The 243,793-nt window shown below is 40.3% G+C and overlaps 2 protein-coding genes and 1 pseudogene across 4 annotated transcripts; 1 reads left to right on the forward strand and 2 right to left on the reverse strand.

The window, feature by feature from the left end:
* Positions 1 to 10,973: 10,973 nt before the first annotated feature.
* LOC132414387 (large ribosomal subunit protein eL31-like) lies at positions 10,974 to 11,487 on the reverse strand (annotated as a pseudogene).
* An 11,215-nt stretch (positions 11,488 to 22,702) lies between these two features.
* On the forward strand, positions 22,703 to 31,536 carry CA4 (carbonic anhydrase 4). Of its 2 annotated transcripts, none has more exons than XM_059998360.1 (8): positions 22,703 to 22,832; positions 27,406 to 27,459; positions 28,429 to 28,584; positions 29,295 to 29,440; positions 29,560 to 29,658; positions 29,926 to 29,989; positions 30,102 to 30,268; positions 30,662 to 31,536. In XM_059998360.1, exons 1-8 carry the CDS (start codon positions 22,742 to 22,744, stop codon positions 30,854 to 30,856), a joined length of 972 nt encoding a protein of 323 aa, XP_059854343.1. In that variant the 5' UTR covers positions 22,703 to 22,741; the 3' UTR covers positions 30,857 to 31,536. The 2 variants fall into 2 exon arrangements, with proteins under 2 accessions (XP_059854343.1, XP_059854344.1); XM_059998361.1 differs by lacking the exon at positions 22,703 to 22,832 and adding an exon at positions 22,940 to 23,157.
* Positions 31,537 to 46,330: 14,794 nt separating this feature from the next.
* On the reverse strand, positions 46,331 to 243,430 carry USP32 (ubiquitin specific peptidase 32). 2 transcript variants are annotated; one of them, XM_059997619.1, is made up of 34 exons: positions 243,329 to 243,430; positions 181,091 to 181,218; positions 143,529 to 143,634; positions 139,233 to 139,351; positions 132,937 to 133,096; positions 120,348 to 120,479; positions 118,602 to 118,709; positions 116,648 to 116,763; positions 115,991 to 116,053; positions 114,704 to 114,787; positions 109,079 to 109,140; positions 93,900 to 94,002; positions 90,001 to 90,196; positions 88,298 to 88,473; positions 87,519 to 87,659; positions 82,458 to 82,575; positions 79,137 to 79,291; positions 77,865 to 77,946; positions 76,768 to 76,842; positions 76,155 to 76,293; positions 75,786 to 75,891; positions 74,541 to 74,714; positions 73,570 to 73,744; positions 72,882 to 73,033; positions 71,490 to 71,601; positions 70,010 to 70,221; positions 64,593 to 64,777; positions 60,487 to 60,573; positions 58,917 to 59,037; positions 54,107 to 54,298; positions 52,163 to 52,451; positions 49,818 to 50,242; positions 49,268 to 49,360; positions 46,331 to 48,653 (listed from the first exon to the last, which is right to left on the reverse strand). In XM_059997619.1, exons 1-34 carry the CDS (start codon positions 243,384 to 243,386, stop codon positions 48,480 to 48,482), a joined length of 4,818 nt encoding a protein of 1,605 aa, XP_059853602.1. In that variant the 5' UTR covers positions 243,387 to 243,430; the 3' UTR covers positions 46,331 to 48,479. The 2 variants fall into 2 exon arrangements, with proteins under 2 accessions (XP_059853602.1, XP_059853601.1); XM_059997618.1 differs by having other exon boundaries at positions 82,416 to 82,575.
* Between the last annotated feature and the right edge of the window lie 363 nt (positions 243,431 to 243,793).

A 243,793-nucleotide genomic window follows, 5' to 3' on the forward strand; every position in this document is an offset into this window, starting at 1 on the left:
CCTCAACTTCCGTGGATGTTCACAACCCTTCCCCCCAACCCAACGTCCAGGCAGGCAGGGGAGATCAGGTGTCCCCATGAAGGGCTCTGCAACTTGGAGTCTAGAATCTTGCCCTCGAAGGAGTAAATGACACGGTTGCCCAGTGACTTGAGCATAATTGTGATGGCAGTGATACTGGGCAGCATGAAGAAGCTGGGTACAGGGCAGAAATCAGACCAGAAAAGAGGGCTGGTAAGATGCCAGAAGGAGTAGCCACTGGTGTCCAGGACCAAACCCACACTGGAGCCCACAGAGCTATCGTGGCAGCCCAGGACCCGGTCATACCTCCTTAGCATCAGCCGAGCCTCCGTTCAGGCCTGGAGAGAGAAGTACGAGTCTAGGCAAGAGAGTTTTAAGAGGGTGCTCCCGAGGAGCGGACTCTGTGGCCAGCACGCATTTGGCAAAAGTAAATGTCATGGCCTGGTCTCCTCAGATGCGTGAAAGTACCCAAGTTCAGTGCCCGTGACCGCCAGGCAACTCCAGTTTAAGGTTCTCCGGGGTATATAGTGCATTCTGGCTGGATGTGGCTCGAAGAGCCCCAGGGGACAATGCACGGTGGCAGGGTTGAGTTCACACCATGAGGAAGAGCAGGCGGCAGCCTCAGGATTGTTGAATCATCCCAGAATGAGGATTCTTAAAATTGTGCTGCATGGTGAATCAAGTTGCTTGACCCCTCTCCTTATTCAGGGTGCCTGCTGGTGCACCCTGGATGAGTGCCTGAAGATGGCCAGTGCCACTTAGCTCCTTGAAGGGACATACCTGTGTGGGACAGCAGTGGACAGTCAACCACAGAATAAGAAGGTCTAACCCCATCCCCCAACACATGGGCCCCATGGCAATGGATTAATAACTAACATTGCCCTGGGCATCACAGTGACCCCAGGAGAGCAAAGTGGATATTAGCAAACCCATTAGGCAGATGGGAAAACAGGGGCAGAGAAGGCATGGGACAGTCACCAAAGCCCCAGAGAAAGTCCAACTTTTTTTTTTTTTTTTTTTGGATCTAGCTCTCAGATCAGGGATTGAACCTGAAGCCATAGCAGTGTAAGCTCCGAGTCCTAACCCTGGTCTCCTAGGTAATTCCCCCAACTATCCGATGTTCAGCTTATTGCAACACCCTCCTTCCTGTCACGTGCTCTCCACTTCATCCGTCAAGGAGCCGATGCTAATGGCGGTCCCCTCCTTCAAAGCCAAACAGCCCTGGTTACCACGGTAAGTAACAAACAACCACTCCAGACTCTCAACAACAGAATCCTAGGAGGACGTGAGGAGGGCTCCTGTGGCCTGAGGGTCAACATGCCTGACCTTGGCTGGCCCCACAGCCATGGCAAGGGCATGGACAGCATCCAAAGAAGGAAGGGGGCTGCTGGGCAAACTCTGGGAGAAGCGTAGGGGGCCTGGTGCAAGTGCTGACACCTTCCGCACGTGCTGGGCCCTCAGGTGGTGAGCCAGAGTGCTGCCTAAGCTTCTTATTGCAGTAGGAGAGCCACAGCTGGGCCAGGCTCTTGTTGGGGAAGAATGTGAGTCCAAACACATCCAGCAAGCCTGGCAGAGTGAGGACAGCAGAGGGGCCACTGCAGGGGACCACCAAGAAAGTTTCTCTAAAGGCCAGTGTGGCAGGGATCCTGCCAAATTGAATGACTGGGCATCCATGTGAACTAGAATTCCACAGCCTGGATTACCGGGGGCGAGGTTGGGAACATCACACTGGGCAGTGTACAGAGCAGTAACAACGCCCCATACACATCTCCAGGGTGGTCCCCATCCCCTCTTCTGCCCCCATCCCCAATTCTGTATACTCTCATCCCCTCAAAACAGGCAGAATCGGAGGCTAAGGTTAAGAAAAATTTCCCAGAGAGTTACAGAATGGATTTTTTAAAAACAGATAAGAAACTATGATTAAACTTCATACTAGTAGGAGTTCTAGAAAGAGAAAATGGTAGGGAGGAAATTTTTAGAACTATTTTTTTAATCCCCATAATGGAAGAGCATGAGTTGACAGGCTGAAGGGACTCATACCACATACCCACACAGTGGATGAGAAATATCCAACAAGGCACAGCGCTGACAGTTTTAACAGTACTTATAGATAAAGAGATCCTAAAACTTTCTGCAAAACAAGTAGCCACACGCTAGGGACTATGACTTGTTACAGCACACTAGAAGAATACAGAAGAAAACTTCCAACTTTGGAGGGAAAATTATCTCCAACATAGAATTATCTATCCATTCAAATACCAACCAAACGTGAAGGTAGAAAGAAAGTATCATTAGATGTTCAAGGTCTCAAAAATTTACCTTCCGTGTGCCTCTACCAGGAAACTGCCAGAGAATATGCTCCACAACAAGCAGAAAGAAGTGAACTAACAATGAGGAAGCCGGGACTTCCCTGGTGGTCCAGTGGTTAAGACTCCGCGGTTCCAATGCAGGAGGCACGGGTTCGATCCCTGGTCGGGAAATAACCGTGTCCGGCCAAAAGATCTAAAAAAAAAAAGAATGAGGAGAGGAAGCCATGGGATCCAGATCCAGAAAAAGAGGACCTGTTATAGGAGAGGGGCCTGGGGATCCCCAGATGAAAGCGTAGAGATGCTCTTGGGGGACAGTTACACGGCAGCAGCACTAGGCAGCTCCCAGTCCAAACAGCAGCATGAGGTCTGAGAGTCTCCAGGGTGCCTGTAGGGGAAAGGGAGCTGGAGCGACCTGCCGCGATTGCCAGCATGATCAGTGGATGTTTGCTGGCTCCTGTGGTCAGGTCGGGAATGAATTAACGATAGGTGTATAGAAACAGGATAGAGAATCCAGAAATAGGCCTATACCATGTGGTCAACGGAGTTTTTTTCTTTTTTTTTTTCTTTTTTTTTGGCCACACCGTGCGGCTTGCAGATCTTTGTTCCTCGACCAGGGATCAAACCCATGCCCCCTGCAGTGCAAGCATGGAGTCCGAACCACTGGACCACCAGAGAATTCCCAGTCAACTGATTTTTGACAAATGTGCCAAAGCAATTCAATAGGGGGGAAGAACAAGCTTTTCAACAACTTGCCATATGCACTACAAAAAAAAAAAATTAAACTACAATCTTATGCTACATAGAAAAATTAACTCAAAATGGATCATGGACCTAAATGTAAGGAGGGGGACTTCCCTGCTGGTCCAGTGGGTAAGACTGCACTCCCAATGCAGGGGTCCCGGCTTCGATCCCTGGTTGGGAAACTAGATCCCCCATGCATCCCGCAACTAAGAGTCTGCATGCCGCAACTCAGAGTCCACATGCCGCAACTAAGAAGTCCACATGCCGTAAATAAGAAGGCTGCATGCCACAACTATGAGCTCACATGCCGCAACTAAAAGATCCTGCACGTCGCAACAAAGATCCGGTGTGACGCAACTAAGACCCAGCGCAGCCAAAAATAAATAAATAAATATTAAAAAATAAATAAATAAAAATAAACGCAAGAAGGTAAACTATAAAATTCTAGAAGAAAACAAAGGAGTGATAAAGCGTTTGGGAAAGAGTTCTTAAATATGACATGAGCTATAAAAGAAACTAAGCAAGTGAAAAATAAGTTAACTATTAACTACAGGAAAAAACAAAACATTTTACAACATAGGAAATTCAGTTCTATTGCATTATGAGGCTCTGCTGTGAACAACATTTACATGATCATAACAATGAAGGGAATTCCCTGGTGGTCCAGTGGTTAGGACTTGGCACTCTCACTGCTGGGACCCAGGTTTGATCCCTGGTCAGAGAACTAAGATCCTGCAAGCTGCACGGCACAGCCAAAATAATAATAATAATAAAGACATTGCAAATTAACTTAATCAGAAATTGTGATACAATAATATCAAGACTGTAGGAGGCTAAATCCTCATCAAAGTAGGAAGTGAACAGATATCTAAAATTTTAAACTCGGTGAGTAACAACAGAAGCATATGATTTAAAGATATGGACATACATACTCCAAAAACCACAGAACAATCTGAAAGCAGCTGCCTGTCAAAGTAGGGAGCTGCTCTGGAACATGTGGGAGGAGGACGCTGTTATAAGCCTCACAGTACTCTTTTTCTTTTCAATCACCTGGCTGTATTACTTAGACACAAACAAAGTTGTTGGTTTTTTTTGGCTGTGCCAGGCGGGGCTTGTGGGATCTTAGTTCCCTGACTAAGGATTGAACCCGTGCCCTTGGCAATGAAAGGGCAGAGTCCTAACCACTGGACTGTCAGGGAATTCCTCAAATAAATTAAATTTAAAGCCACCAGAGAGCCACTGAAACTAGCTGTGTGGGCCTCAGGCCAAGTCCAGCCCTGGTCTGGTGAGCAGATCGTGGGAGGTGATCACAGTCGGCACAGCCCATGTGCTCTGCATTCTGGGGAAGTTCAGGTTTTGTCCAGGAGCGGAGGCCTGGGCCACTCCACTGCTTGACACAGATCTCAAGAGATGCACTCTCCTGTTTCCCATGCTTGGCACCCCCCTCTGTCCCCACCACCCCCAGCACTGCACTTCTCACGCTCCTGTCCCCATCTGTCTCTTTGACTGTCTCTTCCAGGGGACTGAGAGCTCCCAGAAAGCGTGAAAGATGCACTGTTCATCGCTCTCTCCCACCCTCCCACCTCCAGTGCCTGGCCCAGGGCTGGCACACTACAAAAGCTCAACGCTGTTAGGCATGGATGTTGGCAGCCCAGGTTCATGGACAAAGAAGGTCTTATGAAAGTAAACGTGCTAAGTCATGAGTGGCCCCAGCAGGTGGTTCCCTTTGACCAGTTTGCCACTCTTCATCAGGATCTACAATATGTTCTTGTACCAACTGTGGTGCTGCCACTCAGTGGCCCTGTGGTCACCCCAGGAGCCTCTGTCCTCCCCCTGCCGGTCTTCAACACTGCACCTGCCCCTGTGGGAACAGATGCCAGTGATGCCAGTGAGGGGCACGCAGGCTACCCCAGTAAACCCCTTCCCACAAGTAATCCAGTTAACTTCTGGGGTAACCCTGAGCCCGTGTCAGGCATGGTACCAAGTGCTTTATATGCACTGGCTTTTTAACCTGCTCAGAGGCCATTTTACAGAGAGGTCACTGAAGGCTTGGGCCTCAGCGTAGGTGTGCCAGGCTCTGTCTCCTGCACTATGCCTTGGGCCAAACCCAGGTGTTAACTCACAACCTCAAGTCAGAAACCTGTCCCTCATGGGCAGGGACCCAGCATTTCTAGAAAAAGAGCCCTTGGGTCGAGTCAGTAGGGGATAGTCGATCTGTGTGGTCCCCAATACAAGAGCTCAATCACCCTGTTGTCCCTGGGGCCCCAGGTACAGGGCAGGGTATTCCTGGACCACCAAGACCCAGTAATGGGAATGGGAAGCAGTGAGAGGAAGGTTACAATGGGGAGGATATATACAGACCAAATAATGTAAGATTTTTTAAAATTGAAGTATGGTTGATTTATAGTGTTTCAGGTGTATAGCAAAGTGATTCAGTTATATATATAATATATATATATTCTTTTTCAGATTCTTTTCCATTATGGGTTATACAAGATCTTGAGGGAATTCCTGGTAGTCCACTGGTTAGGACTCGGCACATTCACTGCCAGGGCCTGGGTTCAATCCCTGGTTAGGGAACTAAGATCCCGCAAGCCACGCAGCTTGGCCAAAAAAAAAAAAAGATATTGAATATATTTCCCTGTGCTATATAGTAGGACCTTGTTTATCTGTTTTACATATAATAGCATGTATATGTTAACCCCAAGTTCCTAATTTATCCCTCCCCCTTCCCAGATAATGTAAGATTTAAATTCATTTCTGCCTGGACCCATACTGGACATGGGGTAGAAACACAGGGGAATGAGGCCCTGTATTCCTGGTCCTGACAGCTCAGGGAAAGGCCAACAACACACACTCCAAAGCAGAACCTTAGGCCCAGAGGTATTGAGCAGAAGAGTATCAATCAGGCTTCTAACCCAGCCAGTAGGCAGGAGATTGGGGAAGCCTTCCTGGAGGAGGTGACGACTGACCTCAGTCTTTCGAAATGAGCAGACCTTAACCAAAGGAGGAAAGAAGGGCAATCCAAGCACAGGGACCAGAATGAGAGAAGGCACAGAGGTAGGGTGTACAGAGCATGTGGTGAGAGGCTGGAACATTGAGAGGTGAGACTGGAGGGGAGGCCCGCGGAGCCAGAGGGGTGAGCTTATCTGTTGGGATCACTGATTTTATAGGGGAGGAAACAGGTTAGGGGTCACTGGACCCTAAACGATGGAGCTCAACCACCTCTTTGAGTTAATAGGAGAGAAAGCCCAGACAAGAGTGGCTCTCCTTAGGAATAAGCCCTTCCGTCTCCTGCAGGAAGGGAGCAGGGCTGGAATTCAAACCCTAGGCTTCTGCCCCCAGCTAGTGCTCCTTCCATGCCATTCCGCTGCCTTCTTCTCACTGGGAACCCAGCCCCTACTGGATCCTGTCCTCTGCAACCTCTGATGGGCAGCTGATACCAGCAAGGGTCTGCAGGGACTCTGGATACCCCTTGGTGTCTTTTGAGATAAACCCAACACAAATAAAGTTTAGTCAATAGCCTGAACTCTCAGTCTGGATCTCTGCAACGGAGAGCAGGCAGAGACAGGAAAAGTCCCCTTCTTGCCGAGCCTGGAAAAGCTGCAGCCCCTCTCCCATCCCCTTCACTCTGACCCTACAAGTCCTCCCTGAGCTACTGAGGGAGTCCTGGGGGAGGAAACAGAGCAGGGATGGAGCTGGAGTATGTTGGGGGACCTCCTCGGCAAAGCCAGTGGGGGAAACTTCTGCCTTTAAATATTTTGAAATAGCAACAAACATAACAAGCACAAAAAATCAGGTGGCACATGTTCTCTTCAGGCCTGGTGTCCCCACCTCCCAGATCCCAGGCACGGGAGCCCAGGCTCACACCAGCAGGAGGCTGGGACCAGAGCTTCTGTGGACCTTCCAAGTATGTTTATTCACATTCCTGTGGGCCCCTGGGGGACCAGCTGAGGTTCCCAGTGTCTGCCGAGGAAAAGAAAAAGCAGCCCCTGACATCCAGAACTGATCGGACGTTCACAGTTAGACCTCAGACACTCAGAGCCAGGTCATTTCCTCTTTCTGTCAGACATAAACAATCACAGAATACCAACCTCAGTCAAGGCTATTCTGAGACCATGATAAAATGAGACAAAATAAGGCTCCTTCATAATTTTGTCTAAGCACGGACAAAAATAAGGTCACTGTGCTGCCACCCATAAAATATCAAAATACCCCTCTTTTGGCTAAAATGAATGACTGCTATATTTTTAGCAGCTTTATGGAGATATAATTCACATAACATACAATTCATCCATTTAAAGTGTACTATTCAATGCCTTTAATTATACTCACAGAGCTGTGCAACCGCCACCATGGTAAATTTAGAACATTCCCATTGCCCAGAAAGAAACCCTACACCCCTCAGTCCTCACCTCCAAATCCATCCATCCTCCTTGCCCTAGGCAGCCACTACAGAGACTTTCTATCTATACAGATTTGCCTATTCTGGACATTTCATATAAATGGAAACATACAATATGTGGTCCTTTGTGACTGTCTTCTTTCAATTAGCATAATGTTTTCAAGTTTCATACATGTTGTAGCATGTATCAGTTATTCACCCCTGCAATGCCTAATTTTATATGTCAACTTGACTGGGGTGTGTATATATATTGGGCATAATCTCTCCTATTACTTCTGTGGCAGTATGCACCAAGAAGCTTAATCTTCATAACTTGGACCCCAGTAATTCTACTTCTAAGAATGAACTAATTCCGGACTTCCCTGGTGGCGCAGTGGTTAAGAATCTGCCTGCCAATGCAGGGGACACAGGTTCGATCCCTGGTCCGGGAAGATCCCACACACACTGTGGAGCAACCAAGCCTGTGCGCCAACTACTGAGCCTGCGCTCTAGAGCCCGCGAGCCACAACTACTGAGCCTGTGTGCTGCAACTACTGAAGCCCGCGCACCTAGAGTCCGTGCTGCACAACAAGAGAAGCCACTGCAATGAGAAGCCCGCGCACCACAACGAAGAGTAGCCCCCGCTCGCCGCAACTAGAGAAAGCCTGCGTGCAGCAACAAAGACCAAAGCAGCCACAAATAAATAAATTTTTTAAAAATAAAATAAACGAGGAAGAAAGCATTTCAAAAGGTGCAGGTAGTTCACTCCTTTCCTCTCCAGGACTGAGCCTGAGGCGGGAGGCATGATTCTGCTGGGCCCTCAGCCCTTCAGCAAGTCTCAGCTCCCATCTGCCTCTTCAAAGTGTAGGTATTTCTCCAAGCTTGAGGGCAGTTTGAGGGATTTTTTTAAATAACTTTTTTATTTGTGCTGAGCGTAGAACTTAACCTTTATGAAGAAGCATGATACAGCTCTCATAAAAAAGTAAAATACATTTCAAACTTTCACCGTGCCACATGGCTTGTGGGATCTTAGTTCCCCGACCAGGGATTGAACCCATACCCTTGGCAATGAGAGCGCCGAGTCCTAACCACTGGACTGCCAGGGAACTCCCACATTTCAAACTTTTAAGCAAAGCTGCAGCATCAATGCAGCAACAGTGATTGCTCTAATGATACTTTCATTATTCCACCTTTTCAGTTTCAGGAGGAAATTATTAGCCACTGGTTCCTGGTTAACTTGAAAACACACCAGAGGCTGGACGCGGAAAGTGAGCATCTAACTGTCTGGCCTGGGAAGGGATGGGGGGCAACAGAGAGACTTTGACATCAGACAGACCTGAGTCAGAATACTGGCTCTGCCACTGCTAGCTGAGTGGCTTCTCAGCTGAACCTCTCTGAGCCTTGCATTCCTCATGTATAAAATGGGGTGATTCCACCCACACTGCAAGGTTGTAAGAGTGAAAAAGTGACACTGGTAGTATAAGGCCAGTGCAGTCACACTGAGTCAGTCCAGTTAAAGGACTCCAGCTGTTTGCAGTCAGGTGCTGGAAAATGTTAAAACAGAGTTTTGCTTCCAAGTTTCTATTTAGAGGGCTGGAAAATCTAAAGTTATAGAGAATTTTTTAAAATTTTTATTGGAGGGCTTCCCTGGTGGCGCAGTGGTTGAGAGTCCGCCTGCCGATGCAGGGGACACGGGTTCGTGCCCCGGTCCGGGAGGATCCCACATGCCGCGGAGCGGCTGGGCCCGTGAGCCATGGCCGCTGAGCCTGCGCGTCCGGAGCCTGTGCTCCGCAACGGGAGAGGCCACAACAGTGAGAGGCCCGCGTACCGCAAAACAAAAACAAAAATTATTGGAGTATAGAGAATTTTTTTAAGGTCAAAGGACTGAAGGAGTGAAGGAGAATCCCTTCTTCCAGGACCTCTGTTCCGTGAGGTCCTTGCCACTGCCCCCAGTGCAGACCAGGCTCCTGGGGGCAATAACCTGCCTCTGGCCTCTGGGGCTGGCCCTGGACCACACCTCCATGAATATGAGGGGCCTTCAGAGGAACCTGATGCTTCTGGCCTGCTTCCAGCTTCCCTGGGGCAGCCTCAGTGATTACACTATCCATATGGTAGGACACAGCTGGGCTGGGGTCACATCCATCAGAGCACTGCCTCAGGCAGCTTGTGTGTGATTGTGACTCCACTGTAAAGGGCAGGCAGCAAAGCCCAGGAATCCCCAGGGGAAGCTGGGAAAACGGCTGTCCCTAAACCGGCTGGGCCTGCACTTCTTGGATCTAGGTTTGGATTATTTGTATCAGTACAGCTAGGAATTTTCCAGAGTCACCTTCCTTCCCCCTCCCCGCCCCCCACCCCTTCCAGAGAATTGAGTGTATTTTGTTGACAGCTTGTTCTCTCAAATGGCATTGCATTTAGTAACACTTTTGGCTGTTGTGATTTTTGTTGTCGCTGTTATTCCAAATCTTATTACTCTAACTTGTCTCCCTTCCCAGCTGAGGAAATGGTGACCAGGTGAGTAAATGTTCCAAGACCACTGTTTTGTGTATTACGGGCAACCAAGAAAGAACGGGAATGTGCTTGAAGGCAGAACCCCAGAGGCCAGGGGGGTAGAGAGGGGTTCGCGAACTTAGATCCCCAGCCCTGCTTTCAGCACGGGAGGGCCGCTTGCAAATAACTTCTTTCGAAAACAACTACTTTAAAATCGAGCCTGAAGGATTCGTTATAAGACGGGTGAGTTTTAACGAAGGAGCCAATAGAGTCCGCGAGCCTCGGAAGGGCCTCTGAGCGCGGCAAGGAGGCGCCAGATTGAGGGCGATTTAAAAGGACTAAATGGGACTTAGACCCCATGGCGGTGAGGAGGAATGGGACCCCCGGCCCCTGCCCGGCCTCCTGCACTCACTGAGCACCTGGCGACGGGACAGCGCTTTTGGGATCCGAGTACCTGTTGCACAGGACTGCTCTCCTACTGCTCCAGAAGCTTCAGGCTCGGCGTCAAGCCCCTCCCACCCCTCCGCCCCCGCCTTGCTCCCAGTTCCAAACCGGAGCCAATCAGTGCTCGGCGACGCCGGGCAGGGAAACCAATCGATTACTCCTGCTTTTTACTAGAAGTAGAGCGTCGTGCACTCGATCGGTGGCAGGTCCCTGGCCCGAGGCAGAGACCTTGCTAAGTTGGAGGACCTTGCTAGGTGGTTGCCTCATGCGTGTCTGGGAGGTCGAGGTTCCTTCGCGTGGAAGGAAATTGTCCATGAACAGTTCAGATCCGAGAAGAACACTATCCCAGGCCCTCTCCCTACCTCGCGGTGTGGCTTGGGGCCGCTGATCTGTTCTCTCTGGGTCTTATAAAATGTATGAGTGGGACAAAAACGGTCTCTACAGTCCCTCGTTTATCCTGGCCCAGCAAACCCGGGATCAGCGCCTGTGTGTTTCTGGATGATGTCAGTGGTCTCACCCTGGCCAGGGACATCTGAAGCTTTTTTTTGGGTGGGGGGGCGGGTGTCTATAACTTTATTGAACAAGCACAGTTAGTTCTCATCCACATTAACTGTCTGTAGATTTTCGAACGTGGGAACAGGTACATAGGTAACCAATGTATAGAGCTTGTTTGGTGAATCTTCATCTTCATTATGTTTTCTGGACAACCACACACGGGTACGGTATGGGGCCTTCCTTATTCCTTGGGCGCAGACAGCTTTGTTGAGCCTAGTGTCAGTGCGTACATCTGGAGCCCCCATCTCCTTCATGGCAAATGTCCGGATTTCTTTGAGTGCCTGAGGGGCACACTTCCTGAAACCCGCTCCATGGATGTGCTTGTGAATGTTGATAGTGTATTCTCTGGCCACCACCTAGTTGATGGAGGACCAGCCCTTCTTCTCCCCACCCTTCTTTGCAGGAGCCATCCTGCCAGGCCAGGGTTGGAAAGCTGAAGCTTTTTGAGCAGTAACACACACTGCAGCCAGGTTTTCCCCAGTTCAGTTTTCTGGGGCTGGAAATTGCTTTTCCCCATCTGTTCATCTTTAAAAAACCTCTGACATTGGCCCTCCCTTACCTTGCTATGTGACCTGGGACAAATTACAGCCCCGTCTCTGGGCCTGTAGCCCTATCTGTAAAATAAATTCAGAACGCCCGAGACCCTAAGGTTCTCCCCCATCATGTCATTTTCATAACACTGCCAATACATCCTACAACTGGATAAACCGAGATTGGGACCAGTGGCTGGATCAGGGGGGCAGTCATTTCACCGAGACTCTCCCCGGGGCGATCCTGAGCCACTGGCCCTCAGGAACCCGCCTTTCCTCAGTCCATGCTACCCACGCTGAGTAAAGCAAGACAAGCCTCCTTCACTGACAAATATTTGTGGAGCTCCTACTGTGTAGTACTACTGTAGGAGAAGCCAAGCCGGTTCCTGACCTGAGAAAACTCAGGGCCTTGGGGTTGAGAGAGACAGACCAAGGTAGAGAGGAGAGACCCGCAGAGTGACATCTGCCACAAGACCAGGGAGCCTGGGCAGAGGAGAGGACCCGGCACATGCTGCCCGGCTGGAGACATTTCAGGAGAAAGGGGATCTTCAAGCCTGACTAGGAAGGGGTGTTCCAGGTGGGTGGAATCAGAAATTCGAGGAGGCCAAAACAGCGAGGAGGTGGAACCCTGGGACTGCCTGCGGAGTGGATGTGGCCAGAGATGAATTAGTGGGGTGTGACAGGTGCCTTAAATGCAAGTTCAGGGGATGGGGCCTTGTGTCTAGATGGAGTCATGTTTAGTGGGATCCCTGGGTTTCATCCTGGCCCTGGGATGGGGAGGGGGGCACCTGTCAGGGTTCCCGCACCACCTGCACGCTAGCCCTCCCAGAGCCACAAGTTGCCGCCCATCCCAAGCGCCTCCCCTCCGCCTTTGTCCGCTCAGTCCGGGGGCTGCAGTCCGACAGGCACGCCCTACGACCGGCCCCCGGAGGCGCTGGGGACGGTTCGGCTTCAGGGAGGCGGCTCTGCTCCCGTGAGGTGTGTAATCTGAACCCTATGAAGGGTCATTTATACGGTTCCTCGAAGTCTGTAACTTTCCTCGCGGTCACCAGGTCAGCTCTGCCGAGTGCCTTGCCTCCCTCCCCTGGAACAGCCCTTCCACATCTCCATTTCCCTTCAAGAGATGCCCTTATCTTTCTTTCTAATCGGGGGCGGGTAGTGGAGGCTGCATACCTGAGCCTGCGAATGCCAGACATCTGTCGCAGAGAACACCGGAGTCAGCGTCTACACTGGAATTCCAAGCGAACCGGATGGAGGCTCAAGGAGGGTTGACCAGGACTCGCCTTCAGCCGTCGGCTCCGCGGTTCTGGAACACCAGCTTTCCCAGGCTAGCTCGGCTCTGGCTCCCTCCCCGTCTCCTTCCCCCTCAGCAGGGAACTCAAACTCGGGCCCTATCCTCTGAGCACTGGCCCCAAGCCCCACACAGCCTCTGGGGCTTGAGGCCCGGGTCCAGGAGCTCGGCTCCGTCCGGATCGTCCCTCCGCCTGGCTTCCCACCCTAAAGCTCGCGATGGGGGAGTTGGGCGCTCACAGCCCCTACTGGGCTTAGGCCTGCACCTCCAGGGTGCTGTCCACCCCATGGTGCTGAAGTTCCCCAAGGCCTCCGCCCCCTAGGAGAAGACGTGTCCCCTGTTCAGGATCCGACCCGAACTCCAGGGCATGTTCACACTGGTCCAATAACCCGCATGGGTCATCGTCTGCCTCAACAATTCAGACCATCACCGGTTTGAACTGGAGGCACGCAGGAGCTCCGAGCTTGCCTGAGAGAATGTCCATGACCTGACCAGACCCAGGGACCGCGGGAGAGGTGGGAAAAACTCGAATCTCATACTCCGTCCTGGGGCTGGTAGGAACTCACACATTATGGACATAGTCCCTGCCCATTCCAAACCTGTCTTGTGAATTGTTTGGTGAGACTGGGAAGGCTCCCTCAGTTTTCACGGACTCAGCCCCCTTACAAGCATCCAAGCTGTGCAGACTCTGCTACCTGCAAGGCAGGAGAGAAAAATCCCTAGAATTCCTCGCATGTACCTTTCACACAGTGAATATGCCCTCCTTCGACTCTGGGTGACCCCCAGCTCGTGTGGGCGTCCCCATTCCGTGCCTCCCAAAGACTGGGCAAGGAGGAAGGTGCCAGCTGTTCCCAATGTAGAGTACCGTATCTCCCGGTCCAGACTTTTTGCCCTTGAGGGTGTAGGTCGCAATGGTGGTAATTCTGGGAAGCCCAAAGAAGCTGGGGCTAGTTCAGAAATGAGGGCTCAGACGGTTCAATGAAGAGCCAGCACGCCGGGCTCGTGCACTCCAGCGAGCCCTGGGAGGGCCCTGCCGCACCTGCGTTTCCGCTGTGCCCCTGCACGGTCTTCCAGGACCGCACGCAGCTCGGGGCCTTCTTACACCTTCTGATCTTCAGCCCAGGGCACGGTGTGAAACCAGATAGTGGAGGCAGAAGTCTGCAGCGCAGGGCCTGCGGGTGCTGTCCAGCACGTTCCAGGGGAGCCGAGCCTGCGGAAAGCGCCCGGCACTACCTCCCAGCGGAGGCTGACCCGGGTTGCCGGCGCTCGGGCTGGGAGTGGCGCGCGCCCCAGAGTCACGCAGCTCTGCACGGAGCCGGCAGCGCTCCGGAGGCCTAGGCGGGAACCGGCACGTAGAACCGCCGGCTTCGAGGGCAGGGGCGGCAGCAGCGCGGCGCCGTGGGTTTCCGGCAAGCGAGTGTGGAACGTTTCCTGCGAGAAAGCAGAACCGAAGCCAGCCGAGGACTCCACAAGCGGCCGCTGGTCCACAGGTTCTCCGAGGCGCCATTGCGCAGCTGCTTCCCGGACAGCTCTGGGAGTGTCGAAATCCGGTGAGAAGACTTGCACGTCACCGCCCCAACTCTGATCTGCTACAAAATGAAAATGCAGAGCCTCTTGTTGAAAAATTAAGAATTTCAAGACGGCGACAGCAGAACATTAAACCAAGTGCTGCCCCTGTGCAACTATACAAGTCCCATGCCCTTGAAGGCGGCCCTGCCCCTACCCATCCCACATGGGATTCATTAAATAAACTTTACCCTTCAAGGTTAACTTTGGGGTTACTTACTACAGCAGAACCACGGCCACCCCCGTCCTCTGTTGCCACAATAAGAGAAGAGTCAGGGCAGATTGATCTACCCATCCCACAGGCATCCATGGGGAGCTGTTATCAGAGGTGGGGAGGTGAGCTATCTATGCAGCTTTGCTCAATCTCAGCTTCTATCTGTAGCTCTGACACCCTCATCTGTTCCCAGGGCATGGGTGAGCCAGGGCCAGGGAGTCACTTCCTGAAGGAAGTGGTTAGGATGGGGTCTTTAGGGGACTTGCTGACACATTCTCAATTTCTTGTCTCAGTTTCCCTATGACACCTAAGAGTAGTTCAGATTAAATGAGGTTGCACATGACAGTAGTGTCCTGGAAGTCTCCTGAAGGGGACTGTTAAAAACAAGACAAATGGAGTCACTTATGCTTAACCCCACATCGCCCAACTGAGACTTAACTTAGATTCATCTCTCCCAAAAACGGAATCTTAAAGTCAGTCAGGAATTGCCTAACCAGCACTAGTTAAGTAATCTGCCTCATTCTGAACGACCCCTACCGTTCTCTAAAGGAAAGTGCCCTTGCCACAGCCAATCTGCTTTTCTGTCTAGTGTAACTTCCTTGTTCCCACTCCCTCTGCCTATACAAGTCTTTCATTTTGTACAGCTCCTCGGAGCTCCTTTCCATCTGCTAGGTTGGATGCTGCCCAATTCATGAATCATTGAATAAAGCCAATAAGATCTTTAAAATTTACTCAGGTGAATTTGTTTTTTTTTATCAGAGCTAAAGGTCTGGGCAATGGGTATAGGGTGGACCTAAAGAATTGTTTTTCAACTCTTTGAATGCGATTTTATTGTGCTCCGCACAACTGAAAAGAAATATGGGGAAAGACAGACTAAAGTTAGGGGGAAGGACTTTCAAACTGTAAACGGTACAGGACTGTTGGGGGAGCAGGGACAGCAGAGGGCGCTGCTGTGCAAACACACCCGTAAGAGGAGGCGCCCGCAGGCACACACTTTTTCTCACACCGTCTCTACCCCGCAAATCTACACAGAAACACACTCCTTACCCCCTGAACCGTGCCTCCCCCCATATTCCCTATCTTACAGGTACTTCAGAGATCAAAGAGTTAGAACTCCTGACTCAGATTCTTTTTTTTTTTTAAATATATTTATTTTGGGCTGCGCTGGGTCTTCATTGCTGCGCGCGGGTTTTCTCTAGTTGCAGAGAGCGGGGGCTACTCTTCGTTGAGGTGTGTAGGCAGTGGCTTCTCTTATTGCAGAGCACGGGCTCTAGGCGCGCGGGCTTCCGTAGTTGTGGCACGCGGGTTCAGTAGTTATGGCTCGTGGGCTCTAGAGCGTGGGCTCTAGAACACAGGCTCTGTACTTGTGGCACCCGGGCTTAGTTGCTCCGCGGCATGTGGGATCTTCCCGGACCAGGGCTCGAGCCCGTGTCCCCTGCATTGGCAGGCGGATTCTTAACCACTGCGCCACAGGGAAGCCCTGACTCAGATTCTTTAACTGGCCTCTGGGGGTCCCTTGGACCCTCACCCCACCTCCAAACTATTTTCATAAACTGAAGGTAGTTTTTCTCAATGAGGAGCTGGGGAAAGGATCTGGGACCCCTGGTTTCCTTCCCCAGTCTGTGGTCCTGCCTCTCCAGCGGGGAGATATTCTCTTCAGTGTTATTTACAATGGGAAGTAAGCTGATGGCACGAGCCGTGTACATTGTGGAACCACAAAATGACAGTTGCAGAGGCTGTGAGGTAACATGGACTCATGTTCACACTGGAAGGTGAAGGTTAAAAAGCAGGACTATGTCAATAGTGTTTTGCATATAGATTAAGTTTGAAAGAGAAGTTGGAAAAATGAAACAGATGGATTAAGGTGGGGGTGATTGACTATTTTCTTTAAAATACTTTTTCTTAAAAATACATTAAAATGGGCTTCCCTGGTGGCGCAGTGGTTAAGAATCCGCCTGCCAATGTAGGGGACACAGGTTCGAGCCCTGGTCGGGGAAGATCCCACATGCCGCAGAGCAACTAAGCCCGTGCACCACAACTATTGAGCCTGCGCTCTAGAGCCTGGGAGCCACAACTACTGAGCCCTTGTGCCACAACTACTGAAGCCCGTGTGCCTAGCGCCTGTGCTCCTCAACAAGAGAAGCCTCCACAGTGAGAAGCCTGTGCACCGCAATGAAGAGTAGCTCCTGCTCGTCGAAACTAGAGAAAGCCCGTGCACAGCAACGGAGACCCAATGCAGCCAAAAATAAATAAACAAAATAAATAAATTTTTAAAAAAATATGTCAAACTGTAAAATGGTTACCTCTGGGAGATAAGGTTATCTGCAATTTTTCCCCCTGCTTCTTTCCAAATATTCTACAATGAATAGGTATTATCTGGATAACCAGAGAAAAAGAAGTTAACAGACACACAAACCCTTAAAAGAGCCTGTTCTCTCCGTGTTCCCATACCATTTAACTGAGGAGGGAATTTTCGCTTCCCCCCCCCCCCGCCCCCCAAGGCAGCCTATGTGGCTCTTACCTTTTCTCCCCACCTGGTTCCACCCTCATCACCCTCTTTAGAGCTCCTTCCACCACAAACCAGAATATATATAAATACTACATTGGAAAACCCAAAGCAGCTCTGACCCCGGCCTCCTGCTGGTGTGATCTGGCTCCTGTGGCTGAGAGGGGAGGGACAGCCGTGGGGGAGTTTTCCTGAACTCTCTAAGGGGCGGGAACAGACATATGGCATCTCCATTGCTGGATTATTCCATGCTTCTTGCTGCTACTATTATTTCAAAATTTTCAGGGGTAGAAGTTTCCACAAACCTCTCTACTAAGGAGGCTCCAATCCTGCCCCCACGATAGCTCCTCTCTGTTCCCCCCTTCCTGCTCCCCCGGGGTTTTCTCTACAGGCCAGAGAAATAGGGTGGGTGTGACGACCGGGGAAGAGGGACTGCAGCTTCCACAGATGCTGGCTGCAGAGGTGCTTTCTTGTCTCTGCTAGATTATGGCAGAGATCCAGGTTCCGGAATGGTAGAGCCCACTTTGCACGTGCTCCCCCCGTTTTTTTTAAAAATTTATTTATTTTATTTATTTATTTTTGGCTGCGTTGGGTCTTCGTTGCTGTGCACTGCCTTTCTCTAGTTGCGGCGAGCAGGGGCTACTCTACATTGCGGTGCACAGGCTTCTCATTGCGGTGGCTACTCTTGCTGCAGAGCACGGGCTCTAGAGCGCAGGCTCAGTAGTTGTGGCGCACGGGCTTAGCTGCTCCGCAGCATATAGGATATTCCAGGACCAGGGATCGAACCCGTGTCCCCTGCATTGGCAGGTGGATTCCTAACCACTGTGCCACCAGGGAAGCCCCTGCATGTGTTCCCTTTGCATGTAGGTTTAATCTCAATATGCAGGGACACGAAAGCTGGAGTCTCTGCAAACGTTTCCCTGTTAATTGAAGGGGACTCTGCAGGTGCAGAAAGCAAGGGGAGATGGAGGCTGGGGGCTCCAATGGGAGGAAGGTGTGTGTGGTGGGGGGATGAGATGGCATGGAAAGAGAATGGGGGCGGGGCAGGAGACTAGGGTTCCAATCCCAGCTCTGCTCTTTCCTTGCTGGGTAACATGGATGAGTCACTACACTCTCTGAGCCTCAGCTCCCTCTTCCATAACTCAAGGTAGCTGAGGATCCCTGTCTCTTTCTATGGCCGAGTTACTCTGAGAATATTTCCTGGCCTATAAAATCAGGATCTTGGGCTTCCCTGGTGGCGCAGTGGTTGAGAGTCCGCCTGCCGATGCAGGCGACACGGGTTCGTGCCCCGGTCCGGGAAGATCCCACATGCTGCAGAGCGGCTGGGCCCGTGAGCCATGGCCGCTGAGCCTGCGCGTCCGGAGCCTGTGCTCCACAATGGGAGAGGCCACAACAGTGAGAGGCCCGCGTATCACCAAAAAAAAAAAAAAAAAAAAAAAATCAGGATCTTGATATCTACCCCTTATCAAAGGAAAGATCAGGGGACTTCCCTGGTGGCACAGTGGTTAAGAATCCACCTGCCAATGCAGGGGACACGTTCGAGCCCTGGTCCGGGAAGATCCCACATGCTGCAGAGCAACTAAGCCCGTGCGCCACAACTACTAAGCCTGCACTCTTAGCCCGTGAGCCACAACTAGTAAGCCTGTGCACCACAACTACTGAAGCCCGTGTGCCTAGAAGCCCATGCTCTGCAACAAGAGAAGCCTCAAGAGAAGCCTGAAATAATAAGCCTGTGCACCGCAACGAAGAGTAGCCTCCACTCACCACAACTAGAGAAAGCCCGCGCGCAGCAACGAAGACCCAATGCAGCGAAAAATAAATAAATTTGTTAAAAAAAAAAAAGGAAAGGTCAGTCCAACTTTCTAATCCCAACATACCAGTCTGCTCTCTCTGGGGCCAAGTACCTCTCCAAGTACCTCATCCCTGAGCACTCTCCCTCTCACCCCACCTCTATGCCTTCTCTCAGTCTGTTTCCTTTGCCTGGATTTCCCTTCCCTTTTCATGTTAACATCTGTGTGTCTTCCAATACTCAGCTTGAGACTCATTTTCTCCAGGAAGCCTCCCCCTCCCCCCGCCCTCAGCTCCCCACCCACTGGCTGGGCCAGGTGCCAGTCCTCTGGGCTCCTGTAACATCATGGGCATCTGCTATTCCTACCCGTAACAGTTATACTTAACAGCTGAGGTTTATTGAGCACTTGCTAAGTGCCTGGACCTCCTTTTACCAGGCCCTTTACCAGGGCCTTTACCAGGCCCTTTACCAGGCCCTTTACCCAGCATTATCTAGCTGAATCCTAACCATACATGTGAGGGAGGCGCTGTCTTCATCCCCATTTTCCTGATCAGGACACTGAGCTTGAAGGAGGGAAGGGTGAGTGTGAGATGGGGATGTGAATCCAGGGCAGTGTTGCTCCAAAACCTATTCTAAGCTTCTGCCTTCTCTCCATCTGCCCACCTCACCCCCTGATCACAGACCTGGTAGTCTCCTGTTAAGGGATATGTCCTAGGCCTTCCTCTGACCTATGAACACCAGGAATGCAGCGTCTTGCTCCCCTGTGTCTCCACCCCAAGCCCATCAGAGTCCCAGGAGAGGCTGAATCCGAATCTCAGCTTTTTGGGTCCCTGCAGTTGGGGTTTCCCTCCTTGTCCCTCAGCCTTCCTCACCCCTCCCTAGGTCTTGGGAGACCAAGAGGAGCCTGGATGTGCCAGGGCCCCTCCCTGGGCCTAGCTCAGTGACCGCTTCCACTCAGTGTCACATCCATGCCTGCCTAGGGTCATGTTCAATCAGGTGAAAGGACGTCTACTTAGATAGAGGTCATGATGAAGTGTGCTCATGTGCCCAGGCCCCTGGTCAGCCCTCCTCAGGCTTTAGTCACTTGAGTTCTCACAATGAATCATGAGAATCAGAAACCTATAAGGGGGACTTCCCTGGTGGTCCAGTGGTTAAGACTTCGCCTTCCAATGCAGGGGGTGCGGGTTCGATCCCTGGTTGGGGAACTAAGATCCCATGTGCCTCACAGCCAAAAAAACAAAATATAAAACAGAAGCAATATTGTAATAAATTCAATGAAGACTTTAAAAATGGTCCACGTCAAAAAGAAAAGAAAAGAATAGAAAGAAACATATGAGGAAGACAGGGGTATGATTTTTATTTCGCAGATGAAGAAAACCAAGGTCTGGCTGATGTCACAAAGCAAGTGGGCAGAGCCACAAGTGATCCAGGGTTGTCTGAGCTCAAAGCCCTGTCGCTCCCCGAGCGCCTCCCTCCTGTTCCGGACAGGGCCATGGCGTGAAAAGCCTCAGAGGAGGAGAACTGTGATTCATTTCTGCCTCCACAATGGCCCAGTGGCTACACCCAAGGCACCAGGAGGCTGGTTGTGAAAGTCTGGGCTGGGCAGCCTCTGGCCCAATAACTGTTTATTGGCAGAGGTCAGCAGGGCAGGGTTATCATCACCACTTTATAGATGGGGAAGTTGCCATCAGAGAGGAGTAAGAAAGTTGCCCTAGGTCATCCCTGAGTCAAAGGAAGAGCAGGGACTTGAACACAGGAAGCTCAGGGACCCTGTGTGGAGTAAGAGGGAGGAGGCTGTAGCAGGGCTGGGACAGCTGGGCCTGGGCTGGCAGCTTTATGGGCCCCATTGAGACATAGCAGGGCCCATCCCTGATCTAATGATCCCTGCTGTAATGAGGGGTCATGTCCCCTCCAGGGAAACTAGGCCCAGGGTGACTAGATAGTGACAGGCGACAAGTTTACGGCAGGCAGGACAGGGGTCCAGGCTGGGGGATAAGGCTGGGTGACCTTGGTAACACAAAGTAACCTGCCTTGTGTAACCTTGGAATCAGAGAGGATGGATAGAGCAGGAGCCACCCCCCTTGACTTCCCGCGTCGCAAATGTGCGGTCTGGGTGGTGCCCGTGATTAAGACGCGTCCTTGAGGAAGCGCCCGTTCTTAACCTCCTCCCCCTCCCCATGCCTCAGAAGGAACACCACACAGGGGCCTGGTTCTCCTCCCCCAGCTCATTGGCCCAAAACATAGTAGGGGCTGCGCTGATGGGAAGGGAGAGGATTACTTAGAAACCAGCTTCCTCTTCCTCTTCCCAAAGGGACTTTGAAGTGACTCTAAGGTCACCAGTCAATAGCCCCTTAGCCCCACCAAAGGTTTCTAAGTCTCTCTCCTGCCTGTAAGGGGGGCTGGCTTGGGGTTACAGGGACCCCTGAAGTAGACTTCATTCCCAGGAACGGGCTTCCTCCCCACTCAATTCCCCAGTCCTAAAAGATATATTTTTACAGCCTTGTGAACACAAATCGACTCCACCAGAAAAGATCCCGGGGTGTGGAATCCCTCCCCTGACTGTCCAAGTCCCAGGCTGTTGATGCAATTCTAACGCAGCACAGACAATAGGACCCTAAGCCTGATGTGGCTTCCCCCGCTCTCCTCTCTGGAGGATCAAAGCTGCTCCTTGAGGCTGTGTGATCCTGGGCCAGAAGGTGGGGGGCAGTCAGCCAGGACTCTAAGCAGGGAGGAAGCCCCTTTGCCCAGATAGTTCTGGAGGAGGCAATCCCTCCTCGGAGGTCTCTTGCCTAAGTTCAGAGGCCCGTGGGTGCTGAGAGGTTGGCAGAGGATGGGGAAGTGACTAGACCAGAAAACTGGGGCTTCCTGTTGAAGGAGGGGACCCAGGCCCACCCAAGTCCATATTCCCCACTCAAGTCTGAGTGAACTTCTCAAACTGCCACGGAAGTCCCCACCCCATGTGGGACACACAGTACCTAGAGCCATGAAGGGGTCTATAGAGGCATTGTAGCAGGCGAGCCAAGTCCAGGAGAGGGAGCATCCTTCCTGAGACAAGAGGCAGCTTCCTCTCATGGAGGCCCCCAGCCCCATTTCCCTAAATGCTAGGGCCTCCTCCAAGGCAAGTTTTCTTTCCCTGAACTCCTCTGAAGATTCTGGCAGATGAGAAAAGGAGAGATCCATTCAGACCCCAGTCTCTTCTCTTCCCATCTTATCTCTGCAGTCGGGGGGCGGGGGTTGCGCTCAGCAGGACCAGCCCCTCTCCTCTGACCCCATTAGTTCCTCTCTCACTGAGCCTCTTTGCAATCCATTACTCAGTTCCGCCCCCTCAGCATCCCCAGCGCTGGCCATCACATACACACTTGCACAGAAATTCATAAGTGTCCTCACTCTGGGTTAGAAGAACAGTCTTTGGGTTTTTTTTTTTTAAATATAATTCAAATATTTATTTGACTGTGCCGCGTCTTAGTTGCGGCATGTGGGATCTTTAGTTACGGCATGTGAGATCTAGTTCCCTGACTAGGGCTCGAACCCCAGCCCCCTGCATTGGGAGCACAGAATCTTAGCCATTGGACCACGGGGCAGTACCTGGGTTGCTTAGAAATTAAGTTTGGAGCAGCCTAGGAGGGAACAGAAAAAGAGATAAGACCCAGAGAATCAGCCGTCACTGCCTGAGACAGAAAAGCAAGCCCTCTTTCTGGGGACACCGGATTCAAGAAACACCATCGCACATCCCTCAACTCCGTCATCCCTCCGACGCTATCTCCATTCCCCGAACCTCCAGCCCCAGCCCATTCCAAGGCCCCCGCGGGCTGCTTCGGAGGCGAGAGGGCTGCGCAGCGGTCCACGCCAAAACGAACCAAGGCAGGAATTCGGGGTCCCCACCCTTGTGTGGATCGAGTATGTTGCAATGTCGCTACCCTGGTCCCAAACCAGAGACCAGGTGTGGGACAGGGGAGGAGCGAGGCAGGAGGGCGCCGCCTCTGCGCTGAAGGACGCGGGTGGGTGAGGGGCCCTCGCGCACCGGTCGGAAGGTGACCAGGCGGTGGGGGTGGGTACGGAGCGCAAGTGGGGGCGTGGAGGCTCTTAGATCAGGGACAGGTGAGGGGAGGACCCGCCAGGGGGAGGAGCCGCTACCCGCGTCCTGCTGTCGGGGCTCCCTCCCGTCGCGGCTCCGCTATAAAACCTGGGTCGGCAGGACCGCGGACCCCCGGCGGCCTCTTCAGCGCGCGGTCCCCGGCTCGGCGGCGTCGCCACTCCTGCGCAGGATGCGGCTGCTGCCGGCGCTCCTGGTCCTCGCCGCCGCCCGGCCCTGGGCCCGCGCAGGTGAACGAGGGCTTCGGCCCCGGGACCCCTCGGTGGCCCTTCCGTGGCCCCTCGGTGCTGGGGCCCCGCGCCCCCCGCCAAGGCTGCGCCCGCGGGCGATGGGGCGGCGCGGGCGGCGGGAGCGGAGAGGCGCGGGCGGCCGGGCGCGGCGGGCGCGGGGCAGCGGGTGCAAAGCGTGTGCGCGACTGCGGTGTGCGGGGCCCGGGGCCCTTCGCTGGGCGCCGTGCGGGTCCGGGGCAAGGATGCGTCTCTGAGCCGCCGCGGCGCGCGCCTCCGTTTCTTACCCTTTCTGGTGTTCCTCCGTCTGTCGTGGGTCGCTGTCCGTCCGGCGGGGGCTCAGTGCTTGGTGGCTGCCCCCGGCCCGGGGCAAGGACAACAAACTGGGTGCAGTGGGGCCCGCTCATCCCCGCTTCCCACCCTGGGTGCCTTGTCCCCGGACGCTGCCAGCACCCTTCACCTCCAGAACTGTGTAGGGAGCCTGGAGGGGGACATCCGGAGACCCGAGCCAAGCCGGTCTTTCCGGCCAGGGTGATTTTCGTTTAAAGATTAATGGTGAGGCCGAGCTCTTAATTATTCGCCTATGTGGAACGTGGCAGGAGAGGGGTGTTAATATTTGATAAGGAGCTGAAGGCGCCTCCAGCGTCCGGGCACAGGGATCCAATCTGGCACCTTTTCTACGACCCCACGGGGGTCCCCATCTCCTTGGAAGGAGGCCCCCATCTGCCAGTCCCCATCTCAGCTACCCCTCGGATGGTCCTTGGGGTCCACCTGGCCGAATCTCCTCTCTAAAGCTAGATGCTCCTCTCTTGGAGTCATGGGTGAGGGCTGAGGGTGCCCTCAGCAGCAGAGAAGGAGACCCTCAGCTGGCCCATGGTGGGGTATGAGGGGCATCCTGCAGCAACTCCCGGCCTCTTCCTAGGAGAGGAGGAAACAGAAAAGGCGGGATGTGAACATTTTAACATGTAGGGTTGGAGGTTTGAAACCTACTTAAGCTGCTGGGCTTGTAGAAAGAGAAATGCTTTGCAATTAATGAGGCTGCTTTGTAGCTGTGTGGCTTTGGGTCACTTCCCTCCTGGGTAAGTCAGTTTCCTCCTTGGGTAAGTCAGTTTCCTCGCTTACAAAACAGAGAGTAATCTGACTCAGGTATTGTTCTGAGGATTCAAATAAGACGGTGGGAGTAGGTGCTTAGTGCCATGCCTGTGTGGCACATAGCAGGCACTCCGTAGCCACATGGCCTGGACTCCGCCAGCCAGGGCTCTCTCTCAGCCGCCCCCTCTCACAAGCTGTGCTCCCCTTAAGCGCAGGGGCTTTCTGACTGGGAGCTGCCGAGGGTCCTGCCTTCCCCCCCCACCCCGCCCCATTTCATCTCCTAGGGGACCTGAGGCTGGAGAGTGACCAGGCTGTACATCGACGTCCTCAGACCATCTTCTGCCAGGGAGAGAGGAGGGGAGAGGGTCATAGGCCCCTTCAGAGTCCCAGACCTAGCCAGGAGCTGCTGAGACTTTGCCCAGGGCATCTTCGGGTTTCGCTGAGCTGGTTTTCAGGATTCCTCCCTCCCCCTGGAGTGGGAGGGTGCGGTGAGCAAGGTCCACCCGAGAGAACTTCTTCAATCAGCTCTAAAGCAGGGGGCTGGGGTGGTGGGTACGTCAAGGGTGGGGGACAGTGACTGGGTGACTGGCGATGGTCGTTAGTTCTCTCACTCCATCTCTGGTCAGGGCAGATGGACTAGGCAGCATCTGAGCTTGGAGCCAAGACCTGTGGGTAGCTCCTCTCCTTCCCAGGTCCTCTAGGAAGTGGCCTGAGAGAACTGGCTGGTAATTATCTGTAAGGGCTGCTCCCTCATGAACCAGTACAGGAGTCTGAGCTGCTCCGTGACCCTGCCACCACTTGCCTAAAAACCAGCCCCTACCTTCAGCCTTTAGATACAGACCTGACCCCCAGCCTTGGCCTCATCAACATCCCATTTTCCTGGCTTCTGCTTCCTAAAGAGGGTAGTTTCAAGAGCATTCAACCAAGTGGGTCAAAAGTCTCTGTGATTAAGACAGTGGATCAGAGGTCACCATGACAACCCTAGGAGCTGTAGCCAGAAGCAGGGAGGAGCAAATTCCTCAGAAAAGCTCAGCCTGGACCAGCTGGGCTCCAGGGAGGCTGACAGGGGTTCCACCCATCAGAGCTGGCTCCTGAGGGTTCCGGCTCAAGCCAGGCTTCCCCTGAAAACAGCTTCCCCCTGGGTATCAGTCACCAGGAGGGGCCAGCTCTACCTCAGATGCGCCTTCTGCCTTTCAGGACCTCTGAGACCCAGGAGAATCATAACAGGAAGCCTTTCACGGATGCAAATGACCTCCCATCCAGTGTGTCCTTAGACACTGCCTCTGGGAGATCAGTGGCAGCTCCTTCTGCCTGAGGAAGGAAGGAAGAAAGTGGGCTCAGAAAAGTTAATGAACTCTCTTGCAGAGAATAAGCAAGAGTCAGAGCCAGGACTGGAGGCCGGGTGGTGGGCTCCGGCATCAGAGTCTGCCAACACGCTGAGACGGGCCTGGATGGGAAGTGGCCACTGCCCTTTGCAGAGCTGACCCTCGTCAGGCTTGCCCAGATGCAGCAAGTCCCAGGGTCAGCAGAACCCTGTCCCGGGCAGGGGGTGGACTGGCCAGGGGAAGACACTGCAGGCATTGTTCATCTCTGAAAGAGGCTGTGTCAGCAAAGTAGGCACAGCATTTGATCCAGACCTGGGAGACTGGGAAACCCCAGGTGGCTCTGAAGGGCCCAGAGTGCGGGGTGGCCAATTTCCTATAGGTGCTCAGTCTCCTGGCCTTCCTCCCAGCCCCTGCCGAGAACCTGCCCCCTCTCCACCCCATGCCCATTGCAGGGACCCCAGAGGAGGTGGGCTTGGGTGGGGATGGATGTGCTCAGAGGCCTTAGCTCAGGCTGAGCAGGAAGCTCTGCTTTTCTTAGGAATTTCCTCATCCCTGAGTTCTTTCCAGATCACTTCATTTCTCTCCTTGACTTTGGCCATCTGTGCCCTGACAGGAGGTTGAGGAGGGGAGGGAGGGAGGAAGCCAAGGAGAAGGGAAGGACTCGTCAGGGACTTGACTAAATTCCAACTGCCTGGAGCACTCTCTACCGTCTCTCATTTAATCCTCCCCACAGTCCTATGAGGTGGATGGTATTAGTTCCATTTTATAGACAGCAAAACTAAGGCTCAGAGAGATTAAGTGACTTGTCCCCAAACCCACAGCTCCTAAGTGGCCCAGCTAGAATTCCAGCTCTGATCAAATGCTTTGTCCACCCTGCTGACACAGACTTTCTTTTAAAAATCAATAGAGTAATTTTAGAGGCGTTTCAGGTTTACGGAAACATCAAGCAGAGAGCACAGAGGAGAGGGTTCCCATGTGCACGGTTTGCCCTGTTGTCAACATCTTGCATTAGTGAGCTACATCCATGATGCAGCCTTTTTTCAGAGATGCTGGTTCTCCTGTCCAGAGGCAAGTGGGGGATTGGAAGGCAAGTCTGTCTGGTCCCAAACACCAGGACTGCAGGTTGGAGGGACAGGGGAAAAGACCTAGCCGCCTTCCTCCCTGCAGGACTGTGAGAGTTTAGACAAGAATGGGTCTTAATAGCACAAGAGGGTGTGTTCCAGGGAGGGACTAGCCTAATCTCCCTCATCATCCCATCAACTCTGGGAAAGCAGCCAGGCTGAACTTGGCTGTATTGTCCTGGGGGGCCTCCTCTTCCCCTCTCACCAGCCTCCCTTCCAGGTTTGAGGGAGGGGATGCAAGGAGGGAGGGGGAGGCTGAGGAGCAACAGGTAGAGAGTGTCCAGGCTAGCCCCTGGGGAAAGCTGACCCGCCTTGGAGGGCCCCTCAAGGGCTGCTGGCTGTCTGGTCTGCCTTCTCTGAGGACAGTGCCCTGGGCAAGGGGACCAGTGGATTGGCTGTGGGTCAGGGACGCCTGGAGCCTGGCTGTTTCGACTGCCTCCTTCTCCATCCCTACAGTTTCTTCTTAAGACTCCTTCCCCTGGGCCCTCTGTCCCCCAGGATGCCACCCCAGGAATGCTCTATCCCATCTCAGGCCAGGTTCTGACTCCAGGGATATTCCCAGCCTCTGGCCCACTGTGTACACACACACACACACACACACAGTTGCTTGTGTGCACACAGTTCACTGGCACTCATAGGGACAGATGTGTGTGTACACAGATACACTGACATGCTTCTGCACAGGCCTCACATCCTTCCTCTCTCTGTTCCAGGGTCACACTGGTGCTACCAGAATCAAGTCAAACCCTCCAACTACACCTGCTTGGGTAAGTGCAGCGAGTCTCCAGGTTGAAATGGAGACCCAGGGAAGGTGGGAAGGATGAGGTGATGGTGGCCCCAGTCAGATATCAGCTCCTAACACACACACACACACGCGCACACACACACACACACACACACACTCTCTCTCTCTCTCTCTCCCTCTCTCTCTCTCCTGGTGCTCAGGGCACAGGGAACATAGAGTGACCTGAGTTTTTACTGGGACCTCCTGTCATCGTCTCTGACACCAAGAGAGTCAGCCCTCTGGTCCTCTGAAATAAATCAGGAGCAGCATCAAAGCGAGAAATTCATTTTGCTCCTCTCATAACAAAATGGAGAGTTGATTCTGTTCCAGTGACACCCCTGCGTGTGGGCCTGCGTGGCGGTTCTTTGTACTTTTTCAAGCGCTGCCCAGTTTCCTGCAATCTGCTTTCCTCCCACCGTTGCTGTTTTGGTGACTGGACAGTGCTCCCCAACCCCCCGGCCCCGCTCACTGGTGTGGGAGGTCCTGGGTGCAGGGGGCTGGGCTCCCCTGGGGCTCCTTCCCTGCCTCCCAGGGCTCAGATAAAGCTTAGTGTCAAGTCACGGGGTCCTTTCACAAGCGGCCCTTCCAGGGGACTCCACTGCTTCCACGCACTCTCCCATCAACCTCCTTTGAACTTCGGAACCCCTAGGAAGCAGGTTATCACGGAGCTTTCCTTTCACAGCCCAGCATCTGAGGTGGTCCCCTACCCCAGAGCTCACACCCTAGTCCTACCCTGTCCACACCACGCCTTGCTGGTTTTGTGTGAGTGTGAGTGTCTGAGGAGGGAGAGGGGTGAGGGTGGAGTTCTGTGCTGGGCATCCCCCCAGCACAGCCTGCCAGCCATCCAAAGACCTTGCTGCCTTGAGCTGGGCCTGACCTGAGTGGGGTGGAGGATGCCACACCTCGGTGCCAGGCGCCCCTGACTCCCAGCCCACCCTCCCTCCCTGCTCAGGGCCGGACCAGTGGGGCGATAGCTGCCAGAATGACCGCCAGTCCCCCATCAACATCGCCACTGCCAAGACACTGCTGGACCCAAACCTGGGACCCTTCTCCTTCTCCGGCTATGACAAGAAGCAAAAGTGGGCCGTGCAAAACAATGGCCACTCAGGTAGGTCTCAGATGGGCTGGATGCAGGCCCCGGACCGCAGGGGCACGGGATCCTGGGACCCAAGTTCCCCAGGGACTGGAGGGTTGGGCTCCTCCTGGCAGGGCACACCAGGTTGTCCACTTTTGCTGAGGAGAGGCTGAAAATCCCTGGGAGGGTGGGGTGGGGAAAGCAGGGTGGACTTTGGAAAGGAGGGAACATTCTATCAGTATTTTCAATCCTGTATCAGAGCAATCTGTAGTGGGGGAGGGGACAGGTTCTAGGAAGAAGGGACAGCATGGCACAGAGGCATGAAACAGCTTGGGGTGTTCAAAGGGCTGCATGTGGCCCCACGTGCATGGAGGACAGAGCCAGCCCAGGGTCAGTCCAGCTGGGCCTGGGGCAGGTTGCCCAGGGCTGAGGAGTTTGGATGTGGCCCTGGGAACACTGGGGCACCACGCGTGGAGGGGGTTGAAGCACGGGCAGGACCGGGCTGAGTTGCATGTTTGGGCAGTGAGGGGTGTACAGAGGGAGAGGCAGACAGGGAGGCCGAGGAGGGGGCCAGGGGAAGGTCCAGGCTGTACCACTGTTCCTGTCCCTTCAGGCCCGGGACCGTAGCCCATGAAGGGTGCGAGGTAGGAGAGAAGGTCCTGCTTGGCTGGAGCTGGGATGAGGGGCTGGGAGAGGCTGGGGGAGGTGGGTGCGAAGACTCTGCCCCCTCCTGTGCCCTCCAGTGATGGTGTTGCTGGGGGCCGAGGCCTCGATTGCTGGAGGAGGACTGGCTGCCCGGTACCGGGCCAAGCAGCTGCACCTGCACTGGTCCAAGGTGCTGGACTGGGGCTCGGAGCACAGCTTCGACGGGGATCGCTTTGCCATGGAGGTGAGGGACCTCTTCCCAGGTGGATGCCTTGGCTGGGCTCTGGGTATACTTGCCTTGGGCAAGAAGGAGGGTCCAGCACCCTGACGGGTTCTCTCTCCATCCCTCTCACCCCTTACCAGATGCACGTGGTACATGAGAAAGAAAAGGGGACATCAAGGAACACGAACCAGAACCAGGACCCCAAAGATGAGATCGCGGTGCTGGCCTTCATGGTGGAGGTGGGGCTGCCGTCCCTCAGGGCTCGAGGCGCTGCTTCTTAGGATCCAGAGACCTGGGATCCCAGCAAGGCGGGAGGGGCTGGAGAAGCTCCGACTTCCCCTCTGTTTCTCAGTGACTTGTACCTCCCCATGTGGGGAGCCCAGGGCCTTTGAGGGCCTCAGTCCCAGAAGCTGCGTGCCCGCCCCACCCCAGACTGGGAGAGTGAACTGGTGGTCTCCACCGGCTCCCCACAAGCCTCTCTCAAGCCCCTTTCCCTCCTGTTCCAGGCCGGATCCGAGAATGTTAACTTCCAGCCCCTGGTGCAGGCGCTGTCTGACATCCCCAATCCCAGTGAGTCAGGAGGCGGGGGGCTGGGGGAGGGGAGAAGACTTCTTCCTACAGAATGAGGTCTGGATGGTGGAGGAGCCTGTACTCTCAGAGTGAGGTGTGTGAGTCTCCCCAGATATGAACACCATGCTGAAAGACAACATCAGCCTCTTCGACCTGCTCCCCAAGAAGGAGAAACTGAGGCACTACTTCCGCTACCTGGGCTCGCTCACCACACCAGGCTGCGATGAGAAGGTGGTCTGGACCGTGTTCCAGGAGCCCATTCAGCTCCACAAGGACCAGGTACACGGGGCCCGGCTGAGGGTGCAGCCTCCCCTGCGTCAGCTCCTGGAAACTGTCCCTTTGCGGGGGGCCCCAGGCAGTCTGGGGCTCAACAAGCCCCCAGGCGAGGCTAATGCAAGCTCAAGCTTGAGAACCACTGTTCTCTGGTAACAGTGATGATAGTGATAGTAATCACAGGCCCTCAAAGCCCAGAGCTGCGAGTCCCCTCTGCTTAGGACACGCATGGGAGCTGAGCCCCCATGGATGCAAAGCACTTTACATCCCTGATTCTTTTCCTCTGCACAAGAACCTGAGGGGGCTCAGAGAGGCCAGGCGACTGGCCTGAGGTCACACAGTGAGGAGTGTAGCTCCGCCAGCTTCATCCCTCCCTGCTGAGCCCTGTGCCTTCCACAGATCCTGGCATTCTCTCAGAAGCTGTATTATGACAACGAGAAGAAACTGAAAATGACAGACAATGTCAGGCCCCTGCAGCCCCGGGGGCAGCGCCAGGTTCTCAGGTCCCAGGCCCCGGGACGGCTGCTGCCCTTGCCGCTGCCCGCCCTGCTGGCCCCCGTGCTCACCTGCCTGATAGCAGGCTTCCTCCGATGACGACTCATGTTTGGACACCTGACCTCTGGTCTCAGCCCTTAAGAGGGCTTGAGCCTCTGTTCCTCAGGCTTCCCGGGTTGGACTTTGGTGATGATTAAAACAGGGACATGTTTTTTGGGAAACCTCTCTTACGTCTGTTTTTAGTTCCCACAACTACTGCTGCCCTGCTCCCCTCAACCCACCCCAGCATGCCAGGGTGGGGCCTTAGGGCCTGGAGATTTCTTCTGAGCCGGCACCCCTCCCACCTTTGTGAATTCCCCGTTGACACCCCAATTGGAGAGATGCCGAAGGGACCTCAGAGCTCCAACACAGCCACAGCTGGAGAAGTTCCAATCCAGCCTTTCATTATATAATGGGGGAAGCTGAGGCCCAGAAAGGAAAGGAGGCTGGGTGGAGGCCACAGAGTGAGGCCACGGCAGAGCCAGCTGAGAGCCGGCCAGCACCTTCCGCCCTGTACTAGTGGTGGAGAGTGTGGGTCCTGTGTGGGTACAGCCTAGGTGGGGTGGGTAGTGGGGTTCATTTATTTGCCCCAGTGTTTCTTGAGCATCTATGTTCTAGGCACTGGGGCTGTGGCGGGGAATGAGACAGACAAAATGCCTGTCCTCCTGGAGTTCACAGTCTAGCAGGAGACACTATAAATAAAGAGACACATTGTATACCGTATCAGATGGCTGTGGTCAATCAGTGGGAAGGGGCATCCATCAGAAGACTTGCAGGAGCCAATGGGGGGAGGCCACCTGGAGGCCAGCAAGTGTTCATGCATGGAGGGAGGGAGGGAGGGAGGGACGGAGGGAGGGGGAGAGAGACAGTGGGCAAGTGAGGAGGGTGGGGAGGAGGAAGGGGGAGAGGGGAGCGGGGGCCGTGGTGCAGGGGCTGCAGGGGTGAGGCGTACGGGGAGCAGTTAGGACTGATGCCTCATCCAGGAGCTACTGGGTCACAGGTGAATCCAAGGGTCTTTGGCCCTTGAACTTAGGAGCTTTCAATGAAGGCATACCTCCCCCACCCCAAGATCCTGTCTCTAATGGCTTTTTCCTTTCTGGGGCCCAAGAAGGGAGTGAGACTAGGAGGCAGCAGGTGCAGAGAGGAGGGTCCAGAAAACAGGGAGAAAGAAATAAGGGCCCCACAGGTAGGTCCCAGGCCAGGCTGGGCCCAGGGGGCCAGGGGTTGAGGGGCCTCAGGCTCCGGGACCTCATCATCTAGGGCAGGGCTGGAGTTTTGGAGGACCGTGAGATGGATTTTAAGAATGGATTTTGGGGGCTTCCCTGGTGCCACAGTGGTTAAGAATCTGCATGCTGATGCAGGGGACATGGGTTCGAGCCCTGGTCCGGGAAGATCCCACATGCCGCAGAGCAACTAGGCCCGTGCGCCACAACTACCGAGCCTGAGCTCTAGAGCCCATGTGCCACAACTACTGAGCCCACGTGCTGCAACTACTGAAGTCTGCGCGCCTAGAGCCCGTGCTCCGCAACAAGAGAAGCCACAGCAATGAGAAGCCCGCTTACCGCAACCAAGAGTAGCCGCAACTAGAGGAAGCCGGTGCACAGCAAGGACCCAACGCAGCCAAAAATAAATAAATAAAATAAATAAACTTAAAAAAAAAAAGAAGAATGGATTTTGGAGGAGCATGAGAAGAGGGGAAGAGGCCAAGAATGGGCCTTGCTGGGTGGCGAGGGGCCCTGGGGCCGGGGCCAGGTCAGCTGGTGCAGGGACAACCTCTCTGTAACAGGCTTCCCGTCTGGAGGTGATGAGATAGATTCCCACAGGAAGACACAGAGCTAGGTCAGCACACATGGGATTCCACTACCGATGCTGGAAGCCCTGGCTTGCCGTTGGTCTCTGGAGGGGGGCTGGTTGGAGGAGGTGACCTCTAAGCTTTCTCCCACTCAGATACCCTCAGAGTCCCTGACCACCCGCAGCTAGGCTGAGGGACAAGGGCTGCTCCCCTCCATAGCAGCCTCCCTCTCCCTTTCCTCCTTCATGACCAAGAATAAGCACCCCTCCCTTCACTGCTGACCACACAGCCAGCCTTGGTGGGGGTGTTGGTATTACTGTCACTATGGCAACAGCAGGCAGCTTGTGTCAGCAGGGGGTGTGTGGACACGAACCTGTTCTCTTTGGTTCCCACGCAGGCAGGCTGGGGGGTCTAAGCTCCAAGCTGCACCCTCCTCCTCCCCTCCCCCTTTCAGGCTCAGGGCTCTCAGAAGTCTGAACTGCCCCTCCCCCCCAACTACACCCTCAAGGCAACGTTCAGTGAATAATGTGGCAGCAGAACCAGGAAGTCCCAGCTCTTTTCTAGCGAGTAGGGGACCCTGGGCCTCTCCAACCCCCGACTGCAGGCACACGACCCTCCCCCCGGCCCCCCGCCGCCGTCCCTCTGACCCCGCTGTAATAAACCTGGCCAGTGGGGGCCACAACGGGCACAGCTTGTCCCCTGCAACTGGAGGCCAGAGCAGGTGCTGTCAGCGCTCGACTTACAGCAAGGTCACTGCTGGCCAGTCACCCCGGGAGTGGGCAGCCCCTCCCCTGGAATTGGCCCCTGCGCCCTGGAGGCTGAGGCCAGTGAGCTGTGTGTGTGCCCCTGAGAGCCTCCTCTTCTGAGCGGTTTCACTCCCCTGCCCCCGCCAGCCCCCGCCCCCCACCCTCTGCAGACCCCTTCTCTGGAGAAGGTGCTCTAAGCTCCCTGTGCCCAGCCAGCCTGGCTCCTGACACAGCTCCCCCAGAGACGATGGGGGCTACCAGCAGCCCCCAGCCCTACTTTCATTCACTCCTGAGTCCCTGCATTGGGTACAACAACGTACACACACACACACACACACACACACACACACACACACACACACACGAGCACACACACTTCACTGCTGCCGACCAGGGCTGGGGAAGGCTCCATGGCTGAAGGTTTGGGTCACCATCTGACTTCTAGGTCCCTTAGCACAGACCATATGCGCGTTCACTGAATGCCTGCAGGAGCCGCCGTGGGCCACACGACAATCCTATAAGGGGGTATTTCTCCCGTTGCTCGGATGAGGTTGCTGAGGCACAGAGAGGGGTTAGGGGACCTGTCAGAACCCGGGGTCACCTCTCTGCCTCTTGGGCTCCACGGCCAGCTTTCTCTCTGACAGTCATCCAACCTCTGGAACAGGGGCAGGGTGGGGTCTGCAGCGCGCTGTCCCACCCTGTCTCCACATGCTGCTCTGTATCCCTGATGGGCTGTCTCTCTGGCCCCCTGTTTAGATTTGGCACCTGGGAGGGAGCCAGGGGCTAAAAATACTCCCCATGTGTTTAGATGATTCTTAGAAAATAAACTTCCCCATCTTGGCTCTCAGCGTGCACACTTGCTGGCCCCGGTTCCTGTGGCTCTGATCTGCCAGTGTTGGGAGGGGGATAAGGGAAGCAGGGGGTGGGGGGAGTACTAGGGTCTGTAGGGGCCCAGAGTCAAGGGTGGTGGTGGTGGACGTGCCCAGGCGCACACGTAAGTGGAAAGGCTGCTGTGTCACAAAACTCCAGGGGCTGCCTGTGCCGAGACTGCATTGTGAGCGCTGCCCCGGTGTCATGGGCCCTGAGGCTCCGTGCTTCTGAGTGGGTTAGGGGTGGAAAGAGGCAGGGAAGCTGGTAACCTTGCAGGGATGGAAACGTGGCTTCCCTGCTACGGGCCTCTTTATCCCCCTGCAAAATGGGCTAAGGTTGGCCCTTCTGTCTAATGGGGACTAGCTGTCCTCAGGCTCCTGCTGGTGACCTTGGGAGGAAGTCCAGGCCCGTGTCTGTGGGTGGGACTCTGCTCCTGCACCTTGCATTACACGAGTTCTAGCGGCTTTGCTTGTTTATCTGAATAGGGACAAAGGCATTATCTCCTCTAGGGACCAAGGACATGTTCCTGGACCCCTGCGCCCAGGGAGGGGCTTCCTTTGGAGGGAGTGACAGGACAGACAAGTCACAAGCCAGTTCCTTCCTCAGAGCCCTCGTCTCAGATGAGACTGGACTCATATTCCAAGTGCTGGCTGCTGAAAAGCCTGGGAGGGTGGGGATAGGCACAGGGGCAGGGAAGGGACGTGGGTACACGGAACAAGATTTTTCTTTCAACAACATTGAGTCTTTCAACAAACACTATTATTTCCTCTGTGCCAGAGACTGATGATTCAGGGAGAGAAAGGCCCATCTGTGCCTTTCTTTCCCCCAGGACTCCCAACCGGAGGGCCTACAAAACATAGGCCGTGAGGGGGGCGCAGGGGCCCCAGACCTGGGGTTTGAGTCCCTTTCCCCTGCTGCCTAGCTCGGTGAGGTGACTTTGGTAATTTAATTCACCATTCTGAGCCTGTTTCCTCATCTGTAAAATGGGGACGGGGACGGTATTTACCTCATAGGGTTGCTGTAAAGATGAAACAAGATGCCTGGCCAGGAGGATGTATTCAATAATTTGTAGTTACTATTACGGTTCTTCTTATTAGAGAGAGAGCACTGAAGGATGGGTAAGGCCTACAGATGGGGAAACACTGGCTGCTTCCAGGGATGGAGCTAGGGAAGGGTGGGCAGAGGGGCGATGCATTGGTTCGCCGCTGGGGTCAGTAGCTGATGTCTGGTGGGGTAGCAGTGCTGCTCCTACCCAAGGGGGGACCCTCCCATCCCCAGCACACTCACGGGGACTGCTGCTCTGCTCAGACATGCAGGGACGTCCCCCCAGCCCTCCAGCCCACCCACGCACAAAGCAGCCCATGAGCCAGACCTCCCAGCCCAACCCTGGCCCAGCGTTGCCTAGGGTCACTCAGGACATCACCAGGAGGAGCCAAGGGGGCCAGTGGAGGCCCAGGCTGCCTGCAGCTCTCCTGTCCCTGCTTTGTTAGGTGGGGTCAGGGTGGGAGCCTGCTCTGCTGCTGCGGGATTGACTGCGCTGGGGACTGGGCTCCTATTTCACCTTCCTCCAGCCCTTCCCCTCCCTCTTCCCAAGGAGCCGCGAACTCACGCACGCATGCGCCCTCTGATCCGTCCTTGTCTCCAGCATGGGCTCTGTCCCTGCTGTCTGCCAGCGGGCCTCTCCTATTCGCATTGGCTGCAGGCTTCCCCCAGCACATGGTCTGGGTGGCCGGACAGTATAAACAACAAATAAACAGATAAACAAGGACATTTTAGTATAAATATATCCCTCCCAAGTAGCATGGGGCACACTTACACTAAAACATTACCTGCTGGTTATCTGAGATTTACATTGCACCGAGTGTCCTGTATTTGGATTTACTGAATCTGATGGCCCTACCCTCATCCCACCTACGCCATGGAAACTGAGGCCAAGAGAGAAGGGTGGGCAAAAGAAGGGACAAGAGGCTGAGACCACCGCCCCTGCCTCCTCCTGGCCCTTCTCCTTCTCCCTCCGGCTGGCCACACCTCCCAGGAACTGCTAGCAGACTGGTTTTCTCTCTGGTGTTTTGGGCTCCCTGTGGGGAGGGCAGCTGGGCCCACCTCAGAAGGGAGCTGGAGCAGGCCCTTCTGCCAGTGGATTTCCTCCCCACTGTTTTCCAAAGAAATGGGAGAGGCCGGTGCCAAGGAAATCTCTTTATCTCCCTTTCCTGGTCTCTGCCCGAGCCGCCCTCGCTGAGCTGGATGTGCCGGGGCTCCCTTCCTGCAGTCGGGCTCCCGCCCATCATGCCAGCCACCTCTCGCGGAAGGAAGCCCTCAGGGAGAGCCTGGCTGCTGTCCCAGGAGGGGTCTGAAGGGGCCTGATGCCAGGATTTTATTTATAAACTGAGTCTCAAGAGGTGCAGGACCCCGACGGGGTTGAAAAGCCCGTCCACGTGACAGCCTGGGGTGCAGGCAGAGAAGGATGGAGACACCTGCAGATAACTGAGTCCGGTCTGTTCAAATCAGATGCTCTTCCTCTAACTCCTATCACTTTGTAATCTCCCCATCTGTTTAACGACCTTTAGCTCTCACTCTTTGCACTCCTGCACTGTTATGAAAGGCCCTTTGTAAGGTAATTTACACCTACTATCTCATCTCATCGTGACAGCAACCTTTAGAAGGTAAACTCCCACTGGAACAGCTGCTTCAGGACAGTGGGGATGTTCACCTGTTTTGTTTCCTGCTCGAGGTGGGCACTGTGATGCATGGCTCAGAGCCCCCTTCAAGGAATGGTGCGTCCCAGCTCTGGGTGCTGTGGCGTGTGGACCTCTTCATCTGTTGGCCTCTCCAGGAAGGGGAGGCTTCCTTGCTCAAGGCCACACTCCTCTCTGCAGACCCCCAGCCATTGACTGACCAACAGGGGAAAAAGTGGGTTAAAGGGCTGGCCCCATTTAGGGTGACCCCAAAGGGCCATTCCAGCATCAGAGCTCTCGGTGGGGCCAGTTGAGGTTAGCACTGGGCCCTCGTGGGTGCTCCATTTCTCTCTCTTCCCTCCCACAGGTGTTGATCCTCGAGGTACTCCTTAATAAACATCCTGCACACGCAACGCCATCGGCTTCCCAGGAAGCCAGCCCCAAGGACATCAAGTGCCCAAACAGTACAGAGCACACGGTGAGCTCTCAATCAATACTTACTTGGAAGAACCCTGGGGCAGGCATTGCTGCTCCTGACTCTACACAAATAACAGTATAATCAGAGCAGCTAACGTTTACTCAGGTGAAACTATTTGACATGCTCTCTATCTCAGTCCTTAGAAAGAGCTTCTGAGATGGGCATGTTCTCCACTTTCAGATGAAGAGATGAGACACGGGACCCAGAGCTGACAAGTAGGAGAGCAGTAGTAGGATTTGGACCCAGACCATCTGATACTCAAGCCTACCCTCTTACCATCCCTTTTTGGAAGGAAACCAAGGCTTAGCAAGGTAAAGGATCTCGCCCCTTGCCAGCCCATGAGTGGCCACGCGATCTACAAGCCCCACAGTCCCTGCTTGAACTGAGTGCTGCTGGCCTGAAAGTGCTTCTAAGGAGTCCTCAGAGGGAAGCTTGGATTTAGAAACCACCGGTCTGGCCAGAGATGCTGGGGACACATGCTGTTCCCTAGATCTTCAATGCTCTCCCTGCCCTTCCCTGCTTGTGGCTTGTCTCATGAGGTCCACACAGCAGCCAAAACCTGGCTTGAAAGTTAACTCCTTTGTGAAGCCTTCCCCGATCCCTGCTCCCCTCCTTCTCCACCAAGATCCCCTAAGGGAAGACTGGAGGATACCCTCTGAGCCATCGGAGGACGGAAGTGTCAGGCCAGGGTTGGTCACGCGGAGGCGGTGGGGGGGGGGGCGGCGGGAGGGAGGCAGGCAACAAATGTTGTCAGCGTGAGTGAATAAAGGGAAAGATGATAGTAAAGCAGAGAATTAGCAGGCACCATTCCAGCGCTGGGATTAAATATTTACCTTGCCCATTGGGCAATCCTGAGAGATAATCCTGGTTTTCTGAGCTCTATCTATGCAGACTTTCCTTCAGTAACTGACACAATCAACCTGGTTTTGTTATAGTTTGAACAGCTGTTTCCACATGTGGGGCTAGGGCATACGAGGGGCTTTATTTATTTTATTCATTTATTTTTGGCTGCGTTGGGTCTTCGTTGCTGTGTGTGGGTTTTCTCTAGTTGCGGCGAGTGGGGGCTACTCTTTGTTGGGGCGCATGGGCTTCTCATTGAGGTGGCTTCTCTTGTTACGGAGCACGGCCTCTAGGCATGCAGGCTTCAGTAGTTGTGGCGCATGGGCTTAGCTGCTCCACGGCATGTGGGATCTTCCCGGACCAGGCCTCGAACCCGTGTCCACTGCGCCACCAGGGAAGCCCTGTACGAGGTGCTTGATCCTCGGCTTCTGCTGTTCCCCAGCATCACGTGTTCTCCCCAGTGAATCCGCTTCCCCATCCTTGGGCCCTAAGTCCCTTTGCCCCTCCATCCTGCAGGCCTGGCCAGGCTCCACAAGGCTGCAGGTCAAATTGGGGTTTCACTCTAGTTTCAGCTGTGGCTTCACGTGCAGTCAAGGGTTGAGTCACACTGGAGCTGCTTGGAGGGTCATAGGACCCTCCACGGGTGCTGGGTCTATTGCCTGAGTGGCCTCCTGGGAGGCACCTCTCCTAAGGGAGAGGCATTGGGTGTGACATGCTGGGTCCACGTGAAGCCTCAGAGTTGTAGGGGGGAAGGGATGTGGAGTTTGTTGTGGCCTGTCAGTCAGCCTCTGGGATTCACCGGGGTCGTAAGGGGAATGGAAGTGGCTTATAAAAACCGGAAGAGCAATTTTACCCAAATACTAAGGTAGGGGATGGCAGCTCTGCTGTGGGAACACTCTAGCAGAGTAGAAGGGCCCAGTGGGGGACTCCGATCCTGGTGCCCAGTCTGTGAGGGGAAGCAGTGGTGGTGCTGGATTAGGGGCGCCTAAAAGATCAGGAGGTCCCACCCAGCAGACACCACATGACAGCTGAAAGGACTGGTTCAAGACACATTTAGATACCCTCCAGAGGCTGCATCACTGTGTAGACGGAGAGTGGGATTTTTTTTTTTTTTTTTTCCCGGTACGCGGGCCTCTCACTGTGGTGGCTTCTCCCGCTGCGGAGCACAGGCTCCGGACGCGCAGGCTCAGCGGCCATGGCTCACGGGCCCAGGCGCTCTGCGGCATGTGGGATCCTCCCGAACTGGGGCACGAACCCGCGTCCCCTGCATCGGCAGGCAGACTCCCAACCACTGCGCCACCAGGGAAGCCCTGAGAGTGGGATTTCTGCAGGAATAATAGTGAGATCCATTGAAACCTGCGTATTCAGAGAGTGACCTTCACTTGAGCCCAAGGTTGCTTTGGCCAGGCCAGCACAGTCGGCACAGAAGCTGGTTCACAGACGCTGTCGCGTGGAATTTGGTGACAGTTCAAGTTCAGGGAGCAGGATATGGCTGGTCTGTGCTCTAGATGAGGAAACGGCTGACTCAACAAATACCCATGCAAACGGGATTAGATGAAACGTTTCGTCCAAGCCTTTGCCGGGCGCTGTGGCCATGCTGCCACTTCCAGGACGTTCCCTTTCTTTTCTAATCAGTCAGGGAGTTTAGATTTCCCTCTACATTTATACTGCTTATGTTCCCAGAGTCCAGATTAGGCATACTTTCTCTCTCCTGACGTATATGAGTTTTGGATTGAGGCTTGACATTTCATTATCATCAAAGGGGAGAGATGAGAAAACCAAAGCTGGGCTCATAAACCCTGGGGAAAAAGACAACAGGCTGCCTCTTTGGGGCTCAGCACAGTCAGAATTGAATGGAAGGCCGCTGAGGAGTCAGCCTGCTGCGTGATTGGCCCACTATGCGGGCTGGATGGACATGTGGTATCTAGTTTAGAAGCCCAGGCTTATGGGCGCAAACACCTAGTTATAAATGGTCAGGCTCGATTGTTCTCCCTCCCTTCCCAGGAAAGGCCAGGAAGGAAAAGGCCTCAGCTGAAGGGGGGAGGCATTGTACTTGGTAGGTCAGGCATCTCAGGTAGCCCGCCTGGCAGGGGGCCCGTGGGGAACATGGGATTCTCACGGCTTCCGTGGCTGGTGGCTGCCTTCCCAAAACCAGTTCATTCAATCCTGGTCTTTCCCATCCTGCCTCTGGCACAATCACCTCCCTGCTAAATCCCTGATACTACCAGGCACTCCAAAGTCCAGTTTGGAGCTAGTGGCCTTGACCTGCCCCAGTCCCAGAGTCCTTTCTTTCTCCCTCCCTGCTCCCACTTTCCCTTCAACACCCCTCCTCCCTCCGTCTGGCTCCTAAAGTCCCTGGGCCTCCAGAGGTGAAGAGAACAAACCTACGAAGTGGGTCTCCCTCAAGAGTCACTGAATGGCTATTTGCTCCCAAGAGTTTTTCATCTTCCAGGAAGAGGGAGAGGAGGCTGCTTTCAGGACACCTACTTCCTCTCCTTACATAACAATAATACTTTGCATTTGCATAAGCGTTATTGGTTGTAAAAGGGGTTCACGTTCACTTTCTCATTCAGTGATTATCACAATACGATAACCTCACTGATTCTGTTTCCTCGTTTATAAAAAGAGATGATAATGCATCCCTCACAGAGCTGTGGTGAGCATTAAAGAATGAATGAAACATGCATAGCTTGGGGTCTGGCAAACAGTAAATGTCCATTTAATGGTCAAGTGCCCTCTTCAACTTTTCTCCCGATTCCAAGGGCAAAACTATCCTTTATGCCACATAGTAAGTGCTCAATAAACATTTGATGTATGAGTGATAAACTCTGCCCTCTCCTTTTCCCATATCTCCCAAAGTGAGAGGATGTTTATTTGCAAATCCAAGCCGCAGGGAGTTCTGCAAACAAGGAGTGGCAGCAGTGACTTTCTCCAGCCAACAAGGTGAAAGGCCACAGGCCCTGGGGCTGGGTCCCTACAGTTGCCCTGCCACAGGCTGCTCCAGTAGTCTCTGCAGCGGGGGAGGGAAGTTGACTGGCCTTCACTCTAGTTGGCTGGCTTTTCCTCCCTGCCCAGCCAGATGTACTGAGAGTAGCAAAATGGCTTTGGAAAGGCCCACCCTGCTGGCACGGCGATTTCCAGCAGAAAATGATAATGCTCTCCTGTTGAAATCGAGCAAGACCCCATGGGCCCTCCTGGGTACAAAAGCCCCTCCATGCCCACCGTTTCTTTTTCTTTCTTTTTTTGGCTGTGCCACGCGGCTTGTGGAACCTCAGTTCCCCCACTGGGGATTGAACCTGGGCCCTCAGCAGTGAAGGTGCCAAGTCCTAACCACTGGACCGCCAGGGAATTCCCTGTGCCCCCTGTTTCTTGTTTGTAGAAGCAAGCTGTGGTCTCCTAGGCCTTCCCTGAGTTCCAAAGAGCAGATTCAAGCAATGACCAATTAAGGAAGAGAGGGAATACAGAAACAAAGGAAAGGCAGTCAAGAAACAATAGTTCAGCTATGAAACAGTCCTAATTCCTCCTGAAGGGATATACATAAAAATCTGACACATACCTTTGAATTGTTCTGCAGAAACTAAGACCCACATGTGGTGGAGGAAGGCGACTGCATGCTGACCACAAGCATGTAGACCCCAGGGGGTTGACGTTGTCACGAAAAGCTTCACCCTGTTACCACGCACCGGAGGACTGAGCGTCAGCTGATCACGCACCCCAAGACCCCGCCCCTTTATCCCGAAAAACCTTGCGCCCAGGCCAGCCGGTAAAGCGGATTTGAGACAAACTTACGTCTCCATCTTCTCGGTTGCCACCCTCTCTATCAATAAACCTTCCTCTGCACCAAACTCCGGTATTTCGGTTTGTTTGGCCTCAGCACCGGGTACTTGAACTTGGGTTCGACAGCACTGTTGCTGGGGACCATTCTCCGGGAGCTCTTCAGGGATCAGCACTGCATCATGATCGACTTTTTTTTTTTTTTTTTTTGGCCGCACAGCGAGTCTTGCACAGTTCCCCAACCAGGGATCGAATCCGGGGCCACAGCAGTGAAAGCCCCAAGTCCTAACCACTGGACTGCCAGGGAATTCCCCATGATCGACTTTCTGAATGCTTTAGTGTCCAAGGTGCTTAATTTTTATAAACAAATTTTTAAAAAATTTATTCATTTATCTATATTTGGCTGCGTTGGGTCTTCATTGTTGCGCGTGGGCTTTCTCTAGTTGCAGCGAGCGGGGGCTACTGTTCGTTAGACTGCGTGGGCTTCTCATTGCGGTGGCTTCTCTTGCTGTGGAAAATGGGTTCTGGGCGCGCGGGTCTTCAGTAGTTGTGGCTCGCGGGCTCTAGAGCGCAGGCCCAGTAGTTGTGCGCATGGGCTTAGTTGCTCCATGTCATGTGGGATCTTCCTGGACCAGGGCTCAAACCCGTGTCCCGGGCATTGGCAGGTGGATTCTTAACCACTGCACCACCAGGGAAGCCCCCAGGTGCTTTACTGAACATCTGATCCAGAGTTCCCAGAGGCTGCTCAAGCAGCACCCCATCCCCCACCCTCACTTCAGCCTGAGCAACTCCAACCTCACCTGCTTCAGCTATAGGTCCTTCAGATAAAATACAGTTGGAGGGAGCTTCGCTGGTGGCGCAGGCCTCCAAGGATCTTGCACACGGCCACCAGCCCACTCTCCCTCCTGGCCCTCCTCTCCTCCGTTCTCGGGGCCACACTAGGCGGGCTCCTTTCTCTGGCTTGCCTTCCTTCTCTTTTTTCCACAGCCCTTCTAGTTTTCCTCCCATTTCCTGCCTGTTTCCTTCTTTCTTTTTCCTCTACTTCCTTTGATCTTCTTGGAGCACTTGAAGCCTAGTTTCCACCTGCATTCCTCTTGGGCTTGTGGTAAAGTCCAAAGTTCATTATCAAGAGAAATTTCAGAAGTGGATTGTGTATTTGAAAAAGAGAAAGTTAAGTTACAGAAAGCACAAATTTGTTTATAACTAAGTGGTCTCAGATTAGTGTGTACTTAATGAAAACCATGGGAAAATGTTTTGCAACCATACCAAAATACTTGGCAATGTGAAACACTTTTATGAGAGCAGGTCTGACCTTCTCAGGCCTTCCCAACATGCTTCTCCTGCTTGTTATCTTCTACTATATGCCCCTCGTGCACCTTCAGCTCACCTCAAACGGCCTCCACAGCCTCTGGAACGCACCACCTCGGCTCCTTTTGCTGTTCAGACCACTGCACTGCTCTGCACACTTCTGACAAGAAAATCCTGGTCTTGCTTCATGGCGCTGCTCACTTCCCTTTCCCGTATGGTTTTCCCTAAGTACTCTGCCAACAGCTACTGTCTAACGTCCTCAGTCAGCACGTCATCAGAGACAATTATACCTACCAATCCTCCTTAGGTGTATGCATATGCATATCATCTTTCCCTAATTAGACCGGAAGTAATGATTCATTCCCTGGAGCAGTGGTTTCCATAAATGACCAATCTGCAGGACAGTGCCAACTGGCTACAAAAGAATCTCCCCTGAGGAACTTAGCAAAATGCAGATTCTGGGGCTTCCCTGGTGGCGCAGTGGTTAAGAATCCACCTGCCAATGCAGGGGACACAGGTTCGAGCCCTGGTCCAGGAAGATCCCACATGCCGCGGAGCAACTAAACCCATGCGCCACAACTACTGAGCCTGTGCTCTAGAGCCCACAAGCCACAACTACTGAGCCTGCGAGCCACAACTACTGAAGCCCATGCGCCTAGAGCCTGCGCTCTGCAACAAGAGAAGCCACCACAATGAGAAGCCTGCACACTGCAACCAAGAGTAGCCCCTGCTCGCCCCAACTAGAGATAGCCCGCGCACAGCAAAGAGGACCCAACACAGCCAAAAATAAATAAATTTATATTAAAAAACGCAGATTCTTGGACTGCTTGGGAGAAGATGATCTCATAAATCCGGGTGTCAATAGGCACAGAGCACAGATGTAATATGACAATGTGGGTGGGACTCTGGAATCAGCACATTTAACAAGCTCCTAGTTGATTTTGATGGTGCTCATGAATTGCCAGGTTGGGAACAGCTGCCCCCAGAGAATCTAGCACAGAGCTCTGTACCTAGAATGTGCTCATATGTCATTAGCTGTATGCTTCTTGACTGGTAATGAACTTGAACATAACATTATTGTTATGTTATACCTGTGTTCTGCTTCTCTAAGTGGGGAAAGAATACTATTATTTGAGTACCCAATAGGTGTCAGGGCCTGTGCCTATTTACATTCATTTATCTATTCCTTATAATAATCCTTTGAAGTAAAGTGATATTCTCATTGGGCATGAGAAATCTGAGGGTCTAAAGAACTTGTTTTAGTGCACGGTTGCTGTAATATAGCAAGACCTAGAATCTCTCCAAATCCATGACCTTTCTACTTACCAGAGGGCATAAAAGTGGTGGCTAGTATCTGGCTTGCAAATATGTTTTACTTGGACAGTACAATGTTTAAAAATGAAAAAACAAACCTGCCAACATGTCTAAATTGGATATTTTGTATATCTGGATTTCTGCTTCTCCTTAGGGGGAAAAAAAAGGTTTGGTCTAACACTGGGGCCCGCATTCCTGCATGGCAACAAATGGAGCCTTTAGAAGGATGTGTGCCCTACAACTCACCACTATTCCCCATTCTCATCCACAGCTGGACCAGCTTCTCTTACACTCTGTTCCCAACCTGGTCCCTATAGGTCTCTTGAGTTTGCAACTCCTGCACTCTTATTTACTACCTTGCTTTCCACTGGTAGGAAGTTTGGCAAACCTGAAGTTAGCCTCTTTTTATTGCTCTATCACGTATGGGTCTCTGATCACAGACGTAGGCATGTTTCTGACCTTCTGATTTCAATACTAAGAAACCTGGTGGTACATCATCAAGGAAAGCTGGGATCTCTGTTCCCTAAGCTGCACATTCTGGCTCTAGCCTAGTAAAATTCTATAGTCAACCTTTAAAATAGTTGGAGAAAATGTGGCAATTCATCTACTTGCTCCAATTCAATGGTATCTACAACTAAGAAAAGAACCCATAAGTGAGCAATGCCACCAAGTGGAAGGGAGATTCCATGTTGAACTGCCTTAGCCAGAGAGGCTGATGACCACTCTCAATTTACAGGGCCATTCAGGAACCAGAAATAAAATGCCTGCCCATCTCTATATGTTGTTTCTTTTCAAGATTGTCTTTTTTTTTCATTAAAATATTATTTATTTTATATATTATTTACCTTCCATGTGCCAGGAACAATGTCTGAGATACAAAGATGAAGATATTCAAGGCTGTCTTTTAAAAAGCCAGAGACACAGACTGCACTTTGGAAGCCGTGCTTCATTTCTGATGACTTTTCTGATCCTTTTTCTGTTTGTTCGTTTCCTTAAACAAGCTACTATTGCTGCTGATTCAACATGTTTCATTCTATACATTTTTAATGTGTATTCCTGTTTTTTGGAGAATGTAAGCAGTGAGCTATCAAATTCTTTTAGTGTCAGTATGGCAAGGAAATACAAAAACCTCCTTGTACAGGACTGATCTCATGGGGGTAGGATTTCACATTCATTGAGCACTTCCCAAGAAACTGTGTCAGGCATTTATATACTTCATTTACTTAATATAAGCCCCAGAGGTAGGTATTCTGATTTTAAAGGTAAATAGATAGGATTGAATGTGAAGGACCCACAACTCTAAATCTTCGACTCTTCTCAACACTGTCAACTGCCTCCCTGGAGATCTCCCAGAACGACAACCAGGGATATCCCTGGTTTCTCAGAGCCCCCTAGAAATCCAGGATCATCTCAAGGCATTATACAAATAAGAAGTTGGCCTCTTCTTCACCTTATCTCTTAATCTGCAGGGAAACTATTGAGAAACCTCCTTCATCAATTCTCAGTTCCAAACCAGCAAGCCACCCTTCTCCCCAACCCCTTCAACGCCTTCGAAGCAATTTCCTAACAGGGATGTGGGCCAAATTTAATTCAATTTATCCGGTCACTGCAGGTATCTTGTTCTACCTTCAACACAGCTTGCATTCCCTCAGAGACAGAACCTCCAACTCTGTAAATCAGGTAGGTATTATTCAAGTTAGGAGAATTAAAACAGGGTCACAGAGAGGAAGGCTAAAGAATTTGACTTTTTTGTGTTTACTTGTATGGAGGAAAAACAGCACATAGATGCATCCACAGTATTTAATTTGTTTGGATAATAGTTACAGATAAACAGTTACACTCCATATACAATTACCAATACTTTTTTATACAGTTCATATTTCAGTACATCAACACTATTTTATTTACACTCTATTTATGTACATTAACATCTTTCTAAAGTCAGTGCATTGTCAACAAGTTTTATACAGTAATTTACAAAGTGAATGTAGTTAGTTAATTTAATAAATTTTCTGCTAATCATGAATTAAAAAAATTAATTACAACCAATATAACCAACACAGATCAAACAACATTAGTAGATTGTGCTACCTGCTTAAATAAAACATCTGTAAGGAAATTCTTTAAAATCTTCCACTTTTTCGTGGGACTTGTCCAGTTAGGAATGGACAGATTTCATACACTGAAAATCATGAAACTATAAAGTCTGTATTTTGTTTGACTTTATCACATTATACCATTTAGGCCACTCCTTCCTACCTGCAATTATAGGCTTCTTCTGAATAGGGTTTCAACTTAGATAGCCATTTATGACAACTTTTCCAAATGCTCTGAGGAGAACTGGATAGCAACCGACCTCAGATATCAGAACACAAATGCTTAATTACATTGGTACCTACTATCTATGAGGAAGGAAGGATAATGGAATCTGACAATTAATGAGAATCAGCTTCCAAGGTCCAGATGAATAAAAAAAGACTGAAAAAAAAGTGAAATATTTACTTCGAATACATATTTAAAAACAACACAGGAAAAAAATGTTGCCTGAAATAAATAACATTTATATACTTTTGTTCCAGTCTTGAATTATTGAAGGAAAAAATGAAGTGAGCAAAGAAACATAACTTTTGATGACCACTACTGTGAAATGTAAAAAAAAATAAAATAAAAAGGACAAACACCAAAATAAAAAAAGTATATGGACATGCAAACAAAAGTTTACTTCCTAAAACCACCAATTTCATTAAAAATACTTATACACTATCAATGTTTGGGATGTGTTTTGTTGTTAAATTTAATATGATGAGGGAAAATACCCCAATTACGTTAACTTATAGCCCTTATAGCCATCAAATATGAACAAGTTCTGAAAAGTTCATTTGCACGTATTCTTTCTTTAAAGTGCAAAACAAAGAAACGAACAAACAACCACTAATTGTAAAATACCATCTAGCTTTGTTGCCACTTTCCCTCTCAGAAGCTCTCTGTGCAACAGTGCATGTAAAGATGGTGCAAATTTTGGCAACTCCCCTCCCACACTCAGCAGTGGTGGTAAACATTTTTGAGGGCTCTTGAAGTATCCTCAAAGTAGGCCGTCTCTATCTGGAGGGTTATTTTATTTTAGCTGGATCTCCCAGGACGCTTTTTTTTTTTTTTCCTGCAGGGTCTCCCAACCAAGGCCCTGGGTGGAAGGCACACAACTCTTAAGAGAGTCTCCCTTTCAGACTTACCACTTATATATGCCTCTGCTACCACCAGTGATTGGTTGTGTCTCAAACACAAACACAACAACAAAAACAAAAAGCAATAAAGACATAGAAAGAGTGGGAAAATGGTTTAAAAAGTAAATCGAAAAATCTGTGTCCATGCTGTAAGAATCCTTCGCACGCCTTTGTGATCTTGCTTTCTCCATTGTGTCAGTCACTACAGTGGAATAAAACTTCAGGAAAAAGGAGGTAGCATGTCATGTCGTCCCCAGACAACACTACAATTTTTTGTTTTACTTTGACTCCAAGGAAATTCTTAGTATTTTGTTATGATTATTGGTAAACTATACTTGCTACATGTTTGTTCATATCTGGACAAGCACAACTTAGTTCTTATTTGGTCCCAGGTGGCTGGTGCCAAACCCTTTTGTTTACAGGCTAATGGTGGGCTCTGCCTGAAAGTTCTCTACCAGGGAGCTCGAGTGAGACACTTCCAAACAAAATTATTACTACTGTTATGTTAACTGCTATTTTAATTAGGATTTTTATTTTGTGCTTCAGGGTCACAGGATAAAATAACTACACATTTAGCTTGCCTTTCAGTGGCGCTTTTGCCCTATGTCAGCTACAGGGAGTCCTCTCCCTCATCACTAGCCTGTCTAGCAGCCAGAGTGGTAGCTTTACTGTAACACACAGTACTTTTTGTAATCAGACTCAAAGTCTTCGTCCATGCTGCTTGTGTCTGCCATCTTTTTGCCGTCAATCTTTGGCAGAAATTGTGCATAGTCTATCCCCTGCTGCTCATAGAAAAGAATGTAGGCAGAGTCGGTGTCAATTTCATCAGGGTGAAGTTCCTGAAGGAGCAAGAAAGGCTTTAACTAAAAAGCCATCACTATGCTGGCTCTTAATCCTCACCAGGGAAGGGAGGACCAACCCTCTTTAATTACTAAACCTGATTGCTTCCAATCAGCTTAATATTTTGGCTGTCTCATACCTGCCCCTAAAAAATAAGGCCCATTATTTTCAATGTTTGATTTTTTGGGGAAAATATTCATACCATAGACAAGTCAAAAGAATGACAAAAATGAAACAAAACAACCCATCAAATTCTACTAGCTCAAAAGATAAGAAATTTTTCTTATAACCAATACCTTCTTCCTCTTCATTGTTTTCATTCTCTGCTCTGCATAACCCCCCACCCCAACCAGGGATCAAACCCGGGGCCTCGCAGTGAAGGCGTCGAGTCCCAACCACTGGAGTGCCAGGGAATTCCCTGCATATCACTTTTATTCCTTTATACTGAAGGCATCTATATACTGATTCCCCCTTAGAGGAATTTTTTTTTTCTTTTTTCCTGATTCTAATAGCAATAACTATTTTCTATTCAGGAGAAAGTTCATTATTTCAACAAATGTCCTCCAGTTCTGTTGACATTTGTTTCTTTTATTCAAAGATTGGGGATATTTACCTTACAGCTGCTGTCATTGTAACAGTACCATCTGCTGTTTGGGTTTTTGGCATAAGTGACGTAATGACCCCCGCCTAGAATTCCTGAATGGCACTATAAGAGAGAAGAAAGTGGAGGTATATTAGTAGTTGACAGGGCACAGTACTAGGATCCAATCAGGAAAACACTTTTGGGAAAAAAAAGTGTTTTCCTTCTTCCAAAAACAAATCAAAGAGGAAAACTGAAAATTTTAAAACTCTGAATCTTACCATTTTATTGTTGTAATTATTTTTGGAAAGCAAAAATTCCTTAGAAACACACAATTGTGAATGACTTGAACCTGTGATTCCGGTTATAATGATTACACGACTGTTCCCTTTATTACACTGCGAGCATCTTGGATTCTACCCAAAAGGCCAAGATATCTACTGCTAACTTTGTCTATCACCAAGCTCAATGACCAGCAAATAAGCAGGCCCTGAAAAAATGATGAATGAATGAATGAATGAAGATGAGCAAACAAACTCCTGAAAGTGCAGATCATTCTGAATACATACAACAAACCACTTACCGAAATTGCATATAGATTATAAATAGGCTTAACATGAATATCTTCTCTTTGGTCATCGGTGCTGTCTTCTTCACTGTGGTTTTCAAACTGACCATTGCTGTAGCCATTGCCACATGCCTCATGCTCATAAAGGAAGCCATTGGCCAAAGCTACTTCATGGTCCTGTGGGGTGACCAGCTCAGGCTGGCTGCCCCCCAGCATGTGCCCTCGGCTCAAGGCATCAGCCAGCTCACAAACTTGCCCAGCCCCGTTCTCTTTGCTGGCATCCAAGTTCTCCTTGCTACTTGACAGTTTATTTTTGCTGCCGATCTGGGGTAGCCGGAGCCTCCCTTTGCTCCTCCCTATAGTCCGAGGGCTGCTGTTAGGGCTGCTGTTTTTGCTGGAGGGACAGCTGGTTCCACTTTTTCTTGATAAAGAAGGTGAACCTGTGAACGGGAAGAAAAGATAAATCCAAATGCCACAAGTTAAACCAGCCACCAAATGCTAACTATGAAGTCAACTTCACAAGCGTACACATAAAGGGAAAGACAGGGGCGTCCTGACTGGCTACTCTTTATTCCTATTATGTGGACAGTAAGTTACATTCTTGTCTTCCTCAACACCAAACCCCTCAAGGCAGCAATGTCCTGAAACTGTGAAGTACAACTAAGTACAGACTTAGCAAATAGCAGAAAGATGATTTAGGACAGATTCAGTTCAAAACAATATTAGACTAAGAAGTCTTACAAATACATATTCTTCTTCTTTGTAAAATTAGATTAAAAAATACGATCACCAATTATTAAGCACTTACTATTGCTAGGCATGATATTGGGAACTCTATTATCTCTACCTCTCACAACAATCCTGTAAAGTAGTGGGCCATAAATAGCTCCCCACCCCCTTATATACCCTTAAAAATTGTTGAGGACCTCTAGAACTTTTGTTCATGTAAGTTCTATCTATCAATATTTACCATACTAGAAATTAAAACTGAGGAATTTGAAAAACACAATATACAAGCATATATTTTTCTTTCTTTTTTAAATTAATTAATTAATTTTTGGTTGCATTGGGTCTTTGTTGCTGCACGCAGGCTTTCTCTAGTTGCGGTAAGCGGGAGCTACTCTTCTTTGCAGTGTGCTGGCATCTTATTGCGGTGGCTTCTCTTGTTGCGGAGCACAGGCTCTAGGCATGCGGGCTTCAGTAGTTGTGGCATGCGGGCTCAGTAATTGTGGCTCTCGGGCTCTAGATTGCAGGTTCAGTAGTTGTGGTGCACGGGCTTAGTTGCTCCTTGGCATGTGGGATCTTCCCGGACCAGGGCTCAAACCCGTGTCCCCTGCACCACCAGGGAAGCCCCACACAAGCATATATTTCACTGACAATATCACACGTATTGTTGGCTCTGACTCCGCTTATGAGAGAATGAGAGTGGAAAGGCAAATACTTAGTATTTTTTCCTTTTTCTTTTTTTTTTTTGTGATATGCGGGCCTCTCACCGTTGTGGCCTCTCCCGCTGCGGAGCAGAGGCTGCGGACGTGCAGGCTCAGCGGCCATGGCTCACGGGCCCAGCCGCTCCGCGGCATGTAGGCTCCTCCTGGACCAGGGCATGAACCCGTGTCCCCTGCATCGGCAGGCGGACTCTCAACCACTGCGCCACCAGGAAAGCCCCTTCCTTTTTCTTTTTTTGTTGCCTTGCTGCGTGGCTTGTGGAATCTTAGTTTCCTGACCAGGGATTGAAACTTGGGCCACAGCAGAGAAAGCGCTGAGTCCTAACAACTGGATCACAAGGGAACCCCCAAATACTTAGTATTTTTATGAAAACAGTTCTGATCCTCCAGAAGGGGTCTCAGGGACTCTCTAGGGGTTCTCAGACTATATATTGAGAACCCCTGCTGTAAGGGAACAAGGATGACAACTATCATTTGTGATCACCAAATGTCAGGCTCTATGTAAAGTTCTTTACTCTTTTTCTTTTTTTAAATGTTTTGTTTGTTTTTTGGGGTTTTTTTGGCTACGCAGTACGGCATGTGGGATCTTAGTTCCCTGACCAGGGACTGAACCCGTGCCCGCTGCACTGGAAGCGCTAAGTCTTAACAACTGGACCCAGGGAAGTCCTAAAGTGCATTACTCTTGATGTATCAATTTCTCACTCTGTGAACTTAGTATTATCTTCATTATATGAATGAGAAAATAGATTTAACGAGGCTGTACTTCTTGCTAAAAGTCACATTTCAGACAGGTTCCTGTACAACCAAGCTGTTGCTCCAGAGTGGAAAACAGGGAAACACGCAGCCTAGAGGGATCCCTGGAGAGCCCTTGCAGAGTGATGTCTGGGCTCTGTGAAGTCCCCCAGGCCTCCTCACCTTTAGGGCTACAGATGACGTTCGCGCTGAGTGAGGATGGGCTCTTGCTCAGGAGCATGTTGGCTTCCCCAGCTGAGTTCTGAGCATCCATTTTCTTCACCTCTCCTGCCAGAACCCTGGGCTCAGAGAGGTCGTCCCCCTGGGGTGTGAGTGGTTTACGCTGACAGAGAGCTGGGTCTCTCGGCACCAAAAAAGCACTAGGGTCAAAACTCTCACGAGGAAATTTAACAATTTTCTGTGATTTTATCCATCGCCCATTTACAAATTGAAATCGTTTAAGATGAATAATCTGGAGAAGAATAGAAAACACTTGCATTAAAGAGTTCTGAAGATACAAAATACACATTAAAAATCCCCAAGTCTAATACACGTAAATGTTCCAAAAATATAACATAACTTTTTTTCCCCCAGAAGAATATATTTTATTATGTAACATAGTTAACGGTCAGGCCGCTGCCCTTTAGCTATATGACTAACATGGTAATCCTCCTAATTTCCTTCAATATCCTAGGAGCCTATACTTGCATGTTCTCTGGGCTTGTGACACATGCTGACCTTTACTTCTCTCCAATATCACAGAAGATCCATTCATAAACACACTCATGAGGATAGAATACTATATACTGAATGTTTTGAAGAAAAATGGAGGCGTTTTTTACAGATGAAACTTACCGAGTCTCCAATAGGAGGCCTCTTCCTTCTTACCACATCCTTTGGTTGCTACCACGGAGTTTCACTGTCCTGAAGAGCATAAGAATCTCCCTTCTCTTTTTCTTTTCAAGAGCAATGAATTCCTCTAGCCTTACGCAGTATTATGCTCTCTACTGTGGGCACAGATATTTGGGTGGCTCCCTCTACCCTAAATGCTTAATAATTTACTGTTTATATAAAGAGAACCCCTTTCTAAGGGGGATGCTGGTGTGTGGATTTAACAGAAGCCCACCAAGCTCTCAATATAACATCTATTCCTCATTATTCTTTAAAGACCTCAAAAACATAGTTTTACAAATGCCAATACTTCATGATATGTTTTATGTGATGGTTACATGAGTATATATAACTGTCAAACTCATCAAACTAGACATTTAAAATCTATGAATTTAATTCCATGTTAACTATACCTCAATTAAAAAAAAAAAAACTTCCCCCTTCCCACCTACCTGTTCCCAAGCCTGTCCCTGTGCTCTGCTTCCCATCCCTCGAGCTAGCTAATCAGCATTAGTAATTTCTTGTGCACCCTTCCCTGGAAAGTTGTTCTGGTCTACATTCACAGTCTCACAGAGTAGTAGGAAGAAGATATGAATAAAAAAATACACACAAGGTCTGGTTAAAATACACCAGTGCCTCACATTTGATATGATTTCCTCCCTTAAGGAAAAAACTTTCTTAAATGAATAGGAAGAACTGACACCTCAAACTTTCTTGACAAGCAACAGGTGAGTCTCCTAATCCATGAATGGAGAAGGCAGAAGTACATCAAATCAGAAAGAATATGTAAGCCCCAGTGCACTTGTGCCTTCACATTTAATTCAGCAGCGTGTTGTGGCCATGTGATGAAGCACAGCAGGATTGGAGGTTCAGCCTCTGTTCTCTTCTGTAGTCCATAAAGCACAAGCCTAAAGCTTCCTCTCTCCCTAGAGCCAGGAGTGCTTTCACCTTTTCCTGAAGTTCAAATTCACCAGGTTGTACCACTCGTGGCACTTCTCATATATTGCACTTAATGCAGTTACTGGTCTATATGACTTCTCTCCCCTTCTAGGCTGTATGCTCTTTAGGATACAAAACTAGCAAATATCTGTAGTACAATTCATCTCTGTGTGCAACAGCAAATGTGTTTTAAACACTGCTGCAGGAAGGGTCTTATTCTCAAAAACTCTTATTTGTTCCCCACTTCTTTCCTTCAAGCTAGACTCTTGCTCTCTCAGAGGTGGGACTGTAACATACCAGAATGGGGGGGAGCCTCCAGAGATCTAGTTTCTTGGTTGCCAAGCAGTGGGTCTTACACTTGGAGCAGTAGTACATCTCATTTTCCCCCAGCTCCTCCTCACTGGTGAAAGCACGCAGGCAGCTGTCCAGGTTGATGGGCTCAGCTTGTGCTCGCCGACTCTGCTCCACACTCTCGTGCTCATCTACAACCTGCAGGTGGAGGGGACAGGAGGAACGGGAGAAGGGGTGGGTGGGAGGGAGGGGGTTTAAAATGGTCACCTGCTATGCATCATCCTCATTTACTTTACATGAGGAAAAAAATACAACCCAAACTAGAGTCTGAGCAAATAGGGCATTTGTACATTTATTCACAAATATAACATCAATAACATCCTTGATCAAATTTCTATTTACATGACCACAGCTTTTTGGGGAAAAATTTCTGCATGCTTCCAAATGACAAAAACAAACAAGGAATTGCCTGTTTATTTTACAATTTGAAATCCTAAAACAGCTTACATGTGGACTGGCTCTCAAGGCAGGGTGTTGAGATTAGGCCATTTATTTATTTATGTATTTGCGGTACGCGGGGCTCTCACTGCTGTGGCCTCTCCCGTTGCGGAGCACATGCTCCGGACGCGCAGGCCCAGCGGCCATGGCCCACGGGCCAGCCGCTCCACAGCATGTGGGATCCTCCCGGACCGGGGCACGAACCCGTGTCCCCTGCATCGGCAGGCGGACTCTCAACCACTGCAACACCAGGGAAGCCCAGGCCATTTATTTTCTAACAGGGACACAGAACATTATTAGTATGCTGCAGGCTTTACAGAGGCTAGGAGAAATAATATCACTGAAACACAGATGCCAGATCTGGATTAAATAAGAAAGGATACAGAAAAGCTCACCTTAAGAGGACAACCCCCAGGGCATTAAAACTCACAGGCTCATTTGCATATTGGTGCCACGTAACACAGAGTTATCAAAATACCATGTGTATTGTTATCTGTCTCCTGCCTCTTGGCGCCTTTCTATCTGAGATGGCAATAAAAGGAACAGCAAGCTCAAAAAAGCCTGATTTTGCTGAGAAGACCCCTAATACCTGCCCAAACCTCTGTGGTTCCTGTTAACCAGCATGCTAGGCTTTGAAGCAAGGAGGAGGTAAATATGAGGAAGGAGAGAGCAAAGGGGGGTAGATGTGCAAGGATGTATGTTGGAAGTGGCGTGGGAATCAGGAGGAAGGAGACAAGGAGGGGCCTAGAATGCAACAGAAAGGAAGGATTTTTCCCTCTCCAATTCTTGGCTGCCACTTACTAAGCAATCAAGAACCACGGCAGGTGAGGCATACATAGCATGACTACGAATGACCGTGAGAGACTCCACAGGGATCAAATCGCAGGGTGGGGCCAGGAGGACATGGACGACAATGAATGCCTCTCTTTTTGACAAAGGTCACATACAGGTCCCTCACTCCACTTATTACTCCTTCCTTCCGGAGGTGAATTGGTTCTCTCTGCCTGAGGCAATTTCCCTCAAGTTTTCCTTCCTGAGCTCACAGTTTAGAACAGATTTTCAGGTGTGACTTTTTCCCTACGTGAGAAGATGGCTGAGTCACAGGCTGTCAAATGTTTTTATAAACTATCAAGGTTGGGGTTGATTATGCAATGAAGAGTTTTAGCATTGCGTCACCATCCATTTCTAAGGAGCTTATTTAAAAAGGGGAACTTAGAGGAAATCTCTTTTTTTTCGGAAGGAAAATCTGGCTTGACCTTGACTTCTTTTCTGATATTAACTCTCATCATTTTTAGGGCTGGTCATCCAAGGGAAAAACTGACATGCTTCAAAAGGAAACATGCTGTATCATGGTGGTTAGAATCAGAGTAGAAAAAGAGGTGTATTAAATATAGTACTGTCTCTTTTCTCACAGCCAGTTAAACATTATCTGTATTATTACCTCTACCAGGGATGCCTTATGGCCAACCACAAATTATAGTAACTAAGTAAAGAATGTTGATTTTTATTGACTATATTTTCTATAGAACACACAGGCTATAGAGCTGGATGGAGACAGGGAGGAAGGAGATGGATGAAAAACATATCTGTGGACAAAAATAATTTTTATTTATTAATAAAATTTCCCTAAATGACAAAGATTCCCTTTACCTCTTGGGATCCATTCCCAGATCCTCTACAATTATTCAAATAGTCTAAATTATTATTGGCACCCTCTTCCTTTTTTTTTTTAAATCTAAGTTGCTTGAAAGCTCATCCTTAGCCCAAAACATAAAGGAATGAAATAATAAGCTTTCATACATTATAAGACTATTAGAAAAAGAGGGAGATCTGAGAAGTTATCTAGTTTAATTTTTTACTAAGGAATATGAGGTCCAAACGGGAAAAGTAAAAAGAATAAGCACAATTGCCTATATTTTTCCCTCCTTACCAAATAAAACATTCATGTAGAAATTCTGGAAAGCAGTGAAAAATGTAAAAAGGCAGGAAACCTTTTATACTCTTAATATAAAGGCAAACTGTCAAAATATTGGCAGATTTTCTTCTGCCCTTTTTTTTATACGAAGAGATTTTTCAGTGTATGCAATTTTATGTCTTTTTTTTTCAATTTTATATCTTGCTTTATAAAAAACTTTACAAGACATCATAAGCATCTCTATGTATGTCGGGAAAAACTCCTGGTAGTCAGCATTTTCAATGGCTGCATAATATTTTATCCAATTTCTATACCACATGCCTCTAATGTGGGACAAATACAAGTTGCTTCTAATTTTTTACTATTCTAACAAACGCTAAGATGAAATCTGTCAACAAATCACAGAGTATTTCCCTAGGATAAATTCTTAAAAGGGGAATTACTGGAATAAAAACCATAAAACATACAGGCAACAATCTCAATTTTGAATCTCCTTTGTCTACGTGACTCTCCAAGCACATGCAGAAACCACATGTAGGAAGAAATTAGTCATGTGGCCCCATTCCCCAGAAAGGAAGGATATCGCAATAGCAGCTTGGTTTCCATGGTATCCTAAGAGCATCACTGAAAATGGAAGTGGGATGAGATTTAACAGGTCACGTAGGTCCCTCTTCCTATAAAGCAGGATGTCCTCCAGAGTTTTTCAGATTGCACACTGGGTTTGTTAAAAAGGGAAAGAGATTTACAGCCAAATAATTTTTCATCTTTGACAGGAGTATCTTGTCACAATAACGTCCTGTTGGATTTTGTGCTGATGAAGATTTAAGAATCTTTCTTTCAATTGCTAAAATTTTCCCTCTTTAAAGTAACCATGGTTGAGGTTATTGAATTACCTTGCTACAGTGAGCATAATCTGCCAAAACATCTACTTCTCTTCAGCTACCTTTAGCCCAATGATCCTTCATTTGGCCAAGTATCCACAAATAGTACTCATCCTTGGCTAGAGAGAGCCTTACGGTGTGTGGGGGCGTATTTAGGGATCCAAATAGGGAATTTGGTCTGGAACTGGGAGTTCCCCCACTCCTCAATAGCACAAAAAGACAGAAAAGTCCATAGAGAACAGACTTGTGGTTGCCAAGGGGTCGGGGAGGGTTGGATTGGGAGTTTGGGATTAGCAGACGAGAACTATTATATGTGCATTATATATGCGAATGGATAAACAACAAGATCCTATTATATAGCACAGGGAATTATAATCAGTAACCTGTAATAAACCATAATGGAAAAGAATATAAAAAAGAATATATACTTATGTATAACAGAATCACTTTGCTGTACACCAGAAACACAACATTATAAGTCAATTATACTTAAAAAGAAAAAAAAGACAGAAAAGTTAATTTTCGTTACTAACTTATCTAAAGGGAATGCCTTAAGAAACAGTGAAGGAAATTTCCATCAAGAATCATATAAATGGGCTTCCCTGGTGGCGGCGCAGTGGTTGAGAGTCCACCTGCCGATGCAGGGGACACGGGTTCGTGCCCCGGTCCGGGAGGATCCCACATGCCGCAGAGCGGCTGGACCCGTGAGCCATGGCCGCTGAGCCTGCACGGGCCGGAGCCTGTGCTCCGCAATGGGAGAGGCCACAACAGTGAGAGGCCCGCGTACAGCAAAAAGAATCATATAAATGCAAAAGCCACTACTACTCTTCCTGTGACTAAAACAACTCCTTTGATTCTGTTGCTTTTACATCTCCACCAGATTCTTCATATCTCTACACACAAGCTATCTAGTCAATCTACTCTTCAAACAATATTTAGCAAACATTTTTAGATATGGAGGTAGTATTCTTTTGGAAGTTACATTTTCAAAGTTTAATGACTGCTCCAGCCAGAGTGGCAGTAGAGGAAGGCTAAGTGTGAAGAACAGGCATGGAGATGTACTCTTAGGTGTCTTGAAACATTCAGTTCTTTCTCTAATTTTCTGATCACTGTGCCCATTAAAGGTAGCAGCTATAGCCCTGGAATGCACTTGGGCTAAGTAATAGTGGTTACCAAATGCTGCAGCTTCAATAATAATTAATAAACAGGCAGAGAGACTGGCACGCTTGATATGTCATGGCCAGAGAATATAACTTCTTAATTACGTCCAAAGTTTTGTTTCAAGATTTACTTATTATTAACATTTTTGAAATTCAATGCCCCAATACAATTAACTCTACAAGTGGGAAAACTGAAACATCCACATAATCATGTTAATATATTTAAGTGCCACAGAGAATGCCCATGAATGTTTTTCTAGCTGTTTTTAAACTGTCTGAAAATAGAAATGGCATGATACAGTTAAGCTGGGAAAAATTTTACATAAGAAAACCACCATCTTACGATGGCTTTGAGTACTTACCCTTTCCTGTGATGTTTGATAGCGGAGGTGAAGGGCCGTGGGGTCCCAATCCACAGCGATATAGGCATTTCCAATGAAAGCTCTGTCTTCCCCACAATCAATTTTACAGCCCCTGCAAAATCTAAAGGGGGAAAAAAGATCTACTGAGGAAAGAGTAATTATGAAGGGATCTAAATTTTCTTTATCAGAAATATTCTCCCCGGGAATTCCCTGGAGGTCCAGTGGTTAGGACTTGTCGCTTTCACTGCCACGGCCTGGGTTGAATCCCTGGTAGGGGAACTAAGATCCTGCAAGCTGTGGGGCGTGGCCAAACAACACAAAAAACCCCCCAAACTCTCCCTTTCTACTTCTCTTCTTTTTTTTAAAAATAAATTTGTTTATTTATTTATGGCTGCGTTGGGTCTTTGTTGCTGCCTGCGGGCTTTCTCTAATTGCGTTGGGGGGGGCTACTCTTCACTGCAATGCGCGGGCTTCTTACTGCAGTGGCGTCTCTTGTTGTGGAGCATGGGTCCTAGGTGCACGGGCTTCAGTAGTTGTGGCACATGGGCTCAGTAGTTGTGGCTCGCGGGCTCTAGAGCGCGCAGACTCAGTAGTTGTGGCGCACAGACTTAGCTGCCGTGCGGCATGTGGGATCTTCTAGGACCAGGGCTCAAACCCATGTCCCCTGCATTGGCAGGCGAACTCCTAACCACTACGCCACCAGGGAAGTCCCCCTTTCTACTTCTCTACTTTCCTTCTTGGGCATCCCAATTTGTCATGGGCTTCTAACTTCAGACTGATAAATGCATGAATATGTACTAGTAATTATTATTATTTCAGGGAATCCTGCTTATCACTTCTCAAATCTTTGGTTTTTCAAGGTACTTGATAACCATTTGTAAATCCACATGAATATGCGGACTTTATGGCAAATAAATGATATGGGAATTGGCTATCTGAGACCATACACCCTCAAGAAATTCTAAATTCAGTTATTAAATGCTTGGAGGTAGGACAATTTATCTGGCATAACCATGCCTATTTCCTTGTTTGTAAAGTGGCACATTAAATAAATATATATAAAAATTTATGGGGGCGGGGAGGGAACCATGACAAAGGCCATGGTTCCAAGGCCTATACAGACTCAGTTTGCTAAAGCCTATTACAGTTCTCTGAAGGCTGACTTCAGTACTCAGGCATTTTCCAAGCTGGGACAGTAATGGCCAATCAAACTCCATAACTCTTCTAAAAACCAAAAATAGACTCCCAGCAAGGTCTAGTAAATAGACTATGTCTTACTGGGCTCAGAATTGCTAAACTGATTTATATCTAAGGAGCAGAAGGTATAGAATGATAAATGTTAGTCATAAACTATGAATTTGATGAGGATTGTAGAGTTTACAAAACCAGCTGAATGTCAAGAGCAAAACTTAGCTATAGACCTCACGGAAGAGATGAATGAAGAATTCCTAAGTTTATTTCAAGCTTTTCATTATTCATTATTACTTCTAGAAACTGGAAACGTTATGAAAAGGGTATAATATCTGAAGCTGCAATTCTAAAATTTTTCTTTTGCAGAAGGTCACTTTACCTATACCATGGGCACCAAGCACAGGAGTTCCCATCTTTCTGCACAACTCGTAGAGTGAATGGATACTGATAACCCATACTGTCATCACTGAAACAGAACATAAACCAAAGAGTATAAGAAACATTTCTTAGTTGAGGTCTCTTTCATCTTCTCTTGAACTAACCCTAGAAAGAGGCATCTGTCAGAGCAGTATGTTCACATTGACAGCTCAATGCTGGTTATCCTAACCCATTAACTGCAGCCCTGTGCAACCACACTCAGGGCTCCCTGCTTATAGAGGGGGAGACACAGCAGACTGCCAGATGTCTCTGAGCGAGTCCATGTGGTCCACGTAAATTTCATAAAAATAAGCTAATCATGAAATCAAATGCTAATTATCCTTCAGCCCTAACTCTATCAAGAGATTTAATTCACATTAAACCAGACCTCTTCCATGACAAGAACACTGACAGACCACAGAAAGCTGAAAGGTCATAATGGTATTAGAGGAGTTGACTGACTATATATTTAGAAGCTTCTTTAATGAGAATCCCTGATGTGGTACATGACAGATACCCCCTTTCCTTGCCTTAACTATCTAAAGCTATAAGCTACGTAACATTTTTAGGGTAATGTCTTAACTGCAAGATAGCTTTGCGAGTTCTCCAACTTTAAAAAAATTTATTCATCCTTGCCCCAATAAGAAGCAATGCAATGACTATAACATAAGAGCAATATACTTTATGGATCATTTGGCAATTTGTAGTGGCTATTGCATGGCTGCTCAAGGTAATAAAACCATGATAAGGACTCACTGTAAGGGCAACAGTGAGTATCATGCCTGTCACAGCAGTTCCCAGCTTTCTGCATAACTTGTTGATTGAATGACTATTGATAGCCCATGCTGCCCAGTATCATGTCAATGAAAACCAGGTCAATGGTAAGTAAGGAATCCAAAGAAAGATAAAGGGACAAAACAACCAGGCAGCACTCTGGCAGAGAACTGTGCAGCACCCTCTTCTAAAAAGTCTCTTTACTTTGTTGCTCTAATGGAAACCTGGCTTTCCTGAGGACTCCGCTTCCAGTTCACCTCTTAAGTGCTAGCTTTCTTCTCATACACCCCAGAACCTGAAGGTGATATGGGTCTCCTCCTTACTCCTCTTTACCACTTCTGGTAAAATTCTGGTTCCTATGTAGCATCTGCTACTGAATTATACCACCTGCTTGCTATTCCTCCTTGGTAGGGACATTTTTTCTTTATTCACTAAAGATTTTAGAACGCAGTTCACTGTTTTTCTCTCTGTCACTTCCATCATACTCTTGGTGACTTCAATGTAACTTACCTAACAACTCCTTGGCCTTCTCTCTTCCAACAATAATCTCCATTCTATATTGATCTACCCTCTCCAATGGTCATATTCTAGATCTTGTCAATTGATGGTGGCTATTACATGGCTGCTGAAGGTAATGAAGCCATGATAAGGACTTTACCATCTCCAAAAATCTCAATTCCAAACATCCTACTTTGAAACAAACATTTCCTATCTTCTTGGATCACTTATTCAAGTATCACTACTCTAACAATTCTTTGACCCAACATAAACCTCCAATCACTGCCCTCAAATCCTCACTTTCCTCCTTATCCACTGTCCCTCAAACTAATCATCTTCTGCATGGATCCTCAATTCCAGGAATTTGTCCATTTAATCTAAATTTTCAAATTTATTGACATGAATACTCAGAAAAGTAGAGAACTGTACAATGAACAGCACCCAACTACAATTAATCATCGACTCTTGGCCACTCTTATTTCATCTATACCCTTACCTAGCCCCACTAGATTCTTTTATTCCATTTTTTAAAAATGTGGTACAATATACATAAAATTTACTATTTAATCATTTTAAGTGTACAACTCAGAGGCATTAGGTACATTCACAGTGTTGTGCAATTATCACTACCACCCAGCTCCAGAACCTTTTTATCTTCTCAAACAGAAACTCTATCCATTAAGCAATAATAAATTCCCCTACCCCCAGACCTTGTTAACCTCTAATCTACTTTCTGTCTATAAACTTGCCTATTCGAGATACACCTCATAAAAGTGGAATCATACAAATATTTGTCCTTTTGTGTCTAGCTTATTTCACTGAGTGTAATGTCTTCAAGGCTCATCCATGTTGTAGTATGTATCAGAACTCCATTCCTTTTTATGGCTGAATAATACTCCACTGTATGTATATACCACATTTTGTTTATCCATTCATCTCTTGATGGACTTCTGGGTTGTTTCCACCTCTTGGCTACTGTGACTCACTAGATACTTTTGAAGAAAATCAGAGGCATTTTATCATTTTCATCCATAAATATTTCACTGTGTTATCTCTAAAAGATAAGCTCTTATTATTCTTTTAATGTCTGTAGGACCATCTTCTCTTTAACCTACTGTAACCTCTGTGTCTTTTTTTTTTTTTTTTTTTTGGCGGTATGTGGGCCTCTCACTGTTGTGGCCTCTCCCGCTGTGGAGCACAGGCTCCGGATGCCCAGGCTCAGCGGCCATGGCCCACGGGCCCAGCCGCTCCGCGGCATGTGGGATCCTCCCAGACCGGGTCACGAACCCGTGTCCCCTGCATCGGCAGGCAGACTCTCAACCACTGCACCACCAGGGAAGCCCTAACCTCTGTGTCTTCATCTACACCACTCCACTAAGACAGCTTTTGCAAGGTCACCAAAGACTGCCATTTTATCAAATCCAGTGGTCAATTCCCAGTCCTTCTCTTAATCTGACCAGTCCTCCCTTAAACACTATCTTCACTTAACTTCTGGGACACTACTCACTCCTGGTTTTCTTCTTACTTCACTGGCTGTTCCTTCTGAATCTCCTTTGTTGTCTCTCCCTCCATTATGCTGGAATGCATCAGGAATTAGATCTTAGGCATCTTTTCTCTTACTATCTAAATAATATCAACTGGTCTCAGGGCTTTAAATACCAATTATTTGCTGATGAAACCTATATTTATACCTCCTGGAAAGACCTTAAGTCTATCTCCCACTTGAAAATATAACACAGATCTTGAATTTAGCTTGATTCCTATCATTGCTTGCCAAAATCTACTCCTTCTCCAGTCTTCCTCATTTCATTAAATGGTATCAGCATTCACAAACAATTGTTCAGGCTGAAAATCTAGCTTGGATTCCTCCTCCCCTCATACTCTATATCTGATTCATTAGCAAGCCCTGGGAAAAGTCCTCATCTAGAAGCTAGATTAGATTTTCACTTCAAATTTAATCTTGCCCTATTGTCATTTTTACTAAACACAACATTCATCAATTAAATCACTTATCTATTATTTGTACTTTTCCTTTAAAATTTATTTACCTTAAGCCGTATCCTAATTATCAAAAGACCCTCATACCATAACAAATAACCTATCTGCAAAAATAATTTCTTTACTCAGTTAACACAGAAGCAAAACTCCCACTTGTACCATGATAACAAGAAAATGATCTTCAATTCAAATGAGATATAAAAGGCAACACAATCCCAAAGATTATTAGAAGTAAATACATTTACTAATCCAATAGAACAGTGGTAAGAGGAATGGAAAAAAAACCAGAAGATGCTTATTTTCTTTACCAAGACTTATGAAATTACTCCATGTTAAAATGACATGGTAGGGAGATAATCCAACTGAATCATTGTTATGGCATGAGACTTTTTCAGAGTTCATGTATAGATATGCACGTATAGATACTGCTCCCATCTGGAATTTCAGAGGGTTGAGATGATGCAAATTTCCTGGTGAATTCATACTCTCTACTTTTGTAGTAACAGAAGCCAAGGATATTACCTGAAGCATGTAAAATACTAGCTGAAAAAATTTAGGTAAGAGATCAGAGAATACAACAATTATTAGACACTGGAATGTCTAGGTGATGAAAGGAAGGCGTACAGTCTCTCCTACTCAAAAGACCAAACCAAATGGTTGAACTGTATGTTCTCTGGATGGTTCTTCAAGGAGTGATTAACCTGACATGGAATGGGTCCTATAAATCACACAGAATTCACATAAATTCTTCTTCTACATTCGGAAACCAAAGATCTAGGAAGATGCCCTGAAACTCACCAATCTTGCGCATGATTACTAGCTTCCTGAGGTGGGAGTGGGCTGGCTAATCGAGATACTTGAATCCAAACTGCATCATACAGGTCTTTCTTCCGGGTATGCGCAGTACATGGAACAATCAGAGGCATTCCGAAAAGGCTGGGGCGATTCTTCTGAGATGACAGGAAATACAGTTCTGTCCTCATCTGTATGTACAAACAAGAGAAGGAAGAGCGGAGAAGATAGGCCTCTGATTCCTCCCTTTCATTCTTCTAAGACTGCCAAAAACAGGCATCACTACCATTTTCAACTTAGTCGCTATCACACTTCTCTTTATTTATAGGACCATCTTTTATTAATATGAAGAGAATGGTTATTCAAAGTGGAATCACTAAAAGGTTGAGGTATTGCCAATTTCAGAGTTGCTCTCTATCAAACTTGGGTTTTCAGCATTTAATATTTTCAAACTGCGTAGTTTTTCTCTGATAAATATTTCTCACACACACTGAATCATATGTAAAAAAATTAAAAATCATATTCTTAATTACATGATAGAATAAAAGTAAGGTAAACTTTTAAAACGTTTGCTTTGAGTATGTTAAAGGAGATTTTTATCATTTCTTAACATGGAGATACTGCACAGAATTAGCTTGGAAATGATGGCTTAAAACAAAAGTTCAGTATAATAGAAAGGTTGCTGGGAGTTGCAGGATTACTCAAAAAAGCTGATGAGTGCTTGGACATTTAATTCTTTAAGTTTGGTCTTTATATAGTAGAGAAGCTAAGCCAACAACTTATAAACCCACTAGTTTCTAAGTGAAAAGACTCTCTTATTTCAGATCCTCAAGTATTTTGTTTTGCCATTATTCACTTAAGATTAGCTAAGTACATGATTTTAAGACCCCATTTCATGTGTTGGTAGTTATATTATTATAAGACCCACAGAAATGTGGACAGAGTTCAGAACTATTTTTTAAAAATCAAAAAACTTAGATGAGTTTTTCTCTTCTAAAACTTCTACTTTTCTTCCACTCCAACTCCTGGTAGATGACTTATTTTACTAAATAAATGAGGTCATTTAAGCAACTATTTCTTTACTCTTCTCAGTGTATTTCTCTTCTTTTTTTTAAAAATTAATTTATTTATTTTTGGCTGCGTTGGGTCTTCGTTGCCGCGCGCAGGCTTTCTCTAGTTGCAGCGAGTGGGGGCTACTCTTCATTGCGGTGCGCAGGCTTCTCATTGTGGTGGCTTCTCTTGTTGCAGAGCATGGGCTCTAGGTGCGTGGGCTTCAGTAGCTGTGGCACGTGGACTCAGTAGTTGTGGTGTACGGGCTTAATTGCTCTGCTGCATGTGGGGTCTTCCTGGACCAGGGTTCGAACCCGTGTCCCCTGCCTTGTCAGGTGGATTCTTAACCGCTGTGTCACCAGGGAAGTCCCTGTATTTCTCTTCTAAACCCACACAATTTTCATCCTCTTGAAGGTAACTTCTCCCAGGGCCCTGTGGCCCATACCTGCTCAGTTCCTAATGGGATAATGCTCCCAGCTTTACTGCATCAGGAATTTTCCTTTTGTCCTCTCCTAACAACTTTTTCTCTAATCTGAAAAAACTCACTTGACCTAACTGTGCTAAGTTCTTGCCCTATTTCTTTACTTGGTTACACAGCCCAACTTCTCAGTTTTCATTCTTTTTGATGTCTCTGGCCTATGTAACCACGTCTTTCTTTCTTAATTTTTTTTTGAAACTGACTTCCCTTTAGTTGTTGTGTCAACACAACACTATTTCTCCCTTTAGTCTCTGAATATTCTTGCCTATGTTACCTTGCCTTATTCCCCTTCTTTTTCTATCTTGTAGAAGGGAGTAGAAGAAAAATACTTTCAAAGTAAGTCAACCATGAGATCAAAGGGTCTGAAAGAAGAAGGTGGCAATGAAAATGATGAAAAATGGTAAATTCAAGTAGTATTTTGAAAGAAGAAATTAAAAGGCATAATGATACACTGAATATAGGGTTTTAGAAGAAAAGGGGAAAAAAATCTAAGAACACTTCTAGGCTTTAGCCTTTAGCATGGAAGAACGGTGTTGCCTTTCACATCAATAATGGGAAAAGGGAGTTGACTTGGGACAGATGGTAAAATCAATTTTAGGCATTCCTCAAAGAAGCTGCTAGATCATGAAGGAAACTGGAAACAGGGAACTGGTTAAAAGGTGAAAATTTCGAGCTGACAATATGGCTTTATGGTCCAATGATTACAAAAACCTATATATAATGCTTTAGCACTTACAAGCACTTTATGTAACATATACATGATAAATGAAGAGAGCTGTTTTCTAAGAAAGATTAAAAATACGTCAGTGTTCTTAATATATAATCTGATAATGCTCCGTTAAAAAAGACATGGGGAAATAAATGAATCACCCCAATTATTTTAGCTGATGGGACCCGTTGGAGCTGTGCTTAAACAAAATTCCAAGACACAAATATATCCCTTAATTCTCTAGGATGTCCACTCATACAATCCTGTTTAGAATATGTTCCATAGAACATCATTCACATGGTCAGAAAATCACTTTAACTCGGGAGTTACTGATTCAAAGGAGGGAAAATATACATTTCAAAGAATTATCACAAAGCAAATAGTTGTGTAATCACCAGTCAGGTCAAGAAACAATTCAGCCAGCACTCCAGAGCCTTCCTCTTGCTTCCTCCCAATCACAAATTCTTCCTTCCTCCTAACGGTAACAGTTTTTCTCAATTTTATGGTAATCAATTCTTTGCTTTTCTTTATCATTTTATACCCTACGCATAAACAGAAAATTTCATTTTCCCTGTCTTTAAAGTTTTTATTTATAAATAGAATCATATTATTGGTATTTCTTTTGTGTCTGGTTTCTTTCCCACATGATGTTTATGAGATTCATTTATGTTGGGTATAACCAAAAATTCATTTATTTTCATTGCTGTATAATATTCTATTATATGACCATGTCTCAATTTCCTTATCCTTTCTACTACTAATGGACATTTAGTGGTTTTATTTTGTGTTTTCATAAAAACACAAAATGGAATAGTGAAATTACTTATCTTTAATTAGAAAACTATTTTTACAAGTAGCCGTATTAATGTACACTCTCATCAGCAGTGTATGAGATTTCCTGTTGCTCAATTATTCTTACCAACACTGTCAACCTGTTTAATAATGATAGCTATTCTGGTGGGTGTGCAGTGATATTGTAATGTGGGTTTTTTAAAAAAAATATTTATTTTTGGTTGCCTTGGGTCTTCGTTGCTGCACGTGGTCTTCTCTAGTCGCGGAGAGTGCAGGCTACTCTTCATTGTGGTGCGCGGGCTTCTCATTGTGGTGGCTTCTCTTGTTGTGGAGCAAAGGCTCTAGGCCGTGGGCTTCAGTAGTTGTGGCACGTGGGCTCAGTAGTTGTGGTGCATGGGTTCTAGAGCTCAGGCTCAGTAGTTGTGGCGCACGGGCTTAGTTGCTCCACGGCATGTGGGATCTTCCCGGACCAGGGCTCAAACCCATGTCCCCTGCGTTGACAGGCGGATTCTTAACCACTGCGCCACCAGAGAAGTCTTCATAATGTGATTTTAATTTGCATTTCCCTAATTAGCAGTGTGGCTGATCACTTTTTCATATGATTATTGGCGATTTAGATATCCTTTCTGTGATGTGCCTATTTAAGTATTAGCCATTTTTTTATTGAATTGTTTTTTCTTAGTGACTTATAGGAGTCCTTTATATTTTCTGGATTGAGCCTTTTTGTTGGTTATATGAGTTACAAACATCTTCTACTCCTAGGCTTGCCTTTTACTTTCTTAGTGATGTCTTTTGATGAAACCGAAGTTCATAATTTTAATGATGTACAATTTATCTTTTCTTTTATGGTTAGTGCTTTCTGTGTCCTGTTCAAGAATCTTTTTCTCTAAACCAAGGTCATGAATATATTCACGTTTATTATCTTCTAGGGTCTGCTTTTCCTTCATATTTAATTCTGCAGTCCACCTGGAATTGATTTTTATGTGGTGAGAGGTAGGTGTGTCAAGTTTCATATGGCTATTCAATTATCCCAGCACAATTTACTGAGAAAACTGTCTTCCACTGCTCTGTAATGTCATCTTTGTTATAAATCAAGTGTTCATACATAACAGAGCCCTGTTTCTGGGCTCTCTATTTTATTTCATTGGTCTATTTGCCTTTTCTCACACCAATATCACAATGTCTCAAGTATCATTGCTTTATAAAATCATTATATCTGGTAGCTCAATTCTTCATGTTTTGTTCTTCTTCAAGACTGTCTTGGTTATTTTAGTGCTTTGTGCTTCCATATATTAGAATCAGCTTATCAATTTATACACACACAAGCATACACATACAGAGTATGCATTTTTATTGGGATTGTGCATTGAATCTGTAGATTTGTTTGTGGAGAACGGATATGTTTGAAATACGGAGTCTTCTAATCCATGAACACAGTCTGTTCCTTCAAACATCTGAGTCTTCTTTAATTTCTAGCAATAATATTTTATTGTTTTCTATACAGATACCTTGTATATTTTTTGTAAAGTTTATTTCCAGGTATTTAATTTTTTTCTTGGTACTTAGTTTTTTGAATAAATGATAATTTTATGATAAATGATTTCTGTAGTGAATTTTGGTGGTCCCCAAAAAGATATGTCCACATCCTAACTCCAAGAACTTACGAATATGACCTTATATGGCAAAAGGGTTTTTGCATATGTAATTAATTGAGATATCATCCTGGATTATTTGGATGGCCCCTAAATCCTATGACAATTGTTCTTATCAGTGAAAGGCAGAGGAAGAAGGAGAAGAAGGCCAAAACAGATGCAGAGATTGGAGTTATACAGCCACAAGCTAAGGAATGCCTGTACAAGTTGGAAGAGGCAAGAAGGATTCTCTCCTAAAACCTATGGAGGGGGCACAACCCTGTTGATGCCTTGATTTCAGACTTCTGGCCTTCAGAACTGTGAAAGAATTAATTTCTGTTGTTTTAAGCCACCAAGTTTGTGGTAATTTGTTACAGCAGTCCTAGGAAACAACTTGTCTTGCCCAAGAATCTTCTTGTTTCTCCCTCCAAAACAAACAAACAAAACCTTCTCCCCAAAGGCATCTACACTTATATGGCGGAGAAGATGTATGTGGCTACATGAACATATAGGAGCCACAAACTTTTTAAAGACAGTAGTACTATATTCAGATGCACCAGCTCTCCTGTTGCTGCTTGATACATGAGTGAGGAATGTCATTTCATACGTAGGCCGTCATGTGTGATATTAAATCCTGGCTGCAATCACTTAGAACATAACACATTGAAAGTGCACACACTGAAGATGTTGCAAAGACAGAAAATGGCTGTTTCATAAATAACACTGGCAAGACCAGCAGTAACTTGCCTAACATTAAACTAACCATTTTTCGGTGGACTGCAATGATGTAGCCTGTAAAGGAACTGTCAGGAAGAGATGGCATATGACCATTCACCATTCCATTTGTGAAGTTTTTCTCAGTTCCACATGGCACAACAGTGTTTGGCATTCCATTGGGGATGAATATGGATCGAGGCAGGTCCCCATTGGTGGTTAGGGTGAACATTCCATTTGTAGATGGGGAAGAGGAGAAATCTACAAATTCAAAGATAAGTATAGCATTACAAGTCTGTGGTACCTTTATCTTTGCTCTTTTCTCAAATATCGCTGGAGCCCAGACCACTGACACTCTCTTTTAACAGAGGACAGGGAGGAATCATAGGTCAAATGATAATTCTAGATTAACTGGAAGATTTTAACTTCAGCTTTTACCTCGATAACTCACACTTCTGACTAAATGACAAAGCATGAGTAGCTGATAGAAAGAGTAAGTAGAATTTTTCCAACAATCTTTATTAGTACCGTGTTGTGGCACGAAAACAGTTCTACTGCTTTTCTTTTTCCTCTCCTCTAAAAATTCATTTCTCCATTCTTCTAGAAATGTTCTAAGACGGTAGTCCCAAGCCAGATGATGGGTTTTTAAAAAATTGTTTAACTTTTAAAAAAGACTATTTTTTAGGGCAGTTTTAGACTCAGTAAAATAAAGAGCAAGGTAGAGATTTCCCACCTGCTGCCTGCCCCCACCCAGCACAGCCTCCCCCAGTAGCAACCTGCCCCACCAGAGTGAAACATTTGTTACAACTGATGAAAGTCGCTGCTTTTTAAATTAAAATTAAATTAAAAGTGCATTTCCTCCCTTTGACTAGCCACATTTCAAGTGCTAAACAGTCCATGTGACTAGTAGATAACTCTATTGGATGGCAAAGATTACAGGAAGTTTTCCTCATTGCAGAGAGTTCTATTGGACAGTGATGATAACCAAAAAGCAATGTTAAATCATCCACCAACCCAACCATCAGTACTATCTACTGAGTGCCAATGAGAGGAGCCTCATTCTCTCTGAAGCATGTTATAGTTGGGGAACGAATCTAACTGGCAACAGTATAAAGAGGAGACAAACCCCACTAATGGCCAAAAAGACTCATTGGATGACCATATTAAATCACAGGCAATATTAGATAAACAGATTCCTTTTTAGTCAAATTTATTATTTTGTTTTCTGATAGTACATTTCTCTCATACCATCTGTTACCATGTTAATATTAGATAAAAGAGTTAAAGGACATCTGAATTCCAGTGGTAGATTTAGCTAGTAACTACCTATCTAACTTAGGTTCTCTGAATTTTAGGTTCCTCACCTATAAAATGAGGATTTGAGATAAATGATCACCAAGGTTTCCTTCAGGCTCCAAAATTCTTTTGCTCTAATATTTTTAGCCTAAACAAAAGCCTAAAAAGGATGACAACCCTTAGACTGTTATTCAAAGCTAAAATCATGAGAAGGAGCTCTAGTTCTATCTTACCTGTCTGTACTGGACTAGAAGCTGAAATTGGAGATCCAGGGACGGGAATTTCAAATGCACACAAAAATCCACTCACTGAGAGTCGTACTTTCTGGTTGTCCTGAGGGAAATTCTATAGAAAAAGAGGCAAGATGAGAAGGGGGAGATGTTTCAGATAAAATGGAGAATCATCCCTCTGATAGATCTGAAGCAAATGTCTTAGATCCTTTTATCAGTAAAACAAATAAGATGTCCGAATAATTTTTCTAAAATAACTATAAATGAAAGCTTGATAAACTAAGTGAAAACTAACCTTCCTGACAAAACCATTATCCCCTTTCATAGGAGGGCAGTATGATGTGTATAACTGACTTCTTAAGTTTTGTCCATCATTTCAAGAATCTAAACCCAAAATCCCCAGAGAGATCTCACCTCCGCATTACGTATGAAAAAAAATGTCAAAGAGGTGGGAGTTTGTTCAGAAATCCCAAAGATGAATATAAATAATACCAGTGGTAGGAGCTCAATTTAGGGTAGGCAATATATTTATTAAATTTCTTGTTTCTCCAGCTGGTATGCAAGAAGTGATTTGTGTCACTTTGTCTTTACTCTTTAATTTCTTAGTGTGTTGAAAGGCCAGGTATATATATTCATAAATAAGTACTAAAAGAACACATTTGTACATATATAAAATACTTTAAGAATTCTAGCAATAGTGGTAATACAGAAGAGCTGTTAGATGTAGCAGCAGCAGTCACTGGGGGTAAATCTAGACTGTAGTGACACAGCTAGATCACTCCATATAGGTAGCTTTGGGCTTACATATTTCCCTTCTTTAAAAATACCACCATTGGGACTTCCCTGGTGGTCCAATGGTTAAGACTCTGTGCTTCCACCGCAGGGGACACGGGTTCGATCCCTTGTAGGGGAACTAAGATCCTGCATGCCATGCAATGTGGCCAAAAATAAATAAATAAAAAAAAATACCACCGTCATTATTACTCTTTTATTCTCGTAGACAACTCTTTTTTTTTTTTTTTTTTTTTTGCGGTACGCGGGCCTCTCACTGTTGTGGCCTCTCCTGTTGTGGAGCACAGGCTCCGGACGCGCAGGCTCAGCGGCCATGGCTCACGGGCCCAGCCGCTCCGCGGAATGTGGGATCCTCCCGGACCGGGGCACGAACCCGCATCCCCTGCATCGGCATGCGGACTCTCAACCACTGCACCACCAGGGAAGCCCCTGGTAGACAACTCTTTTAAGCTTCTTCCAGAACGAAAAACTTCACAAATTTTTTTCCAGTTTTTGTTGTGTTTTATTATCTCCCTTGGTCATTTGACACAATAATTAATTGAGAAAACTGTGATCTTTGAAGGATGGAATCAAGAGTTTCCTAAAAAGAACAGCTAATATCACCTTTATGTTGGAACCATGTACTTCTGCAAGAAGGATTTGTTCTGATTTAAGTCCACAGAGATCGCTCAGCTGTTTTTTTAAACCTGTGTACTTTTCATCCATATTCAGTCTTAGTCCATACCGTACAGGGGTAGTACCATCCAACGTAATAACTAGTAAAGAGAAAAGATTTTTTTACCAGTAAAATTCAGGTTTCATTGAAAGCTTTACACTGTGTGTGTGTGTGTGTGTGTGAGAGAGAGACTTGGAAATAGCAAACATTTCAGTCTAGAATTTTAATTTTATATGTAAACACTACGACAGATGGTGCTTAAAGATAATCTTAAGTAAAATCATTATTTTTTGAATATTCATCTGATACAGAAGTGTGAGTGGCTTTGCAAGATTTTAAAGAGAGTTCCTGGCACATTTGAAACTGACAGAAGACTCAATGGGCACAAAAATGGACCCATATTCCAAGTCTTTCAAACCTCAAATCATGCCTGAAATTAGACTGTTAAATTGTAACATGCTCACAACACTGTAAACCAACTAACACCAATAAAATTAAAAAAAAAATTATAACACGCTGACTACCAATCTTTATGAGAATGCATTATACACAAATGACTATACTTACAAATTCAGGCTGCTTGAATAAGGTAAAAGACAATGGAATTAAATAATTTTTCATAACTTTGCGACTCACCTGTTATTTCTAAGTGCATATAACTGTCCATCGGTAGTGGCAAAGACAAAAAATTGAAAGGGTCAAATCGGACACTTATATGCCCACATGTCTTGCATTTGACTTGGGACCTTAGCTGCCCATGGAACAAATCCACAACTATTGATCTATTTCTCCTCAGATGGTTGTCCCAGGCCTAGCAAGAAAAATGATTAGAGAAATTTTTTATCTCCCCAAATTCAAAGAAAATGGTTAAATATATTAGATCTAAATGTCAAGAATATAATCCTTAAAAAATAAAAGCTTCATGCCTACAAATTTACAAGTCAGATATGTAATTTAAAATATACTGTCTACTGAGATAGTAGAGAAATACATAAAATACTTCAAGAATTCTGGCAACAGTGGTAACACAGAAGAGCTGCCAAGTGTAGCAGCAGCACTCACTGGGGTAAATCTAGACTGTAGTGACATAGCCAGATCACTCTGCGTTGGCAGCTTTGGGCTTACATATTTCCCTTCTTTAAAAATACCACCATTGGGACTTCCCTGGCGGTCCACAATAGAATGTGATTCTTTCTGCTCAATCTATAACGTATTAAATTCAGACGGGAAACCCTATTTTTTTCTTTCTTCTTACCATAGTAACAATGATGAGTTCTTTGTCCATTAAAAAGCGGATAAAATATGCCTATTGGTCACTGTACACATTACTTTAGCAATTATGGGGACTCCTAAATTTCTACTGAATGATTATTCCTACATCCTCTCCCCCAAATTTACATTGAAGAGGAAACACTTTTCTATTTTCATTAAAGATGCTTTGTTTTAGGATTATTGCACAAGAAATAAGCAGAGAAACGTAAATTCCTTCATTTTCGCAGTAAAATTCTGACCGCAGAATAGTTTAGTTATCATTAAGTTGTGCAACACGTATTTGTGGTCAGAATATTTTATCTATTGCTTACATTAGAAACTCAAAACTGACAAACCTCTGCAGCTACTTCCCAGTCTGGTCGGCCATCACTGTCCTTTAGTTCCACATATGGCTTCTCATGGACTCGGTTGAGATCTTCATGAAGACCATCCAAGAGAAAAGCCAGAAGTTCTTGGGAGTCTTGTTGCTGGAACCCATTAAACCTGGGAGCATATTTTGCTATGGTCCACTATAAATATAAGAGGAATCAAACTCATTATTTGCTATCTCATAAAGTTTAGAAAGAACATGCCCATAATTCTATCAGAGGCATTAGAAGAAGATACATAGTATAGTATTTAGTCTGTCTCTATTTCAGCAAACATATTTTGGATAATCATGAAATCTTTCTAATCTTAATCTCAAATGATGCTCCCTCCCCCAGCCCCAAAAAGTATTATGGCCAATCCTATGTCCTGGTTTAGCATCATATAAGCAAACAGTTCTTAAGGTACATAGCTATTTAAGATACAAGATGGAAATATTAAAATGGCATTTGCTCACATTGGAAGATTCCCTTTTATAATGTTTTCTTTTACAGTTAGCTTTTCTGGTCTTGTTGTATCCTAGCTTTTATTATTAGAGGCAGAATAGCCTCATGTTCAACTGTGAGGACTTAGTAACTAGCTTGCAACCTTGGACAAGCTATTTGACTGCTATGAGTCTTAGTTTCCTGAGCCATAAAATGCGGATAATAATGTTGCTTTATACTGTAGGGCCATTTAGAAGATTAAATGAGTTAATACATAATTATTACAGTGGCTGGTAATCCTAACATCAACTAGAATTCACTGCATATGATATTAATGTCAAATTTGTATCCATTAAATTACATTCTTTCTTTCTGCTACTTTTTAAAATTCTACAGATAGAAGTAATTATCTTAGTAATGTTAAAAATGTATGGAGTATCATTAATTAGACTCAAGTCTACCTTGCAGTTAGAATACTGCTAATAGTGAAGGATTAAGAAAGAAAGGCTTACTGTATATACAAGTAAGATACCTGATAAATTAGTAAAATGAATGACATCCCAAATTTAGACTATACTTTTGATCTTTTTCTACCCAGTATGTCTATAGTAGTATTTTGCATATATGTGAAGAAGTAAAAGTATCTGACATCCAGTTTATGCCTTGTGAAGGACCCAAAAACATTACACTAAAACTAAAAAGCTAAATATAAATAACATATAGAGAAAAATAATTACTTAAATAACTGCTTAGGACTTAAATACCTTTATATTATTTTAACATGCTTACCCGAAGCTTTAATGGGGCAACATTCTTCTGAGTTCCACTCCAAAGTTCCTGTACTAAATCCCCATAGCATTTAGCCATATGCCCCTTCATACCAATGGGATTTGTCCTAGAAGTTTGAGAGGAAAATTCGTTGCCAAAGATTCTTATAAATCACAATCATGTTGACACAGAAATGCCTAGAGTCTGTTTCCTCACATCAAAATATCTTTTCAAAATAAGAGAAGTAGCATTTGGTCCTTACTTCATGCTTAATAGGGCAAATGAGATTAAGACTTTGCTCCCCCAGGGTGAAGAGAGAGGAGATTTAGGTAATATTGTGTTCATAGCAAAGTTATAAAAGTTAAGAGCCAATGACTCAAGGAAGATTACCTGTTGAGTTCATAAAGATGTCTCCCTGAGATAAAATACTGTGTCAGTGGCTGTGTGTTACTAACACACTGGATGCTTGAGTTCATGAAGCATGTGTTTCCCAGGTTACTCAGACCTGTGGCCCCCTTTTCTGTCGGAACTGGAACAAACAACATGAGAACGGAAGCCTAGCTGTAGCAAGATGTCATGACCAAACAGTTATTTGTATTCAATGCAATGATTTTTATAACTCTTCTAATCAATTAAATGGAGTTAATATTTCTCTATTGGGTCTTGCAATGCTAAGTAGAGGCTTTTTAATGGAGCATCATCGGCAATCATGATAATCTATGTTCATTTGTAATCTAGAAGCAGCAGTGATTCTCTTTAATTGTTATGATCGTTTTTTAGAGTTCAAACAATTCTCTCCTAGAATTATGTCTTTCAAAATATATAAATTATTTAATTGCATGGTTAGAAAGAAATTTGATGCTTCAGGAAAAAGAAAAATAAGAGGGGGCCTAATCGCTTTTGAGCTAGAAAGCTACAAGTCGTTAACACTTCAACAGTTGAGAGAAGGAAAAATAAAAGAATAATTTTAAGATTGTTTAAAAATAATACACTGTAGACTTACCCTTGTGTCTATCTATTTTACTACTGTTTGCTATAAAGGACATTTCTTCAGGCCAACTCATATCTTTGTTGCGAACTGGAAAAACAGACAGCAATGTGTTAATTTCTTATCTATTCAAATCACACCCACTAAATTGCTTCTGTTAAAAAAAAAAGTTCTTATTTCTAAATCAGAAACTGAAAAAAAAAATCAAGTTAATTTTAGTAATTGCCTCTGAAACCATTCCAATTCTTTACACTGGAGACTTTATTGGTTAGAATTAATTAGTAAGCTAATCTCTAAATTACATACATGAAGTAAAATTATACTCAACCATCTATAGAAGGAATTAAAGTTCTTAAACTTAATACATTGGAACTATTACAATGCTTTCTTAAATTGTGACAACTGCCAGAGTAATCTATTCATTTTAATACAAAGGCAGCTAGGAATGTTTCATGAATCTTTTTTTTTTTTTTGGCGGTACGCGGGCCTCTCACTGTTGCGGCCTCTCCCGTTGTGGAGCACAGGCTCCGGACGCGCAGGCTCAGCGGCCATGGCTCACGGGCCCAGCCGCCCCGCGGCATGTGGGATCTTCCCGGACCGGGGCACGAACCCGTGTCCCCTGCATCGGCAGGCGGACTCTCAACCACTGCGCCACGAGGGAAGCCCTGTTTCATGAATCTTGATGAGAAAAGACACACTAAGTTTTCAATGACGTGTGCTTGCCAGTGTGTAAATCTCTGCTTATGTTGGTGAATGACTAGTGTTGACTAATGAAAAGCCTGCACCATTAACTGTTGCAAGAAAGTCTCCTGACAAAGAGGCAGCTTGAAAATTTTAAGGAGCTATAAACTTATAACTGAATTCACTTGTTTTTACCCACTGTTTCCACCCTTTCCAGCCAATGAATGCAGACATGTTTTTCTCTTAAAGCAATATAAATAGTATTACATTACAGTAGGATTACATAAGGGTTTAATGGGTTTTCTTTACTATATAGAATATAGTGATCAAATACCAGTTGGAAAAACTATAAAATCAATTATCAGTGAGTAATTCAATCTTTAAATTCTTCCCCTAAAAATCTAATACAAATGCATGCTTCCATCTTGTACCTTCAATTACCAAGTGCTGCTCATCCTGGATTTTCAAATATTCCAATCTATGATCCTCATCATCCAGAAGAGTGAGGTAATTCTGTATATGGAGGAGGAAATGTTTTGTTAATTTAATTACTAAACATGAAACAAATATGGAAATAAAAATGAATGACAATTAAAAACATCCTTGTAGTTACATAACTCGTGACAGATATTTAGCATATTATAGTTATTCAGAAATGCTTATAATTTTGGTGGCAAAATGAGGGAAAGACAATGTATACTTTGTAAACACATACTTTATGTGTCTAAAAAAGTTATATAGGATTTGGGGGAGACCAGAAAAGACTCATCACATATCAAACCAGAATTCATTGAGATTTAGATTTTCTGAACAGCTGATAGAAAAGAAGTTTTTTTAGTATCTAGTATGAAATTCAGTAAATGTGCTTGTGGTCAAGATGGAACTTGATTATTTACTAGGAATTGAAAATGTAAAACCAAATGTTATGCAATAGAATTATACATTTTTGTTGATGCTCACCCTGTCTAAAGTGCTCAGAAAATTAATTCATTTAATTCTTACAACTATCCTAAGGGAAATACTATTATTTTCCCCATTTACTCATGAGAAAACTGTGACACAGAGTCAAGGGACTCGCCCTTGGTTATTCGACTAACAGGTGTGAGGGCCAAGATTTAATCCGTGGCAGTGTAGCTCCAGGACCTCTGCTCTTAACTTATTATACAACTGGTCACCTCTCAATGGTGACCAAAGGAGAATGTAAGAAAGAAGGAACTAGGGAATAAAGAACTGGTTAAAACTACTTATGATCCAATTTCAGAGTATTAATGGAAATATATTGCATGTGTTAGGAAGAATATATAAGCAATTAACAGCACTGCCTTTGAGGAGAATGGAAGATAGGGGTCAGAGGATGGAAAGGAAGAATTTTCACTACATACTTTTGTATTGTTTGAATTTTTTTAACATCTATATAAGTTACTTTAAGACAAATCAAAAATAAACTATTTGTTAAAAAGTGATATTTGCCGTTACTTTATAATAATAATCTTTACAAGATGGTACTGTCCATGACTGTTATTATGGGTTTCAGATGACAAATATCTATATGTATGCATCCAGTAATTTAAAAGTTGAAGTTTCCACTGCAATTCCGAGACATGGCTTTCAGAACAATTAGTGTAGATAAAAATAACCCATACTTATGAAACATGGATTTAACACTTAATCAGGACTTTCCTTGACTCCAACATGTCTCTTACCTCACTGTTGTATAGCCACAGGCGCATATCCTCCTCTTTGATGCGCAGCCTCTGAGATAGATATTCATGAATTTCCTTGATGGTCTGCATTCGACTAAAACAGCCTGTATAGGCTAAGACCCGCTTTAATGGTGCATTCGGAGAAGGTACATTTCCTATGGTCACAGTAGTCACAGTAAGGAAAAACGCAGATGTAAAAAAAAAAAAAAAAAGCACCCCTCTCAGCAATGGGGACCATACTATTTTTGGACATGATGAGAAATGAGAGTTACAGATTTAATAATTTTATAAATTAAGACGCTTTAAGAGAAAGCTTTAAAATGAAGATAGGAGAACTAAGTGTCTTAGAGTAAGCCTTAACTTTGAAAGGAAGAACAACAAAATTAGAGGCCCAAATAATTGGCAGTATCTGGATCCCAAGAAGACTGGCAAATATCAACGGGCATCTGTATCTAGGCTGCCCTCAGCTGAGTCACACTCAATAGCAAAATCAAAACTCAGTGTAAAAATGGGGAAGATAAAATGGGGCTGGATTTGAATTCCACAGATAGATAATTGGATTTACCTGATCTACTTTCTTAAACTGTCTTTGAGTTACTAATCACATCACTCTCATTAAGTAGCCCAATTACCTAGCACACTGGTACAATTACACAAGAATTGTTACTTGTACTTAGAATTCTAAGTAGGCATAGATGTTACTTGGCCAAACAAAGCTTTAAAGTGAAGCCAAGAAACTTCCCATGACAAAAAAATTGCCCTATTGAAAGGTAGTAAGGGGGGAATCATATGGCCTGCCCACCCGAAAAGAGAAAAGCAGACATGACCTTGAATTCTTGAAGGGCTCAAGGTGGAAACAAAAAGAGGCAATAAGAGGAACGAGTGAATACTGAAGGAAGAATATATCAAGTCTAACCACATATTTCAAAAGAAAAGGGTGATAAAATGACAAGAGATTATGGAAATCAAAAACAGGTTGCTAAAACAATATGCTAAACCCTGGGTAACTACTCAGCCAAAAATCTAGACAAAAGCTGTAGCTTAAAATGGTCATCTCTGCCTATGGGAGGTTATAGTTTACTGAGCAACCCAAAACTAAAATACACTTAACATATCAATATAATCCATGAAGGGTACAATTATACACTCGAGGTAGTTTTCCATCCATTCAATGGTGACTTAGCTTTTTTCCTCCCATTAAATGTGCTTTGAGTCTTTACCTACTAAACAGAGGAGAAAAGTACTGGCATCATCCACTTTTTCAGAGTTTCCAAGAATTAACTCACCTAAAATAAGCTGAAAAATCATCTAACAATGACTTCTTGTCTGTTGAAAAGGCTACAATTAAGTCATTGTTAACTGTGGCAAGGTTTGTATACCTGTCATTCCAAAAGGAATAAAAGAGCCTAGTAAACAGCTGTGATAAATTGAGTAATGAGAAAGATGAAAACCACGTTATGGAGAACAAACCCAACCATGATCAATTTTTAAACATCTAGCAAGGCAAATCATTTACTATCAGCAAGCAAAGGATAATCCCTAGAAGAAAACAAAAGAGCAAATTTCTCCAAAAACACATCAGAGGATTAGTTATAAGATTACAGCAAGAAAGCATATTTTTATAAACTTCAAAGTGATTAATGATTGATTTCACAACTAATTAGTAAGAAATAAAATTTCAAATTAAGAACAAATTTGGAGCATAATAACTACCCAGTTCTAGGATTCAGAAGCATTTGCAAGTGCAGTGTCCAAGTCAACTTCTATTGTCCTTAAGCCACATAAGAAATTTATTTGAATTCTAGACAGTTTTTGTAGCATAGCTCATTAAGCAGGCAGCCACTTATTATACATAATTTTGTGCTTTTGAATAGCACCAACAAATCTAGTGGAATTTACAGAAGCAGCAAAAATCTAGGATCAGCACAAGAGTTACAAAGAATACTTACTAAAAGCGCAACAACACATCTTGCCTCTCATGTTATCTTTCAAAGAGAATTGAAAAAGATATGTACTAAGGGTGCCATGGGAGCAAGGCAAATACTATTATTATTCAATGGAAAATTAAATTAAGAGTGTTTCAGAGAGATTCTTATTTCACTGTTCCTTGATTTTAATGTGTTCCAAGACAAAGTTTGGTTAGGCAGAGGCCACTGCTTTGCTATAATTCTTACCAAACAGTATGTGTAAGAATCTCCATATATTATCTGAATACAACCTTTAATGAAGATATAAAACTACTCTATTACATTTCAAAGGAGGGATGATACTTTATAGGGTTGGTTTGGATTCAAAGGTAGTTCTTTCATATTAAGTTATATTAATTATAACATCATTCTGGCATTGTTAACACAGTGTGGGACTATGTGTAAATGGATGAACTCATTATTTTTGCTGAAGAAGAACTATTTCAAATATTTGCAAGGCAAAAGCATTGAGCAAGTCCAGGCCATCAATAAAATGTAACCTCATAGATCAGCTCGGTGCTTTGTGACCACCTACAGGGGTGGGATAGGGACGGTGAGAGTGCGATGCAAGAGGGAGAAGATATGGGGATATGTATATGTACAGCTGATTCACTTTGTTAGAAAGCAGAAAGTAACACACCATTGTAAAGCAATTATACTCCAATAAAGATGTTAGAAAAATAAAATAAAATTTAACCTCACAGAGAAATCAAAAGGGAACTTTTTGCATGTATTACATTAAAACGAGAACTTATATGTCATTTTGATAGGCTTGATGTTTTTGAAAGAAAATGTGTCAATTTCATTTTCAAAAATGTATCTTTTCCTTTGTATTATCTGTCTGTTATAAAGGCTCCTTGGACCTAGTATGAGAAATGTATCATGTTTTGTTAAAAAAAAACAAAAAACAAACAAAAAAAGATGATATTGCCAAAGAAATTACTGCTTAGAAATTTGAGTGGAGTTGAAAAGACCAGTCATTGACTGGCAGACTCTAATTTAGGTCCAGCACATAATTTACAATGTCTTGTTCTCAAAGAAACAAAATAAATAAAATTTACTTCTACGTATTATCTTTGTATGTTTACAAGCCAAAAAAGGGAACAACATTTCTCAGTTTGCTGCTGAGATTTTGCCTCTACCCCATCTAGTTCTTGCGCATGACCGTAGATCTAAGCCCCACAAGTGATTTACTGATTCTGTATGAAAACAGATGAAAATGTGTATTAGTACAGTGGCACCAGACTATGAGCAAATTGGTTTTTATTTTTTTAAGGAAATGCATGGTATTCTTGCTGCATTCTTAAGTTACCTCTTGGTAAATGCTGAGGAAACATTCTCAGGCTCATCATACCCATATTCACCCAGATGTTAGACTGCTGTGTCCGAGTGGCAGGCTGCTGTCTCAGGAAGAGAAGATAGCGAGGAAATAATTCCAGCTCTGGGATTTCTGTCTTGCTATTCTTGATTACCTATTGTTTTAAAAGACATAAAGTGATCACTATAAAAGAAACAAAACTTGCCTTTTTTTTTGTTTTTTTTTTGCGGTACGCGGGCCTCTCATTGTTGTGGCCTCTCCCGTTGCAGAGCACAGGCTCCGGACACGCAGGCTCAGCGGCCATGGCTCACGGGCCCAGCCGCTCCGCGGCATGTGGGATCTTCCCGGACCAGGGCACGAACCCATGTTCCCTGCATCGGCAGGCGGACTCTCAACCACTGCGTCACCAGGGAAGCCCAAAACTTGCCATTTTTAACCTAATTTCTTAGATTTATTTTTAAACTAAAATGTTCAATAGGTTCACTGCCTATATTTCAGTTAGATTATAGAAATTCACAGGTTTAAATTACATGGGTTTAAAGACCCTCAGCCTCCTGCACCTTAGTCCATTTTCCAGGATTAGGATTCCTGGTGGGTATTTTCTCCCCTTTCATTTAAAAGCAAGTAACATCAAAATTAAGGGGAAAAAATATTAAATATTATCTACAATTCTAGCACTCTCACACCATAACTCTTTTCACTTTTACATATTTCATACATATAAATGATGGTATTTTAAAGGACAAATTCTTAGGAATGGAGTTAATAAAAAAGTACGAAAGTATTCATGTCATTAACTACATAAGTCATAGTGACACCCAAAATGCAGCAGTATTCCCGGAAATGTATGAATGTATTACTTTCACAAAAACTTATCACTGGATATCATTTAAAGATACCCCATTTCTGGGCTTCCCTGGTGGTACAGTGGTTAAGAACCTGCCTGCCAATGCAGGGGACACAGGTTCGAGCCCTGGTCCAGGAAGATCCCACATGCCGTGGAGCAACTAAGCCCATGTGCCACAACTACGGAGCCTACAAGCCACAACTACTGAACCCACGTGCCACAACTACTGAAGCCCACGCACCTAGAGCCCATGCTCCGCAACAAGAGAAGCCACCGCAATGAGAAGCCCATGCACCGCAACAAAGAGTAGCCCCTGCTTGCCACAACCAGAGAAAGCCCATGTGCAGCAACCAAGACTCAATGCAACCAAAAATAAATAATAAAATTAAAAAACAAAAAAATTAAAAAACAAACCCCATTTCTTTAATACATATAAAAAATATTATAAATTTGCTTAAAATTTTATTTCTTGTATTTGTAGTGAGAACAAAAATGTTTCCACGTAAAAATTTACTATCTGTGTTTTATGTAACTGGACTGTTCATATATTTTTTGTCTATGATTAAAACAACTAAATTGGATGTACAAAACTGGAAGTCACACGGTTGAAACAGGATTTTTCAGTAATCTCTCTAATAACTTGCTTGCTAGCTCCAAAACACAGGAAAACATATTACCAAAATAGTGCTTTAAGAGTTTTAAGAGTAGCACCTTATCAATTTAGCATTCCAAAAGGATAGCAGGGTCAACAGTCAAACTCTTTAAAACATAAAATCTTACAGAACCTTTAATAGTCTCAAGTGATTGGGCTTTGTTTCATTTCCTTTTGCCTTAGTAACCAATATATTCTGCAACAGAGCATTTTTTAATATCAAGAGGGGGCAGTAAAGAACCAGATAAAAACAATGTTACAAACCAAACCTTTAGGACTATTTCTTAAAATTATTCTACATGTTCTGATATGCTATAGTATGGTACTAGGAAAGCTCCACTTAGGAGCTTTTTCAACTCCTATTTAAAGCAGTAAAAGGAGCTCTCCCTGACACTGGAGGAAAACAAAGTCTGTCCACTTCTAGAGGGTCACTGATAGCTGCAAAGCCAACAGTAAAATTCTCTTATGATTTCAGTTTAACTGTGATTTTGGGAAAGATCAATAATTCTGCATCTATAGTCATCAGGCTACATAAAAAACATACTTTTGGCAGAATCTGAAATGACAAAGAAGTAATTTTTATAATCTGTAGCTTGCTTTCCAAGATAAGTGATTTTGTGAGCAAATTACAGATTAACAAATTCTTATACATACAGGCACAATCATACATAAATACATATTTATTTACATTTTAATTATTCTTGTATATGAACTTATTAACTTCAACCATAACCGGCAAACAATAGATGCAATTCCATTTACAGGAATTTACCTTAAAGAGATCATCACAATGTTTAGAAAGAGACTATTCACCAGAAAATTGTTTTTTTTTTTTTTTTTTTTTTTTTTTTTCAGTCGTGTGGTGCAGCACACAAGATCTTAGTTCCCCGACCAGGGATTGAACCTGTGCCCCCTGCATTGGGAGCACAGAGTCTCAACCACTGGACTGTCAGGGAAGTCCCAGAAAATTGCTTTAAACAACTAAGATCTAGAAGCAAACTAAAAGTCCATCAGTGGTGATTGGTTAATTGTGATTTATGTACATATGCATGTGTATGTAATAAATTAAGGAACACTATGCAATTATTAAAAATAATGGTATAGATCTAAATTTATTAGCTTAGAAAGATATCAATAGCATCTATCTTAGACTGAAAATAGCAGATCACAAGACATCAAGTATAATATGACTCAATTTCATTAAATTATCTATACATATTTGTATATGTATATGAATAGGCACAGAGGAATGTTTGGAAAGATGAAAACCAAAATGTTAATAGTAATTATCTCTTAAGTAGTAGGATATGGTAGATATGGTATGCTTTTTATTTTCTTCTTTATTTTTTCTATATTGCTTAATTTGTTATCATTGAGCTTGTACATGTGCAAATTAAATAAAGCTATTTTTTTAATGGTATGATTTATGTAAAAATGAAAGTATTTACTTTTAACCTTGCTGTAGCAAATATATTTAGTATTCTTTAACTTGAAACACCATATTCTAAATGTTTTTACAGCAATTTTTCCTGAATCAGGTTAAATTTATCTTATTTAGAGGTAAAAAAATATTATCAAGCCTGCAACTGAAGCTTTTATGTAGTAAAATTACTACTTATTAAACTAATATTTATCTGACATCAATGTTAAAAAACATGATCTTTTGTGAGGCTCCAAAAAAACTTGTTTAATAATTATAATGATGATGGTGATGATAGTAGCAACAGGCAAAATTTATTGACCATTTACTATAAATCAGGTGCTGTGCTAATCATATGTATTATTTACTTATCAAAACAACTATAATGAGGTAGATATTATTGTTATCACCATTTTACAGATGAGGAAACTAAGGTTTAGAGATTAGCACTGGTAATCTGAATTCAGGCAGACTCCAAAACATCAAACTCACTCACTCATTCACTCACTCACTCACTCACTCACTCACTAACTCTATCTATCTAGCTATCTATCTATCTACCTACCTACCTACCTACCTACCTACCTACCTATCCATCCAACACAATTATCACCATGATTCTCCTACAGACATAGAATATTAGATCCGCCTTTGTCAATGCAGGGGACATGGGTTCGATCCCTGGTCCAGGAAGATCCCACATGCCTCGGAGCAACTAAGCCTGTGTGCCACAACTATTGAGCCTGTGCTCTAGAGCCCATGAGCTACAACTACTGGGCCCACGCCCTGCAACTACTGAAGCCTGCGTCCCTAGAGCCCATGCTCTGCAACAAGAGAAGCCACTGCAATGAGAAGCCCGCGCACCACAAAGAAGAGTAGCTCCTGCTCGCCACAACTAAAGAAAGCCCACGTCCAGCAACAAAGACCCAACGCAGCCATAAATAAACAAATAAATAAGTAAATTTATTTTTTTAAAAAAAAGAAGAATATTAGAGCAGGAAAGTCCCACCAGAAATTAAGTGATTAACTCAAGGACTATCCCACTTCCCAATAAATAAAGAATATAATATGTATGTAAATGTATCTATGTATATTCATATTTATATGTATCTACCTAGGAGTTCTGTTGACAAATACAGTAGAAATCTTTTGGAGCCAACAAACACAAACCCTAAATTCCTGATTGTGATTTAAACATAATTTTTAATAAACATAATTATTAATAACTCAAAATCATTATCAAAATTAAGAGTACGGACATATAGCAGACTTTTACTCTTTTTGGACATGACCTAAGTTACTATATCTTATTCATGGAAATCCTTTCTGGTATAAAAGCGTTCTTGGACATTATACAGGGAGAGTGTTTCTTGATACAGTAAAAGAGTCTTCTTATAAAGTATTTTACTGCGTCAGTAATGTGAAGAGTATTCAGGGCAATGAGTACTGCTGTTTACTGTATAAGCAGAACAAATAATGTTGAACAGTTAACTCACTAATATTTTGATATTACACACTCCAAGCCCTTTAAATTACTGTAGAGCATTTTACTTATGCTCTAAATGACTCATTCTAGTAATGGCAACAATCAGAATTCACTAGCTTTGAATTCTTTTTATTATATGTTGTGATCTTTTATATGTTCCTCCTTCAAAAAGACAAACCACAAAAATCCACCAACAGCTACAAGATGAATCCAATCCCTAAGTGGATGCCTGTGTGGTTAATGGGAGTAACAGTTTTAGAAGTAACCTCTGTACCACTTCCTCTACATTCACTGAACTTTTTGGCACTGGCTCTCAGACTTCTGCTCCAGTCTGAGTTCTGCATTATCTTAATGGCTATGTTTATGTGGATGACTTATTTAATAGACTAGCCTCATAATTCCTTGACTCTATTTAGTCTAGTGACTATTTCCTCCACTCCATATAAGTCACCCACTCCCAAAGGAACATCATTGTATGGTTGGTACCTAATGTAGTGCTCAATAAATGTATGAGTAAATGAATGAATGAATATGAAAGAACCTAAAATTCATTCAGCTAATTTGAACAGGTACTGAATACTCTGCTACCATGGGTAAGAACTAATTTGTGGATAGTGAGGTTCACATAAAAAATTAATAGAAGACCCCATCTATAATTGCTCCTTATATAAGGCAATATTGGCTATACTTACAGGTCTAGGTAAGGCCAGGTTTGCTCCATACCAATGATAAAGTGCTCTCCATACAGGTTCTGGAACCATTTCATAATCTCTTCCATGAATCAGCTGTGGGGTTCGTTTTAATCGTCCTCCTTCTAGTGTTAATGATGTAGCCTTAGAAAGAATGGAATGTAAATGTTGATTTTTTTTTTTTTTGGCTGCACCTTGCAGCTTTCAGGATCTTAGTTCCCAGACCAGGGATGGAACCCGGGCCCACGGCAGTGAAAGTGTGCAGTCCTAACCACTGGACTGTCAGGGAATTCCCCCAAATTTTGATTTTTAAAATTGCAGTCTCTTGTGTTTTAACAAAACCTAGACACAGGAGAATAAATGCATCACTACTCAGTTTCATGTCACTAGAAAAAAATGAATTTTCTAAAAGATTTTTATTTTGAACTTTCAAAATAAACTAAGAAATGAAACTCAAGGCAAATCATTTGAAAAAAGTCACTGGAACATTTGGGAATAATAAAAGTTTTCACAGACTTCTTTCCAACAGTAAAAAATATTATTTTGAAAAAAAAAATTCACATACACGTGAAACTACATTTTTACAGTAGCTGTCCTAAGTAAGAAAAACATTTCTAAGGATCACTAAACTGCTTCTACACAAGTACTAAGTCATGAAATATTCTCACAGAAACATTTCCATCTACAACAGGTTAATAAAATGAATCACAGACATTTTCTATGTGCTAAAATCCGTAGAATGAAATTTATTAGCAACTTGAAAGAGATGTCAAATTACTTACCTTTACTGGTTCTTGAGTTACTAGTGGCTGGTTATCAATAGCCCCTGGTTTCTGAGGATTGAGGTGCAACAAAATATTCCCACTGGTTCCTAGTAAACACTGGTTGTTATTGTCAGAAGTGTTATGTTGTCGAGCAAAGCACATATCTGCCCCTGGTGTGGCAGAATACAGAAAGCCTGTAAGGAAAAAGAAGATGGAATCTCTTTATTTTATTATACATAAATAGGCTTGAATATACAAACTCAATGTCCATGTATTAGGTTAATGCTATTATTCTGTGGTCAGGTCAGTACAGGGTTAGATTCTGATGAATTCTGTAGAAGATAGGAATTAGAGAGGTATTCCTTTCTGGACAATACCTAGTATAACACTAGGTAGAATAAAAGCTTTGAAAATTGTTACCAAATGAACGTTTGGCTAGACTCCTAGAATATCTAATAATTCACGAGAATTATATGTCCTCTTCCTTTCCTCTGATAGGAAAGGAAGAAATACAGTCAAGTAGCTGGGCTCTCACATATCTTCCCTTAATTCTTCTCTTCCACCTGCAAAGGTTCTTGGTAGATAATGGTGATAACAAGTCTCTAAACCAAAGGGAAGGAGCTAAAACAAGAACCCCAACAGAGAGTGCTGGGACGGAAGAAATTGTTCCCTAATAAATCTATTTGAAAGGAAGGCATGAATGTCACGATAGAAAAATACACACAGGAAAATGACTGATGATAACTTAGAGTTGTGAACCCCAGTGGTATCTTAAGGTATTTCAACTCTCAACCACATATTAATCTCAGGTAAACCTTCTAGCCATCATTTACTTTGAAACTTGTATCTGTGGTATGGCTCAGCATGTGTATAGCACAGATTATACAGAGTGAGCATATATCAAAAAGGATCTTAGGGAGGGTCAAGAAACAATCTTAGTGTGGAAGCTGATCAGAGAGAGCACTTCTAGGACTGCTAAGTGATCTCTGTAACGTCAGATGGTGAAAAAGAAGCAGTAGATTCTACAAAGAGTTTTGTAGAGAAAATGCTAACTCTGTCCAATTTGCCTTCTCCCTCCACAGAAAAGGAGAAAAAAAACTCAAAGATGAAACAACAACAGAATAAGGTTGAGAGTTCTGCCACTGTATCAGCAGAATAATAGGGATCAACTAAATTCATTTGGGCCAAAATACACCAAAGCATCTTCCCCATAAGTGTAGAACCACTAAGTTTTATGTAGGTATCAACAATGGAAGGGGATTATGGGGAACATTATGAAGTCTTTCTAAATATTTTAACAAAATAACTCCCAAATTCCATCCTGAAATGTCTGTAGAATCTGATATGAGGGTGCATTTAATCCAATGAATGTATGCTTATGGTTAGAGAGAGTTCTGGAGATAAAAATTTAGATTTTATTATGTCTTCTCAAATTTAAATTTATTGACAAAATGATTTAATAACAATATGGAAAGATTGACTTAATCAATGAAAACTGTGAAAATATTTTCAAATTGAGAGATTAATGAGGTAGAATATAGAAGAGCTCCTCTTTGTAAAGATACTAATACATTCAAGAATCTATTAATTGACCATTTCATTTGAAACTTATTTCTGTGAATGGAAACCTGATGCCCCATATCCTACCAAGCACACTCTCTGAGTGTACCCCTTTAAGAAATGACCCTGCCTAAACCTCTTGGAAAACAAACTATGCTTACCACTGCCAGCAGTTTCCGAGGCTTCAGATGCAGTAGAAATGTTGTCTGAAAATTTCTCTTCTGTGGTGTTCACATAACTGGGGCTGCCTCCTCCGATTCTATCTTCACTCTGCTCTATAGGATGTACTGCTGTTCCAAATAAATATTTTCCTCCATTCAGAACAGATGACGGCTCAATTGCAACAGGGCTGGCATCCTAAAAATTATGAAGTCAGAAATTAAGAGGTAAAATTTAATAATCTGCCAATTATGCAGCCTTCAAAAATGAATCCGCAAATGGTCTATTGTTTCTAATCTTCCTGTGGTTGGCTACAGCCACTTAAAAACATTTTGATGGATAACTAAATTTTAATTTCTTCAAAGGGGAATAGTGTATATAAATAAAATTGGTAAGGCAGAATGGGAACAGACTGCAAGGGACTCTGTGCCACATAAAATAATTTAGACTTTATTCTGTTGAAAGTTGGAAATCATGGAAGGCTTTTATTGATACTAAAAAATTAAATAATATTTATTCATTTTACTATTAAAGATTACATTGTTATTATAGAAAATATGGAAAAATATGAAGAAAATAAATATCACAAGTACTCAGATGCCATCATTTATTTTTTGTGACTGAAAACATATACATATATGTAAAAAATAAATGTGGAGAATACAGTTACAATTAAGGGCAGGGCACTGACTTCCCAGCTCTGTGACCTTTTACAATAAGTAAACTTATAAGCCTCAGCTCCTTCATGGGTAAAAACTAGGATAATATTAGTATTAATATCTACCTCAGAGTTTTATGCCTGGCATTTAGTAAATGTGAACTATCATTCTGGTTGTTGTTAGATATCACATTTTAAATACAGCATATTGCTAATTTTTCTTTCCCTTAACATTATATTGATAGGATTTTTCTGTGAGAGGCTTTTAAATAGGGGAATAGCATAACCCAATTTTTGCTTTAAAAATAACTCTAGTGTGTAGAAAGGATTTGAGGCAGAAACTGAAAATTGAGACACAAATTAGAAGACTTCTATAATAATTCAGGCAAGAGATGATGAGGCACTAAACCATAAAAAGCTAGATCCATAAGTAAGGAGATAGAGAGAAGAACATGGATTTAGGAGATTAAAAAAAACTTGACAACTAATTGTGTATGAAAGAGGGGCACAGATAATTCCAAGGTCGGACATGAGGTGCTGGCTTAGATGACTGGATGGGAGTTGACACCTTCATAAGATAAGGTGTATTGGTGACTGGAATCGTTTTGGGAATAACCTTATTTTGGGATATTCTGGTTTGAGATATGTGGACATTGAGTCTAGTGCTCAGGACAGAGAAAGAGACTAGATATAAAAATGTGAAGCTCTGGGAGGGAGGGAGGCAAGAGGGAAGAGATATGGGAACATACGTATATGTATAACTGATTCACTTTGTTATAAAGCAGAAACTAACACACCATTGTAAAGCAATTATACCCCAATAAAGATGTTAAAAAAAAAAAAAAAAGAGATTCCAGGAAAAAAAAAAAAAGTGAAGCTCAACAGACTTCTGGAAGGACAAGAAAATGGTGTATGTAGAATAAGGAGAGTACAGCATTTACAGGATAGGTAGCAGAAGAATCTGGGAAGGACACTGAGTCTGAATGACCAGAGAAAAATGAGGAGATGCAGAGTACCAGAAGCAGAGGCCGCTAGCATAGAACTATTCTCTACTAAGTTTACTTGTGGAAAAAAAACAAAAAAAGAAGAGAGAGAGCTAAGAATTGAGGAGAAGGTGGAGGGAAGGTGCTATGAGAATGTATATCTGTGAGTGTTTTAAAAAGATCAGGATAGGGCTTCCCTGGTGGCGCAGTGGTTGAGAATCTGCCTGCCAATGCGGGGGACACGGGTTCGAGCCCTGGTCTGGGAGGATCCCACATGCCACGGAGCAACTAGGCCCGGGAGCCACAATTACTGAGCCTGCGCTCCGCAACAAGAGAGGCCGCGATAGTGAGAGGCCCGTGCACCGTGATGAAGAGTGGCCCCCATTTGCCGCAACTAGAGAAAGCCCTCGCACAGAAACGAAGACCCAACACAGCCATAAATAAATAAATACAAAATTTTTAAAAAAAAGATCAGGATATTTTTAAGTGAGAGGTAAAGAGAAAGACTAACGGGGCTAACCAGTAGAACAAGATCCCACAGGCATCTGAGAATGATAGACAGTAGCATGGGTAAAGGATCTTAAGTGGCATTCAATAAATAATGACATAAATTTTAGTAGATGAAACTGATCAATGGCTGTGGGTCTTGAAGGCACAGCTTATAAAGTAACTAGTTGAAATCCAAGAAAAACATCAAATTTAAAAGACAAACTCCAAGTCACAGCATAGCAACAGCATAATGGATGCTTTAGATTCTTTTAATGAAATTACAGCATCCCTAATTTTAGCCAAAACAAGGAGACATTGTGTCAATATTTTATTAGATTTTTTTCCCTCTTTGATCTGTAAGGCAGGGGAATATTATCAATTTGTAAATCCTTCAGAAGCCAGCTCTGAAGAAATTCCAGTGCCTTTAATCAAGAGTGGCAATAAGAATGAGAATGAAACCTAGATTTCTTTCTACATACCAATTAACTTTATTGGACTAAAAAATTTTTAATAGCCTTATTGTTAAAACTTCAAATAGTTCAGAAGCACACAGATTCACATTCTTTATTACAGATCCAAGTGTTAGCATCTTCTATTAATTATTAACTTTCTTAAAATATGGGAAAGGTACCAGATTATTTTGGGTATTAAATAACCCTAGTTCACAATGAAAAAATTATTCCCTATTCAATTCTCTTTCAATCCTCTGATTACTTCAAGGACAGGGTCTCAGTTTGGTACTAATGTGCTAATCTAATGCTTGATCTGCTAATCTAATACTTGACAATTTCTATTTTTGACAGAGAACAGGTCTCAGTATCAGTCTTCAAAAGACAACACTACTTGGCTAGACTTTAATAATATATTTTATTTTCATTGATTTTATTTTGATCCTCTATTTCTGGAATGTGACACTGATTTTCTATTTAAGATAGTGATATAAAGTTTCCTTTTAAAATAAAATATATTTATGTAAAAATGATAAAGTTATTTATATAAACATACTAAGAAAATAATAGTATGGGAACTATATGGTAAAAAAATGGTGACCATAGTACACAAATGATAAAAACTGGGAGTCTACATTAAGTATGGATTTGGGGCCATCAATATTTTAAATTCAACTATCCACCAAAGAAGTCAAAATTGTATATGGACAATGGAACAACAGAATCACACTGACCTATGGCCTGTGAAGTAGGCCTGAGTAGTTAGTTTATATTATTAATATGTTTGGACTTCAGTTTGTAGACTTCATAGCAATTTATTAAAGATAATATTGATCTTCTCACAGCTTTTCTGATATTGAGTCCCTACCAACAAAATATATTCCATTTAAGTCAGATTTCAAAAGAAAATTTTCAGTAAACAAAAATGACTTATTTAAATTAATTCAAACTTTTTCTTCAATTATGCTTTCTGATTTATTTGGTCTGGAGTGGAGCATAGGCATTTCTTTTTTTTTTTTTTAAGCTTTCTATGTGATTTTGCTATGCAACCACTGCCCAAGTGAGGATTATAGTCTCCTACTTTTGTTTTCATAATGTGCTCCAAATGCTGAGTAGAGTAACTAATTCCTTAATGAATCTATTACTTGCTCTGGAACTTGCTTTTTAGAAAAGCAAGTTGGTACCATCATATAGGTATTCATTTCTTTCCCCTTCAAATCTTTATTGAGGTTGGAGCATTTTATTACTGGCCACTAGTCACACAAAGTCTGATGGAGTTAATAATCCTATGAAAAATGTAGATAAACAGGAATCTTACTCACATATTTGACATATTCTTTCCACTGCTGCCACCACTGCATGGAGATGATAAACCAATTGTGTCCGGGTTGCAGACCATACCTGCTCTCTCGTTCTAACCATCCTCTGTACATACAAAAGAAATTCAGTACAACAAATGGTGTATAAAACATATGACCATGCACCTACAAATTATCATTAGAAATTTTTCAAAGGAAAAACATGAAACAGATATACTAGGGAGATGGCCACATTTTAAATTAGTGAAACACTGATAAGCCAATTTCTGGAGTCATAACACCACTATTAAGCCTCCAACTGATGTTTCAAATACAGCTTAAATGAGGAATAATTTAGTAACATACTAGTTACCTGAATTAAGTAAAGAACTCAATGATTTTGGTAAACTTACAGTCATGTGCAAACATCACCACAATCCAATTTTAGAACATTTCAGATACCCCCAAAAGATACTTTATGCCTATTTTTAGTCATTTTTTAGTCAAATTACTGCCCTCAGCCACAAGATACCACTAGTCTATTTTCTATCTCTTATAAATTTCCTTTTTATGAACATTTTGCAATTTTTAAATGGGCAAGGAACTTAAATAAATGGAATGTTATCACATTGTCTTTTACATCTGGCCTCTTTTACTTAGCATGTTTCTGAGGTTCATCTATGTTGGAGTACATATCACTAGTTTGTGCTTTTTTATTACTGAATAATATTCCATAGGTATATTCTTATATATATACATATATACACCATATTTTGTTTATCTATCTAACACCTGATAATTTGAAACTGGCCAGCTGTTTTCCAAAGTGGCTGCACCATTTAACATCCCCATCAGTTACTGTATGAGGGTTCTAGTTGCTCCACATTCTCACCAACACTTGTTATTGTCTGTCTTTTCTATCACAAATGTCCTAATGGGTGTGAAGTGGTGTCACACTGTGATTTTATTTTTAAGATTAATTTATTATTTATTTATTTTTATTGTAGTATAATTGCTTTACAATGTGTTAGTTTCTGCTGTACAATGAAGTGAATCAGCTATATGCATATCTATATCCCCTCCCTCTTGGACCTCCCTCCCATGCTCCCATCCCACCCATCTAGGTCATCACAGAGTACAGAGCTGAGCTCCCTGTGCTATACAGCAGGTTCCCACTAGCTATCTATTTTACACATGGTAGTGTATTTATGTCAAACTTCATCTCCCAGTTGGTTCCACCCTCCCCCCTTCCCCTGCTGTGTCCACATGTCCATTCTCTATGTCTATGTCTCTATTCCTGCCCTGCAAATAGGTTCATCTACCATTTTTCTAGATTCCACATATATACATGAATATATGACATTTGTTTTTCTCTTTCTAGCTTACTTCACTCTGTATGACAGCCTATAGGTCCAGCCACATCTCTACAAATGACCCAATTTCATCCCTTTTTCTGGCTGAGTAATATTCCATTGCATATATGTACCACATCTTCTTTATCCATTCATCTGTCATTGGTTGTTTCCATGTCCTGGCTGTTGTAAACAGTGCTACAATGAACATTGTGGTACATGTGTCCTTTTGAATTATGGCTTTCTCAGGATATATGCCCAGTAGTGGGATTGCTGGGTCATATGGTAGCTCTATTTTTAGTTTTTTAAGGGACCTCCATACTGTTCTCCATAGTGGCTGAATCAATTTACATTCCCACCAACAGTGCAAAAGGGTTCCCTTTTTTCCACACCCTCTCCAGCATTTATTGTTTTGATGATGGCCATTCTGACCAGTGTGAAGTGATACCTCACTGTAGTTTTGATTTGCATTTCTCTAATAATTAGTGATGTTGAGAATCTTTTCGTGTGCCTCTTCATCTGTATGTCTTCTTTGGTAAAATGTCTATTTAGGTCTTCTGCCCATTTTTTAATAGGGTTGTTTGTTTTTTGGATATTGAGCTCCATGAGCTGTTTGTATATTTTGGAGATTAATCCTTTGTTTATTGCTTCATTTGCAAATATTTTCTCCCATTCTGAGGGTTGTCTTTTCGTCTTGTTTATGGTTTCCTTTATTTATTTTTGGCTGCATCAGGTCTTAGTTATAGCACGTGGGATCTTTGTTGCAGTGCTCGGGCTTCTCTCTAGTTGTGGCCTGTGGGTTTTCTCTTCTCTAGTTGTGGCATGCAGGCTCTAAGGTGCATGGGCTCTGTAGTTGTGGTGAGTGGGCTCTGTAGTTGTGGCATGTGGGCTTAGTTGCCCCATGGCATGTGGGATCTTCGTTCCCTGACCAGGGATCAAACTCACGTCCTCTGCATTGTAAGGCTGATTCTTTACCACTGGACCACCAGGGAAGTCCCCACACTGTGATTTTTAAGACACTATTCTTATTGAGGAGAAATTCATATAACATAAGATGGTTGTTTGTTGCACATTTTAAATGTACTAAATGCCACTGAATTGTATACTTAACAATCGTGTTTTTTTTAAACATCTTTATTGGAGTATAATTGCTTTACAATTGTGTGTTAGTTTCTACTGTGTAACAAAGTGAATCAGCTATACATATACATTTATGCCCATTTCTCCTCCCTCTTGCGTCTCCCTCCTACCCTCCCTATCCCACCCCTCTAGGTGGACACAAAGCACCGAGCTGATCTCCCTGTGACATTTGGCTGCTTCCCACTAGCTATCTATTTTACATTTGGTAGTGTACATATGTCCATGCCACTCTCTCACTTCATCACAGCTTACCCTTCCCTCTCCCCATGTCCTCAAGTCCATTCTCTACATTTGCGTCTTTATTCCTGTCCTGCCCCTAGGTTCCTCAGAACCATTTTTTTTGGTTTAGATCCATATATATGTGTTAGCATACGGTATTTGTTTTTCTCTTTCTGACTCACTTCACTCTGTATGACAGTCTCTAGGTCCATCCACCTCATTACAAATAACTCAATTTAATTTCTTTTTATGGCTGAGTAATATTCCATTGTATACGTGTGCCACATCTTCTTTATCCATTCATCTGTCAATGGACACTTAGGTTGCTTCCATGTCCTGGCTATTGTAAATAGTGCTGCAATGAACATTGTGGTACATGACTTTTTTTTTTTTTTTTTGCGGTACGCGGGCCTCTCACTGTTGTGGCCTCTCCTGTTGCAGAGCACAGGCTCTGGACGGGCAGGCTCAGCAGCCATGGCTCACGGGCCCAGCCGCTCCGCGGCATGTGGGATCTTCCCGGACTGGGGCACGAACCCGTGTCCCTTGCATCGGCAGGCGGACTCTCAACCACTGCGCCACCAGGGAAGCCCCATGACTCTTTTTGAATTATGGTTTTCTTAAGGTATATGCCCAGTAGTGGGATTGCTAGGTCATATGGTAGTTCTATTTTTAGTTTTTTAAGGAACCTCCATACGGTTCTCCATAGTGGCTGTATCAATTTACATTCCCACCAACAGTGCTACAATTGTTAATTTTATGCTATGTGAACTTCTCCAAAACATTTTCATACATCCCAACTAAGCAGTTATTTTCTATTACCCTCTTCCCCCAGCCCTTGACAATCACCAATCTGCTTTCTGTACCAATAGATTACCTATTCTGGATATTTCATATATTTCATATAAATCAGGGGGCCCCAACCCCCAGGCCGTGGACCAGTATTGGTCCATGGCCTGTTAGGAACCGGCCACACAGCAGGAGGTGAGTGGCGGGTAAGCGAGCAATGCTTCATCTGCCGCTCCCCATCGCTCGCATTACCGTCTGAACCATCACTCACATTACTGCCTGAAGCACTCTCCCCCCACCCCACCCCCCGAGTCTGTGCAAAAATTGTCTTCCACGAAACCAGCCCCTGGTGCCGAAAAGGTTGGGGACCACGGATATAAATGGAATCATATAATATGTGACCTATTGTGTCTGGCTTCTTCATTTGTGAGGTTCATCCATGATGTAGCATGTATGAGTACATCATTCCTTTTTATGGCTAATATTTCATGGCATAGATATACATTTTGTTTATTCATTCATCTACTGGTTGATATTTGGGCTGTTTCCACCTTATGGCTATTGTGAATAGTGCTGATATAAACATTTGGCTACAAGTATTTGAGTGTCTATTTTCAATTGTTTTAGGTATATACCTAGAAGTGGAATTGCTCGATTATGTGGTAATTCCACATTGAAGAAGTACCAACTTATCTTCTAAAGCAGCTACACCATTTTACAATTCTACCAGTGACGCAATGAGGATCCCAAATTCTCCACATCATCAAAAAATTTATTTTCCATTTTAAAAATTAAAAATACCCTAGTAGGTGCAAAGTGGAATTTCATGTGGTTTTGAACTGCAAAATTTCCTTAATGACTAATGTTTTTGAGCATCTTTTCAACTGCTGGATAACCACTTGTATATCAACTCTGAAGAAATGTGTATTCAAGTCCCTTGCCCATTTTAAAATTGAGTTATCTTTTGGTTGGTGAGCTGTAGGAGTTCTTTAAATATTCTACTTACTTGACCCTTGTCAGATCTATGATTTACAAATATTATGTCTCATTCTGTAGGCTTTCTTTTCACTTTCTTGACAATGCCCTTTGATGAACAGTTTTTTAATTTTGATGAAGCCAAATTTATCCATTTTTTTTCTTTGGTTGCTTATGCTTTGGGGGTCATGTATAAGAATTAATTTCAAAATCGAAATCATTCTTGGAGAAATATTTTTGCAGGATATAGAATTCTTGTTTTTTCTTTCAGCACTTTAAATCTTATTGAGGATCCATTGTATGTGATAAGTAGCTTCTCTCTTGCTGCTTTCAAAATTCTGTCCCTGGCTTCTGACAACTTGATGATAATGTGTCTTCATGTGGATCTCTTAGAGTTTAACCCTGCAGTTCAATGAGCTTTTTGAATGTTTAGGTTCTTGTCTTTTATCAAATTTGGTAAGTTTTTTCTTCAAGTATTCTGTCACTTCCTCTCCTCTCCTTCTGGGATTCCCATCACGTGAATGCTTGCTGCTATTTCACAGGTCTCCTAGGCTCTGTTCATCTTCCTTCATTCTTTTTCCTTTCTACCCCTCAGTCTGGGATAGTTCAATTGAACTACCTTTAAATTTGCTGATTCTTTCTTCTATCTACTCAAATCTGGTGGTGAACCTCTCTACTGAATTTTTCATTTTGCTTATTGTACTTTTCAGCTCCAGAATTTGTGCTTGGTTCCTTTTTATACTTTCTCTTTACTGATATTATCTGTTTGTCCATACATCATTCTCCTCGTTATTTTAACCTCTTTGTTCATGGTTTCCAGCAGCTTTCTGAACATATTTAAGATAGTTGATTAAAATCTTTGTCTACAAAGTCCAATGTCTGTGCTCCCTTAGAGACAGTTTCTGTTAATTTCTTTTATGAATGTGCAATGGACTTTCTTGTTTTGCTGCATGGTTCATAATTTTTGTTGAAAACTAGACCTTTTGAATGTTATAATGTGGCAACTCTGGAAATCTGATCCTCCCCCTGCCCCCGCTGGTTTTTGTTGCTTGCTATAGTGTTTGTTCAGTGACATTCCTAAACTATTTTTTGTAAAGTCTGTTATATGTTGTCTCTGAAGTCTCTCTTCACTTCACTTGTGTTCAGCTAGTGTTTTGATAGAGATTTCCTTGAATGGCAGGAGCGAGGGGAGAGGGAGAGAAAAGGAATAGTAGGGGGAAAAAAAAGAGGGAGGAGGAGAGGAAGAATAGGGAGGAGGGGATGGAGGAGGGCAGGGTGAGGAGAGGAAGAAGATGAGGAGGAAACAAAAACCACTCCTGTCTTTACAGAATAGCTCTGTGCTGGGGAACTCTTCAATGCTTATCCAGGCTCTTTACAGCTGCCTTAGCCTTCATTTTATACATGCCCTCAGTCTAGAGATTAGCCAGAGGTGAAAACATAGGGGTATTCTCAGGTCTATTCTGAGCATGCATCTTGCCACAAGTATGTGCAAGGCTTTCTAAATTTGCTAGTATACATAAGTGTGCTTTCAAATGCTCTAATTTTCCAAGGAAACTCTCTCCAGCTTCTCCTCCTAGACTTTTGGCACTCTGTTGTACAGCTCAACTATAATCTTTTGCCCCAGGTGGTTACGGTTTGTTCATTTGCTTTACAATATTTTTGAGGAATGCCCACTGCTTTTCCAGCCTGGTTAAGTTCTCAGTTAGGCATACCAGAGATGAACTCCTTGTGTCAGTTCTTCAAATAAACCCAGACAGGTTAGAACAAACACACACAAATCTTTGTGAACATGGTGTGCTCTGTTCCATGTGAAACCAAGCACAGGTGCCTAAACCAGGAACATGGGTTGCCATCTTCAAGACTGACAATGAACCAGATAAGGGCAAATATAATTGCCAGAGTTTTCCTATTGCTTTTTCAGTGGCCTTTTTTTAAAATCCAGCATTTGCTTAGTTGCTATAAACCTTCAACTCTTTTTGAGAGTTCTAACAAAGTTTGTTTTGACAGTTTTTCCTTTATTTTTCACTGTTTCTATGGAGAGACAGGCTCTTGGAACTATACCAGTTTCACTGAGTCACTGCTATCATTGTGCTTTTAATTTGCCTTCCCTGAAAATGCATGGGTGTACTAGCCATTCATTCATATATATTTAGTGAAATGCCTATTCAAGCCTTTTGCATATTTTACTTGGATTTAAAAATGTTGTAACACTCACTTATATAACCTGGAAACAAGTCCTTTACTGAATAAATGATATGCAAATATTTTCTCCCAGTCTCTGTGTTAATGGTGTCTCTTGAAACTTGAAAGTTTTTAATTTTGACTATGTCCAATTTATCAAAACAAATTCATTTATGGATTGTGCTTTTGGTGTTATATCTAAGAAATCCTTGGCAATACCAATCACAAAGACTTTCTATTGTTTTTCTCCAGAAGTGTTATAGTTTTAGTTTTTATGTTTAGGTCTATGGGATCCATTTGGACTACATTGTTTTTGCATGGTATAGGTAAGGATCTAAATCTTTTCAAGGTGGATATCCAACTATTCCCACACAATCTGTTGAAAAGACAACCCTTTCTCCATTACATTTTGTTGGCAAATTTGTAGGAAATTAATTGACCAAATATATAAAGGTTTATTTCTAAACTGTCAATTCAGCTTGATTGACCTGTGTGTCTGTCCATGTGCCAGTACCACACTACCTTGATTAATGCAGCCTTATAGTAAGTTTGAATTCAGGAAGTTCAGGAAGTTCTCCAAGTTGTTTAGGCTAATCTGATTTCTTTGTGTTTCTATATGAAAATTAGGAATATCTTGTCAGTTTCTACAAAAAAGCTAGGATTTTGATTGGTATTGTGTTGAATCTATAAATCAGTTTGGAAGAATTATCTTGACAGTACTGAGTTTTCAAACACATGAACACGGAAAGTCTCTTCATTTACAAAGATTTTAATTTCCCTCAGCCTGGCTTTGTAGTTAGTTTTCAGTGCACAAGTCTCACACTTCTTTTGTTAAATTTGTTTCCTAGGATTTTATTTATTTTGATTCTATTGAGAAAGGAACTAGAGTCTTAATTTTAACTTTACTTTCAAATTATTCAGTGTTAGTAAATAGCAATTCAATTGATTTTTTATATTGGTTTTGTATCCTACAACCTTGTTGAACTAATTATTAATTCTAATAGATTTTCCGTGAATTCTTTAAGAGTTAGAATCTATGTCTGCAAATAGAAACGGTTTTACTTCTTCCTTTATAATCTGGATGACTTTAAAAAATTTATTTATTTAATCTTACCTGATTTCACTGGCTAGAACCTCTAATACAAAGGTGATAGATGTGGTGAGAGCAAGCATCCTTGCCTTTGTCCTGATCTTATGGGAAGTCTTCAGTGTTCCAACCATTAGATATATCAGTTGTAGGTTTTTCCAGAAATCTTTATCAGGTTAACAAATTTCCATTCCCCAAAGGTTTCTGTGAATGTGCATAATTGTGTTCCAATAAAACTTTGTTTGTGTACCCTGAGATTAGAGTTTCATTTAATTGTAAAGTGTCCCAAATTATTAATCCCCATTTGATGGTTTTCAAACATTTAAAAATGTAAAGTAACATTTTTAGCTTGCAGGCTGTATAAAAATCAGGTAGCATTCCCAAGTTAGCCAAAGGGCCAGAGTATGAAAACCCATGGCCTAGAATACAGTCTGTCCTAGACTGTATTCCATGTGCACTTGAATATGTATTCTGCTGTTTGCTGGGTAGACTGTTCTGTTACTGGGTGCATATATATTTACAATTGTTATATCTTCCTGATGAATTGAAACTTTTATCATTATAAAATGTCTGTCTGTAGTAACATTTTTTTGCATAAAAGCCATTTTAATTGTAATATCAGTATAGCCACTCCAGCTCTCTTATGATTACTATCTGCATGGTTGCATCTTTTTCATCCTTTTATTTTCAATCTATTTGTGTCTTTAAATCTCAAGTACAAATCATCCACAATTTATGATGGGGTTATGGCACGATAAACTCATCATAAGTTGAAAATATCTTGAGTTGAAAATGTATTTAATACACATAATCTGCTGAACATCATAGATTGATTAGTTTCGGCTACCTTAAACGTGCTCAGAACACTTATATTAGCTTACAGTTGAGCAAAATCATCTAACACAAAACCCATTTTATAATTCAGTATTGAATATCTCATGCAATTTATTGAATATTATACTGGAAGTGAAAAACACAATGGTTGCATTAGTATAGAATGGTTGTAAGTGTACTGGTTGCTTACCCTTGTGATTAAGTGGCGGACTGGAAGCTGCAGCTCACTGCTGTTGCCCAGCATTACAAGAGAGTATTGTACCACATATCAGTAGCTCAGAAAAAGATCAAAATTCAAAATATGGTTTCTACTAAACATGTTATTGCTTTTGAACCATGATAAAGTCAAAAAATCATAACTCAGGGACTGTCTGTAGTTGGATTTAAAAAGATTCAGTCTATCTTTAGCTTTTGATTAGAGCGTTTAATTCATTATTATTTAAGGTAATTATTGGTTTGGATTTATGCCTACTATTTAGTTATTTGTTTTCTATTTATTTCAATTTTTTTTTTTTTTTTTTTTGCGGTACGTGGGCCTCTCACTGTTGTGGCCTCTCCCGTTGCAGAGCACAGGCTCCGGGTGCGCAGGCTCAGCGGCCATGGCTTACGGGCCTAGCCGCTCCACGGCATGTGGGATCTTCCTGGACCGGGGCGCGAACCCGTGTCCCCTGCATTGGCAGGCGGACTCTCAACCACTGCGCCACCAGGGAAGCCCCCTTTCAGCATTTTAAATGCCATCCCACTGGCTACTGACCTCCATCTTTTAAGAACGTCAGCTGTTGACTTGGGGTTGCTGTCTACAAAAGAAGTCATTCTTCTCTTCCTGCTTTGAAGATCTTCTCTTTGCCTATAGCTTTGAACAGTTTGACCATGTGTCTAGATATGAATCTCTTTATGTTTCACTTACTTGCAGTTCACTGGAATTCTTGAATTACTGATTTTCAACACATTTTGGAAGGTTCAGCCACTAATTTGTCAAATATTTTTCTCTGCTCTTTTCTCTCTCCCTCCTTTCCTTCTGGAACTTCCATTACGTTTATGTTGGTATACTTATTTCTGGCATTCCATATGTCTCTGAAGTGCTGTTCACTTTTATTTATTCTTTTGTTTCTGTTCTTCATATTCGAAAAATCTATTGGTTTATATTATATTTTGCTGGTTATTTCTCTGTCGGTTCAAATCTGCTGTGAATTTTTGTTTCACTTACTGTACTTTTCAACTCCGGAATTTCTATTGGCTTCTCTTTTAAAATTTCTGTCTCTTTACTGATATTTTGTATTTAAGCAGTCATTGTCATGATACTTTAATTCTTTAAACAAAGCTTACTTTAGTTCTTTGAAAACACTTACATTCAAATACTGCTTTGAAGTCTGCGTACTAAGTCTAACATCAGTGGCCACCTCAGACAGTTTCTATCAACTAGTTTTCCCTCCGTATACGGGTCATATTTTCCTATTTTGTTGAATGTCTTGTAATTTTTTGTTATCGAAAATCAGACATATTTGATAATATATTTCAGCAACTCTGGATTCTGACCGCCCCCCCGTGTGTTCTTCCTTGTGACTTCCAGAACTAATTCTGTAGAGTCTGTCTCTTCTGCAAGTATAAGGCTGCTCAGTTTTATTATTATTTTTAAATATTTATTTATTTTATTTTTGGCTGCATTGGGTATTAGTTGTGGCATGCAGGATCTTCGTTTAGGCATGTGGGCTTCTCTCTAGCTGTGGCGCATGGGCTCCAGAACGCATGGACTCTCTAGTTGTGGTGCCTGGGCTCTCTAATTGTGGCCCGTGTGCTCAGTAGTTGTGGCACGCGGGCTTAGTTGCCCCACGGCATGTGGGATCTTAGTTCCCCGACCAGGGATCAAACCCACGTCCCCTGCATTGGAAGGCAGACTTAACCACTGGACCACCAGGGAAGTCCCAGTTTTATTATTATTTCTTATATTTATTTTTAAGCCTGGATTTCTTGGGAAGAGCATAACTTACTTGCCAGCCAATGACTGGTGAGAGGCTGTGCTTAAACATCTGGAGCCACTTGCACCTTTTCTCTGATGGATCTGTGTTCACCATTTGAGAAACACATGCAAAGTTCAGAAAGGTTACAAACCTTCTCTGTGCAAGGGAAGGCTTTTACTTTCTGCATGTGCAAGGATTCCCATTAAACCAGGAATGAATAGACATCTAAGGCTCGCTTTGGTGTCTTCTGAGCTTGCATGTAGTCTTGTATATACTAGCAGCCTTCCAAATCATTTAGAGTATGGGGAAGTTTACTCACTATGGTTATCTTGTTCTCTGGATGTCTTTGTTAAAATTTTGACTGGGCTGTCCGTCTGCTGCTTCCCTTAACCAGTACCTCAACCCCAAGCTAGCGATGTTCCCTGATTGTTTGCCACCATGTAATCTCTACTGTTTTTTACAATATTTTTATAAGATTGTTTATATTCTTATTTTCTTTTTTTGCTTTCATTTTTTAATTGAAGTATAGTCAATTTACAATGTTGTGTTAGTTTTAGATGTACAGCAAAGTGATTCAGAGATATATATATATATATATATATATATATATATATATATATATACCTTTCAGATTCTTTTCCATCATAGATTATTACAAGATATCAAATATAGTTCCCTATACAGCAGGCCCTTGTTGTTTATCTATTTTATATACAGTAGTGTGTATATGTTAATCCCAAACTTCTAATTCCACCCCCCACCCCCATTTTTTTTTTTACAATTCTCTTGGCCAGGCACTCAGCCCTGCTCTACTGCAAATCAAGTCAGCCCTCTCTGGCCTGCCCTGGTAAAACTATCATGCAGATCTGTTGGATGGGAGGGCATGGGAACAGTCTCAGGTAGAAATACTACAGAATCCCATTATTCTTACCAAGGTTTAGTAGTTTTTCTTGAATAAATGCTTCTCAATTTGTTGAATAACTCTGTTCAGTTTTCAGAGTCCTGAAATGGTTGGCTGACAATTTTGCCCAGTTGCTTTTCGGGGAGAGAATTTGCTGAGATCTTCACTCAGCCATTGCAGAAATCATGATACTGATTTTTAAATTAATTAATTAATTAATTTTTTTTTTTACTGTTTTGGGTCTTCATTGCTGCGTGTGGGCTTTCTCTGGTTGCAGCAAGCGGGGGCTGCTCTTTGTTGCAGTGCGGTACGGAGGCTTCTCATTACGGTGGCTTCTCTTGTTGCAGAGCAGGGGCTCTAAGCACGTAGGCTCAGTAGTTGTGGCACATGGGTTCTAGAGCACAGGCTCAGTAGTTGTGGCACACGGGCTTAGCTGCTCTGCAGCATGTGGGATCTTCCCAGACCAGGGATTGAACCTGTGTCCCCTGCATTGGCAAGCGGATTCTTAACCACTGCACCACCAGGGAAGTCCATGATACTGATCTTTAAAAAAAGTACTGATTCTTTAAGTTAGCGACAAATATTTCTTTCTTTCTTTTTTTTTTTGAGACAAATATTTCTTTCACTTCATTGCCTATGTAACAACCTGACTCATCCTTTATTTATTTTAAAATATTTATTTATTTATTATTTATTTTAGCTGTGCTGGGTCTTAGTTGCAGCACGTGGGATCTTTAGTTGTAGCAGGCAGACTCCGTAGCTGTGGCATGCGGCTCTTAGTTGTGGCATGCGAACTCTTTAGTTGTGGCATGCGTGCAGGATCTATTTCCCCAATCAGGGATTGAATCCGGGCCTCTTGCATTGGGAGTGTGGAGTCCTACCCACTGGACCACCAAGGAAGTTCCTCATCCTTTACTTTTTATTAAAAAAAAATTTTTTTTTGAAGATCTAGTTCAGTTTATTCAATGATTCATGAATCAGGTAGCATCCCGTCTAGCAACTAGAGGTGTGATTCCCTGACTCATCCATCAAAAACCATCACAGTAAAATGAATTTTTGACGTGAAAAATGGAGGCAAAATAAAACAAAACTCAGAAATCCAAATGAAATAAAAAATTTGGAACCTAGGATTTAAAATTCAGATTTATTGAAAAATACAGAAAGCAGTAGTGTTTTTAATGAAAAAAGTCCTAGACTTGATTCTGCCACCTCCATGTAATTTTAGGTAAGTTCCTCAACTTTTGTGAATCTCAGTTTTCTCTTTTACAAAATGGGATGATGAAATTAATTTCATGCAGTTATTCTGAGGACTAGATGAAATAACCCAAGTGGAAGTATTTTGCAAAGGACAACGTTTTATAAAAATATAAGATTATCTCAACATTATATTTTTAAATAGGGTTGCTATGAACATTTGCAAAATAATTAAGCCAAGAAATATATATACAGTTTACACAGCATTCTTAGTATCTATGCTAAGTCATAATGACTTAAGAAGATACTAGTATAATATGAAATTATATTGCAGTGCTGTCAGAAAAAAAAGCTACTGCAGCTACATAAAAGCCTTTTAGTATTTCCTTACACTATCTCATTTGTACACTTCAATGTATTTTTAATTTTTATTTTACGAGAGTTAAACATTAGAGAAAATCAAGCAACACTGTCAACATCTGTAAACTGTAAATAAGAAGAAGTCTTCTGAGTATGAAAATTAAAAAGACTACACAAGACTACAGTTTTTATGAAAACATTTTAAAAAAATGGATTTTGCCTAACCTTCTTTAAGAACTATTTTTAAAAATCCATTTTAAAAACAAAATATATTTACTACTTCAACTAACCTAAATCTCAATTGGCACTGCCTATTTAAATGTGACTATGTAATCTTGTTCTCTGGTGTTCCCAACAACTGTTTCAGTAAAATCTCTTTTATCCATTAGTCCAAAGCCAAAAGAAACTACTAAAAAATTAGTTACACACACTACTTTAGGAAAAAGTCAAGTGACAAACTATATGTTGAGACTTTATTCTAAAAGCAAAGTTTAGTAGAGATTCAGTCATATTTCTAAAACTTTCTATATAAACATGTAGTATAATAGTAATCCTAAAGCAATGAAAGATACTTAAGGTATTAAAAATTGAATTATAACTATAAAAATATACAGGCTCATTAACCCAGGTATATGACTTCAATAATTCTGCCTAAGTAAATCCCTAATCAAAGGCTTATAGACTTTATTACTAAATTGTTCCAATATACTTATGTTAAAGAAAAATAGAGATAAAATTAGGGGATGAATAGGACCTATTAGACAATCATTTAAATTATAAGAGGACTTTATTGATAAATACAAGTGTCATTTTATATTATCTGCAGTGGAAATGTAAGCAGAAAGTAAAACTATATTTCAGAATACTCTCATTTTTGTAAAAAATTTACAAATTCCATCAGAGGTATATACGTATGTGCATATGTGATAGTGTCAATAGTGCAACCATCAACAAAATGAAAAGGCAGCCTATAAAATGGGAGCAAATATTTGCAAACCACATATTTGATAAGGGGTTAATATCCAAAATATACAAAGAACTCATATAATTCACTAGCAAAAAACCAAAACAATCCAATTAAAAAAATGGGCAAAGAAAAAAAAAAAGGGCAACGGACCTGAATAGACATTTTTCTAAAGAAAACATACTAATGGCCAATGGCTACATGAAAAGGTGCTCAACATCACTAAAAATGAGGGAAATACAAATCAAAACCACAATGAGATATCATCTCACATCTTTTAGGATGGCTATTATAAAAAGATAAGAGATAACAAATGCTGGCAAGGATGTAGAGAAAAGAAACCCTTGTACATTGTTGGTGGGAATGTAAACTGATACAGCCATCACGGAAAACAGTGTGGAGGTTTCTCAGGAAATTAAAAATGGAACTACCATATGATCCAGCAATCCCACTCCCGGGTATATATCCAAAGGAAACGAAATCATTATCTTGAGGAGACAGCTCTATTCCCAAGTTCATTGCAGTATTATTCACACTAGCCAAGGTATGGAAACAATCTTAAGTGTCCCAAAACGGATGAATGGATAAAGAAAATGTGGTGTTTTTATATATATAAAATGGAATTTTATTCAGCCTTAAAAGAGAAGGAAATCATGTCATTTACAAAAACATGGATGAAGCTGGAGGGCATTAAGCTAGGTGAAATAAGCCAGACAGAGAAAGACAAATACTGCATGATATAAAAAAAAAAAAAGTCAAATTCAGAAACTGAAGAGGAAAGTGGCTGCCAGGGGCTGGGAGAAACAGAGGTCGGTAAAAAGGTACAAATTTCCATTATAAGATATATAAGGTCTTCAAATCCAATGTGATATAGTTGATAACAATCTATTATATAAATGAAACCTGCTAAGACAGCAGAACTTAAATGTTCTCACCCCCACCCCCAAAAGGTAAATAAATATGTGAGCTGATGATGATGGTGTGTTAATTAACTCAATGGGTGGAATCCTTTCATAATGTATACAATATATCAAGTCACCACATTGTACACTTTAAATATCTTAACCCAATCCCTTGGTTAGGAAGTTAGTTTAACAAAAAATTTCATTATGTAACTGTTTTGGAGAAACAAAGTGCTATTGCAATGATAACGTTAAAATGGGACATGCTGTTACTCAGTAACAATATATTTCAGGTGTCAGAAATTTCAACTATATAATGAAAAATGTACAGATTGAAACTACAAACTTACCTAATAATTTGTCCTTCCTCTTCTGGAGTAGCTGGTCTTAACCCCAGAACTATGTGACATACCTAGAGATAAAAGTGGTAAATTAAACTTCTTTGGTGCCAATGACTGGACTATAGACTATTTCACATTCTCTGTATGAGATCCATATTCTAGATGGGAATCTAAATCAGCAATAGCTTTCAATTGATGAATTATCAATGATCCACTTAAGCAAATCTGAACTTTAAACTTAAATTTTCTGTTCTGTTGTTTCTTTTTAAACAAACCATTGCAATGGAAGGCAATTTCCAAATCTCTGCGTGATAAAAAAGAGACAGAGAGAGAGAGAGAGACAGAGACAGAGACAGAGAAAGGAAGAAAGGAAGAAAAGGAGAAAGAAAGGAAGAAACTACTTTTCAGAATATTTCATTAACACTATATATCTTAATTATCTCACATAGAGAATATTACTTCCTTTCCTGAAATCTGAAGAGTATACCATGGCACCTGGGCAGAGAGGTGAAGGGGAGATGAAAAGGACACAGAAAATGAAGGATAATGGTGGCATTTCAATTTGAACAACTCTAAGAAAAACATTATTGCCACTAGTGCTAAATATGCTTTTTTTTTTTTTTTTTTTTGGTGGTACGCGGGCCTCTCACTGTTGTGGCCTCTCCCATTGCGGAGCACAGGCTCTGGACGCGCAGGCTCAGCAGCCATGGCTCATGGGCCCAGCCGTTCCGCGGAATGTGGGATCTTCCCAGACCAGGGCACGAATCCGTGTCCCCTGCAACGGCAGGCGGACTCTCAACCACTGCGTCACCAGGGAAGCCCTAAATATGCTTTTTAAGGCTCATTTTCTCAACTTATTTGCCTTCTCTAAATATCATCACAAAAGATATGATTTTTCCCCCAACATTTAACATGAAAATTTTCAAAAATACAGAAAAGTTGAAAGAATTTTACACTGAACACCTCATTCCCATCACCTAAGTCTAACATTAACATTTTTATTATACTTAATCTATTCATCCCTCAATTCATCATCTTAATTTTTACATGCATTTCAAAGTAAATTATAGCTATTAGTACAGCTCCCTGTAAATACATCAGCATGCCTGTTTATAGTTTTGTTTACATTTTGAGGTACAATTAACAGTACACAAATTAGGTTTACAAGATTCAGGCATGTATCAGTAGTTCATTCTTTTTTATTGCTGAGTAACAGTCCACTGTTTGACAATACCATTTTATCCATTCTCCTACTGATGCATACTTGGGCTTTGGGTTTTGTTTTTTTTTTAAATTTATTTTTGGCTGCGTTGTGTCTTCGTTGCTGCGCGCGGGCTTTCTCTAGTTGTGGTGAGCGCGGGCTACTCTTGGTTTCGGTGCGCAGGCTTCTCATTGTGGTGGCTTCTCTTGTTGCAGAGCACGGGCTCTAGGGCGTGCAGGTTTCAGTAGTTGTGGCACATGGGCTCAGTAGTTGTCGCTCATGGGCTCTAGAGCACAGGCTCAGTAGTTGTGGTGCACGGGCTTAGTGGCTCCGCGGCATGTGGGATCTTCCTGGACGAGGACTCAAACCCGTGTCTCCTGCATTGGCAGGTGGATTCTTAACCACTGCGCCACGAGGGAAGCACAGGTATCTGGGTTTTTGTAAGCAAACTTAATGAAAAGGAAATATAATATACATGCTTAAAAGTGAACAATATTTTAAAAAGATTTTTTAATTGAAGTATAGCTGATTTACAATATTGTGTTAGTTTCACATGTACAGCAAAGTGTTAAAAGTGAACAAATCTTAAGTGTACAGTTTATTGACTTTTCACAAAGTAAACACACCTATGTAACCTTCATCCAGTCAAGAAACAGAACATTGCTACCTCTCCCAAAGTTCCACTTTGAGTTCTTTCCCAGACACCACTGTACCCCTTTAATGTGTTCACTCTACTAAATTCTACCACCATGGATTGGTTTTGTCTGCTTTTGAATTTTCTGGTCCAGTATTTTCCACTCAAAATTATGTAAGATTCATCCATGTGGTTGTGTGTAGCACCAGTATATTTATTTTTATTGTTTTAAAGTAAACCATATGTATGCATGTGCCACCATTTCTGTTTATGTATTTATTGTTGATAGGTACTCAGGTCATTTTCTGTTTGGGGCTGTAACAAAAAATGCTTATAAGAACTTATTCTATGTTTCTTGGTGCTCAGATATACAAGTTTCTGTAGGGTACATACATGGGGTAGATTTGCTGAGTCATAGAGTATACATAAAAACAGCCAAACAATTTCCAAAATACTTGTAAGAATTTATATTCCTACTGGCAATGTGTAAGAGTTCCAGTTTCTTGCTATCCTCAACAATGCTTCATATCACCTCAAAGCTAACCATTCTAATGGATGTCTAATGGTACTCCAAGAGTGATTTTAAAATGTATTTCCATTATGACTAAAGAAGTTAGCCCCCTTTCATAATTATTAGCTATTTGGATATTCTCGTTTGTGAAGCACCTGTTCAAGTTTTTTGTACACTTTGATATTGAGCTTCTGCCTTTTTTTCATTGATTTTTGCTCTTTGTATGCCCTATATACAAGTCTTTTGTTGGATACAGATAAAGCAAATATATTCTTATCTTTTCATTTTTTTTTTTTGGCCACACCACGTGGCATGGGGAATCCTAGTTCCCCAACCAGAGATCGAACCCGTGTCCCCTGCATTGGAAGCGTGGCATCGTAACCACTGGACCGTCAGGGAAGTCCCTCTTTTCATTTTCTTAATGGTATCTCTTGATAAAAAGAATTCTTAATTTTACTGAAGTCCAGCTTAAAACTTTTCTTTATGCTTAGTGCTCTCTGGAAGTATTTTGGCTGCATTGGGTCTTCATTGCTGCATGCGTCCTGTTTAAGAACTCTTTGCCACCTCAAAGTCATTAAAATATCTCCTATATTATTTTCTAGACATTTTATTGTTTACCGTTCAAATTTATTAGATTTATAATCTACCTAAATTACTTTTCATGTATTATAATGGGGTGGGAATAATGAGGCATGTTTTCACCATATGAATACTAATTAATTCAGTACCACTTACTGAAAAGACCACCCCTTTGCATCTGCAATGCAATGTCTTCTTTGTTATAAATCAAGTGATCACACCTATGTAGGTCTGTTTAAGAACTCTCAATACTGTTCCACTGGTTTGTCTAACTTTATGCAGATATCACATTGTCTTAATATTGTTATTTTTTTTTTTTTTTGCGGTACGCGGGCCTCTCACTGTTGTGGCCTCTCCTGTTGCGGAGCACAGGCTCTGCACGCGCAGGTTCAGCGGCCATGGCTCACGGGCCCAGCCGCGCCGCGGCATGTAGGATCCTCCCGGACCGGGGCACGAACCCGTGTCCCCTGCATCGGCAGGTGGACTCTCAACCACTGCGCCACCAGGGAAGCCCAATACTGTTATTTTATAACAAGTTCTAATATCTGGTAATACAAGTCCACTGTTCTTTAATATCACCTTTGCTATTTTTATTTTTGGCCCTTCATACTTCTCTGTGTATTTAGAATCAGCTTGTCAAGTTCTGCAAAAACACAATGACAACAATGAACTTTTTGGGATTCTGATTGTGAGTGCACAAATCTTTAAATCAACTGAAGGGGAATTGACATCATTAAAGTATTGAGCCTTCCAATCCATAAATATGGATTACCTCCCTCTGTATCGGTTTTTTTTAATTACTGCTGTAACAAATTATCACAAAATTTGCAGCTTAAAACAGCACAAATTCATTATCTTACTGTTATGTAGGTCAAAAGTAAGGCATGGATCTCACTAGGCTAAAAATTAAGACGGCAACAGGGCTGTCTGTATTCCTTTCCGGAGGTCAAAGGAAGAATATGCTTCCTTGCCTTTTCCAGCTTCTAGAGTTCACCCACATTCCTTTGCTCGCGGCCCCTTCCTCTTTCTTCAAAGCTAGCCACTTGCACCTCTCTCACTCTTCTTCCAACGTCATTTCTTTCTCTCTGACCACAGTTGAGAAAGATTTTCCACTTTTAAGGACTCATGTGATTAGACTGGACCCATCTGAATAATACAGGCCAATCTCCCCATCTCAGAGTCCTTAAACTCATACATCTGCAAAATCCCCTTTGCCATGTAAAATAACATATTCACAGGTTCCAAGGATTAGGGCATGGATATTGGTGGGGGTGGGGGTAGGCTGAGTTATTCTGCTTACCACATTATTTAACATTTGATACTTTCTGACAAATGTATAAGATAGAAGATCCTGCTCATGTTTAGCATGCTTCCTCTGCAAAATATTGGGCACTGAGTTTATTAAAAAGGATTGAAAATAAAGTATTACCACAGGAATGGTTTACTAATTCTACTGATACTTATGTTACACTTAAATACTCAGGCAAGAGTGGGATCTTGGCAAATAAAATAAGAGCATAATTCAAGCTTTTATCACTGAACTTACCAGCTAACTCTATTTTAAGACACAGATAGAAAATAAAACTAATTAGCATAACAGTCTGCTTACTCATATATTAAGTGAACACAAAGTTTACTTAAGTGGTCAAAATGTTTGTATAACTAATTATGACTTAAAGTAGTTGAGAATATTATTTTAAATGAGATAAAAAAACAGCTGATCAATTTTCGTATTACCAAGCAAGTCATTTCTGTTTATAGTAGTGATTTATATTATTTTTGTACATTTTTTATTTTACAAAGCCATCAACTTAAATCCCTGCTGAAAACTGATAGTGGAGCAGCTGAGTGATTTATATGGATATTATAGGCTTATCAGATTGCATATGCTTTAAATATACATTAATTAGTCATTAGCTATAAGGAAGAGTTCAATTTCCATGTATTCTAACATCGTTGTGTCACAGACAAGTTACTCTTTATTTGCAATGGAAGATCATGATACAAAGATACTAAACCTTTCTGACTTTCACAGGGATGCTTTTACAAGGAAAGGAAAATATAATAAGGAGAATCTAAAATATCACTATTAAATCAACAAATATTTATAAAGAACCATGAAAAATGGGAAACCATAAGTTATTTTTTTTAATTGGAGCAAGAGAAGTATTTTAACTGGGAAAACAGTTAAAATATGGCTGCTCACTCCTAGCAGCTATTCTTTCCTCCTTCTCCTTCAATCTTTTTTGGACCTTCTAAAGAATTAGAAAAAAAAACAGAACTGAGAAACAGTCTTGCATCTAAGATAATCTCCTAACTGGGAAGATTGTATATTTTGTGAAAAATTTACAGCTGCCTACTTATGATCCATCTCTCTGTTCACACAGCCTTACTTGTTAGGAGGGGCCTTTAAACAAGACAACAATGAAGAAAAATAGCAAATTATTCTCTATGTATCTACATTCTCCTGTCATTACTTGTAAGATAAACATAATCAGCTCTATTCTACCCTCCTATCGTCTCATGACTTTGAGAAACTTCAGTAGGCACTCATGCTCTCTCACCATCCTTCAGGTCGTGTATGGGATAATGTAGTTCTTTTTATAATATATGGTTTTGTAGCCTAGTTGTAATAACTATTACATATGGAAAAGATGCAGAACTACTGGTACCACTGTCCTCTGTACCTGTCATTTACCTTAAACATACCTGGAAAAGTAGATTCAAAAATTCATTGGCAAGAACATTTTTCACACTCCAGATTTGATAGTCTTCTAGAGTAAGATGGCCCATCTGAAAGTGAAACAGTATTTTAAAAGATCTCATTTTTTATACTATTTGAATAAAATCTGGTTTATTAGACTTCTAATTGTCATATGTCTGAAAGAAAACCAATAATTTAAGGTAGATGCTATGTGTTCATCTGAGAAGTAGGCCAGCTAGGATAAGTTTAAAAGTAACCAAATTTTGTTGAAATAGTCAATGGCAATGAGGACAATTTATCCCCAACAATCTTCTTCCTCCAATAAGACCTGGGAAATAACTCACAGTATCTTCTGGTTCAAAGGTCACTTACGGAACCCACAAAAGGCCCTGAGTAGGGAAAATGAAGCATTTACTAATTTTGAAAGCATTTTTGCAGACTCTTTGGATTATGCCCTTTGATCCTAACAATTTTCTAAGACCTTCTTAGAAATATCTGGTAATTTTATCAGAATTCTTAGAGATTTAAAAGAATTTAATAAATATAAAAAATGAGTATCTACATTACATTTCCCCAAAATACAATTTAACATTACTCTTATAAGTTGAGTAAAGCAATATTTTCTTGGTGTCAAAGTGTACCAAAAATTACATTTTCATACAGAAGGCAAAATATATATAAGCTATTGATTACATGCTTATTCTGGCTGCCATTAAAGAACTCAGAAGAGATCTTTACCAATATTACTTTTTAAATTTTGTAAAAGAACATATGTACCACCCAGACTGAGATAAAAGGTCATTTCCATCATCCCAAATATCCTTATGGTCCTCCCCAGTTAAATCACTCATCCCCGAAATCACTGTTGTAACACCTGTTACCATTTTTAAGTTTTGCCTCTGTTCTCGAACTTCATATAAATGGAATCATACAATATGTGTTCTTTTTTTCTGTGCATTCTTTCACTCAGTATAAGGCTAGCCCTACCATAACTTATTAAAATGGGAGAAATAAAGATTATAAATGATGGCAACGGCTGTGTCTACTTAATTTTTATAAAATGCCTAGCTTATAAAATATAATAAATGTTTTTATGTATATAACACTTAATGGAGTTGTTTAAACATGGAATGGGCTATCTTTAGAGACAACTTGGAGGTGTTGTAACAACAGATCCAAATAAGCACTTGGTGGGGATGAGGTAGAAGAGATTTAAATATATATATAAACTATATAAACCAATTCAGAGTACAAGGTATTTTTAGAAAAGGATTAGTCCCAGCGAGACTCACCTTTGTGGTGTCATGTGCATTCAATATGCCTTCTACAATGTCAGATAGATCCATGTGTAATTCCTTTAAAAACAGAAACCCAAAGAAGTAATTAGAAAAGAGTAGATATCATCTTTATTAGTCAGTGACTAAGGTATACGACATTTTGGTCAAGTTTTTTTTTTTTTTTTTGCGGTACCCGGGCCTCTCACTGTTGTGGCCTCTCCCGTTGCGGAGCACAGGCTCCGGACGCGCAGGCTCAGCGGCCATGGCTCACAGGCCCAGCCACTCCGCGGCATGTGGGATCTTCCCGGACGAGGGCACGAACCCGTGTGCCCTGCATCGGCAGGCGGATTCCCAACCACTGCGCCACCAGGGAAGCCCAGGTCAAGTATTTTTTTAAATTACCATTAATAGATTGTTACACTTGCTTTAAAAAATTAAGCCAATTTCCCTCTGGTTTCATTTTTACTTTACACAATACATTCAGTTTATGAAATTTTCTAAGGCAAATTCTTTTTCCAATTTTGTACCTTCAGCTATGGATATTTTGAGTAGCATAATATAGCAACTAGAGGTAATAACAAATCCCTTTCTCTTGATCTCTTTTTAAAATTTTTCACTCCATTTTCCTGTTGGAAATTTACATGCAACAAGATGTATACAACCAGAATTTACCGGGATGTCATCGGTGCGGTTGTCCTTCCAGACCTCTAAGAGTGCAACCACCATGTCTCTCAGTTCAACCCTGGAGAGAACTCCATCACGGTCAACATCAAACACCTTGAAGCAAACTAAACAAAAGAAACTCTTATGAAGTATTCTGAAGTACAATACGTTTTACTGGAAGCTGCCTTAGTAAAATTACTTAGTTTCTTAAGCAAGTATATTCTGGATTAAGTCTGCTTATCTGGAGCAGACTATGTCATTAAAGTCCTCTGAACTTGTAGGACTTCCTGCACATACTTGCTAAGTCTCTCTATCTACATCATTAGCCAGGTTGGAGAACCCTATCCTTCCCCCAAATCTAGAGTTAAATTCCTTGCAAACTGAAAAATAAGAGCCAAATTACTGTACAATACCTCACAGATTTTGAGGAGGTAATTCAAGCCTTTAAATTAATTTGTACTATTTAAAACTGATCACTTCAGAGTTGATTCTCACAATGTTGAAAATGTTCCATCTACATTAAGAATCAACAATAACAAGGTGGTACAGTTGGCCCTCTGTATCCACAGGTTCCACATTTGCAGATTCAAACAACCACAGATCGAAAATATATAAAAATTAAGAAAAAAATTTTCCATAAAGTCCCCAAGAGCAAAACTTGAATTTGCCACACTGGCAACTATTTACATAGCATCTACATTGTATTTACAACTATTTACATTATATTAGGTATTATAAGTAACCTAGAGATGATTTAAACTACACAAGATGTGCATAGGTTATATGCAAATACTATGCCATTTTATACAAGGACTTGAGTATACATGGATTTTGGTATCCGAGGAGGTCCCAGAACCAATCCCCAGCAGATACTGAGGGATAACTGTATAAAGATTTTGCCTCTCCAATGTAATTAAGGCACACTCATTTTTTGCCAAAGAACAATTTTAACTCTTCAATTCTTTGTTTATATACAACAGACTAAGAATTAGAAATAGCAGCACTTTGCTAATTAACATCAAATGAATCACTCTAGTTTATTAACTTCCACTAGCAAAAAAGAAATTAAAATTTTTTTAAGGCAATAATAAACCTCAATTGAAAAGCAAAGATTTTGGCCTCTTTATTTAATATTTGAACTTTAATGGGAACAAATAATCTATCGTAAAGCCAGGTTGGAATAATGGTATACCATATCAGGGAAGAAAAAAGGAATATACATTTTTTAGATTACATACTTATCTATTTCATATACTCCCATAATAATTATGCTATTAAATCAATGGAGTGCATCACAGCACATTACTGAAGAATATCAAATAACAAGTAGCATACCCCACATAGGCAACATTTGTGAAGCTGTATTTTAGAAAGACACAGAGATAATGACACTTGTAAATATATTAGAATTAGGTTCCAATTAAATGTTGGAACCTAAACTGTTGCATTTTATCAAATATAGTTAAGATTTATTAATTCAATATGCTTATAAATTACACTATAACATTTTAGTTAGGCTTAAAAGACCATTTTAGTATTTAATAAAACTGTGTTTTGATCATAAATTTCACTTTGCTAATAAAATACTAATGTATTCAAGTGACAGAAAGTAAGTTATACTTCAAGTCATGCAAGACACAAAATTCTCTATAGACTACCAGAAAATATTTTCTAAATGCTTAACATTTTCAAATACATCATGACTGATGTAGTTCATTTATCATGAGCTGCACATTCATCTGGAAAAATCAACCCCGTTACTAATGACAAATCCCAAATCACTCCACAGAAAATAGGTGACTGAATCCTTACAGAGACCTCAGTAAAAGCTCAACATGAGACTGCTATTTGCCAGAGTAATGAAAATTCAAGCCTCAATCCACAGATGATTTTTATATGAATGAATGCTGATTTTTTTCGCTGTATAGTTTGCAAATTTTGTGATAGTGTTTAACACACTTACATTTTTGTCTTTCAGCCAGGGGTCCTCTGCAACAGGCTGATAACCCACAGGATATCTCCTTAAAATCTATGTGATTGTCACGATTTTCATCAAAAGCATTAAACAAACCTGTAAAATAGGAAGACAATGTAAATCACAACAAACAAACTTCCTAATGGTAATAAGGACATGTTTATGAAAGGAGGCATGACTCCCATAAACTGACTGAATTAAAAAAAAAAAAAGTTTATCAGTAGTTCCCATTGTCCTAGGAAGTATTTCTCTTTTTCCTGGTATAATTATAAAACTTAACTTTCTAGCAGAAAATACATTACTATTATTTAGTATTTGGTTTTGTTTGCCTGCCTGTCTCTATTTTATATCAATTCCTATAGCTCAAAATGACTTTAGCTGTAAAAAATAAAAATCAGTTTAAAAAATCAAGAACTGAAAAAAAATGTCAGAGACCACAATTATCCTTATTTGGAAAGACTAAGAAGAAAAAGGAAAAAAGAAGAAAAGTTGAACTGCATATCAAAGATATACTGTGTTGTTATTAATAAGCTCCATTAAGCTCTTTCATGAAGCAAAGAAAAATAACACACTATATTACCAAAGAAAGAAATTCTGTACTGCAGTCTTCTTTGTATTACTTAATATTTATAAATATTTTAAAATTCAGAAATAAAAGGGAATTTATAATATAATCCTGTGGTTTTCAAACCTTTTGTAAAAAATAGAAATGGAATAATTTTGTTTTCAAATAAAATGACTTATCACTCTCCAATTCTAGAAAGGTAAAAACACAACTGCACCTTTGAAGTAGGTACAAGCCCTATCTGTTCTGGCTCCCCAAACAGGTATTTCTGAAATACACTGGGAATGTGAAGAATACAGATTGTCTGTAAGACTCTACTTCTGTGCCCTCAGTTTAAAAAGTAGAAAATCAAAGCTAGAAGTAGTTACATGACTTGCCAAAAGTTAGAAAAGTTTAAAAAGGTCTGAACCAGAAGCAGAACCCAAGTATTCAGATTCCAAATATGGTTTTTGTGATATCACCAACAACTACCCTTTGCATTACTAACTTTTTTTTTTTTTAAGTTATAGCAATGAAAAGTTTAGGGCTAAGTGGGGAGCATAGAGATGGTCCAGTCCAGTGGTTTCTTAATCTTTTTGGGGCAGGGGAGGGAGGGAGGGATAGAACAGTGGAACCTTCTTCCTTTTTTTTTGGTGCCACGCCACACGGCTTGCAGGATCTTAGTTCCCCAACCAGAGACTGAACCCGGGCCCTCAGCAGTGAAAGTGCAGAGTCCTAACCACTGGACCGCCAGGTAATTCCCCAGTGGAACTTTCTTATGTAAAATAAAAACAGTGGAGGCTCTTGCGGTGAGGGAACAGGTGGGGCTATGTGTGGAAACCTAGAGCTTTGCCTGCTCAGTGGCCACCTCCCTAATCCCTGCACCAGATGCTGAGGCACCTCACTGGAGTACTGTTTTGTAACCACTGTCTCGGTCAAAATGTTTTATATATATGAGAATGTACAGGTGAGAGAGCAAAACTGACTTATGCAAGGCTACATAGGTAGAATAGGAAGCTCAAGACTATAATTCCCAATTTAGTTTTTTTTCCCACTAAACTACACTATTTGCAAGAAACTTGCAAACTTGTAACATTATAGCCTTTTAGAGTTAAGATGTATTGGTTAGAAATAAAAGATGGTCTTATGTGTGTTTAGCAAGGAACACTGTAGAAATAGAATGTTCCTACCTTCACTTAGAGATGGACGAATTGGTGGTGAAACCAATGGGCCAAACGTCTCTAAATCAAATCGTCCAGTTCGGGATTGAGCCTTCAGCAACCAATAGCGTTTCTCCAGATCAATGATGTCTGATTCCTCCACTGAGAGTCAAATGAAACAAGATTATAAAACCTCAGGCTTCTCTTCTGGGCAGTTAGTTTATCCTGATAATGTAACTTCTAAGGATATATTTTAATTTCCCAGTTAAATTGCTAAAAATTACCTAAAACAAAACTCTGAAAGACAAATACATTATATTTAAAATGGAATGAAAATTAAATTCAAATTAACATATAAGAAGCTTTAAAATGGAAAAAAATTTTTTTTTGCAGTTCCCCATTTAAATCCAATATGTAAAACAGGAAACAACTGAGACCTTTATGGCTTCCCACACCATTTTTTTTTTTTTTTGGCAGTACGCGGGCCCCTCACTGCTGTGGCCTTTCCCGTTGCAGGGCACAGGCTCCAGACGCACAGGCTCCGCGGCATGTGGGATCTTCCCGGACCAGGGCACGAACCCGTGTCCCCTGCATCGGCAGGCGGACTCTCAACCACTGCGCCACCAGGGAAGCCCCCCACACCATTTTTATCTGTACTCATTTTTGGTAATTTTCAATCTGTATCTTGGATTTAGTGATTCTATATACATATTCTCTCCTGGCTACACTATAAACATCCTAATAGCAGGATACCATGTCTGATCCATCCTGTCGATATGGTAACTACACACATTCAATACTTATTAAATAAATGAAAATGAACATGACAAAAGATGTTATAAGTAATAAAGTCAATACATAAGACAGGGTAGAACAGGATTTATAATGTGATAGGTAATAGGGGCATCATGAAAACATGAACATCTTTTTCTCCTCATTCATCAGAAGATGTATTTAAAAAAAAAATCACAGGTAAACTCCAACTATGGTTACATTCTATATGTGCATTGTTGTTGCTGTTGTTTTTTTTCCCTCCAAGGAACTAAAGTAAGATTTGGAAAACAAACAAGGTGAGTCTTTCCATTACCCTGGCTTTCTGCCTGCAGCCTCTTCCCAGACCTTGGCAAGGTATGAGGAACCTAAGCAGTGAAATTTCACTGAGTTAAGAATAGAACTTGTAGTTCAGGTAGGTTGAGGTAGCTCAAGTTTACAGGGCAGAATACTGGAGAGGAAAGAGTTATGTAGAGAAAGAGCTCCAGAAATATGAACAGGAGTCTTACTGAGTTTTAGCAGAGTACTAAGCTATGTATGCATAGAGTGAAATTCATTGAGGCTGGGCTAGGAAATGCCTAAGTTCTGACCAGCCAGAGCGGAGATACCTTGTTGAACACTGGGAGCATTCACAGACTCAGAGGGTCACTTAATCAGTAGGGGAAAAACTAACTCTTAGAGTAAAGGCTACTCCAGACTTGCCCCCAAAAAACTTTAAAAAAAATTCTGGAAAATATCAACCTGATCCACAAATAACTGCCTATCAAAACAAAACAAACTTCCTAATTTAAAGGATGACAACAGAATCCATTAGCCATATAACATTCATAATGTCTAGCATCCAAATATATATATGTACATAAAACAGCAGGAAAAAGCGATCCAAAACCAGGATAAAAACCAGTCAATAGAAAATAGAAATAACATAGAAATAACAGAGATGATGGAATTAGTAGACAAGGCTTTAAAACATCCATTATAAATATCTACAGAATTTAAGGAAAACCATGACTATATTGAAAAGAGAAACGGAAACTATTAAAAAAAAAAAGTACCAAATGAAACTACTAGAGATGAAGAGTACAATACAATCATCCCTTGGTATCCATAGGAGATTGGTTCCAGGACCCCCGTGGATACCAAAATCCAAGGATGCTCAAGGCCCTCATATAAAATGGTATAGTATTTGCATATAACCAACGCACATCCTCCTGTATACTTTAAATCATCTCTAGATTACTTATAATACCTAATAAAATGTAAATGCTATATAAACAGTTGCTGGTGCGTGGCAAATTCAAGTTTTATTTTTTGGAACTTTCTGGAAAAAACTTTTTTTCAAATATTTTCAATCCCCAATTGGTTGAATCTGTGGATGCTAAATCTGTGGATATGGAGGGTCAACTGTACTTGAAATTTTAAAAATTCATGGGAGATTAACTGCAGATTAAAAAATACAGAGAAAAGGTCAGTGAACCTGAAGACTGAGCAATAGAAACTATCCAAATGGAAGCATAAGGAGAAAAAAAAGTCTGAAAAAATTAGTAGACTCTTAGTGACCTGTAAGACAATACCAAAAGTATAGCATACATGTTACTGGGGTCCCAGAAAAGAGTGGGCAGAAAATATTTAAAACAAATAACAGCTGAAAAAATTTCAAATTTGATTAAAACCATAATCCCATAGATCCAGAAGTTCAGTGAAACTTGTGCAAGAAAAATTCAAGGAAAACCAAACCAAGGCAAGACACGATCCAACTGCTGATAAAGTAAAAATCTTAAAAGCATTATGAGAGGGGAGAAAAAATACATTACAAACACAGGAACTAAGATAAGCAATGATTTCTCTTCGGAAACAAGGGAGCCAGAAGATTAATGGGGTAAAAAAGGGTTTGAAAGGAGAAAAAAAAAAACCTGTTAATCTCAAATTCTATATCCTATGAAAATATCCTTCAAAAACAAAGGCAAAATAAAGTATTTTTTGGACAAACAAAAGCTGAGAGAATTCATCAATAGCAGAACGGTACCAAAAGGAATGTTAAAGGATGTTCTTCAGACTAAATTAAATGATACCAGATGGAAATCAGTATATCTACACAGAGCAATGATGAAAACAGGAAACACCCAGTCCATAATGTCCATCTGATATCATTAATCATGACAGATTTTGGATAGAAGTTTAGTTGCAGCTTTGGTTAGACTAAGTTTACCTCTAGTTCAAATGTTCTGAAGGTGAGCTCAGATTTCTATTCAGGAGAGCTCAGAAACTGCTAGTTTTTGAACCTGGAGATCTATAAACTCCAGCCTGAAGGCTGCATACATGTTTGTATAAATAATGTTTTATCAGAACACAACAATGCCATGTATTTACATTTAGTTTATGGTTGCTAATGTGTTACAGTGGCAGAGTTGAGTAATTGTAACAAAGAGCCATATGGCCTACAAGTCTGAAATATTAACTATTTGCCTTTTAAAGAAAATGTTTGTCAATCCCTGTGTTGAAACTGCATAACCACAGGACTTCAAGACTGCAACTCCATAAAATGACAGCAGCTCAGGACCACAGAGCCTTGAGACTGCAACCTTCAAGATTTTGAGACTTCAAAATTATGAGCTCATGAAACTGCCTAACCCCAGTCTCAGCAAAATTTCCACAGGACAGAATTACAGGGCAGAGATGATTATCTTTGCACTTGCGGTTCCTTCAGATTTAAATCTGAAACAGGTTTTTCAAAGTTTGGCTGGCTTCTCCTTATCCCAGCAAAGACTGTCCTCAGGCAGGCTCACTCTTCTGGCAGCCTTAGCCCCAATCTCAGCCTCTGGCCTCAGAAATGAAAGCACCTTTATATCCTTTGATTACCTAGGAAGCACTTGTCCCTCTGGAATTCAGTTTTGTTTTTTTTTTTAAGATTTCTTTGTATTGATATGTCTTCAGTGGCTTTAAAGATTATGATTGTTTGGTTTATGTAGTGATTTCATGTTATTAAAATGGGAATGAAGATCCTTCATGTCTTTCTACTTCCCAACCTAAAGTAGAACCCTTCCCCTGTTATTTAACATGATTCTGAAAATTCTCACCAATGCAATAAGATACGAATATGAAGTATAATGTTAGAAAATAAGCAAGGTTATTATTTGCATATAAGTAGAATGCATTCCAAAAAAACTCAAAGAGAAAACATTTAAAAATTATAATTGAGTTTAAAAACCTGTAGGGATATAAAATAAATATAGAAAAATCAATGCTTTTCCTATATCTCATTAATACATGTAAGAAAATATAAAAGAGAAAAAGCATAACAATAATAGCAATTTCCCCACAAGAAACAAATATCCAAAAATAAAAGTCAGTAAGAAAATGGGGGTCAGATTATATAGGCCACTGTAAGGACTTTGATTTTAAGTGAAATTGTGAACCACTGGAGGATCTAATGCAGAGGAGTGACATGATCCAACCCACAGGATCACTCTTGACTGCTGAGTTAAGAATAGCCTAGGGCTTCCCTGGTGGCGCAGTGGTTGAGAGTCCGCCTGCCGATGCAGGGGACGCAAGTTCGTGCCCTGGTCTGGGAAGATCCCACATGCTGCAGAGTGTCTGGGCCCGTGAGCCATGGCCTCTGAGCCTGCACGTCCGGAGCCTGTGCTCCGCAGTGGGAGAGGCCACAACAGTGAGAGGCCCGCGTACCGCAAAAAAAAAAAAAAAAAAAGAATAGCCTAGTGGGCAGCTAAGAACAGAAGTGAGTTTAAATCATCAATATACGGAATTAAAAAGCATTAAGACTACAATAAATTAACAAGTACAAGACAGACAATTCATAAAAAGCGGGGGGGAAGTTAATTTCACTAAGAATAAAAACATCATTTCAGAAGAAAAATTTAAGCAGAATCATGCTGCTTCAAAACTTTTTTAACACTCTTCTTGCAAGATACCTGCATGGCTATTACAACTCTTTCAGATCTTTACTCGATGTCATATTCTCGGATCTTCTAAACTGCACCCCATCCAATGATGCTCCTTCATCCCTCTTCCCTGCTTTACTTTGTTCTCTAAGACTTATTTGTTTTCTTTGTTGTTTCCTCCAACTAGAACATATGCTCCTTGTAGGCAGGCTTTTTGGTCTATTTTATTCATTGTTATATTCTAAAACTTAGAATAATATCTGGTACATTTTGAGCACTCCAGAAATATTTAATGGACAAGTAGCTTACAAGTTACCTGGCAAGACAAGAACAATGTATTTTAAATTTCCAGTGATTTCAAAGTATTCATTCTTACTCTGTTCCTTAGCAGTTTTGGTTTTTCTTTTTTTTTTTTTTTTCTTAAAGTTTTTTTGGCTGTGCTGCGCAGCTTGAGGGATTTTAGTTCCCCGACCAGGGTTTGAACCCGGGCCACTGTAGTGAAAGTGCCAAGTCTTAACCACTGGACCACCAGGGAATTTCCACAGTTTTCTTTTTTTTTTTTTTTTAACAGAAGCATCTACTTCAAATACCCAGATGACTGAATTTATTTAAAAGGAATAATTTAAAATTTTAGCAATAGGGAGAGTAATTACAGGAGTTTGATATATAAATTGAGCATTACTGCCTCATTTTCCTAAATAAGATGTCTGTTTACTCCATTTATTATGTGAAAGGAAGAAAGAAAGAGAAATCTGTTCCTCCAGAGAAACAGTTTTCTCAAATTCTAAATTTTCTTCCCAGTAGTAGATCTTCAGATTAAAAAAATCTGACACTGAAACCAAAGGTGGAAGACAGAAACTATGTTCTCATTTTTATACATCTAGGTACTGAGCATATAATGGGTATTCAATGAGTACTTCTGATCAGTTGGTGTTTAGTTTATACATTAAATTAGAACACAGAAAATTCATATCAACTTCCTCCCAAATATTTTTACCTTTGAAAACTAAGTTCATTAATCTCCTTAAAAAACACAATTTTTTTTGTTGAAGTAGAAATGTGGAAAGACAAGTAAGTAGAACATATTTGGAAGACAAAAATGATCAGATTGGTTATGGCTACAGCTCCCTTTTAAGTTTATGCAATCTGTTCATTTATAGTTACAGACTGTAATTTGTTAATCAAGTATTTGTAAAAGCATGCTAAAGTAAATTATATATATTATCATCACCCAAATATTTTACATGAGTTGGCAGCTGAATTGCTGAGGAGAGGAAAGATAACTAACCTTATTTTCACTTAAAGAAGTTAGAGGTTAACGACTGCAGTAGTTACTCTATTTGCAATTCATAAATAAATATCAAAACTTATACTTTACTAGCTAAATGGGAATGAATTTATCACCCACCTATTGATATAATTTTTTCTGGTTCACAACAGTAGCATACTACAACATTCTAAATAGTTCCTGGCCTGCCCTTTGGGCCATCCTAATCAAGTCCCACCTTACCGGAGGCTCCAGCTACAGAAATTGCTCTTTAATGCCAGAATTGGATTCTTATTTAAAAACAAAAACAAAAACAAAGCCAAGCAAAATATCCAAGTATTTTCAAACAGTAACACAGTTCTTTAACATTTCTGAGGAAGCAACCTGTTCTCAAAAGCAATGACCTTCTGCAATCTATTTAAGCCTTACATCATTTACAACCAGATAAGAGGATAATGAAGGAGGGACATGCAGATTTACTAGGCAGTTTATGGCCTAAGAATCACTGAAGTATTTTTCTCTTACAGAAAGGAGGCTTTAACATTGCAAACTAAAATGTGGCAAGGGAATATAATAATATGCATATTTTTAGTTGAGATAATAAATGCTAAAATAAAGCATTTGAGTTATATAAATTTGAGTTAGATAAGAAAAGAAAACCAATCAAAATGAGTTCAATGGCCCTAAAATTAGCCCAAAATACTACATTAATTACCTCAGTATCCAGATTCTACTACTTAAAAGAAATCACGCTTATGATACATTTTAGGGAAACTCTAAAAAACATATTTACAAGAAAGAGTTAGCACACATATTTTCTTCCAAATAATATAACTAAACTCTATGAAAAGATGATCATCATTAAGGAAAAAACTCTCGATTAGTTCTTAAAACATAGTTCTTAAAATCTTAGTTCTTCCAATTACCTATTTCACTGTTGGTAAATGGGGAATCATTCAGTGACCTTGCCTGGATCAAATGAAGTTAATTATTAAAGAGACATTTAAAATAATAATCATTTGAAGGTATCCCAAGGGGAAAAAAAGGAAATTAGAAAAGTGAAGCTGCAAGATTGTCTGAAGTGAGTCTGAGGAAGATGGCTCACCACAACCACAGCTATCACATGACCACCTCCTTTTACCTGCAATTACAAGCTGCTTACGAAAGATTAAAGAAAAAAATGACTGTGTGTCAATAAACTGTCTTCAAATCCTAAAATGATACTAAGCATGCACTCTGGGGTTCAAACATCCCAATTTTGGCACCTATTAGCCATTTGATCTTGAGAAAGTTTCTTTAACTTCTTGTAGCTGTGGTTTCCTCATTTTTAGAATGGCGATAAAATGAACTTCAGAGGTGGCACAAGGATTAAATGAGATAATGTACAAGGAGTATAGTGCCTCCTTTAGTAAGGGCTCAATCTGTATGTGGTAAGTTGGAACCTTCCAAAGCATTTTTGGGGAAAAAAAAGTACAGGAGCTATATGTCAAGATCATTTAATATTCTACAAACATTCAATAAAAACATTTTATGTACCTGACATTGCACTAAAAATTATAGACATGACAGTGAACAAAATAATTATGTTTAGATTCTAATAGAAGAGAAAATGGGTCATTTTAATCCAGTGTGGAAAGTACAATGAAGGAACAGAGACACAGGGTTTTCAGGGAGCACATAAGCAGTGAGGCCCTAGAAGTCTTGATATTTAAAGAGGTACACACAGAACATCTTAGGGTTGACCAGGGAAAGGAAAACTAGTGTGACAGAAGAAGGATATTGCAAGCAGAAGTAAAAAAGCATGTGTAAAAGTCTCTAGGAAAAACAGGTAGTGATAGGACAGAAAAACAAAAAGAATAACCGTTGTATTCTGCTATAATTCAAAAATAAGGAAGAGGATAGATAACCTATAGAAGGATTTATGCTATGGACACAAGATAAAAGACAAAAAACAAGAGAGAACTTTACTTTCCAGTGAGTGACAAAAAAAGAGTGTTAAAGATGGCAGTTCAACCTAGAATTAGTAGACAGTTCGGTTAGAATGTAGACGTTTCAAAGGTTAGCATCTAAAGGGTGAGCCTTCAAACTCAAGCAGAGAGATGCCAGACTGTGATTGGATAGGACTATGCATGTACAATAGTAGGGGATTTGATACACTGAACTAAATTTGTAAAAAGCTGATTAAAACAAATTACATTTTGAGTTTATAGTCTGTGGCTCCAAATTCCAACACTATGTAGTGCTAAATAACCATGAACAAAATGGGTGGGGAAAGGCTATTACAAGAAAAAGCCAAATGACTAGTTAGTCTTAGAAAGTAGGATCTTCTTTCAGATATCAATAATAATAATAATAAACTTGTACCAAACTATTTCAAACATTTAACTATATAGAACATGTTTATGTTCTCTATATATGTTCTCTGATTCTGAATATCAAAATGTTTAAAAATTAACTTGTCATTAAAAACACTATATATTTGACGAAAAAAATCTTTTTAGGAAATCTAACCTTAGGTATTTAAACAGCAAATTATAAAAGAAAAATATATCAGTCTTGATAAAAATCTAGTTAAGATCTACTCAAGCATAAAAACTTGGACTTTTGGCTAAAGTTCTAATTCAGGGAATTCCCTGGCAGTCCAGTGGTTAGAACTCAGTGCTTTCACTACTGAGGACCCAGGTTCAATCCCTGGTTGGAGAACTAAAATCCTGCAAGGCGGTGCAGCCAAAAGAAGTTCTAATTCAATTTCTTAAACTTAAATAAAAGGTAAGGTAACAATAGTTTGGAATCTGAAGTTCTAAAAACTGTACTGGCCATGACAAAGTCTAAAATCTTGTCTAAGTCAAATCAGTTAGTTATTCTAACTCTGTATTGAATGCAAATAGCGCCCCAGTTTCATTTGTGATTTACACGAAAGAGAAAAAATTTGATTAAAAGTGGCAGTATGTTCAACTTACTGTGACTTCAAATTTTACTTTATAATCGTATGTGAAAAAGTAATTAAAGGCATCTGCACTCTAACATAAATGTTATTTACAAGTGAAAAATTATAACTCCTTTTTGTTTCCTAGATACCTTGGGTCATTACACAAATTTAAATGGAGTCAGTGATGCTTTAAAATAAATATTTTCTGTTTACTTATAAATCAGTTAATAACATTCTCTATTTTTATCCCGTGTTTCCACATTCCTGACACATTATTTGAAAAGTTCAATGTACCAAATATTCTTTGAGTGAAAGAGCCTGCAAAGACATCCACAGAAGCTGAGAATTTATAAATAATATGATAAATCACAGACATCAGAATGTAAACCTACCCATGTCAGAATTTCTGTAAGAAATTTAGCAGTAATTCTGACTTTGTCATAATGCTTTCATAGGAAAGCCCACTGAGAAAGGAGCCATTTGCTGAAGCCAGCAGCAAATGAGTTGTCTGTTGTACTAGTTTATTTTTGTTCTTTATTTTTATAAATTCTAAAATAAAAGAAAGCAAACTGGTAAGAAAACACTTTCTTCCCACAGACATGGATGAGTTAATTTTTGTACTGATCTACAGTCCTCTCTTAGAAAACTGCTTGCTCCCAAAACAATTACTCTCTGGAGAAAGTGGGATGAAGCTCACTGACATTCCCAAGCCAAGTGTTCACTAATACAAAAGGATGCAGGGAATTCCTTGATGATCCAGTGGTTAGCACTCCATGCTTCCACTGCAGGGGGCACGGGTTTGATCCCTGGTCAGGGAACTAAGATCCCTCATGCAGCGCACGCAGGGCCCAGCCAAAAAAAAAAAAAAGAGGATGCATATTCATTGTAAAGCACCTACCTGTTCTATACCAGGCATAATGCTGAGTCCCTTAAAAAAGGTACTATCTCATGTATTCCTGAAGGGTAGCACCATATACCACCCCAAACATGCCACTTTAGCATAAGGGTTATTTTGAGTTGAAGGCAATTGAGAAGAAGCTGATACAAAAAAAAAAGCTCTCCAGCTCCCCCTATTAGCCTAATTTATAAAGATGTCTTACCTGCCCTTCTACCAGGAAGAAGTTAATCAACAGAGACCACTCTAGATACTTATCAACCTGGAGATAGCACCAAAGGAAAGAATCTACATAATAAACCTTATTAACCAGCCATATCAATCAACAGTTCCTCCATGTATTTGCCTTCCCACAATATGCCATCCCTAGCAGCTCAAAGTCCTTTTCTTTTGTCTTGTCACATCTCCATAAAATTATTGCTCTTTGCTAAGATGCTATATAAGCTCAAGCTATAACCACCCCTTTGAGTTACTCATCACTGAAAGTTCTGGTACATAAGTAAGTTAGTTAAGTATCAATAGTAACAAAGTAAGCTTATGTTTTTTTCTTGTTATCTTTGTTAGTCTAATTTAAAGGGCCCCACCCAATGAAACCAAGATAAGTAGAGGAAAATACTTTTCCTTCCCCACACTCCTTACAACATATCTATGAGGTACAGTTGTATCATTATCCCTGTTTTCCAGATGAAAAAAGAAGTTCATAGAGATTAAATTTCCCGCAGCTACATGAATAATAAGTAGCAGGGCTAGAGTGTCTGACTCAGTCCGAAGAACTCCTAAATACCACATGAGTATTATTTCTCAAAAAAAAAAATATATATATATTCAGGCGGGAGCACTGAAAAGTAGGAACATCAAATTCATTGCCTATTCATGCCAGAATTTATCTGTCAGAACTTCTGGTGACAATGGAATGAAAATGAGGGGGAAAGTAGCTGGTGTATAACTAGTAGCCAACTCATAAATTATATGAACAAATAGATACAAATAGCACTTGATACCCAAGGTCCTCTACTCAGTCAACAAATACTTATTTAAGGCTTGACACAGGGTGAATAGAAAAATAATACAGACTCTATGATTTAAGAGAGATGACATGTACAAATAAATGGAATGCTATAAATAATTATAATACAAGGACAAAAGTGATAAGTTCATTCAAGAAGGGTACAAAAATGGTGTTATGAGAGTTCAGAGGAAGGAGAGATGATTTCTCACAGGAAGGCAAGAAAATGTTTTATGAAAACCAAGCAGCATGTGATTTAAGTCTTCAAAGATGACTAAGGTTTATAGGGAGAATAAAAGGGAAAGGCATTCATTCTAGTGTTAAGGAGTAGCATAAGCAAAAGCCCAGTGTAGGTACAATTCTGTAACCACAGGAAAGAAGAACAGTAGAACTTAACACTTAGGCCTGTGTTGTGGAAGACTAAATACTGTCCCTCAAAAATTCATTATCACCTGCAATCACAGAATGTGACCTTATTGGAAATAGGGTCTTTGCTGATGTAATGAATTAAGGCCCTCGAGTTAAAATCATCCTGAATATAGACTGGGCCCTAAATCCAATGACTGGTGTGCTTAAAAGAAGAGGAGAGGACATAGACACACACAGAGAGAAGGCCATGGGAAGACGGAGGCTGCTACAGGCCAAGCAAAGCCTGGGGTCACCAGAAGCTGGGAGAGACAAGGAAAGATTCTTCCCTAGGGCCTTCAGGAGGAACAAGGCTCTGTTAACACTTTGATTTCAGCTTCCAGAACTGTGAGAGAATAGATTTCTGTTTTTTCAGTTTACAGATTGTAGTAATTTGTTACAGCTGCTCTAGGAAACTAATACAGCTTGGTTAAGGACAATTAGTAGAGGGCTATTGTGAAATAGTAATATTGACCCTGGTTCCTGCTAATATTTGGTCTTTGACCAAATTCCTGTAATTTCCTGAGTGATAGGAATCTCTGACACAGAGCTCCTAAATTCCTTGCAATTTTCTGGGTGATAGGAATCTTTTGTTTTAATGTCTGAGATGACTTTTGGTAAGCTCTTAGAAAGGGTCTGGTCGCTAGAAAGACCAAGCCATAATTAGAAACTCGGAACTTTCAGCCCCATTCCCATTCTCTGGAGAGGGAAGATGAACTAGAATGTAGTTAATAATCGGGCATACTTATGTAATAAGCCTGCACAAAAATCCCCAAAGCACAGGGTCTGGAGGGCTTCTAGACTGGTAAACACATCTACATGCCAGAAGAATTGGGGCATCACAGCTCCACAGGGACAGAAGTTCCTGTGTTTGGGGCCCTTCCAGATCCTGCCCTATGTATCTGTTCATCTGTATCCTTCAACATATCCTTTATTATATAATGAATCAGTAAATGTAACTGTTTCCTGAAGTTCTGTGAACTGTTCTAGTAAATTACCAAACCCAAGGAGGGGGTCATGGGAAGTCTCATTTATAGGTGGTTGGTCAGAAGCACAGGTCACAATCTGGACTTGGCGTCTGAAGTGGGGAGCAGAGGGTCAGTCTTTCGAGACTGAGCCCTAAAACTGTGGGGTCTGTGCTAACCCCAGGTAGACAGTGTCAGACTGAACTGAGATGCAGGACACCCAGTTGGTATCCATAGAGCACTGGAGAATTGCTTGGTGTGGGGAAAAAAAAATACCCCACACATTTGGAGTACAAAAGTATTCAGTGAGTAGACAAAAAAGAGAGTTTTCCTTTTCAGCTATGTACTCAAGCCTCCAGTATTCCATTTTACTATACTTTGGAAGAAAAAACCTACTGATAAAAGGCAAATTCTCATTTTCTCGTATTACCAGGCAATTATATTAAAAAGTGAACAGAACACAATGAAATGCCATTACTTACAATGTGTGACTCCAGCCAGAGTTTGGTAGAAAGTGGGAGTATCACTATCATCAGTGAGGGTCACATATACACCTCCAGACAGTAGCCAACGAGAGAAGGTAAAAGCATCTTTGTTTAGAAGAAGCCAATTTCTAAACTTTTCATAGTTTACCTTTTCGCCCTAAAATTAAAACAAGAAAACATAGGTTTAGTCAAATTTTAAGGTACCTACTTGGAACTTATACAACTTGAAATTTGCATTTAATTGACATTTACCCCTCTACTATCTATAAAGGAAGAATTATCTAAATATCACTATAGGCTATATACCTGGAAATAAAATTTTTCAAATATAATTGTACTTCAGAACTTTCATTTGCATAAAATCTATATGCTAATTGCAAATTATTTCATCAATTCATTAAAGCAGTGCATTTCTACTAATAAGTCACATTTTATTTGCTAAGGTATATCCTGAAATCAGTAAACTGAATTTCTTTCAATATTTAATAAAACCAACTTTTCACTTGCTTCATCCCTCTTCTTCAGTATTTCAATTGGTCAGAGTTAGCATATTTTAATTAAATATGTATGGAATTTAAATATTCTTTTAAATTTCATTGGCGAATTAAAATCTATCCAGGAGTCCTCCTCCAAAAGACATCACTGAAAACATGTATTCACAAGTCAACTAGAATACAAAAAGAAGCAAGGAGATTTCTATTTCTTTGTTTTCTTTCCAAGTATTTGTCTTCCTAAATCTCTGGAGAAAAAAAGTATCCAGGCTGAGAAAGAACATCATATGGCTGTGTAAGTCAATCTCTTTGACTGGAAGACAAGAGGACCCAGGTAGAGGGAGGGCCAGATGTTTCTATGAGAAAAAAGGCAGAAGCAACCCACATAGAAATACAATGAAGAATGACACTCAGGAGCCTAGCAGCTCTAATAACACTCAGGAGCCTAGCAGCTCTAATCCTGATGGAGATATTAAGGGATTAACTTAGAACCTAAAAGAGTTATGGTAGAAATAATTTCTATATTGTTAGTAGCATCCTATTAAGTATAGCAACATGCTTAAGCCTCATGGTTTCAGAACACTTAACAGTGCAATCCAAGCGATCAAGACAACATTGGAAGTCTTGTTTTTCTACATGGAAGAATATGGCATTCAGACTTGCTGCAGGGATGTGAGGACATTGCCAACATGTTTAGAGAATCATAGCCATATTCTTTCTCTACCCTACATTTAGTCTAGAAAGAGGGTTTGCAGTATAAACCCTACAAGCTGATGCAAGGGCACCACCTATGCCCTGTAGTCTACTAATTTTTACAAGTTAACATCTCTGACATTGGGAAAAGTCTTAAAATCAATAATACCCTTCAATTGTAACTCGCAGGTTTTTTGTTCTTTATAATACATAAAGGTGCACGTTATTAATCGATGGCATCTTAGATTCAGTTGAACGTGGTAGTTTCAATGGTTTCGGTGAAACTAAGATGATGTTATAAGATGCACCTTCATGTACCATTAAGAAAGAAAGAAGCTGCCTATTATTCTACCACCTTCACATATAGGTAATATTTATTGAGTATTTACAATGCCCTAAGCACCATTCTAAATATTTTTATATTCATTTAATCCTCAAGCAACCCTCTATAGGAGATACTATTATCCCCATTTTACACACGAGAAAACTGAGGCTCCAAAAAGTTATGCATTCAAGGTTATACCGTGGCAGAGATAGGATTGAACCCAGGTAGTCAAGGCTCCAAAGTCTCTGTGCCTAAACTATACACTTCGCTGCCTGGCCGACTTAGTGAAATATAAAGCAATCTCTGAAATCCACTTGCCCATTGGGATCACTCCATATAACTGGTAGCACCAAAATTCCATCTGCCAAACCTGACTTTTTATGTTTTTGAATCATGGCTCTAAATAAGGGAAGTAAAGGGGAAGTCTCCTTTTATAAACTGTCATAATAGCAGTCTAGAAAAAAAATTTTCCAGTACTATAAAAGGCAACTAAAAATAAACAGACTTGGGCTTCCCTGGTGGCGCAGTGTTTGAGAGTCCGTCTGCCGATGCAGGGGACACGGGTTCGTGCCCCGGTCCGGGAAGATCCCACATGCTGCGGAGCGGCTAGGCCTGTGAGCCGTGGCCGCTGAGCCTGCGCATCCGGAGCCTGTGCTCCGCAACGGGAGAGGCCACAACAGTGAGAGGTCCGCGTACCGCAAAAAAAAAATAAAAATAAACAAACTTCTGAAACTGATACATCTTTGAAGAACAATGTAAAATACGAATTTCCACCTTGAGAATCAACAACCAAAAAAATTCAGTAAGAAAAAAACAATATAAGTCCTATATGGATTTCCTTCATTTCAAGTTACTGAAACATGGTAACTTGAAAAGCAAGGGTCTGGATCACATCACACACATTACTCAGAAATTACAGCAGATAAATACATCAAATAGTTGAATTAGGTAAAATTAGCCCATTTACAGTCTTGTTTTTTTGTTTTTTTAAAATCAACCTTGAGTACCTAATGATTTAAACAGCTATACACGAGTATCCCAAAACCTAGGCCTCTCATTTCTTTGATCCTCCCTCTTCCATAGGTCTTGTCCTTCATACAAGACTAACCCAACCATTTATTACCATAGTCTTATATTGATATTTTTATTATAAATCCATTCCCTTTCCAATAAATGCAATTTTAAGCATTCCACTTTCCCTGTCACAATTTCCTCTTATGAGCACACTCCTTCTAGTATCCTGACTCCAGTGATTTTTTAACTCCACAGGACCTACACCAATCACCTACACTTCACGTTGTCAAATCTAATGATCACTTCTCAGTGATCAAAGGACAACTCACTTGATCTTTCGGCTTATTTGATGTAGTTAAATACTCCTTCCTCTTGAAACATTTTTATCTCTTGGCTTCTAGGACACCATTCTCTTTCGTTCCTCCTCACAAGCTATTCCTTAGGCTCCTGTTTTGATTCTTCATCATCTCGCCATACGTCAGAGTACAGGACTCAGTCTTCCAATCCATTTTCTATCTTAATTCACTCCTAGATGACCTCATCCACATCTATAAGCCAACAAATCCTTTCCTCTGAACTCCAACTTATATGTCAAAAAGCACAGTTACCACTCCACCCGAATGTCTAATATGATTCTCTAATTATGTCTTAAACTTCTCTTGCTTTTGAAACCTCCAACTTCCCTCTCCTATAGCGTTAGCCAGCTCAGTTAATGGCAACTCCATTCATTTACTAAATCAAGCGAAACACCTTAATCATCCTTTTCTCTTTCACTCACAGCCCATCATCAATACAAGAAATTGTCCTGTCAACTCCACCTTCAAAATAAATGCAGAATCTGAAAAGTCTCATCACCTCACTGTTACACCATGACCTCTTCCCTGGATTATTCAGATACCTTAATCAGACTCTGTTCAGTGTACTTTCTACATAAGAGCCAAAATGATGACGTTTAAAATGTAATCAGGACTTCCCTGGTGGTGCAGTGGTTAAGAATCCACCTGCCAATGCAGGGGACACGGGTTCGAGCCCTGGTCCAGGAAGATTCCACATGCTGCGGAGCAACTAAGTGCATGTTTCACAACTACTGAGCCTGTGTTCTAGAGTCCGCGAGCCACAACTACTGAAGCCTGTGCGCCCTAGAGCCTGTGCTCCGCAACAAGAGAAGCCACCACAATCAGAAGCCCATGCATCGCGACAAAGAGTAGCCTTTGCTCGCTGCAACTAGAGAAAGCCCGCGCACAGCAACGAAGACCTAACGCAGCCAAAAAAAAAAAAAAAAGTAATTAAACAACAGCAACAAAAACTCATATATTTTCCTGCTCAAATACCTCTAAAGATTTCTGTCTCACTCAGGGTGAAAGCTGAAGAACTCACACTGTCCTACAGGGCCATGTGTAATCTCCCTACCCCATCCCACCCCGTCCCCCAACCTCTGTAGCTTCATTTCCTACTATTCCCTTGCTCATTCCATTCCAGCTAAATTGACCTCTTCTTGTTCCTTGAACAAGTCAAGCATACTTCCCCTGAGGGCTTTTGCTATATTCTCTTCATGAAAAATGCTTTCCTTAGATATCCGCGTGGGTTTTCTCTCTCACTTCCTTAAAATTCTTTGTTCAAATGTCACTTTCTCTGATAAGCCTCTCCTAACTATACTATACAAAATACCTTCACTTGGCTACCTCCTCTCCATCACCACCTATGCCCTGTAGTCTACTTTATTTTTCCCTATAGCACTAATTATTATCTAATATATGTACCTGCTATTGTGCCTAAATTATAAGAGAACTGGGTGGCTAACCACATTTAATCCCCATCTATAAAATGGTAATGTCTGCATAAACCTTATTAAAATGAAAAAAAATAGGAACTTCCCTGGTATCCAGTGGTAAAGAATCCACCTTCCAATGCAGGGGATACCCGTTCAATCCTTGGTCAGGGAACTAAGACCCCATATGCCACGGGGCAACTAAGGCTGCGCGTCTCATCTAGAGGCCGTGTGCCACAAACTACAGAGCCCACGTGCCCTGGAGCCTGCGTGCCACAACTAGAGAGAGAAAACCCTCACACCACAACTAGAGAGAAGCCCGCATGCCTCAACAAAAGATCCCGCATGCTGCAACTAAGACCCAACATGGCAAAATAAACAAATAAAATATTAAAAAAATATATATATATATGTATATATAATTCTCCCCAGAAATGAGCAAGCACTTAACATCTCTGTGAAAAATTCAAGTAATCAGGCCTGTAAAGATGAGATCAGTTTTTTTTTCTGGTCAGCAAATTTTATTAGGGGAAAAAAAAATGATCTAGTTTGTCTTGAGGTACTGAAATACCATCACAGCAACTTCCAGTCAATAAGTAAGAACCAAAAATGCAGGAGGACAATCCTTCTGCACCAAACACACAGAAATGTTTAGTAAAATGTAACACCATAACTACTACCAAAAACTGCTTAGCCAAGCTCAAAAGCAAGAAAGGGAAATCTCCAGGTGCTATCAACACAGAGAAACTTAAAGCCAGAGTGATGAAAAGCTAAAGGTAAAGCCAGAGAGTCCAAAGAGATATAAGAACCACACACATGGGCTCCCCTGGTGGCGCAGTGGTTGAGAATCCGTCTGCCAATGCAGGGGACATGGGTTCGATCCCTGGTCCGGGAAGATCCCACATGCTGCAGAGCAACTAAGCCCGTGAGCCACAACTACTGAGCCTGTGCTCTAGAGCCTGTGAGCCACAACTACTGAGCCTGCATGCCGCAACTACTGAAGCCCGTGTGCCTAGAGCCTGTGCTCCACAATGAGAGAAGCCACCACAATGAGAAGCCCACGCACTGCACGGAAGAGTAGCCCCCCGCTCGCTGCAACTAGAGAAAGCGCGCGCACAGCAACGAAGACCCAACACAGCCAGAATAAATGAATAAATAAAATAAATTTATATTAAAAAAAAAAGAACCACATATGGCTGGGGTATTAACAATCAATGCTTATATAGTTAGGAAGGTGACTAAACTAAATTGAATTAAAACTCTCTGAATAAAACCAAGAGCAGTGAAAGTGAAATGGAAGTGGGTCAAATAGTCACCCATAAGAAATCATACAGCACTGAGTGCTGCAGGAAAGAATCAGAAACTTGTAAAAGGACTTTACTCTGCCATCTCTTGGGACTTTTCCCATATTAGCAGACCTCTGAAAAGAAATAAAAGAATTTTCTCTGTTAAAGATACACATTTTCTGTTGTTAAAGTTTTTTTACAATGAAAATATATTATTTATGAAAACAGGAAAATGACAAATTTTTAAAACCCAAATATTTCACTATGCAAATCAATTAAGTAAAATAAATGATAAAATAGGCATTGATGGATCATAGAGGTCACCTATGGCTCAAGGCCAGTGAGTGATATATCTACATGCTCATGATGAAAAGCAATGAGCACCACAACCTAAGCAATGCTGTTTCTGCAGGATCACCTGTGTGTGTGTCTGTATGTGTGCTGGTGTGACAGTGGAGGAGTATGTTTCATTATACCATTAAGTATAGACAGTTGCCTTTATTGGGAATTGGGAATTTTCAGATTCACAAACACAGCAGTAGTGTCATGCACCTTCGAGCATAGCACACAAATCGTTAAAGCATCAAACATTAAATAGAAAAATGTCAAGAATATACTACACATAAACATCTATTCATCACAGCTAAATTCATTATACAACTAAGAGTTAATACTTTGTCCACAGGGAGGGATGAAATGTAAATCTTTAAATATACCTCTGAGAAACACTTCCTGAGTGTATCTGGGACTTTACCATCCACCACATGGAGCATTCTTTCCATTTCTTCCCGTATAACATAGCTCCCGGATTCACTTGCAAAAAGACTAAAAATGTCTAGGAGAAAGAAAGAATAAAGTAATTTTATCATAGATTAAACGTACTCTGGTGGAAGTAGGGAGGGAAGAGATAGGTAACAATTATTGAGTGATTACTAGTGCCAAGCACTTTATAAATATATAATTTAATTTATTCCTTAAAAAAACAATGCTAATTAAAACAGGAATGTGGTATCTTTTCAAATACCAAATTTGCAAAAATGTTTGGGTGTGACAATACCAAGTGTTAGCAATAAACTGGGATAAACAGGAACTCTTATATACTGTTAGTGAGTATAGATTACTGTAACACTTCAGAGAACACCTTGCCAAAATCTAGTAAAGATGAATATTTATGCTAGAAATTCAATTTCTAGGCAACTCTACCTCCACTTGTGAGAAACTCTCATACATACATGCATAAGGTACAACATACACTGAAGTATTCTTTGTAATAGCAAAATTTAGGAAAGAAAAGATAAATGTCCATCAACAAAAAAAATAGGTAACCTGAGACACACACACACAATGAAATACTATATAGCAGTTAGAATAAAGGAACTAAGTGTTTCCACATGGGTAAATATCAATAATATTCAGGGGAAAAAGCAAATTGCAAAACCTGTATAGTATACTATCTATTTTAAAAGTTTTAAACCTGTAAAACAGTTGAAGATATGTTTAAGGATACATACAAATGTCATAAATGTATAAAGACCTGCATGAGGAATGAAAGATCACCAATTTCATGAGAGTGGTTACTTCTGTCAAGGGAAGAATGTGGATAGGAATATGGAGGGATACTGAGAAAGAGCCTCACCTTGGCTATAATCTTTTATTTCTTAAAAAACAAGCTCTGGGACAAATATGACACAATGGTAAGAAATAATAAAGCTGGGTGGAAGTACATACTACATGTATGTTTGAAATATTACTGTTATGAGTTGAACTGCCCTCCCACATGTCATGGCTGATTCTCTTAAGGGGAATATTTGCTAGAAGCCTCTGACCATCTGTTATGGGTTAAATTATATTCCCCCGCTCCAAAAGATGTTGAAGTCTTAACCTCAGTACCCATGATTGTGACCTTATTTGAAACAGGGTCTCTGCAGATATAATCAAGTTAAGATGAGGTCATTAGGGTGGGTCTTAACCCAATATGATTAATTATAAGAAGACAAGACAGAAACAGTGGGAAGAAAGCCACATGATGAGATGGAAAGAGATTGGAGTGATGCAACTGCAAGCCAAGGAATACCAAGGATTGAGGGCTACCACCAGAAGTTAGGTAAAAAGAAGGATTCCTTCCTGTAGATTTCAGAGGGAGTAAGGCCCTGCTAACATCTTAATTTTGGACTTCTAGCCTCCAGACTGTGAGATAATAAATTTCTGTTGTTTTGAGCCACCCAGTTTGTGGTACTTTGCTACAGCTGCCCTAGGAAACTAATACAATTGTATAATAAAAATGATTTAAAATTTTAAATATATGTGTTTATGACCCTCAAATTGGTTATTTTTATTTATTGGCTACTTGAAGCCAGAGTATGTGTTTGTTGGTAGAGGGATGTTAATTTGAAAAAATCAGGATCTCAGTTAAATTCCAATACATAAAATTGGGTTTAGGGATATGTTCATTATCTTGATTGTGATAATGTGGATATATACATGTCTGAAAACATCAAAATGTACACTCTTTAAATATGTACATTTTATTGTATATCAATTATACCTCAGCAAAACTGTAAAAAAGGAAACAGCTGAAGAACAACAGTCTAAATTCAGAAATGAGAAAGAAGATTCTGAGAGATTTAGAAGAAGTAAGAGGGCAGCTTAGAAAAGGAAGAAAGAAGAGAGAAAGACCAGCATCCAGTGGGCAAGGGTAAAATTCTAGGGATTTTTAGAGCAAAACGTCATACTCTTTAATATAAACACCTTCCTAAACTCCCCCTGGAAAATTTTCTTCTTTTTTTTTCTTCTTTGAAAGTTTATTTTGGCCTCAATGTTTTTCACACGTTTAACTGTAGGTACATATGTGTGTATATAAACAATCACTTTGAGAAAACAGTAAAAGTTAACAATTTATTGATTGCCCGCTAGTTCTTGATACTTGCCAGGTGCTTTACATACATTTTTTCTTCTGAGTTTTACAATGAAAGATTTTGCTGGATGTCGCTTTCATCCTTGTATTGATGAAAAACAGGGGCTCAGAAGTTCAAGGAAGAGGCCCAGAGTCATACATATAGTAATTGGTCAAGCTAGCTTTTTTGCTCTTGGTCTTTCTCCCATGTTTTGCTCTGAGAATCATTAATTATGATAATAGTCAAATTATACTACTGAATTCCTACGATGTGCCAGACATTGGGGTCAGAGTGTCAGAGATAGAGCAATTCTAGCTGAGTCCTCCCATGCTGTCACTTAAATTTTAACTGTCATCTGACATTTCCCTCTCATCTCCCCTGGAAAATTTTCAATAAAATTTACATTGTTTACTAATATTCTTGTTAAGAGCAGATTTGCCTTGGGGGAGCTCAAAGAAAAGAATGAGGAAACATAAGACATTATAAGTAATCAAATGAATGAATTAAAAATTAAGTAAATAAATGCATATCCTAGGAAACACAGATGGACAATGAATGATCAACTAAGGTTGTCTTCCCTTTCATATTTAGAGGGTAAATGATGCCGTCTCATTGTAACATAAAATTTCCCTGCTTAGTAGAACTTAAAGGTGCCATCCTCTTCTGGGCTTACGTAATTCACCTAATAAAATTCATCTCTGAAGTTAAAAGTAAAACCATGATAAATAATTAAACCTTTTACCAAGAATTTGTATAAAGTATTATCAAGTGAACTTCTGGTTGTATTTGTGAAGTAAGGCAAGAATAGATTGCTAAATCTATGTATTCAGAATTACTTTTTAAAAATCAGCTTTACTAAGATATAAGGCACGTTCCATAAAATTCACTCTTTTAAAGTGTGCAATTCAGTGTTTTTTAATATATTTACACAGCTGTGCAATCATCACCACTATCTAATTACAGAACATTTTCACCCAAAAGAAACCCCCATACTCATTGGCAGTAAGCTCTCCATTTCCCTTTCCCCCTAGCCTCTGGCAACCACTAATCTATATTCTGTCTCTATAAATTTGCCTAATCTGGACATGTCATATGATTGGAACCACATAATGTGTGTTCTATTTTGACTGGCATTTATCACTTAGCATAACGTTTTCAGGTTCATCTATGTGGTAGCATGTATCTGTTGGAGGAGAGCAGAATTTGTTGCCCCCAAATACGTCACTTTGGCTTGACAATTATTTTGAGCTTAAAGGCAATCAAAACCCAGCAGATTCAGAAATGCTCATTACCTCCCCATCAACAGCCTAAATTTACATTGGAAAAAAGGCCTATACCGGAAAGAGAGTTGTTATCAGAGATACTTTTTTACCTAAGAAACTAGTATAACAGGGCAACCTTTGTTCTCCAAACATCTCTGCCTTCCTGTGAATGGACTCCCTTCCTCTTGTACCCTCAGATCCCTATCCCTTTCCTTAGCTCAGAATGTTATATAAGCCTCAATTACCTGGCTGCCCTTTGGGTTTCATATTTTTATGGGGCTCCTGTACGTACATACAAAATTTGTTTGGTTTTCTCCTGTTAATCTGTCTTATATCAACTTAATTAGGGACATTTTTCCCGCTCCTACGCAGTACTTTATTCCTTCTTATTGTTGAGTAATATTCTATTGTTGGTTATATCACGTTTTGTTTATGCTGAATGCATCAGTTGATGGGCATTAGGGTTGTTACCATTTTGTAACCATTATGAACAGTGCTGTTAGGAACTTTTTTTTTTTTAATGAATATATGTTTTTAGTTTTCTTGGGTATATACCTAGGAATGAAATTGTGGGATCATATGAAAACTCAGTGATTAACAGTTTGAGAAACTGCCAGTTTTCCAAAGTGGCTTCATTATCTATCTTACACTTACGTGGTATCTAATTGTAATTTGAATTTACACTTCCCAAATAACTACTTATGTTTAACATTTTTTCAAGTGCTTACTGGCTACTTGTATATCTCCTGTGGAGAAACATCACTTCAAATCCTTTGACTGTCATCAAAATTTTGCGGTAGATTATTCTGTACACAGATGTAGTATTTTAACATTTTGAGATAATAAAAGTACTCACATTTTGCTTTCTCTTCATCTCTGCCTCTTGTAAGAAGGACAAGTCCAACTATTAAGTTATTGAAGTGCAGGCCTTTGGATGTTCCACCAAAAGAACAATAAATCACCTAGGAGAAAATGAATGATACAGTCAACTATAGACATTTCAGTTGTCGAGGAATGTGAGGCTGACATCACCTTTAATAAATCTTATCTCCATCTCCAAACAAGGTCCTGGTAAATTTTAGTGCAATGATGTTGTTTCTCCCTCTTCTTCCTCCCTTACACCTTGTTATGGCACTCAGCCAAGAATATACTGTACTTATCCTAAAGGACATATATCACTGGCTCACACACTGAATTTTCTTTTTCTTGGGAGTCCTCATCAAGGTCCAAAAAGATAAGTTCCTCCCCTTCAATAGTCCCAATAATGTGATAAGGATTTCATGCAATTAGACAACTTCCTTCAACCTCTGTTAAACATATATACATAATTTTGATTTGAAAGATCAACATTCTCTAAGTGAATGTTCAGAAATACAGTGGCAATTATACTGCAGTATATAAATGTACCTAATTAACATGTTGTACACCTTAAATTTATACAAAGTTATATGTCAAATATATTTAGATTTTAAGTAAAAAAAAGAAGAAAATACAGAAAGACATTTTTATACTCTTAGAATTGAGTATTATGGTAATCAGAAATAAAGAAGAAAAGCTATTCATAAGAAAGGGACAGTAACAGCAATCACATAAATTCATTTATTCAACAATTCTGTGTTGAGTGCCTAGTGTGATAGTGTGATACAACAAACATATGTTTGGTCTTCCTCCAGGTTCCTGACACAAGAGCTTCTAAAATCTTTGGAATTCCCAGAGTGATACAGGTGAAAGGAGCATCTTTTGTTATTGATAATACCCCTTTAAACCATACCTGAATTTATGCTAATAAGGTGACTCTTGGTGAGTCCTTACAAAGCCTCACAATGGGAGCTGGTAGTCAGAGGAACTAATGATGTGATTAGAGGATTAGAACTTTCAGCCCCACTTCCCAAAGTCAGGGAAAGGGAGAGGAGCTGAAGATTGAGCTAATCACCAATGGCAAGTGATTTAATCATTCATGCCTATGTAATGGAACTTCTATAAGAACCCCTAAACTACGGGTTTATTGGTGAACACATCAAGGTGCAAGAAGGTTGGAACATCCAAAAAGGACAAGAAAGTACTGTGCACCATCGCCCTCCTAACTGCCCCCCGCCATCCCATGCATCTTTTTGCATTTGGCTGTTCCTGAGTTATATCCTTTATAATAAACTGGTGATATTAAATAAAGTGCCTTCCTGAGTTCTGTGGGCCATTCTAGCAAATTACTGAGTCCCAGAAGGGGAACATGGGAACCCTCGACTTATAGCTGATTGGTCAGAAGTACAGGACGTCGGGGACCTGCGACTGGCAACTTCTGAAGTGGGGGGCAGACCTGTGGGGTCTGCACTAACTCTGGATAGTTAGTATCAGAACTGAATTGAATTGTAGGACACCCAGTTGGTGTTCAGAGAGTTGGAGAACTGATTGATGTGGGGAAAAAACTCCACACATTTGGCATCGGCAAGTGCTGTGTTGTTTAAAAAAGAAAAAGGAAAAAAACCCGACCTAGTATCTGCCATGCAGAATTTGTCATTGAAATACACGATTAAAGATAATTCAAGGAATAAAACTTAAATGGTCAACATATGAAAATACATATTCATTAAATGATATTTATAAATATATTTAATAATACTCTGACAGCTGATGCCAAAAACTGTGTGTTTAGTGCCACTGAGAGCAAAAACTAGCATAGGGAGATGGCCTCAAATCAGAATATATAAAACATAAAAAGAACATAAGAAGTATACTTCATAGAATAACTATTTTTAGTTAGCCCCTGCATAACCAGAGGAAGGTAACAGAAAATCCCCTCTATCCCTGATTTTTAAAGCCCCAGACCTTTAAAAATCCCCTACAATTGGGGGAAAGGCAGAATCACTGAGAAAGTCTTGCCCTCCAAGATCCAGAGACATAATGACCCCCTAGAACTGAGACAGAAATAGGACAACAGAGAATGTCCGCCGGCCCCTGGTACCCCTCACCCACCTCCGCCACTGTGCTAGCAAACACTGAGGAATAAATAACAGCAGTCTACTGCCGAAGGAGAGGGAAGAGTATGGAGAGAGATCTTCTCTGTGGTACAGTAACAAAGAGAAAATAAAATCAAAAGTTAAAGATAGAGGGGCTTCCCTGGTGGCGCAGTGGTTGAGAGTCCACCTGCCGATGCAGGAGACACGGGTTCGTGCCCCGGTCAGGGAAGATCCCACGTGCCGTGGAGCGGCTGGTCCCATGAGCCATGGCCACTGAGCCTGCGTGTCTGGAGCCTGTGCTCCGCAACGGGAGAGGCCACAACAGTGAGAGGCCTGCGTACCGCAAAAAATAAATAAATAAATAAATAAATAAATAAATAAATAAAATATATATTTGATATGTTTCAATCTCCTTACAATTATCCTTAGTGATGATCAATTTCCCCATTTTTGCCCATCCCTTTGTAGAGAGAGACTCTTCGAATTGGCTCCTGAATCCCTTCTATATGACTCTAAGTAGTGTCTTACACCTTCCTTACTTTCTGGTATGACAAGATGGTCTAAGCTCATTTTATAAATTCCCTGACCCAGACCTAGAATCAGACATTTTTCCAAACAGCCTTGTTCTTTCAAATGGGAAGTTGTATTTAGAGATCACAATCAGGATACTAGTGGTGCTTATTGCCTGGGTATTAGTGACTGTTTCTCAAACTTTTCAGTGGACAGATCTAGGAAAGTAAAACACATCATGAATTTATACTAATACTCCCATATACATGCAATCTTTTCCATTTCATCTCCAGCTAATCATTACATTTTGATATCGATTGAATGTTTCAATATTAATAATGTTTCTATGTTCCTTTCTAGAGGACATCACTGAACTAAGGTAACATGGAAGTAGGATAACAAGAAGATAATTCTAAGCAGTAACTTCAAAAGGGAATCTGAGAGCATAAAGCATGAGAATACTAGGCCTAGATATTTGTAGAAAAGACTTCTGATGCTCTCACAAAGGTAGTTCTCCTTTCTTTGGGGACATAAGGCATGGAGACATTTCCTCATGCTTCTTGCGGCTGAATAGGGCTGTATGACTACTTCTGGCCAAAAGGTTATGGATAGAAATGACAGACACCACTTCTGAGCCATGCACCTAATTGCACAAGACCTCTCCCTAGCATGACTTCCATTACTTCACTACTGATTTATAGATGCTCTTTCTGATATGTAAGTGCCAAAGATTTGACACTGCCAAACAAAAACACTAATTCAAAAAGATACATGTACCCCAATGTTCATAGCATTATTTACAATAGCCAAGATATGGAAGCAACCTAAGTATCCATTAACAGATGAATGCATAAAGAAGATGTGGGGTGCGTGTGTGTACACATACATATACACAACAGAATACTACTCGGTCATAAAGTAGAACGAAATTTTGCCATCTGCAACAACACGGATGGACTTGGAGGGTATTATGCTAAGTGAAATAAGTAAGAGAAAGACAAATATGGTACAATATCACATGTGGAATCTAAAACAAACAAACAAACAAATACGTAGTGAATACAACAAAAAAGAAACAGACTCACAGATATAGAGAACAAACTAGTGGTTACCAGCAAGGAGGAGAAAGAGGGGAGGGGCAAGACAGGGGTAAAGGATTAAGAGATGAAAACTACTATGTATAAAATAAATAAGCTACAAGGATATATTGTACAATACAGGGAATACAGCCAATATTTTATAATAACTATAAATGGAATAAAACCTTTAAAAATTGTGAATCACTATTTTGTACACCTGAAACATATATATATATGTACATCAACTATACCACACACAAAAAAAATTCATTAAAAGAAAAAGACCCACTAAAATGTGCACTATTGTCTTATGAATGAGTAACAAATTGAAAATAAACATTTTGGCTTCAGTGCAGGGAAAAAAGAAAAAAGGGGGGAAAATTGACACTGCCTGTAAAGCTGAACCAACAAAAAGAGCTGTCATGGAGAGTCACCCAACTCCATCAACAGGATTTTTATGACTGAAAAATAACCTTATGTTATTTGGAGTGATGAAAAACTTTGGAAATAGATAGTGGTGATGACTGGACACAACATAACATGGTGAATGAAATTATTGCCACTGAAACGTGTACTTAAAAATAGTTAAAATGGTAAATTTTATGTTATAAATATTTTACCACAATTAAAACATACTAAAAATAAACAAACAAACATGGGAGAACTTCTACTTAGAACCTGTTTATCACTATCAACTAATAATAAACACCTGATTATACCTGATTGTTCAGCACAAATGTTCTCCTTGTTTGTTTAGAAAAGATTTTTAAAATAGACAATTAGTGCCTTAACCTATTAAGTTATTGTTAGAAAGCAGCTTTGAATTTTGTTTCCCACTTTAAAACACCTGTCTTGTTCCAACCCCAAAGATTAAAACACCAAAAGTGGAAACACCACTTTTCTGAAACATCAATTTTAGGAAAACAATTATGATTTCTGTGGGGAAATGAATATTGTGGGGAGAAAGGTAGAGAGGATTTCATCTGTATAGAAAATGCTTTTATTCTGCTTTATTTCTTTACATTTTTGGTAGATCTTAAATACTGCAATAAATCCTTTAGTGCCTCATACGTTACAGACAGCAAATATTTTTTGAATTATTGAGTGCACTTAAGAAAATAGACATTTCAGGGACCTCCCTGGTGGTCCAGTGGTTAAGAATCTGCCTTCCAATGCAGGGGGCGCGCTCTAGAGCCCGTACGCCATAACTAGAGAGCCCACGTGCTGCAACTACTGAGCCAGCGTGCTCTGGAGCCTGTGCCACAACTAGAGAGAAGCCCATGCTCTGCAACAAAGAGCCCAAGCACCGCAATGAAAGACCCCATGTGCCACAACTAAGACCCAATGCAGCCAAATTAATTAATTAAAATAATAAAAAAGAAAATAGACATTTCACTCCACCATCCACGCTTGTTGGCAGCTAGAGTCCCATTCTGACCAACCTACCAGCAATCTTCCCCATTAAATGCTATCAACCGTAAGAAATTAGGAGTAGATTCATGGGACACATTAATGATTAAAATACACAGGATCCTAGACAATTCTGAAGTTCCTGAACTCCATTTCATTCTTCTGAATGTGAGCCCATTGTAATGTTAAAACCAGACACAGTAGTAGTCTAAGATTCCTATTTTCTTGTATTCCTTATAACCAACCATTTATTTAAGGAAACTTAAGTGACTCTCTGCTTCTTAGGATCAAAAGAACTAATAACATATACCCTTCTGTTAATGTTATCTTAAAGGAAAGCTGAAGAGAATAAATTATACAAAGTACAGTCATTTGAGAGTTTTAAAAGATGGGCAATTTTTTCATTTTGTATGTTTTGCTTATTATCTGCCTCTCCTGACAAAAATGTAAGCCACATGAGGGACAGGGATTTTATCTGACTGTTTACTGCTTTTCAGCACTCACTATTCCTTTTTATATAAATGGTATTAGAAAAATACATTTTTAAAGATAATTATAATAGATAATCATTTGTTTACTCCTTAAGTAGAGCATTTTAGATCAAATTTATACAGATATCGCTTGTTTTTACTTAAATGATTTTGAATCTTATATAGAAATCTTAGCAAAATTAATTTTAGACTTGGATTAATCTTATGCTTCAGATTCTCCTACAAGGATGTGATGAATGTTTAGTTTTGGAAAAACAAACAGTCTATAGGAACTGGCAAAAGGTCAACTTGACATACCTTTTGTTTTACAATAATATAGTAAATAACTATTTTCAAGTGAATGAAACAATCCTTTAATCATTGAATATATCAATTCTCACATTTTTCTACTACTATTTTCAAAAAGAACTCAATTCAAATCTCTAGAAAAGTAAATTTTTATGGGTATTTCCTGGCGGTCCAGTGGTTAAGACTCCTAGCTTCCACTGCAGGGGGCCTGGGTTTGATGGGGAACTAAGACCCTGGTGGGAAACTAAGATCCTGCAAGCAGCACGTTGTGGCCAAAAATGAAAATAAAATAAAATAAGTGCTGAAAAGTGCATTTTTAAAAAATATACCTTTCCCTTTAAGAGATCACTTAAGAAGTAGACCAATTTCCTCATATGCCTAACTATAAAGCTAGCCTAGAAGTTACAAAAAGTTAATTAGCTTCCATGTTACGACAAAGATCATGTTCCAGAAATTTAAAATGGTAAAGTGATCAAATTAACTAATAAGAATTAAGATAAACATGCTGACTTTATTTAGGAACGTATTTGACAAGGTCTCATAATAACACATTTTAGATAATATAGTAAATTGTGGACTGAATAATTATAGTTAGGGTCATGCAAATCTGATTGAAAATTATAAACACAAAGAGTGTTGATTAAAAATTCTATACCTTCTTTGGAAAAAAAGGCTATAAAGAAGTGCCAACCTGGACTTTATATTTTATCGTAACTATTAAACACTTTTTACCAGTGATTTGGATTATGACATAGAAGCCATGTGTGTTAATTGTGTAAATGACAAAGATGGGAGGAATGGCTAATAAAATAGGTAGCAGAATATAGAATCAAATTCATCTTAGGCAGGGACACTAGGCTAAATGCAACAAGATTAAATGTAATATATTCAGAATTTTTTAAAAACTCAGTATTATACATAAGGATAGAAGAACATGATCAAGCTTGGAAATTTTAGCTAACAAAGCTATGACCTTTCTGCTTAAGCTAATGCAATTTTATGCTGCATGGTAGTGATTAAAGACTTAAATATTCTCCTACAGTTCACTAATCTAATTCCATCTAGAGAGCAGCATGGGATTAACCAGTATGCATATTAACTATGGTTAAGGAGCAGCAGGGGAAAAGGACTTGTTCATGTGCCTAGAAGGGAAGGTTCCCATTTCCCAATTCAAATAGCTTAATTCCAACTCTGAGGGGTAGCAGATTTCCAATGGGAGTTCTAGTAGTGACAGCAAAAATTTTGGGACCATGATACCGTGCCAAAATCCCCAGTGGCTTCTAGCTCCACCCTTATCTCTAAAACCATAAAATGAGGCTGGGACTAGGTCAGGTGAATATACAGAACTGTTTCAATGCCCCCAAATTTAAAGGGGGTAGAATGAAAAACAAAAATTTCACTGAATTCATGATATCTTATATTTTCAAGACATTAAAATATATTAGCAAGACACAAAAACTTCAACAATGTAAGAGAAATGTTACAGAGATGGATGTTTAAGATAAAACTGACCACTTTTAAAAGTTAATAGTTACAATGGGATATTATTCAGCCATAAAAAGAAATGAAGTTGTAACATGTAATACAACATGGATGAGTCTTGAAAACATTATGCAAAGGAAATAAGCTACACACAAAAAGACAAATATTGTATGATTTCACATATATGAAATATTTAGAATAGGCAAATTAATAGAGACAGAAAGTGGCTGAAGTGGGGGGGGGTAGGTGGCGTTATTATCACTTAATAAGCACAGAATTTCTGTTTGGGGTGATGAAGACATTTTAGATAAAGATAGTAGTGATAGTTCCATAACATTGTGAATGTAATTAATGCCACTTAAATGTATACTTGAAAATAGTTAAAACAGCAAATTATGTTATATATATTTTAACACAAACACTATTTGCTCTCTCTCAGCTCAGTAAGATCCAGTAAAGTGACTTATTTGAGGCCTGACCTACTTCACTCATCCAGTCCAAATCTATGATGTCATGGAATTACCTAGAAAATTCAAAGATTGACTAGCAAAATCAAACAAAACCCTAACCCAAAAGCAGCCCTTAAAATAACTCACAAGCAGTTTAGTTATTAAGAAACAAGGAAATCATTCCCCACTCACAAACTATACCTTGTGGAAAGAACTGTTTGAATACAGAATGCATTTTCTCTCATAATCAATGATCAGATTTCCCTGGCTAACCCCACGAATTCTATCTAAATTATAATGTGGTTAAAATACTGAGTAATTAACAACAATAATTTAAAGAAGACTTTAAAAGTATACAACTGTGAATGTATTCATCTGTATTATGAACTAAATAAGCTTAGGGGCTAGTACAGGAATGCAGTCGTTATTTACAAATATTATTTCCAGGGAAATGTGTACACTATGTGGTAAGAAGGAAATAAAAAGGCAATATGAACGTCTCAGTCCATCTCTCCTCTCTTTCCTGGTCCCATGCAGTCCCCACTGCTGAGATTATTAAGCAGACAAAAGTAAACTAAAGAAAGAATGAGCAACTGGAGTAGGGGCAGTGCACATTATCAAGTCCCTACATGCCAGAAATGTCCTTGATAATACATCTACCCAAAATCGCATTCCCAGAACCGAGACCACCATTCCTCTAAAGATGGATCGATCAAGGAGGGTAATAACATGTTTGGCTATCCTTTGTTCGTGCCTTATTCTCATGAATCCAGTTCAAGTCAAGAAGTAATAAGCATGAAACTATTATCTATATGCATAACTGAATCACTTTGCTGCACACCAGAAACTAACACAACATAGTGAAGCAACTATAAGTCAATAAAATAAATTAAAAAAAAAAAGAAGTAATGAGCATAGAGCACTCTTTCTGCACATATATACATTGGCTACTGGTAATAATAAACCTGGAGGGAAGTCAACAGTGAAACTAAGAGAATACCAGCAAGTTGCTGTCATATGCAGATGCTGCTTTGTAGCTACATTTAAGAATATGTTGGTTCTGGAGACTTCCCTGGTGCTCCAATGGTTGAGAGTCTGCCTTCCAATGTGTGGAACGTGGTTCAATCCCTGGTCAGGGAACTAGGATCCCGCATGCCATGGGACTGCTAGGCCCACACACCACAACTACTGAGCCCGTGCACCTCAAATGGAGAACCTGTGTGCCCCAAACTACAGAGCCCGCATGCCACAACTACTGAGCCCACGTGCTCTGGAGCCCACGTGCCAAAACTAGAGAGAAGCCCACATGCCACAACGAAAGATCCCACGTGCTGCAACGAAGATCCTGAGTGCCACAACTAAGACTTGACGCAGCCAAAAAAATAAATAAATAAAATAAAATGTAACATGTTTAAGAAAAAAAGAGTATGTGGGCTCTAAAATGCCATTTTAAAGAATGGAGATCTTTGTACCAAGATACTCTTATCTTCCTATTTCTCTCAGTAACCAAAAATACACAGTTAACAAATAAATATCATTCTGTGATATCTTATGATCAGGCAAATCAGAAACACCACACAAACCCAAACACACATTCATTCTAGGCAACAAAGACAAAAAAGTAGGACTACATCGAGCTACAAAGCTTCTGCACAGCAAATGAAGTCAACAACAAAATGAAAAGGCAACCTATACAATGGGAAAAAAATATTTGTAGATTATATATAAGGGGTTAATATCCAAAATATGTAAAGAACTCATACAACTCAATAGCAAAGAAAAAAAAATCAAACAACCTGGTTTTTAAAAGGACAGAGGAACTGAATATAGACATTTTCCCAAAGACATACAAATGATCAACAGGTACATGAAAAGGTGCTCAACATCACTAATCATCAGGAAAATCAAAATCACAAGGAGGTATTACCTCACACCTGTTAGAATGGCTATCATCAAAAAGACAAGAGACACTGTTGTATGGCATATATGAAAGTTGTTAGGAGAGTAAATCGAAAGAGTTCTTATCACAAGTAAAAAATTTTTTTTTCTTTTTTATATCTATGTATGATGACAGATGTTAATGAAACTTACTGTGGTAACATTTCAAGAAATATGTAAATAAAAGCATTATGCTGTACACCTTAAACGTCAATGCTGTATGTCAATTTATATCTCAATAAAATTGGAAGAAAAAAATAAACTGTTGGTGAGGATATGGAGAAAAGGGAACACTGGTGCACTGTTGGTAGGAATGTACATTGGTGCAGCCATTATGGAAAACAGTATGGAGGTGCCCCCAAAAATTAAAAATAGAATTACCATATGATCCAGCAACTCCACTTCTGGGAATATATCCAAAGGAAATGAAAACAGGATGTCGAAGACATACATATACTCCCATTTTCAATGCAACAGATATTATTCACAATAGCCAAGATATGGAAACAAATTAAGTATTCATCAATGGATGAATGAATAAAGATGTGGTATACATATACAATGGAGTATTATTTAGCCATGAGAAAAAAGAAAATCCTGCCATTTGCAACAACATGGATAAACCTTGAGGGCATTATGCTATAAGAAATAAGCCGGAAAGAGAAATAAAAATTCTGCATGGTATCACTCATATGTGGAATCTCTTTAAAAGAAAAAAAAGGTCAAACTCTTAGAAACTGAGTAGAAAAGTAGCTGCCAAGGCCTGGGGGAAACAGGGACAGGTTGGTAAAAAGGCACAAACTTCTCAGCTGTAAGATGAATAAGGAGATCTGAGGATCTAATGCACAACATGGTGACTACAGTTGATAACACTATATTATATGCCACTAATTCAAATTTATTAAGAGAACTTAAATGTACTTACCAAAAAAAAAAAAAAAGCCCAGGAGTTACATTCTGTAAACTCCAGGACAACAAAATGTTTTAGGAATCTGAAGAAACTGCTGTGAGGGCAATTTTTTAAAAATAGAGTAAATATCCTAATTCATACCTTTAAGATACATCTTTAATAGGATACGTCAAAAACTGGCAAGAGGGAATTCCCTGGAGGTCCAGTGGTTAGGACTCTGTGCTTCCACTGCCAGCGGCCTGGGTTTGATCCCTGGTTGGGGAGCTAAGATCTCACAAGTCAAGTGGCACAGCCAGAAAAAAAAAAAAAAATCTAAAAAAGAAAAAAATGTAAGAAAGGTCCTTCCTTCTGGGAGGGAAATTAGATGCCTGGTGGACTGGGTGGAAAGGAGATTTTTTCATGGTCTGTTCTTTTTTAAAATTTTGAACCATGAGAATGTATCATTTGTTAAAAAGTACAGAAAGAAAATAAGAAAGAAAAAAAGACATGTATTTCCTAATTGTCCTCACAAGCCATATCATACTGACAGAGATCTAAACCAGGTAAAAAATGAAGCCATAGTCACCAGACAAGACAGATTTTCAGTAGACCAAATAAGACAGTGTTGTGCATCTTATATAAAAGTGAAAGAATCAGGGCTTCCCTGGTGGCAAAGTGGTTGAGAGTCCGCCTGCCGATGCAGGGGACACAGGTTCATGCCCCAGTCCAGGAAGATCCCACATGCCGCGGAGCAGCTGGGCCCGTGAGCCACATGGCCGCTGAGTCCGCGCATCCGGAGCCTGTGCTCCGCAACCGGAGAGGCCACAACAGTGAGAGGCCTGCGTACCGCATAAAAAAAAAAAATGTAAAAGAATCAACATGACAAATAAATGTATGACCTTGCAACTGCACCTGGGTTTTCAGTGAAACATAACTGTTAACAACTCTGGAACCAAAAAGACCTGGGTCAAATCCTAGCTCTTCTAATTAGGAGCTGTATGGTCTTGAATAAATTACATAACTTCAATTTGCTAGTCTAGAAAATGGGATTAGTAATAAGAGCACCTCCATGGTGCTATTAATAATAGCAACATTCACATGGTGTGGTGAAAATTAAATGAGATAATTTACATAAAATATTTACCCTAAGCCAGGTGCATGGTAAATAACTCCATAAATTTTAGTTATTATCATCATCCAGGGGAGGCAACACAGAACAGTAGCTAATAAGGATTTGGATACCTGGACTTGAATCCTGGATCTGCTCATTAGCTTTAATACTTGAGCAAGTAACCAAACATCCTTAAGATTCAGTATCTTTTTCTCATTCATAAAATGGTAGGAACAGGGGGCTTCCCTGGTGGCGCAGTGGTTAAGAATCCGCCTGCCACAAATTCTATAAAACACTTAGAGAAGAGGTAACACCTATCCTTCTCAAACACTTCCAAAATATAGCAAAGGGAGGAATACTCCCAAACTCATTCTACGAGGCCACCATCACTCTGATACCAAAACCAGACAAAGATGCCACAAAGAAAGAAAACGACAGGCCAATATCACTAATGAACATTGATGCAAAAATCCTCAACAAAATACTAGCAAAAGAATCCAACAGCACATTAAAAGGATCATACACTATGATCAAGTGGGGTTTATCCCAGGAATGCAGGGATTGTTCAATATACGCAAATCAATCAATGTGATACACCATATTAACAAACTGAAGGAGAAAAGCCATATGATCATCTCAATAGATGCAGAAAAAGCTTTGGATAAAATTCAACACCCATTTATGATAAAAACCCTCTAGAAAGTAGGCATAGAAGGAACTTTCCTCAACACAATAAAGGCCATATATGACAAACGCACAGCCAACATCGTCCTCAATGGTGAAAAACTGAAAGCATTTCCACTAAGATCAGGAACAAGACAAGGTTGCCCACTCTCACCACTATTCTTCAACATAGTTTTGGAAGTTTTAGCCACAGCAATCAGAGAAGAAAAAGAAATAAAAGGAATCCAAATTGGAAAAGAAGAAGTAAAGCTGTCACTGTTTGCAGATGACATAATACTATACATAGAGAATCCTAAAGATGCTACCAGAAAACTACTGGAGCTAATCAACGAATTTGGTAAAGTAGCAGGATAAAAAATTAATGCACAGAAATCTCTTGCATCCCTATACACTAATGATGAAAAATCTGAAAGTGAAATTAAGAAAACACTCCCATTTACCACTGCAACAAAAAGAATAAAATATCTAGGAATAAACCTACCTAAGGAGACAAAAGACCTGTATGCAGAAAATTATAAGATGCTGATGAAAGAAATTAAAGATGATACAAATAGATGGAGAGATATACCATGTTCTTGGACTGGAAGAATCAACATTGTGAAAATGACTCTACTACCCAAAGCAATCTACAGATTCAATGCAATCCCTATCAAACTACCACTGGCATTTTTCACAAAACTAGAACAAAAAATTTCACAATTTGTATAGAAACACAAAAGACTCCAAATTGCCAAAGCAATCTTGAGAAAGAAAAACGGAGCTGGAGGAATCAGGCTCCTGGACTTCAGACTATACTACAAAGCTACAGTAATCAAGACAGTATGGTACTGGCACAAAAACAGAAATATAGATCAATGGAACAGAATAGAAAGCCCAGGGATAAACCCACGCACATATGGTCACCTTATCTTTGATGAAGTAGGCAAGAATATACAGTGCAGAAAAGACAGCCTCTTCAGTGGTGCTGGGAAAAGTGGACAGCTACATGTAAAAGAATGAAATTAGAACACTCTCTAACACCATACACAAAAATAAATTGAAAATGGATTAAAGACCTAAATGTAGGGCTAGACACCATCAAACTCTTAGAGGAAAACATAGGCAGAACACTCTATGACATAAATCACAGCAAGATCCTTTTTGACCCACCTCCTAGAGTAATGGAAATAAAAACAAAAATAAACAAATGGAACCTAATGAAACTTAAAAGCTTTTGCACAGCAAAGGAAACCATAAACAAGACGAAAAGACAGCCCTCAGAATTGGAGAAAATATTTGCAAATGAAGCAACTGACAAAGGATTAATCTCCAAAACATACAAGCAACTCATGAAGCTCAATATCAAAAAAACAAACAACGCAATCCAAAAATGGGCAGAAGACCTAAATAGACATTTCTCCAAAGAAGATATACAGATTGCCAACAAACACATGAAAGGATGCTCAACATCATTAATCATTAGAGAAATGCAAATCAAAACTACAATGAGATATTATCTCACACCAGTCAGAATGGCCATCATCAAAAAATGTACAAACAATAAATGCTGGAGAGGGTGTGGAGAAAAGGGAACCCTCTTGCACTGTTGGTGGGAATGTAAATTGATACAGCCACTATGGAGAACAGTATGGAGGTTCCTTAAAAAACTAAATATAGAACTACCATACGACCCAGCAATCCCACTACTGGGCATATACCCTGAGAAAACCATAATTCAAAAAGAGTCATGTACCAAAATGTTCATTGCAGCTCTATTTACAATAGCCAGGACACGGAAGCAACCTAAGTGTCCATCAACAGATGAATGAATAAAGAAGATGTGGCACACATATACAATTGAATATTACTCAGCCATAAAAAGGAACAAAACTGAGTTATTTGTAGTGAGGTGGATGGACCTAGAGACTGTCATACAGAGTGAAGTAAGTCAGAAAGAGAAAAACAAATATCATATGCTAACACATATATATGGAATCTAAAAAAAAAAAAAAAAGGAAATGGTCAGAAGAACCTAGGGGCAAGATGGGAATAAAGATGCAGACCTACTAGAGAATGGACTTGAGGATACGGGGAGGGGGAAGGGTAAGCTGGGACAAAGTGAGAGAGTGGCATGGACATATATATACTACCAAACGTAAAACAGATAGCTAGTGGGAAGCAGCTGCATAGCACAGGGAGATCAGCTCGATGCTTTGTGACCACCTAGAGGGGTGGGATAGGGAGGGTGGGAGGGAGGGAGATGCAAGAGGGAAGAAATATGGGGACATATGTATAACTGATTCAGTTTGTTATAAAGCAGAAACTGACACACCATTGTAAAGCTTTGGTGACTTTACCAACTGTAAACTGACACACCATTTAAAAAAAAAAAAACAATCCACTGCCAATGCAGGGCACACGGGTTCGAGCCCTGGTCTAGGAAGATCCCACATGCCACAGAACAACTAAGCCCGTGCACCACAACTACTGAGCCTGTGCTCTAGAGCCCGCGCACCACAACTACTGAAGCCCACGTGCCACAACTGCGGAAGCCTGTGCAGTTAGAGCCCGTGCTCTGCAACAAAAGAAGCCACCACAATGAGAAGTCTCCGCACCTCAATGAAGAGTAGCCCCCGCTCGCCGCAGCTAGAGGAAGCCTGCATGTAGCAACAAAGACCCAACACAGCTAAAAATTAATTAACTTTTTTAAAAAGTACTTATCTTTATTTTAAAAAATGATAGTAACATTAGTACCTGTATCATGACAAATGTCATATAACTTAAATAAATAGATAAAAATTTGTGAATTCACTAGGAAAACACAAGCTTTACCAAGTATTCAAAGTTACCATGCCCATTAACAGCATAATGTGGTTGTTCAAAGTACTAAACGACATATTTGTAAAGCAGCTAATAAAGCAGCTAGCATATAATATTAATAAACAACAACCAAAGTCTCTCACAGTCATATAGTATCCCTGAGGGAAAGGTTTGGTTTCAAATAAACAAATTACTTTTATTTCTACCTCCTGTAACATTTGCAAACCATGTTATTATGTATAACTACGATATTGCCAATTTTGGGTTCAGTTGAAATTACCCATAGAAGGATAAAACTAACAACTTTGGCTATTATAGCATGATGCTCTCAAATGACCTAACAGAGAAACAGTCTAATAATAAGTTCAGGTAGTATCTCTTTGGAGTTCAAGGATATGAAATAAACATGCTATTATGCTTCAAATAAATAGGCTGGTGAGGGCTTAATGTGGTTCCCAGGGGTTACTGAAAAAATATTCCCGACCCTAATGAGGAAAAAAAAAAGACAATGAAAATCAGTAATGGGGACTATTTTTCAGTCCAAAAAACTTCAATACATAGCTTTCAAAATACCAGTAAAATTAAGCTGCTGATCCTTTTTCAGGGTTCTCTCGGACAAACAAAAGGATCCTCAAACATTCTTGAATGAGGGGCTCCAATTCTCAGGAACTAGAGAGTATCATGAGAAGTGCCCCAAACCAAACTCAATCGACTCAATCGGAACCAGAAACCAAAGGAACTTTGCTGGAAGAAGACTGATAAATGGACAGTGGCAAATCATATTGCACTTGGGTTCCATTCTGTGACTTCTACCAACAGAAGACCTATAACACCAGAAAACTCAAAGCTCATCGAACTATCAAGCTTTGGTGACTTTACCAACTATTTAGTATCTTGACTGTGGTGGTAGATACATGCACTCACACAGTTATAAAATTGTACAGAATTTTACACACACACACACACACACACACACACACACACACACACAGAGTAAAACTGGGTAAAGCGAAATAAGATCAGTGGATAACATCAGTGACAATATACTGATTGTGATTTTATGCATTTGTAAAATGTTATCTTCAAGGAGAAACTGGAAAAATATAAAAAGGATCTCTGTTTTCTTCCTTATTAACTGCACGTGAATCTGTATTTATCTTAATAAAAATTTCAGTTGAAAAAATTTAGGATGGGGACTTCCCTGGTGGTTCCGTGGTTAAGAATCCACCCTCAACACAGGGGACACGGATTTGATCCCTGGTCGGGGAACTAAGATCCCACATGATGCGGGGCAACTAAGTACGAGCGCTGCAACTATTGAGCCCACGTGCCACAACTAGAGAAGCCCATGCACTGCAATGAAGGGCCTGCGTGCCACAACTAAGACCCAACGCAGCCTAATTAATTAATTAAAAAAAAAATAAAGTGAGAATCCCACCAACCTTAAAAAAAAAATTTAGGATGAACAGATCTTCAGAATATTTGAGTAAATGTACCCTAGAAAGAATTTTTTAGGAAAAATTTTATATTAAATGTATTCTAAATAATATTTTCTCCCTACCACTAGCTGTAACAGGCAGTTCTTCTCCTAAGGGCACATGACCAAGGGAAAAAATTCCACAAAGATTCACACATTTACAACATGAACTTTTCTGAAAACAAAAAATAACAAAACACTTTTCAAGTTAAAAAAGAAGAAACAAATTGGGACTTCCCTGGTAGTCCAGAGGTTAAGACTCTGCGCTCCCAATGCGGGGGGCACGGGTTCGATCCCTGGTCAGGGAACTAAGATCCTGCATGCCACACAGCGCAGCCAAAAAAAAAAAGAGGAAGAAACAAATTATTCGTAAAGTCAAATTAAGTAATAAAAATTATACCCCACATAATAAATATTATCTCTGTGTCGGGCATCAAATGGGGTAAGGGAGACAATGAAGAAGGAACAACTTAATTTCTTTCTTGGCACCAAAAATTGATGTATACATCTTCTGTTACATGTGCTTAATTTGCTTCCTTACTCATAGTCTTCAACTCATTAAAAGTGTCTTGGTTTTGAAAGAAGACTTATTCTCATAAATTTTTTAAAAGTCCTTCGAGATGGAAAAAGATTTGTTTGATCTAGCGGTATATCATACCTATTTCTTAAATGTAAAAGTTGCAGTAAGGAGGGCTCTTCTGAGAACCACCTTCATAGTCAGTCTCTCACCTAGACAAGAAATGAGCAAACTACAGTAATATATGGTTATTAGTTTGACCTGCCCCTCCAACTAAGAGCCAGGAATGCTCAGAGCACGGTCTTCCAAAACTCATGCCAGTTCCTGCCCTTACCTACAACCTTTGGTAGCTTATACTGGCCTAAACACTGTACCACTCACCTGTTAGGTAAATACTACATAACTCTATGAGAAACAGTAAAATCAAGACCCAACTCAACATATAGGGTGTGATAAACACTGTGTCAAAGATGAATTTTATTTTATTAAATCACAAGGGCAACTAGAATACTCACTACAAAACAAAAGAGGACAGGTTATAAATATCTTCAATATCATCATTAGAACAATACCACCCGCACAATAAATTTTCAGAGAGTAATCACTCTTGGAAATCTCAAACTGAGACTTAAACAACCAAGAATACATAATTATATAAACCTATTTCCAGTAGTCAAGGCAGATTTCTTCAATTAAATAAATAAAAATATTTTCAGGTAAAGTAATAAACCTGGCATTTTAGAACATGCACATTTACTACCACAATTCCACAGACACATGCCACATGCAGGCTCCAGGGATTACGACCTGGAGATTTGGGGGTCCATTATTCAGCCTACCACACTCTCCAATCAGAGTAGCTACGATCCCTAGAGGGTGAGACACACTCCCATTGCTTTTGTCATCTCTCTGTTGTCCTCCAGCTTGGCTCTGGACACAGACACAGTAGTGGAAGTACATGGCATAGCAGAGTAACTAAGGCACCTGATAGGAGGACTAAAAATGGGAGCTCAGCGAAAGGGAAGTATTATGGATATTGAGAGGAGGAAGGAGCTCAGGAAAGTTGTTTTTGAACTCCTGGGTTTGTCACATAACTGCACATGCATGGATCTGATCCTAAACAGAAGTACAAATTGAGGATAGGTCAATGCCCAGGTTCCAGACTGGCCACTGGGTGGTTGCACGTGTGTAACAGGTCCAAATAGCACTGCAAAGGCTGTGAAAACTTCACTGACACAACCAAAAGAAGACTGGTTGGAACTTGCAGCCTGAACCCATCAATACCCATGATGTGACAAAAAACAAATGTACAGCTGTCCCTTGGTGTCCACAGAAAATTAGTTCCAAGCCCTTGGCAGATACCAAAATCTGCAGATGCTCAAGTCCCTTATATAAAATGGAGTAGTATTTGCCTATAACCTACGTAATTCTCTCCTATACTTTAAATCAACTCTAGATTACTTATAATATCTAATACAATGTAAATGTTATGTAAATAGTTGTAAATGCTATATAAATAGTTGCCAGCCTGTGGCAAATTCAAGTTTTGCTTTTTGGAACTTCCTGGAATTTTTTCCCCAAGTTTTTTTCATCCGCAGTTGGTTGAATCCTCGGTTGGGGGACCCAGGAGATCTGGAAGGCCAACTGTATCAACATCTCCATAGGATTTAAAGAGACTCAGCATCTCATAACATGATACTAATAAATGTCTAGAGGGAGTTCCCTGGTGGTCTAGTAGTTAGGATTTGGTGCTTTCACTGCCATGGCACAGGTTTGATCCCTGGTAGGGGAACTGAGATCCTGCAAGCTGCACGTCGTGGCCAAAAATAAAAAAAAAATTTTAAATGTCTAGAATAGGGACTTCCCTGGTGTCTCACTGGATAAGAATCCGCCTGCCAATGCAGGAGACAAGGGTTCGAGCCCTGTTCTGGGAAGATCCCACATGCCATGGAGCAGCTAAGCCCATGCACCACAACTACTGAGCCTGCACGCTAGAACCTGCGAGCCACAACTACTGAGCCCGTGTGCCACAACTACTGAAGCCCACGCTCCTAGAGCCCATGCTCCGCAACAAGAGAAGCCACCACAATGAGAAGCCTGTGCACTGCAACAAAGAGTAACCCCTGCTTGCCGCAACTAGAGAAAGCCCGTGAGCAGCAACGAAGACCCAATGCAGCCAAAAATAAATAAATAAATTAATTAATTAATTAATTTTAAAAATGTCTAGAATACAATCCAAAATTACTCAGCATATAAAGAACCAGTAAAATCTCAATTCAATTAGGGAACTACAATCAACAGGCATCAACAATTACACGAGACAGATATGGAGCAGCCATGATAAAAATGCCCAAAGAAATGAGAACACTTTTGAATGGAAAGATGGAAAGTCTCAGCATAGAAACCAAATGGAAATTTTAGAATTGAAGAATACAACAACCAAAAAAAAAAAAAAAATCACTTCCTTAGGTCTACTAATTGGAAATCTGGGAAAACAAGCTCAACTTTTAAGAGTGAAAACTCCTTGTGAAGGCCAACTATACTAGTCATTAACACCTCAGTGTTCATTATTTTAATCAGGTGACTTTCTTCATAACTCTAATGAGATTACGAGGCAGTGTATTTCAACTTTGTCACAACTTTAGTCACCCCTTTTTGATAAAGGGCCTATAGTTGGCACTCAATGACTACTGAATAAAGTTAATGAACAAAAATAAATAGTATCAAAATATAAGTCCTTATGAGACTAAGAAAAAAAATAAGTAAAGGGCTTCCCTGGTGGCGCAGTGGTTGAGAGTCCGCCTGTCGATGCAGGGGACACGGGTTCATGCCCCAGTCTGGGAAGATCCCACATGCCGCGGAGCGGCTGGGCCGGTGAGCCTGTGCTCCGCAATGGGAGAGGCCATAACAGTGAGAGGCCCGCGTACCGCAAAAAAAAAAAAAGTAAAATGTGACTACTGGGTACAAAACAGGTCCACTGTTTTATACAAGATGTTTAATATATCTTGAGACTCAACATGCTGTTCCTTTAGAGTGAGATGGGTAGTAGCTCTGCAGAACTAAATCATATTTATTTATGTGTTTAAAATATTGTTCTTAGATGAATTTAGTAAGTATTATACTACAAACCAAGAAAATGTATAAGTGATTTAAAAGCCAATGGCATTTCATCTTGGCTCCCTATATTAGTAAATCTTCACAAAATTTTATTTATACAAAATTAACAGATATATAGATATTGTTAAAAATGGATTTTAAAAAGTAGAAATTCAGAAAAGGATCAAGATTGGAAAACATCAAAATTAACTGAGTTGGGGTTCAAAAAAGAGGAGATAGTTCTAGACCTGGACTCTATAGAGCCACCATATACAATATAGATTAAGTCTTTTATATCAACATTAAATTTGAAGAATGATTATTATTTTATATTTTCAAAAATATCTATTGCTGAAATACAAAAAACCTCAAATTCTTCAGTGCCCTGAAATGGCTTGAGTCCATGAAGCCAAACACAAACTCCCATATACATGTACACCACAGAATGTATAAATCTTTACTATACAGTTCAGATCCACTAACATATTTAATCAAGATATCTGAACAGAGATTCTTTTCAAATATTCTTCCTTAAAAATTAAAAACTTTATTTCAGGATACCACTATTGAGGGAAATGCAAATCAAAACCACAATGAGCGGGACTTCCCTGGTGGCACAGTGGTTAAGAATCCACCTGCCAATGCAGGCGACAAGGGTTCGAGCCCTGGTCTGGGAAGATCCCACAGGCCATGGAGCAACTAAGCCCATGCACCACAACTACTGAGCTTGTGCTCTAGAGCCCACAAGCCACAACTGCTGAGCCTGCGTGCCACAACTCCCGAAGCTGGCATGCCTAGAGCCTGTGCTCCACAACAAGAGAAGCCACTGCAATGAGAAGCTCGCTCACTGCAACGAAGATTAGCCCCCGCCCGCCGCAACTAGAGAAAGCCCACAGGCAGCAACGAAGACCCAACGCAGCCAAAAATTAATTAATTAACTAAAAAAAAACCCACAATGAGATACCACTTCACACCCACTGGGATGACTATAATCAAACACAGTTAATAACAAGGTTGGCAAGGATGTAGAGCAATATTGGAATCGCACACTGTTGGTGGTAATGTAAAAGGGTGCAGCCACTTTGGAGAACAGTCTGACAGCTCCTCAAAAGGTTAAACACAGAGTTACCATAAGATCTAGAAATTCCATCCAAGGTATATACCCAAGAGAGATGAAAACATAAATGCACATTAATGTTCAGAGCATCATTATTTATAATAGCCCAGAAGTGAAAATAACTCAAATATCCATTGATTGATTAATGAATAAACTAAATGTGATATATCCATATGATAGCATATTGTCCTATTAAAAAGGAATGAAGAAGTGATACATGCTGCAAGATAGCATAATGTTTTTGAGATTCATCTAAGTCAAAGAAGCCAGTCACAGAAGACCATATACAATGTGATTCCATTTATAGGAAATGTCCAGAATAGGTAAATCTACAGAGATGGAAAGTAACTAGTATATTAGTTAGCTTAGGGCTAGCAGAGAAGGGGATGGAGAGAATAAGGTTTCTTTTAGGGGTGATAAAACTGATTGTGGTGGTAGTTGCACAACTCTGTGAACAAACTAAAAGCCATTAACTATATACTTTAAATGGGTGAATTGAATAGCATGTACTATATCTCAATAATTACAGAACTGTTAAGGAAAAAGCTGCTAGGGAAAAAACAGCACTATTTCATTTAAAGCAAAGAAGTGGTATTCACAGCAAAGTTGGTTTAATATACTTTTTTTTTTGGCGGTACGCGGGCCTCTCACTGTTGTGGCCTCCCCCGTTGCCGAGCACAGGCTCCGGACGCGCAAGCTCAGCGGCCATGGCTTACAAGCCCAGTCGCTCCGCGGCATGTGAGATCTTCCCAGACCGGGGCACGAACCTGTGTCCCCTGCATCGGCAGGCGGACTCAACCACTGCACCACCAGGGAAGCCCTAATACACTTTTTTTGAAGATTGCTTCTGTAAGTATTTTTATTCCTAATCTGAAATTTTTGAAAATCAAATATAACTACAAGAAAGATGGGAAAAATACTTCGGATGAATCTTAATGTGAGGTATTATATGCCAGTATAGTTTTCTGTATAATTGTCAAAATACCTTTACTGCTCTGTCATTTGGAAATTAATGAAGAAATTATTCTTCAGAGCTAGAATACTATTAAAATTGCCAACCATACACAAAATAACTTAAAACTTTTTGCCTATTACTAATTTTTGTGAACAGTGCCAATTATAAACTGATTTTTAAACTATAAACTATTTAAAAAGCTAAACTCTAGCCAGAATCTGTAAAAAAAGAAAACACATTTTCATAGATGCTACTAACTTGATTTTAAAGAATATCTCAGCTTCTTTCACATGAGAGGGAAAAAATAACTAAAACAATTCTAATCCTGATTTCTCCTTCCTCTGAGGTCAGCTTCTTTGTACAGATGGAATTTTATATCTAGTACATTTCCATTGTTATTAATGGTAATTTAACAACATGCAAATGATGTAATTAAAATTCATCCTCAATTCACCTCCTATATTTTATCTTTTTTTATATAAATTTATTTATTTTATTTATTTATTTTATGGATGCATTGGGTCTTCGTTGCTGTGCGCGGGCTTTCTCTAGTTGCGGTGAGCAAGGGCTACTCTTCATTGCAGTGCACAGGCTCAGTTGCTCCGCAGCACGTGGGATCTTCCCGGACCAGGGCTCGAACCCGTGTACCATGCATTGGCAGGTGGATTCTTAACCACTGCTCCACCAGGGAAGCCCCTATATTTTGTCTTGATGTCCCACATTACTTCAATAGCAAATAAGGAAAACTCACTAATTAAATCTTACATTGTTTTTTTTTTATTCATGGTTGGGACAAAGAAGGCCAAAAAGCATAAAAATTATGGATTATCAGAGGAAACAAAGACAGCCTGAGATAGATAGATAGACAGACAGATAGAAAGAAAGAAATATATGATATGTATATATGTATCTACCACAACTAAAATACTTAAGCTAAAAATACATTTAGAAGATCAGTATAAAAAAGTAACCATTGTCTCACAGAAAATCATACTAAAAAGTTGGAAGGTATAGAACAATTTAGCCACAGGTATGAAAACTAAGCAAATGAAAAAATAAAGCAATATTTTACAACAACTATAAATGGAGTATAATCTTTTAAAATTGTGAATCACGCTGTTGAACACCTGAAACTTATAAAATACTGTAAATCGAGTATACCTCAATTTTTAAGAAATAAGGAAACTGTTATAATTCCAGGAAAAAACAAAAAATTGAATAAGAAAGAAAACTAAATAACAGTACACCATGTTGCAGAGAATATTTACATAGTCATAACACTATAAATAACAAATACCAATTTAACCAAAGATTGTGATACAATTGCATTGGGATGATGTGGTGTGGAGTGTGTAAGAACACTAAATATCTTCTACAACTGGAAAGCAAAGGATAAAATCTAAAATTAACTAAGAATTAGCAGTAAAGAACAGTATTTAGAAAATGTAGGTATATACAAGAAACTATTACTAGAAAGTGGTTGCCTCTGGAACCGGGATGAGATTTAGGTACGCGGGGACAAGGATTCTTGTTTTTCACTCTCTTTCTGATTCTACTTTAACTATATGCATATATCACTATGATAAAAATAATTTAAAATTTTTATTTGCAAAACAAGTAACTGGTTGCTGCTGGGGAAGGACTCTAGATAATGGGGATAAAATGGAGAAGTCTTAACTTTTCACTTAAAACTCTTCTGTAAGTTTTATTTTTTTAATCTTTTAAAAATTTATTTTTATTTTTGGTTGCATTGGGTCTTTGTTGCTGCGCGCGGGCTCTCTCTAGTTGCGGCAAGCGGGGGCCACTCCTGCCTGCCATGCACGGGCTTCTCACTGCGGTGGCTTCTCCTGCTGTGGAGCACGAGCTCCAGGCACGTGGGCTCAGTAGTTGTGGCACCCGGGCTCTAGAGTGCAGGCTCAGTAGCTGCTCTGCGGCATGTGGGATCTTCCCAGACCAGGGCTCGAACCCATGTTCCCTGCATTGGCAGGTGGATTCCCAACCACTGCGCCACCAGGGAATCCCTTCTGTAAGTTTTAAATAGTGTGCCATACACACACATTACCTATTTCTTTTAAATCAACTGAAAACAGTTCACAGGATTATAAAACATGAAATACAGAGCAATTAAAAACAAAAAAGCACTGTAATTCAATATAAATAAATATATAACTAAATAAAAATATAAATAAAAACATTTATTGCATACTTTTTTTTTTTTTTTTTTTGGCGGTACGCGGGCCTCTCACTGCTGTGGCCTCTCCCGTTTCAGAGCGCAGGCTCAGCGGCCATGGCTCATGGGCCCAGCCGCTCCGCGGCATGTGTGATCTTCCTGGACCGGGGCACGAACCCGTGTCTCCTGCATCGGCAGGCGGACTCCCAACCACTGCGCCACCAGGGAGCCCTACTGTATACATTTTTTAAAAGGCAATTTTATTAAATAAAATGTTCAACTGTCCAATCTATATTAAGTATATTCCTGTTGCTACTTTATCCAGGATCATAATACACCTTGTATGATATAGCTTGTGGCAGAAACTGTTAGCTATTTATACAATAACCATTTTTCTTTTCTTCTTGTAATAGAACCCCAATTTTTTCTAAGGTATTATTATACCTGTTCAAACTTACATTTTTTACATTTTCTAGAGTCACTTGCAACTGGGGATTGCCAATGAGATAAAACTGAAAGTCAATGGGTGGACTTCCGAAAAGACTCTCTGATCAAATAGGACCTGGGTCCCTGATGATAGGGCAGCTGCCATTCAAGCCCTAGAATATCTACCTTTGAAATTCTTTTACATAAAAGAGAAACAAAACTAATATATTTAGTCACTGTGGATTTTAGGTGGGGGAGAGTGGTGTTGCATTTCCCACTGGTACATAGATCAATAATAAATCAAAGCCTGCATGTCAGACCATCTAACCTGGTAACTTGATTTGAGGTCCATATTTGACACCATGGTTTATTTTCTCATTCTATTGGGACTTAATACTTGTGGTAAGTCACATAGAATCCTTGGACCTCAGTATGAGATACTATGTAAGATGCCTCTCTCCTTGAAATTCCCCTAAAGAATCACCAAAGAAAAGTTCATGCACAGAGTATAGAACAGTCTATAACATAGTATAGAATAGGCTATAAGTCCTATCTCCCCAAACAAACTTTACCAAGTTTTATGAAAATAAGTCTGGTTATTTTCACAGGACGTTCTAAGAGATAGAAATTAATTTTATTTATATAGATTACTATCCTGTCAACTTACTTTATTGTTAAAGAATAAATTGTGAAATTTATTGTTGAAGGGAAAATATTAAATACTATTTTCAGAAAAAAACTAAAACATGTTAGTTGCTCCATATTCTTGGTATATTTCATTAATATTTGTCCTACAATCCATTATTTTTCATATTAAGAATTATCCTAGGCCTGTGTCAGGTATATATCCCACAGAATTGTTGACTGTTATATGGTAGTCATGAATCCATGGCATTAAATGTTTATATAAGAGTCAGAAAGTAAGTTACTAACAAATACTCTTCTTAAATTTAGAGAATAGAACATTCCTTATTACTTCTCTCCCTTCCTCCAGCCCAACAGCAAAGGAGCCTTGCCTAAACAAAATGTTCAGAATACCTCTGTACATTAATTACTTAATATCTGACAGACTGTCAGACCAGTAAACTAATCCCAGGACCGACTGAACAAACCAGATTATTACCTCTGTCTTAGGTAACTTCCTGCTGCCACCACACTGGATAGCAAGTCCTAAGATTCAGTCTGTACCCTCTTTTCTCATCTCTGAAGATACCTTGTCTACTTAAGTCTGTTCAAATACACAACTACAAAAAAGGCTCAGAGCATAAACTACAGTGTCACTAGACATCGATGAGGTAAATTTTTAGTATACTCTCTCAATTAACTTGGCCTTGGTTTATTTAACATTATTAAATAATGTCTTTGAAGTTCTGGGTTGTAACTCCCCTTCTACTCACTAGCTTCCTTTAAAGCAAATATTTGTCCCTTACAGCTGATCTATTCCCATCCCAAGGAAGAAAATGAATTTTCCTTAAACTCATTGATGCTTGAAGAAAGAAACCTGTTAATGCTGCAGGTTCAACTACTAAGTTTCAAGTCAAAATTATTCTCCTTGGAGTTAGTATCCCTGAATTCTGCCTAGTGAGATTTCCTGGCTAGCTTTTTTCTTTGCTGTTCCACATCTTAATCCATGATCCTAAGATTGGATCCTTGTCCTCACAACTGACTCCCCTTGTCTGTTCTTATCCTACTTTATTATCCATACTTTTCTTGGAAGCTAATTATCCTGGATCTTCTACGATTAATGATCTCATTCTAGAATTGCCTTGCTTTCACTTTTATTTTCTAAAAGCTTAATTTTTAATTTTTTTTTTTTTTTTTTTTTTTGCGGTACGCAGGTCTCTCACTGTTGTGGCCTCTCCCGCTGCGGAGCACAGGCTCCGGCCGCGCAGGCTCAGCGGCCATGGCTCACGGGCCCAGCCGCTCCACGGCATGTGGGATCTTCCCGGACCGGGGCACGAACCCGTGTCCCCTGCATCGGCAGGCGGACTCTCAACCACTGCGCCACCAGGGAAGCCCCTCTAAAAGCTTAATTTAATCCATAACTTAAATCAGGAGAAAAAGGCAGAGTTCCAAATTTATCACTGGGAATTCTTTCCTTTCACTGCCCCAACTTTCCCAGACTAACCTACCGATATCCTTCTCTCCTCCAATCCAGGCAGATCTCAAAGTCAACAGTAGAACATTACAATTTAACTGCACTTCATGGGACTTCCCTGGTGGCACAGTGGCTAACACTCGGTGCTCCCAATGCAGGGGTCCCAGGTTCGATCCCTGATCAGGGAACTAGATCCCACGTGCATGCCACAACTAAGAGTTCGCATGCCACAACTCAGGAGCTGGCAAGCCACAACTAAGGAGCCCACGTGCCACAACTAAGAAGCCCACATGCCACAACTAAAGGAGCCAGCAAGCCACAACTAAGGAGCCCGCCAGGTTGCAACTAAGACACAGTGCAACCAAATAAATAAATAAATGAATAAAACAATTTAACTACACTTCAAACTCTTCTAATTATAGTCAAGCTGGTCATATACCTAAATTCCTACAATAATTCTGATGGAAGGTTTGGAGGTTCTTTTGCCTCAGAACTTAAGTGACTAGGAAAAGATCATGAAGTAAATAACAAAGTTAGAACTAAAATCCAAATATCTTAATGAAGAACGAAAAGGAAATCATATGTCTGTCAATAGTCAATTTTTATATTTCCAGCTCACTTTTCCAAGTAGAACAAGTATTCTTCCTGAAAAGCTCAAAAAGTACATCTAATTAAATGTTCTACCAAGTTTTAGAGGAATAACTGAAGTACAATAAACTGCATATATTTAAAGTGTACAATTGATCCATTTTGTCACACTTCATGTCATACCACTGAAACCATAATCACAATCAAGAAAACAAGTAACAGGACTTCCCTGGTGGTCCAGTGGTTAAGAATCTGCCTGCCAATGCAGGGGGACAGGAGTTCGATCCCACATGCCGTGGGGCAACTAAGCCTGCGCACCACAACTACTGAGCCTGCATGCTGCATCTACTGAAGCCCGCATGCTGCAACTACTGAGCCTACACACCACAACTACTGAAGCTCACATGCACTAGAGCCCACACGCGGCAACTACTGAACCCACGCACCGCAACCACTGAAGCCCGCGTGCTCCGGGGCCCACGTGCTGCAACTACTGAGCCCACATGCTGCAACCGCTGAAGCCTGCACGCCTAGAGCCTGCACTCCACAACAAGAGAAGCCACTGCAATGAGAAGCACACTCGCCGCAACAAAAAGTAGCCCCCACTCACCGCAATTAGAGAAAGCCCGCGCGCAGAAACGAAGACCCAGCACAGCCAAAAAAAAAAACGAGTAACAAACATTTCTATCACCTCTAGTTTCATGTCCCTGTGTAATTTATCCCTGCCTCTCCTTCCTCCTGCACCAACACCAGTACCAGGCTCTAGGTAAGCTTTGTTTCATGATAGATTTTGCATTTTCTAGAATTTTATAGGAATGGAATCATAAGCATGTGCTCTATTTTTAATTGGATTCTTTCGTTTAGCATAGTGATTGGGAGATTCACTTATGTTGTGTGTGTACCAACAGGTCTTCCTTTTTACTGCTAAGTCACTGAATATAATTTTACAAAGTAGTAAAAAGAAAATCCTCATGAAAAACATCTTACTATATTTATAATAAGCAGAATGAACATTTTTAATATGCTTCTATTTTAGAAGGAAGAAGGTCAAAGAAACACTGCCCAGTGAAGAAGTATATTTTATTAGTATCAAACTCTCAGGAAAAATAAATTAAAGACTTCAATAATCTAGCTTTAGCAGCTAAAAATACAGGACAAGACTTCTTTAAAACATATTCCCGTTCCAGTGGACTAGTTATTAAATGTATGTTGCTGAGAAAAGTTAACTAATATAGGAGAAAATACAATGATAGGTATTACTGTATGTATTACAAATCATTTATTATATACTATTATTTTGAGTTCAGTTCAAAAAATTTTTATTCATTCACAAAAAACCAGAGACATTTTACAACAAATATTTATTTTAAATGGGAATAAACGAGACGCGTACTAAAGAACAATACTGTAAAAAAAAAGAAAAAAGGATAGACTATACTAAGGACTTCCTTTTTAGCCATAATATATAAACATTTTTCAGTAAATGACTTGCTATCCTGTATTAGTTTGTGTGAACATAGGAGGATATATTGCTGTTTCTTCATGCCATTTGTTTCCTGAGAATACACCCTTGAAAATCCCACAGTTGACTGCAATGTTCCTTAATTACAAAATTAATCCTAAAATCACAATTTTTGATGACTATAAAGTGTTACATATATTTGAAACTACAATATATGTGGTTATATTGTTTATATACTGTACGTATTTGCATTCAAAACTACAATGATGTATATAGTATGAAATGTTACCATTACACAGCTAATAATTTCTTTAAGTCCATCATTTTTTATAATAGCATATTTGGGACAACACCTCAGATTCTCAGAAAGGTGCTTCAGGATGTTCTTATAACTTAATAGAGAACTAGGCAGGAAAAAGTGTACCCTAAAGCTGTAAGTATAAATGACTCTGGAGACTTCCTTGGTGGCGCAGTGGTTAAGAATCCGCCTGCCAACGCAGGGGACAGGGGTTTGAGCCCTGGTCCAGGAAGACCCCACATGCCGCGGAGCAACTAAGCCCATGCGCCACAACTACTGAGACGGTGTGCCACAATTACTGAACCCCATGTGCCTAGAGCCTGTGCTCTGCAACAAGAGAAGCCACCGCAATGAGAAGCCTGTGCACCGTAACTAGAGAAAGCCCACGCACAACAATGAAGATCCAACACAGCCAAAAATAAATAAAATAAATAAATTTTAAAAGAATAAATAAATAAATGACTCTGAACATAAATTCTTTCCTCTTCATATTTTCAATCAGCTACTCATAAAAAATAAAGCATCAAGAAATTACATTTAGGGACTTCCCTGGTGGCACAGTGGTTAAGAATCCGCCTGCCAATGCAGGGGACATTGGTTCGATCCCTGGTCTGGGAAGATCCCACATGGAGCGGGGCAACTAAGCCTGTGCGCCACAACTACTGAGCCTGAGCTATAGAGCCCGTGAGCCACAACTACTGAAGCCTGCACGCCCTAGAGTCTGCATGCTGCAACTACTGAAACCCAAACACCTAGAGCCCTTGCCCTGCAACAAGAGAAGCCACTACACTGAGAAGCCTGTGCACTGCAACGAAGAGTAGCCCCCACTCGCCGCAACTAGAGAAAGCCCGTGTGCAGCAACAAAGACCCAACGTAGCCAAAAATAAATAAACAAAATTATTTTTAAAAACAGAAATTATATTTAGAAGTACATTAACGAAGGATTCTCATATTTATCACTTAATGACAAAATTATGGAAATACAGAAAGTTCAACTGTATTTTACAACTCTTCTCCCTATATTTTAATCTAAGTATTGAATGTAACAATTAATATTACTCAAAGATGATAGTCTTAAAAGATAATAACTACCATATGCAAGGCAAACATAAAAATCATTCCATTACTGCTACAAATAGAAATTTATTAGGGACTTCCCTGGTGGCACAGTGGTTAAGAATCCGCCTGTCAATGCAGGAGTCATGGGCTCGATTCCTGGTCCAGTAAGGTCCCAAATGCTGCCAAGCAACAAAGCCCGTGCACCACAACTACTGAGCCTGCACTCTAGAGCCCGCGAGCCACACTACTGAGCCCACGCACCACAACTACTGAAGCCTGCGTTCCTAGAGCCTACGCTCCACAACAAGAGAAGCCACTGCAATAAGAAGTCCATGCACTGCAAGGAAGAGTAGCCCCCGCTCTCTGCAACTAGAGAAAGCCCACGCACAGCAACGAAGACCCAACGCAGCCAAAAATAAATAAATTATAAAAAGAAAAGAAATTTATTAGGTAGGTGCTCAATAAAATACAGCTATATTTATTCCATGGGCATGCAGAAAGGGAGAAAAGGATAAGAATGAATATGCATTCCTTTTACATTCACCCAACTTTAGATAACGTTAGTTGCTTTTCCCACCATTTAGAATTCTTTTTATATAAAATTTCCAACTTCTGTAGTCAAATTCAGCTGAATTTTATCAGCTAAATTTAGGCAGAGGTTTTTAACACTCTCGATTATAAATTAAATCAACTTTATTTTACCTTATAATACCAATTAAGGAATATGCTATTGGATAGAAGTGTCTTATCAAGACTGACTTGAAAAGGATGTCAATTATTTTTATCATCTACTACACTAGTCATGTCAGTGGCTCACTTAATACACCAAGGATTCAAAATAAGTGATTATGCATAAGTTATTTTCTATAAGAGTATTTTTTAGTACCAATATAAGTAACTTCTTTGACATACGGCATACCACTTAGAACACTTATAATTTATGTAATGTATTTGATGTAATGTTTTATACAAGGAATTCCCTAGTCCCATTATGCTTAATGACATATCAGCTCTTCTCCTATAAACTTTGTTTTTCAATAGCTTATGAAACAGTTTAAATATCGCTCTAGGATAAAACGTGGCAGTTAAGAACCATCAAGACAATAATGCATATTTTTTTTAAAAGTCCATATGTAATTTTACAAGAAGGGAGTGATATATGCTGTTATTATCTTCATCTAAGAGAGCCCCTGGAATCTTTTTTGTCTGGTCTTACAAAGAGAAATACAAAAAGAAAAAAACAACAATGCAATTTGAGAACTAGCATGAATATTACACTGAACGAAAGTGATGCAGTTAAGATAAAGACTAGTGGATATTTTACAGATTCCAGTTCCAGAGAAAGATTTTAAACCAGTATCCTGCTTAGTGTTCTACTGTTAGCCATAATGTCAAGACTAGGATTTAATGTAACATGAAAACATTAGCTGCTTTTCTCTGGTTGATATAAACATATTATTTTAGTATATTACAACAGTCAATGATCAACAGCATCAAGAGCTGACAATGGCTAGAGCTGTCAAGAAAGTTGTTATCCATGATGCTAGTAAATCCAACATAAAGGGATGTAATCAATAATACTGATCAACTAACATCAAAACAAAAAAACAATCACAAATCATTATTCTATGGTCAGGTAGTCCCCCTAAACCTAGACTGTCTAGTATTGAATTGGACAAAAAGTTCGTTTGGGTTTTTCCATAACATCTTACTGAAAAACTGGAACAAACGTTTTGGCCAACTCAATAAATGCATGTCCCTAGCCCCAAGGGGCATCTAAATGCATTATGAATATCTCAGCATAAATTTACCAACACTAATGGAAAAATACCCTACTAATCAGCTGCTTGTTTTCACATGTTGACCACTATATCTAAAAACACTCCAGTCTCCATGATTGCTTTTGCTTAAAATGTGTATTTTCCTCAAATTTGGAAAAGGTTAAATGTTCAAAGACTGCAAAGCTAGCAAAGCTAACTGACTTTAGGAGTATGGTTTCCTGGTCATTGTCCTGGTCATTCTTACAATAGGGTTTTGCAGAATATACAATTACTTACAAACAAAACAAAACAGAAACATCAAAATACTCATTGAGTTTATATTATATGCCCAACACTCTGGGGCCAATTTTTTAAAAGTCATAAAGTCTGCCCGTCAAGAATCATAACTTAGTTGAGACAAGATTTAAATGAACAATTAGTCATTATCTAATAAAAACATTGTACTACATAGTACAGAGGCAGGCTTTAATGCCTGTTAAGAGTTTAAGGATGGGAGAAAAACAGTGCAGGCTAAAATTGTCAGAGACAGCTTTATGGAGGAAGGTGGAGTGGAATTTTTATCCTAGACAGCCATCCAGAATTGAAATCAATCCTGGGATAGAGATTTAAGAGTTTCCAGTCAAAAGAAATAGTTAAGGAGTAGCAACTATCAATTCACTTGCATCGCATATTTTGTAAATGGTGAAAACCAGTTTTAAGTGAATGTGAAAACAAGAGGAAATGATTACAAATTAATACTACATGGAAATGTTTTGTCATTAGATTTCTTTGGGGGAATAGGGGTTGGGAGATGGGTGACACACTAAAGAAAAAACACTGAATAATTAAGAGTTAGTGGCCTTGGTTCAGAAAAGTCCAATTTCCAGTAGAACAGTTTTCCATTCACCTTGTTTTGACCTTGGTTTCTTAATTCCCTCAAATTCCATTCATTTAATATTTTGTTCAAATAACACATAGTTATTATTATAAGCAAGATCAGAATTACATCAAAATATTAACTACACTAATCTATCCTAGAAAATAATGAGTCAAATGAAATCAATGCTTTGATTCTAAAAATTTTAGACTACTTTGAGTTATTTTTCCTTATCCAAAATAGCCTGTCTTGGAATTTATATAGGAAACTCTTAGAAGGATTTTAAGAAAGATCGCAGAAGAGCCATCTACAGTCGAATGATTACTTCCTTAGCTTTGCAACTAATCACTTTGTTTAGAAATCCCATCATTTAACAAGATTTTGCTGCAACTACTGAATACAGATCCTCCATTCTATGAGTCTGCCTACCCACTACATCTAAATTCAAACTTCAAAACTATCTGCCCAGATCTATACTTCCATTTTACTTAAAATGTACTATTTCCTCTTTAGCAAATAACTTTATACTCTGCAAGATGAAGCATACTCCCTTTCCCAAATACACACAAAAGTTGAAGTCTATTTACTAACCTGCCTGTCTTGGAGAGATGCCTGAAATAAGCTACAAGCTCATTTTATATAAATGCTGGAACTATTCCAGAACTGAGCTTAATGGGGTTCACTCATCCTTTGAGATTATTGTATGAGACACTATAAAGACATCCTTTCATGAGAAAATACGAGAGATTAAAGACAGAAGTACCGGGCTTCCCTAGTGGCGCAGTGGTTGAGAATCTGCCTGCCAATGCAGGGGACACGGGTTGGGGCCCTGGTCTGGGAAGATCCCACGTGCCGTGGAGCAACTAGGCCCGTGAGCCACAACTACTGAGCCTGCGCTCCGACAAGAGAGCCCACAATAGTAAGAGAGCCCGCAATAGTGAGAGGCCCACGCACCGCGATGAAGAGTGGCTCCCGCTTGCAGCAACTAGAGAAAGCCCTTGCACAGAAACGAAGATCCAACACAGCCAAAAATAAAAATAAACAAAAAAATAAATTAAAAAAAGACAGAAGTACTTAGTTCCTTATAGTACTTTAAAACCTACACAGTGTTATATGTACTAATCAATATTCACATGCTAATAGTACTCCTCCTCACTTAAAATAAACCTAGATCTGTAAATAATAGGATAAATTAAGTTCACCATCATCACTAAAAGCATTTATAAAATTTCTATTTGTGTTTAATACTGTGGTAGAGTTTACACACAAAAAAGTGTTAACTACAATGAAACTGAAATTTGAAACTATCATTATGGATTTTACAATTTAAAATTAAGATCATTCTTGGAAAACAATTATTCAATACTTTAATTATTCTAGCCAGTGATGATTCTTAAAAGATAGTCCAAAGGACAGAGACTCTTGAAATAATTTTGGGTGAAATGAAATTTATGAAATATTGACATAAAAATGACGTTCCAGGGAGTTCCACTTCCACCTTAGATGTAGAAAGCCTGAGTGTCACTCCTAACCTAAAAACAAGAAAAAGTCATTTAACTATCATATTACATTTCTTGAGCATATCGGAGAACTGAGTTAACAGGGCAACCTGTATCTGACATTTCAAGAAAGATAGATTCCTCCAAAACAACAGCAGGAAGAGGCAGCTACCATGCAAGCGAGTAAGAAAAAAATCAGCGACAATTTTAACAAAGTGCCACTAATCTATTTCCTGTCCCCATAGATTTGGCTATTCTGGCCATTTCATACAAATAGAATAAAAAAATACATGGTGTTTTGTATTTGGCTTCTTTGACTTAGAATGTTTTGAAGGTTCATCCATGCATGTATCAGAAAACTTCATTCCTTTTTTATTAACAATATTCCATTCTATAGATTAGATATACCACATTTTGTTCTATTGATGGACATTTGACTTGTACACTGAAAACTATAAAACATTGCTGAAAGAAATTAAAAATCTAAATCAATGGAAAGGCATTCTAATTTTGTGAGTCAGAAGACTTAAATATTGTTAAAATGGCAATACACCCCAAATCAATCTACTGATTCAATGCAACCCCTATCAAAATCTCAGCTGCTTCTTTTGCAGAAATTGAAAAACTGATACAAAAATTCATATGTAAATGCAAGGGACCCAGAATAGACACAACAACTTGAAAAATTAGAAAGATGGGGAAATGACACTTTCTGATTTCAACACTTACTATAAACCTAGAGTAATCAAGACAATATGATACTGATGCAAGGATAGACACAGAAAGCAATGGAATAGAATTGAGAATCCAGAAGTAAAACCTTATGCTTATGATCAGTTGATTTTCAACAACAGTGATAAGACGATTCAATGGGAAAGAATAATCTTTTCAACAAACAGTTGCTCGGACTATAACAGAGAAGAAAAAACCTGACTCCATATTGAATCTATTCCTTTAGCTCTAACCTTTGCGCTCTGTTGCCCGTGCTTAGTCATGCAGGTTTTGCACCTTTCATAAAAGAATGTTGCCTATAGCCTAAAATATACAAGATAGCCCATTCTCAAGGCTCTGACTTCTTAAAGGTATAACACTTTTTCATTCATATAGAGATAAAATGTTGCCAAACAGAGAATAAGATTTGTCTTGCAGGAGGTCTAGGAACATTGTGATCAGACCTCCATGGACAGCTGCAAGAACAAAGGCACCAAGAAGTCTGCAACAACCAGCCATACCCTCTCCCCTTTTACTATAAAAGAAGCCTGAATTCTAACTCAGGGAAGATGGTTCTTTGGGACACTAGTCCACCATCTTCTCGGTCTGCTGGCTTTAGGAATAAAGTCGTTATTCCTTGCCCCCACAACACGTCTCTCAATTTATTGAGCTGTTATGTGGCAAGCAGTAGGAGCTTGCCAATTAAAAAATGGACAAGGACCTGAATGGACATCTGTTTATAGGTATGTAGATGTACACAAGTAAATCTTTATACATGATCCAAAGAGATAAATCCGATATTCTGACCTAAGTTTTCCCAGCACCATGAATTTACAGAGACTGACAGTTTTGACTTTAAGGAAGAAGCTAAGGGAAAGAAAGGCTCAAGTTAGTATACATTTGAATTTGGAAGCATCTTGTTTTAAATACTATGGATTCAGTTTAAATCCCTTCCTCTAATGGGCAAGTTATATTATCTCATTAAATTGCTAGTTATATCCTAAAATGAAAAATTCTGAATTCCAAATTTTTATATTATACTAGCATTTAAGACAAATAAATTAAAAGAAAATAGGAAGGGCTTCCCTGGTGGCGCAGTGGTTGAGAGTCCACCTGCCAATGCAGGGGACACGGGTTCATGCCCCAGTCTGGGAAGATCCCACATGCCGCAGAATGGCTGGGCCCGTGAGCCATGGCCGCTGAGCCTACGCGTCCGGAGCCTGTGCTCCGCAATGGGAGAGGCCACAACAGTAAGAGGCCCGCATACCGCCAAAAAAAAAAAAAAAAAAAAAACACACAAGAAAATAGGAAGATGAATTCATACTGAAAAAGAGAACCAATAAATAGTATCAGGAAAAAAACTAATCCTGTCATAAATCCAAAATAATGACAGAGCAAGAAAGTACGTAATTTTACACAAGAATACATGTAACAGAATTAATGCAACATATATCCCCACCAAAAAAAAAAAAAAGATTAAAACACACAAAAAAGCAATAAATGTAATTTCTATATTATGTAAACCATAAGATTCAAAAGCACACAGCACGGGTTAGAAATATCAACTGTCACTAATTAGGAATGGTGAATCAAGGTTTTATGAAATACACCAAGCTTAAAATTCTTATTATAATTTTCACTGTTTTATTAATTTTTTTATCATTTCACCTTTCGAATGACATAATACATATCTGTGTATATACCTATAAAATAGTGAACTTAATGTTAGAAAGGGGATATTTATATCAACTTAGCTCATTTTATCTCTACCTAAAAATTTTTAGTAGAATTTAAATAAGCCTTTACAAATTCCAAAAAGCTAGTGTTTCATGTACAACATTTAATTTTACAGAATTAATTTAATTAGGTTTTACTATATAGAAAGGTTTTAAATTCAAAATTTATAAAAATACTCCCAAATAAAAATTATATGTCAGGGTGATGAAGTTTATAAGAATAAGAAGCTAGTCATATAAATGGTCCCATGATAATAATCAGTGGCTATTAAAGCTCAGAAGCACACAGAAGCAGAATTGCAGCTCTGCAGTACTCCCATTTGGCCTCTAAGAACACAGCCATATTGACATCTAAAACAAGATCTGTTAACCTACTCAGCAAGAAAAATAACTGTAGGGAAGATTACATCTGTCAAGACCAGGAGAACCCTCAAGAATTCAGGCTGGTGGTAACTATCTCACAGGAAAACCTAGAACATAAAGATTACCTCAGCAACTTTTGGAGGCACTCCATCCCCAAGCACTTCTCTGATGAAGCAGTGCTGGCCCATGTAATATGAGAGTCCACAGGTCCTCTTGAAGGCATCTTTCAGTCGTTTCAGCTCTACATCTGTAACTGAAATTCAGAAAGAGAAGATGGGTAAGAAACTAGAGGAGAAAAGTCATCTCTCAAAATCTTTACATTTTTTCAACCCAATTCCTAATAAAAATTGGCAAATATTATTTCTCTTTCCAAATAAGTCAAATAAACCCAAAGATATTTTTCATAATTCTAATATCTTCAAATCTAATCTAGAGAATAAATATGCAAATTCCTGACCCACTATTTTCAAATGACAGAACATTAAATTATGCATACAAGTTTTAGGCAGGGGTAAGGAAGAGGTAACAAGTACTTCGAATTAGCAAGTAAGCTAAATGGCCTTAGACGCTGGCATTAATATGTTTTTAGCAGTAATGCACTCATTGCCTCTGGGATAAAAATTATATTATTTCTACTCTTTGAGCACGTATCTATCCATGCAGAAGACACCCCCTAAGTTTAGTTTAGACCGTGTCATCATCTACAAAGAAAGCAACCTATAAATAGATGATTCTAATAAACTTAAATTTTTAGACACCCACTCTCAAAAAAAAAATTACTGAGCCATTACCTTATTTTAGGCATTGAAGCCTTTTTTCCACTGAATAGAACAATCTCTGTCTACAAGGACAGAAAAATAAATACTCTTTAGTATTATGTGGTCAGTACAATCGTCACTATGGAGGCACAGAATTAGTACCTTTATCCCATGCTAGAGAAGAAAGACAAGACTTCTGGACAGAGAGGATGATTACTTAAACTTTTAAAGGCTAATCCAGGCAAAATGGACAAGGGCATGCCAGGCAGACATAATAGTTTGTTTCAAAGTATAATGCATAGAGCATGATGTATAGAGCGTATGGAGAACTGTATGTTACTAGAACAAAATGAATAAGGCAGGGAGTAACAAGTGATAAACCTAAAGCAGTCATTGACCAATTCAGAGAAATTCGGTTCTGTCATTATAAGGAAGGGATTCCGTCAGACACAATTCAGATACAAACTCCAGGCAGACAGGAAACAGGACACAGTCAGATAAAATTCAGATAGTTTACCAGTTCTATAGAGAGTGGAACAAATGTGGAAGCAAAAGATAGACTGCTACTAAGAGAAGAAAAGGAGGAGCTAAATCTGGAAATATTTAGAAGGAAAAGTCTGTAGAATCTGAAGCTGGACTAAAAGTAGAAGCAATCTAGAATAACACTCAGGATTCTATCCTGGGAAACTTGAAGGATGGTATTAGCATGTAGAAAGGGAATGTATGAAAAAGAGTAAGTGAGGAAATGGGGACTTCCCTGGTGGTCCAGTGGCTAAGACTCCACACTCCCAATGCAGGGGGCCTAGGTTCACTCCCTAGTCAGGGAACTAGATTAGAGCCCACATGCTGCAACTAAGGGTTTGCATGCCACAACTAAAGATTCTGCATGCTGCAACGAAGATCCTGCACACAGCAACAAAGATCCTGCATGCCACAACTAACAACCAGCAGAGCCAAATAAATAAATTTTAAAAATATTTTTTTTAAAAAATCGTGAGGAAGAAAAACAATGACAAATTCTGATAAGGACATACTGAAAATGAGGAACCTTGGGGAGATCCATTGGGTTTTTACAATTATGAGTGTAAAGCTTAGGAGAGGTTTGATGAGAGTCATCAACCTATAGGCGGCAATTAAAGCCATGAATGAAGAGTACAAATGAGACAGAGACAAAACTGGGAGAAACCAAAGCTTACAGTACCTGTGGAGAAAGAAAAAATACTCAAACAAGATTGACAAGGAATAGTTAGAACAGGAAAAACAAGAGTATAGTCTCCAAAGGACAAGAAAAAGGGCTGGTCTACAGTCTCAAGTAAGGCAGAAAGGGCCAGCAAGATAAAGACTAAAGAGTGCCCTGGCACATAGATTATCATTCAATGAAAGTCTGTGGTAGGGAGGGAAAGTTCATGAGTTCAACAACCTGTAGGGCAATGATAAAACAATAAGAACTAATACTTGAATAAGTAGCTAGAAAAAGTATGAACACTAGATGCTTAATTCATTAAAAAATGAATTCATAATATTAATAGCCCCAAGTTACTAATTTTGTTTCCTTTTTAGAATGCAAAAGTGAGAAACAGAACAAAGCTCATTTTATAAATTACAATAAAAAAGAAGAAATTACTTCAGCTACCAGAATACCTATTTCTTCAATATGCCTAATTTTCATTAATGGTTTTACTAACAAATTAGGATGCTCATAGTCTAGTGGAGGAGGCAAGAAAAATCAATCATTGTGATATAAAATGATAATCTTATACACTGTTGGTTACAGATATTTGAAGGACTGTTTGGTAATATGTTAAAAAATAGCAACCAGATGACTAATGAATTTATTCCCTAATAACAGGACAAAATGTACATATAAGCTTTTTAAAGCATTTGTAAAAGCAAACAATGTCCATCAGCAGAAGACAGATTGAATAAGTTATTGTATATGCACAAAAGAAACTATCAGACACTAAAATACTGCCAGAGATCCATATTTACTGAAAATAAATAGTATTTTTATTCAATATAAACAAGCTAACAATTAGTTCATCTGTAGATAAGGAATACATAAAAGCATTCATTGTACAAGTGAAACTTTGAAAACTTTAAAAATAAAGATTCAGGCAAGATGGAAAACAAAAGAGAATCAAGCCTAGTAAAATTTTAGGGTAGGAAAACATAATATTAATGCAGTTATTTTAGTTTTAGAAAGAAAAAGCAATTTCTGGAAAAAATAGAAAACTGAACACAAGTGGTTTTTCTATCTCCTCTCTCTCCAAAGACTTCACTAAAATTACAGCAAGAATAAAAAAGGACATAAACTCACAAGGACAAAGAGAATAGGAGAAAAAAGAACTGAGGATCTAAGAGGCAGTCAATTTTTTCTGGGGAACATTAGTGTCTGGAGGAGTGACTGACCTGAGCAGATAAAATAAAATTGAAACCTAAGCACCAGCAGTTGAGAAATGTGAACAAGAAAGTGAACTAACTTACTCTGTCTAGAGCACCCAAAAAAGACTCGAATTCATTGTACCAGTTACCACAAAAAAAAAGGGGTGAGGGTAAAAGGTGGGATTGAAGAGAAATTGGTTGAAAATTATATGAGGAGTGCTTAGACTCTCGGGTCCCTTGCAGCACAACACAGTCACGCACCAATCTACCATCTACCCACCCCTGCACATCACTTTTAGATGTAGATATATATCAAAAACCAGAGATACATTCTCTGGAGACACTGACACAGAAAGGCTCCATACATGGAAACACCAGATTTAGCTAAGAACTATAGGAAGGACAATGAGGTATGAAAAAAGGTGAAGATTAAGTGAGCATTTGCATCCAGCTGTCCTCCCTTGCCTTATTCTCACATATATATCACCTGGGCAGAATCAATGAGGATTCTTCTCTGAAGAAAGTAAATGATTCTAGAACAAAGACCTACTGTTACTGACATGGGGTGAGGGGAATGTCTCCATTCCCCCTTTAGAAATGGCTGGGTTCCCAAAAGGAAAATCCACAAGTCAACAAGTGATATACTCAAACATGTAAGTGTTCCAGTCAATCTTCTAATGCATCACTCTTTAAAATAAAAAGGCAGTTTGGCAGTTATTATAAAGTTAAGCATATACTTACCTTATGACCCAATAATTCCACTCCTTGCTATTTACCCAAGAAAATACTGTACAGAAACATACAAAGGAGCTTTATTAACAATAGCAAAAACACTAGAAACAACAACCCCTTGATCCTTGAACAGATGAATAAATAAATGTGGTATATCCATACAATGGAACAGTATTCTGCAATAAAAAATGAAGAAACCACTGATTCATGCACCAACATAAGTGGATCTCAAAAACTATGCTGAGCAAAATAAGCCAGACACAAAAGAACATATACCATACGACTGCATTATACAAAAGACTTAAAGAGGCAAAACTAGCTGTGATGTCAAAGACAGTGGTTGACAGGTGGTGAAGTGGGGAGTATGTGGCTGGAATTGCAGGGAACAGACACTGCAAAGAGATAGGAGGGAACTCTTCTGAGTTGATGGAAATGTCTTATATATTTGATTGGGGTGGTGGCTACAAAAGTGAATATGATTGTCAAAACTTACTAAACTGAATACTTAAAATCTGTGCATTTTATTGTATGTAAATTATATATCAATAGACTGAAAAAATGAATGAACTGCCAAAGAACACCAAAAATTGAGGAAGATTCCAAAAAGAAAGGTACCAAAACAAACAAATGGGGGAAGGGGGAGGGGTGAACAGAAATAATGAATAAAGAAGAAAAAAATATGAAAACCTCCAAATATTCTCAGAAAAGGAGAAAAAGAAAATTGCATCCAAATAAGAATAGGGTACTAGAAAAATATAACAAGGAAAAAGTACAAACAATCTCTCCTATACCTTTTCCAGAAAGCTACAGGAGAATGTCCTACAACAAAATGAGGGGGTAAACAAAGGAAAGAAAAAGGATCCAGGAAACACTGACTGTAGCATAAGATAGGTAAAGGGAATTTCTAAGATGATTATGATATGATATCCCAGCAGGACAGCTATGCATAAGCCTAGAGAACAAGACTAGATTAGAAATGAAGGATTCCAGAATAAAAAAGGAAAGAATGACAGTAAACTAATATATTTGGACAGTAAACTAATATATTTGACCACAATGGGAATAGCTTAAAGAGGTATTTCACCTTCAAAAAATAAATCTCAAGGGCTGGTTTTACTTTAGGTTTTTCTTAATCTAAGGAACTGTAGAAACATTTCAAGTCCACCTATAACACCGTCATAAGAGTCAAGAAACTAACCAGAATCTTATTGAAAACTACAGAAACAGAACTAAAATCCTTCCTCAAACAGGAAGTAAGTGTGAATGAAAGACAAGGGAACACCCAAGGCAAAGAACAAAGGGAGAAAGTTTTCTTTTCTCATATCAAAACAGATTTTCAAGAAAATTTAACACAAATCTCATCCAACAAAAAGCCATGGTGATTTCAAGACATCTCAGTTTTCAAAATATTCCATTAGTGAGAATTAGCAACTCACACTCAAATACCAAGATATGGTAAGAAAAAGAAAGTACTTGATAATCACGTAATGATTATAGCACAAAAGTAAAAGCAATTACACAGAAAGGGCAAATACTGAAACAGAGATAAAACAAAGATTATGGTTCTCACCACAGAAACAGAATCCTTCCAGTAAGACATTCCTGAAATGCAATCAATCAATCAACAAATCATTAATTAATTAAAGGCTACTGTGCCCTTACTGATCATATGCCCAAACACTGTGCTAGGCCATGAGGAACACAAAACTAATAAGACCTCCAAGTCTGCTTTCAAGGAACTCACAGCTAAGAGACAGATTCATGAATAAACAATGACAATATAGTAAACATAAAAGACATAGTTGTGCACAGAGGAAGAACATCTAAAAAGGGGGAAGAGTGCTCTAAAACTATATTACTAAGCACAAGTTAGAGCAAAACAGATAGCTAGGTGCATCTAGTGATTATTTGCATATATACTTTCTATAAAGATCTCCTTGTGAATTCTTTTTACATTTGATCATCTATAGCATGACATTCTCAAGACCTATTTGATCTATAATAAACCTAATATAGCAACTTATCAGCATAAACAACCTAATCACCAGTTTTTAAGAGAAAATGGTAGTCTTCCGAGCTAAGTAAGATTTACAGGTTATATCAGTTGATACAACTGTGACTAACATGGCTGATTTGAGTTAATTGTAGCCACGAATTAGTGCTTCCTGGACACCTTCTCATCCAAGACTTTCCCACCCTTTCTTATCACTTGGCTTTCGGAGCAGGGTGAAAGGCAACAGTGTACTGTGGTGAGCTAAGGCGAGGACACTGAATTCACTCCAGGCAGTCTATGTCTCGCTGAAGGACTACATATTCAGGGCCATGGGCGCTGACAAGAAACCTGTGCTTCTTTAATACTCTCCGCTATTTCTGAACCACATTTCATCTGATCCTTTACCATCACTATCAATAAATATTGTCCAAATAAATGAAAATATATGTGTAATTCCAACTCAAAAGGCCAGAAACATAAGGCATCTCCCTTACACTTGACTATTCTCAGACCTCACACTGGGAAGAAAAGCTGTATGAATAAAAATATTCTGTAGCTCCTCTGCTCTGGAACACAAGTTCAAGCATAAAAGGAATTACTGGTGGTAGTAAAGACTGATGATGCAAACCTCAAAAACGGAAATACCTACAGGGAGCAGGAGGGTACTATAAATGATGAAGTGGGCCAGGTGGGGTCTGTGGAACCCTAGAGAGCACATATTCCTCCTACAGCGTGAAGCTGCTACTAAGTTCCAGGCCTATGCTGCAATGTGGCAATGAGGAAACCAGGAATATAAATTTTTTGTGAAATCTCTCCATATTAAAAGTGTTAGCAGCTAATATTAAAAAAAAAATTAATCAACATGCAGTCTAAATATGGCCCACCAGCTGCCAAGTTTGGCAACCTCTGGCCAAATGGTTAAGGGCACAAACAAAACATATGTATGTTCGAATCCAACACGGTCACTTACATATATATATATATATATATATATATATATATATATGTATAAAACAAAGACAGAAAAACAATGGATGCCCAATAATGACAGTCTGTGGGGAGGAGGAGATTTCTAGCAGTAATGAGAGCAGCCCCTGTTTACTTTCTACTCCTGACTCTGGAGGAAAGTTGTGAAAATGAGGACTGGAGAAAGGAGGTAAAAGTCCAACAAACAACAACAAATTTTTCTTCCCCTATCCTTTTCCTCCTTACCTATAGACTAATGTTACCATCCCAGCAGATCCAGCTGCCACCTAACACTGGAACAAAGGGGAGGGAAGGAAAAGAGAGCAAGCAGAAGAAGAAGGGAGATATCAAGAAGAGGAAGGCAATTTCTGTAGGTTTGACAGACAAGCATACAGAAAGTATTGTCATTAATTGTAAAGAACGTACTCAAGTCAACCCTTAGTACCTTCCGGGCATTGGTTCCAGGACCAGCAATCCCACCCCACCCCCACCCTGATACCAAAATCCACAGACGATCAAAGTCCCTTATATAAAATGGTGTAGTATTTGCATGTAACCTACAAAAGTCCTCCTCTATACTTTAAATCATCTCTATATTCCTTATAATACCTAATACAGTGTAAATGCTAAGTATCAATAAATTGTTGTAAATACAATGTAAATGCTGTATAAATAGTTGTCTGTGTGTAGCAGGAGTGGCAAATTGAAGTTTTGCTTTTTGGAACTTTCTGGAATTTTTTCCCCCAAATATTTTTGATCCACACTTGGTTGAATCCACAGATGAGGAACCTGTGGATACAGAGGGCCAACTGCATTAGATTTGACCATGAGTGCTGTCTTACTCAAAGCCAGGTTAGTCACATAAGTATCATAAGCACTTTTAATTAAAAGGTTATTAACATTCCCAAAAATTATGAACAAAATAAAACCTCCCTTTGTGAAACAAATTTTGCTATCAACATCACATAAAAGACGCAAGTCAGGAGCCATATGGTCTGAATAGGTCAAAGGTTCAATCTGATAATTCTGCTGCATGCACTGGCTATAGGTTGGGCTAAATATTATATTTACTCGAAGCATGGGTACATTCATTTGCTATATTTACTATATTTATCTATAAAGGCTCCTAAACATACTTGAACTAAAGTCACATTTTATGAAGACTACGTTGTATCAGATTAAAGAATGGAGCTCATATTCTATATTTAACCCATAGATCAAACACAAGACTAGTTTAGAGTTCAGTAAATCCAAGACTTCTCTAGAGGGTATTTTAAAATTTATTTTAAAAATACAAACAAGAGCAGAAAAAACAGGGACTTCCCTGTAGATCCAGTGGTTAAGACTCCGCACTTCCAATGCAGGGGGCGCAGTTTCAATCCCTGGTTGGGGAACTAAGATCCCACTTGCCCCGCAGGCACAGCCAAAGAGCAGAAAAAACATTTTACGGTTGTCTAGCAGTTTCTAGTTACATAGTAATCCAAGCATATTCTGAATGGCCCCTGCAACAACATGAAATATCATGAAAACTGAAAAGAACTATGTATTTCACCTAATTATATACAGGTATCCCCCACTTTTCAAAAGTTCACTTTATGCCTCTTCGCTTTTATGAGAAACCTACGTTAGCACCTGTTTTCGCTAATCAAAAGAAATCTAAAGAGGATTTTTGCTTTTACAAAAGAAGGCGAAAATAGCTTTTAGCATTTGTTTTGCAGAGAGCTATTATAGAGGCATCATGCACCCCAAGCAGCAAGAGTGGCATTGCCAAGCTCCTTCCCTGGGAACTACACTAGCATCTCAGCATCAAGCTGCCATAGCTCTGAACTATGTCTGTGAGCATTTATGTTTTATCTCAATTTATTTTGTACATTGTTAGCAAGATGTGCCCTAAGGTGACTGCCTCTTTGCTTTATGCCATTTCAGCTTACAAAACGTTTCACAGGAATGCTCTACTTTCAGATAATAGGGAAAACCTGTATACAATAGTAGGCAATAGTGTGTTGGGTGTTATGGGGGATACAAAAATAAACTATGGTCCTTGGATTTAAAAGCTTAAAATCTGTCAACAAATATTTGAGTGTTTATCACAGGCCAGGTGGGCACTGTGTTATGTCTTTATTCTATTAGTTCTTAAACCTGGAATCAACTGAGGAGCATTTAAAGAATTCTGATGCCCAGGCTCCATCCCAAACCAATAAATTGAAGTCTCCAGAAGTAGGACCCAGGGATTCAAATGTTTGCTAAATTAATGAATACATAAGTAACATACCAATAACACAAAGTAGACTGTAATAAATACCCTAAAGGGTATAAACAAGTGATACTGAAGTACAGAAGAAAAGATTACAAGGGAGGAATCTAGGAAAGTTTCATAAAAGGGGGTCAGTTCCCATACTAGAAAGTTAAGAATGAGTACAAGACAGGGAGACAGGAAGAATATGTCGAGTATCAGGAAGGGAGTGAGCAATGACACAGAAGTCAGAAGATGTTAGGAATGTTTACAGGACAGTTTGAGAGGCTGGAATGTAAAGTGTGGGGACTGCAAAACAGAAAAGTATGGCAAGAGAAATGGAAGGAATATCTAGGGTGATAAATATGCTAATGAGTTTTTACTTTTTCAGGAGTTATTCTGGTAAGAGTGTGAAAGAAGTATATAATAAGGCGTAAATTTTTTAAATTAGGAATGCAAATCTAGAAGCTAATGAAAAACTAAATCTAAGACTTCTATTAAGTGCTCAGTGTTCATATAGACACAACATACTCCACACTGAAAAAGTTTACAATTTGAAAAAGAAAGCCAGAGAGACATACATCAGCCCTCATACAAATCCATCCCTCATTTTATTTCATTTTCTGATAACAGAGAAGAAGGAGATCTCAGTTTGAGATCTCCAGTATTATGGAAAAATGTCTACCAAAATGCCCATCATTCGCTCCCTGGCCAAAGAAAGAAATGATGCAGGAAACAGAAAGAGAACAAGATTAAGGAAAAGAAGGCAAATAGAACAAGAAAGTTAACAAAGTGAAAACAGAAAGATTAGAGAGAAAATATTAGACAAAGAGGCACAGGAAATCAACATACATTCCACTGGTATCCCAAATTTTAAAAGCTGAAATAACAAGACTGTCACTTCTGCTGCAGTCATAAACCTGCCCAGGTTCAAGAGAAGCAAGCACAGATTCCAATGTGTCAAAGTCACATTGTAACCAGCTTGTGGGATGGGAGATATTTGTTATAGTTATCTTTTGGAAATATAATCTGCCATAAACACGAATACTAAGTATTACATCTGTACTGGTTTTCTTTTCTCCATAGGCATCTGAAGAATTTCACATATTATACTACTCTTCTAAATATTTACAAATCTCTGTAACACAAGTTAGATACGTAAGTACTAAAGAAAATGGTACTTCCATCAAAAGTGTTACTAAAGAAGTTGGCCCTAAAATAGTCAACCATACAACTCTCCTTCAGGAATACTAAACCATTACCTCTAGCCAAAGAGAGCTAAACTGAAGATTTAAACTTTCAACCCCACTGGGAGAGATCAAAATCCCATCTGTACTACATCTAAGGGCACCATTTCAGAAATCAGGAGTAACCTAGCCTTAGAGAAAAAAAGGGGAGGCAGGGAGAGAAGACTGTGATCTATTTCTTCACAAAGAACTTTGGTATCTAAAATCTGTAGAAAGAAGGGTGGCGGGGGGAAGGAAGGAAGGGAGGGAGGGAAAATATATTCCAAGTCAAAAGGATAAAAAAAATTAGGTTAGCTTTACTTCCTGATCTGAGGTTCTAAGACCATTGAGAGCCTTCCTTTCTGAAAGTTTAAATGAATATTTTCTCTTTTCTCATAGTCAACTTGACTTGTATAATGAAGTACAACTTAGCAAGGCAATGGACACACTGTCCTTGGGAAAGAAAATCAAAGATGAAACAGACCTAGTTTGTTATAACTGTTAGTTTGTTATAACTGTTTTAAAAGAGGAGGGGGAAGCATAATCTGCCAAAAAAAAAATTCATTTACAAAAATTCATTTACAAAGCAGAGCTATCAACACTAATTCTATTTCACCTTGTTTTAAGCAATAAGCATGTTCAAATCATTCAACCAGGGATTTCACAACTTTCTCTAATTCCATCATTTTAATGTTACAGCCCACATACCCTATATATTCATTATCTGTAGTTCTTAGAGGCAGTTCCTAATTGCATGTGGCAAACAAGAATATCATTCCACCTAGCTGTTATTAAATTGTACTTTTAGCTGATTTTTTTCAACAATCACTTATTAAATGATCTACTATGTGTCAGGCACAGTCAAAATGAATAAGACATAGTCCCTGCATTCTAATACTTCAAAATTTAGTAGGGAAAAAAGGCACAACCAAAATAACCGCAATGCCAGACAGGAAATGTTAAAGAGGAGGTATTAAAATGGAGTCCCCAAATAGCCAGTGATTAATTGTCCCAGCTGGTAATTAAGAAAGGCTTCCAAGAGATGTTGACCCTTGCAGGATAGGAGTTCACATGGCCAAAAAGGGCAGAAGTGTAATCCATGTAAGGAAAACATATATAAAAGAATAAAGTAGCATGGATAATCAGGGGATTGCAGGTAGTTTGATATAAATGAAGTACAGGGTACAAGAAACAGAGCCGCAGGAAATGAGGTTGGAATGATAACTGGCAGATAAACAGAATCCTTTTTTCGAGGTGATAATGTTCCCAGGTAAAAGACTATACTTTCCAGCTTCCCTTGCTATGGAACTAGAAATAGCCAATGAAATGTAATAGAAATTGCTCCAAGAAGACACCTTAAAAGCTCCAGATAGCTAGCAATGTCCTTTTGCTATTATCTCTTCTTCTCACCTGGATCTCAAGATGGGATGGCTGCCTCTCCAGAAGCCATTTTACCCTGTAAGTGAACTTCAAGTTAAAAACCATACACTAAAGATGGTGAAGTCAAAGAGACAGAAAAAGCTTAACAACCATGGAATTGCCATACAACCTCTGGATATTCTATCTCCAGATTTACGTATAAGAAAAATAAAGAACTATATCACATATTTTCTGTTTAATATTCATCCAAACTTAATCCTAGATAGATAGAGATATCAGATGCAACTGCATGAAAGGACACTCTAAGCTATTCCTGAGTTTTAAACAAAGAAATAACAATCAGATTTATGTTCACACTCATATTAATGTGTTTAAAAGACTGGGAAAAGACCAGATAAGCAGCATAAAGAGCAGTTTAGAGGCTACTGTGTTAGTTCAGACAAGAGTTGAGGACTTAAACTATAAAAGGGAGGTAAGGTAAGGCAGACTCAAGAGATGTGAGAGTTGACTGAACAGAGTTCAATGAATAATTAGCTGTGAAAAAAACAAGAAAGAAAAAAGGATCTATGGTGAGTTCTAGATGTCTGCTTGGTTCTAAGTTATACTCAGACTTGATGAAGACCAAGTCTATAGAAAAACTTGAATATTTCACATTGTACAGCTGACCTTTGAACAACGTGGGCTTAAACTACTCAGGTACACTTATACGCAGATTTTTTTCCAAAAGTAAACACAGAGGACTACGCCATCCGCCATCCGAGGTTGGTTGAATCCTCAGATGCAGAACCACAGATATGGAGGAACGTTGTATACAGAAGGCCGACTGTAAATCATACACAGATTTTCAACTATGGGTCAGCACCCAGAACTCCTAAGTTATTCAAAGGTCAACTGTATTTACATTTCTGTTATGGACTAAATGAACGTCACTAACAAAATTCATATGCTGAAGCCCTGACCCCCAGTGTGGCTGCATTTGGAGTTAAGAAGTAACTACTGTTAAATGAGATTATAAGGGTGGGGCCATTGGATTAGTGTCCACCTAAGAAAAAACACCAGAGTGCTTGCACTCACCACCTCTCCCCCCGCTCCCCACATACACACAAAAGGCCATGTGAGAAGCCAGAGAGAAGGCAGCCATCTGCAAGCCACCAGAGTCCCCATCAGAAACCAAATCCTGCCAGAACCCTGATCTTAGATTTTCCAGCCTCCAGAACTATGAGAAAATAAATTTCTGTTGTTTAAGCCACCCAGTCTGTGATATTTGTTATGGTAGCCCAAGCTGATTAATACAGAATTTGGTATTGAGAAGTGAGCTGCTGCTATAACAAATGCCTAAAAATGTGGAAGCAGCTTTGGAACTGGGTAATGGGTAGAGGCGGGGGGAGTTTTGAGGCACTTGATAGAAAAGGCTTAGACTGCTGTTAAGGAACTGTTGGCAAAAATATGGACATCAAAGGCAATTCTGGGGAGAGTTTAGAAAGAGGAGGGCTATGGAGAGAGTCTCTGTTATCTCAAAGAACACATCATGAACAGAATGTAGGTTAGGAATATGAATGCTTAAGGCCATTCTGGTGAGACTGAAACCAAGTCCCCCTAAAACCAAGTTCCCCTGCAGAGTTTATGATTAACCTCTCTATCCAAAATTTATTCCCTTTCTTGTCCCACCCCTTTCCCCTCAGGACTGAGGAATATCAAAGAAAAGGGGGGACTGAAACCAAGTGGGACCCTGCAGAGCCTTCCTGGGTACTAGGCCCTCTGTGTCCCCCGCTTGTTTGGCCAAAGAGCAGACTCAAGCAGTTAATGATTAGAGAAGTGGAAAATGCAGAAACAAAGGAAAGCAGTCAAGCAAGAGAAGTAATAATAGCTTGAACAATGGAGTCACAGGACTAAGTCACTGAAGGGATACAGATAACAGTCTGACGTGTATCTTTCAGTTGTTCTGCTGAAACTAAGACCCCCAACCCAGTGGAGGATGGTAACTACAAGCTGACCACAAGCATGACCATAAGCACATAGACCCTAAACTGGTTGGAACCAGAAAGATGTTGATTAAGATTCCTGAACATTACCACCAACCAATCAGAAAAATGTCCACTAGTTGATCATGTACTCTGTGACCCTCATCCCTAGTGCTGCCTTTTAAAACCCCTGCCTGAAAGCCACGGGAGAGTTCAGGTTTTTTGATCATTAGCTGCCCACTCTCCTTGCTTGGTGACCTACAAATAAAGGCCATACTTTCTTTCACCACAATCCGGTGTCAGTAGATTGGCTTTACTGCGTGATGGGCAAGTGAACCCAAGTTCGGTTGGGTAAAAAGATCTTAGGGACTTCCCTGGTGGCACAGTGGTTAAGAATCCACCTGCCAACGCAGGGGACACAGTTTTGAGCCCTGGTCTGGGAAGATCCCACATGCCCCAGAGCAACTAAGCCCTTGCACCACAACTACTGAGCCTGTGCTCTAGAGCCTGCAAGCCACAACTACTGAGCCTGTGTGCCACAATTACTGAAGCCTGCGCACCTAGAGCCTGTACTCCACAACAAGAGAAGCCACCGCAGTGAGAAGTCTGCGCACCGCAACAAAGAGTAGCACCACTCGCCGCAACAAAGACCCAACACAGCCAAAAATAAATAAAAATTAAAAATTAAAAAAAAAAGATCTCAGACAGAAATGAGGAACAAAAAACTGGAGGAGAGGTGATCCTTGCTAAAAAGTGACAAAGAACTTGGCTGAACTGTTGTCATGTTCCAGTGTTCTGTAGAATACAGAACTTTCAAGTGATGAAATTGGATATTTGGGTGAAGAGATTTCTAAGCAAAGTGTTGAAGACTTGTTTTTCTCGTACTTCTTTTTAGTAAAATGTGAGGAAAGAGATAAATTGAAGGAATTGTTAAACAAAAAGGACCCGGAACTTGAAGGTTTGGAAAATTCTCAGCCTATCCATACTGCTGCAAAAAATGATAAAGGCTTGATCTGAAGAGAACACTAACAATAGATGTGGCTAACATCTATTTGATAAGGAGGTGAACCACAAACTTAATCAACCACTTCAGCAGAAGTCAGGAATAAAGATGGGATTATAGGAGCAGAAACACTGCTAGCTGGGACTAAAAGGAATAGAAAACAAATGGGACAGAATGAAAGAAGGCTGTCTGGGATTCTACAGGATGGAACAATAGTTACCAGCTACAAACATGCATCATCCTTCAAGAAAAGGGAAGACTGACCCCAAAGGCGATTCTGAGAGGGCAGGGCTGCCACTCCCGCCACTGGTCCAGGGTGTAGTGCTGGCTCTTCCTCATCTTCAAAAGGTGCGGCCTCCTTGGTTTGCGGGTGGGGGACCAAGATGCCACCACCTAGTGCCTCAAGAGCAAGGTCATGGCCCAGGGGCTGGGGGCAAGGCTTCCCCACAGAGCCTTGGGGGTGACGCTGCTTCCCCAATGCACCTGGAGGGCAGTGCATGAAACCAAAGAGGAGTATTCAAGTCTTAACATCTAACAGAGGGACTTCCCTGGTAGCGCAGTGGTTAAGACTCTGTGCTCCCAATTCAGGGGCGCGGGTTCAATCCCTGGTCAGGGAACTAGATCCCACATGCATGCCGCAACTAAGAGTTCACATGCCACAACTAAGAAGCCGGCAAGCTGCAATCAAGAGGCCCACCTGCCACAACTAAGACCCAGTGCAACCAAATAAATAAATATTTTAAAAAAATCTAATGGAATTTCCCTTTGTAAATTTCAGACTTGCTTGAGAACTGTCACTCCTTTCTTCTTTCGACTTCTCCCTTTTGGAATGAGAATGTATATTCTATTCTGTCCCAGCATTGTATTTTTGCAAGCTTATCTCCAGTCTCATCCACACCTGGATTTAGATGATATTCAGATGAGACTATAGACTTCAGACTTTACAGTTCGTGCTGGAATGAGTTAAGACTTTGGAGGCTGCTGGGATGGAATGAATGTATTTTCAATGCAAGGAGGACATTAATTTGGGGGGGCCAGCGGGCAGAATGTTATAAACTGATATGTCCCCCAAAATTCATATGTTGAAACCCTAAACCCAGTGTAGCTATATTTAGACTAGAAAGTAATTAAGGTTAAATGAGGTCAGAAGGGTGGGGTCCTGATTGTTTAAAAATAAGATTAGCACCAGAGAGCTTGAGAACTCTCTTTCTCTCCCTTCAAGCACACAGGAGAAAAGCCACTTGAAGGCACAGAGATAAGGCAGCCATCTGCAAGCCAGGAAAAGAGCCATCACCAGAAATCAAACCCTGCCAGAACCTTGATCTTGGACTTTTCAGCTTCCACAAATGTGAGAAAATTAGTTTCTCTTTTTTAAGCCACCTAGTCTATGGTATTTTGTTACAGCAGACCAATACAATATTTACAGTACCAATAATAAATAGGCCAACTCCTCCTTTCTAGTTTAGATAAAAAAGCTATTTAAATGGCTTTTGCAGGATCAGAGGAAGGGATTAGAACTCACTGTCTTTGAAAGGAAAATAAAAGTCTGTACTTTAGTGATCTCACCAAAAAAACCTCAGTGTGAAAGGAAGAACAGCACAATGCTCATCTCTAAACTCTTAAAAATTTTTTTTTTATCTATACCAGTAGTTATCAAACTTTTTCTGCAATGACGCAGGATGGATGTTTTCATTTCCACATGCATTCCCTGAACACTAGCTGTAACAACACTCTTGTTACTTCCATTTAAATCATATAGGGGACTTCCCTGGTGGATCAGTGGCTAAGACTCTGCACTCCCAATGTGGGGGGCCCGGGCCCTGGTCAGGGAACTAGATCCCACATGCCACAACTAAGAGTTCACGTGTCGCAACTAAAGATCCCGCATGCCGCAACTAAGACCTGGTGCAGCCAAATAAATAAATAATTTTTAAAAAATAAATAAATCATATACATATGTGAAGTATATGAACTTTAATCCACTTTTGTAAAGGTAAGCTTTTTTTTAAACAAAGTTCAGTACTTCACTATTACTCATTACGTGGTTATAAAATATTTCACGTTAGACCACAATATTGGTGTTCTATACTCCTATTATATACTGCCTTATATCACAACTTTTTTTCAAAGGTAATGGTTAAGTCTTATCTCTCCAAGTAGATTTTAAGTCTCTGGAAAGCAGGGACCAAGTAATCTATTTCTTCATCTTTCTCATAGAGCCAAAGCTTGTCATGCATTCAGATTTTTGCTGAAAGATAGGAATTGCTGTTTTAACAGTTTAGTTCCAAAGGCATGGATGAAAATTTAACAACATTTGAATCAGAAGATAACCACAGAAGTAAACAAACACTGGGAAATATGCCTTTCACTGCCAAACTAGAGTAAGAATTTCCAAATACAGAAGAAGGAAAATGCCCAGTGTAGCAAAGAAATCACAACCAATATTAAATTATAAATGTGCTTGGTGCAGCTGATCTAAAATGAATTTACCTACCAAAAGTCTCTCTAGCAGACTACCTATAGCAAAAACTATTGCAAAGCCACTTCAAGTAGACAATAAAGGCCAACCTAAATGGAACATCTTAGGTAAGAGGCAGCCCACAACCAGCACGTTTTTTGCCACTAGTGACTTCAGAAAACAAGAGTTTCAGAATATATCTAGGGCCAAATGGTGTCATAAGAGTTTTTTCCCTCATAAGAAGGGGCAGGGACTTCCCTGGTGGCACAGTGATTAAGACTCCATGCTCCCAATGCAGGAGGCCAGGGTTTGATCCCTCATCAGGGAACTAGATCCCACATGCATGCCGCAACTAAGAGTTTGCATGCCACAACTAAGGAGCCCGCCTGCTGCAACTAAGACCCAATGCAACCAAATAAATATTTTTTAAAAAAATAAACAAATAAAATTAAATTAAAAAGGGGCAAAGCAAGGCTGAATGATTAAACTCACACACATATTCATAATCTTTAATCAAGTGGAACAAAATTAGAAATTCTGAAACTGGCCTAACATTTGTTCTGTAAACTAGAGTTTCTAATATAAATGATCAATTCGTTTTGATACAGGAAATCAGCTCTAAATAAGATAATATAAAAAACTAATTTTAATGATTATGTATTTATTCTTCTAAAAAGATTAAAGGACTTCTGAGTGTCACAATTTTCCACAATACCACCATAAAACAGGAAAAAAGTTCCCAATTTTTATAAGTGAGGCAAAAAAAAGATTGATTTGGCTAATCAAGGACAATGCTAAAACTATAAGTGCTGATTTTGATCTCTAAGCAATATTGCCCTCAAAAAAAGTAATGGCTCATAGGAGTTACAACAATGCTTATACAAACTGTTTCTGTGGCAGATCATGGCAGTTATGGCTGTACCTGTGAACCCAAAGTATAAACTCTATTATTACAGTCTAAATTAATAAGCTTTCTACTTATTCTGAATTCCATCTATCAAAATACAAAACGCAAATGAGATCATTAAAAGTCCAATGCCAAGACCCCTCATCAACCCACAAAACAGTCATCGCCAGATTTAAGAGTATTAACTACACTGCTTCTGAATATCTACAACTTCACGTCACAGGGAATGATCTTCAACTATCAGACTCCTTTTATTATCGTCCTTTAAAACAAACATTAGAAGGACAGAGAGCCCAACTGAAAGTTGGAAGAAAAGACTTAAATGAGCATTTCATAAAAGAGGATAGCTAAGGTATTCATTAGAACATTAGAAAAGGTGTTCAATTTCGTTAGCAATCAAGGAAATACAAATTAAAACCATGATGAGATACTACTACACAACCATTAAAATGGCTATAATTTAAAAGCCTGAGAACACCAAATGTTGGCAAGGATATAGAGGAACTGAAACTCTTACTCATTGCTAGTGGGAATATAATAAAATGGTATATCTACTTTGTGAAAAGGCTTAGCAGTTTTTTATTAAGTTAACACATACCTATCCTATGACCTAGCAATTTCACTAAGTATTTACCTAAGAGAAATAAAAACATATGATGATCCCAGAAGACTTGTACAAAATGTTCACAGTAACTTCATTGATAATAGCAAAAAACTGGAAATGACCCAAACGTTCATTGAACAAGTTAACAAAAAATTATGATATATTAATATTACAGAATACTATTCAGCACTGAAGAGGCAAAAGCTACTCAACCAAGTAACATGGATGAAGCTCACAGTTATTATACTGAACAAAAGAAGGCTGATAAAAAAAGAGTAGATTCTACTTATGTGAAAAACTAATAAACCTATCCCAGATGCATAGGAACAGTCCTACAAATACAAATACCTAATGTACTGACAACTCCCCAGCTACTTACAAATGGACAAAAATTCCCTAAGGATACTCTTATCCCTCTATGTGACTAACAGTAGTTGATAAACACTCTGAAGTTGCATCTGAAAAAGACTCACTGACCTAGCAGGAAATAGTATTCCACATCTTCAAATATTAGCATTTAGATACATTTTTAAATGACTTTTCAATTTTATTGTTATTGTGCTTCATCTAGTATTCCCACAGAATTGTTTCTGTTATTTTTTTTATTGCAAATGTACAGTATTTCAGCTACATAGCGACTTAAATTTCTGTAAGTCACCACCCTATGAATCTAATCATCATTTATAACACTGTTTCTATGGAGAAATAAATTTTAAATTCCAAATAAACTTTTGGAAGTCAATGTATAGAGTACTTTAAAACTAGCGTACTCTCTCTTAGATTAAAAAAATACATTTCAATAGCTCAGGTAATTCAATATGTTTCTCTAACATCATTAAATCACTCAATAGTACAAATCTAATTTTTGGTAGTTAACATGCCTACCAAAATAAATTTTCACAACTCCCTTTAAGCATTCACAGTACTTTGTTTTATGACTCTAATCTAAAACAGAAATATAGCATTTTGAAGGAAAAGCCAAAATAACCATTCCTTCAATGTTTTCAAAGTATCTATTAGAGAGGAAAAGAACAATATATAAATGGTTAACTAAACATAAAAGCAGAAGTAATATAGAAGAAATCCCACAATAGAAACAAAGAAATTTCTACAAATATGACATGGAAAAATCGCAAAAAGCAAACTAGTGATGAATAAATTATGCCTGGCACGAATAGATTGCAAAGGTAACTACCACATACATTAACCTAGTAGAAAAGAACAACTTCTGAAGTAGACCTTGATATCTAATACAATAAGGAGAGCATATTAAATACAATTAATGGCCACTTGAATATATAAAATGTATAAGGGGGCAATCAGAAACAAATCTACTATAGGTCAGAACCTCACAATGAGAAATAGTACTAGAAAAATGTAGATAATGCAAAATTCAAAGGATCAGAAAACCAGTAAAGGCAAGGTTTAATAAAGATAATGTTACTCTGTACATCAAGAATATAAAAGACCACTTTGAAAACAGGAGTCCCAAGCAAGAGTTTTTACAACTGAAAATTAGATTTAAAATGAAAGTAATTTTTACAGATGGAGTTTATTATAGATTAAATTTGGAGAAACTAGCCAAGACCAGAATATTGATGATGAGGATCCTTGTCTTAGAACAAAAAGATCTAAAATATTCTAGCATGCAATAAATAGATGAAAAATTTTATCTTTTTTTTTTTTTTTTTTGGCTGCACGGCATGTGGGATCCTAGTTCCCAGACCAAGGATTGAAACTCTGCCCCCTGAAGTGGAAGCATAGAGTCCCAACCACTGGACCACCAGGGAAGTCTGCTTTCTTTTTTCTTGAAAAATTTGATTGTAAACCTTAGAATGAGAAGTAGAGATACAAAGCCTCCAACTATCCCAAACTATAGTTGACCCTTGAATAATGCAGGGGGCTAGGAGTGTCAACCCTCCATGCAGTCGAAAAATCCACATATAACTTATAGTTGGTCCTCCATATCTGCAGTTCTTCCATATCCATGGTTCCCCTGTATCCTCAGGTCCATATCCTCAGACTTATCCAACCACGATCATACAGTACTATATGTATTTACTATTGAAAAAAATCTGACTACAAGTGGACCTGCACAGTTCAAACCTGAGTTAAGAGTCAACTGTACTTACCTTTCCCTAATGATATTAATACTCACTGCCATCATCCTTGCACTGTCCTCTGCCTCTTATCCCCAATTACTCCAATTGGTCCAACATCCTTCAAGGCTTAATGTCTCTCTTTTACTTTTTTTTTGAAGCATATTCTAAAGGCTTCCATGCCCCATTACCTAAAGGTAGGTGTCCCTCCCACAGAATGACCTTCCTTACCACCATTTACTCAGTATCAAACTTTCGATGCTTTAACCTTTAAATAACACAACTTATACTGTATTTGTTAATTTAATTGAGAGCAAAGAAATGGTCTTACTAATCTGTATCCCAACACCTATGAAAGAATCTTAAATACTACTGATGTTCAATAAATTTTTGGATAAAGATTTAGATTTTTTGACGATCAAATGAATGTCCTATCTGTTCTTCTATTCACAGCCTTTCACTTATTACTGAACCACAGCATCTAAAACTGTACTGACTCACAGTAAGGGCTCAATAAAAATGTTTTTTCATTATCTTGTGCCTGATGTTTGTCATCACTAAATGCATCTCCTGCTCACATCTTTCCTCAGCCTAAAACCAGTTTTAAATCGAGTTCATTTAGTAACCTACTGAATGAAACCCAGGTGGGAAATATAGTACGTTAATTCTAAAAGTGCTGTGGAATAGGTATAATTTAGACATTTACCTGCGCAAAGGCAGAAAATCAAATAATGACTCAAAATCTCTTAACTCTGATAAATGCATCTTTTTCCTTATCATTAAAACAGATACCTGTAAGGCCAACTGGCCCGAGGCAGGGGAACACAATCAGATTCACAGGTTGCATCAGACGGAAACTCTCCGGACCACCCAGTTCCAGAAACTGCCCTGGAGACATTCCACACCACCCAGTTCCAGGAACTGACCTGGGGACTTTGCACTCGGCCCAGCCTTCCCGTCTTTCGAGGGGCGGGACTAACGGTCCCCCAGGATACCCGAAAAGACCACCAAATAAGGAATACCCTGCGCCCTCCCAGATTCACCACACCCCTTTCCCTTCTTCCCCTATAAAATCTTGCCGAACCCTCGCCCCGGGTGCGACTTCTCTGGCTCCTTTCTCTCGGACCAGTGAACCTCGCCCGGGAGCGCTCCCTAATAAAGCTCACTTGAAGCTTTCCTCTGTTTCGCGGTGCCGTTTGTTAAGATCCGACCTTACAATACCATGTACTGAAAAATTACTATTTATACATTTTTGTGGTATGTTCTTCCTTCAAAAGATAAAAAGTGACAAATTTTAGAAGAAAAATAATCACACAATATCAAACAAGGCAGATAAGATACAAACTGGATATGACCCAGTCTTGCTCCAAATCACCTCCAAACTATCTTTTTTTTTAAAATTTTTTATCTAACATTTGACCTATGTCAGGTATTCCAGGTGTTTTACAAATATTATTTCATATAATCCTTGTAATTTCCCTACAGAGTAGACACTGTTATTATTCCCATTTTATAAATGAGGAAATTGAAGCACAAAAGGTAAGTCACTTGCCCAAGGGCACACAGTTGAGTGACAGAAGCATGATTTGCACCCAAGGACTCAGTTTCCAGGGTCCATACTCTTAATCTCTACATTATGCTTTTAAGAAGAAACTTAAGGGCTTCCCTGGAGGCACAGTGGTTAAGAATCCACCTGCCAGTGCAGGGGACCCAGGTTCGAGTCCTGGTCCAGGAAGATCCCACATGCCGCAGAGCAACTAAGCCCATGCGCCACAACAACTGAGCCTGCGCTCTAGAGCCTGTGAGCCACAGCTACTGAGCCCGCATGCCACAACTACTGAAGCCTGCGTGCCTAGAATCTGTGCTCCGCAACAAGAGAAGCCACCACAGTGAGAAGCCCCCGCTCGCCACAACTAGAGAAAGCCCGTGTGCAGCAACGAAGACTCAACAAGCCAAAAACTAATTAATTAAAAAAAAAATTTGAACACTGAGTTCATGAAGTTAGTGCACTTCACCATTGCTGGTAGCATTATACACTGGCAAAATCCTTTTGTAAAGTAATATGGCAATACTTAAGAGCAGGAAATGTTCATATCCTTCCATCATGTGATTCATTCCTGGGAATTTCATTTAAACGAATAATTTAAGAGTATCAGAAAAGACGGTAAAAGAAAGATTTTATAGAAACATGAAAACATGTTTGTAATATAATAAATTAACCAAAGATTATTAAAAGTGTACAGAATATACACAAAAATGAATGACATTATGCAAAACAGTGGTTGTTGTATTGAGTGGTACTTTGGGATCATTTTTTGATTAATTTTTTATTACACAAGTAATAAGTAAAAGTATTTTTTTAAGGTCAAACAGTGCATACAGATAAGGCTAAAGGCATCACCACTACTAAACCCTAGTCACTGACTCCCAGTGGTCTTGATCCCTCACCCTTCCCCAAGAGATAATCATGTTTGGTCTACCTCCTTTCAGATCTTTTTGCATGCTTTCATATGAAGTACCCATAGAAATGTAGCTCATTCCTTTGCATAGTATTAGTATATTCCATCACATAACAATCCTATAGATCATCTAGATGTCACTTATTGTTGACATTTAGCCTGTTTCTCATTTTTTCTTTCATACAATTGCCATGAAAAATCATGTACATGTCTCCTTAGAAAAATATATACATATGCTTCTCTAGTAAGAACTAAGCCAGTCACATTTTTTTCATTTAATAAATACCACCAAACTTCCAAGTGGCTCTACCAATTTACATTCCTACAATTGTGCTTTTCCTAGCCTTTTATTCACTGTTGTTTATACAGTCCCTGTAATTCAAACGAACAAAAATTTCTAAAAGAATCTATCCTGTATGGCCCTGTATGGGTAGCTGTTTAAATAATGAAGAAAATAAATCTCCACTTCTCTTGTTATTGAGAAGGTATAAATCTAGCTCCCTACTATTATGTCCTAGTTTTATCCCTGAGCACATCATCTGTAATTCAAAGCAGAAAACAGTGTGGCAATGTATATACCATTTAGCCTGAGCGCTCAAAGATACAAGGTTGACAGCATTGTTACGTGTGGATGTGTGGAAACTAGAAGTGAATGCAGTCATCTCTTCTACTATGCCCATACAAAGTTGTTCTTGGCTTTAACCACAACACACATGGTTAGTGCATGCTGTAAAACAGACTGTGGCTCCATATCTTCACTTCACAGACTGCCAGTGTCTGTAATCAAAAGGAACCACCCTATCTTTGCAGAGCATCAAGTTGGACCATCTGCCACTACTTCTGTTCCCCAGAGTCCCTGAGCTTTGCTGCACTGCATAAAAAATTGAAGTAGTCTAAGAGAAAATTCTGCTTCTTCCTTTCTATTAGTTTTTATTAACAAGCATAAAAATGTGAAGGAAAAATAATATAGAATGGAATATGTGTGCTAGACAGCTAAGCTAGTTTATCAATGAGTGAACCAGTAACAACTTATCAGCCTAGAGCACAAATGGGGAAATAGGCAAGTTGTACAAGCTTTCTTCTACTAAGAATAGCAGCTCACATTCTGAAACATGCCAAATATGCCACTTTACAGTTAACAAATTCAAATAATTTCTGGGGACGAATATGTCTTTGGAAACTGCCCATAAGAACATAAATCAAAAAGGACACCACTTAGTTTATGGTCACAGGAAATCTGTTGTATACTTAAACGCTGCAGGAGAGTCTTAAAAACGTCACGGAGGGCTTCCCTGGTGGCGCAGTGGTTGAGAGTCCGCCTGCCGATGCAGGGGACATGGGTTCATGCCCCGGTCCGGGAAGATCCCACATGCCGCGGAGCGGCTGGGCCCATGAGCCATGGCCGCTGAGCCTGCGCGTCCGGAGCCTGTGCTCCGCAACGGGAGAGGCCACAACAGTGAGAGGCCCGCGTACCGCAGAAAAAAAAAAAAAAAAAAAAAAAAGTCATGGAAAGAATGCCTTTAAGTATTCCTTGGCTTTTTTTATTCTCCATAATAAAACAAAATGACTATTTAACATATGTTGATGACAAGTTTTCTAGTTCATTCACTTGCTTCCAGCAGTTTCTCAAATCAAACACACAATTTATCATTCTCCTGGTTCATAAACTTCTGAGCTATCAGCAACATGGCACTCATCAGTTCAACTACATTAAAATGTATGTTTCCAAGTACCCTCCTTTCCCCCAGAGAGGAAAAAAACTTAGTCAGAAGACATCTAGTAGCCCAAATCCCTCTGCAAGTCTAACCAAAATGTAATGACAAGTTGTCATTAGTGCCTTTAACCTTGAAAAAAAAAAGATTAATAATAAGTGTTATTTCTAACCTAGCATTTTACTCTTTAAAAAGCACACTCAAAGACACTATCTCATAAGATTCTTTAAAAAAAGAAAAAAAGGGGGAATTCCCTGGCGGTCCAGTGCTTAGGACTCTGAACTTCCACTGCCAAGGGCCTGGATTCAATCCCTGGCCCGGGAACTAAGATCCCGAAAGCCGCACATCGTGGCCAAAAAAAAATTTTTTTGCAATAGGCTCATCAGATAAGGATAACATATTTCTCTGTACTGGTTCTTTTGTATTGAAGAGAGGAGAGAAAGAGAAAAAGACTGAAGGCAAGGAGGGAGGGGAGGGAAGGAGGCAGAAAGGCAAGAAAAAAGGAAGGGAGGGAGGGAAGAAGGGAGAAGGGCAAGGAGGAAGGATGGGGAGATGGGAGGAAAAGAAGGCCAGCCCACACACATACAAGTTTTCAGGTTCCCTAAGAAAACCAATGATGTTTCATTCACCGCCATCCCCCAAAACCTGCTAAGCCAATCACATTTAATATCCATGAATTTAAAATTAGTTATTACTTCCATTCTCTTTCCCTTTAAGAGCAGTCTTTTATAACATAATATATCCTAAATCTCCCCTTTCCAGAAACTTTATTATTCACTATGATGGCTGCAAAGAAAAGAAAGCTCAATCCTCCAGTAAGATTCACCTTCCAAGTAACAGTCAAATTTTATATTTTAGGCTCCCATTTGTAAAGAAAGCCACAAATAACAACACAGGTGTACATCTTTATCAAATGATTACAGAATTAAGTCAGATATTCTACATTCTACTACTAGTACTAGCTAAATCCATAATATTCAACTTGGAAGTCATTTTCTTACACCTTTCAATTAAGAAACCAAGAAAAATTTCCCACAATTCTATGAGAATTCACTCATCCTTATGTGTCATTAAGATCCTTGCTGAAAGGCACTATAAAAAAAAACACCTTAGAAGAGAACAAATTAATGAAATTTGGAAACAAAAAAAACCCAATGTATTAGTCAGAAGAAAACATTAATGAAATTTGGAACTGTTCTTCTACTTTCCATACAGAGTGGAAATTACTAAATTTTTAACATCTTTCCTGACAAACTGGTGAAAAAGAACACATATAGTGCCTCTGCTGTCATTTAGGAAGAACTGCTGAAAATCAACTGATGCCTTGGCAGCCACTACACCTAATAAGTGACAGGAAAAAATGTCATTTTCAGTACTACTGATGATAACAACATATAACATCTGAAAACCTTCATATGTTATTCCTTCTGTTACCAAAAGCAATTCAGAACAAAATTATTTAAATGGATAAGAGTCAGATGTGGACAATTCTGAATTCTTTAAAGAAATTCACATATTTACATTGTCAAACTGAGTTCTTACTTTATATTTTCTCAACAGTGCTTACCGATACATTATAATAAGATGGTGCATACCAACCTGGTAATGACAAATGTTTTAATCTGAAAATTTTTAATTAAAATTATAAGAAAATCTAACAGCTTCAAATTTTTATAGAAAAAATTCATGTACCATAGATACTTAATTTTCATGAGCATTTTAGATATTGTCCGTTACCAGTTCTCTTATCTCAGATTTTCTACAGCAATGATTACCAACAAGCATTGGAGGGAAAAATCATTACTGTTCTATGAAACATTCAGGTAGAGGAACAGACAACAGCATTACCAGTTTATGGTTTGAAGAAAAATAAAAAGAAAGTTATTTCAACTAGTGAAAGTTAATTTTGTTTAAATGAAGAAAATGGTCATTGTTTTCCAGTTTTTCTTGTCAACCAAGCTCTAATTATTCAGTTAATCTAGTTTTATAAATAAGTTTATTGCTTTAAAAATGACTCTGTTTTAAAGTTGAATTTAACTTTCAAGACAATCTGTAACTAAAGAATTACCTTTCCTGTAATCATTCACTCAATATTTCCCCAAGGAATTCCTGCCCTAGTTATGTACAAAAATTTTATTATTTTTTTCATTACACTGTGACTTCATGGCAGTGGTTATTAAGTTGTCAGGAAACAAAGTAATTACTAAAAGGATTCATTCAGAGAAGGCATTTTTACAAATAAAATTTTATATGTAATTTTATTAAAATATCAAAAATAATGCCACAGAATAAATATATAAGAGGAAAAATTAAAACGAAAGTACCAAAGAGAGTTTGGCCTTGAATACAAACTTCTGCCTTTTGAGGAAATTAACTCATATATTTATAGTAATAGTTTTACTACTCTGACATTTAAAACTGAAATGAATATTTCACTGCACATTTAGGAAAAATGACTATAATTAGATTTGGTAAGAGTTTGCTATTGATTCTTGATTTTTATAATTCTAAAAATATTCTAATTTAAGTTTATTTTTGAAAATTGTGGTGCTGTTTTTTTCTCCCAGTAACAGAAACACACTGCTATTATTAAAGTGGATAAGAATCTTAAGCCCAATTTTTATTTTTTAACATCTTTATTGGAGTATAATTGCTTTACAATGGTGTGCTAGTTTCTGCTTTATAACAAAGTGAATCAGCTATACATATACCTATATCCCCATATCTCCTCCCTCTTGCGTCTCATCTCCCTCCCACTCACCCTATCCCACCACTCTAGGTGGTCACAAAGCACCGAGCTGATCTCCCTGTTAAGCCCACTTTTTAAAAGAAACCCATATAACTCAAAGAGCCATATAAGCTAACAGGCAATAAACAAACAAACCAACAAATAAATAAAAAGAAAATGTGGACAGGAAGTAAAAATTCCATATAACCAAGTTCACCCTATTTCATAAAAAACAATTTCATCCTTCCTGCGGCAAGAAAAATAAAGTATTTAGAGATAATGAAGCATTTCATGCTGTACTACAGCACTGGATAGTGTTCCACTTGCTGTTTATTTATTTTAATGTAAAATTTTTTAAAATTTGACAGAGTTATATAAACACTAAATTTCATTTCAATATGTAGTGGGTTTTTTGCCATTTTTTTACTTTCTAGTAATCAAGGAAAAGAGAAGTTCTATTGTTAATAAGAAATCCTGATATAAAGATCTAAAGGATCTTTGCTACTAGAAGAAAATCTTTTCACCTAACAGCCCTGGTTCAAAAGAAACAAGGCTACTAGTTGTAGGGCCAACTACTAGTTGTAGTGGGGGGAAAAACACTATAGGGAAAATATATTCTAAACTAAGGCCCTAGTTCAAAAACAAAAACAAAACAAACTATTAAAACCAAGAATTGAATCTGGCCATCAAAAAATAAACATAAAATATGTCTAGGAGTTTCTTTTCCCTATTGCACACAATAAGCACTTCATAATTGTCAGCAATTTCCTGATAACCATACATGGCTTTATAAACAACCTCAAGATGGCAACATTCTGAAGTTTTATTACATAAAAGCAAAAGTGTACCAACACTTCCCAAACAACCAAAGCAGAACAACTTAATTTAAAATAAGGAAGTCTAGATTACACATGATGCAATGCAAGTTTCTGTGAGGGAATACACAAGTTTCTGATGCAAAACTATATGGAGGAATAATTAGAACAGAATTTATGAGGTAAAATAGGAGTTACTACACATATTCAAATTCTTTGTTTAAAGATTTTTTAAAAACTAAGAATGGAAATGATTCCCTGGCTCATATTGGATTAGCTGCTTAGCAGCTTTAAAAACAAAAACAAAACATAAATTTATATACTAACTTTTACTACACTCGAAATAAATTTCAGGTAATTTCTTTTTAAGTTCAATACTAAAAATATAAAGTCATAAATTAGAATCGATTATTTTTCAGAGATCTGTTTGAGTAAAAATGTGAAACTTCAAAAATGATACAAAATACAACTGTTCACAGGTTTGACTATATACAAATTTTAAACTCATGCACATTAAAAAATAGCAAAAAAAAATCAAAAAATGGTAAACCAACTAGAGAAAATATTTATAGCAAATCTGACAGTTTACATTTAAGGCATTTATTATAAAGAGGTTCTCAAATTGATTTTTTTTATGTTTTAGGAACTAAAAATGTTGATAAGAACAAAGGACAAAAAGATAGTGAGTAAATACAACTATCAAAAATGTGGCGAAAGTTTCTACCTTGACAACTAATACAAAAAAATACAAATTAAAACAAGCTGCCATTTTAGACTATTCAATTAGCAAATAATTTTTTTGGCAAATTATAATACCAAATTCTGATAAATGTTTAGTAAAATCAACACTCATATATCACTTTCAGAAAATAATTACAAAATAACAAGGTCTTACTATATAGCACAGGGAACTATATTCAATATCCTGTAATAAATGTAATGAAAAAGAATATATATGTATAAATGAATCACTTTTCTACACAGCAGAAAAGCACAACATTGTAAATCAACTATACTTCAATAAAATTAATTTTAAAAAAGAAATAAAATTCAAAAAGATGTTATTTCTCGAATTCTATTCTAAGGGAATAATCCTAAATTTGGGGGAATCTTAAATTAATGAAGATGTTCACTTCAGCATAATGTAATAAGTGAAAAACTGGAAGAAACTTAAATATCTAGTAATAAGGCAACAGTAAATTATGGGCAATCTAGGCAATGCAATATCAAGCAACCAAGAATCATTATAATTATGAAAATATAACAATTTAAAAAAATAATATATGATACACTATGTAACAAAAAATACAGAATTCTAATAAAAGAACACTGGATTGAAATACATTTAATTTCACTCCCTTCTTAAAGCCCACTAAAACTCAATAAAGGGACTGTTTGCTTCTTTAAATGCATAAACCCAAAGACAAAGAAATCAGGTTGGAGATAAAATTAAGAAAGTTTTGGAAGCTGTAAAGCAGATGGATGTATATTCAATATTAAATACAGGGCTTAGTAGATATAATAAAGCTGAATCCCTAAGCTGACAATAGGAGAAGGTGAGCTTTTCATATGCAGAATCCTATAAAGGCTCAGAATTAGTGGGACCAGGGTACCTCTAGAAGGTGGGAGTAAAGAAGGTAGTTGTGCTATTGGCTCAAAGCTAACTAAGAAACAGTGACATTACAGAGATACCCAACTCCATTTCACAAGCCTAGCCACTAAGCTTCCCCAACTATGGCAAAAGACTAGAAGTTTATTGTCTAGAAGATATGAAACAATTTTATGGACATCAGACAAAAATGAAGTTAGATAAGCCATTCTAGAAACACGGGTATTAAATAAACACATGAATGGGAATGTAGAGATATCTCCCCTCTTCCTCTTCTGAGCTTCCGGAGTCTGGCAATCAGACATTCACCCTCCAGACAGAGGACTTCTCTGAGTAAAGACCTAAATATACTGACTTATACAGTCTCACCTCAAGAAACAAAAAGAATATCAAATAAACAATCTAACCCCTACACTTAAAACATCTAGAGAAAAACTAACACACCATTGTAAAGAAATTATACTCCAATAAAGATGTAAAAAATAATAATAATAAAATTAAATTAAAAAAACTAGAGAAAGAAGAACAAAGAAAACCCAAAGTCAGTAGAAGGAAAGAAATCATAAAGATCAGAGCAGAAGTAAATGAAATAGAAACAAAGAAAACAATAGCAAAGATCAATAAAACTAAAAGCTGGTTCTTGGAGAAGATAAAGAAAATTGATAAAACCTTAGCCAGACTCATCAAGAAAAAAAGGGAGAGGATGCAAATCAATAAAATTAGAAATGAAAAAGGAGAAATCACAACTGACACTGCAGAAAAACAGAGGACTATAAGAGACTACTACAAACAACTATATGCCAATAAAACGGACAACCTGGAAGAAATGGACAAATTCTTAGAAAGGTATAAATTTCCAAGACTGAACCAGAAGAATTAGAAAATATAAACAGACCTATCACAAGTAATGAAATTGAAACCATAATTTAAAATCTTCCAACAAACAAAAGTCCAGGACCAGATGGCTTCACAGGTGAATTCTACCAAACATTTAGAGAAGACCTAACACCTATCCTTCTCAAACGCTTCCAAAAAACTGCAGAGGGAGAAACACTCCCAAATTCATTCTACGAAGCCACCATCACCCTGACACCAAAACCATAAAAAGATATCACACACACAAAAAAATTATACACCAGTATCACTGATGAACATAGATGCAAAAATCCTGAACGAAATAGTAGCAAACAGAATCCAACAGCATATTAAAAGGATCATACACCATGATCACATGGGATTTATCCCAGGGATGCAAAGATTCTTCAATATACGCAAATCAATCAATGTGATACACCCCATTAACAAATTAAGGAATAAAAACCATATGATCATCTCAATAGATGCAGAAAAAGCTTTTGACAAAATTCAACACACATTTATGATAAAAACTCTCCAGAAAATGGGCAAAGAGGGAACGTACCTCAACATAATAAAGGCCATATATGACAAGCCCAAAGCAAGCATCATACTCAATGGTGAAAAACTGAAAACATTTCCACTAAGATCAGGAACAACACAAGGATGCCCACTCTCACCACTCTTATTCAACATAGCTTTGGAAGTCCTACCCACAGCAATCAGAAGAAAAAGAAATAAAAGGAATATGAATTGGAAAAGAAGAAATAAAACTGCCACTGTTTGCCGATGACATGATACTATACATAGAAAATCCTAAAGATGCCACCAGAAAACTACTAGAACTAATCAGTGAATTTGGTAGGGTTGCAGGATACAACATTAATGCACAGAAATCTCTGGCATTCCTATATACCAACAATGAAAAATCAGAAAGAGAAATTAAGGAAACACTCCCATTTACCACTGCAACAAAAAGAATAAAATACCTAGGAATAAACCTGCCTAAAGAGGCGAAAGACTTGTACTCAGAAAACTATAAAACACTGATGAAAGAAATCAAAGATGACATAGACAGATGGAGAAATATACCATGTTCTTGGATTGGAAGAATCAATATTGTAAAAATGACTACACTACCCAAAGCAATCTACAAATTCAGTGCAATCCCTATCAAACTACCAATGGCATTCTTCACAGAATTAGAACAAAAAATTTTACAATTTGTATGGAAACACAAAAGACCCCGAATAGCCAAAGCAATCTTGAGAAAGAAAAACGGAGCTGGAGGAATCAGGCTCCCTGACTTCAAACTATACCACAAAGCTACAGTAATCAAGACAGTATGAGACTGGCACAAAAACAGAAATATAGATCAGTGGTACAACATAGAATGCCCAGAGATAAACCTATGCACATATGGGCAGCTAATTTATGCCACAGGAGGCAAGAACATACAATGCAGAAAAGACAGCCTCTTCAATAAGTGGTGCTGGGAAAACTGGACAGCTACACGTAAAAGAATGAAATTAGAACACTACCTAACACCATACACAAAAATAAACTCCAAATGGATTAAAGACTTAAATGGAAGACCAGACACTATAAAACTCTTAGAGGAAAACATAGGAAAAATACTCTTTGACATAAACCACAGCAAGATCTTTTTTGACCCACCTCCTAAAGCAATACAAATAAAAACAAAAATAAACAAATGGGACTTAATTAAACTTAAAAGCTTTTGCACAGCAAAGGAAACCATAAACAAGACAAAAAGACAACTCTCAGAAAGGGAGAAAATATTTGCAAATGAAACAACAGACAAAGGATTAATCTCCAACATATAAAAAACAGCTCATGGAGCTCAATATCAAAAAAACAAATTATCCAGTTAAAAAATGGGCAGAAGACCTAAATAGACATTTCACCAAGGAAGACATACAGATGGCCAAGAAGCATATGAAAAGATGCTCAACATCACTAATTATTAGAGAAATGCAAATCAAAACTACAGTGAGGGCTTCCCTGGTGGTACAGTGGTTGAGAGTCCGCCTGCTGATGCAGGGGACACGGATTCGTGCCCTGGTCTGGGAAGATCCCACATGCCGCAGAGCAGCTGGGCCCATGAGCCATGGCCCCTGAGCCTGCGTGTCCGGAGCCTGTGCTCCGCAACGGGAGAGGCCACAACAGTGAGAGGCCCACGTACTGCAAAAAAAACAAACAAAAAAAACTACAATGAGGTATCACCTCACACCAGTCAGAATGGCCATTATCAAAAAATCTAGAAACAATAAATGCTGGAAAGGGTGTGGTGAAAAGGGAACCCTCCTACACTGTTGGTGGCAATGTAAATTGATACAACCACTATGGAAAACAGTATGGAGGTTCCTTAAAAAACTAAAAATAGAACTACCATATTACCCAGCAATCCCACTGCTGGGCATATACCCTGAGAAAACCATAATTCAAAAAGAGACACGTACCCCAATGTTCACTGCAGCACTATTTACAATAGCCAGGACATGGAACCAACCTAAATGTCCATCAAGAGATGGATGAATGGATAAAGAAGATGTGGCACATATATACAATGGAATATCACTCAGCCATAAAAAGAAACGAAATTCAGTTATTTGTAGTGAGGTGGATGGACCTAGAGTCTGTCATACAGAGTGAAGTAAGTCAGAAAAACAAATACCATATGCTAACACATACATATGGAATCTAAAAAGAAAAAATGGTACTGATGAACCTAGTTGCAGGGCAGGAATAAAGAGGTAGACACAGATAATGGATGTGAGGACATGGGGTGGGAGGGCGAAGCTGGGGCGAAGTGAAAGTAACATCGACATATATACACTACCGAATGTAAAATAGTTGGCTGGTGGGAAGCAGCAGCATAGCACAGGGAGATTGGCTCAGTGCTCTGCGATGACCTAGAAGGGTGGGATAGGGAGGATGGGAGGGAGGCTTAAGAGGGAGGGGGATATGGGGACATGTGTATGCGTATGTCTGATTTGCTTTGTTGTGCAACAGAAACTAACACAGTATTGTGAAGCAATTATACTCCAATAAAGATCTACTAAAAAAAAGTACCATTAATATCTTCAAAGAGATAGAAGATGAAAAAAAAAGAACAAGATACTATTTAAACAAAATTCATAGAACAAAAAAGGGCTCTTAAGGACATACAAAGGGTCAACATGCACAATTAAAAATGTTCAACATTCTTAGACTTTAAGGAAATACAAATTAAAACCACACTGAGATACTACTTTCCACTAATTTGAATGTGTGAAAATTAAAAAGACTCACAATACCAAGCATTGGTAAGGAGGCAAAGCAACTAAAACTGGTGAAAGTAAAAAAACTGTATAACCACTTTGAAAAACTATTTGATGGTTTCTAATAAAGCTAAACATATACCTACTCTATGTCTCAACCATTCCACTATGCTCCTAGGTATATAAGATATATGAAAGCTTATGTCCAGAAAGACTTGCACAAAAATGTTTATAGCAGTTTTATTCATAATAGCCAAAACTAGGAAACTCAAATTTCCAACTGAAGAATAAATGATTATGTTCAATTCATACAGTAGAATACTACTCAGCAACAACTTGGATGAATATCACATCTCTCAGACATTTTTTGAGCAAAAAAAAAAAAGCCAGATGCAAAAGGATACTATACGATGCCATTTATATTAAGTGTAAAAACAAACAAAACTAATATATCATGATAGAAATCAGAAAAGTGGATGCCTCTGGTGGGTAGAGAATGATTGATTGGAAAGAGGCATGAAACGCCTTTCTGGGGTGATGGAAATGTTCCATGTCTTGAATTGGGTAATAACATAATTGTAAAGCATTTGTCAGAAATCACTGAACTAAACATTTAAGATCTACATCTTGCTAGGAATGTAGATTACATGAGTGCATGTTTTTTAAACTCTTTGAAGTATACACTTAAGATTTGTGCATTTTACCACATATAATTTTATCAAATGAAAACTTTCAGTAAAGAAAAAATTTGAGAGCTTTTAAAAATTAAAAAATGAGGGCTTTCCTGGTGGTGCCTGCCAATGAAGGAGACACGGGTTCGAGCTCTGGTCCGGGAAGATTCCACATGCCACGGAGCAACTAAGCCCATGCATCACAACTACTAAGCTTGCACTCTAGAGCCTGCGAGCCACAACTACTGATCCCATGTGCCACAACTACTGAAGTCCACGCGCCTAGAGCCCATGCTCTGCAACAAGAGAAGTCACCGCAATGAGAAGCCCACACACCGCAACGAAGAGTAGCCCCCGCCCGCCACAACTAGAGAAAGCCCGCACACAACAAAGACCCAACGCAGCCAAAAATGAAATAAACAAAATAAATTAAAATTTTCAAAAAATGAGAGCAGAAAGACAAAGATCAATAGAAAAACTGTAAGGTAACTTTAAAGAAATCTCCCCCAAAGCAGTAAAAAGACAAAGATGGAAAAAGCTAAGAAAATTAGAGGATCAGTCCGGGAGGTCCAATATCCAAATAAGAGTTGCAAGAAGAAAGAAAATCTAAGAGAGGAAATCATCTATGAGATAATTTTTTTCATTTCCCAGAACTGAAAGAGATTAGCCTTCAGATTAAAGGAGCCCATTTTTAGCAATAAATAGGTGAAAACAGAGCCATATTAAAGGATATCACTGTGAAAATTCAGAACATTTTAGATAAAAATCCTATAATCTCCCACAAACAGAAACAAATACAACGGTACAAGAATTAGAATGGCACTGGATATCTCAACAGCAAATGGGAAGCCCGGCTAAAAATGAAGCAATAGTTTTTCAAAATTCTGAAGGAAAATGATTTCCAGGGACTTCCTTGGTGGTCCAGCAGTTGGGACTCTGCACTCCCAGTGCAGGGGGCCAGGGTTTGATCCCTGGTCAGGGAACTAGATCCTGCATGCTGCAACTAAGAGCCCTCATGGCACAACTAAAGATCCCAAGTGCTGCAACTAAAAGATCCCACACACTGCAACGAAGATCCCGCGTGCCACAACTAAGACCCAGCACAGGCAAATAATTAAACATTAAAGAAAAAAAGAAAGAAAAATGATTTCTAACTTAGAATTCTAACTCAGACAAACTTTAAGTATGAGGACAGATTTAAGATATTTTCAGATTTACAAATTTTAATAATTTACCTCTAATAAACTCTTGCTCAAAAAGTTCTTGGAGAAAACCAAAACAAGAAAAAATCCAAAAAGCAGAAGATATGGGAGAGAAGTAACAAAGATCTAGTAGTACAGGAGAAACCCCAGGATAAGGGTGAAGGGAGTAGCCAGGATCATAACCATGGACAAGGTTCAAAGAGTAGCCAATCTAGGGCTTCCCTGGTGGCGCAGTGGTTGAGAGTCCGCCTGCTGATGCAGGGGACACAGGTTCGTGCCCTGGTCCGGGAAGATCCGACATGCCGCGGAGCGGCTAGGCCCATGAGCCATGGCCGCTGAGCCTGCGTGTCCAGAGCCTGCGCTCTGCAAAAAAAAAAAAAAGTAGTCAATCTAGTTTGAAGCCAGTCCAAAGGCTACACAAAAGACATTAGAAGTAACTGACAACATTTGATAATCTTGAGAGGTGAGTGTAGGGTTGAATTAGTGATACTTAGAATACTAAACAAACACAAATAAAACCACAATTATTAGCTCTAGGGAAAACAAAAAATTGTGCTAGAAAAGTAATCATAGCTCACTACATGACTTCGGCTGTGCATCATACGTACGTGGTCATAAGGTAAACACTGAATATTTATCTAACCAAGATTGCCATATAGCTATAGTGTAGGATGAAGTAATAGGGAGAGGTGAAGAGGAAGTGACTAAGGGGAAAGGGGGGGGGGGGAAGAAAGCTAAATTTACATGCTCAAAAGTGGGAAGTCAATAGATAATGCCTAGAATATAAAGTAGTCTCTTCTGAGAAGAAAATACCAAGGAAGATTAGGCAACGGCTTATTATTCAACAAATCTTATACAAACTACTTAACGCTTTAAGCTATATGCATGTATAGCACCGATAAAAATAGACATCTCAGAAAAACCTAAAAGATATAAAACTGCATGTGTTATGATTTAAATAATATAAAACATTTATTTGAAAAAAGAGTAAAAGCAAATAATTAGCTGTGTTAGGTGACAGGATCATTAGTGAAATTCTCTCCCTTGTCCAGTCTTTCAGTAATACTACTGTATTGCTTTTATAATTTTTAAGCAAATTTTACAAAAGTGCTATTGGCTGTTAGGTGACATCCCTGTTTGCCTTTATTTACAATGCTCCGTCCTTCTCTATAGCTACCACCCTACTTTTTACAATGACACCTGAATGCCTAATCATCTTCTGTGACTTAGTTAAAACATCACCTTCCTCTTTCCTTTCATCCCCAAACTACTCTCTCCTTCATGACCCTGCTTTATCTTGTATGAATAATAAGCTCCTGAAGGTCCTATCATGTCTTATTTGTCTTGATACACCTAGCACTCAGCACAGAGTCTAGAACAGTTGGTAGGCATTTAATAAATAATCATTCAATTATTTATTTATTTCAATAAGAAATCTAAGTGCTTTTGTCAAATCAAACAGACCATAAAATTTTTAAAAAGAGGGAAAAAAGGCAAAAGGAGCTAATAAATTACACACAGAAGAGACTTTTAAATGGGAAATATAATTTCTTACTATTAAATTTCATTTTTTCCACTTTAACATTTTTAAAATAATCTACCTTTTACTTCTCTATATAACTCAGGTTGACAACGTATTATTCAAATCTTTAATAGGAACTTACCTAGATTACCTTAAGGATAAACTCAAAATGTCTTAAATTCTTCATAAGCTAATGAAAGAGGCAGATATCAGATGATTCTCTAAACTTTGATGTTGAAGACAATGTATTAGAAAATTTTTTTCAATTATATTGATCAACAACAAGCTCTTAACCTGATCAGATTCTCTCAACACAAACACTTTGAATGGTGATGCCAACAAATAGCCTCAATTTTTCTGCTACAAAAAAAACTTTAAAAAGCTATTAATGGCAAAGGATATAAATTAATGAGAGCTGTTGAAAGCTTCATAAAACACAAATCTATTTTTATGAAACAACTGGCTAGAAAACACACAAAAAGCATTTACATATTAACCTGAAAATTTAACCTTAAAAAAAAGTCACAAAAAACTTTACAACGGGACTTTAATCCCATTGGAATACCAAAAGAAATGGAACTCCTTATTACAGCTAAATATGAAACAAACATAGGTCACTTATGAAGTGGACTAAAACGTGATGCTGCCTTTTTTATTCTTTTTTTTTGGTAATAAGAAAAATAATTTTTAAAATACAACTTAAACTTTTTTGAAAAACACAGATATACAAGGAGACAATAAAAATCACCTTCAACCTCACAACACAGTGATAACCTGTCAATCTGTTAATGTTTTGCAATATATTCTTCAAATTTGTTTTCCTTTACATGTATATAATTTTTACAAAAATGAGATCATACATTATATTACTTCATGTTTTCCTCACTATACCATACTGTGAACAGCATTCCATGTTATTAAGTATTCTTCTACAGTATCAGTTTTAATGGGCATATGATATTCATTGTGTGGATATAACATAATTCTAATCTACTGGTGGATACTTAAGCTGTTCATAATTTTTTTTTTTTTTTTTTTTGGTATGCGGGCCTCTCACTGTTGTGACCTCTCCCGTTGCGGAGCACAGGCTCCGGACGCGCAGGCTCAGCCGCCATGGCTCACGGGCCTAGCCACTCCGCGGCATGTGGGATCTTCCCGGTCCAGGGCACGAACTCGTGTCCCCTGCATCGGCAGGCGGACTCTCAACCACTGCGCCACCAGGGAAGCCCCCATAATTTTTTTTTAATTATAAACAATCTAAAACAAATAATTGTTACTAAATCTTTTTGGTGAAAAAAGAATATCTTTGTTAATCAGTTCCACAAGGTAGGTAAGAAATGAAAAGCATCTAAAAAACTACCCACAGAACGTAAGCACATCATACATTGTCTACATTAAAAACAGTAAGCTTGGGACTTCCCTGGTAGTCCAGTGGTTAAGAATCTGCCTGCCAATGCAGGGAACACGGGTTTGATCCCTGGTCTGGGAAGATCCCACATGCCATGGTGCAACTAAGCCCGTGAGCCACAACTACTGAGCCTGTGCTCTAGAGCCCGCACGCCACAACTACTGAGCCCGCAAGCCACAAGTACTGAAGCCCGCACACTCTAGAGCCCGCATGCTGCAACTACTAAAGCCCGCACGCCTAGAGCCCATGCTCTGCAACAAGAAAAGCCACAGCAATGAGAAGTCTGCGCACTGCGACGAACAGCCCCTGCTGGCCGCAACTAGAGAAAGCCCGCGCGCATCTACAAAGACCCAGCACAGCCAAAAATAAATTAATTAATTTTTTTAAAAGGCAGTAAGCTCGTAGAATTTTTAGGTTTAAGAAAAGACTGAGGTTATATAGGTAAGCCTCACGTCCTTTTCTCTACAAACCGCATACACATTTATTCCTTTCTTGAAAAATCGAAGAAATTCCACACGCATGAATTTCAGTTACTACAGCTTAGCTGAATAACCCAAGTCCCCCCAAAACACAGCTCAAATTTCAGTCATTACATTATATTAACTATAAATAATTGCATAAAGCACAAATTTCACTGCTATCTCCTCAGTGCACAAATCCCTATGTAAACAAAAGATAGACATCATGATCAGTGACCAGCAGTGTCACTTCTTTAAATGTCTGTCCATAACTGGTCACTCAGCATCTGTTATTTAGTTCTCATGTGAAGAGCAAAGGTAGTTACATAATAAATCCACATTACAGTTTATGAAAATGGAGAATCAAAAGAGGGAACTCTCCAACAAAGATTAAAATGTAGAAAATAAATGAACTGATAATGCTAAATTCAAATTGAACATAAATGGAGTTTTAGAATAAACAGCTGACCATGGAAATATTGACATTGCTACCTTTCAAGAGACACTAGATATGCATTTAGAGGAACTTAGTGAAAGGTAAATAAAGAAAGTAGTCGTGTTGAAAAGGATGAAGATGCCCCAGAGGAAGCAGCAATGGCAAAAAAACAAAAACAAAAAAACTTTTAAGTAGCCCTCAGAGGTACTTTCACAACATTGAAAAGAGAAAAAGTGTTGGAAGTAACCCATACTTAGAAAGGACTATGACAATTCATCAAAGAAAAGATGCCCACTCCATATTTTAAGTTATACAACAAGAAGGAAGCTTGAAACTACTCCTGACAGGTTTTTTACAAAGAAATTTTTTAAAGTTCTGATCATTTAAGTTATAGTGTACTAAATAAACAGTATTATTGAGCATTTAAAGAAATATCTATAATGTACCATAAATTATACAGCCCAATGCCAGAATTCGCATTCTAGGACCAAACACATATATACACACCCATAAAGTGTATAAATAACACATACTAAATTATGTCTTTGGTTAATACTGTTTTTCCTTTTCCTATTTTAAATGCAGTAGAGCTGAGTACATTCCATGTATAAGGCCAGAGTTATGATTACCCTTATCCCATCAACACTGGTAGAGGTAATCTGACAGAAAGCTGCAGAAGTAAGTCTAACATGACAATCAGAATTGAGATGTGAATTCTAAGCACAAAAATGACAGTAGGAGGAAAGTGAAAAAAGTAAATAATAATTTTGACCTGTCATTTTTAATTTTCCCAACAAATCTTTAACTTCTAAACTAATTCGGAAAGAAAGGATAATTCATATCTTCCAACATACATAATCAAAAAGCAGTAACTCAGAATATGCACTGCATTTTCATTATCACTCAGTTTTTTTTGCCAATTATACTCTGATTTTTAATTTTATGAAAAGGAACAACTTTTTTAAAATGAAGAAAATTTGGGACTTCCCTGGTGGCACAGTGGTTAAGAATCTACCTGCCAAGGCAGGGGACATGGGTTCGAGCCCTGGTCCAGGAAGATCCCACATGTCATGGAGCAACTAAGCCTGTGCGCCATGACTACTGAGCCTGCGCTCTAGAGCCCACGTGCTACAATTACTGAGCCCGCATGCCACAACTACTGAAGCCCACGGCCTAGAGCCCGTGCTCCGCAACAAGAGAAGCCACCGCAACGAGAAGCCCATGCACCGCAACAAAGAGTAGCCCCTGTTCTCCACAACCAGAGAAAGCCTGCGTGCAGCAATGAAGACCCAACACAGCCAAAAATAAATAAAATTAAATCTTAAAAAAAAAAAAAAACTACAAGGAGATGCTACTTCATATCCACTAGGATGACTAAAATAAGACAGATAACAAGTGTAGACAAGGACGTGGAAAAACCGTAACCCTCATACATTGCTGGTGGGAGTGTAAAATAGTGCAGCCACTTTGGAAAACAGATTGGCAGTTCCTCAAACTGTTAAGTATCGAGGTACCATATGACCCAGAAATTCCACTCCTAGGTATATACTCAAAAGAACTGAAAGCAGGGACTCAAACAGACCTTTGTACACCCATGTTCATAGCAGCATTATTCACAATAACAAAAAGGTAGAAACAATTCAAATGTCCAGATGAATGGATAAACAAAATGTAGTATACTCATTATTATTAATAATATACATATTATTCAGCCATAAAAAGGAATGAAATCTGCTACATGCTACAACATGGATGAACCCTGAAAATATTATGTTAAGTGAAATAAGACATGAAAGGATAAACACTGCATGATTCCACTTATTAGAGGTACCTAGAATACGCAAATTCAGAGACAGAAAGTAGAACAGAGGTAATTACCAGGGGCTAGGGGGTGGCGGAGGAGGGGTTATTATTTAACAATTATAGAGTTTCTGTTTGGGATGATGAATAAGTTCTAGAAATAGATACTGGTGATGGTTGCACAACATTATGAATGTACTTAATGCCAGTGAATTATGCATTTTTAAATGGTTCAAAGAGTAAAGTTAATATTATGTATAGTTTACCATAGTAATAATAAATGACTGAAGTCAGAAAAAAAACAAAATTATGTACATACCTGAGTCTGTGAAGATGAGACAAAAATTCACATGAAACATTTCAGAAGTCCCTTACAACAATGCTAAGACAGTTGAAAATACAATACTGGTCAAAAGGCTATGTTCCAGGCTTCCCTGGTGGCGCAGCGGTTGAGAGTCTGCCTGCCGATGCAGGGGACATGGGTTCGTGCCCCGGTCCAGGAAGATCCCACATGCCGTGGAGCGGCTAGGCCCGTGAACCACAACTACTGAGCCTGCGCGTCTGTAGCTTGTGCTCCGCAGCAAGAGAGGTCGCGACAGTGAGAGGCCCGCGTACCGCAAAAAAAAAAAAAAAAAAAGGCTATGTTCCTACTGCAATTACATAACTGAGTATAATTTTTGCTTTCTATCTCATATGTATGAGAAAGGTATATTATTTTACTTGTTAGGAATACACACACAGCTTTTAGAAAGGGTTTTACAGAAGTGCAAATGTCAAATTAGATTTTTTTTTTAAACTATTGGAAATAACTGTGAAGGACTTAATAAATGTGAAAACTTTAAAAGGCTGAAAAATCCACTTGCAGTGTTTCCACTTGCATAGGGAAATATGTAAACATCTATCATTCCAGGTATAAGGACTCAGGATACTAAGATAAACATAAAAATCTACCCTTTCAACTTAGCTTACCCCTGCCAGGATCACAAAGGCACTGGTGAGAAGTAGACATTCTGGGTGCATTTTCAAATCCTCAAACTGACACAAATATATAAGATGAGAAAAGTCTTCTAAATTGCAGTGCAACCTACAATTGTCTATCTTCTAATAAATTCTTCTAACACATACAGAACTGCCATGCAGTGCAGTTCTCTTGGACCTATAATTGTAACCTTCAGTCACATTTCTATAAACTTGCAAATTGGGAGTTTGAGGTATGAGCCACATGTTATTTAAACATTCAGATGAAGACATGGAAATGAAATTTACAAGGTGCAGTTGTCCCTTGGTATCTGTGGGGGACTAGTTCCAGGAGCCCCTGTGGATACCAAAATCCACAGATGCTCAAGTCCTTTACATTAAATGGTGCAGTACAATGAATACAGTCAGCCCTCCTTATCCGCAGATGCAAAACCCAAGGAGGACAGAAGGCCAACCGTATATCTTAAAATAAAACTAAATAAGAAATAACTACTGATTTTAAAATGCAACACATCATCGTATAAAGACACCAATGACTGTAACCATCTGCTTCTCTTGATCACCAAACAAATGCTGAACATCTATCTGCGCTTAAAACAGTACAAAGTGGGTTTTTGTTGTTGTTGTTTTTTATTGGGGTACAGTTGTTTCACAATGTTGTGTTAGTTTCTACTATATAGTGAGTGAAATAGAGTTCCCTGTGCTATAGAGCAGGTTCTCATTAATTATCTATTTTATACATATTAGTGTATATATATCAATTCCGACCTCCCAATTCATCCCAACCCCCCAATGTTTTATTTTTTTAAAGATTCCTCCTGGGCTTCCCTGGTGGCACAGTGGTTGACAGTCCGCCTGCTGATGCAGGGGACACGGGTTCATGCCCCAGTCCGGGAGGATCCCACGTGCTGCAGAGCAGCTGGGCCCGTGAGGCGTGGCCGCTGAGCCTGCGCGTCTGGAGCCTGTGCTCCGCAGCGCAAGAGGCCACAGCAGTGAGAAATCCACGTACAGCAAAAAAAAAAAAAAAAAAAAAAAATTCCTCCTCAAGAAATTTGCAATCTAGCGGGAAGATTAAATTAGTAAACATAAAACAATACCATATGTATGTAAAAATATTAAAATAACAAGGATACAAATTAAGAGTCACAGGAATTCAAAAGTGGTAAGTGCTGGATAGTCCAAGAACATTCCAGAGAAGAAGGTACAATTTAGGCAAAGTCTAGAAGTCCAGAAAGATGGGTAGAATCAAATGAGAACAAACCCTTCATATTCTAGCCTCATCTTGCCTGTCCAACACTCTGTACAATATAAAATTATTAGAATAAATGAAAGCAGAGAAAATGTCACCCAGACAAATGACAGAAATATGAAATGAGGAGTACCAACCAATTAGCCCACATAATGCATACTGTAGAGAAGTTAAATTTTTTTAAGTAGGAGTATATATCAAAGTGTGGTAAATTATATGAAAAAAAGTTTCCAAAAATTGCATGGACTTTTGACATGACTTTCCCTTATTTTCTATTCATATCAGTAAGTATTTACCGTTTATGAGAAACGTGTCTCAGAACCAATCAAACCAATGCTCACCTGAAAAAAGTGGCACTCAAACTTAATCAAAGGTACTAATTATAACACAAATTAGAAATCTACTAGTCCTGGGACTTCCCTGGTGGTGCAGTGGTTAAGAATCTGCCTGCCAATGCAGGGGACACAGGTTCGAGCCCTGGTCCGGGAAGATCCCACAAGCCACGGAGCAACTAAGTCCATGCACCACAACTACTGAGCCTGTGCGCCACATACTGAGCCCACACGGCCCAACTACTGAAGCTTGTGTGCCCTAGGGCCCGTGAGCCTCAACTACTGAGCCCACGCGCCACAACTACTGATGCCCGCGTGCTCTAGGGCCCATGTGCCACAACTACTGAGTCCACATGCTGCAACTACTGAAGCCCACACACCTAGAGCCCATGCTCCACAACAAGAGAAGCCACTGCAATGAGAAGCCCACGCACCGCAACGAAGGGTAGCCCACACTTGCCGCAACTAGAGAAAGCCCTAGCAGAGCAACGAAGCCAAAAAAATAAATTAAGAAAACAAACAAACAAAAAGACTCTGAGATCCCAATGCAGTGGGTCAGGATTCAATCCCTGGTCAGGAAACTAGATCCCACAGGCATGCCGCAACTAAGAGTTCGGAGGCCGAGACCTTCAAGATGGCAGAGGAGTAAGACCTGGAGATCACCTTCCTCCCCACAAATACATCAGAAATACATCTACATGTAGAACAACCCCTACAGAACACCTACTGAACGCTAGCAGAAGACCTCAGACTTCCCAAAAGGCAAGAAATTCCCCACGTACCTGGGTAGGGCAAAGGAAAAAAGAAAAACCAGAGACAAAAGAATAGGGACCTCTGGGAGGTAGCTGTGAAGGAGGAAAAGTTTCCACACACTAGGAAGCCCCTTCACTGGCGGAGATGGTGGGTGGCGGGAGGGGAGGGGCAAGCTTCGGAGCCACGGAGGAGAGCTCAACAACAGAGGTTCAGAGGGCAAAGTGGAGAGATTCCCGCATAGAGGATCCGGGCCGACCAGGACCAGCACTCACCAGCCTGAGAGGCTTGTCTGCTTACGCTCCGGGGCGGGTGGGGGCTGGGAGCTGAGGCTCTGGCTTCGGAGGTCAGATCCCAGGGAGAGGACTGGAGTTGGCTGCGTGTACACAGCCTGAAGGGGGATAGTGCGCCACAGCTAGCTGGGAGGGAGTCCAGGAAAAAGTCTGGACCTGCCTAAGGGGCAAGAGATCATTGTTTTGGGGAGAGTGAAGAGAGGGGATTCAGAGCAACGCCTAAATGAGCTCCAGAGACGGGCGCAAACCGCGGCTATCAGCGCAGACCCCAGAGACGGACATGAAATGCTAAGGCTGCTCCTGCAACCACCAAGAAGCCGGTGTGCAAGCACAGGTCACTATCCACACCTCCCCTCCGGGAAGCCTGTGCAGCCCACGCAGCCTGCCACTGCCAGGGTCCCGTGATCCACGGACAACTTCCCCGGGAGAACACACGGCACACCTCAGGCTGTTGCAACGTCATGTCTGCCTCTGCCGCCGCAGGCTCGCCCCGCAGTCTGTACCCCTCCCTCCCCATGGCCTGAGTGAGCCAGAGCCCCCGAATCAGCTACTCCTTTAACCCCATCCTGTCTCAGCGAAGAACAGTTGCCCTCAGGCAACCTACACGCAGAGGCGGGGCCAAATCCAAAGCTGAACCCCAGGAACTCCGCGAACAAAGAAGAGAAAGGGAAATCTCTCCCAGCAGCCTCGAGAGCAGTGGATTAAATCTCCACAATCAACTTGATGTACCCTGCATCTGTGGAATACCTGAATAGACAACAAATCATCCCAAAATTGAGGCGGTGGACTTTGCGAGCAACTGTAGACTTGGGGTCTGCTTTCTGCATCTAATTTGTTCCTGGCTTAATGTTCATCTTAGTTTAGTATTTAGAGTTTATTATCATTGGTAGATTTATTGATTTGGTTGCTCTCTTCCTCCTTTTTTTTTATATATATAGATATATATTTTTTTATTTTTCTCTTTTTGTGAGTGTGTATGTTTCTTTCTGTGATTCTGTCTGTATAGCTTTGCTTTTACCATTTGTCCTAGGGTTTTGTCCGTTTTTTTTGGTTTTGTTTTTGTTTTTTTTAGTATAGTTTTAGCGCTTGTTACCACTGGTGGATTTGTTTTTTGGTTTGGTTGCTCTCTTCTTTCTTTCTTTTTTTTCTTACTTTTTAATTTTTTTATTTTTAAAAATTATTTTTTATTTTAATAACTTTATTTTATTTTATTTATTTTTTCTTTCTTTCTTCCTTTTTTTCTCCCTTTTCTTCTGAGCCGTGTGGCTGACAGGGTCTTGTTGCTCCGGCCGGGTGTCAGGCCTGTGCCTCTGAGGTGGGAGAGCCGAGTTCAGGACATTGGTCCAGCAGAGAGCTCCTGGCTCCATGTAATATCAAATGGCGAAAGCTCTCCTAGAGATCTCCATCTCAATGCTAAGACCCAGCTCCACTCAACGACCAGCAAGCTACTGTGCTGGACACCCGATGCCAAACAACTAGCAAGACAGGAACACAACCCCACCTATTAGCAGAGAGGCTGCCTAAAATCATAATAAGTTCACAGACACCCCAAAACATACTACTGGACACAGTCCTGCCCACCAGAAAGACAAGATCCAGCCTCACCCACCAGAACACAGGCACTAGTCCTCTCCACCAGGAAGCCTACACAACCCCCTGAACCAACCTTAGCCACTGGGGTCAGACACCAAAAACAACAGGAACTATGAACCTGCAGCCTGCGAAAAGGAGGCCCCAAACACAGTGAGTGAAGCAAAATGAGAAGACAGAGAAACACACAGCAGATGAAGGAGCAAGGTTAAAACCCACCAGACCAAACAAATGAAGAGGAAATAGGCAGTCTACCTGAAAAAGAATTCAGAATAATGATAGTAAACATGATCCAAAATCTTGGAAATAGAAAGGAGAAAACACAAGAAATGTTTAACAAGGACCTAGAAGAACTAAAGAAAAAACAAACAATGATCAACAACACAATAAATGAAATTAAAATTCTCTAGAAGGAATCAATAGCAGAATAACTGAGGCAGAAGAATGGATAAGTGACCTGGAAGATAAAATACTGGATATAACTACAGCAGAACAGAATAAAGAAAAAAGAATGAAAAGAATTGAGCAGTCTCAGAGACCTCTGGGACAACATTAAACGCACCAACATTCGAATTATATGGGTCCCAGAAGAAGAAGAGAAAAAGAAAGGGACTGAGAAAATATTTGAAGAGATTATAGTTGAAAATTTCCCTAATATGGGAAAGGAAATAGTCAATCAAGTCCAGGAAGTGCAGAAAGTCCCATACAGGATAAATCCAAGGAGAAACAAGCCAAGACAAATATTAATCAAACTATCAAAAATTAAATACAAAGAAAAAATATTAAAAGCAGCAAGGAAAAAACAACAAATAACATACTAATATATCCCCATAAGGTTAACAGCTGATCTTTCAGCAGAAACTCTGCAAGCCAGAAGGGAGTGGCAGGACATATTTAAAGTGATGAAAGGGAAAAAACTACAACCAAGATTACTCTACCCAGCAAGGATCTCATTCAAATTCACTGGAGAAATTAAAACCTTTACAGACAAGCAAAAGCTAAGAGAATTCAGCACCACCAAAGCAGCTTTACAACAAATGCTAAAGGAATTTCTCTAGGCAGGAAACACAAGAGAAGGAAAAGATCTGCAATAACAAACCCTAAACAATTAAGAAAATGGTAATAGGAACATACATGTCGACAATTACCTTAAATATAAATGGATTAAACGCTCCAACCAAAAGACACAGACTGGCTGAATGGATACAAAAACAAGACCCATATATATGCTGCCTACAAGAGACCCATTTCAACCTAGGGACACATACAAACTGAAAGTGAGGGGATGGAAAGAGATATTCCATGCAAATGGAAATCAAAGGAAAGCTGGAGCAGCACTTCTCATATCAGACAAAATAGACTTTAAAATAAAGACTGTTAAAAGAGACAAAGAAGGACGCTACATAATGATCAAGGGATCAATCCAAGAAGAAGATATAACAATTGTAAATATTTACGCACCCAACATAGGAGCACCTCAATACATAAGGCAAATGCTAACAGCCATAAAAGGGGAAATCGACAGTAACACAATCACAGTAGGGGACTTTAACACATCACTTTCACCAATGGACAGATCATCCAAAATTAAAATAAATAAGGAAACACAAGCTTTAAATGATACATTAAACAAGATGGACTTAATTGATATTTATAGGACATTCCATCCAAAAAAACCCAGAACACACTTTCTTCTCAAGTGCTTATGGAACATTCTCCAGGACAGATCATATCTTGGGTCACAAATCAAGCCTTGGTAAATTTAAGAAAATTGAAATCGTATCAAGTATCTTTTGTGACCACAACGCTATGAGACTAGATATCAATTACAGGAAAAAAATTTGTAAAAAAATACCAACACATGGAGGCTAAACAATACACTACTAAATAACCAAAACACCACTGAAGAAATCAAACAGCAAATCAAAATACACCTAGAAACAAATGACAATGAAACACGACGACCCAAAAGATATGGGACGCAGCAAAAGCAGTTCTAAGAGGGAAGTTTATAGCAATACAGTCCTACCTCAAGAAACAAGAAACAACTCAAATAAAAAACCTAACCTTACACCTAATGCAATTAGAGAAAGAAGAACAAAAAAAACCCCAAAGTTAGCAGAAGGAAAGAAATCATAAAGATCAGATCAGAAATAAATGAAAAAGGAATGAGGAAACAATAGCAAAGATCAAAAAAACTAAAAGCTGAATCTTTGAGAAGATAAACAAAAATTGATAAACCATTAGCCAGACACAACAAGAAAAAAAGGGGGAAGACTCAAATCAATAGAATTAGAAATGGAAAAGGAGAAGTAACAACTGACACTGCAGAAATACAAAGGATCATGAGAGATTACTACAAGCAACTCTATGCCAATAAAATGGACAACCTGGAAGAAATGGACAAATTCTTAGAAATGCACAACCTGCCAAGACTGAACCAGGAAGAAACAGAAAATATGAACAGACCAATCACAAGTAATGAAATAGAAATTGTGATTTTAAATCTTTTAACAAACAGAAGTCCAGGACCAGACGGCTTCACAGGCAAGTTCTATCAAATATGTAGAGAAGAGCTAACACCTATCCTTCTCAAACTCTTCCAAAATATAGCAGAGGGAGGAACACTCCCAAACTCATTCTACAAGGCCACCGTCACCCTGATACCAAAACCAGACAAAGATGTCACAAAGAAAGAAAACTAAAGGCCAATATCACTGATGAACATAAATGCAAAAATCCTCAACAAAATATTAGCAAACAGAACCCAACAGCACATTAAAAGGATCATACACCATGATCAAGCGGGGTTTATCCCAGGAATGCAAGGATTCTTCAATATACGCAAATCAATCAATGTGATACACCATATTAACAAACTGAAGGAGAAAAACCATACGATCATATCAATAGATGCAGAAAAAGCTTTCGACAAAATTCAACACCCATTTATGATAAAAACCCTCCAGAAAGTAGGCATAGAGGGAACCTACCTCAGCATAATAAAGGCCATATATGACAAACCCACAGCCAACATCATCCTCAATGGTGAAAAACTGAAAACATTTCCACTAAGATCAGGAACAAGACAAGGTTGTCCACTCTCACTATTATTCAACATAGTTGGAAATTTTAGCCACAGCAATCAGAAAAGAAAAAGAAATGAAAGGAATCCACATCAGAAAAGAAGAAGTAAAGCTGTCACTGTTTGCAGATGACATGATAATACACATAGAGAATCCTAAAGATGCTACCAGAAAACTACTACAGCTAATCAACGAATTTGGTAAAGTAGCAGGATACAAAATTAATGCACAGAAATCTCTTGCATTGCTATAATGATGAAAAATCTGAAAGAAAAATTAAGAAAACACTCCCATTTACCACTGCAACAAAAAGAATAAAATACCTAGGAATAAACCTACCTAAGGAGACAAAAGACCTGTATGCAGAAAACTATAAGATGCTGATGAAAGAAATTAAAGATAATACAAACAGATGGAGAGATATACCATGTTCTTGGATTGGAAGAATCAACATTGTGAAAATGACTATACCACCCAAAGCAAACTACAGATTCAATGCAATCCCTATCAAACTACCAATGGCATTTATTACAGAACTACAACAAAAAATTTCACAATTTGTATGGAAACACAAAAGATTCCGAAGAGCCAAAGCAATCTTGAGAAAGAAAAACGGAGCTGGAGGAATCAGGCTCCCGGACTCCTGACTATACTACAAAGCTACAGTAATCAAGACAGTATGGTACTGGAACAAAATCAGAAATATAGATCAATGGAACAGGATAGAAAGCCCTGAGATAAACCCACACACATATGGTCACCTTATTTTTGATAAAGGAGGCAAGAATATACAATGGAGAAAAGACAGCCTCTTCAATAAGTAGTGCTGGGAAAACTGGACACTACATGTAAAAGAATGAAATTAGAACACTCCCTAACACCATACACAAAAATAAACTCAAAATGGATTAAAGACCTAAATGTTAGGCCAGACACTATAAAGCTTTTAGAGGAAAACATAGGTAGAACACTCTATGACATAAATCACAGCAAGATCCTTTTTGACCCACCTCCTAGAGAAATGGAAATAAAAACAAAAATAAACAAGGAAACCATAAACAAGACGAAAGACAACCCTCAGAATGGGAGAAAATATTTGCAAATTAAGCAAGTGACAAAGGATTAATCTCCAAAACATACAAGCAATTCATGCAGCTCAATATCAAAAAAAGAAACAACCCATTCCAAAAATGGGCAGAAGACCTAAATAGACATTTCTCCAAAGAAGATATACAAATTGCCAACAAACACATGAAAGAATGCTCAACATCATTAATTATTAGAGAAATGCAAATCAAAACTACAATGAGATATTATCTCACACCAGTCAGAATGGCCATCATCAAAAAATGTACAAACAATAAATGCTGGAGAGGGTGTGGAGAAAAGGGAACCCTCTTGCACTGTTGGTGGGAATGTAAATTGATACAGCCACTATGGAGAACAGTATGGAGGTTCCTTAAAAAACTAAAAATAGAACTACCATACGACCCAGCAATCCCACTACTGGGCATATACCCTGAGAAAACCATAATTCAGAAAGAGACATGGACCACAATGTTCATTGCAGCTCTATTTACAATAGCCAGGACAGGGAAGCAACCTAAGTGTCCATCGACAGATGAATGGATAAAGAAGATGTGGCACATATATATACAATGGAATATTACTCAACCATAAAGAAATGAAATTGAGTTATTTGTACTGAGGTGGATGGGCCTAGAGTCTGTCATACAGAGTGAAGTAAGTCAGAAAGAGAAAAACAAATACCATATGCCAACACATATATATGAAACCTAAAAAACAAACAAACAAAAAGGTTCTGATGAACCTAGGATCGGGACAGGAATAAAGACACAGATGTAGAGAATGGACTTGAGGACACAGGGAGGGGCAAGGGTAAGCTGGAATGAAGTGAGAGAGTGGCATGGACGTATATACACTACCAAATGTAAAATAGATAGCTCTTGGGAACCAGCCGCATAGCACAGGGAGATCAGCTCGGTGCTTTGTGACCACCTAGAGGGGTGGGATAGGGAGGGTGGGAGGGAGATGCAAGAGGGAGGAGATATGGGGATATATGTATATATATATATATATAGCTGATTCACTTTGTTATGAAGCAGAAACTAACACACCATTGTAAAGCAATTATACTCCAATAAAGTTTTTTTAGAAAATTAAAAAAAAAAAAGTTCGCATGCCACAACTAAGGAGCCCACGAGCCCCCACTAAGGAACCAGCGAACCGCAACCAAGGAGCCCGCAAGCTGCAACGAATGAGCCACCTGCCACAACTAAGACCTGGCGCAACCGAATAAATTAAATAAATAAATATTTTTAAAAGAAATCTACTACTCCTTGCATATAAGGTCATGTTTCTGTTTTCCTTCGTATCTTCTACAGAGTGCTTTGTGGATTCATGTAATTTTAGTTTAGGCCAGTTTTTAACCCAATTTTAAATGTTTATATTCCTGGAACATTTAAATAGTTGCATAAATGTCCTGAAACAACCATAATTTATCCTGTAAAAATACAATTTACCAGATTATTACTACTAGCTTTATTCTGTGAGCTTTCTCCTTTATTCAAAAGGCAAGTTGTCCCATTCATTCAGTCAACATTTTAATAAGCCCTACCAGGCACCTTCTAGACCCCAGAGCTCTCATTCTGAAGGATTTCAGAACTCAACATAAAGTAGAGGAGACAGCCAATTAAACCAGCAGCTATAATGCAGCAGAATAACTACTATAATAAAAGTATATTACAGCAGGAGAGAAAGTAGGAGCAATATCAGGGAAGGCTTCTAAAAGGACTTGATGCCTGCGTTTAGTTTTGATGGATGAGGATCTAGTAAGGCAGATAGTTCAGGGAGAAAGATGCATGTAAATTCATTGATAAGCATGTACTTCATGCCAGCCTCTATGTCAGCTTCTAGAAATGAAAATAATACATTGACGCTAATTCAAGATACTAGTAATCTTCTCAAGAATTTACTTCATAGAGAAAAGGCTTAAAATTTGGTCTTAAAAATGAGTTCACATTCAATTTTTTTTAATGAGTTCACTGTGCACAAAAAAGTAAATATTGCATGATTCTATTCATACGAGACTCAAAAATAAGCAAAACTAATCTACAGTGATAGAAGTCAAAACAATGGTTACCTCTGAAGGGCAGTATCAACTGGGAGAGGTTAGGAGGGAACCTACTGGGGCAGTGGGAATGTTCTTTATCTTGGATTTGCATGGTGGTTACTTGGGTACATACCTAAAATTTCATCAAGCTGTACAGTGAGATTTTGTTGTATGTAAGTAATGAAGGGAGGCATTCCCGGATCTAGGAAGCAGCATTTTCAAAGGTACAGAGTATTCAGACAAGGACCAAATCACAGAAGCTACCAGGGCTTGCCATGCTAAAAAGACTGACTTCAAACCATGTGTACCTTCCACTGAAAGGCACTTGAGTAAAATGACCAGATGTACATTTCAGAAAGACTATTCCAGATGTATAATGGATTGGAGGGGTACGAGACTAATAGTCCAGGGGACAGATGAAGCCCTTTTCTAAAGCAATAACTTTAAAGGTGGAGAAGAAACAGAAGATAATAAGAAGGTAGCACCAAAAGGACACTGTGACTGATTAAATGTGAACAGAGGAAAGAAAGAGTCTCAACTGATGACTAGGTTTCTGGCTTGGGCCCGAAGTTGCATTTAGTTTTGGACTCTATTTAAATAATATAAGAAACATGCTCCACTCAAAATGGAACATTTTTCTATGAGATGTTATTCATTGCCAAGTGTTCATTCAGTTGATGTCCTATTTTCCTTTATTATTTAAATATATTTGCTTGGGACTTCCCTGGGTGGTGCAGTGGTTAGAAATCTGCCTGCCAATGCAGGGGACACGGGTTCGAGCACTGGTCCTGGAAGATCCCACATGCCGCGGCGCAACTAAGCCCGTGCGCCACAACTACTGAGCCTGCACTCTGAAGCCTAAGAGCCACAACTACTGAGGTCCATGCACCTAGAGCCCGTGCTCCGCAACGGGAGAGGCCAGCGCAATGAGAAGCCCGCACACTAGCCCCCACTCGCCACAACTAGAGAGGGCCCACGCGCAGCAACAAAGACCCAACACAGCTATAAATAAAAATTTTAAAAAATAAATATATTTGCTTGGCAATCATCTGTCAACTTCAATTTGAATCTCCATGGTACCAGCGATGTGACAATATAAAATGTTTCCACCATTAGGTAATTGCTCCTTACTACACCTCTAAGCCTACAAAGAATAAGCAATTTGTCCCTCCATAATCAGCTGTAAAGAAGTATTCTCAAGTCAGCATCTCTGACAAAATGAATAACTTCTGATCTATAAAATTCTATACAGTGAAGGATTTCATTTATAGATGCTTACATAAACTAAAGAATCTCTAAACCAAATTTATTAATCAAACAACTGTTCCAAACCCACCACAGCTTCCTACCACAGCTACTCACCAACAGATTCCAAAACCAACTTTAAAGCAGAGCCAAAAATGACATAATAACATGCCTAATACAACTAACTTTTTAAAAGCAAAAGATGCATTTAAATACATATATACTATAGATAAGAAAACATGAGTTTTAAGCCTCTGGGCACACACACATGAGCACACACACATATCCGAACCAATTTTCCTCTAAAAATTCAATCTGGTTTTTAGAAAAGATTGCTTTGATATGTAATTCACTCATTCAACAAATATGTATTGATTAGCTAATGTGTGACAGGCACTGTGCAAGTGCTAGGAATACAGCAGTGAGTAAGACACGCCCCCACCCTCATGGAGTTTTATACCCTAGTGGTATATGATCCTGAAAACTGTATTCTGGGGCAATGTCTTCCTCCTACCCCAGTCTCTAAGTGAACACTGCAGTGAATCTGCCCTGAGCCTTAAATTAAGATCCACATGACTGAAGATTAAGTATAAGGATTATTAAAAAGGAACTTCAAAATAATTAGTTGGTAAAAACATAGAAGGCCTCTCGGAAATTAAAAAGTAGAGATATAAGAATTATTTTTAAAAAAGCACCAGACTGGGGACTTCCCTGATGGTCCAGTGGTTAAGACTCTGTGCTTCCACTGCAGGGGGCACAGGTTCGATCCCTGTCCACTGCCCGGAGGGCGGGTTCGATCCCTGGTCAGGGAACCAAGATCCCGCAAGCTGCGCAGTGGTGTCCCACCAAAATGGAAGAGTAAATCAAGAAAGAGGAAACAAAGAATACAGACAACAGGATCCAACACAGGACAGCGAAGGAAATCCCCAGAATAATGGTGAGGAAGATCCCAGGATGGCAGCCATGCTTTAAGCACAAAGGCAAAAGGTACAGATTGGAGCAGGCCAGAAAGTTCCAGATAAAGTTTTTTCTAATATGGTGAACTGAGTGAACACCTGATGTATATTAACATATGGAGTAGGGACTTCCCTGGTGGCGCAGTGGTTGAGAATCCACCTGCCAATGCAGGCGACACAGTTTCGATCCCTGGTCTGGGAAGATCGCACATGTCGCGGAGCAACTAAGCCCCTGAGCAACTAAGCCCCTGAACCACAACTGCTGAGCCCTCAACCTAGAGCCTGCGAGACACAACTACTGAGCCCGCGTGCCATAACCACTGAAGCCCGCGTGTCTAGAGCCCATGCTCCTCAACAAGAGAAGCCACGACAATGAGAAGCCCACGCACAGCAACGAAGAATAGCCCCCGCTCGTCGCAACTAGAGAAAGCCCCCATGCAGCAACGAAGACCCAATGCAGCCAAAAATAAATAAATTTTTTAATTTTTTAAAAAATAAAAAAAATAAATCGCTTCAAAAAAATCACTTCATGAGCAAAATTATTAAATATTATATATTACTGAAAGACATTCTTAAGAGTTCATAAACATAATACTTACCTCCATACTAGTCTCTCAATGACTACTCAGGACTTTACATTATTAGGTATGAACTTAAATATCTGAACTAAACAGACAAAATTACATATTACTTTTAAGGCTCCCAGGTTCTTAACTATGATTCAAAACCTTTAGCAATTTTTTTCAAAGATTTTTAAAGCTGATGAAAGGAAAAGAAATTCTGAGATGGATTGCTCAGTATACTCAATCCCTGTCAATACTCCACTCTTTACCCCCCAACCTCACAAACATTATGCAGTTCTCCAAATCTTCTCTCCATCATTTGTATATTCACCCAGTCATGCAATATTTGCTGAGCACAAAATACACCAGGCACTGAACCTATCTTGGCACTGGGGATTCAGCATCATGACTGATGATAAACATGATAATCACAAATTATGAACTATACAGAATAGTGCAATACTGACAGAAGACCACTTCATATAAGATGATAAGAAAAGGCCAAGCTGAGGCAACCAGAGTTAGGACTTCAGGTACGAAGAATGAGCCAGATATGTGAAAATTTGTAAACAGCCTTTCCCAACTGAGAGGAAAACAGCCCGAGAAGAAAGGAATGACAGGATCTGATTTGAATTTTAAGATTACACTGGCCGCTGTGTGAAACTGGGAAACCACTGCATGGTATCTTAGCAAGAGATGATGGCAGCTGGGACTAGAGTAGTAGCAGTGAAGATGAGAAGTCAACAGACTGGACTGGATACCAAACTACATGACTAGGCAACAGACTCAAACTGGGGATAAGAGGTTAGGTCAGATAGTGAAAGAGAGGAACTAAGGATGTCTATAGATTTTTGGCTTTACCCACTGTGTTGGAATAGTGGTGCCATTTACTGTCACGGGAAAGACTAGGAGAGGCCTACCTTGATAGAAGGGCCTTTTCACGATGCAATCTCTATAAACTCTTTTACAAGTCATTAGGAAAAGGCAAGACACCACAGCAAACCTTGAAAGTTTTTTCTGCAAGGGGTAAGATGCTAAGACATTCTAACTTTACAGAAATGAAAGAGGAGAACTTCATTTTAGCAAAGATAGTATAGTAAAACCTCATTTTAGCATAGATTTGCTCTTAATGCAGTCCAGTATCAAGGACTCCAACAACCATCAATTTTCCTGAACCTTGTTCACAAGATAGTGATGAACTTGGGATTCCTCTAAAGTAAAAAGAGCCTTATGTTAATATTAAATCCCTAATGAAAAGGGGTGACAAGGGAAAGCCTTTATCTTTGAACAGATGGGTCTTCTAACAGACAGGTCTCTGACTATAACAGTAAATACCATAAAGCTAGTTTTATCAGGCTTTTGGGTCAGTAATTAACTATCCACCTCTGACCTCCAAGAGCTCTTTATTATTAGAAGAAAGGAAAGAGGCTGAGTGGGTGGCTCAATTTAAACATAAATATCATGAAGCCCAAAAGGTAAAAGCAGAAGCATAAACAAGCCCTGAAAAGAGAAGCAATGCTTTCTGGAAACAGTATGGAAAGAACTGTCATCAACAAGGACCTATTGTATAGCACAGGGAACTCTACTCAATATTCTGTAATAACCTTAATGGGAAAAGAATCTGAAAAAGAACAGATATATGTATATGTATAACTGAATCACTTTGCTGTACACCTGAAACTAACACATTGTAAATCAACTATATTCCAATAAAAAATAAAAATTTTTTAATAATTTTTTTAAAAGTTTAAAGATATTTAAAAAAAAAACAACTGTCAGTCCCATCTTAGCCTTCTCAGTACTACTATCAAACCACCAACTTTTAATTTATAAATAAAAACCTCTTCACCTCTGCAGCTGTTTAACATTGGAGCTTCTAAACTCTCAGCATTAATCTCTAGTGCTCCAAAAACAGATTTTCTATAGCTACAGCAACAATAATAATCATTTCCCTAACTTTTCCTGGGACCTATCATAAAATCAAGTGCCAAAATTCTTCCCTGTCTCCTGAGAAAACACCTGGCTGTTGGTTGCTCACCACATTCCCAAGTCTAAGTGACTTACACATCTTTCTGGAAGGCAACCCTGAATGCTGTCACTGTGAAGTCTCACTAACCAAGCACAAAGACAAACAATGAACAACAAACAACAGCTGTCCAGTTTGGTAAATGGGGAGGCCATTAACCATCAAGTGATGTCACCTCATTCTGCTCATTCCCCCCCATATCCAGGGTTCATTGGTGTATTTATCTCCTCTTTGTCACTGACACTTCATATGGAGTGTCAAACTGGAGATTATGAAGAATAGAACCTTTGTAACTACTTAGGTGACTACATATAAGCAGACTAATTTAAAATTGCCCTGTTTTCCTCCTTTACATATAATAACAGCTGGTGAGGCATACTTGAAAAAGGCTTGACCCAAACCTACCATTCCACACTAATGCTAGAGCGTTCACTCGTAAATTTAGCAAATTTAGATGAAGGCAAATCAGTGCTTTAATAAAAGAGAATAGTGCATCCCAGAAGGTACCAACTGTGAAATTCAATTTCCATTTATACAATGATATTTTATACTAAACCAGCTAACATCACATCATAGGTAGTATAATACTAATGAAATTTTAATATTAATACTACAAAACATGGAGAATAAAATCTTGGTTGGGGAGTCAATGTTTTAGAGCATGTTAGGGTTGGTGGATAAGCAAAATGAAAAGTTCTGAAATCCTCAACTATTACATGCCTAATTATTCCACTAGCAAACACAACAACCTTTAAGTGACTAGGAAATTAAATTCTTTAATAAACAATTAATTGAGCACATACTATGAAATAAGTATGGTGATAGGGCACTTCCAGATCACCAAATACTCCCACACACACTCCGCATTCCTACAGTACTCCCTTCTATAGCACTGGAGCACTTAATATACTGCATGTTAATCATTTATAAATTAAATACATATATACTACATTTTGAAAATATTATGCCCATTAATCAAAAAAACACAAAAAAAGAATCTTAACATAGAAGTTCTAATATTTTATTCCCACTTGCCATGGACAGTCCTACACACACCTTACAATATATACTGTACACTTCAGTGGAGATCATCGACCCAGGCTATAGGAGAGGGGTCTTAGTCATCTCTGTTTCTTCAGTGTCTAAGTCATAGACAGCTCAGTAAAAATTTGCTGAATGTATGAGCAAACAGACACTTGAAAAAGTGAATCCACAACATAACTTTTTGACATCAGCCAGCTGCTTAGTCTAATACAAGTGCCAAATGCTACTTAAAGAAAGGGATTAGAAGAAATTTACCTACTGTATTTTATTACTACAATTTAAAAGCTAAGGACAATTTTAATTCAGCTAATTCTTAATTTAAAAAAAAAAGCCTTATAATTCTGTTTCCAGAATGATGCAAGGAAGGAAGAGAGGAGCAGGAAGAAAGAATTAAAGAACTGGAGAAGATTTTTTAAGGTTTCTTGAGAGTTCTGAAATGCTCTAAACTGCAATTCCTTTCATTCAATATTTTTTTATTGCTATGTTCCAAGCACTTAGAATACATTTTTAGAAATACACAGCCACAAACTTAAGATGCAATAAGGAAATGAAGTAAAGAGATGAAGAACTTAGATGCTAAAATTCTCACTATCCATAAAGTACAGTAATACTGTACTTTAGAAAATACATGCAATTGAACCAGAGTCAAGCCTTCAAAGGAAAGCTTGTGTTCTATTTAAGAAAGATAGATACAAGCCAAAAGTAAAAGCTACCACTAATACATCTCCCTTAAAGAAAAAAAAAAAAGTTAAGGTATATTTTAAGGAAATTATTTTTATTAAACTGATATACAGTGTAGCTAAAATAGTATGCAAAACCAATCTTTCTAATTTCTAGAGCTTCTGAAATGTAAATGAGAAGTCACTAGCCTGCCCTTTCAGTAGGAGTTATCTGTCACATAACACTCCATTTCCAAGGCCCCATTTTGCAAGATAAACTGCTTGTAACTCCATATTTGTAGGTGGCAATACGTACTTGATATTTTTTTAATACTGTCTAATTGTGGTTAGGCATTATTTAGTGCTCAGTACTTTTAAGTAGGTATTTCAGTATTTTTAAGTACTTTTAAGTAGGTATTTCTTAAGCAGGTATTTAAGTAGGTATACTTCAGTACTTTTAAGTAGGTATTCCAAGCAAGTAGGTATTTCAGTAGTTTATCAAGCTTGCTTTTTACTTGTACAATGATTCATATAACACACAATGTGTATTTGTCCAATCCTTTGCTCCTTCCCATTCACCTTATACAATATAAGCAAGCAGCTAAGACTAAGGATGGAAGGTCCAGTACCTATTTACATTATTCACATGCCCCAAAAAAGTTCTCAAACTATTTTCTAGCTCTATCAAAAGCTTTATTAATTCCTTCTATAACCTTACTAAAAAAAATTCTATATCAAAATCTGACATTTACTAGCGTAAACAGTATCATATTCAAAAGAACTACCCACTTTATAAAAGAAAAAGCTGCTGGTTTACATTTAGAAATGCTATGTTATCAACTTGCTTCTCTTTCTTGCCTTAGTTTTCCTCTGCAGCAAAAATGATAAAACAAATTCATTCAAACAACAGTTAAATAAGGTTTTAACAAATATTTTGCTACCTCTTCAAATATACGCTTTAAAATTCAACAAGCAGACACTTGCTAACAAATTGAACAAATACCTTCGGTCAAATCACTTTAAAATACACCAACTATTAATTTCGTTTATATTTACAAAGGTAGAATATTAGTTTTATATGAAAGTAGGCAGGCTAGAGTTGGATAAAAGTTTAATTTCAGAATTCCTTAATGCCAGCTAAAACACCCTCAAACTTAAGAAACTAAACACTTCTAAACCTTGAAGCTGAAATCAGTTTGACTGATGTCCTCTTTCATGCCATGTAAGCCATTGTCTAATTGAGGCCAGACCTGTCAGGTTCAACAGCATCCCAGAAATGACTAGCCTTCTAGAGCTGGAAACACATCAAGAATTTGGAATATTTCTCATATTGAAGAAAGGAAAAAAGTTCAAGTGAGATTGTCCCTAAGAACAATCAGCATTCTGTTCCACATGGAAAAAAAAAAAAAAGACCTAAAAAGCATATTTTTGTTATTCTGGTCAGTCCACAAGAATATATCAAAATTCTGTATCTATTTTCAGGTGATGGCCCACTGAACTTACCCCTTTCCTTCCTACACATGAACAAGAGTTCACTATTAAATTCTCATTTTGAATGCCTGTCTTGTAATCTAGATTTTTTATTTTATATCTTCAGCTACTAAAACCATCACCTGGAGCACGGCTGGTTTCTTGACTTAGAAACCTGTTACCAATAATGCCTAGCACCTAAGCTGCTTAATGTTTTTCACTTCTTACCAAGAAAATCCATTAAATGTCGAAAAGAAATAAATACAAGCGCGCGCGCACGCGCGCGCACACACGCGCGCACACACACACACACACACACACACACACACACACACAGAAATCCCAGTCATGAAAAATTAAGTCACATTCTGGCCATAAACCGTGCAATTGACACTTCGAGTTAGCGTGTGCCTTAGTGATCACGGACAGCGGTATCAGAGTAAGTGATAGGGGGTTGGAGGTGGTTGACAACATACAGTGCATCAGAGCCAATAAGCAGCAGGCTAGGACTGACAGCAAGGCCGGTCTCTAAAGGGAGCTATAACACAATATCAGAATGCTGGATTTCCGAATGCCATTTTATGGGGAAGGAGGGGATGAGAACTGGGGATCAAGTGCAATGAAAGGCTCTGACCAATGTTTGAGGCGATGAAACCGAAGACAAGGTCTTCTGGCAACACCAGCTGTCCAGTCTCATCTCACCTCAAACACAACTCAATTTCAGGTCGTTCTTATCAAAGTCAGCTGCTCAAAGGGTGAGGGGGTGGCAGGCAGGGGATGGTGACAGCCCCCAAGAGACTGCCAAAAGCCCTTGGAAAAGGCAGAGACACTACAATTGGAAGGGGCTTGAAGGGGCTTCTACTTCGCAAAAGGAGGGCTTTGCAGGCGCCTCCCCTCTCCCTTTCCAGCCGGGGTTGTTAGGTAGGAGGTTAGGATGTTGCTGGAGGGTTTATGAAGGAGTGATAGGAGAAAATGGCAGTAAAGGATGAGGGGGGCTGGAAGGGCTGGTGCCACCCAAGAAAAGGTGGGAGGAGGGACTTCCCTGGACACATCCAGGATAACAACGCCACCACAGAGCAAGGGCAGTGCCCTGCTAGCGCCTGACACCCCTCTCTCTGGGAAAGCTTCGCCCCCGTCCACACGATCCCAATCCCCAAACACTGCTCCCACCCGACCCTTCTCCCCCACGCTATCCCCATCGTGGCCTCCTTTCCCTTCCGCCTCAGGCCCCACGCCCTCAAGCTCCCCTCCCCTTCCCCGGTCACCCACCCTCAGGGCAGCCCGTCGCCGGCCTCCCCGGCAGCTCGCCCAGACCCCTCCCCCCTCACCTCTCCTCAGCGCCTCCTCGTAGCTGAGGAATCCGATCCGTGACTCCTTGGCGCCCATGCTCCCCTCATCCCCTCGGCTGGGGGTCGGAGCCCGATCTCGCCCCCACCCCCCTCCCGCCTTCTCCTCGGCGTCCCGGGCAGACGGTGTTGGCGTCCCCCGGCCTCCTCCTCCCCCCACACTAACAAGTGCGGCTTCTGCCCCGGCGGCTCCTCCCGGCCGCCGCCACCGCCTCCATGCCGAATCACGTGACCCGCTCCCACCCCGCCCCCTTCCCCTCCCTCTTACTCCGCCCTTCTCCTCTCTCCTCCCCTCCCTTTCCTTCCCTCCTCACGCCCTCTTCCCTCCCCCGCCTCCCGCCTGCCCCGCCGAGGGTCACCTGACCCAATGGCCGGGGATTGTTCCGGGTAATGGCCGCCAGGGACCACCCACCCCGCCCCGCCGCGCGCAGGGGCGAAGGGGCGGAG

Source organism: Delphinus delphis, chromosome 19 (genome assembly GCF_949987515.2).
Source record: "Delphinus delphis chromosome 19, mDelDel1.2, whole genome shotgun sequence".
NCBI classification, from domain to species: domain Eukaryota; kingdom Metazoa; phylum Chordata; class Mammalia; order Artiodactyla; family Delphinidae; genus Delphinus; species Delphinus delphis.

What these genes read in the sequence shown, in the direction of transcription:
- CA4 (XM_059998360.1), top strand. Translation starts at nt 22,742, where the DNA reads ATGTCGCTACCCTGGTCCCAAACCAGAGACCAGGTGTGGGACAGGGGA. An exon ending in CTCTGCGCTGAAGGACGCGG is followed by an intron (nt 22,833 to 27,405) that starts GTGGGTGAGGGG and finishes TCTCTGTTCCAG; the next exon opens with GGTCACACTGGTGCTACCAG. An exon ending in TGCTGGCCTTCATGGTGGAG is followed by an intron (nt 29,659 to 29,925) that starts GTGGGGCTGCCG and finishes CTCCTGTTCCAG; the next exon opens with GCCGGATCCGAGAATGTTAA.
- USP32 (XM_059997618.1), bottom strand. Translation starts at nt 243,386, where the DNA reads ATGGGCGCCAAGGAGTCACGGATCGGATTCCTCAGCTACGAGGAGGCG. An exon ending in ACCGCACCGATGACATCCCG is followed by an intron (nt 116,054 to 116,647) that starts GTAAATTCTGGT and finishes CTGTTTTTAAAG; the next exon opens with GAATTACACATGGATCTATC. An exon ending in TAACTCAAGAACCAGTAAAG is followed by an intron (nt 87,660 to 88,297) that starts GTAAGTAATTTG and finishes ATTCTTTCTAAG; the next exon opens with GCTACATCATTAACACTAGA.